Source organism: Ochotona curzoniae, unplaced genomic scaffold (genome assembly GCF_017591425.1).
Source record: "Ochotona curzoniae isolate NIBS_2020 unplaced genomic scaffold, NIBS_Ocur_1.0 contig_1302, whole genome shotgun sequence".
Lineage (NCBI taxonomy): Eukaryota > Metazoa > Chordata > Mammalia > Lagomorpha > Ochotonidae > Ochotona > Ochotona curzoniae.
This window is the reverse complement of record NW_024465035.1, coordinates 164,484-378,108: the sequence shown is the minus strand read 5'-3', so window position 1 is coordinate 378,108 and position 213,625 is coordinate 164,484. Positions and strand designations below refer to the sequence as shown.

The following is a 213,625-nucleotide window of genomic DNA, read 5'->3' as shown; positions in this document are numbered from 1 at the left end:
TTCCTACCTCTTCTACTCTGCAAAATTTGCTTTTCCAGTAAAAGTAAACATTTATTCTTTAAAAAGTGGCAAATCCATGCAAACAATGGGTTTATCACAAAAGATGTGATTAATTATTGAAAAGTTAATCAGTGCTTGCCTGCTGCTGAACCCACCACTTTGGATGGCTGCTTCCCATAGCAGAGTATATGAGTTCAAGTCCCAGCCCCTCCTGCAAGCCCAGCTTTCTGCTAATGAAGACTCTGGGAGGCAACAGGTCACAGCTCAAGCAGTTGGATCCCTGTCATTCATGCTCCAGACAGGGATTGAATTCCCAGCTCCTGGCTCCCACCTGGCCTAACCCAGACTCTTGGGGCACTTGGGGAACAAACCAGTAAGCAGAAAATCTCTCTCATATGCTCTCAAGACAATGAACCAACCAAAAATTAATCAGCGTTGAAAAAAAAAAAAACAGATTCAAATCACAAAACCAAGCGGAGTGCCAGTCCTGTTCAGTGAGGCCAGATCCCCTACTCAAGGCAGAGCAATTAAATCAGATGAGTTCACCAAGCGGCACAGTAGTGTTCTCCATCAACTTTTTTATTATTGGGAAACCTGGATCTGAGTGCATTGTCATTAATAGGTTGTGCTCTGTATTCAAATAGGATGAATTAATTTGTTTATTTGAAAAAAATCAATATCATTTACCACTTGAACAGAGCGGGGGTTAACACCATCAGAGGTTATTCCAGTAGATGCTGGAATCCAGTGGACTGTGCTGCTTGAACCTGAATAAAGAGATGAGCAATGGGTGAAGGAGATACGAGGAAATCCCCCACGAGCCTGGGAGCAAGGTGCAGCCAGTGGAGCACCCAGAGAACCCAGAGAGGGGAGCGGCAAGAAACTGGGAGCCTAAAGAGGAAGACGCAGGGGCCAACACGGGAGGAGACAGGAGCTGCACCACGGAGGACTCGGAAAAGCCAGCATCTCCTGCCCTCCTTGGGGTTCACTCTGCTCAGTCACCCTTCCTGGCAAGAGGGGAGGAACTGAAGGGGAAGTAGAATCATGTTGCATGGATGGGCTGAGTTTCAATTTTAAGCTAACAAGTCTGGAATCAGTCCCAAATTTCATCCTTTTTCTATAGGACGCCATGCGCCACCTGCTGCAGAGAATTCAGCATACAGATTTGCATACCCGACTTAGGATTGCAGTCTTTCAGACCGAGCACCTGTTAGCAGATCTCATTTCTGCTTCTTTCCTGTGCAATGTGTGGAGCTTTGCAGGCATCTCGCGTCTCAAGACGCCCTCCCATCTGTGGCATGTCTTGCAGCCCTGTCTGATTTTCAGAACATTCCCCATTCTATTTCGGACACCTTCTAGAATGTTCACAGAAAGCTAATCCTTCTTCCCCTCTGCAGGAAGGAGAATGTGCCAAGAGCTTGGTGGCAATGGGAATAAATGGCGGGCGCTTCACAGTTTGTTGCAAGTGTATTGGTGTGGGATGGCTGAATACAGACCGTGCCCGTGGTGGACACAGGGACACTCCTGAAGACAGACTATGCCCATGGCGTATATAGGAACCCTCCTAAGACAGACTGTGCCCATGGCATACACAGGGACCCTCCTAAAGACAGACTGTGCTCATGGCATACACAGGGACCCTCCTAAAGACAGACTGTGCTCATGGCGTACACAGGGACCCTCCTAAAGACAGACTGTGCTCATGGCGTATGAAGGAGCACTCCTGAATACAGACTGTGCCCATGGTGTACTCAGAGGTAGAGGCACCCAGAAGCCTGAAGACAAGTGCAGAGGGCTGCTTGAGCCCAGTTTTACAACTAGATGGAAAGACAAGCCTAGCTGTCCTCTGCTGCTTTCCCAGGCCACAGGCAGGGAGCTGGATGGGAAGTGGAGCCACTGGGACACGAACCAGAGCCCACAAGGGATACCAGTGCTAGCGTGCAGAGAACTTACCAGTTGAGCCACTGTGCCAACCCTGTTGTTTAGAATTTAAGTACCACTCTGGGGCCTCTGCTCATGTGTAGACTTCTCTTGCGTCTGATTTCAAAGCTGAGTTCACTCCAACCCCAGGTCCTGAGGCAGTTTCATTTGCTCCACAACACCCCAGAACAAAATACACTGCCTTCCTTCTCCCCCGATCAGTTCAAGCTTAACCTCACCAGAGCAGAGAGATGCCCAACATCACTCATTACTGGGGACACCCTTTCTTCCCTATAGTCACCCTATATGTGCACAAGTGGCTTGCACAGTCCAGGAAACTTGGGGAACCAGCTCTGATCTTTAGCCACATGGAGAGTCTCATCACACACATTGTCCATCGACAGTGGGCCATCACCTCCTCCTATCTAGTTGAGGCACAGCGTTGCTTCTCTGTGGACCCCAGGCCACACCCCTTGCGGTCCAGTCAGCAACCTCTGTGTGCCCTCGCCGAGAGACCCTGGCTTGGGGGTAGTGCCCTTCTCACCACCTTCTTCCCACCCACTGCCAAGGGTCACTCGAGACACCCACCTCCACTCCCTGTGCTAGGGAGACCGGAGCTCATTCCCCTGGCTTAGTCTCTTCTGCTGCTGCTGCTGTGGACACATGGTTGCTCCCAGATCTGGAGGCTCCAAGCTCAAGAGCAAAGCTCTGGCTACTGTGAGCACCCTGGTATCACCTTATTGCACTGGGAAGGACAGAGGACAAGAGAGCAAGAGGGAGTGCCGTTCCCTTTCATGACAGCCCCTCTTGCGACAAAGGCCACGAGAACTCTTCGGGGCTGTCTTACCAGACCCATCTCCCAGCACTGTGGCACTGGGGAGGAAGAATTCTGGGAGACTCATTCAAACATTGGCACCCTCTGGTGGGCAGAGGCTGCCTTCTGTGGGCCTCGTGAGGCCACCATTGAGTTGGGCACCCCATCGGCAGAGCTTTCCTGTCTTGAGAGGCCTAGCCCTGAGTCCTTGAGTGTCCTCAGATCATGGTGCAAAATAGAAAAGTCTAGAAGGCAGGCAGTGCCTTGGAAACACCCTCAGCCTGTATTCAAGTCCACAGGAGTCCTTAACCACTGAGGTCAGGGACCCAAAGCTGGCTTCGCTTTCCTGGGACCTCCTCTCCTGTCATTTGTACAGGGAGCATTGCAGGGTGTGCAGTCATGGCTGAGACGAGAGTGAAGGTGGCGTCTGCTTATATTCTGACACGGCCTGTCTGGGGCACTGCTTCCCCAGGCATTCCTCTTCTGAGGCCAAGAGCTTGCAAACACTGCAATGTGAACTTTACATTAAAATTTTATATTCTAATATATATTTTACTGAACTTTTTAATAACCCAGGGAGAAATGGCTTTAAATAATTCAATATGGTGTTGGCCACAAGCTGAACTATGCTACAAGTAACCATGTATAAATATGACACTAATATTGCATACCTTAATATAATAAGTATTTATCTTGATAATCAGCCATTGACTTTAGTGAGTGTGAGTTATGCTTGCCCTGGCCTGGGCTTGTTAAGGTTTTCAATGAGACATCAGCAGCAACAGCAACATAAATGCATATGTTCTTCTACTTGCTCTTTATAAACGAGCCAACTGGACAGTGAATGGCTTATTCATCAATAAAAGTTTTAACTTCCATTTATGAAACAGTTGAATGACTGGAGGAAGTGTGTCACCAATAACGCACGTTTTCTCTCACTGCTGGCTCTGGGCTTTTACAGAAAGTCCAGCAGGAAGAGGGAGGTCACCCTCCCCTCCCGACAAGGAGGTCATTGTCTGATGTGTACTAGGTGCTCCCTCCACGAGCTCCTGTTGGGTGGCCTTGTACCTGACTGCATTCAGAAGAAGTGGGGAATCCGAGCAGCTCCCAAGCCTGGCTGTATATCAAAATCACCCAGACACCTTGTTCAGAAGAAATATCTTGAAAAAAAAAAAAAGAAAGAAAGCTAAAAATAAACAACTTGGAGGGAAACAGATAAAATTATACAGATTTTCAAGCTCCAGGGGGAGAGAGAACACGGGAAAGGGGCATGGTGGAGGAGAGAGAGAATCTTCTATCTCCTGGTTCGTTCTCTAGATAATAGTCGGATCTGGGTCAGATCAAAGCCAGGATCCAGAAACTTCCTCTGGGTTTCCCACATGGACAGCAGGGACCCAAGCACTTGAGTCATCTTCCACTGCTTTCCCAGGAGCATTAGCCAGGAGCTGGACTGGAAGCGAAGTGAATAGGACTCTTCTTGATATCAGCATCATATTAAGTAGCTTAACCTACTACACAGAATTTTCAAGCAGAGAATTGGAAGAAGTCCTGGAGATTACTCAAGCCAAACCCAAAGATCGTATAGCAAGCTTGGGAAGAAGCTACGACCAAATCACCATCTTCAAAGCCCCCAGACCCTGCATGCTGAGTCTCTTACCTGGGTACATGTCCACTGACTGACCAGTTCAGTTACACATGAGAGCACCCTAGTGCTTCTAGTCTAGCCAAGCAACTGCATGGCTTCAGGTAGAGTAGGATGCAGGGCTGAAGCAACCTTGGAATGCGCCACCCTGTGTCTCTGCTACTGATGTGCCACCCTTGTGTCTCTGCTACTGTGCCACCCTGTCTCTACTGATGTGCCACCCTGTCTCTACTGATGTGCCACCCTTGTGTCTCTGCTGATGTGCCACCCTGTGCCTCTCTGCTGTGTTTTTCGGGCTGGTTCCCTCACTGCAAGCTTCTGGATTGCATTCCAGCAGGTCAGCAATCTAAGCTAAAGTAGACCTCTTTTAAAAATGGATTTTTTTTTTTTTACCTTGGAAAGGCAGATTTACAGAGGAGGGAGAGAAATATCTTCCAACCATTGGTTCACACCCCAAGTGGCCACAACAGCCAGAGCTGAGCTGATCCAAAGCCAGGAGCCAGGAGTATCTTCCAGGTCTCCTACACATGCACAGGGTCTCAAGGCTTTGGGCCATCCTCGGCTGCTTTCCCAGGCCACAAGCAGGGAGCTGGATGGGAAGTAGAGCAGCCAGGACATGAACCTTCAGAACTCCACCTAGGTGCTGCTGTTTCTGCAGAAGCTGTTCTAACCACGCAGACCTGGTCACACCCTGTGCCCCAGCCTGCAGTCTCCTGCTGCCCCTGTGGTCACAGGCCCCAGTGTACTACTGCTTGGAGCTGGAGCAACTAGAGGCAAAGCATTACCTCACCGACCTCACAGCCTCTTGCCTAGCATGAAGGGACAGTCCCAAGGAAGAGTGGTTGGTTGTAAGCCACTTGCCAGGAATTTGCAAGGATGTTCCCACTAAATCACCAAGTGGCCAGGAATGGTAGAAGCTGCCATGGTCACTGCTGATGCACAGTTGAGCCAGAGGGACTTGCCCAAAGCCACTCCTGGGCAAATGGTTCTTGAGCCCACATTCCCTCTCTGGACCTCAGCTCTTCCCAGCTCCCCAGCAGTGTCTCCTGCTTAACTACTTCCGTACGACTCCTTTAAATGTGATGGGTTAAGCTGCCACTTGCCATTCCAACATCCCATATCAGAATACAGGTTCAAATCCTGACTGTTCTACTTCTGATCCAGCTCCCCGTTAGTACACCTGGGAAAGCAACAGAAAGTGGTTCAAATTTCTCTTTCTCTCTCTCTCGCTTTATGCCTTATAAAGAAATAAAAGTAATTCCCTTTTAAAAAACAAATGCAAGCCCTGTCGGTGGACAGCATCACCACTGACTGTTTGGGGCCCCAAGCATTTTCTGGAGTAGGGAGGGAGGCTGGCCTTCAGTCCCAGCTTCTCTACCCACTGTGTGACCTCAGGGGGATGCCTGACCTTGCCAGGCTTTAGCCACTCCCTCTGTCGAGCGGGTTCGACAGAGCATCACCCATGTAAAGCCGTGTGTCTTGTCTTATTGTTGAATAAGACAAGACACACGTAGTCACAGCACACAGCCAGGCTCAGAGGAAGACAAGTCGGAATGTCAGCTGACAGCATTAGCCACAATAGGTTATTTCATCAGCTCATGTGTTTAGAATCCCTCCTCCTGAAACAGTGTGCCTGTGCAAAATCCAGGGTTTCCTTAACACATGGCTGTTGCTAGGGCAGGTCTGGCATGAGGCCTGACACTCAGGGCACTCGGCATTTGTGTGTGGATTCAAATGCAGCCCTCTGAGGAGCAGCTCCTTGAGAGTCACGGAAGGACACTGGGAGAGGGTTGGAAGGGTCGGGGGTGGACCACAAGGGTATCACTAATAACAGGGGCAGGAGCAGGCTTGCAGACCCCTAGCTCTCCAGACTGAGGCAGAGGTGGAAGAAGAGGCTGGCCTCCTGCATAGGCACATGTCTCACTGCCACCTGCTTCCTCCATAGGTGCTCCAAGGGGAATGGCCCTGGGACTGGGGCAAGCCAGCCCAGCAGGCTGCGGCTCTGGGCAGAGAGACCCATCTCCCAGTTGTCCATCCCAACCAGCGGAGTCCAGGATGTATGGGAGGGCGTAGATGAATGATCTGTGGTCTGGTCCACGCCCTTCCCCTGAACCACCCAGAGAAGGAGCCGCTGTCCCGGTCTGGCCCTTACCTGCTACCTGCAGCCCTGCGGCCCACCCAGTCACCTGATCACCTCTCTCCATGAGGCCGGACAAGAAGAGGTCAAGGCTTTGAGGGGCAGTGTGACTTGGATCTAGGAACTGTCTGCAAACGCATCCATGGACTTCATCTACTTCACAAATCAGCTAAGCCCAGCATCGTGCACGAGGTCAAGAGGCAGGGCCAGCACTGGGATGCAGTGCATAAAGCTGCTGGTTGTAATGCTGGCATCCCAAATCGGTGCACTTCCCCACTATGCACTTGGCATAACCTTCCAGCACAGTTCCCTACTGACATAGTTGGTAAAAACAATGGAGGATGGCCCAAGTGTTTGGGCCCCTGCCACCCACAGGGTATCCCAGCAGAAGCTCCTGGCTTTGTCCTGGCACAGCCGTGGCTGTTGCAGCCATCCTGCGAGGAAGTGAATCAGTGAACAAAAGATCTCGAGTCGAGGAACACGGAAGAACTTAGACTCCAAGTGGGGCTGCTTGCCCAGTTGCTTCTTCAAGAGGCTCACTCTCAAGACAGTGTAATTTTAACACACTTCCTCGACATTAGTTTCAGCTCCAGCTTAACCTGATTTTGGATAATCATATGCACTCTTTTCAGTTCCTCTCTGGATGCTTTTGTAAGTGTAAATGCCACATTTATGCTTCCCCTCCCAGGCCCATATCCCTCCCATGTCTCCTGACTCTCCCTTGGCGAGAGGAGGATATAAATTGCTCTTGCTACTCCCACCTCCGGGCACTCATCTGCTCTACTTTGTATTTCCAAGACTGAGCTTCTGTTCCACAATTACAAGAAAGGTTTCTGTTCTTTGTTTACAGGCTAAGTCTAAACACTGAAAGCCAGGAGGCAATGTTTGCATGATTGTGACTAGACAATGTGGTGGTGGCCCAGCCAGCTCCTATCACGTTACACGAACACGATGCCTTTCAAGTTTTTCATTCGTCTTAGAGTTTCTATTAGCCTTTCTTTTCATTTTCCTATATCAAAACCTTGCATCTTATCAGATATTCTAAATAAAAAGTACTTAACTGCCAGTGCACCCAATACAATGCAATATGTGAGGGCATTTTACAGATGGAACAATCAGAAAGGACAGAGTGCTGGTGTCTAAAGCGCTGCTGTGAGCATGGAAGGCTCCCTGCTGTGCCAGCCATGACTCCTTGGGGGCTGCTTGCTGAAGTCCAGGGCCCAGGATTGCTTAAGAGCTGGGCAGTAGTAGAGGGCAGCTTCCTGAACCCTGCTCCCCAGCTGGCTCCGCTGCCCTCTGTGCTGCCAAGGGTCCCTGACATCCTGAGCCCTACGGCTTCTTCACTGGGTTGCCCTCCTTGTTCAGCTAATTAGGTCTGTTTTGCCATTTGGTGGTGGTGGTGGGTGGGGTAATATTTAATGTATTTAAATACCAAGTAATTCAAAGTGCTTACTCAGGCATCTAGTTACAGAGTTCCACAGAGACTGTAATATTTGAAAAATCTCCCCTTCTTAAGATAAATATCAGTGACATGTTACAGGTCAGAGAGTTCCCTTTTGCAATGCCCAGAGCCAGGCAGCAAGGGAGGGGGCTGAGGGAAGCCCCCTGTGCTGTGGAAGCCCCAGGCTTCTTGCAGGAAATGAGGCAGCACTGCACAACATGTCAGCTGCACAGCCATCCAGCTACGTGGGTTCTCCTCGTTGAATTTGAAGATCAAATACAAATGCATCCCAGTGGGTCTTGTTCCACAAACCCTGAGTCCCCATTCTGGGCGTCTTTACTTCATTCCACAGACATGAACTAGGCAGGTGCATGTCTTAGGCAAGGGAGGAACAAAGTGATGATGGATGGCTAATTGACTGGGAAGGCAGATGAAATAAGCAGGTAGCTAGGTGGGTGGGTGGATGGATGGATGGAAGGAAGTAAGGAAGGACTGATAGGTACACAGGTGGATGAGTGGGAATTGGTAGAAGAGTGAGGGGATGGATGGATGAATTGGTGTGTGCGTAAGCGGATGATATAGTCGAGCAGGTAAATGAATGCACACATGGGTGGGTGGGTGGACGGATGGGTGACATGGTGGGTGTATCAATGGATTGATGGACGGATGGGTGACATGGTAGGTGTATCAATGGATTGATGGACGGATGGGTGACATGGTAGGTGTATCAATGGATTGATGGATGGATGGGTGACATCACAGAAAGCAGGCTTTTTTTAAAAAAGGATTTACAAATTATTTAAAAGTTATATATAGAGAAGAAGAAACAGAGATCTTCTATCTGCTGGTTCACTCCCCAAGTGGTCCCAATGGCCAGAGCAGCACTAGTCCACAACCAGGAGCCAGGAACTTTTTCTGGGTCTCCCGCATGAGTACAGCAGCCCAAGGACTGGGGCCATCCTCTGTGCTTTCCCAGGGCATTAGCAGGGAGCTAGATCAGAAGTAGAATGACCAGGACTCGAACCAGTGCCCATATGGGATCTTGGCAAGGCAGACAGAGACTGACTGTTACACCACATCACTGGGAGGGCACAGTCTGGGGACAGTCATCTTTTCTCTCACCTGAGAATGCCTGAAGCGTGTGAACAGTGTCTATGTTCTCCGTGTGACCCCACACCTGGAACTAGAGACCTGAAACAGTGGGTATTCAGCAAATGAATATCAAGACATGAGCCTGCGGTAATTAACAGACGCCAAGCAGTTAAGCGAACTCATCCAAGTCTTGTGGACCTCCTGGCCGCAGTGTGCCTCGGCTGTAAAGATGCCTGCCTCTAGGCCACATCGTGTGTCTGGTGCTGCAATAGGAAGCTGTGCTGGGAACCACGCTTACGGCCAGCACCATTCATTCCACCCTCCATGGCACTCTGGCCCCTGGATGAGGTGTGCAGAGCACTGCCTTCAATAATGTCTGATTCAAGTGGTGTCAGGACTATGCCCGTGTGACCCATGGGACTACTGGGGCTCAGAAAGTTGGGGTCCGAATCCTGGCTCTGCTGTGTAAACCTGAACAAATTACTCCAGCTCTCTAAACCTCTCTGGGATGGAAAGAGGCAGCATTTGAGGTAGCCAGTAGCGGTGGCTCTTTGTTACTCAAGTTGGGAAGTTGTTGAGACTGGTGCTTTTAAAGTTAATTAACGCACTTAAACAATTCTGCTTGGAAAGTTTCAAGAGCACGTCCGGAGCCTGTAATATTACAGCGAGGGAAGCACTGGGCGAGCTGCGTGGCCTTGCCCAGCCCTAGCCCCCGCCTGCCGCCTGGTGGACGACGTGGGGAGCGCAGGGCCGCGTCCACGACGTGCGGCTCAGGGCTGCCTGCTGGCGCCATCTAGCGACGGTTCCTAGCAACTGCCGGCCGTCACTCCCAGCGACGCTTCCCTGACCCTTGGTGTCCTGCCAGGGACAATGGGCACCGCTTACACCAGCGCCAACGGGGACACCTGGTGCGACTGGAAGAACAAACTCAGAGCCCCACTGTTGAAGATCGTGGGCCGACGCCATTTGGGCCACTTAAGGCCCTCGTTCTCACACTGCCGGTGCAAGTCCTGTCCAATCCACTTCTGACCACCTAGGCTGAGCGCCAGGGAGGTGGGGATGACTCTCTCCATAGCTCAGCTCACAGTTCTGCGCCTTGCTTTGCCAAAGTCAGCCAGGGACAGAGGCCACCAGCAAAAGGGCAGTGCCATGTGAGGTCATGTGAGCACAGGCAAAGCTCACACAGCGTAGACCTTCGTCCCTCTCCCAACCCACCTGATGTTTGGTGGCACAGAAATGCTCCACTCAAGAGAAGGGTGCCTCCTCTGACCCAGGCCCCTCTGGAAGCTGCCCCCGGCGTACATAATGCGTCTAAGAGGGGAAATCAAAAGACGCCGTGCAGCTGGCTGCATCTTGTTACTATGATTCAACTCTGAAAGGGCTGCTGCTGCAGAGTCACCATGTCTGGGATGCTATTGAAAAAGGGTCACCATGACAACATGAGGACCACCCCCTATCCAGCCCTCAGGAGCCAAATCGATTGCAGAGTTGTCTCTACAAAGAGCACCAGGAGGTTGCGGGCTCGCTGGGACTGCTGCGTGGTCTGCTTTGGCAGGAGGCCTGGCTCCTCTTCCCAGGCAAGCGGGAGTCCCAGGCCATCAATACTCACCGACGGGGCCATCGCTGTTCATTAGCCCGGACCCTATCAGCACACAGCGAGTGAGGCAGAGAGAGAGCCATCGGTCGATCGCCAGGCGCATGCAAGGCGCCCTGGGGCATTGAGATTCACCACCACCTGCAGCCTGGCAGAGGCCCAGAGCAGCGCGAGGCAGCTGGAGCCCTGTCGTTGCAGCAGACCCGCCCAGGGATAGAGAGCAGGAGGAGCCTGGTCTGGAATCCTGAGGCCCTGTTCTGGCCTGGGAAGGGCGGTGGTCTGTGTGGACAGATGGGAACCCCAAACGGGGTGGGTGGGGGAAGACGCCAAGTCTTCTTCATGCAAACTCATTAAACTGAAGGATCCCTGTGGGCATGCCACCTAACCTCTCTGATCTTCAGTCTTAACCCAGATAGGAAACGGGATGGTTTTGCCAGCCGCAAAAACCGGGCAAGTCCCCTGGGGCACACAGACAGGAGGGGGCAGTAGAGAGTCCTGGCTGAGCAGGCCCCCAGGAGTGATTCTCAGCCTGCCAGGAAAGGCCTACAGGAACGGCGCACCTGCTGTGTACAGCGGACCAGGAGCCCCACACCCTGGCCTGACTCGGCACATGGGACCCTCACCCTCCATCCACCCCCCGGAGCAAGTGGACCTTGCTGTGAGATCACAGGTTGGTCTCTAGCCCCTCCCTCATCTTCATCCCAGCCCTCCCCCTCCCTTTCCTCCCATCTCTGCCCCTCCCTCAGCTCAGTTTTGTCTTCCCCACCTGAGCCCTTGCTAAGGAGGAAGGCAGTCCCTTTTGCCTGTGCCTGGGGCTGAGAGCTCAGTGGGTGACCGGCAATGCTTGCTCCTCAGAGCCACCCTGGATACCCTGAGCAGGACCAGGCCTCTGCTGTAACACCTGAGGAGGTGCCTATACCCTTGTGGGCTTGCAGGTGTGAGCACAGCCTCTGCCCCATCTCGCCTCAAGAGAGCCTCAGCCCAGCTCCTGACAGCAAAGCTCTCTTGGAATGGACATTTCTATCCAGGTTCCTAGGAGCAGGCACCAGTGTGACCACAGTGCACTGGCCAGGGTTGGGAGTCCTCCTAGGATTTCTGAACCAGTGGGTGATGGCAGGTGGCCTTCCTTACATGATCATTATTGGAGTCCAGGTTCCCAGGAAGCCTTTCTTGGGAATGGACGCATCCACTGCTTCTGTCATGACCTGAGCACAGGGCACTGGAGGGGCCTGGTGCCTTGCTGTGGTCAAGGCCCTGAGCAGCTGGCCATGATGATGGCACTCTCCCTTTGTGTCTCTGCCTCCTCTAAGCCACCCAGCCCAGGTGGTAGGGCTGCCCAGCCTGAGTCTGCCTGGCTGATGGCTGGAGTTAAGGGTCATATGTGGGAGCCCTGTAAGGCGAGGTTTCTCCTCATGTCCACCACCTGCACCTGGTGGTCAGTGAGCATCCAATGTCCCCATAAGTGACTCCACCCCTTGCCAGGCCCTGGAGAGCATCCCAGGAGACACAGGGCACCACAGGACCTGGTTTGCCCTCTTAAAAGGAAATAGCAAGGTTTTTTCTTAAAATTTCTCTTTTCTTTCTTTCTTTCTTTCTTTTTTTTTTTTTCACAAATTGAGTACTTTTTTAACCACACCCATGGAGCCTCGAAGGGGAGCCCAGTGTCCACCACCCTGCCAATGGACTTGTAAACTTGAATCTTTCAAGACAAAGTCCAAAAATAGTTTTCAAAATACAAACATATCCAGAGCCCACGAAGGTACAATTCATAAAGCCTGACATTCAATCAAAACTTATCAGGCGTGCAAAGAAGCAAGGAGGGCCATGCTGTGACATGCTGAGCCACCACCTGCCATGCCAGGGTCCCATGCGGACACCAATTCAAGTCCTAGATGCTCCACTTCTGACCCAGCTCCCTGCTAAGGCACCTGGGAAAGCAACAGAGGGCAGCCAAGTGCCTGGGCTCCTGCACCCATGTGAGATACAGAAGAAGCTTCTGGCTTTTGGTCCGGCTCCAGCACTGTGGCCATTTGGGGAGTCAACCAGCAGACAGAAGATGTTCTCTCTTCTCAGTCTCTCTCCTCCCCAGCCTCCTGTGTAACTCTGCCTTTCAAGTTAACTTTTTTTAAAAAATTATTTGGAAAAATAGAATTTAAAAAACAATAGATGCTTTGGTCTTATCTCTATCAAATAAGTCAAATTCATAGTTTAAATCCATCTTATAAATAAAACTCTTTATATATTATTATTTCAGTGATTCAACACAGATCGAAGGAAGATCTAACAGCATACGCTGCACACTGCTGCAGAAATTAAACCAGGAATGTAAACCTGCCATCCCGTGGAGCCAGCAGTGCCCTTACAGCAGGACCAGAGACATTAACTGCTAACAGATTAGATCAACATCATACGTGGGCAGAGAAGTAAGCCGTCTTCTCTTTCTCACGTATTTATTGGAAAGGCAATTATACGGTGCAAAGGAGACAGAGAGAGGAACCTTCCATCTCCTGGTTCACTCCCCAGATTGCGGCAGCCAAGGCTGAGCCAGGAGCGAGGAAATCCATCCAGGTCTGGAGTGGTTAAAACCACAAATATTCTGATCATCTTCTATTGTTTTCCTAGTCCAAAGTTCTTGACAAAATTTCAGCAAATCAACCCCAATAAAGTATTAAAAATGAATGCATGCAGACAGAGTGAAGTTGATCTCAGCTATAATGAGAGTGATTTACCATATTAGCATATACAAGAGAAACCTGTATGATTATCTCAGTTATGTGTGTGTGATCTCAGCTAACAGTTGACAGACTCAAACACTCAACACTGATAAGGACTGCCACCAAACTGGAGACAGAGGCAACTTCCCCAAACTGACAAAGTCATCTACGAGAAGCCTCAGCTGGTACCACACAAGACCCTGTGTGATGACAAAGCACACACCACACTACTCCTGTGTGAAGACCCTGTATGATGACAAAGCACACCCCACACTCACTACTTCTGTGTGAAGACCCTGTATGATGACAAAGCACACCCCACACTACTCCTGTGTGAAGACCCTGTATGATGACAAAGCACACACCACACTACTCCTGTGTGAAGACCCTGTGTGATGACAAAGCACACCCCACACTCACTACTTCTGTGTGAAGACCCTGTATGATGACAAAGCACACACCACACACTCACTACTCCTGTGTGAAGACCCTGTGTGATGACAAAGCACACCCCCACACTACTCCTGTGTGAAGACCCTGTGTGATGACAAAGCACACACCACACTCACTACTCCTGTGTGAAGACCCTGTGTGATGACAAAGCACACACCACACTCACTACTCCTGTGTGAAGACCCTGTGTGATGACAAAGCACACACCACACTCACTACTCCTGTGTGAAGACCCTGTGTGATGACAAAGCACACACCACACTACTCCTGTGTGAAGACCCTGTATGATGACAAAGCACACCCCACACTCACTACTTCTGTGTGAAGACCCTGTATGATGACAAAGCACACACCACACACTCACTACTCCTGTGTGAAGACCCTGTGTGATGACAAAGCACACCCCCACACTACTCCTGTGTGAAGACCCTGTGTGATGACAAAGCACACACCACACTCACTACTCCTGTGTGAAGACCCTGTGTGATGACAAAGCACACACCACACTCACTACTCCTGTGTGAAGACCCTGTGTGATGACAAAGCACACACCACACTACTCCTGTGTGAAGACCTTGTATGATGACAAAGCACACACCACACTCACTACTCCTGTGTGAAGACCCTGTGTGATGACACAGCACACACCACACTACTCCTGTGTGAAGACCCTGTATGATGACAAAGCACACACACACCCACACTCCCTACTCCTGTGTGAAGACCCTGTGTGATGACAAAGCACACACCATACTCACTACTCCTGTGTGAAGACCCTGTGTGATGACACAGCACACACCACACTCACTACTCCTGTGTGAAGACCCTGTATGATGACAAAGCACACACCACACTCACTACTCCTGTGTGGTGTTTTAGCAGGTCTTGGCCAATGCACTGAGAGCAAGAAAAAGGAATGAGAGTTGCCGGCTTGGAAAGGAGCGACTAAAACTGTCTTTATACAGCAATGACATAATCACTTCTGCGGAAAATCTTAACAGACCTACCAAAAGCTACTGGAACAAACGAATGGGTTTAGCAAGACTTCAGGACACAAGTTCATTAAATAGAAATAAGCTGTATTTGTTATCTATTGCAATGAACAACTAAAAATAGAAATTTAGAAACATTACCATCTATAACCATGTCAAATATAGGGAGTTCTTGGAGGTAAATTCAACAAAAAGAAAATGTGTAAGACTGTACAATGAAAGTTGCACACCAGTTGTTGAAAGAAATTGATGAAACAAAAAGTATGAAAATACGCCATGTGTATAGCAGAAGATTCGCAGTGATAAGATGTGTCTAACTTGGGCCCGGCACAATGGCTTGATTGGCTAATCCTCCACCTGCAAGTGCCTGCAAGCCATGCTAATGCCAGTTCATGTCCCAGCTCCACTTCCCATCCAGCTCCCTGCTTGTGGCCTGGGAAGCAGTCAAGGATGGTCCAAAGCCTTGGAACCCTGTACCCGTGTGGGAGACTTAGAGGTGGCTCCTGGCTCCTGGCTTTCAGATTGGCTCAGCTCTAGCCGTCACGGCTACTTGGGGAGTGAGCAGCAGATGGAAAAGCTTTTTCTCTCTCTCCTTCTCTCTGTAGATCTGTCTTCCTAATAAAAATAACTAAATCTTTTTAAAAAAGTGTTATATTTTTAAGGATGTATCTAACTTCACAAAGGAATCTACAGATTCTATGCAATCCTGACAGATTCTTTGCAAGGTTTTTGTAAAAGTTCAAATGCTGATTTTAAAATTTGTGTGGAAATGCAAGGACCAAGGATAATTCAAACAATTCTAAGACAAAATACATACATATGTATGAATTGACCAAGTTGTGCTCCCTGGTATGTAGACTCTTCCCAAGGCAGTGCAGGATTGCCATTAAAAAGGACCAGGACAGTCAGTTTAGAATCAGACCCCCAGATTTCTTCCAACTAATTTTCTACAGATGTGTCCAGACAGATCATTGGGGGAAGGTCACACAGTGGTGACAGAACAATTGGAAATTATGTGCAAAACCCAAACCTCTACCCAAATTAAAAATTAACTCCATGTTGATCATTAAGCTAAATAAAACAGCTGAAGCTATAAAAACCATCGTCAGGAAAAAAAATAGTGGCACTGAGCTTTGGCAAAGATTTCTTGGCAATTATAAAAATGTACAACTATAAAAATACAGTACATTGAACTACATCAACATTTAAATACTTCTACAAAGAAAATATCTTTTCCATGTTTCTCTGAAAGAGACTATGTCTAGAGGGAGCTTTAAAAACACAACTCAATAATAAGGAAACCACCCAATGAAGCAGTTGAAAGGAAGGGGCCGAGATGTTTGGGAGGCCCAGATTTAAATAGCAGCCCAGTACCTCCCTTTGAGGTCCACGTCAGGTGGCTGAGTGCTCCTGGCCCCTGGGAGGCTCTAGGCACGGAATTTGACATCGGCAGTGCCTTTCAGTCCCTAAACACCCCTAACTTCCATCTTTTCTGCTCCAAGTCCTAACTCAAAGTCCCAGTCTCTCCTCGACTCTAAGCTCTGGTGACCTCCTAAGAGGCTGCCGTCAGCTCTGCCAGGCCCTCAGTGGCCTTTGTCCCTGTTCTCATCAATTCCTCAGCAGAGAATGAACGACAGGGCTGGATTTTGGTCCTCATACCCATTCCGGCAACTTTCATAAGACACCACCAAGTGCCAGGAGCCATTTCCAATGCAAACATGGCCATGTTCTGCTTTTGTGAGCTCTAAATGTGATCTGTGCGCATTCACCTAGGGCTGGCGGTTCCCCTCCCCACAAGAAGCTCCTTCAGCTGGGCTCAGGGCTTAGAGCACAACAATAATATTTAGACCTATGATTCAGCAAATTGCTGCAGTTCTTGATTTTTTTTTTTTTTTTGGCTCAAAGTCAAGTTCAGAGCCATTTCTTATTTTTATTTAACATGGTTATTTTGTGTCCTGTTCCTCTAGATTTGCCTTTCTAATTCAATTTCACCTAGATAGACAGGGGAAAATGAGTTTGCTCTCTCTGGTTGCTCTGGGGAGGGGCATGGGGCTTGTATAATGAGCCCGTTGGGGGTAGGGAGAAGGGCCCACAGCTGGCAGTGAGGAAAATGAATCATGCATACATAAATAATGGAGCAGACCACCCTGGAGTGGGGAGGCCTGGACTGCATTTGCTGAAAACACACGTGTGTTAGGGAGAATGTCGCATCTCTGCAAGAATCTGAGGAGTGATCGGCAGCCTTTGAGAGGCGATCGGCGGCCCCTTGCAAACTGTTTATCTTCCCTGCCCTAGGGTTGCCAGGAGTGGGGGAAACACAGATGGAACAGCATTCCCCCATTCTGTCTTGGCTCAATGCTCTCCCCCATGTTCATCAACAGGGATCAGTTACGGGTATTTGGCAGTTTAATATTTGCTTTTGAGGAACATTGTGTTTTGCCCAGCTTCTGCAGCAAATGGGTACTCTTACCCTCAGAGGAACAAGATTGGTGGTAAATGGAATGTAAAGAGAATATTGATCATCTGGGTCTTACGATGGGCACAGCAGAAAGGTTGGGTAAGGCTGTAAAAATTGTGTTGAAAAGCACGATGCCAGGCAGCAAGGCCCTCAGAACTTAGAATCAATCAGCTGCAAATAAGGCACACCCAGCCCCGAGCTGCCCAGGTCTGTCCTCTGTTTCGCCTGTCTATGTTCCAGGCTATTTGCCCTCCGCCATGGCGAAGTTCCACAGATGCAGAGGCAGTAACCCATTGTCTAAGTTTATAGCACCGGGTAAATATTTGCAGCCTTTTTGCTTAATGGCTTGCAACTGAAGTGCAGACAGGCACCTGCTTCTCGCGGCTTACAGACCGGACAGGGATGGCTGGTGAGAAAAAGCAGACTCTTCATAACTTGGGCGAGCCTGAGACTATTTTTATGAAATGAGGGGTGGTTTAGCTTTCAGTGAATGCCGAAGGGTTTCCCTGGGGCCAAGACATGGATGCATGGAAAGTCAAAGGGGCTAGCTGGGACTGGGGGTCGGGAGCCAATGGCACTGCACTCTTGACTTCTGCTTGGGCCTGCAGCCTTTGCTGGGCACAGCCTGCTCCTCCGGGAAGCAAGCAATGGTGGTGCCAGCGAATATTTTGCAGCAACTGAGGTACCAGGCACGTGTCCTTGTCAAGACTCTGGGTCTCCAGGGACAGGAAAATCCAATTCGCATTTGCTTGGGGTGTTATGAGAATAGGTACTTAAACCTTCTAGTGATTTATCAGTTTCAGGCATGGCGAAAGGCCGTCTCCCTCCACTCTGCTCTTGTCTCTCAACTACAACCGCTAGAATGGTCTCCCCAGGTGCTGCCCAGATGGCTGCCAGCTGCTGCAGGCCCACAGCCTACCTCTTCAACAGCCACAGAGGATTCCTGTGTGAATCCCGGCTTTTTCCTTCCCTGTCTCCTCCCAGGTGTGTGGGCCCCTCAGTCACACACATGTTCTCTGCAGAGGCGACAGAACGACAGAGGAAAGAATCAGACCACAGCCAGGGCCATGCGGCAGGCAGAGACCCAGTCCTGCCAAGCAGAGCCAGGCCCTGGCTTTTGGAGCCAGGAGCTGTCGGCTGGGATCTGGGGGCAGTCCCCTGGGGACCCAGAAGGGGAGAAAGCAAAGCTAGAGGTAGAAGATCCCCAGGCACCTGTGCCAAATACAGGCCCCGAGCAGAAGCCCAGTCCGTTTGTTGGACAAGAGTGTGACCTAGACTGTCCTTCACAGTACACTGGGACTAAGGAAAGGAGAAGTGCAAGAGCTGGTGTGGGTGGTACAGGGGTGGACACCCTAGAGAGCCCCACGGGAGTCTGGGCGGCGGTACTGAAAGGCCACAGGACAAAGACTCCTGAACTGAGAAAAGCCAGAGCAGTGAAGAGGGCAGACAGAAGGCAGGTGGAAGCCTTCCGCTAGGGGAGTAGGTTAGCCGCCCACTAGAAGCAGGTGCTAGCGGGTCAGCAAGGCAATCTTGAGGATAAGGCATTCCAGGTGGCTGGGAGAAGGGCGAGGACAGCCTGGCCAAGAAGCGGGGAGCTGATAAGAGGCAGGGTTTAGTGCAGATCCTGGCGACCCGAGGCTGAATATTCCAAGCAGGTGTAAACAGAATATCCAGGTAAAGTGTGTGAATTTGGGAGTGAAGAGGGAAGTCAAGAGCACTTCAGAGATGAAGGACAGTCGTGGCTTATAGGTGCCTGTCTCTATGGCTGACCACACTAGGACGGCAAGGGGTCACAGTCAGCACCAGTGGGACCCACACAGCACAGGCCTTGGTTGGACAATCGCGCGCCTATCCGCCTGTTGGGGCCTCGGGACCCAGTGCTGGGACTCTCCGGGGGGAACCGAGGGCCCTGAGATCTCCCTGGGGCGCCGGGAGACCGAGCAGCGGGAGCTTTGGGAATGACCCAGGGCCGGATGTGGGCTGCGCCGGAAGGGCAATCTGGGACAGGCGGGGACAGGAGGAGGGGTGATGGTGGGGACGCGGCGGCGAGACTCGCGACACTTCGGGGCCACCGCACAGGGATGGGCGTCTCCGCGCCAAGCACACGGTCCCCAAGCACCCCCACACCGGGCTCCGGGCCGGGCCTGCTCTGTGGACCCGCGCCTGGGCGCGCGTGCGCGCAAGTCCCCGGTGCCAGGCGGCCGCGCTCCTGGCGAGCCCCGGGCTGTGGCGCGGGGAGCCTTCCCTCGGCCTCCTCCCGCGCCCACGCACCCCGGGGCCCTGCCCGGCTGCCCCGCCACGCCGCCACGGGGGAGGAGCTGGCGGGCGGCGGGGTCGGCAGAGGGCGCTCGGGACCCCGCGCCGCCCTCGCCTCCCCGCGCACCGGGAGGAGCTGGCGGAGCGCGGCGAGCCGGGACCGTGCGTGGTGAGTGCGAGCGCGGCCGGGCGGTTGGGGCTGCATGGCGGGTGGGGACGCTGAGGGGGTCCCCGCGAAGAGGCAGTGGGCGTGGGGGCTGCGGCGGACTCCCCAAGCCCCCGGCGCGCTGCCCACTCGGAACCCCCGACTCCCGGGCCCTCCCCGAGAGCCGTTCCCCGGCGTGTCCCTCTCCCCGCCGGGCGCGCCTGCAGAATCCAGCCCGCGCAGACCCCGGCTCCTGGCGCCCCCGGCTCCTGGCGCCCCCGGCTCCCCAAGTCCCCGGCTCCCCAAGCCCCCGGCTCCTGGCGCCCCCGGCCCCGCGCCTCTCCTGGGAGCCTTCCCGCCGGTGCCCGCACCGCCCCCCGCGCTCCTGCCTCCCGATTCCGGCCGCAGTCCCAGCAGCCGGGATCCCTTTGGCGGGGCAATCCTGAGCCCGCCCCGTGTCCAGATGAGAAGGTGGCAGCAACTTCGGTCGCGGCCTTTCCCTGGGCGGGCGTGGAGCCGCCGCCCGGCGCCTACCCTGGGGCCACGCTGCCTGCAGGTCGGCAGTCCTGGGGGCTGGGTGCGGGCGCCCACGGTGCAGACAGTCCTGGCGTTGGTTTTGCTAGAGAACTTGCATACATTGGGCAGAATGGAAAAGACTCTGGCTTTGTCTCATGCACACACAGGTTTGCTTGGAGCAGGTGGCTTTCTTGGCGAGCTCTGCTGCCCGCCAGGTTGTGCCTGTCGTGGTAAAGGATTGGTGATTCAGGGAAGACGTGGCACTCCCATTTCCCTTCTTGAATGTAGGGTTGCCGGGAGTCTTCTCAACTGGCGAGCCCTGTCTTCGTGGGCAGGCAAAGGGGCGTTCAACAAGTGCAGGCCGAAGAGACCTGGGTGAATGAGGAAGTGAGGCACGCGGGTGGCCGAGTGGGGCCCTGTCCGGCTTGAGAACTTCTGCTATTTGCAGGCAGTGCCCAGTATGAGGTCCCTGGCCTGAGGTAGGGCGACAGTTCCTGTCCAGAGGTGTTGGTGCCCAAAGGGTTTGGAGCAGATGGCTTGGGCAGCCTCGAGGTCCCTGGGGAGCTGTGCAGATGACAGCCTGCGAGTCCGCATGTGACTCTGCCCTGTCCCTTCCCTGTCATTAAGTCCTGCGTTTAATTAATTGCCTATTTCAGAGAAAGGACGGGGGTGTGGCGTGGATAGGAGGGCTTCTCTGTTGTTAGGAGTTGGCGCCTGACCAGCCCACCCTCCCCAGGAGGCCTCAGGCCTGTGTGTGGGCTCCAGGCTGGGGTGGGTCCCTAGACCATCGGAGCTCCAGCTCCGAGCTTTTGTGGAACTGCAGGATCCAGCGTCCTTTTTGCTGCTGCCAGACTTCAGTAGAGAGCAGTCTCCCTACGACTCCCTCGAAAGAAGAGCTCAAGCAGCAGCCAAATCACAGGGCTCAGCAGAGGTCCCTCCCAGCATCCCCACTAGCCCTCACCACACTGCTGCCCACCAGGTGCACCTTCCGGAAGGGGCTGGAAGAGAACCATGGCTGTGGCCCCAGCATCCAGCAGGAGGCCCCACCTTCTGCACAGCACCCCTCTAAAGTGGCAGGTGGCTCCTCCTGGATCAGTCTGAGCCCGCAGCCCATGCTGCTCCAAAGTGGTTTTGAATTTTAGAATTTGTTATATAGATATGTAGTCTCACTGGGGACACACTCATGCATGTGGGGTTAGTGCACACGTGCATGCCGGGGTGTGTGGGATGGAGAGCCCAGGCTCTGACAAACTGTGAGTTGAGTGGGGACTCCATCAGCTGTCCCCGTCTCAGAGTCACAGTGAGGGGCCACAGGCATCCCAGGAAGCTACTCGGGTGTCTGCCGAGGGGGAGCCAGATGCCACTCCACCTTAGGTTAACTAAGCTGGGGCCATGCCCCTTCAGGTGCACCCCTCCGTGCTGGGTGGTGGAGGAAGCTGTTAGGGAGCCAGTGCCGTTTACACGATTCCACTGACTGCTCTGTGTGGATTCTTCCTCACTTGGTTGGCTGCGGCCCACCCCAGGGCTGCTTCCCCCGCACAGAGGGCTGGGAGCCTCCTGTCCTGCATATTTCTGGCCATGTGATTTGCAGCCCTGCTGAGAGGGAGAGGAGGTTGTGCTGCCTCAGGCACCCAGCCAGCTTGCACTCAGAGGCTGAGCTGGCGCCAGAGTCCAGTGCCCACTTTTGTCCGGGCTAGGATTCAGAATGCCACCTGGAGGTGGAGTCCTGGAGGTGACAACTGCCAGGCGGTCACAGGCTTATCTTTCTTTCTCAGCCTCTCTGCAGCTCTGGCCCTCACCCAGAGTTCCTGCAGCTGGCGAAAGTCTGTTTTCTAGTAAGATGAATGCCTGTCTGGAAGGGGAGGAGAGAAAGGAGGAAAGGCAGGGGACCACTGGTCCTAAGGACTCTGGCGTGAGGTGGCGTGGGAGGAGGCAGCCAGGAGCTGGTGTAGGGGCTCCTAGTTAGGGCCGTCACTGGGAGAGAGAACTCTATAACCTGGAGTCAGGCTTGCCAGCCCACTGCCCTGGTTCCCAGGAAGGGGCCAGGCCAACCAGAGTGAGGGCATCATGCTGTTGGAAGATCCTCTGGTTTTGTTCTTATGTACTGCAAGGCAGAACAGAGGCCCTTCGTCAACTGATTCTCTCCTCCCATGCCTGCAGGCTGAAGTTGGGAGCCAAGTCCATGTCTCCCTGTGGCTGGCAGGGACCTAAGACCCCGTGCTGTCATGTGCTACCACCCAGGTGTGCATTCCCTGGAAGCCGGGCCAGGAGCAAAGCCTGAATTTGAACCCAGGCACTCTGAGATGGAATGTGGGCACCGCAGCTCAGCGCTGTGCCAAATGCCCCCATTGCTTGAAGTTCTTGAATATGGAGTGTATTCCTCTAGAAAGGGTGAGTCTGACTCTGGGGGCACCGTCTCTGTTCTAAGATGCCGAGAGTGAGAGGGAATGGCAGCTCAGGGAGGGGCCAGGCCCACAGTTGTGGACGGTGGCCTTGGGGTCAGGAACAGCCTCCCAGGACCCCTCTGGAACACCTCTGAACCTGTGGGACAGCCTCTCAGGTGGAATGGGGCGCACGGGAGCCCCTCTGCCTGGAGGGCATGTCTCCTGCAAGCTCACCACCAGGAGACATGTAAGAACCCAGAATAAACTGCATGGACTATTCTGACTTCAAAAGACAGGGGGTCCATGTTCCATCCACTGAGCTGCAAAGCAGCTTGCTCCCCACCCCCACCCTCACTCAGCTCCAAACCATCCTGACCCTTCCCTGTTCCTGAGTGCAGAAGCCACTGGCTTTTGGTAAAAGGTCATGTAGTGAGGACCAACCCCAGGAGCCTGGAAATTAATGATTGCAGATCATTTAGGACTCAGTACGATGGATCAGTGGCCAAATCCTCGCCTTGAAGTCACCAGGATCCCATATGAGCACCAGTTCATGTCCCAGCTGCACCACTTCCCATACAACTCCCTTCTGTGGCCTGGGAAAGCAGTATAAGATGGCCCAAAGCCTTGGGACTCTGCACCTGCATGGGAGATCTGGAAGAGGCTCCTGGCTTTGGGTCGGTTTAGCTGTGGCTGTTATGGCCTCTTGGGGAGTGGCCATAGATGGAAGATTTTTCTGTCTCTCCTCTCTAGTTCTGCCTTTGCAATACAAATAAATAAGATTTTGAAAAAAAAAAATCATGAAAAAAAAATCTTCCAAGGAGCCCTCTGGAGTGGATCCTGCAGCCAGGAGGCAGCCTTGGCTGCTTGCTTACTGCTTACGTGCACCTGTCAGGGCCAAGCACTTGGGCTGGAGGAGGGCGGAGGACTTGAGCGCTTTCATAGTAGCGACCCTGGAAATGCCCAGGTTCTCCATGTCTGCAGAGCCACTCCCCCAGTTGACACACTTGTGTTCATGTCATCTACTTGCCCTTAGGAAGAGGCAAAGGAAGTGGAGCTTTCAGAGACAGAGACAGATGAAGACTGTAGCACCTGGCCTTGACACACACTCCCCACCCCGGCCCCTCCCTTCCTTCCGAGGAGCCAGGGTTTGTAGCAGATTTACAGATAGCTGGGGGGCTGTTGGCCCCACCTCAGTTATCTGTAGACAGTCTTCCCAGCCAGCAAAACCACAGCTTGCCTTCCTAGGCCCTCCTCACTCTTGGGTTCCCCACCAACCTTCAGGCCTTCAGAGACCCGACACTCTTTGGACAGTCTCACCATCAAGTGAAACGAAGCTTGTATTGACTTGCCAATGTGTGTGAGCCAGGAGAGTCTGAAGCTAAAATACAACCTTTACTATCTGGTTAGTTCTGTATAAAGCTCCCCAGCAGAGTTAGAGCACAACTGTTGGGAAGCTCGGAATTGGTAGTGGAGAGACACAGTCTCACACAGGTAACGATTATAGCTTGAAGTGTCATTACCGAAACTACAGAGAGATATGAGCTTCCAGAAAAGTATAGATGGGCACAGCGATTTTGATAAGCCTAGATTAGTAATAGATGTTTCCACTCGAGTTCTTCTTGGAATATCTTGTTATATGTTATCTTTAAGCAGTGCCTCAGCCTGCAAATGGGCAAGTAGGTTCATGATTTCATTCAATCCCTCTTGGCAAGTCTGGGATCTAACTAGAGATCAGAAGAACTTGAGTGTTAGCAGGCATCCCCCAGGACTCAACGCAATGGTTCAATGGCTAAATCCTCACCTTGTACATGCATCTGCTGGAATCTCATGCAGGTACCAGTTCCTGTCCGAGCTGATCTACTTCCATTCCATCTCCCTGCTTTGGCCTGGGAAAGCAGTCAAGGACAGCCCAAAGCCTTGGGACCCTGCTCCCGCGTTGGGAGACCTGGAAGAAGCTACTGGCTTCTGATTGACTCAGTCTGGTCATTGTGGCCCAGGAATGAGCCAGCAGATGGACTATCTTTCTGTCTCTCCTGCTCTTTGGAAATCTACCTTTCTAATAAAAATAAATAAGTCCTTAAAAAAAGAAGACTCCTGCCAGAGGGCAGACTTGTAGAGCAGGGACACCCCGTGTGAGCCTGGGCACTCTTGGACCCTCTCACCTGAGTGGCTTGGTGACCAGCTGTGGTTACTGAGTGATGGGAGGGTTATGGGTGGATTCTAGCTCAGGGTGAGAACAGCTGTTGTTATCTTCTGAAGATCCATAAGTCCAGTAGACGGTGTGTGTGTGTTGTGCCACCAGCACCCCAAAAGAATTTCTTAGGGCTTGGGGGCGCTGGTGGTCGCACTGGGGACTTGTTCACATGGCTGTGCATTGAGCTCCCTGCCACCACCAAGCTCTCGACACCATCAAGCACCCAGTTCTGTGAGCCAAGAGTGATGTGGCCACTCCTATGGGCAGATCAGGTGCTAGCCAGAGGCGAGAAGCCAGACCACCAGGCTTCCTGTGTCTGCCAAAGCTGGAACCTCCATGACCTGCGCTGCTGATGCCAAGCTGGGCTTAACTAACTGGCTCTGGCTTTATCTGGCTTGCTCCACTGTAGTCCACAGAGGCACCAGCGTGACAGCCTGTCTGACCGGCACCTGCCACTGTGGAGCTGGCACCAGAGAAGCCTGCTGGGGAGGGCTTGAGCCCACCTCTGTCTCCCCAAAGCATGGCCAGCACCCCTATATCATCAAGACTTCTTCATACCTCCAAGTCAATGCGTTCTCTTTGTGGGTGGCCTGCTTACTTGTATTCACTTTGAAGCTATGAGAATTGGAAGTGAATGAGGTTTTGTCTTCTCGTTTCCTTTTAAGTTACTTCATATTCTTTTGTCTCTGTTAACACAGTTTCCCTATGAAAGCACAAACTTGGAAAACCCAAGCTTGGGTATTTGCAGTTGAAGACCATGGCTTGGGGAGGGGAGGGTGATTTTCTTTTTTTTGGTTCTGATCTGACCTGAAGGTGAAAAATTTCTGTGTCTTGTCTGAAAGAAACAGGTATGTTTTAGAAGACAGCGCATGTCAGCACACGGGGAGACCTCAGCATGTGTGCCTCATCTCCAGCAGAAGTAATTGCCAGCCTGTGTTGGCAGGGTATGGGTTTTTGATTTTCCCCTCTACATCATCTTGCTGTGACTGCTGATTATCTTGAAGCAGCCGTGTTCGTTGGGGTGTTTGCCGACGCTGGCTTTCCTGAGGATGGCATGTGCTTCGTACTTCCTTTGCTTTCTTCCTTCCATGGGCCCAGTGTCCGGGAAACAGGAGTGGAGAACTCTGCATCTCTGTGCAGCTTCCTGCCTGTCCTCACACCTCGCCCTGTGAGGGACACTGCCATGCTGGCATCCTCATTGTCTGCACACAGACACCTGCACAGAACACCAGCTGCACTGGGAAGACAGGATGACACCTGTGTCGCGAGCACAAGGCCTGATATGACGTAGGCTGCTGTAAAGACAGCGTGCTTGTTCACACGTGACGGAGCACCGGGCTTCAGTGGCCTAGGCACACAGAGGTTGGGTTTTATTTTCTCTTGTGGGACAAGGTGTCTGAAGATAGAAAGCGTGTTACTGGTACTGGTCTCTTTGGCTCAGCCCTACCTGGCTGGCCGGAAACAGCTTGATGAGGAGAGGTGGGGGTCCCGGCCACAGTGAAAACCAGACATTCCCTGACGTAGGGCAGCCAGCGATCGATGCTCACCAGGAACAACAGGGTCAAGCAAGTAAATAGAGAAAGGCTCACCAGCACTGTGACTCAGATGCAAAGTCCCAAATGACTGAGCCTGGTAAGTTGGGGGCTGACTTCAGATCCAGCCTGACCTCAGATGACCTGGCCTGCTTGCTCAGACAGCTAAGGAGGGAGGATTTTTCTGGGCCAGGCTTGGAGGCAATGAATGGCCCACCCCTGACATTCCACTGGTCAGGGCTGTTTCGTGGCCACACCTCCTGCCAGTGAAGCTGAAAGATGTGGTCCAGCCCTGTGTCCCAGCAGGAAGTGAAAATGAGTTTTCTGACTGCAGGGTGGTCTCTACAGCCCTAACCCTTGCTATTGTTCCCCCCGAAATTTAGGATTCTCTTAGGAAGAGGAAGGACTGAGCATGCAGACACCTTAGGGGATGGTGTGTTAGGTGTCTGCATTCCCTGAAGACAGCCTGTGCTAGCTAAATCTTTGCCTCTAGGAGCTGACTACATGACAGGTGCACCATTGGACACTCTCATGGCCTATGTTCCCTCACTCGGAGTGTGTGTTGTGTTTATTCTTAAATTATTTTTTTTAAAGATTTAGTTATTTTTATTAGAAAGGTAGATTTCCAAAGAGCAGGAGAGACAAAGATCTTTCATCTGCTGGCTCATTCCCAGGCTACAACAACCAGAACTGAGTCAATCAGAAGCCAGGAGCTTCTTCCAGATCTCCCACGCGGGTGTAGGGTCCCAAGGCTTTGGGCTGTCCTTGACTGCTTTCCCAGGCCAAAGCAGGGAGATGGAATGGAAGTAGATCAGCTCGGAGAGGAACTGGCACCTGTATGAGATTCCAGTGCTTGCAGGCAGAAGATTAGCACGTTGAAGCACAGCACCAGCCCTTGGGTCATGTTCCTAACAGCCTTGTGGGATGGGTCCTGCCAGATTCACCTCACAGATGAATGCTGTCCCAAACCAGCCAACGAGGCTCTCAGCCAATGAGCCTCCCCAAAGTCTGCCTTCCTTTGCAGCTCCACCCGACCTTCTGTTTGGAGATGTGATCCTGACTCCAACTCTTATTCATTGACAAGTATCTTTACTGCTGCCGGCTCATGTTTCTCAGCAAGTGTGGAGCTGTCCATTGATGTGTTGGGTTTCAGTTGCTTTAGTCTTTCATTTTGATGTAGGAGTCCGTGTTCTTAGCACCCTGCCTTCCCATGCATACCTGTTGAACACCTGCTGTGGACTGCTCTGTGTCCCCCTGCCTTGGAGGGGAGGAGGACAGGTAGCAGGCAAGGAAACTGCCATGAGCCTGTGGTGGTCTTGATGTATTTTGGTATGGGTGGGGCTCTGAGTTACTGTGGTTGCCCGGTGTTAGAGGACATCATCCAGCTGTCGGGTCAGAGAAGGTTCCAGGGAAGGTGGTTACTTGACCAGAGTTTAAACATGAGCAGGAATTAACTAGGCCAAGAAAGCATCTAAGGTCAAGAATGAAACACAGACCCTGAATGATGAGATAGGTCCTTGAGACCAGCACGAGGGCCACTGTGTCTGAGCTGGGAGGGTCAGGCTTGGGGTGATCTCAGTGAGCAGGGAAGTTGCAGTCCCAGCTCCCCGGGGCTCAGGCCTGAGCCGTGCGAGGGGGGAGGGTGCAGCCACAGAGGAGGCTGGGCAAGAGTCTGGGGAGGGCGTGGCTGCTGGCCCAGCCCCTGCTCTGAAGTGTGTGCTGTGTGAGGTTGAGCAGAATGTGGGTGCATCAACTGTACCATCACCTCTCGTGCCCCGGCTCCTCTGTCTCACCTTTGGTCCTCTGCCCAGGCATTATTCAGGCTGCAAAAATAGAGACTGACAGCTGAGCACCCACACGTAGTTGATAAGGAAAGCTGCTCAGTGCATACCGAGACGCTCAGCAGCGAGGCCTGTGATGGAAGGCATTCTTGGCGCCCTGAGGATGATGCTTGTGGTACTTCTTCCCCGCTGGCCTGGGAGCTAGCACTTTTGGCCAGTTGCACAGAACATGTGTTGGTGGTGCCTGTTCCCCACCTCCGCCTCAGGCATCCTCACACTCTCTGGAGCACATGAACACTTAACCCTAAGATCTGCCAAATGCAAGTGCAGTGCACCTGCTGCCACAGGCTGGCCTGATGGGTGTGTCTGGGTCCTTTCCATGGGGCCACAGGCCATAGGAATCCATGTCCCTTATATTCAGGTAACCCTGGCGAGGACCAAGAGAACAGTACCAAGGAGGGAAGCCTGTGGCCAACCGCAGCCGCAGCAGGCGTAGCTTTGAGCTTCCTGTCCCCAAGGAAATGAGGGCTGAGTCAGGACTCTGCAAAGCTGTTAGCCTGCCTCATTGTGATGAAATCCTGGAGGGCTGTTTCCTTGGCCCTCCCTCCCAAGCCTGGTTCTGAAGAGGACTGGATGGGGGAGAGAGGTTCATGCTGAGTGGAAAACACTTTGCTTCGTCTGAATCTACAGCCAGAGATAGACAAGTCCAGGTGGTTATGTGGGCACCTTCTCGATCCAAGTGCCTCAGGGAGCTGGAGGCACTTCCTGCAGAAGGAGGAGGGCCCGTGCCAGTGTACCTGTTTTCCAGGAAGGGTCTCATCACATCCCCTCCGCCTGTGGAGACCACTCCAGTGGAACAGAGCAGGACGTGCAGCCTGACCGGCTCACTGCCCCCTCCAGGCTCTGTGACTTCTTGGATTGGGGCGGGCATGGGATGGGGGGTAGAAGAGTGAGGGGGTTTCAGGCAGAGATGTTCAGCAGTGTTTGCTGAGTAAGTAAATGCCTTGAACCATTTATAGTGAAGGAAACTGCTGCTGAGGGAAAGAGCCGGGGGTGGAGGGGGTCGGCAGTGAGGGCTAGAAAGAGGCTTGGATCTCAGTGTCTGGGACCCTCACCCCACCTCTCCTCCAGCACTGGCACCTGGGTTACCTCTTGGCTGGGGAAGGAGCAGGTGGTAGCCTGCCTGGCTCGCTGACCTGCTGCATGCATTACAGGCTTCCTGGCAGAGCTGCTGGCTGGACAAGGAGGTGCTGTGCATGTGCACACCCACACTTGCACAGCCAGGCCCAGAAGGCTGTGGTCACCCGGGGACAGAATGACTATGTGGGGGTGTGTCTGGCAGCAGCTTTGGGGGGACGTTTCTAGAATGCCACCTTCTTCCTTTCTGGGACTTCCCCCTTCCCCAGGAGCCCAGCCTGACCCCTATGACTCCCACCTTGCCCCCTGGCACTCTCCCTGCACCCCTTCCTTCAGGCTGCAGTGCAGCCTGCTCTCGTGGGAATACCTGCAGCCATCAGGCACTACACTTCACTTCCCCAGTTTCGGTTTCCTGAAATCTCTGATGAGTCTGGCACCAAGAGTCCCATCCCACCCGCTGGGCCCTGCAGCCTTGGTCCAGCTGCCCATGTGTTGCCCCCTGGTGTTCCTGAGATACGGGGCTGTGCTGGTGGCTGGGGGTCCTGCTGTGTTGGGTTAACCCAGTAGTGGTGCTGTTATCTGAATTGCACATCAGGCCAGTCGTGTGGAGTGCTGAAAGGAGACACTGTTTCAAAATGTCTGGTCCCTTTATAATTTATTACGTGCCTGCTCTGTGAGTGTCTAATGAATGTATTGTTAAAGAATTTAAATGCATTGCACAGCATTTCTTTTTCCTTATTTTAAAAGTGACACATGTTTGTTTCAGAATATTGGGGAATGAAGACAAATTTGAGAAATAAGTCTTTCAGTCAGAGGATCCCACCCCCGTATTTAAAGAGTGATAAACCAATCTTTTATGCTGCAGTTTTATTTCTTTCTTTCTTTTAGAGAACATTGGGATGACTTGTAATCTCAACCCGAGCCACTCTTAACAATTAAGGTCTATTTTCTTTTTCTACTGGTTTTATCTTTGACAATTATTTAAAATATATATTTTTTGAAAGGTAGACATCCCCTGCTTTACTTCTCAAATAGCCACAACAGTGAGGCCCAAGCCAGGAACCAGAACTCCACTGGTTCTCCGGTACTCAAGCCTCATTACCTGCTACCTGTGGGTGTGTGCTGGCAGGAAGCTGGGCTGGAGGCAGAGCAGCCGGGACTGGGAACAGGTGCCCTGGTGTAGACACGCTGCATGCGTCACAAGTAGCAACCTGAGCTGCTGCACCAAACGCTCGCTTCCGAATACTCTTCTTAAAACAACACTAGATCCAGAATCCTGAAGAATATATGAGGAAAAGCCCTGCACCTGTGCTTAGCTCAGATCATTCAGTCTGGTGTTTAGACTGTATCTTCATTTTCCTAGCATCTGAAGAGACCAAACTCTCCTGCTGTGTTGTAGCCTTTGGTTTTTCCTCTGTTTTATTGTCTTCTGAAAATTTGCATGGCAAGATATATGTTGTCCCTACATAGAATTACAATGCTGCCACTTTTGCTCTCATGTTCATACCTTTATTTTTTCTCTTGCTTATTGCAATATTTGTTTACGTCTACGCCTAGCCCACCTTCTTTATGCATTTTTAAAAAGATTTTTATCTACCTATTTTAGAAGCGGTTCAGAGAGAGACAGAGATTTTCCACCCATTGGTTTACTTCCCAGATGGCTGCAACAGCCAGCATTGGGCTAGACTGAAACCAGAAGTTTCCATGTGAGTGGCAAGACAATCCTCTGTTGCTTTTCCCAGGTCCTTAGCAGAGAGTTGAATTGGAAATGGAGCAGCCGGGACTCGAACTAGCACCCATCTGGGATGCTGGTCTTACAGGTGGCAGCTTTACTCTAAATACCATGATGCCAATGACCCCTCCCACTTTGTCTTCTAAGGGTGAATCACATTCCATTGTGTGGAAATGTGTAATTTTCCAGCAGTTCCCTATGAATGAACATTTCAGTGTGTGTGTGGTGTTTTAAAGCATACAGAGAAAGAATGTTTGTGTTCCATCTGCTAATTTACTCCCCAAACACCACCAGGCTGAAGCCCAGAGCCAGAAACTAGTTGGATGGCAGAGACCCAACCCCTTGAGCCATCAGGGTCTGTGTTGTAGAAAGCTGCAGTGGAGCCAGCACTCTATGCTATGGACTACGGACAGATTAGGCAGTATTTCTGCTCCTGTCTTCACATTTTGCTGAGTCCTGCTGTGTGTACATATTAGCCCGCATTTCTGGAAGACTTGTACACAGAGTGCAAAGGCTTGTGCCAAAGGGCAGTGTGCATGTGTGTGTATTTACGCAGACTGTGTGTATGTGAGCTTGTTGTATGTCTAGGGGTGCGTGGGGCAGGGGTGTTTAGTGGAGACCACCGTTATCTTCCATGATTGCTATCTGGTTAACTTTCTCAGCGACTGTGGGTGAATGAACTCCTCCCCTAGGGACTAATGCTTTTTCTTTGTTTTTGTGCCAATGTGAAGGCTGAGAGATGCCAGCTCATTTTTCCCTGTGTATTTATCTTCATCCCAGTTTTCCAAACACAGGCATACACATGAGGAGAAAATCAGAATCGTGCAGTAGATGTTTCTGTCCTGTTCCTCCCTCACAGCTCAGGGGTGTTTGTTCTGGTCATCACGTTACCCGGTATTGTTGTCACACAGAGTGTCCTCTTAGTTTATTCATGTCCTTAGACCTCCTTCCAAAGATCCCAGAAATGACAAGTGCAGTTGCCTCTTGGTGTGGGGAGAGGGGCGCAGGAACACACCCACACGCACCTGCGAGAATACCAGATGCATGCTCAAGTCCATTGTATAAAATGGCATCATTTTTGCATGTGTGCTGTGCCTATCCATTTTATGAGTAATCTCCCAAGATTACTCATAACACTTAATGCAGTGTAAACAGTTGTTAAACTGTATTGTTGAAGGAATAATGACGAGGGAACAAAGAAAGTTTGCACATGTTCAGTACAGGTGCAATTCTGGTTTTTAGATATTTCCAGTGAGAGGCAGATTGAGATACTGAGGGCTGACTGTGAAAGAAAGGAAGAAAACAGAGGGAAGTCTCTTGCAGGGAACTGAGGCAGGGCCTGATTGAAATTTGAAATCAGAGCTAGAGGTGGCTCTGGGGTTCCTCCCCAAGGCCTGTGAAGGACAGCCCCAACCTCTTCTTGTTTGTGGCTGTGCATCCTCTGTGTAAGGTGCTCTGAAGCACCATGTCTATATTCCGCTCATTTGCTCTTGTTTGGTTGGAGAGGGGCATGAGGATTATGATGCCTTCAGGCCATTTCACATCAGTGTAGGCATTGGGAAGCAGGTGTGCAGTGGAATGGCCTGGGACTGGCAAGTCAGAAGACCTGGCTTCAGATTCTAGCCCCTTCCTTGACCAGCTCTGTAAACTTGGAGCAGACACCAAACCTTCTAGGTCCCATGGGGTCCATGGCTGAAGTTGAGCAGGGGTGGGTGGGTTTGGGAAGCATGATGGAAAGGAGACTGATGGTTAGAAGTCAGTTCCTACTTGCCCACTCACTCTGAAGTAACACCTCGTAAGGATGAGGTTGGCTGGACGTCAGCTTACAGAAAGGCTCTGACGTGTGGCAGGCCAGCTCAGGGCCAGGCTTTGTCCGGCACTAGGGACACACAGACGCACACTGCCCCTGCCATGACGTGGGGCTCAGCTCAGGGGCAGGAGAGAGCTAGCCAGCCAGGCCCTTTGGTTATGTAACAGCAGTCCTGAGAAATGTCATAAGGGGCAAATCCAGGGTGACTTGAGTGTCAGACAGGATGCTGATGTAACCAGGGACATTGGAGAGTGGCTTCCCTGAGAAAGTTACGTTGGTGCTGGACCCCAGGAATAGTCAGGGGCACATTGGCTGCGGGGAGGCAGAGATGGCCTGGAGCACCTGTGGTGGCTGCTGTAAGCCCCTGCTCTGTTCATCCATCTCTCCTTCATTCACTTAACAGTGTTGATAGAACTTGGCTCAGGCACTGTTCTTGATGCTGCGGATACAGGGATTCACAGCATTTGTTTCCCCATCATAGAGCTTACTGTTGCCCCATAAACAAATCACCCTCTCAAACTTGAGGAGCCTGAAAGTGACCGTCGTTTGCTACTTAACGGTCTGGATTGGGCCCATCTGCATCGCAGACTCATTCATCACTCCCATCTCAGATGGCAAGGACTTCACGGGCAGCCTTGGCCTCTTGCCGGTATAGTGGCTTCCGGGCTCTGCAGAGCAGCTTGTCCAAGAGAGCAAGTGAGCAATCAGGTGGCGTCTGCCATGGAGGTCCAGCAACATTGTCACCAAGCCCATCCCAAAGGCCTGCCTGGGACACCCAGACCCTTCTCTTACTGGGAGTTGCCACAGGAAACTCGTGGACGCACTGCGGAGCCACCACACTCTCCTTCACTGCTCCCTGGTCGTGGTAGGTTGGCCTCAACAGCACCCACCTGCCTTGTCTCCTTCGTGTTCACCAGTCTGCCCACACAGAAGTCTCTACTGGCTCCAGCACTACCCTGGCGGTCTCACTGCCAACTCTTCCCACCACAGCCCCAGAGAATCTCCACTTTCTCTGTCCCTGGTTGTTTTATTGGCGGGGGGAGCGAGAGTGGTGGGAGGTGAGGTTGATGCTGCACCCTCACCTCCCCGCAGCTGGCCCACTGCATTCACTGGATGTGCCTGGATGTAGATCCCAAGTCCCCAAGGAGGTTGGGCTGGCAGGTGCAGCCTTGTGGAGCACCATGGGAAACCTCAAAAGAGCCAAGAGATCCAGTGAATACTCACCCGGAAAATTGAGACCTTGGAGTCCGCTACTTCACTATCAGGAAGCCGAGGCTAGATGGCCGTTGAGAGCCCTGTGACTGCGTGTATAATGTTGGCTTAATTTGCCCTTCCTGTCACTTCACAAATGCACAGGAACTAAAATCAAAACAGAACAAACAGAAAATCACTGTGAGAGCTTCTTTCAGCTCTGAGCCAGGCAGTCCCTGCATCTTGGCACCTGGTAGGCTCCCAAGGGTTCTGCTTGCCAGCCCTCTGAGCCTCCCTAGCCAGTGGCTGCCTGCCCTTGGTCACCCCCACGAGCAGGAGGGCTTACCCTGCACTGTTTCTGAGCCACCCCTGGGGAAGGCCACAGTGCTCTAAAATGTGTGCTCAGGCTCTGAGCACCCACAGGCAATGGCAGTAACAAGTTTTTGAGTAAACCCGCCATGGGCACAGGGTTCCACTGGACTCTGTAGGGGTGTGTATGTGTGTGTGTTCCCTGCTGCAAGAGGCCACAGCAAGTGGGCCTATCACAGTGACACGTGTGAACACTCCCACACATGGATCCAGGCCATGTTTTCAAACAGCATGCGTAGACTTGGCAAGCTGGATTTCAGGTGTACCTGACTCCTGTGATTGGGTTGCGGTGTGCAGCACTTGGTAGGATGTGTGTGTGTGTGTGTGTGTGTTTCCCTGTCTTTGGAAATGTGGCTTCTAGCACTCAAACACCCTTGCGTTTCACAGCCTGCCCATTCAGTCCCCTGGTACTTTCCTCAACAGTTTGAATCAGTACATTTTGCTTGCAAAGTATGGCATTCAGACAGCTGTATTTTTGGAGTAGCTTTGTGCTAAGTGGATCATGCCAGCTGTGCATTCTTCTGTCCTATTGTGGAGTTACTTACGGTTACTTTCGGCATTCTTGATATCAAAATGCCAATTGCAGATATAGCTACCTCTGAACATTAGGACGTGGAGCCGCAAAGTCGGATGGAACAGACTTCTGTCAAAATGTCAGAAAAAGCAGCAACAGCGAGAGTACATACGAGTGCAAGTCTTGTCTTGATGACTTTGCTGTGTGCATCCTGCCCAGAGAAGCCTTCAGCTGTTGCCAAGTTCATCCTCCATGGGGATGGGGGAAAGAAGCTGGGAGGGAGAGGCTTGCGGTGTGCTTCAGAGAGAGATGCTCAGTGTCCCCTCAGGAAGGAATGGCAGGTGGACCATTCATGCTGCCTGTACAAGGCTCTCGTTAGTGGGTCATGCAGGTCACCCCCACTTGCACTGGAACAACCAGCACCTGTGTTTTCTTGATGTGCAGTTGTGAGCGCCAGGGCTTTGGCCACTCCGTCTGAAAAGTGCTGGTGCTGTCGCCAGACGACTTGAGGCTGAGAAGATCGTTCTAGAATGCTTGTGTGTGCTGTCACACACAACCCGATTACGGGTTAACCATGACTCTCTGCCTCGCTCCGTGATTCTCCAACAGAATGAATCTTTACCAAGTTTATCTAGTCCTTGAGGTCCATCCCCAGGGACAGTGCCTAGTTAAGACCTGGTCGTGTAAAGTGAGTGCCAGTGATGGGGAGGAGCAGTCTGTCAGAGGTTTTTGGGAAAGGCTTCCCTCCTGTGTCTTGTACATTGCCAGGAATGGTCAGGGCACCTGCCAGGGTGGCAGCCCAGGAGCAGGACAAGCATAGAGAATGGCAGAGAGCAAAGATTCTGGCTTCTTGGGCATGCCTTAGAGCTGTTGAATTAACCAATCCTGGAGCTGTCACCCTAACTCGTAGGGTAGAATGCCTGCAATTTTGGTTTCCTGTAGCCAAGTCATCTTGAAATAAACACATGACCAACTTAAGATTAAACAAAATATAGAATTAAAAAAAAAAGAACAAAGATTACTATATCTGTGTTTCGTTTCTTCCCTAAGGGTGACGTTGAGCTGGTGAGAGAGGAGGCATCCTGCTTGCAGGTCTTCCCCCATCCCACCCCTGCTCAGGAGTACCCCTGGAGGAGGGCTAGTACTGCTTAGCACTGATGGCAAGCTCCAGGTTGGGCTGCCTTCACTGGAAGTGAAATGGCAGTGGCTTCAAAAGACAGTGAGATTGATGTCTCTCTTCCAACACAATGTGAGCTGACAGGTGGCCCAGGGGTTCTTCTCTGTGATCCTCGAGGCAGGGGTCTCCTTGTGGTGGATGGAAACTGGCTCACCGTCACCCCAGTGCTTCAGAGCACAGGGAGGAGACGCAAGGGCAAGAGGAACAAGGGCAGATCCAGAACTGCCAGTGTCACTCACAGCTAGTAACTCTAGATAAAGATGGGCTCCACATATTTCATTGGGTTTTCACATATCTCGCTAGAGCCCAGAAGACTGCACTCACAAGAGGCCCTTGGCACAGCTAGAAGCATCTGCAGCAGACTGCCGGGCTGCTAACCTGTAACAGTGAAGCTGAGACTTGAACTGTGCAAGCCAAGCTCTGGATATGCAGCCTGAGGCTTTGCGTGCATTCTCTTCTGTCCCAACCTCTCTTAGGTGCAACCAGGAGACTCACACCAGGGATTGATTAAAACCTCTTTAAGTTCTGGCATGCTCTGACCTGCTCAAGTGGGCATCCTGTTTCTGGAGGAGGGATGGGGGACACACAGACAGTGGGGAAGCAGGGCCTGTGACATGCCTGTGGTTGGGAGCAAGGATGAGCCTTAGGAAAAACCTAACACTCACAGTGCTAACACTCACAGCCAGGTTAGTAGGAGCTCGGTCCCATGTCCTGTGTGCCTTATACATCCCATGGAATGGTTCTCATTTCCTAGATGGGGAAACTGGCTCATCAAGATGTAGAGAAGGACTCTAGACTCAGCCAACTGACCCCTGATCCCAACTACTTAATCACCTGTTGTGGAAAGCATGGCAAATGAGAGGAGAGGTGTGGGTGGAGTCAGGTTATAGGAGGTGTTGAATCAGGGAAAGGCATTGGCTGGCCCTGGCTTTGGATTGCTCAGCTCCAGCCATTAGGACCACTTGGAAAGTGAACCAGCAGACAGAGATCTTTGTCTCTCCTTTCTGTAAATCTGACTTTCTAATAAAAAACAAAAACAAATAAAAAAAGAAACAAACCCAAGAGACAGCCTGATCCTATAAAATGAGACAGCCTGATCCTATAAAATGAGGGACAGTACCTGATGCAGGCTGGGGCTTCCAGCTGGCAGTACTGGGTGGCACAGGTTCCCCCTGCTCCCACCTGCAGCAAAGTTGGCCATGTGCCCTAGGAGATGCCAGGAGGGTATGCAAGTCAGCAGGGATGCTGTCCGGTTCCACTGCTGATTCACTCCTTGGGGCCAGTGGGTAAGCCAGCCCCAGCAGAAACAGTGGTAGCTTTATAGTCTGCCCACCTGTGGGCACTGGGACACAGGCAGACCCTCCTTTAGACGAGAAGTCCCTGAGGAGGTCACAGCTCCGGACCTGTCCTGGCTTTTTCTAGGGGATTTGTCTGCTCTGTGACTAAGGGGTGTCAACATCTCTTCCACCACCAGGAAGTGTTAGTACAACCTAGCTGCCCACTGTCCCTTCAGTTCCTTTTTTGTTCTTCAAGCACAGTCACAAATGCACCAACTCCAGTCTGCTACCTGACACTGGGTTCCAGCATCACCTCTATTAAAAATTGTACCTGCCATATCCCAGTCTAGGTGTGGTTTCCGCACTCCCCTCTCCTCCACTTCCTCCTGACCCATTTTCTCATTGCTCTGCTGACCAGACTGTAAGCTTCCTTCATAGAAATCTTTATCACTTTTTTTTTGTGAAAACGTTTAACTTCTAAAGTGCCTAGAAGCAGCGAGTGTTATTCTAGCCAGCCCTCCTGGAGCTCCCGCAGTTGTTACTGTGTTGCCAGTCTTGTCCATCTGCCTCCTTCAATGTTTCCCTGTTTCCATTGCTGGTCCACCCTGAAATATTCCAAAGCAAATCCCAGGTCTTATATGATTTGTCTCATAAATATTATAATATACTTCAACCCTGCATTTTAAGGTGATTTAAAAAAACTGCCCAGCCCTTACCTCTTTGAATGGTGCCTGACATCCATTGGCTTCAGAAAGTGTGTTATTTTGAGTCAGCCAAATGGATGAATGAATAAATTGGCTTCACTTTTAGAAGCAAGACTGCAAATCAGCTGGAAGACCTCAGGCCCTGACTGACTGCTGTGAAACCAACCCTGTGCCACCGGCTGGGACTTTTCCTGAAGGCTCTGGAATCTGTCCATCAGACTTCAAGGTCGATTTATTCTTAGCCACACATCTTGGATTCTTCAATGAAACCTCTTGTATTAAAGTGACCTTGGAGAAGGATTATTAAGATGTAGCTTTTGCTTGGTTCAGGCTTGGGGCTTGGTTTCCACTGTCATGCTGCATTTACTTAGGCCAAAATGGTTATGATCCCCCAGCACATGCCCTGAAAATCCACGGCTGGTATGTATCTAAAGGCTGTTATTTAATGCCGTCATTTCTATTCCTAGCCATGGTCTTTTAAGTGCACAAGTGAAAGATAATTAACTGCACATTTTCTTTCCTGCAGTCATGGTCATGTCTAAATCCTAAATTCCGTACGCTTTGAAGGGGCCCCTGAGACCAGAGCCTGTGTCTTGTGGTGTTTCCACCTCTTCCAAGGAAAGCAGGCTAAGGGACTTGGGTTCTAGGATCTCTGGTGGTGGAACAGGAGCTTGTAAAAATTGTCTATTTTCCTCTTCATTCAAAACAGACATTTATCAGAATGGAATAGAAACTGTTTATTAACTAGTTCTATTTTTGGAGTGATTTTCTATCATCTCTGCTGTTACACTGCTCAGATTTGTTCTAACGTTTGTTTCCCTTTTGCCATCTCATCAGGAATTCTGAATAGTAACTCTGCTTCTGGATTTAAGGAATTTCGCCATGTTAAGTTAGCCCAGTAGACATCTGATGGGACTGGCCACTGTGTTACATGCAGCCTGGACATGCAAGAGCTGTTTCCCCTAGAAGGGTGTGTGGGCATTGGCTGGGTCACAGTACCACATGGAGCTGGGAGCGTTTTTCCATGGGAGGAAAGCAGGCCTGAGGAATCAGCTGTGGGAGCTGTGTGCCCCTCCCTGCCAGTATGGCGGTTAAGTCTCCTCTGGCCTGGGCAGGAGCAGGCCGTGGGGTGTCTACCCAGGACCTGGAGCCCTGGCTGTTACGTGGCATGACTTGCTCGTCTGATGGGTGTGTAGAGGCACTGCAATGGATCCTTTGGAGGGAAATGTGGGACAAGGACAATGAAGGGAAGTCCAGGGATTAGGTAACTTCTTGCAGGGCTGCATGAGGCCCCTGGCTGGGAATGGAAGGGAAAGGGGAGCCGAAGCTGCGGAGGGCACGCTGAAGTCATCAGGAGCTGGTTGCCTAGTAATGATCACCTTCCAGGGCAGACAGGCCAGCTGGAAAACTAGGGTGAGGCCAGACACTGCAGCTGAGCCCCTGGGTGGGACTGCTGCTGTTGAAGGAGTCCTGAGTGTGGCTGCACATGTGCCACCTGCCCTGACAGATGGGGATGGATCCAGTGAGAGGGAAGTGGCCATGACCACTTGGAAAGGAGCCCGAACCTGGAACCAAGGCAGCAAGCAGCACAAGGGAAGGGTGCCTCTTGGCGTTCAGATAACGGTGTGTAAGAGGTCTGTTTGCTAGCAACAGCGCCTGTGTGCACCTGCTCCATGTGCTGCCTCTTGGGATATTGACCCCTCACTGCCACTTGCTCTTCCATGCTTTTATCTCCAGTCTTACTTGAAAGGCAGGCTCCTGCAGCTAGAAGTAGTGTAGTCAGCCCATTGCCAGGAGGCTATCAAGTAGAGCCAGGATTTGAGCGCAGATCTACCCATCCCTGGAGCCTGGTCCTCTCCACTTCCCCAGGGTTCCTTCCAGTCCCTCCCACTGAAAACCAAAGACCAACCCATGGCTGTGGAGCCAGGCCCTCTGGGTCCTTTATTGGACATGAGCACACACACACATGTGGAACACCTGCATCCCCCATCCCCTGGGGTCCTGGCACTGACTGAAGTTACAAACTTCAAATCTATGTGAATATTGGGTTGAATCATCCTGATGCAGCCACTAAAAAATTAAGAACACGCATGACCTTCAGTCTCCAAATCTCTTCTAGCTTCACAAGACAGCATGTATTTATCCTGGAGCTTGGAGCACCTCTGGCCAGACTGTGTACACCCTGGGGTTGTGCTGTGCTCACAGCAGCCCACTCCCTTGCTCAGGACTCTGCCAGAGCTGGGGTCCATCAGAGGGAGTCGGGGTTTGGGAATGAGGTAGGAGAGGGCACAGAAACTCCAAGAGCATCATGGAGAAGTGGTGGATATTCGTATGTTTCTCTAATAAAAAGTCACAGGTAGGCAGAGCCAAGCCTAGAAGCAGTAAGGCAGTGACAGAGTCCCAGCCATCTGCTTAGCCCAGTGTATTTTCTGTCTTACATGCAGAGCTAAATATAGTCCCTTTTCCAAACAGCACCAGGCATATTAAAGAATGTAGACGAGGTGGGGACTGGCATGTTCTGCCTGCAGATGAACATAAGGAACTTGTGAATGTTGGCTTAGAATGGCCTGGTAAAGATGCAATGCACTTCCTCTTTCTTGTATTAGCTAGCTTTTGCTTTTATTGAGCACCCTCTGTTTATTGACTTAAAACAGCACTACAGGGGCCAGCACTGGGTGCAGCAAATTAACACCCCCCACACATCCCAAATGAACATAGGCTTGAGTCTTGGCTGTTTTGCTTCTACTCCAGCTCCATGCTTTTTCTCCTGGGAAGGCAGCAAAAGATAGTCCAGGTGTGTGGACCCTTACCACCCATGTGAGAAACCCAGATGGAGTTCCGGGCTCCTACCTTTAGCCTGGCCCAGCCCAAGCCATTGTAGCTGTTTGGTGTGGAGTGAACCAGTGGATGCTGGAAGGCAGTCTCTGTTCTCCTTGTTGCTCTTTCAAATACATAAATCTTTAAAAACCACGCAGTCTTTGCCTGTGGATTAGCCATGCCGTCTACTACTGCGAATTGCCTATAGGTAGCATGGCTACAGCTAGATGTTCTGGGATGGCTGCACAGGCCAAGGTGCGTTATGGGTTGGCTGCTGTTAGAAGAGAGTCTCAGCAGGGACTGCTCGCTTCAGCTCAGCTCCAGGTGGACCCTCGTTCTCCAGCTACTGAACCTATACCTCTGCCCAAGATGGCCCCAGTGCTGCAGAAGTCGCAAGGAAGGACAAGCTCTAGAATCTCTGCTTGCAGTGCATTTGCCAAACCACCTGTGTAATATGAGAGTCAGTGTAGGAGGCTGCACAAGGCCTGCTCCAGAAATGCCTAAATAAATTGGGGGAAGGTGTTTCTTTGATAAATCTGCCCTTCCAGAAGCCGGAATTCTATCCAGGCAAGTAGCAGTCATGTCCACTTAAACACCCCCTGGAGACAGCACTGAATGTGCTGCAGTTTAATCCCCCAGGAAAAGGTGATATTGGGCCCATGCAATGGCTCAGCTAGCTAATCCTCCACCTGTAAGTGCCAGCATCCCATATGGATGCCAGTTCATGACCCAGCTTATCCACATCCCATCCAGTACCCTGTTTGTGACCTGGGAAAGCAGTGGAAGATGGCCCAAAACCTTGGGACCTCTGCATTCATGCAGGAGACCCAGAAGAAGCTTCTGGCTCTTGGCTTCAGACTGGCTCAGCTCCAGCCATTATGGCCATTTGGGGAGTGAACCAAGGAATGGAGATCTTTCTTTTCTGTCTCTTCTTTTCTCTGTAAATCTGCCTTTCCAATAAAAATAAATAAATCTAAAAATAAAGAAAAAGAAAAGGTGGTGTCGACGTGCTCTGGCAACCCTGGGAAAGCTACCTCAAGCCCTGGTGGCTTCCACTGCCTGTCAGTGAGGCAGAAATCCTCCCAGCCTGGCAGGAGGCAGCACAGGTGCAGGGCCTGGTCTGGCAGTCGGACAAAGAGCTTCACTTCCCCAGTGCAAACACAAAGCAGGTCTGACCTGGGAGATGATGAAGGCAGAAACTCCACAGGCATTCAGAAATCAGGGATAGGAGACTTCCCAGGGCCGACCCTGGGTTGTGAAGCAGAGCTGCAGAGGGAGGGGGTGGAGAAGAACCTGTCAATGTTAGAAGAACAAAAAATGGCTTTGAAAACCCCATCCCACAGCCCATCTCCCAGGAGGAATAGGAGGTGGCCACATGCACTACAAAGAGACAAGTGATAGAGCAGGTAGCAGCCATGGTCTGTGGTGTGCCTGCTGTGTGTGTGACTGCTCTTGGCCTTTGCTTCCACCCTCCCAGCACCCCTGAGCAAGCCAGCCTCATGAAACCAAGTTGGTCCAGTGTCTGATCCCAGGGCATCATGCCCTAGCTCTGTGCCTTGCTGCTGATGTGGTCTCACAAAGCAGCCTCTCTGGGCAGCAAGGACAGAAGAGCCTCCAGAGAGCAGAGTACGGAAGGACACCCCTCACACCCAGGCCATCTTCCCAGGTAGGAAAGAATAAGATGCTTGCATAAGGGTGAGGAGAGGCCCCGGAGTGTGGATACTGCAGAGGTTCCAGTTTTCTTGAGCCTGTTCTCCCTGCTGCATGACCTGCTCTCCACCCACCCACCCCCACCAAGCTGAAATGATCACCTTGGGGCGGCACGTGGTACAGCAGGTGAGATGCCGTGTGAGCTGCCCACATTCCGGATCAGTGCTTGCTCTGAATGCCAGCTTCCTCCTGATGTGTACCCTGAGAGGCTCAAGTCCTTGGATCTCTACCACCCATTTAGGAAAGTCAGAGTCCGTGCCTCTGGCTTCAGCCCCACCTAGCCATGGCTGCCGTGGGCATCTGGAGAGTGAGTCAGGAGAGTGAGTCAGACCCAGGGACTCACTGAAGCCTGAGGATGTGCACAAGCAGGAAGCTGCAGTCAGAAGCCGGGGTGGGACTGAAACCCAGACACTGATTGACGGGGTGCCAGCATCCTCAGTAGTAGCTTAATTGCTGTGCCAAAGGAGGGCTCACTTTGTTTCCTGGCAACTCTACCTGGTAACCTTGACGTTGGGCTTTTCTGCCTTGGTGCATGGGAAACACAGAGGCCTGCTCTGCACTATGTGAGCAAGATGATGTCAGGAGCCCCAGAGAGCTGACCTGCACTGTGCATGAATTTGAGAAGCTAAGGAGGTGGATGGGTTTGAGCAGCATTAAGTCCAGAGGAGCAGAGTGAAGACGAGAGCCCCCCTGGCATTGGGCTGCCAGGATGAGTTCCCATCCAGAATGGGATGGCAGCAGAGAGAACGCTGTTGCCCCACCAGTATGGAAACACAATGGCTAGCGTTTGGAGGTGAACATCGTTGCTTCCAAGTTCGTCCACCAGGAAGCTCAGCCAGTCAGTAAAGCCTGCACACGGAGGAGGGCAGGGTGGCTGGATCTGCCTTGGGAGTTGTTCCTTTGGTTTACCATTGAGTCCAGAGGCAAGGGACGCTGTAGGCCAGGTGGGGACACAGAGCCCCCTGGGCCTGGTGCTTTGCATCTTGAATTGGGATCCTACAGCATGAAGGAGTCACCCTGTCTGTGGCCAGAGGAGAGTGCGCCTGGCCACCATGGCCAAGCCTTCTTTCTGGATCTGCATAGTGACCTTGGCCTTCTCTTACTCAGAGTTCAGGACAGAAGTCCTGGCCTTGGCCCTTCACCAAGCCCAGGTTGTGCCGAGTCGTGTGTGTGCATGTGTGTGTGTGTTGGGTGCTGGTTAAGGGGAGCTTACATTTGAGAAACAGAAAACATTTTGGGGGGAGGGCTTGTAAAATGCACAGTGAGCTGGGAATGGCAGGGAACCTAACCCCCCAACCCAGCCCCAGTAAGAGAGGGTGGGTCCCCAGGAGGGAATGGCAAATCATCTTGTCACAGGGAGACAATGGCCAGGGGTTAGATGCAGTGACTCAGAGGGACAGAAGCAGTCATCACTTGGAAGCATAAAATTGTGTTTCATTGCACAGGTTGGGTGCTGGACCTCCAGGCACCAGCTCTGTTGTAAAGGGCAGGTGTCAGTCTTTTAGCTAGTGTTTTCTTTTGGGTAGAAAGTCAGGTTCTTAAAGGAGTGGTTCTCACACTCTCCTGAAGGGCTCCTGGGCAATCAGGCTAGCAGATGTGCAGGCTTCTCAACAGAGCAGCTGTTGAGCCGTAATTCTCCTTTCGGCTTACCCAGGCGTACAATCTCGTGCCCCCCCTCACCACAGCAGCACATGAGCCTTTGCCTGATTCTTGTCCATCAGGGCTCCTAAGAAGGTTGGTTGTACAAGGGATGCTCAAAAGTTCATGGGGGTGAGCTGGTACGAATGGAGACCTCACCATCTGGTACCCATAGGTGCTGGACAGACTCCCATACAGTTTCCTTTGGGATGGTCACCGTCTCTGAAATATCCTATTAATGTCAGATAAATGACCCATTCGTGAGCTGCTTTCCTGGGAACTTGTAGGTAGCATGCTTGCTGGGGGCTGGTTTGGGGGTCGGGTCACAGACTAACCACACAGTTCGCCACTATTCTCCAGTAGGAGCGGGGCAGGGCAGTCACGTTTCCCTGGATGATCTTCTGTTGACAAACTTGGTCCTCTACCGCTGATCACTTGTTTGTTCTGTGCTCTGTCCACAGGACACATGCCTAATTTAAGGTGAAGCCATGAAGACAAAGCAGAACGGATCATAATGCTTTTCCGTAACCGTTTCTTCCTGCTGCTGGCCTTGGCTGCCCTGCTGGCCTTCCTGAGCCTCAGCTTGCAGCTCTGTGAGTTGGGGTTGGCTGGTCCCTGTGGGTGGGCATGGGAGGAGGGGGCCGTGGGACAAGCTGGTGGGAATGAGAGCTACCCCTGTGGGTGGGGCGTGGGGAGAGAGGTTCAAGCTGGTGGGAATGAGGGCTGCCCTTGTGGGTGGGCATGGGAGGAGGGGGCTGTGGGGCAAGCTGGTGGGAATGAGGGCAGCCACTATGGGTGGGCATGAGAGGAGGGGGCCATGGGGCAAGCTGGTGGGAATGAGGGCAGCCCCTGTGGGTGGGCATGGGAGGAGGGAGCTGAGGGCTGAGCTGGTGGGAATGAGGACAGCCCCTGTGGGTGGGGCATGGGGAGAGAGGTCCGAGCTGGTGAAAAGTGAGGGCTGCCACTGGGGTGGAAGGAGAGGGCTGAGGGGCAAGCTGGTGGGAATGAGGGCTGCCACACAGCCTGTGAACAGTGAAGTTTGAAGACAACAGTCTGCTTACTGTCGGTGCTTGTGGTGGAGATTTACAAGCAGGAGTTCTGGCACATGCGAGGGTGGCTGGGTGGTGTTTTAATGTATGTCTTTGAGAGAGAGACATCTCCCATCCACGGTTTCACTGCCTGGGCCAGAGAATAGGCAGGAACCAGAAACTCAATCCAGGTCTCTCACATGGGAACCCAGTTCCTGGAGCCGTCACTGCTGCCTCCCAGGCTCTGCATTCATGGAGGCTGGAGCTGGGAGCACAGCCAGGACTCAAACCCAAGCACTCTGATGTAGGTGTGTTAAATGGCAGAGCTCTCACTGCACCAGATGCCTGCGCCTCATGACAGGGTTTGGCTTTTGCACAACTTCTTCAATGGGCTGGTGATTCACATATCTTTTGTTGGGATTCCCAAGGAGGAGCCCAGCTAGATGCCACCCGCCAGGCCATGCCTCAGGAGAAGCAGAAGCCTCAGGCTGGAACTCCTTGATCAGGCATTGAGGTCACCCGTGGGCAGCAGCCTGTGCACGGGTAATCTCTGGCATGATGAGGCACCAACTCCCAAGGAAGCCAGCCTCAGGTCTCAGCACCCAGCCTCCCCATGCTCAGGTTCTGTCCACACCTGTGCCCACTATGGCTTCCTCAGGAGCCCAAGAGTGGCCATCCTCCAGCACACACCTGGCCTGCTTGTCCCTGATGCCTGTGCCCGACCATACCCTCCGCTGCCTGGGGGAGGGCTCTGCCTCTATCTTTCCCTTCTATCTGTCCCTTCTCAGTGCCCGCCTCTTCACCCCAGGAGCCCTCATCCGTGGCTGCCTTGCTGTGACCAGGACGCCCTACAGCCATTAGTCTCCCTTCACTCACCATGGAGCATCATCATGTTCAGTTCTGTGTATGGGACTGTCCTTTGAGAGTGGGCAATATGTCCTGTCCACCCCCATCCACCCTCCCCCACCCCCACCCCACCGCCATAGCCCAGAAACCAGCCCTGCCCAGCCCAACACACACACATACCCCAACACACACACACACATACACTCACACACACATTGCCATAGCCCAGGAACCAGCCTTGCCCAGCCCAACACACACACACACACCCCCACCATAGCCCAGGAACTAGCCCTGCCCAGCCCAGCCAACATACACCGCCATAGCCCAGGAACTAGCCCTGCCCAGTCCAGCCCAACACACACACACACACACCCCAACACACACACACACACACACACACACACACACACACACACACACACACCCCGCCATAGCCCAGGAACCAGCCTTGTCCACCCCAACACACACACCACCATAGCCCAGAAACCAGCCCTGCCCAGCACTTAGTTGATATTTTGTAAATGTTTGTTTAGCACATGAATCTGCCTGCTATGAAAACCTCTGCTGCTGTGTTCTGGAGGCTGGGCAAATATCTTTGCCGTGCTGGAAGCGGTGTCTTCCCTCTGATTGCTTTTCCACCTGCCCCTGAGGAGTAGGAGTCCAGTGGCTGGCCGGCCCCAGGGCCACCCAAGGCATGGCGGTGATCTCAGCCAGAGGAGCAAGTGGACGAGCTGGGGGGACCTGGGGCTGGCTCAGCCCTGGGAAGCCACAGCTTGAAGAACAGAAGTTGTGAGCTGGTCTCCCAAGTTCACCTCCAATAGTGCCCCATTCCTCATGTGCATGCCTGGCGCACCTGACGGGCCGTTCCTGAGGGTAGGAGGTCTGTGCTAACCTTATGGCATTGGAAAAGGGGTGAAAGCAAATGGGCAAAGAAAGTTTGAAAATCCAGATGGTTAATGAGCTGTAAAGTCAGAGAATGTGATGGGGCTTTCAGCAGCAGACCATTGAAACTTCTCACGAGAAACTTTCCACACATGGGCTGGAGCAGGGGGTGGTCCTGCCGCCCTGGCGTCAGCCGTACTGCTGTTGCGTGAGCTGGTCTCCGCGTCACTGAATCAGCCTGTGTGTTTTGCTTATGTAACTCTTCTGAAAGTACCTTCTGTTTAAAGAGAGCCAATTTTTAGCCATGGCCTTTTTTTTTTTTTTTTTTTTTTTTTAAGAAAAAGTTTTACAGGATAAATTAGCCTGGCTGGGTGTGAGCTCCTTATTCTTGGATCGGCTGGAGTTGGGAAGGAAGCAGGCATGAATGTTCTCGCTGCTCTTCTACTTGGTAAATTTTTCCTGGGTTTTCCCCCTCGCTATGGAAGGGAAGTGTAATTGCCTCGATTTAATTACTTTTCTGGTTGCTTCTTATGGTGTAAGAAACTTGAGTCCTTCACGATACAAGGTTACGCTGCAGGAACTGTAAAGTTTTCGTTTGTACCATGAGATATTTGGACTTCCCCCCCCATTTCTCTTAACTAATTTTTTGGGTGCCAGGTTAGGTTGTATAATGTTTGTCATTGATGTACTCAAGGCTACCAAATACTAACTGGAAGTTTATGTTTGTGCTTCAAGAAAACGGTGTAGTTTTGTTTTCTGAAATGGTCTTGCATTTTATTTGGTCTCATTGGCGTTTTTCCAATGTGTACAATACAAAAATGTGACAGCCTCAGATTCTTATGATTTGAATAAGCATTTCTTCCTGTGGGTAGAGAGTGCCTGGTGAATACACACGTATGTATGACGGGCTTTGGGGTGTTGGCTGCAGTGGGGGAGGCAGTAGAGAAAGGCTACGGAAAGCTCATGTTGGTCTCAAATGAACAACTTGGTGGATGTGAAAAAGACTTGGTTTTGTATGTTCTCATCATTAAGGTTTTCAGATTTAGAAATTGGGGCACTCTGCAGTCCTGGAAGTTTGAACTGGAGTAGGGGGTAAGTAAGGCTTGAATGTTCTCAGTTCGTATAGTTAAAGCACTCATATTAAGGGTTCTGGCAGAGACGTGGGGAAAGAGCGTGGGGCCGTGAACACACAGAAGCCATTCGTTCTCTGCTGGCCTGTGGTCACCCACATTCCTTCTGTGACCCAGCACTTGGCTCTCGTTTTGCCATGTTGTTCCCATTCATCCTTGCCTGGATGGTGGCGTGTCAGGAGCACACAGGCTCAGCAAAGGTAGTGGTGGCGACGGGGCAGTGTGAATGTTAGCTTCCTCACTGAGCAGGAAAAGAGAGATGGCAACTGGTGCTTTGCAAAGTTCGTGGGAGAAGGGAGACTTTTAGAAAAACTATTGGATCATGAAAGCCTGTGTGCTAATTGTTGCCTGCTGGGTTGGGGCCAGAGCAGGGACTTTGTGGGGAATCCTACCTTACCCACAGACCAACATAGGGTCTCATGAGGCACCGTCGTCAGAATCCAGGGCCCTGGCAATTCCAAAAGGCTGCCCGGCCTTATGTTGCTTTCACCATTTGGCAAGGGGGCTGCACAGCTTTTGAAATATAGCACACATTGATGGTCACACAGCACATTTAAGAGCAGAGATGTATTCCGAGAAGGGCACGGGACGGCTCTGTCATAGTGTGAGCATTGTAGCATGTGCTAGATGGTGGATCCAGCTGATACTAGCTGAGAGTGAGCTTGGCAGCTGAGCCAGTCCCCCAGCCAGGGGACTGTGTCACCCTCAGTTCCTGCACTGAGTGCGTTTGAAGCAGGAGAGCACGATCCACAGGGTGTCATGCGTGCTGGGCTTCGTGCAGACCTTCGCTGTTTTCCTGCCGCAGGTTTGGGGGACAGACCAAGGTCTAGTGGACTGTATATGGGTTGAGTCTCTCTCACCTGAAATGCTGGTAGCCAGCCGCTTTCAGACACGGTAGCTTTCTAACTATGGAATATTTGCATACATGTGGTGAGATATCTTGGGGATGGAACTTAAATGTTAGCACAAAGTTCACTTGTGTTTCGTAGACCCCCATCTGCACAAGGCCTGAAGATAACTCCATATAGTGTCCGCACAGTCCTGTGTGTAAAGCAGTCCCATGATGTAGCTTTCCCACTGGTGCTGTCCTATCAGCTCTCGAAGTTTCAGATTGTGAGGTCTGTGGAATCTCAGATTTTCACACAAAGGATGCTTGATTTTAAAGCCACACTGAGGTTCTTCCTGGGCGTTTATTTTCATGAGCCAGACACAAAAATAAGAAGGCAACTCAGAAGCAAACACTTCCAGTGTTAGCCCGAATTCAGTCAGCTCTACTTCACCCTTGTCACTGAAATTTTCAAGTTAACATTTTGTATAAATCTTAGTATTTTCTGCGGGGGGATGGGGTGCTTTCCATTTGATGGCTGGATGTTTTAATTTTGGTTTCCATCTCAATGCTGTGTATCCCACTGACCAATTAGAGTGAAAGAGTGACAAGCTCGCCCTGGCAGATGAGCTTCCATCACTCACATGGTAATTGTCCTGGAAGGGGAGGAGCTTGGGAAGCAGGTCCTTCTGCAAGCTCTAAGTGGTACATTTGCATTCGTGATCATGGGTCATTCCAGCTTTTCTTCCAGGGTGAGGGTAATAACGCTGTTTCGTTCTCATCCTCTCTTTTGTTACTCTGTCTACTTCCCTCCATCCTCCAATATTTCCTTCTATCTTCTTTTCCAGCATTTAAGAGAATTTCTCATTGGGGTATTGACCAAGGTGATGAGATGTGTGTTTGAAGGTGCCGGTTGCAGTATGAGTTAAACAGGAAGCAAAGGAGGGGGCAGGATTCCCATGGCCCTTGCGCCCTCTTGGTCACTGGTCCTGTAGACCTGCCCGTGTTCTTCAGAAGAAGCCCCTCCTAAACTCTGTAAAAGTACACCTGCTTCCTTTGTATAGGAATGTACACACAGGTGTTTCTGAAAGTTCATGGGAAAATGCAAGTGTTTTCTAAAACTGGAAATCCATTCATAAGAGGAGGTCTTCCAAAAAGCCCTAATAATATGAAAACAACTATACGTGGAATTTTTGCACCCAAACACACTCCCATTTTCTATGAGCTTTTAAGTCTCATGTTCACAGTATGTGTGTGTATCTTCTGAGTCAGCAAGGGGGACTTCTCTCCTCTGACGTGAGGAGTGGATGGGGCAGGCACAGTGGTTAGCTTACTGCTACACCAGAGTGCCCAGTTCCAAATCCTAGCTGCTGCACGTCCCATCCAGCTTCCTGCTGATGGGCACCCTGTGGGGTCATGATGATGACCATTTGTTCCTCTCAGCATTTTGATTCAGATTGTCATTTGCTAATATCTACTGGGCACTGCTATCACCAGAATCAGTGGAAATTGGAATGAGTGAGCCACCATTGGCATCTCTCTCCATGCCAGGCGGTGGCGTCAGCCGCAGAGCTGAGGCTCATGGACTAGGTCACACTTTCGCCTGGCTCTGGTACTAACCTTCCACATCACCTTCATGGTCAATGCTTCCTGCACCTGCAGCCCCAAACCAATGACCAGGGAGTGTAGGAGGCACTGTGACTGAGAAGGTTGCCCCCTTGTGGGCTGTGTGCCTCCTGCTCCTCTCTCTAATAATGGCTTCCAGGTGGCTGAGTGCACAGGTGTGCAGACACCAGACATGCAGTCAGCAGGGGTACTGCAGGCCCAAGTCCCACATGAGGATTCAGTAAGATACTTTATCCAAGGAGCACAGGGCCTGGCTCAGCAGGTGCTTGTAGAACACCGTGCCAGTCAGCAGGATTGCACATGTAAATGAAGCATAGTCTCCAGGTGTCTGGATGCTTTGGGTGGTTGGGTGACACCCCACAGGGGTACCCAGTCACAAATACCGTGCTGACAGTCATGACAGCAGGATCTGGGTGGACTAGTAAGAGAGGTGTGGGAGTTTCCTGGTGGCCTTCCTGGAAGAGGTGACTCCTGAGATCAATTAAAGGGTGCAAGCATGGGGTAAGAGAGGAGTGGGGTGGGGATCCAGGAGGAATTGGGGAGACTGTGTGACTAACTTCTGAGTGCGGGAACTCCTCTGGAGGGCGCCCGTGTAGATGGACACCGTGTCCTGCTGCCTGAGGGAGGCACTGATGGCAGAGCAGTCAATGTGATGACCCCTGATGGACCCAGGAACCAAGGGCAGCAGCTGGTGAGATCTCCCTGGGGGGAAGGACCTGTCCTGACCTGGCCATTACTGTGGTTTGCAAGTGACCTGCTACTGCCTGGATGTCCAAGGGGTCGTTGGACACTGTTGCTAGCATTCCCAAGAAGCCAATCAGAGGCCTGCCACTGGGTGCCTACAGCCAGCTGTCACTCATCACACACACCGCTGTGTGAAGGGCCTGCCTACAAGGAGTGACCCAGAGGCTGAGATCCTGTGGATTTTCTCAAGAGCAGAGTGAAGGACTGTGGCTGCCACCAGCCGGGGAGGGCCAGGCCACTGAGATACCACCTTGGGTCAGGGCCAAGTCTTTACTCCCTTAGTCTTGCAGTAAGCCCTTAGGGTGATTACCTAGCCTCGGGTTCACCCTTTTAAGCCCTCCACCTGCGGACATGAAAGTGAACCTAGGAGTGGTCAGAGGGCCAGCTGGGATCGGCCCTGCAGTTGTATGGTGGTGGTTTTAGTAATGCGAACCATGAATGGGGTGGACTAACTGCAAAGAGTGTGTGTCTATCTGCATATTGTAGAATGACACACATGTTCCCTTACCTAGAGAAAGCACATGACATGCACTTCCTGTCAACATATATGTGCATATGCCTATGTATGGATGTATAAAACAGTATCAATATTTATAAAAATAAAAGAAACAACAAAAATACTTTTTGGGCCCCATCGCATCCCTTTGCCCAAGGAAGCTGTTGTTGCCGGGTGAGGGACACTCTGCCAGTTATCCTGTGTGTTTCCATGGCAAGCACACACCAGACAGCCATGTGATCACATTTGTGTTTTTTTTTAAGATTCATTCATTTGTTCATTTAAAAAGCAGAATGGCAGAAAGAAGTAGGGACACACACATGGTTCTTAGATCTATGGATTCATTCCCCAAGTGGCCACAACAGCCAGGGCTTGGCAGAAGGAGGCCAGGAGCTCCCTCCTGGTCTCCCACATGGTGGAGGGGCCCAAGCCCTGAGCCGTTATATCCTCCACTTTCCCTTCCATAACCACTCTCGGCACTGCATTGGGTCTCTGAGGCCATGGGGTTTTGTGTGTGGGAATTGTCATCTGTGCAAAGCTGATTCCAGCATGGAACAGTGGGTCCAGGGATAAGGCACGGAGCACACCGTGGTGGTGACTGGCAGACAGCACACCTTCCAAAGGCAGTTCCATTTCCACTCTCATCTGTAGAACGTGAAAGTCTTGGGTTATTTACACTCCTGCTGATATTTTAGAATTATCGTGAAAATGTGACTTTCCAATCTGAGGCAAGGGAAGTCATGTCCTACACCTGTTCTATTTTGCATTTCTTTAATTGCGGACAGGCATGAGTGTGATCCCCCGTGTCTGTGAGCCGTCGGTATCTGTCTGTCTGTAATTGGCCTCTTGGTATCCTTCAGTGATTCTTTTCTGTTGAAGGGATGCTTGTGCACTTTGGCGCTCCATCATCTGTCTGTTAACTACAATGCAGACATTTTTCTCTGCACATCACTTGTCTTTCAACGTGGTTTATGGCAGCTCTTTGCCAGAAGGAAGTTTTAAATATTTATGTAGAAGAAATTAGGGCATTTAGATTGATTGAGACAGATGGCTGGTCCCTGCTCTACCTATTATTCAGGTATGTGTGTTTATGCGTGCATGTGTAATGGTGATTAATAAACCTTTTAGACATTAACTAGATTTGTGGGCACGATGGCTGCTGAGAGCACAGGCTGTAAAAGCAGTTCTAGGAAGCCTGTGCTGCTACCCCCTGCCACACACACACACACACACACAGGACAGCCGACAGCAGTGTGGGAACTTCTGCTTGACGTCAGAAGAGCAAATGTCACACAGGGCTGCTTCTTATGGGTGTGTCTGCATCGGCCCTTGGCTGTGCCACACATTTCTGTGTTGTGGGGACTGCCAAGCTGAGCCACCAAGTGGACAGATGGTGTTGACTGAATTTATGAGACTCCACATCTAGCCCCTAGCAGGTGCACCACAGAGGGCTGGGAGGATGCAGTCGTTAGGCTGTAAGGAATAATGTACTGTGCAGTGGTCATCCCTTCCTTGTCAAGTAGCACTCTTAACGGGGATGGCCCAGTGTGCGGCTTTGGAGAGAAGGAGGGCAGTCAGCTCAGGGTGAGAAAGGGACCTGACCTTCTTTCCACCCCCTCCCCCTACCCCCTGTGACCTCACCTGGTTTGCCTCACAGTGCACCTGATACCTGTCTCGGTCACCAAGAATGGCGCAAGCAGCAAGAGTCGGAAGAGAATCCTGCCCGACCCTGTGACAGAACCACCTGTGACAGACCCCGTGTATGAGGCTCTCTTGTACTGCAACCTGCCAAGCGTGGCTGAGCGCAGCATGGAAGGTAGGCCTGGCCAGCGCCACGAGCCCCGGGGGACTTAGTCCCCAGATGGACACCCTTTTAGGGAACTCATTCTGCAAGCTGTAAGGCATGGTGGTGAAGAAAGGGTGAGCTGGACTCAGGGCCTGGGCTTGCCACCGGATTGGGCCCTTGAATGACTTCCCAAGCCATAAAAGACGGGTGACTGGCACAGGCCACACAGGGCTCCTTGGGGGAGATGGGATGCCACCCAACTCCTAGGGCGACCTATAGGTAGTCTGGATCCCTGATGAGGCCTTGGCTGGAAGGAACAGCACCTTGCTGTAAAGATGTTGGAAAGCAGGACTTCTACATGGATCTGCTTTCCTGAGACTGGGCCAAAGGGCAAGGGGGCTCTGCATTTACCTGCTTACCTACACTTGCTATTTACCCGTCTATACCTGCATGGCTTCATGAACAATTGAAAGCAGAAGCCGTACTGGCAGCATTTCTGGGGGGCTGGCCTTAAGTCTGTGCCGTGAGGGAGGGCACGTCGGTAATCACGCCCGCATCTCATCAGCATCCTGGTCCCTGTCCCTCCCCAGGGCTCTGCCTCCCTATCATCTCCAGGACCTTCCAACCCCTTTGTGCTCCTGGGTGACCCCCACGTGAGCCAGAGCCCCTTGGCAGTGGCTGTGCACTTTCCTGGTGAGCGCCACCTCCCAGTACAGGCGTGCTCAGGTCACAACCCCCTGCCCACTCCCCTTCCCACCACCATCCCAAAGCCTTCTGAAAAGACGGACCTCTGCAGAGTGACTTCTGTCTCGCAGGCCACGCCCCGCATCATTTTAAGCTGGTCTCAGTGCATGTGCTCATTCGTCATGGAGACAGGTACCCACTGTATGCCATTCCCAAAACAAAGCGACCAGAGATTGACTGCACCCTGGTGGCCAACAGGTAAAGTGCACTTTTCCTACCAGTCATCTTTATTTTTTATCTTTTTAAAGAATTTGCTGTTTTCGTACAATGGAAAATTACAGGCCAGGGTGGAGACCTACATTCTTTTAGCACACACCGATAGCAGAAGCAAGGTGGACTTGTATGGGAAAAGACCAAGACCTACAGAGGCGGGGACACCTGCTCTAGGCAGCATGGCCAATATGCGGTGGATTGAGCCCAGGCCCACACTGCCTTTGGAGAAACCTCTGGGACATGGAGCAGCAAGTACCAGGTTAGGAATCCACATGCTGGCCAGTTCTTCAATTGAGGTCATAAGTCTGTCCAAATCCTGACCTCCTGTCTGAAATGGGTAGCTGCCGTTCCCCAGGCAGGGCTGGGTAAGGAACCAGCGAGAGACTACACGTGACCCCTGCGAGCTAGCAGCTGCAATGCTGGGCAGACGTGAGGTCCTGCTTCAGTCTCTTCATGCTTGCCCCAGGAGTAGTGACAGCCTGTTCTTGGTTGAAAGCCCTGGGGATGAAAAAAAATAATTGGACAGACTAGAGTTTATATGAATGGAAATGACATGGTGCTAAAATTAGAGGCAGTTAGCAAAGAATGATGGGCTGGACCTCGGCAGCCACGTCTGGGGACGCATGAGTGGAGCTCATTGAAGGTGAGGGAGCCGACGGGGCTGCTCAGTGGGATGACGTTATTAAGATGGAATGCTCCTGGGGTGCCAGCCTGCTCCAGGCAGCACCAGCCTGGTGAACCCTACTTGGCCTCCCTGCACCAGGATGTCAAAGGACGCTGCATCCTGACATGGGAGTTACACTCTGGTGCTTCTCAGACCTCCACCCTGCCAGACACCATGGGGGCTGGGGAGATGCAGCAAACCATTGCCCTTCAAACCATGTGAGGCTTATCTATGCCTTCGCCACTGCCCAGTGCTCACCCGATTGCAAACAAAGCCTGGACACGTCCCCGGTGGAGTCCAGCTCCAGGGAGGCCCCAGACCTACACCACTTGCCACCTCCAGGCTGTCTCCACTCCTGCGCCTTTTGTTCCTGTCTACACGGAGGCCTTCTGAGCCTACGGTTACCCTTTTCTTGCCTCTGTGCCTGCTGTGGCTGCCTCGTCCTCTGGCCCGCTGGGCTCACTCTCTGGGAACGTCCCTGCATGTGAGGATGGTACCTGTGTTTGGATCCGACTTTAGTAGTGCCTCACACATTGAAAAGAAGTATATAAGGGGAAGGCTGCAAACAAATAGTAGTAGAGTCGAAATGTTTGTTAACCAGGGACCGGTGCTGTGGTATACTGGGGTAAGCCACCACCCACACAAGCATCCCAAATGGGGTGCCTGTCTAGCTGCTCCACTCTCAGTCAACTTCCTGCGAAGGCCCCTGGAAAGTAATTGAGGTCATCTGGGGGGAGTAAGCCAGTAGAAGGAAGCTCTCTTTTCTGTTCCACTTTCTCTGTAACACTAAAGAAGGAATGAATAAGAACACCAATAAAACATGGCATGAATTCATTCCCATTCCCAGCTAGGAGAGCTGTCTAGAATACTGTCATATGATAGCCACGCTGCTAGTCTCCAAGCTCTGCTCGCTTCAGCTCTGTGTGGAACCCAGGGAGAGCCCTAGTACAGAACCCAGAGAGAGCCCTAGTACAGAATCCAGGGAAAACCCTGATACAGACCCAGGCAGAGCCCCGGTGCAGGACCCAGGGACAGCCGTGTGTGTGTGTGTGTGTGTGTGTGTGTGTGTGTGTGTGTGTGTGTGTGTGCGCGCGCGTCCACAGGTCATTTCATTATTCAGAGAAATGGCACCTGCACTGGCTCTGCATGCAGAAATACAGGCCACCTCTTTGCAGATGTGTGCTGCCTGCCCACTCTGGCCGATGGAGCATACAGGCAGCACACATAGTGCACTGTCAAAGAGCTCTGGACATCATGGATGCCATGCTCTGCTAACAGTTTTCCAAAGGCTGGGCAACTTGAGGCAAAGCTTGTGGCTAATTTTCCTCCTGTGACCAGAACTCTTGGAGAGGGTCAGGGAATAATCTACTTGGCAGGAGGCGGAGCCAGCACACACTGACAAGGCCACACCCCCTGAAGTCCACATGGGAGTGAGGAGCCCACTGCCGCCGAGACAGGGGTTACCTGAGACCTGAGGCCAAGTGACAGTGAGGGTAAAGGAGAAAAAGATGGAGAAGCCCCAAAAGGCGGACTCGGCCAAGTTGAGGGGCAGGGGACCCAGGCAGGGCTTGACGGGGGGAATGAAAGCAGCTCCCAGGCTAGCATGGATGGCTGGGATGCCTGGCATCAGCGTCCTGGCAGGGGAGCCCCAGAGGTGATGCAGAAAGGTGGAGGAAGAGCAGAACCAAATCCTCCAGCGTGAGTTCAGCAGAGGCAACGATGGTTCTATCCCAAGGAATCGCAGATTTGGGAGATACTTGTGCAGGTTCCTGTTGCTGAAGATGCTCAGGGCTGTGGCACATGTACATGGGCTGCTGCTTCTGCTAGAGCTAGAAACAGCTGGGGGCTATTCCGGGACCCTCGGATCACTCATCCCACATGCCGTCTTTCCAGGAAGCCGTACCACCCAAAGCTGGAAGCTTTCGTGAGCCACATGTCAAAAGGATCCGGAGCCTCTTTCGAAAGCCCCCTCAACTCCCTGCCTCTCTACCCCAACCACCCACTGTGTGAGATGGGGGAGCTCACGCAGACAGGTACGTATGCCTCCTCCCACCCGCACTTCTGTTGCGCGGTGCGAGAGAGATCATGCCAGACAAATTTAGGATGTATTAAGGAGTCTATTAACCAAGCTTGGTGATAGCAGTGCCCAGTAGATATTAGCAAATGACAATCTGAATCAAAATGCTGAGAGGAACAAATGGTCATCATCGTGAAGTCCATCTGTTAAGATCTATGTGCCAGCGTCTCCAGTAGTATCAGTTATCCTAAGAGACATACTGCGAACAACCTGGGCACACTTACACGGCTGCAAACATTCACCTTTCCCTGGCCTCTCCGTCACATTCCACGACTGCTAGCCCTTACCTCTCCTAGAAATCTTGAAAGTACACACATTAGAAACACAAAGCACCTTATCATTTGCATCTTCTCTGACTTGCCCAAGCAGTGAACACAGGGTGAGGAATAGAGACCTACAGGGGCCATGTTCAGGGCCTACCTGTCCTTGGAGTCTGTCTGCGGGAAGCCAGAGAGCAAGCAGGTCCTGGAGAGGCCAAGAGTCAGAGTGCAAGAGCAATGGAAGCACACGACCCTATCGTGGGCCTCTGTGCAGGCTTAGGAGGCAATACTGCCCCCTCTCAGGTTCCAGGTGATGCTAGGTGAGTGTCACAGGTGGGCAGAGAGGACCGCACAGGTGGGGCAGGAGTGGATTCCAAGCCTATGACCCTCAACACTTCCCCTGGCATGCACACACTCAGAGTACATCCTCTGGGCACTGGCACCTCAGGGACCTCAGAGTCAATGTAGCATTTATTTAGACATAAGAAGCAGCCTTTCTGTTTCCACACCCCCAAAGACAGGGCTTGTTCATGGAGACAGACTGAGCAAGGCGACCAGAAGGAAGCAGAGCTTGAACCATCTGTAATCCCTGCAGCATCTCACTAAACTGGTCCTGCTGCTTCGGGTGTCTGTGTTATAGCCAGCACGGCTGAGTCCCGGGTTTGGAAGGTAGTGTTTATGAGGTTAATGATGCACATGAGAAAGGGGCTGACTAAAGGCTATGGAGGTCCAGCTGGAGCTGAACCGATCCGAAGCCAGGAGCGTCTGGGTCTCCCACGCGGGTGCAGGGTCCCAAGGTTTGGGCCATCCTCCACTGCTTTCCCAGGCCACAAGCAGGGAGCTGGATAGGAAGCGGAGCTGCTGGGATGTAAACTGGCGCCCATGTGGGATCTCAACACGTGCAAGGCGAGCACTTTGGTCACTAGGCTACCGTGCCAGGCCCCCATCTTATATTTTAAATGTTAAAAACCTGTCATCATAAGCATTTGTAACCAGCACACTTGGGGTCCCTGCAGTTACTGTGTGAGATCACTTGCTCGTGCTCACCCCTTTTAAGAGGCCTTGAGAGCAGCTAGCATAGGAGGGTGGCAGAGAGGAGGACCTTTTCCTGCCTGTGCCCAAGGATCCTGCAGCTGTAGTGGGGCAGCACACAAGCAGGAATGAATGCTAAAGCTGGAAACTGTGGGCTCTTAGGGAATCGACACAGCAGGCCCTGGGTCCAACAGACCTGTAAGCTGAGGCCAAGAAGCAGAGCGGAAACATGAGAGGAGCCCAGCACCTGTGCCAGTGTGTGAGGGGGCCTCTGGCGGTGCAGCCAGTGCAGCCTGGAACACTGCGGGAGCAGTGATAAGTGTGACCGAAGAAGGGGGTGGAGCCAGATGTGGGGTGAGGATTTCTGCAGTTGCTGAGCTGGGAACACCCCAACCAAGGAAAATGCAGGCTGTGCTGGGAGGCTATGTTGGAAAGAGCAGCTATGGGGGCAGAATGGCTTAGGGCCATTCTTCACCTATCAGATAAGGATGACAACACAGGGATTGTATCAGGGCTTGTGGGAAACAGTTACAGGCATTTGGCAGTTGGGACTGCGCCTGGGATGGCTGCAGCTGACACCAGAGTGCCTGCTTGGGAGACTACACTCCCTGGGAGGCAGCAGGTGGCAGCCCCCACATGGTCACCACAGCTCCTGGCTTTGGCCTCACTCGGCCCTGACTGTGAGGTGTGGTGAAGGCCTTGCCTTTGCCTTCTTGACTAGCTCTGTGGGAGATGACCCACAGTAGCAGTGCAGTCTTCCTCCGCATGGTCTAAGACACAGCCAGACACACAGTCTTTATGTTGTGGTCTGCTGCTCAGGTCCATCTTGGTGGAGATGCAGAGACCGTGGCTGGGCTCCCGGAGTGGCCCCCGCCTGCTCTCAGTGTCCCATGGCTGAGACCCATCTCTTCCCCCTTCCTAGACCCATGCACTTCCGCCTGGCCCACTCTCTGTAGCCAAACTGTGCATGCTCTGTGAAAGGCATGGCTGGCCCAGAGCCGACGTGAGGGATACACCTGTGTCCCCTCGCGCCCTGCAGGCCACAGGCTGCGGATAAGCCTTCACCTGACAGAAGGTGAGACTTCATTTCTTCCAGAGAACTTGCTGTCGTGCAGTAGTCACGTGCACCCCCATTCCCATGTTCTGCCCACCTCGTCACTGTGTCCTCTGCCCCCCAGAGAACTGTCAACCCTAGTCTTCATGCAGCCCCCCCAAAACTCCAGGAAGCAAAACACAGGCATCTCCCCAGACCCATTATTCCCTGTTCCTTCTTTCTTAATTTAGAAGGCATAGTGTACGTCTGCGTGTGTACCACAGTCAAGGTGACCTTTTTCAAACAGGAGGCTTGTTCAGAAAGTTCACAGAATGGCAGTGAAAAAGGGAATTAATGTCAGTGCCTGAGAAAACCCCATTTGGAAATCCACATGTCTGGGTATTCTGTGGCCACAGGGAGGTGGTTTCATGTGGCCAGCATGGCGTGTCCCTGTTGATGGCGATCCACTAACCCCAGCAGGATGCAACAGATCAGCCCTCCGCATGCTGCCTGGGGACTTTGGGTTGGGCAGATGCAGGAAGATGGGGAGCTAGCCTCTCAGTGGCTGATGTTACCCAGCAGCCCATGCCATCTGCTTGCTGGGTTTGCATCACTTGTGTGATTTCTGCCCTCTGAAGCCCCCCATGGCCGCATTTCCTTAGGGAAGGGACAAAGGAGCAAGGTGGTTGGTCTTTGTGCTCCCCGCCAGGGGCCATGCACAGAGGACAGGGCCCCCTACCCCCAGGCTCGTAGATCACCCTCCTTGCATCGGTCTGGGAAGCTCCCAAGCTGGCGGCTGCCTCGGCCTGCCTGCGCTCAGCTGGGAGTAAGCAGCACATTGCATCCCTGTGTTTCAGGCGTGGTGCAGCATCTGCAGAACGGCCAGCTGCTGAGAGACATCTATCTCAAGAAACACAGACTACTGCCCAGCGACTGGGTGCCAAGCCAGCTGTACCTGGAGACCACTGGCAAAAGCCGCACCCTCCAGAGCGGGCTGGCCCTGCTCTATGGGTTTCTGCCTGATTTCGACTGGAAAAAGATTTATTTCAGGCACCAGCCAAGCGCCTTGTTCTGTTCTGGAAGCTGCTACTGCCCAGCGAGGAACCAGTATCTGGAGAAGGAGCAGCGTCGGCAGTACCTCCTGCGCTTGAAAAACAGCCAGCTGGAGAGGACCTACGGGGAGATGGCCAGGATCGTGGACGTCCCAACCAAGCAGCTGCGAGCCGCCAATCCCATTGACTCCATGCTCTGCCACTTCTGCCACAACATCAGCTTCCCCTGCACCCGCCACGGCTGCATTGGCATGGAGCACTTCAGGGTGATCAAGATGCATCAGATAGAAGACGAGAGAGAGCGGCGGGAGAAGAAGCTGTACCTGGGCTACTCACTGCTGGGCGCCCACCCCATCCTGAACCAGACCGTGGCCCGCATGCAGCGCACCGCCGAGGGCGGAAAGGACGAACTCTTTGCCCTCTACTCGGCCCACGATGTCACCCTGTCCCCTGTGCTCAGCGCCTTGGGGCTCGAAGAAGCCAGGTTCCCAAGGTTTGCGGCCAGACTCATCTTCGAGCTGTGGCAGGACCGAGGAAAGCCCACACAGCATGCCATCCGAGTCCTCTACAACGGCGGCGACGTCACATCCCTCACCTCCTTCTGCCGGGACCACCACAAGCGTTCGGCCAAGCCCATGTGCCCTCTGGAGAACCTCGTGCGCTTCGTCAGGAGGGACATGTTCGCCGCCCTGGAGAGCGGTAGCACTAATTACTATGACGCTTGTCACACGGAAGGGGTCTGAGGTGGGAGGCACCACTTTCCCCTCTGCCCCTGGGTGTGTTTGGTTTTAAAGGTTACAGATTGTGCTGGGGAGCCAGGTACATGGTTCGGGTTAAACAGGGAGTGTGTATGTTGCTGCCATGTTGGTACAAAATGGCCAGTTGGTAGAAAAATGCTGGTACTTTCTCACAGCAGACCTGAGGCACACTGCAGTACCCAAGGCCACCAGTCTGGCCTGCACACAGGACCAAGCATAGAAGTGGAGACCCTCTGCCAAAGCAGTCTCCATCTTGGAAAGTTTGACCTCAGTCTTTGGTCATGATTGCCCCAAGTGATTTTTCCAGAAACAGGGTTGGCAGACTTGACTGCGGAGGGCCATTCAGTAAACGTTTTTGTGTACGTGGACGCAGGGGCTACTGCATACAGCCTCTGCTGTAGTTCCTCTACTCTGGCATGTGTCTGCCAGCCACACATGAAGTCGTACGAGATGGGCAAAGGGGAGGGGGCGCATTTAGTTCCCAGGCTGTCATCTGCCAACCCGTGGTCCGCTATGGTTGCACACACAGCATTGCAGAGCCAATTGAATGCCAAGAGCAACTCAATGGTTCCTCCAGCATCTTTGATTAAAAAAAACACACAGTGTTTGGTCTATCTGCTCCCCCCCCGCCTTCCCCCCACACACTTTTCACACACCTAGAGGGGGCTTAGGCACCAAATCAGGGTGAATCGTAGAAAGGCGATTAGGGTAATACTTGATGTTAACGATGATTGTGGTACAAGTACTGTTGGGTACGTTTTCCATATCTGTCTGCTGTAGTCTCTTTGCCATAAAGGCTGAACTTTTTGTATTCTGCTTAGTATTTTTATAGTCTAGGAAAATATTTTCTAAGACTAGTTTTAGATGTGTCCCTATTCGTAGTGTTCTATTTTCTCTACCCGCCTAGTGGAGAGAAAGAGGCTGATTTCAAACCCTTTCTTATAGGTCCATTCTTTGGGAAGTCGTAGAAATGGATCACTTTTAAAGTGTTTTCATCAAGAAAATGGCAAATTCTAGTTGACTTTTTAAATACATTTTTAGAACAACAAAAAACTTTGTTACTAGATAGTTTAATTAATCTTTGTATGGTATTTTATACATTGGAAACAATTAAAATTAACCCTGTGATTTCTGAACTAATGTGCTAGTTCTCTTGGAAGAAGTGTAAAGTTCAGTGAGGTTCTCCCGGTCCCTGGCATTCCACCCTTGTCACTTTCATTTTTGCCCAGTGTCCCATTTGAAGATGTCTGTCTACAAATAAATTTGTGAAGAGTATTTTGCACTGCACGACTGATGTTCTGGGTGTACAAATCACTCCAGTTGAAGTGAGAAGCAGTGTTGGTTAGTTGGTTTGCTTCTTGGACTCTAATGTACCTGCCCTGAGAGCGGACCTGTCTCTTGAGGCCTCTGCTTTCGGGGAGCCACTTCCCATTGGCATCCTAAGACAGCCATAGAGGGAGTAGTTTCCCCTAGTACCTGGTGACAACTTCAACTTCCAAGATTTTAACTTTTCCCTGAGAGGCAGATCGCTCAGCTTTTATCAGGTGACCAAGTGAGGCAGGTTGCTCACAAATGAATCAAAGTATCACAGTGCATGTGAACGCGAAATGAGCAAAAGGCACAGATGATGAGATAGGCCAATAGAGGCAAAGGAAAATGACCTGCAGACAGGGTCCAGGATCTATCTCAGGGAAAATACAGCCTGGCAGGTGGCTCCTCCTAACAGGGTGTTATGCCCCCAAGCCATCAGCATGAAATGAGGGCCTGCCAAGTCTCCCACAGCCTCCAAGAGCTCTGTGTCCTCTCAGAGTGGAGTCATAACACAGGTGTCTCATGTGAAAGTACCAAGAGATGTACTAGCTGAGCTTGCGGATCTTCACCTTGCAGGCAGTGCCAGGCCTGAGGATCCCACTGCCTGCTGCATGGCTGACCTTGCGGCTTCTCAGCAGCAGCAGCTTGCTGTCGGCCTGCTATGTAGCTCAGCTGCAGCGGGTGCTACAAGAGAAAGGCTGAAAACCGCAGGAGCAGCGCTGTTAAATCACGATCTCATCCATCATCGTTGAAATGCCAGCCTTAGATTCACAACAGTCATAACCCCAGGGGATAACACCTTCCCTGCCACCTGCCATAGCTGGTGTGCCCGGGAGAGCCAGCCCTTCTCCCTGGTGAGCAGCTGCTGGCCTGCTCCCAGGTCCCAGTTGAGCAGGCCTAGGTTGAGAGCTCCCCAGGAGCTCCCCAGCGTCCCGGGGGGCTCCCTGCAAATTGAAGTGCAGCCCACCGCCCTTAACAAAGCGTGATGTAAAGAGGCGCCACAGCTCCTTCTGGTGGCAACTCCTCCTGGCCCTTGCTCTGAGTCTCGCTTGCTCCCTCTGGTGGTTCAGGGGGCGTTTAAGATCTCTCCTACCTGGGTCATCTTCAGCTGTAGTGAGCAGAGGGTAACCCGGGAGCCAGACAGTCTTGTCCAGCTGCCCTTTGTGCCATCTATGAACCAGCTGCTCAGCATTTTTAACAGCCTGATTAACAGGCAGGCCATGAAACTGACCTTCTGCTGGGACTCCTGAGGGACCATGCGATTTGAAAACATGGATCCTGAGCAACTGGTTAAGTCTCAAAACCACAAATCACTCACTTAACCTACTGGATTTCGAACTCACCTACTAACCCCGAATAGCAGAACATCTGACAAGCCTGCACTGGCTCTAACTGGCTGGCTGGATGGCTGTCCAGTGTGGCCCTAGAGTGACTGAAGCCTGGCTCTAAGTGAGAGAGGCGTGAGCTGCGGGAGAGGCCACCCTGTCCTCCCCCCATAATCTCTTTTCTCCCCATCCTGAGCCACCTGAAGTTCCTACGTTGGATGCATTAAGAGGCAGGATGGGCGGGGTTAAGATGACACCTGCCTCCTACATTCGAGCGCCTGGCTTGGAGTTCCAGCTCTGCTCCTGCTTTCAGCTTCCTGCTAACTCCAAGCCCCAGGAGGCAGCAGGTGATAGCTCAAGCTGCTGGGTCGTTGCCACCCATGTGGAACACCAGGTGGAGTTCCTGGCATCTCTTTGGCCGGGGGCCTGACTGTTGCCAGCATTTAAGGAGTGAATCAGGAGATAGAAGATTTCTCGATGTCTGGCTCTCAGCCTTCAAAATAAATGGAAAAAAATCTAAAAATAAAAATAATTTTTTAAAAAGTAGAAGATCTGGGACCTTTGGGAAAGACTGTGCCCTCCTGCGTGGTGTCAGTGTCTGCACCAGAAAGGGCAAGGAGGCTCCCTGCCCTCTCCCCGCCCCCCATGAGGATACAGCAAGACACAGCACCATACCCTACTAGCTATCAAACCTGCTGGCATGCTGGTCCCGGATGTCCCAGCCCCGGGGTAACTGAAAGCATAGGCTTAGGCAAAAGGAGCCTGGGGCTCAGGCAGTAACTCTGCCTCTCCTTGAGCTTCCTCCCCAGAGGATGTTCCAGGTCGATCTAGCTTGACTTATCCTCCGAGGGGCCAGACCCCACATGGACAAAGAGATGCCAAACAGGTACGAGTCAGATTTATTATTTCTAAAATTCATTTGAAAAGTGGAATAAGAGGGAGAGACGGCAAGAGAGAGAATCCTCCATGAAATGGGTGACTCCCCAAATGGCCCTAACAACCAGAACAGGGTTAGGAGCCAGGAACTCCATGTGAGCCTCCTGCAGGGGTTTTAGGCATTCACTGCTCTTCCAGCTGCATTAACAGGGGGCTGGATTGGACACAGAGCAGCTGGGCTTGAATCAGCGTTCCAGGATGGGGCTGGCTACTGACATGGCAGAGAGCAGCTTAACTCATGCTGCACCCTAATACTGAGGCCCGAGTCAACATTTTGAAGGGGATGTGAACACACGTATTGCTTGAGCAGGAAGGGTCCCCTACAACCCACAACTTCTTTTCTCTATCCTGGACCCTCCTTAGCCCCTTCCATAAGAGCCCTGGTCAGCTGCTTCTTAGGGAGCAAGGATGGGAGGTAATACTACTTCCTACTGCCTCCTCTCCTTGTGTCCTAATGACACCTCTGAGCAGCTCCTGCTGGAGGCTTGCAACACCCTGAGGGCACAGGCCCTTTGGGTCTCCTCCATTGGCAGCCCAGACCAACTCAGTGGGCAACCAGACCCTGGCTTGGATGATCTGCGGCTAGTAAACCTCTGAGTCGGGGGCGGGGGAGGGGGTCCATGATTGGGTTTTACTTTCTCCTTCAAAAGAGTGCACCCGCGTGAGAGACCCAGAAGAGACCCCTGGCTCCTGGTTCCTGGCTTAACATCGTCTCAATTTCAGCCATTGCAACCACTCACGGAGTGAACCAGTGGATGGAGGTTCTTTCTCTCTGTCTCTCTCTCTGTAAATACAACTTTCCAATAAAAATAAATATTTTTTTAAAGTACAGCTATAAAGATGAGTGTTTCCCCAGGAAGCAGGTACAAGCTCTCATCACCTCTCATGACAGTGACACATGCAAAGCATGTTCCAGGAAGACGCTCAGCAAGCACACCCAGACACTCCCCATCTGCCCTGCATTCAAGCCCCTCCTGCCAGGCCAGGGGGCTGGGCAGGTAAGCAGGACGGTCAGAGCACCAGATGGACAGTGGATGCAGTGAGGAGGAGAGCTGAAGGCTGAGCTTTGGGTAACACTTCCAGAAACAGAGGCCCAGGGAGGACGTGCAGAGGCCTTGGCTGTGCCAGTGGCCGAGGCTCTTTATGCCAAGAGTTTGGAGCAGGGAGTGTGTGCACACACATGCTCAGAGATGGGGCCGTGTGGGTTGGCATGCTGGTGCGTCACAGGGGGTGTGTGCATGAGTTAGTGGCCCTTGGGTAAGTGTGGGCATCGGGATGGTTTTGCACATGGAGTTCCACGTGTGCTCATGCATGGCATCTCACATCTTTTATCTGGTTGACACAGCATGGGATTAAGAAGTTCACTCTGGCAGAATGGCGTACACGTGCAACACTGGACTCAGAGGGGGTTGGGCCTCCAGGAATGGGGAGCAGCCAAAAGCACAAACAGCCGAGCAAGCAAGTAAGAGTCTTTGTGGCCTAAGCTGAACTTTGCTCATTCTAGAACTAAGTTCTTTGCCTCAGAGAGGAGCTCACTGCCATTTCCCAATGTTTAAGACGCACGTCGCTTACATGTAGGGGCAAGAAGGGACCTCCCCTCCTCTTTTTGTGCTGCTTGAAACACCCTGGCAAACTGCTTCTCAAGAACGTTATACCTTCTCACTGTCAACTTATCGCATAGAATAAATGCTTTTCTTGAGCAACTCCCGCTTGAGGTTCCTGAACCAGAGATACTCCAGACAAACGTAACCCACGTGCCGGGTACACCCACCCAAACCAGAAGCCTCAGAGGCCATAGGGGTCAGAAGCCTCTTGGGGAGAACCCACGTGCAACAAGAAAAGGACTACGACTCCCAGCATCCTCTCAATCCGGACTCCATTTCCCACAAGGCTCGGCGGTCCGCCCAGCCCGGAATCTACTCGGCATTGGACAGCAGATAGTGGAAGCAAGCTGCGTGGGCGGGGAGGCCTGGCCGAGGCTCACGGGGGATAAGCTCTTACAGGGCTGCCTGCCTCCAGGGGTCGGTCGTGAGCGGGAGAGGCCTGGCCTTGCTGTAGTGTGCGTGCTCGCGCGGCCTCAGCTGCCCCAGCCTGGCGCTCTTTCTGGAAGCTTCTGCTCAGCTCGGGGGTCCCGAGCGAGTCAGGCCGGCGGTCCTGGGCTGACCTGCCTTCAGTGAAGATGGGCGGCATCGCGCCTCCTAGGACTCCTGCACGGTTTACCACAGGACCGCATGTGCGCTCCCCGGCTTCCCGGCTGCTGGCCGAGGGTGACGACCTGGTGGCAACTCTGTGGCTCTTCGCTTTCCGGCTTTCCCACCAGATTTTGCACCAGGCCAGCAGCCCTGAAGTCCTGAGGCACCCCTGGCTGCTGATCGCCTGAGGCCGGGACTCTCAGGGCTGGCCCCAGGAGCCTGTGTTCACCTGTCTCCTCAGAAGCTAGTCAAAGCGGCTTGCAAGAAAAGGGGATGCCCTGTGACTTTGGACTTGAGATAGGGAGTCTGGTGTGTTTGGAGGACAAGGGTAAACTGTAGGGGTGAACGGACAGCGAGATAAGGCGGGAGAGTTGAGGTGTGCGGCTGGGAAGCAATGAGGCCACTCATTTCACAAAGGTGAAACCTACGGATCATTAAGGCAAGTGAAGGGTGTGTGTGTGTGTGTCTATTAACGCCCTCTGTAGTCACTGAATTTTGTTCTAAACATTTTAAGAGAGCTACACACTTCCTCAACTGCTCCCAGTATTCAGAACACTGCAGAGACTGGTTGGAGGAATTGTGTGGAATCCTGAGAATCAGGTGTGCTGGTCCTACTGGGGTGATGAGAGGAGGCAGGACTGCATTTGCCCAGAGCAACAAGCCAGGCAGCTGTCCTCTATTCCTAGAGAGTCCCAGGGACGAAGTCAGCGAAATTTACAGATTCAAGTGGGAGCGAGAACAGTGCATGACCAGCTTGTGTGGCCTTCTGTTGGCTCCCAGTGCTGGTGGGCTGTCGGTCAGTGACAGGTGCCAGCGTGTTGGTGGTGGCAGACACGGCCTCAAATCTGGACAGGCTCTACAGTAAAGCTGGTCTTTGATCAAGGCCTGTGAGTACTGCTAGGCTTCCAGACTAGGTCCTGGCCCTGACTGTTCACAGGTGTAAGTGCTTTGTGGGCTTCAAGTCTGGCCTTCCCATTGCACCACTCCCTTGATTTAATGAGTTAATCTTTAGCAAGGAGTTGCCTTTGACTATCGCAGAGGCACTGCGCGCTGAAGGGGAGGTGCTGGGACCTGGGAAGTCTACAGCTTTAGGAGCAGGGGCTGGGCTTAAAGTTCCCAACACTGGCCATCTGATGTGTTTTAGAAGACAGCCGTGTGAGTGCAGCCTTCCTAGGGTTTCCTGGCCTTTCTCCTGTGTTCTGTGTTCCCACATTCCAACCTTCATGTACCCCTGGAGGTCCCTGAGCCTGTTAGGGAATCTGCAATCTCAAAACTGTCTTCACGGTAATCCCAAGAGCCATTTGCATCGTCACTGTATTGACATTGACACAATAGTGTGTAACACTGCTGGCACCGTGACATGAATCAAGGCAAGTGTAAGACTCTACTTGCAGTTATGATACACTTCACCTGTGTATCCAGAGTGAGACAAAGGAAACCAGTGTCACTTAAGAATGTCCTTTGAATGGGGTGGGGGAGCTAAATCCTCACAAGTGTCAGGATCTCATAGAGGTGCCAGTTCGTCACCCGGCTGCTCCACTTTCCAACTTGTGGAAAGTGGAGCCACAACTGCTTGTGGCTTGGGAAAGCAGTCGAGGACGGCCCAAAGCCTTGGGACTCTACACCCGCATGGGAGACTCAGAAGAAGTTCCTGGCTTCGGGTCAGCTCAGCTCCAGCTGTTGTAGCCATTTGAGGGAGTGAACCAGTGGTTGGAAGATACCTCTTTCTGTCTCTCCTTCTCTCCGTAAACCTGCCTTTAAGTAAAAATAAATGCATTTTGAATGAAAGGAAGGAAAGGAGAGAAAGAAAGAAACAGACAACAGTTTTTGGAAGAAGAGGTGAGAACCACTCCTGGATTGAGCAAAACCCATTCGTTGCTGCATGCCCCCACACTAATGCCTACATCCCACCGACACCGTGCCCCAGAGAAAGGGTGAAATGCATACTAAAGGAGAAAAGGCACAGGCAAAGGACAAACCTCAGAGCAGACCCGCTAGTTATGCCAGGCTGCTCCTCCAAAGCCAAAGCCAGGCCTAAAAGACTCCTGCCAAAGAGGAAGAGAAGGACCCGGAAGGGCCAAGAGGGAGAGCTGATGGTGGCAAGGCTGAACTAACCCCGCAGGGAAGCAATATGTCTAAAACAAGCAGGCACAGACAGCTGAAAGGGTTGGAGATACCAAATACAGTGTGCATCTTTGGGCCCAGTGCGGTGGCCTGGTGGCTAAAGTGCTTGTCTTGCATGTGTGCCAGGATCCTGTGTAGGCACCGGGTCATGGCCTGGCTGCTCCACTTCCCATCCAGCTCCTTGCTTGTGGCCTGGAAAGGCCGTCAAGGATGGCCCAGGGCCTTGGGACCCTGCACCCATGTGGGAGACCTGAGCTCCTGGCTCCTGGTTTCAGGTCAGCTCAGTTCTGGTTGTTGCAGCCACTTGGGGAGTAGATCAGTGGATGGAGGATCTTTCTGTCTGTGGATCTGACTTCTCAATGAAAGTAGATAAGTCTTAAAGACAGAAAAAGAAAATAAAGACAGAGTGTACATCTTTGATAACTGTGCTTATGGTGACCATACAGCTTGAAATATTTTTTTATCAACTTCTATAAAAATGCAGATTTTTAAAACTTTATCTTTCAAACTATATTGCTAGCCCACAGAGCACTTTGTTTTGGGGTAAGGGGACACAGGTCACTAATAGAAGAAGACTGAAGCTTGGTTGGGGGAAAATACCTTCCCCTGCCGTTTTGAGAGTCCCTCCTGGCTCCCAGGAGGGAATCCTTGCCTTCGACCCGCAGCCAGCAGAGCACACAGCCTTGTGTCGTAGAGAAACTACATTCCACTGTAGGTCCTTTTCCTTTCTCTGCCTTCAGCACAGACCTGCTGCCCTTACACCCAGAGGCCTGTTGGAACTTGATCCCCAAAAGTTTGTTACCAGTGTGACAGGCAATATGGATTTGACAGTGACACCACTGAGACAATGTGCCTCAAAAGAGGACAGATTGCAAATTGGATTGATCGTTCTGCCATTTTTATTGCACTTCCTGAAAGTCAGGGTCGGCTTGTGATAAGCTGCTAAACAGTATGCTAAATGTGAAATGCCAGCCCTTGCTCTAAACTTTCCCTGTTCAGAACATCAAATGAAGATTTCATTGGATTTTATGGTGGCTTTCTGATGGGAATTGGACGTTGTCTAAGTTCATGGTTGCCTGCCCTTGTTCTGACAGTTAATGGAAAGAATCTTTAATAAGGCTTCATACAGTTTGACTTGAAAAAGGAAAAAAAGATTGTCCTTAATGAAGGTGTGAAGAGTGTTTAGTTCAGGGGGCTGGCTCTGTGACATAGTAGACTAAGCCTCTGCCAGCAGTACTGGCATCACATATCAATGCTGGTTTGTGTCCAGGCTGCTTCATTTCCAATCCAGGTCCTTGCTTATGCCCTTGGAAAGCAGTGGAGGATGCCCCAGGCCCTTGGGCCCCTGTGCCCACAAGGAGACCCAGAAAAAGCTCCTGGCTCCTGTTTTCAGATTGGCTCAGCTCCGGCTGTTGCTGCCATTTGGGGAGTGAACCAGTGGATGGAAGACCTGTCTATCCTTCTGTCTATAACTGCTTTTCAAATAAAAATTTTAAATTATTTTAAAGTTTATTTCACTCAATTTTGAATTTCCATATTCTGTGTGACAAAATGGAAGTATGAAGAGGATACGAAACATTTGTGGACAAATGAACAGATAGTTGATGCAAGAAAAATGTGAAGTTGCACTATTTTTCCATTGTGAATTTTCCATGATCTTTTTCAAGACTCTTCATGTCTGATGCCGACCAAGGTACCATTTCAGGAAAAAGCAGTTTTGTGCTTGTTTAAGTTGCTAGCTGAAACTCCTAGAAAATACCTCTTTTAAAACATTTATTTGAACGCAGAGTTAAAGAGAAAGGGGGAACGGTAGAGAGGTATTCTATGCTCTGATTCGCTCCTCAAATGACAGCAATGGCCACAGTGAGGCCAGATTGAAGCCAGGAGCTTCTTCCAGCTCTTCCACATGGGGGCAGGGCCCCAAGTACTTGGGCTGTCTTTCACTGCTTTCCCAAGTGCCTTAGCAGGGAACTGGTTTGGAAGTGGAACAGCTGGGATTTGAGCTGGTGCCCAAAGGGGATGCTAGTATTGCAGGCGACAGGTTAACCCATTATGTCACAACCCCAGTCCCCAAAACACCTCTTTTACTGAACAATTGACAGTTTCTAGAAAACGAACAAAGTGAGTTAATCACGTCAAGAGAAACAATCGATGCTATTTGATGTCAGCAGGAAAAACTGAGCTTTCAAAGATACTAGAAGTCTAAAAAACACACCTGAGCCCAGCACGGTGGTTCTAGGGGCTAAAGGCCTTGCTTTACATGTACAAGGATCCCACAGGGGTGCAAGTTTCCAATTACTCTACTTCCCATCCTGCTCACTGCTTGTGGCTTGGGAAGGCAGTAGAGGACGGCACAAAGCCTTAGGACCCAGCACCCACATGGGAGACCCAGAGGAAGCTCCTGGCTCCTAGCTTTAGATCAGCTCAGCTCCAGGCATTGAGGCCACTTGAGGAAGTGAGCCAGGTGTTGGAAGATATTTCTCTCTGTCTCTCCTTCTTTCTCTAAATCTGACTTTCCAATAAAAATAGATCTTTAGGGCCCTGTGCAGTAGCCAAGTGACTAAAGTCCTCGCCTTGCACACGCTGGGATCCCATATGGGCACCAATTCTAATCCCAATGGCCTTGCTTCCCATGCAGCTCCCTGCTTGTGACCTGAGAAAGAAGTTGAAGACAGCCCAAAGCCTTGGGACCCTGCACCCGCGTGGGAGACCCAGAAGCGGCTTCTGGTTTTCGATTGGTCCACTTCTGACCACTGTGGCTGCTTGGGGAGTGAATCAGTGGATGGAAGATCTTTCTCTCTGCCTCTCCTCCTCTTTGTATATCTAACTTTCCAATAAAAAATGAAACTTAAAAAAATTTTTTTAATCTTAAAAAATCTTCCTAATCTAAACGCTGGACTCAGAACCCTAACGAAGAAAAGAGAGAAGACAGAACAGGTCAACCAACCATCTCAGATATGATGGACTATGTCAATCAGTGGATTTTTCAAAGACCTCATAGTGCTTGGAGTGGCAAGATTGACAGCGATTCATAACTGTTGCAATATCAAAACCACTGGAGCAAGAACCTCAGAGCATGCCCTACACCCGGGACTTGGGGAGGGTGGGAAATTGGGTGAGCCTTCTCCCTCAATACCCCCCTTTTAAACACGAAGGTAACAATATGGAAAACATACTAATATTATCCACTTTCCTGTAGCCCTTGAACCTTCTTACTCTAAGTATGTAAAGAATATCAAAATAAATTTTATTAATAATTAAAAAAAATACCTACTACTAACTGGCAATTTCTAAATAAGACAAGTTTTTCTGATGAGTTTTAGGATTTGCTTATTTTTATTGGAAAGGCCAATCAGATCCCAGGAGCTGGAAAGGAAGTGGGTGGCCAGGACATGAACTGGAGCTCATATGGGATCCCAGTACTTGCAAGGTGAGGATTTTTTTTTTAAGATTTTATTTATTTATTGGAAAGTCAGATATACAGAGAGGAGGAGAGACAGAGAGGAGATCTTCCGTCCGATGATTCACTCCCCAAGTGACCACAACAGCCGATGCTATGCCGATCTGGAGCCAGGAGCCAGGAACTTCCTCCGGGTATCCCACATGAGTGCAGAGTCCCAAAGCTTTGGGCCGTCCCCAACTGCTTTCCCGGGCCACAAGCAGGGAGCTGAATGTGAAGTGGAGCTTCTGGGATTAGAACCGGCGCCCATATGGGATCCCGGAGCATTCAAGGCGAGGACTTTAGCTGCTAGGCCATGCCGCAGGGCCCAAGGTGAGGATTTGACCATTGAACTATTATGTCGGGTCCATGATTAGTTTTGCGAAGTTATTAGCGAATGTGGCTTTTTTATACTGAATAATGAGAGGCATTAATGTTTAGAAGGCTGTGTAATAAAATATTAGATATCTTGTTGCAGAGTGGATTACTCCAAAATACAGTGACTCCAACATTAACTTGGCAGTTGGACGAGTTCTGCAATCTGAGGGTAGCTGAGCTTGGTTGTGGCCACTGTAGTCATCTGAGGAGTGGAATGGAGTGGAGAATTTGCTTCCACGTGGCTTATTTACAGGGTCTGTGATTCTTTGTGGTTATTTGCAAGAGGCCCTGACTTCCTGTCTCATGAATCTCTTTCCAGGACTTCACAGCCTGAAGCTAGCTCCCCCAAAGCAGGTATTCCAAAAGAAAGAAAGCAAGGTGGCACCTTCCAGAACTCATGCCATGTAATATCCACCAATTTGTACACATTGGAGGTAAGTCACTATACAGAGCCCACAGTCAGAGAGAAGCATTTGGCCCCACATCTCACAGGGAGGATGATCAAAGAGACCGAGTGTGATATTAAAATTACAGTTACACATATGTTAAGAATGTATTCTAATTGCAAGATAGTCAAGTAGGGTTTTTATGTAACAAAGTACCAGAATTCCATTGATGTAACTCCAGATTCCATATCTTACCTATAAGAAGCTATCAGTTCTACATGAAGGAAACAATATGAAAATGGTGGTCTTGCCCACTTTCCTAAAGCCCTTGAAACTTTTTGCCCAAATTAACTATGTAAAGATTGTCAAAATAAAAAAAAATTAAGAATTAATAAATTATTAAACACATAAAAAATGAACTTAAGAAGCTACCAGTTCTTGAATTTGGGTATAGAACTGAGGAATTCCTGGTTACCTGAAAAAGCTATTAAAATATTCCTCTCATTTGCAACTGCATATCTCTGTGCAGTTTTCTTCATATGCTTTAAAATAACATCAGAATAGGTGGGATGCAGAAGCTGAGACCCCAGCTAGCCTCTGTTTAACCATACAGTTAGAAATTTGTGAAATACAAGTGATGTATCGAACCTGAATGAGCGTTGTTTGACTCTGAAGAGGTTTGCGTGTACTCTGTCACGCTGTTTCTGACCCTTGACTTGTAACTTGAGCTTCTCCAGACCTCCAGTCACATTCACAACGCTGCCAGTTAACACTTAGTCAGAAACAGAGCCTCTCTGCTTCCGGCTTAGTACTTGCGTCATCTAGGCTGAGGCTAGATCTTAATGTCTGTCGTGCAGCACGCCGCTGCCAGCTTCTCTCACCTAAAGCTAAGACAAGACGTATGCTGTGGTTGCCGGTTCACCCATTCCGCACACTGCCACCCTTAGTCTCTTTGGACCTTTTCAGCAATCCGCACAAGTGCTTTCTGCAGGGAACCTCACAAGGTGCACACGTACAGCCTCACTGCTTCATGGCGGAGGGAGCCGGCTGTCTGCCGGTGTGGTCCCAGCATCCCTCTCTCTTTAAAGTGCTGGTGACAATAAAAGTTAGATTGCCAGGTCTCTCCTTCCCCTCCCTTCATGTGACTCTCTCAGAGTCATCAGTCATGTAGGAAAAGAGAAGAAATAACCAAATAAGCTAAGTAGATACCTGAATATAGTCTGCTTTTGCCAGCCTGGAAGAAGAGGTGGGGGATGACCATCAGGCAGGCATGCAGTTGCACACACACACACACACACACACACACACACGATTGCTACAGCTGTCTGTGAGGGTGCTCCACAGTGTAGTGGAAAAATTAGGAATTAAATCTGTTTTGGTGCAAAAAATTTTATTTCTATGCATTTAAAAATAATATGTGTTTTCCACAAACTTTTTTGATATTAGTGTGTGTGTGTATATATGTATATATATATAATGGTAAATTGTATTATCTGTATGATTAAAGAATAAAATAAAGATAATTGGAGGGGAAATGGGCATACATAGCTAAGAAATGTGATTATACATTGAAGTATTTGAGTCAGATACTGCTAAAGAGGCAGACCCAATTGCTTAGAGTCAATTCACTCATGGGGCAAACCACCCTATTTGCTTTACCTCCCTATATTTAAGCTTTTAGCAACTCAGACTTGATGGAATGCTCCTAACATTTCTTCAGCATTTTAGTTATCCAATATATCTTATGTCTGTATTATAGCATTTTAAGGAATGGTCAATGGAAAACAATGGACATCTAGGACAAAAACATTCACAGACAGACGGAAGACTGAGTCTAAATATATAAATCAATAAGAAAGGGACAAAAGTGTTAGAAGGCAATTCACAAAATTAGAAATGCAATTAACCAAATAATGTAAACAGGATTTTTCAACATTATTAATGATGAAGAAAATTAATAAAAATAGGGCAGCAGTATAATTACTCTTTCAAAGCATAATATCAGTTAAATACAGTGATAGTGACAGGGTTGGTGAATCGGGTGTTTCTGAGCTCAGACTTTTTCAAGTGAGTTCCGCTGTTGGTGTGCATGTAACCTGGTGTAGCATTTGTGGTAGACAATGTGCCTGTATCTATCAGCATTAAGATGCATGTATCCTGCCTTGAGGTGGTTAGGGAGCTCAGGGAAGGCATGCAATGGGAGTTATTAAAGCCAAGCCTGTGTAGGCCAGGCTGTGTGGAGCCACAAGGCATTGGGAAGGCCCAGAATTGATTAGGGGTGGTGGAGAGGACCCAGGAGGCGCTTGTTGGGAAGGCAGAAAGTGCAGTAAATGAGAGGGATAGGAAGGGACTACAAATGCACAATGGAAACAACTGGCTTTCCATCAACTGACCTAGTGCCCCTGGCACACAGGACCTGTGAACACTGAGTAAGGGCCCTGGGGAAGCGTGAAGCTTATTAGCAAACAGGAAACTCTGAGTTTCAAAGCACCACTAACTGCCTTCAAGAGTTCTGTGACTGCCTCTCATCTTGGTTCTGGTTCTGCATAGTAACATTGCTTCTGAAAGGCAGCTGGAGATCTCTGAGGACTCCTTAGTCTGAAATCTCTGGCAGCTGGGGGTTTCTTCTTTCCCATGTGATCACAAGATACAAATAGATGTTTTACCTGCCTTTGCTAGAACCTTCCTTTGTCTCTTTAAAACACAAAAACAAAAGCAAAACCTCCAGTAGCTGTTGCCCCTGGGAGGCCTGACAGGAGGTTCCCGGTTGCAGAGTGCATTTGCATCTACAGCTGCTGGTCCCAGGCTCAGCTTGCTGTCCTCCTGGTTTGAGGGGGCCTTCTTTGAGGAAGTACAAGGCCCTGTGGCCCCTGGTTTGCTTTGTGGTTTGTGCCATTTCCCACACATTGGCTCATGTGGCAATGAGACAGCAAGAAGCTGCAGAGCAGGGCTGTAACAGGCTGAACTGTATCTTCTAAAAATTTGTATGTTGGAGTAATAACACCCAGAATCTCAGAATTTGACTGTTGGGAGGCACTCCCATTAAAGAAGTACTAAAATGAGACCATGAGGGTATTTCCTTATCTAAAAGAACAGGTCTCCTTAGAAGAGGGAATTTGGACACATAAAAAGCACAGTTAGGATATGGATGCACTGAGAAAGGTCATGTGAAGAGTTACAGAGATGCAATGTGTATGGACAAGAGAATGTGTATGGAGAGAATGTGTATCCAATGTGTATGGAGAAAACCGACTATGGCAGTACTTTAATCTTGGACTTCCAGAATCAAGAACTGGTGAACTTATTTTTTGTTGTTTAAGCTACCCAGTTCATGCTACCATATAATAATGGCCCCATCAATTAATACAGGAGCCCTCATGTCTGGAAGCCTATGGTCCTGGGACTGAGGCAACCCAGCTAAGACCTTCCTGGTTAATTGTTCCTGTTAAGTGTCTCCTTTAAGTGTAGGAGAGTTTTGCTCTCCTACACGTAGCTTTTCTTTGGACTCAGGAAAGGTGGTTCTTGCTCTTACATTGCCCAAACAGTCAGTTCCTAAGTTGAGTCACTAATTTTAATGTGGTCAAGGAAAACAGGGCTGTCAGATCAGGCTGCGTCTTTAGGTCATCTTAGTCCTTAGCTGTGTAGATTCAGAAAGCATTCCAGATCCGGCCAAGTAAGTGACTTCCAAAACCAATCACAAGTAATTAACTGGAATTTTCTGGTTAACAATAAGAGGTTTATTTGCTAAGAAGGCCAAAATATTCATGGTAGACTAGCCTAAAACAAATTTTTTTCTTATCAAACATAGCCAAGTACAGACAAAAAATATTTTAACCTTGGAAGGACCTGCTTTAGAACTGCTTTAAGAGGTCATTCCTTGAGATTGTATTCCCTTGCTGTCCTGGGAAGCAGTGTAGTGACCTGCTCTGAGGGGTCCTTTCTTGGGATTGTTCCCTTGCTGTCCTGGGAAGCAGTGTAGTGACCTGCTCTGGTGGCCCAGGAAGCCTGATGTCACAAAGCAAGCTACAGTTTCTTCATTTAACCAACTAGAGTTCTTCAATTGCTTGTTAGCCCATGTTTTCATTAGACTGTGAGCTGCAAAAGGCAAGGGATTGTGTGTTATCTGTCAGTTTATTTTCAATAGTCTACAAATTACAGTATGTGTTCAAAAAAGAGAAAAGGAATGAATTGAGTTATGCTATCATATGTCCCTTCTGTGGGTTAGGCATTCCAAGTGGCTCAGAAAGAGAGCCAGTCATCTCCTAGTATGCACAGTATTGGATATTGAGTGATAAATCCTTTATTCTCAGCTATCCCAGGCTCTTGGGAATTTTTCTCCTTCCTTCCTTCCTTCTTTCCTTCTTTCCTTCTTTCCTTCTTTCCTTCCTTCCTTCCTTCCTTCCTTCTTTCCTTCCTTCTTTCCTTCCTTCCCTCCCTCCCTCCCTCCCTCCCTCCCTCCCTCCCTCCATCCCTCCATCCCTCCATCCCTCCATCCATTTTATTCAAAAGGCAGATCAGATTTACAGAGACAAGAGGAGACAGAAAGATCTTTCATCTGCTGCTTCACTCCATAAGTGGCCAAAATAGCTGGAACTGAGCCAATCTGAAGCCAGGAGCCTCCTCCAGGTCTCCTATGTGGCCGCAGGTTCCAAGGTTTGTGGCCACTTCCTTCCCAGGGCACAAGCAGGAAGGTGAGTGGAAAGTGGAGCATACAGGGCTCAAACCAGCACCCATATGGGATCCCAGTGCTTGAAGGGGGTGAAATAGGCAATTGAGTCACTGTACTTGGCCAGGGGAATTTCACAAGAAAGATGAAGGAGATTTTGGTTTTTGTCTCACATGAAATAAGAATCTTTATGTAGACAATTGCAGTGGACAAGATTTATTAAGTATATTAAACATGGGCCAGTGCAGTGGCATAGCCAGCAAATCCTCCACCTGCAAGCACCAGGATTCCTTATGAATGCTGCTTCCAGTCCCAGCTGCTACACCTCAGATTAGATCCCTGCTAATGGCCTGGAAAAGCAGTGGAGGACAGCCCAAACCTTTGGGCCCCTGCACCCATGTGGGAGGCCAGAAAGAAGCTCCTGGCTCCTAATTTGGATCAGCTCAGCTCTGGCCCTTTTGGCCATTTGAGGGAGTGAACCAACAGATGGAAGACTTCTACCTCTATCTCTCCTTCTCTCTGTAAAAATTTGCCTTTGAATAAAAATTAAGAAGCCTTTTTTAAAAAAAAAGTATTAAAGATGGGACCCCCCCCCCCCATATAACATCAGCGGGGGGGGGGGGGGACAGGGTTCAAGATAGGAGGACCCAAGAAAATGGTGAAACTGGTGTCTTTTAAGCACAATCTTGAGAGAAAAGAAAAATATGTTAGCAGCTGCTAATGTCACAGGCTGGAGTTCTGAGCCTGGCTAGCTTGTTCGCACGTGAAAGGCCATCGGGAGGGTGTGATTGGAGTCTCTGTCCGTTCTCACAGCAGAAATCTCAGGGACCATCTTCTGCTTCCTCATGATGAAAATTCAAAGAGCTGGAGCTTGACACTGGGATTTTTATCTAAGAACTTTTGGGGAGGTCCTTTGAGATTCCCCCCAAAGAGATTTCCTGACTCAGCTAGAATTCAGGGAGGTGGCATTCACATTTCAATAGGGGCTCCACCTAACACTCAGTTGCTATTCTTACAGTAAAACAAGGAGCCAGGACTGACTTGCCTTTCCCAAGGGGTAAAATGAAGAAGTGAGAGCTTATATTTTCAAAGGAAAATTTCATCAGGAAGCAGAAACTTTAACTAGCCTCACCCAAGTACAACTGCTCTTCCTTGAGCAGCTGTCCATCTGTTCTGTCTAAATTGACAAGTGTTGTCTTCCCTGGTTTTAGTTACAAAATAGCTCCTTATTTTTAAAACTAAACTAACTCTAACCCAAATTATGCCATGAATTATTTCTCGGAGAGACTTCTAGAAACATGTTCTTTATTGTCTATGAGGTTTGTAGACCACGCTTCCCCTGATTGCCAGTGTTTAAACTATCCCACATTTGGGTTCACTCACATCTGTCCACTTATGGTACTATCTAGGCATGCTAAATGACACCCCAAAGTCCAATTCTTCAGGACTAGGGTATGGAGTTGAAAAGGATCTTATAAATGGAGGGATATCCGTTAAACAGGAGAAATTGAGTAAATATTGAGTCTGGGAAATCCAGGAATTTGAAATTAGTTTTTAAATTTAAAAAATTATTTTCATTTTTTTATTTGAAAGTGAAAGTGAGAACTAGAAAGAGAGATCTTCTATCTTCTTGTTTGCTTCCCCCAGATTCTCTTAACAGGCGCAGGGCTGGGCCATCCTGTAGATGAGAGCCCGGAACTCCATCCAGATCTTCCATGTGGGCGGCCAGAATGCAAATACATGAGCCATTGCCTGCTCTCTCCCAGAGTATGGATTAGTGAGGGCCTGTATCAAAAGTGGAAAACCGGGGCCTAAACCCAGCACTCCACCATGTGATGCGTGTATTCCAAGCAAAGTCCTACTTGCTGCACCAAACACCTGAGCCAAAACAGTGATGGAATGAGATATTCTAGAAGCTGATTCTCAGTGGAGGATCTTCTGCTCCATTGTTGGTGCAGATCTGGAAGCCTCCATATAGACAGACTAGGGAAGGGACGGACCTCTCAGCGCTCAGTGGTCACATGGCACTGGGCCCACTTTCAGATCTGGAAGCCTTCATATAGACAGAGTAGGGAAGGGACGGCCTGGGCCCTGATGTTCCAAGAAACTCATCACAAACTCAGTAGACTGAGGTTTCAGTGGGGTTCTGTTTTGGTTTTCAATAATCCCTGTCCATATTCCAGCTGGTTATTCAGCATGCTTTCTCCATGAGCCTCCTGAGCACATGCTTGCTGCTGTATCCCCAATACCGTCACCCAGGACAGTAGTACTCCACGGTCTGAATGAATATGTTATCAGATACCTGTTGGGGCAGGTGGATAGAAAAACAAATCTGTGTTGGTGCATGTTCCTAATTCCCACAGTAATTTATCATTCTCTGTGACAGGCCCGTTGGTCCAGCCACCTACCCCTTGGTGGCTCTCAGGGCTTAGTCACTTGGGTCAAATGCCTTCACTTTGGACACTAGCTGCTTATTAACTAAGCCGTTGCAGCACTAGCTCTTGTAACCTTAGATTAATTTGGGTTAATTCTTAACCGTTTCCTTTCTGTACATGTGCTGTTCAATGGTTTGCCTTTATCTGGTTTTCCCCAATTTCCTGTGCCTTTGTGGTTTTCAACAGGAGCACTGTAGCCAGGGCCGGAGGCAGCCACACCAGACAAATGTGGGTACCCAAGTCCTCGAGGAGGCCTCTCCTACTGCTGTGTGTCTCACCCAACTGATGTCCATCCAGACACTCCCACCCAGCATGATTTATGATAGAGGGAGAAGCAAGCCTCCTGCAGAGGTGGCATGGATGATGCAGACAGAATCCCCAAAGACGATCATTCTGCAACAATAAAGGTTGGTGACAACTTTTCTCTCCAGCTTGGATGAAAAGACTTTCTCATTCTCATGAATCTCATTTGTGTGTTTTCTCCACATGACCTGTGGAACAAACAGGCAATAGCTGTTTTAAATCAATAGTATAAGCTTTGTGGAGGCTAAGAATTTCTCTGTGATTGATTGGTCAGCATCTAGCACAGTGCCTGACTTGTTGATGCTGAAGAAGTGTTTGATAGAAGAAGGAAAAGGAGGAGGGGAGAAGGGAGAGACAAAAAGATGGAAAAGCTATTCAGAAATACTATAGCAGTGTTGTCTTTAAGTAGATGTACCATCATTGATATCCACACTCAGTAAGGCTATTTAAATCACTTGGCAAAATGAAGACAGCACTTGGGAAAATAAAATAGGGCAGCCGAATAGCAGCAAGAAAATGCACTCATAGGACTGAAGGGTAAACAGCAGGGATCATATGGTAAGAGAGATTCAAAACTCTAATGTTAACAGCCGTTTGTTCTGTCTGTGCCAGTTCTCAGAGGCAAATGGAATAACCAGGAACTTTGTTTTTGGACTACAACAGATGTTTTATGGGTAACTGGCAAACTGAAAATTGGAGGTGATAAATTGACTGCAAAATGGTCCATTTGGTATTTAGAAAAGGCCAACTGATCAGAAATAGTGCTGAGGAAATTTGCAATTATCTAAGCTTCCTGCTGTGGAGGGAGATTAACCACGTGGAAAATGCTCAAAGATATTTAGTTATCTGTCAAGGAAAAACATCTCCATTTAGACAAGAAAGATGAAGGGAAATGACACATTTTTAGTGTCAATCATTTTTATGTTTGAGATTATGCATCTACATAATAATTCAGGTCCAGCAGGCCAGCTTTGACTGACAGATACCTTGAACACCACCACCGTGAGGGCAGAGAGGAGTGATGACAGCGTCGATGGCTGTAAAGTCAAATGCTGCTCAGGAAGGGGACTGCTTCTTCAGCAATCCCAATAACAGCATGTATTAAAGCTCTCAGTGTTGGTAAAATTAAGGGTAATTTTATATTACTCAAACCTGGGGAAAACAAAATGTGATTTTGGGGTAACATGTAAAAATATCTCCAAAGGAAACTCAAGAAAATGTCTTGTGTGACACCGACTTTGCAAGGATTGTGTTAATGAAGATTGTGGTTAGGTACATTGAAGTCCCAGGGCAATTTAGACTATCATAATCACCAAGCCACTGTATTAAAAACAAATAGCAAGGAGCTAGATAGACACTGGCTGCAGACTAGCAAAAATAAATACATGTACCATCTTGACTATTGTGGGTTATTTCTAGAATTATAGTAAGATGACCAAGACATTGGATGTGTAATTTAATGTAGAACCAGAAGCATTCAGTGGGTCCCCAACTTCAGCCAATGATGTTTTTTGCCATTGCTTTTGCCCTTTTTGCTATTATTTATTCAACACGATTTTTTTTAAATCAGATTTTTTTTTAAACTTAAACATATTTCAATGAAAACAATGGGTGTTACTATCTCAAATCTTTAACAGACATTCTTTGGAAAACACTTCAGTAACAAAATAATCACTGGTTAAGTCTGTTTCAAAGGGATTTCTGTGTAATAGAGACATGCTAGAAGAGAAGAAATTAGAACCCTTGCAACTCATGGGAAATGTTGGGGTAAATCAGATGCTCAGATTACAGTTTTCTCTTTGTGGCTTTATTTAAGAAGCAAGTTAATATTTACACAACATTGAACTTCAAAGTCCAGGCAATAAGGAGAAATAGAGTGAGAGAGAAAAATAAACTGGCGGGCTCCTCCCTATTCCTCCCTACCCTTCGGGGTATGAGAGGTGGCAGCAAGACAGCCAGTGGAGAGGAGGAGTTAGGGCACAGCTACTGTTTGTGAAATTATAAAGGTATATTATGCTACAGTACAAACGCCAAGTTTCATAACTTTCCTGGTTTTCGTTCCTGTGGACTGTCTCTTGCGTTCTGCCTCTCTGTGACCATGTTGTGTGTTTACAAGTGTGCCCTTGGTTTTGAGGCATGAGGGCTGCTTGGGGAACAAAGTAGCACAGCAAAAAGGTGCCCTAGTCATTATTCTTTTCTTTTTTTTTTTAAGATTTCTTTTATCTTTTTTTTTTTTAAGGTTTATTCTATGTTGGACCTTGAGCTAAAACCAAAAAAGATTTATTTTATTTTTATTGGAAAGTCAGATATACAGAGAGAAGGAGAGACAGAGAGGAAGATCTTCTGTCCGATGATTCACTCTCCAAGTGGTCTCAATGGCTGGAACTGTGCTGATCAGAAGCCACGAACCAGAAACTTCTTCTGGGTCTCCCATGCGGGTGCAGAGTGCCAAGGCTTTGGGCCATACTCAGTTGCTTTCCCAGGCCACAAGCAGGGAGCTAGACAGGAAGTGGGGCTGAAGGGTTAGAACCGGCATCCATATGGGACCCCAGCATGTGCAAGGCAAGGATTTTAGCCACTAGGCTACCACACTGGGCCCCGTTATTCTTTACAAATGCTCCCTCTGTGGAGAGGCTGGGCCTGCGGGCATCATTTGTTCCTGACTTGGCAATTGGGTTAGCCTCACATTTGGCACAAGCAGAGTGGACAGGAGGTGAAGCTTGGCCAGGTGGACCCTTGGACAAAACATGCTAGGCTTGCGTTGATGGGACCCTCCATGCCCGAAGGAAACATTTTGCCAGCATTAAGACCTTATGATGATGTGCGACATTGAGGTATCCATACACACATCCATTTAGAAATGTTAAGGCCAGGCTAAGCCTGAAGGTGGGAAAGGAAGTCCAGACAGACATGCCTTTCAAAGAAAAAGATGAAGTGAACTTTGAAAAGCCAAGTGCCATCTCCCTGTGGAAGTGGAGCCTAACTCCCCTTCTTCTGTAGGCTGTATTCTCTGGTGACTTCCTTCCCCTAAGACCTGTGTGGAAAGAGAAAGAGACCAACTCGACAGCAGAGAGATCTCAAAAACACTACCTCTCACAGGTGAGGGAAGTTGACAAGCACAGTGATTCAGGGCCCTTCCTGACAGAGCGGCCCTTCACCTCTGTGGTCCTTCTATCAAAAATCTGTCACCCCAGTCCCACCGTGAGAGTAAGAGCTAACCCACAGTGATAGAAACCCCATCACTGATTGCCTAGAACTGTCCAGGCCACCAGTGACAGGAACACGGGAAAGATGTCAAGGCCAGAGGCTTAGGCAGGCCCAGCAACTAAACGCAATGCCATGACCTCGATGCTTCCCTGGGACACGGGAAGGCTGTTAGCTCAAAGCTGAAGAAACCAAGTGGAGCTTGGCCTGTCATTTAGATTGCAGCATGTCAGTTACATCACTTAGCCTCATCAAATGTGCCCCACAAAGGAAAGTTGGCCATTTTAAGAGTAGCTATAAGAATCCCTCATTTTGCAGATGTTGGGGTCCCCTCATCCGCTTGGTCAGGGGGCCACCCTGGACTCCTCATCCATCCAATGAAGCTCTTCAGCTCCCCAGCTGTGCAGGTCCAACTCTCCAGGTCTGCTGGGTCTGGGCCCATCTCTGCAAGTTCAGTAAGCTTTGTCAGCTTTTTGTCATTCTCTTCACGAGGCTGCCTTCACAGGGGTGTCTCCAAAGCACAGGCCTCCTGGGCCATGCCTGGTTCATCCAGCCTTGGAAACTGACACTCCCCACCCACCTCATCTCCCTCAGATTGCCCATACTCCCTTTCTGCTTCTGCCAGATGGCTGACAATTCTCTTCAATGTCTTCTCATGTCCACTTCTACTGGGTCTTCACTATTCAGGACTGTCTTTGAAAGATGGTCCTTGGGAACTTTCTGTCCCGAGACAGACACTTCAGGCCTCGTCTTTGGTGTTCTGTTAGGTACCGCGCCCCAACCCATCACCCTACTCACCAACTCTCCTGCATGACCCTGGCGTCACACTGATTCACTATTCATTTGGGAATCAGCTAGTATAGTGAGCAAAACAGGAAAAAAGAAAACCCCTGCTTCCTTGGCACTTTCCTTCTTCGCCCATTATTTTTCCTTGTCCTCTCCATGTGAAGGCTAGAGACGAGACTCTAACCTAGCCAGATTCTGGAGTGTGTCTAGCAGCGGTGCCCAGCACACCGACCATGCACAGAATAAGACAGCAGGGTGCAGGCATGAGAGTCCCCAACTGTGCTCCTCTCACCGTGAGAGGTAGAAAAACGCCTTCATTGTGCTTAGCCTAACTGTAGGGCATTGTTCTGTTCCCAGGAGCTGCACACGGTTGGTGACATGAGAGTGGGTGTCCCTCTGTGAGAGTCTCCTTTCAGTTCTGTAACCAATACTTTGGTTGTCCACTTTTAATTCTAAGAATTCAGTTACAGATGAAGCACAATTGTGTTTCTGGAAGAGAAGGTGAAATTTGTGAACCGTGGCACCATGTCACAGGGCTAAGTGGATCCAAGGTTAGGAGGACACAGAGTGGACTCCCTTCCTTACCTTGTAAAGGGATAGTCACACAGATGCATCCACACTAGAGCTTTCTGGTTCAGCTTCTATTGCTTTACCCAACAGCCTTTAGTACTGTTTGATTCTTTTTTCTCTAATTAGAAAATGTTAGAAAATGAGTTGAAACAGAACAATGATGAAGCAAGAGGAAAAGGGGCAGCCCCAAAGGTCGTTTGCAGAGTTCTTTGCTCTCAGTGACAGGCGCAGGGAGGTGGGAGATCCGCTACTGTCTACAGCCAGTGGCCTCAGGAAGGATGTCTGGCCTGGCCTTGGGCAGTCAGCCTTCCCATCAGGGCTGAGTCACTAGCTGAGTCTGCGGCTGCCTTGCTCTCTGGGCAGCCCTCTGCTCCAGCTCCAGAGCCTCAGGAACAGATGTGCAGAATGCTGAACAAGCTTCTGGGAAGCACAGCACAGAAGCACCTCCTCCACTCTTGGGACACATCGACTGTCCAAGCCCCTCTTTGTCCCCTGTCTTATGATATCAACGGAAAGAACATAGCCTCTGCACTGGAGGCCCAGGAACAAGGAGCACTGCCTTGTCCGGGATCTTGGGCCTGATGCTCAGACTCTGTATGCCTCAGTTTACCCTCCCCTTGTCTCCAGCTCCTTACAAGGATCAGCGCCCTGTGCAGTACTCTGTCAGCTCAGTCGTCACTTCCAAGTAGACATGTCTGGACTTGTACTTCAACCACCTCCGACCAGGATTTCATCTCCTGATTCCCAACATTGCATCCGATTGTCAGGCTTACTGTTAGATTGGTGCATGTGTCCGTGCAAAGGTGGAGTATGAGTGTGCGACTACCAGATGGCTTACCCCTCGGCCAGCAGCTGAGATTCTTGGGGTGGTAGACATAGGTATTGGTTTGGTTCCCACGAAAACCATCTGCTGCAGGAAACCCCTGAGCAAATGCAGCTATTGGTGATCTAAAAGTGAAAAACAGAAACATTGGCTAGCCCAAGTGTGTTGCCATCACATTATGTCTGATACATCCTATACTGTCTTCCCCATGGAATTTGCAGCAGGGACATACCTTCCAGGGTAGGTCCAAGAGCAGCTCTTACCTTTCCAGGCCCCAGCTGGGCATTTGCTTCCAGAACAACAGGTTTACATGTGCGCTCATGTAGGTGTGTCCCTTTGGAGGGATCAGGAGGAACCTTAGCATCAGGCCATTTTCTTCTCTAGGTCCCAACAGCTGCAGAGGCCTTCTGGCCAGCCAAGCCTGGGAGGTGTGAGTGGAGGGAGGGCAGTGTGCTCCTCATAGGTTTGGTGGAGGAGCAAAGGTAGAAGCAGCACTCAGCTGAAGGGGGCTGCCGTCACCAGCCACTGAGTGAGTTCCAGGGGGCCATGCTGCTGCTCAGGACGCTTCTGGAAGGCCACAAGTCAGGCTCTTCAGTTGAGTGGCTTCACAGAAACCACTTGACAAGTAAACAGATCACACAGCTGGCCCTCAGCAGTCCAGAAGGCTTGTGACCCTGTTGGAGAGAGTCCATGTTGGGGAAATATGTCACCAGTGTGCCCTAGGCTGAGCCCTGACCTTCCTACAGATCCATGGCGAACACCGTGCTTGAGCAGACTGTCGTCTCACTGTTGCTCCTGTTTTCTTCCTCCCTCCTCAGCCCCGGCAAGTCAAATCCCTTAGGAATTCTGATGTTGTCTGGAATCAGCTGAATTTTCTCAGTTTGTCATTCCAATTCTGGTTTCCATCCAGGATGCACTGCCATATTCCAGTCCAGTTCACATTCCCTGAAGTGTGCCACAGATATTTTCTTTTATTTTTAGTCTAAACTTGTTTTATTTTTAAATGTTTGGTGCATAGGTGAGGGGATTGCAGACCCAAATAAGTCTTTGAGTGGGATGGGAAAGGAAGGGGAGTGGCAGCTAGGGAAAAGACTCCACCTCCTTCCTGAAACCACAGGGCAGGGCAGAGGGCGATGCTGCACAGCTCACATCAGCGCCAGAGAACAGGCATGGTGCCCTGGTTTCGTCCCAATGACTACCATGTGGAAAAGGATGTCCTGGGGGTGTTCCTTGAGTAGTATCAATTGTTCTACAAAGGTGTTGACCTCACTGAGCCAGGTGTGCGATACCACTGTCCATATTTGCCACTGTCCATGTCTGTTTCGGTATATCCATAGCCTGAGAGGCTTGGTGGAGAATTTGGCAACATTCTCCAAGTTGTTTGTGTTTTCTAGATGCAACCCTGCCTTGCCTCTCCAGTTACTATTTTTATCTAAAACTACTGAAATGCTTCTCTCAAGTACCACTACTCCAAGCCCCCAGCAGCCTCTGCCTTCACTAGGCCACTGAGCTGTTCTCAAGGCCCCTGCAGACTTGGCGCAGGCCCTGTTGAATAGTTGGTTGTTGGTGTCTTACCTGGCCTGCCTGTCCTTTGTGTTAGAGATAGCTTACTGCTCTGCAGTGTCAGGGCTTGGGGTAGACGCAATACCACTTCACAGGTGCTCCTGAATGTTTGCTCAAGATAAGGATAAAAGGCTGTGCCGCCTCAGCAGTGCTCTCCTCTTTCCTGCAGGTGGAGTGGGGGAGGGATGTTAAGGGAGGAAACCCAGTGGTCAGCTTGGCTTCTGTCTTTACTGTATTACAGTTTTGAGTAATCATACATTTCTTTAAGAAAAGATTGGGTGCTGAAAATTTGAAACCCACTGAACACCACTGTGATTATTCTTATGCTTAATGGATAAGCTGGGCAACTGCTACTCACCTTTGCTAAGTGCACCTGCAACACAGAGAAGCCATTAGGAAAGGAAGAGTTCACTTCGCTGGTGCATCTTCCATAGCACCAAAGAAAAATGCCTGCCCCATGGAAAGGGATTTCTTATATGATGTACTTGGCCACTTCAATTCAAGAAGTTTATCTTCTAGAATTACCACGACAATATGAGAGGTAATTGGCAAACTAGTAGACACAGCATGTTATAGACGGCTCAGCAGATACTCCACTGGGCAGAGATCAGAGGAAGCAAGGTGGGCCCTGTTGAGGATGATGATGACTGTGGCCGCTGGCATCCTTACATCTGTGTCTTTTGATGTGATCTGATCCGGGGATCTGTAGTTATGATGCCTTTTCCCTAGAACACGAGTGTGTCTTCATTTGAAGTGAAGCTCCTTATCTATTGAGATTATTTTAGCTTGCCAGGAAAATTTTAAATGCCCAAGTATCCCAAAGGTTTGTGATGATGACTGCTTGACTCGCCATCTTGAGCACTAGGCAGTGCCTGATTTTACGCAGTGTGTTCATACGATAAATAGTGATGGCAACGCTGAGTCATAAGCCAAGGAAGGGTCGTCATCACGCAGCACTAGCGCTGTATTGTGCAGGAATAGCACACCGAGCTAATATACATATCGTCTTCCGGCTACAGTGCCAGGGAGGAATGAGCTGGTGGTGTTACAGTCAGAGAAATGCTTGTAATACCTTTGGGCCTTGAAAGTAATTCCATCTCCCTCTTGAAGTGATTTATTTTTGTCATTACTTGGAATGGCTTTCCTGAACTGTGCCCAATATGTCTTTCCTCTTGCTGACTGCTCGTCTCATTGCAAGAGTGGAAGGTGGTCATGGGCTGTCTCCACAGAGGCCTTCACTGAAGTCAGTCAATTTAGCTCCTACCTTCCTGCCTTCCTTTCCTCATCCTCATCTTCCTTCATCCAGGCTGTGAGAACCCTACACGTGAAAGAGCCAGGATTTCCAACATGGAAACTGGCATTGTATCTATGAGGAGAGGGAAGTGGAGTGTGTTAGGGAGATATTAAGCATAGTTTTATCCTGCCCAAGATTTCACTGAAGAGATAGTAAAGGCATTTCTAAAATATTAAACTTGTGGGAATTGTGTACAGCACACTGAGCTCCCACATCACAGCAGCAGTTCAAGTCCCAGTTCCTCTACTACTGATCCAGCCTCCTGCTAGTGTGCCTGTGAGGCAGCAGGTGATGGCCCAAGTGCTTGGGTTACTGCCAGCCACTTGGAGATCTAAGTGGATCTCTTGGATCAGATCACATCAAAACCTTTATCCAACCCAATGTTCCTTAGGAGGTAGGAAAAAGGAAGTTGTGCAAACTTGTTGGAGATGACTACTCAAAATGTGAAAAATTGACATTGGAACTCACGGACTGACTGAGAACCAGTCACCTACCAGCTCAACAGATATTTTCATTTCCAAGGGGAGGGGAAGCTGGGAAGGGGAGAGAGAGCATGCACAATCTCTCTGAATGGTCCTTCCTGTATCCATGTCTGTCTCCTCCATTAGACGGTGTGGGACGTATTTGAAGTCAGCGTCTTCCATGGTACCTCAACAGATGTAAACATTTCAGTGAATGAAAAGCTGAATGTGGCAAAGGAGGCACTGAATGCAAGCTGGTGGCTTCTGCATGTGCCTCAGCAGTCCTGGATCACTGTTACGCTCCAGGGTCTGGGATTGTTTCTTGGAAGCTGTCCTGGACTCCAGTATCTGTCTTCAGAGACATTCCACTTGTACTGCCTGCAAATGTTACAGAACCAGCCAGCTTCCAGAGCCACTCATGACAACATCATCAAGTCACAACTTCTGTATTCAGTCTTGTCTGAAATTTTTCAACTCACATCCTCCTGGTAGGACTTGTTGTTGTCATACAACAATAATCACTTTCGTCTTTCTCACTAATAGTGTGGATTAAGTCATATCAAGGTATAAACTTCTTTAGGAGTTCTGCACACAATGTACAAAATTTGTGTCCTGAAGTTGACTTTCAAAGAATACCCAAGGATCATTACAAAGAAATCATTACTAGCCCACAGAATCCCTAAGCATTGGCATCTTCCCATGGCAGCTGCCAGCTAATCCTCCTTAAACCACACTCTTGGCATGTAATTCCTGCAAAGGCCTGGCATCTGAAGTCTGCACCTCAGAGTTGAAAGCCACCCACCAGCTGGTCCCTGTCCTCCTTCTGTAATCCTGTGTATTTCACATCATGTGCTATCATACAAGCAATATCCACTATCATCTCTGCTTCTTTGTCCAAGTAGCTTCCCCTTCCCTGGAACTTCTCCTTGTCCTCCACTTTGCTGCATCAGCTGACTGGAATCAGCTGCTTGGGCATCCCGGTACCCACTCCTCCAGGGAACTAGATCAAAGTCTAGGTCTAGATCCAATTCCAGACCTCATTCTCAGGATTTGTTCTGAAGACCTGGTTTCTATCTGATTAGAATAAGAAGGGGAACACTTGACAGGAGCCTCAGAACTCATGTTTCCACTGAGGTCATACATAAATGTTATAAACTGCATAGATAAGAAAATTCCCCAGCGGTGCAAATCACAGTGAGAGGAAGGCGGCCTGAGGAAATTCAGTCAAAATTCAGCAGCTCCTCCCTTTCCAAGGCATAATGGACAGGGAGGTGGGTAACAGGCAAAAGAACTGCTTCACAATGCCAAAGTGCATGCAATGTCATATTTCTACATTGCTGTAAAATCAGAATGCATGTCAGAGAATGTGTTCAAGCTATTCACACCCCCCACATCAGGGGCTAATTTAGTATTGTCATCCCCTCCGCAAGAAGGTGCAGAGGCCACAGGCTTTCATGGCCCCAGGAGAATGGCTGCTGTCGTTGACACCATTCCTACCACCTCCATATGTGTGCCTTTTCTGCCAGCCATGCCCTCAAGAGGACCATAGAAGGGTTTCCTGTGGGGTTTGGCCCTTGCTTCCTTTGGCTGCAGGCTGTTAATGGAGATGCTTGCCCAGGCTCTCAAAGCTGGAGCATGTAGCAGCCAGCCTTGAAGGGCTTTCTTTTAGCCTCCCACCTGAGTGCATGCAGAGGTGGGCAGACCTAGGCCCTGTAGCCCTGCCCCCTCCGTGTGCACTGGCACACACAGCCACACTTCCTTGCTCTAATTGCAGGAAAGCGTCTCCATTCTCCTAAATAATTCTTTTTATTAAGTCTAGATTTCAAACAAACATCTGCATGGAAAGATTTATCCTGGGGGCACCAAACCTACTCTTTTTAAGATTTCAGTCAAAAAGCATGTTTCTATCCTTCTGGGAGAAAGGGGAACCAATCAAAAACATAAAACTCAAGGCAAAGAAGAAAATGCACGGTTCTGGTGCACACCAGAGAACTCCCATCTGCTGCCTTGTTCCTCTATTGCCTGCAGTGACCCAACTTGGCCAAAGCTGGGAAACTCCGGGCATGCCTTCCACATGAGTGGGAGGGACCAAGTGCTTGAGCCATGAACTATGTTAATTGGCAGCTGGGATGTGGAGCCAGCACCAGGACACAAGTGTCCTGACCAGTAGCTCAATTGCTAGATCAAACATCCATTCCCCATCATTCTATTGTGCTGATAAGCTCAAGGAGGCAAGACAACAATTAACTTCTTTAGTAGTCTGCTTTGTAGGTGAGCATCTAGCCTGGTGTGTGTGTTGGAGGTGGTAGCAGACCTGTCCTGGGTGTATAGGTGTGTGTCTCTGTGTGTGTGTTGGAGGTGGTAGCAGAGCAGCCAAAAGCATTCACAAAGGATGTTAGGATCCATGGTGGAACTTCTAGGGTTAGGAAAAAGCATTGCAGAGGAGCCTGAGTCATGTGCCCATAGTGTGAACAAGCAGGTGCCAGTGTGCCTGTGAACATCAGAAACGAGGAAATGGTAATTTGAAGGATTTCCTGTGTGGTGGTTAGATAGAAATACAGCACCGTAGAGACTCACAAGGGCACTTCCAGAAGTTTACAGAAGATGGAATTAAAAGACAAGTTCTAGTGCCAAAAAAAAAAAAAGGTTTTTTGAAAGCATGTATACAAGAGGTCTCTAAGAAGTGCACAGGCAATTTGTATTGTGAAAAAAACTTCCTGCAAATTTTGGCTCCAAATTAACTTCCCTTTTCGTTTGACTTCATGAGCTTTTGGAAGTGTGCTTCCCATACTGTGGCCCAAGGAGCCAGATGGCCTAGCGATAACTGCACACACTAGGATGGGTTGCCCCCGACGGGTACCGTCTTCCAATTTTTCCAAAGTGTTAGAATGAAGGAGTTGGATCTGAGGGAAAGTTGGGAAAGAAAGGATTTTAAATTTCCCTCATTAATTGAGAATTACTTTTTTCTTTCTTTTTTTTTTTTAGAAAGAAAAATGTGTTTTTATTTGAAAGGCAGATTTACAGAGAAAAGGAGAAAAAGATTTTCCATCCAGTGGTTCACTTGCCAAACAGCTACAGTGGCCAGAGATGAGCCAATTGAAAGCCAAAAACCAAGGAGCTTCTTCCAGGTCTCCCACATGGGTGCAAGGGCCCAAAGACTTATGCTGTTCTCCACTGCTTTCCCAGGCTATAAGCAGGGAGCCAGATCAAAATGGGGCAGCCGAGACACAAAGCAATACCCATATGGGATGCCAGTGCCACAGGGAGAGGCTTAGCCCGGAGAATTTTTTTCCCGTTTCAAAGATGAGTTAGAAACGTTCATTGTAGGAAGCAACCAGCTCCCACCAGATTAGCCTTTTCTAAAATGTATGTTGTAATATATACAGCCAGTTTGTGCTTCTGTTGCTAGTGTTGATATTCTTGTGTTGCACATTAGGTCAGTACAGGCATTGTATTGTATCTCTGTGCTTATGGATCTGATAGACAAATGACTATTTACCTGGTACCGGTGATGTGGAACATTCTTTTGGGTTTTTTAAAAGATTTATTTATTTTTATTACGAAGTCAGATATACAGAGAGGAGGAGAGACAGGAAGATCTTGCGTCCGATGATTCACTCCCCAAGTGACCGCAACGGCCAGTGCTGCGCCGATCCGAAGCCACGAACCAGGAACCTCTTCCGGGTCCCCTGCATGGGTGCAGGGTCCCAAGGCTTTGGGCCGGCCTCGATTGCTTTCCCAGGGGCACAAGGAGGGAGCTGGATGGGAAGTGGAGCTGCCAGGATTAGAACCGGCACCCATATGGGATCCCGGGCGTTCAAGATGAGGACTTTAGCTGCTAGGCCACGGCACCGGGCCCAATGTGGAACATTCTTTACCTGCTCTTTGTCACTGGTACTCTGTTCTCTGACTTGCTTGTTCATGCCCTCGTCCTAATGTGTTGCTTGTACAGTCAGCACGGGTTTGAATCCTTTAATTATCATTCTCATTAAAAGTGTTCTCCAAATATGTCCTTTGTCCCTTGTTTATGGCAGTATTTATTTAGGTTTTATGTAGAGAAATTCATCAGTGGTTTTCTTTGAGATTTTATTATTTATTTGGGAATATTTTTTTAGACCCTAAGATTATAAAAATATCCTGCTTTATTTTTTATCTGGTATTTTTATAGTCTTTTCAAAAAGTTTGTGTCATCAACTTAGTTTTTATTTATTTGCTGTATAATGCAGCGTTAATGACATTTATTAAAACCACTTCACCACATTTTCAATGTGTTCTAGAGAAAGCAGGAAGCTAAGATTTTTGACTCATCTTAGGAACAGCAATGAGGATTCTTTCTTTACAAAGTTTTATTTGAGGGGCCGGCACAGTGGCACAGTTGGCTAATCCACAGCCTGCAAGTGCCACCATCTCATGGGGTTCATGCCCCAGCTGCTTTACTTCCCCTTCAGCTCCATACTTATAGCCTGGGAAAGCAGCGGAGGATGGTCCAAAGCCTTGGGACCCTGTTCCCATGTAGGAGTTCTGGAAGAAACTCTGGCTCCTAGCTGGCTTCAGATCGGCTCAGCTCTGGCCATTGCAGCCACTTGGGGAATAAACCAGCAGATGGAAGATCTTTATCTCTCCTTCTTTCTGTAAACCTGCCTTTCCAATGAAAATAAATAAATTCTTTATGAATACAGTTTTATTTGAAAGGCAGAGCAAGAGAAAGAAAGATTTTGCATCTACTCTTTTGCTCCCCCAAGTGATCGCAATAGCTAGGGTTGGGATAGGCACAAGCCAGGAGCCCAGAACTCCATCTGGGTCTCCCACTGTGTGGAAGGTACCCAGGCACTTGGGCCATCTCCCAGTGCCTTCCTGGGCTCATTAGCAGGGAGTCAGATCCGAAGCAGAGGAACCTGGACTCAAACAGATACTCCAAAATGGAATGCTGTAAGCTCAGGCAATGGCATAGCCCACTATACCTCAATGCCAGCTCTGTGATACAGTCTATGAGAGACCGTGCCCTCCAGAGGGGAGAGACTGCTATGGCAACTACAGAATCCAAATTTGAAATAATTCCAGTGTGTAAATAGCCTTTTGAATACATGGTTACCACACAAACGGTGGAACTGATTTAGCTAATAAGCCTGTACAAGAGGCCAAGGTAAGCACCTCATGGTGCATCTTGAATTCTGTGAATTCACAGGATCATGGATATTTCTTCATGGGAAGCCTGGTGTGGATGACAGGACCTTGAGGGTCAAAAGCAACCAAGAAGGCAGAAGGGGTCATTTCTGGCCAAGTTGGAATGTTTTTGGAAGGTGTGTTTTGGAAGCTACTCCTGAGCTGTGCAGTTGTCTTCCAAGCAGGGAAGTCACAGAGGATTGACTTAGATGCTAGTAGTCCTGAAGGAGTGTCTCACGTCCTGGGCAATGAATCATTCCAAAAGGCTTTCTTCACAACAGCTTCACTGAGATGTAATCCACAGCCCCCATCTGAAGTGTATCAGTTAGTGGTGGTTAGTTCAGCTTGCCCTCCATGTCTGTGGGTTCCACATCCAACAAGTTCCACATCCAACTAACTGATACGAGGACTTAGAAAGAAAAGTGCATCTGTATGGTGTCCAAACTCTGATTTTGTCTATTTCATGGGTAACACTGCATAGCAACCATTTGCACAGTACTCACATTGCATTAGACATTGTAAGTAACCCAGAGGTGGGCTGAATTATCCAGGAGGGTGTGAGAAGGTAATATGCAAATACTAGGCTATTTTATGCAAAGGACTTGAGCATCATGATTTTGGGTATTCATGGGGCTAACGAGTCCCCTCATCAGCACTAACAGGAAACAGTGTTCCCAGATATGTGCAGTCTTCACCACAATCCATTTTAGAACCTGTTATCACCTCAGAAATGAACTTCATCCATACCCTTTAGCTTACTAACCCTCCTTTCTAACTAACTCTTACTAATCCTCTTTTCCCATTCAAACCCTAAACAACCACCAATCATTTTCTTTCTTCTTTATAAATGTCCCTACCTTGGAAATTTTCTATAAATGTAGTAGTCTTTTGTGATTGACTTATTTCACTTGTCCTGTTACTATGACAGTTTTAAGCTACAGAATTCTGCAATCACTGGTTCTCTAGAGAGAATTATCTAGCAGCAGGGTGATGGAAGGTGTCATTTACTTCAGCTTTTTAAAAGCTGTTTGGAAATACCTATGAAAACTTACAACACACAAGGCAGGCATTGGCATAGTGGTTTGGATGCCACTTGGCATACCCACATCCTGCACTGGAGTGCCTGCTCTTCAGTGCAGCTTCCTGCTTGTGCACATGAGGGAGGCAGCAGGCACTGGCTCGGGTCCCTGAGTTCCAGCCTCCAATCCTGGCAGACATGGATGGAATTCCTGGCTGCTGGCTTTGGTCTGGCTCAGGCCCCGCACCCAGCAGATGGAAGATCTCTCTCTCTCTGCCTTCCACAGGCAGTGAAAAAAATATATATAAATAATATATATTATATTATATATATATAAGACCCTGTATGTGCATGGAAGCCAACCTAGTGGCCTGCAGCATAAGGATGCACACTGTATTTAATCACAGGATCTGCCATTTCTGAAAGTCAAAGTAGTTTGCAAGTGGTCTTTGTAAAAAAAAAAGTTAAAAACACCTAAATTAATCACCAAGGTATTTACATTGATTAGGGGGAATGGTGATGGGTTGAAAAGCTTTTCTTTTTTTTTTCTCCAATATTGCATTTATTTAATAGAAAGTGCATGCGTATTACTTTTGGACTTTTAGCAATCCTAATAAACCGCTTTTTAAAAATTAAGAAGGAAGAAGGTGTTTGGCCTGGGCTGTTGTAGGCTGTAAGTGGCAGGCAGTCCTGAGGCAGGGCTCCATGCTTTGTGCCAACAGAAACTCACTCCAGAAGAACAATCAGGCATGTCTGCAAACATGCCTGGCGTGCAAGGCTGTCCTGGGTTGAGAACGGGATTCCTACCTGCCGTTCCTTCTGGGCTAGGCAAGCTACCTTGCAGCAAAGATTTTCTGGGGTGCCTGGGTACTGAGTCAGCTGGCCTGGGATTTCCAGGAGCGATTCCCTGCAGAGCCACTAGAGGGACCACTCTGCTACACAAAGGACAGACCCAGAGCATGCTGGGAACCCTGTTTTTTCTGTCCTCCTCTGCTTGTTCTTTCCCACAGCCCTGGTCCTAAACAAACCTTCTCGATGTGAACTGTGATAAGCCTGGGCCACGAGCTGGGAGAGCCGCATGCCTTTTGCTTTGTGCCATGAAAGCACCATTTTCCAATACGGTGAGCAAGAGCAAAGTGTTCTTTGCCCTTTAAACATTCTTTCTAAGGCAGTTGGATGATTCACCCTCTAAAAACAGATCCTCATTTCCATGAGGGAATCTGTAGGACAGCCAGTCTGAGAGGAGAAAAATCTAGTTCTCTTCCTGGTCCTGCTGCCTCTGGGCTATGTGGTATTGGCCAAGGCTCTTAACTTCTCTGGCGATACATGGACTAAAACCAGGGAGACTGAGGCGAATTGAGTAGATGGCTCAACGGTCACACAGAGATCAAGTGGATGGCAAGGACTTGTGTCTGAGCATCAGCCATCGTGGGGTAGTTCTGAGAATCAAGCAAGAACCAAGATGTGAAAGAGTCTTAAAAAAAAAAAAACCTCCACGTAATTCAGAGTGGCTGTGCAGATCTTTGGGAGAGAAGAGGGGGTGAGGTAGAAGGCAGCAAAGGGCACAGATTGCAAGAGGAGGCCTCAGGGACTCCAGATCCTCCATCCATAGGATTTTAGGTTTCCATCCTAGCCAGCCCAGTCAAAATATACAGGCCATTTGGAGGGAGTCCCATTATACTTGGGTTTTTTTTGGGGGGGAGGGGGTTGGCTTGTTTTCAGATTGTGTTTCTCTTTATTGTGCTCACTGAAGGAGTAGGGGAGGAGCTGAAACCCTGCTTACAAAATAAAGAGATGGGTCAGGCATCGGAAGGTCAAGGCCAGTCCTGGGGAAGATGGTCTCTGAGGCCCCGGTATCTCTGCCATTCCCAGTGCACCAAGGCCGGTCCAGGTCCGTCCAGTTCCAGAGACTCTCACTTGGGGCTCTCAGTGTCCAGGGGCTCCTACCTGGGGCCCCAGGAGAAAGCTGGAGGTCAGGGTGCCATGTTGATCACCGCTTGGGATTCTGGGGGCAAGGATTTTGTGGTGTTGGTGAATTTCTTGGGGTTTGCATATTTCTCCCAACTGGGGAACACGTCTCCACGGTGATCATGGCACTGCGGTACACATCGGAGTTCTAGGTGATGTCCACATCTTGCCATGCCCCCTCTCTGTCCTGCCAGCCCACATGCTGTTGAGGAGTTTCTGTCTGCATCTGTTGGACAGGCCTAGGTCCAGCCATCTGGACATCCTGGGCCTGTGGGTCTCCCACACCCAGGGTGCCCTCAGGGGACAGCAGCTGCCAATGCTGGGCCCATTTCATTTCATAGGTTTGCGGAGTTATTTAAACACCTTAAGGAAGTGGAGGATATGCTCCAACACTCTTCTCAACTTTAAAATATAAAATTAAAAACAAAAAACCATCTGAACCACAATAGGAAAAAAGTCTCCCAGGGGTTGCAGCCTACACATGAAACAAACTATTTACCTTGAATGTCTCTTGTTTTCTTCTGCACTGGGACTAGAAACCAATGCTGAGCCGCCAAGTAATGGGCCTGACCTGCAGTTCTGAAAGCTCTTGCCTAAGATACCTTCGAGTACCTAGGCTTGGTCCTCGGCTCCATCTCCTGACCCCAGGTTCTGTTCATGCAGACCATGGCAGGAAACAGAGGTTGCTCCAGGTACCTAGGTCCTGTGGAGGAAACCTGGAGGAAGTTCTGGCACTTGGCTCCAGGCCCAGCCGTTAGGGAAATCTCTTCTGCTTCTCAAAAAAAGAAAGATTGTGTGCTTCAAGGAGCAGAAGCATCATACTAGAAGGTTCTGTGAGAAGCAGCAGCAGCACAGCACCTGGTGCTGATTTGGGGTAGGGAATGGAGGGTTTGGCACCCACCTTCTTCGGGGAACTTTTGAGACACTGAGCCATGATTCAAGAGGGTGAAGGGAAAGCAAGAGTTCCAAATCCAGGTTCCCCAAAGGGACCTGAGCGTGTAAGGATGAGTCATTAGGGATTTCCAGAGGTCCCAATTTTAAATTCCACATCATTATCATAAGGCACAGTTGGGTACAATGTAACCACCACATGAAACAAACCTAAAAACGTAAATAATGTTTGAGAAGTTATTCTATATGAGATTCGCATGAAGCCATTTCCTTAAAGGATGGGACATGAATCGAGTTTGAATGTTCCCTAGCTCTCACTCTGCACTCTGGGAAGAATTCTGGCTTTGCTGGCCCAATTTCTTTCCCTACCTCATCCACAGAAAAGCTGGACAGAGGCAAGAGTACCAGCTGAACATTGCTTAGGGCAGAATGAAAGGTAATATAGAGAGCTTGGTAGAAAGGGGGAGGCAGAAGCCATGACATGTAAGGGGCTCAGGTATGAGAGGAGGTTGTTAAGACATGCTGCAGAGGGACAGGTGTCTGGTGCGGTGCTTAAGCTGTTTCTCAGGATACCTGCATCTCAAGTTCAACTCCTGCCTCAGCTTCTGATCTGCTCTTCTGGGAGGTAGCACTAATGGTCAAGTGCTTGGAGTCCTGCCACCCAAGTGGAAGACCTGAACAGTTCCCAGCTCCTGACTGGGCTCAGCCCTTACTGTTGCTGGCATTTGGGAAGTAAAACAACAGATTAAAGATTCATTCTCTCTCTCTCTACCTCTCTCTCTCCCTCCCTTCTTCCCTCCCACTGACTATGTGTATATATGTATGCATTTTTGCATACTTTCAAATAAAAATAAAGGAATAGTTAATTTTTAAAAAATTAGAAATATTATAGAGGCCTTTGAAAAACTGGGTGTTGGATCTGAGTAATTTGGAATTACTCTTTGACGACTGGACTCAGTTTCTCAAGCCATGACATACTGAGACTCGGCTGTGTAGGTCTTTGTCTCAAAAGGGTGACATACACATTACTTTATTTTAACAAGCCTGTGAGGTGGTATTGTCATTTTCTTATTGTCAGATGAAGAAAAGGAGATTGGTGTAAATCAGCCTAAAGTCACACAGTTCATAGATAGAGGACCCAGAACTAAAACTTAGTTAACTCTTTCATTCACCAAACCACAACCTCTTCGCAGGTCCATTAGCAAATTCCAATATAAATGATATGATTAGGAATAAAACATGTGGGAATCACTTTAACAAAAGCAGTGTAAAACTGTACACTGAAAATGACAAACATTGTCGAGAGGAGTTAAAGATAAATGGAAAGTTTTCCTAGTTCAGGGGTGAAAAGATCTAACATTGTTAAGAAAGAAATATCAACTCCAGTGTGGAAGCCTAGTGGTTAAAGTCCTTGCCTTGCACCTGCTGGGATCCCATATGGGCACTGGTTTGTATCCCAGCTGCTCCCGTTCCCTTCTAGCTCCCTGCTTGTGGCCTGGGAGAGCAGTTGAAAACGGCCCAAAGCCTCAGCATCTTGCACCAGCGTGGGGAGACCTGGAGGAGGCTCCTGGCTTCTGGCTTTTGTCATTGCAGCCACTTGGGAAGTGAACCAGCAGATAGGGGTTCTTTCTGTCTCTCCTTCTATCTGTAAATCTTACTTTCCAATAAAAATAAACAAATCTTAAAAAGAAGGAAATACTCCCCAAGTTTTGATCTATAGATACAACACAGCATCTATCAAAAGATCCCAACTCAAGTTTTTGTAGAAATTGGGAAGCTGCTGCTAAAAATCAGAAGGAAATACAACAGAGCAAGACAAATCAATCTTGGAAAGGTTAAGGTTGTGGATTCACAGCTCCTACTTTCTTAACATGTTATGAGGTGACGGTAATTAAACAATGTAGCACTGGCATAAGAATAAACATCTAGATCAATGGAACAGAATCAGGAGTCCAGAAAGAAATGCTAACATTTCAATCAGTTGATATTAAACAAATGATCCTAGCCAATTCAACAAGACGATAGAGTACTTCAAAAAAATATCCATGAGAGGGACAGAGCTAGATGAAAGAAGAACAGAGCCCCCATCTGTCGATTCACTTCCTAATCGTGTGCGGTGGTTTGGACTGAGCCGGGATGCCAGTTCAGGGGCTGGAAACTCAATGTCACCCATGTGGGTGCTAGGAGCCCAAGTACTGAAACCATCATTGCCTGCCTTCCAGGGTGGGCCTCAGCAGGAAGCTGTCAGAACAGGAGCAGAGCTAGGACCCTAACACAGGGTCCCCAGTGTGCGATCAGATGTCCCAACTGGTGCTTTAGCCACGAGACCAAACTGCCATCCCTAAGCTATTTTTTATTTTTAAGTTTTTATTTAAATCTTTTCATTTTATTTGAAGGGCACAGAGACACATGGACAGAAAGAGATCTTCCACCTATTGGTTCAGTCCCCAAATGCCTTAAAGGCCTGAGCTGGGTTGAAGTCAGGAGCACAGAACTCAGTCCAATAGAGTGCCCAAGACTTCCAACATGGGATGTGGGCATCCCACACAGTGTGCTAGTTTAAATAGCCCCTAGACTATTCTTAAATAAACTTTTTAATTTTAAAAGTTTTGAGTGTGTAGAATTACTGCACTGTGAGAGAAAAGTCTCCAACAAATGGTGTTTGGACAACTGGCTATCCATATGAAGAGTGTATTTGGATAACCACACACCAAAAACAGAAGTAACAAGCAGATAATGTACCTGCAAGACTCTTTTTAAAAAATTGTTTATATTGTTTATTTTTATTGGAAAGGTGGATATACAGAGAGGAGGAGAAACAGAGAGGAAGATCTTCCATTCAATGGTTCACTCCCCCAAGCAGCCACAACGGCTGGAGCTAAGCCATTCCGAAGCCAGGAGCTAGGAGCTCTTTGGGTCTCCCACACAGGTGCAGGGTCCCAAGACTTTGAGCCGTACTCTACTGCTTTCCCAGGCCACAAGCAGGGAGCTGGATGAGAAGCAGGGCTGCCGGGATTAGAACCAGCGTCCATATGGGATCCCAGTGCGTGCAAGGTGAGGACTTTAACCACTACGCTATCGCGCTGGGCCTGTAACTGTAAGGCTCTTAAAAGAAAAATCAGATATAAATCAGATATAAATCAGATATAAATCTTCATGACCTTGGGCCAGAGAGTTGTTTCTCAAATATGACACCAAAAGGAGTAAGTGATTTAAAAAATAAGATATATAAATAGTACTCCATAAAAATTAAAAAGCCTTAATTCTTCTAAGAACATTAAGAAAGTAAAATAACAACCCACAAGTTGGGGGGTAATGGCTATAAAATATACATTTTATGATGGACCTATATCTGAATATAAAAAGAAGCTCTACAACACAAAAATAAAAACACAAATAACCAAATTTTACAGTTGACAAAAGAGGAAGGAGAGAGGTAGGATTCCAAATATATATTTAAATAGGAAGAAATCAGAACCCTGAGGTGATGTCAGTCTTTGGAAAACATCAGGGCAGTGACCACGTCACCCAGCAATCCTACTCTTTGGTGTCTTCCCGAAAGACATGAAAACAAAGTCCACAGAAAATCTTAAAGGACCCATATTGTGGCACAGTGGATTAAGCTGTCACTTGAGACAGCAGCATCTCAGATCAGTCCCTGCTGTCCTGCCTTCTGTCCAGCTCTCTGTCAGTGTGGCCTGGGAAGGAGCTAGAGATGGCCCAAGTGCTGGGTACCTGCCCCCACGTGGGAGAGAACAGCGTGGAGGTCCTGGCTGCTGGCTTCCAGGGGCCTAGACCTGGCCAGTGGTGACCATTTGGAAAGTGAACTAGAGGCTGAACGACATTCCTCAGTCCCTCCCCTTTTCTCTTTTTTCTCCCCTCTTCCTTTCAAATAAATAATCCAAAATTTGCGCATGGATCTTCATGGCATCATTAGCCATAATGACCAAAAACTGAAAACAACTCAGAAATCCATCAACTGAAGTATGGAAAAACACAGCAGAATATCGTTTGGGTATAATAAAGAAAAGCACAAAAGTATTGTGCCACAAGAATGATCTTGAAACCATTATACTAAGTGAAAGAAGGCAGACATAGGAGACTTTGTTGGCTCATTCCATTGTTGGAAAAGTCCAGGAGAGGCAAATGGATGGTGACAGAATGTCACTGAGTGGTTGCTTAGGGCTAGGGTGTGTGTACAATGAGAAGTGATGGCTCAGAGGGACAAAATGCAAAAATAAATTATGTGTCAGACAATTGTATGCTAAAAATTTATTCTGCATTTTCACTGAACTTTATGGTCTATAGATTAAAGCTTAAGAATTCAAATAGAATGAATGAAATCAGAGAAGTTGGAGGCAGCAAATAGAGACAAAACTTCCAAGTAATCCCTTGAACTCATAAAAGTTTTGGTGTTATTTTAGTAACCAGGACATAGCTGCAGTTATTGTAGCAAAGACAGGTATGTGTGGGATGAGGTGGCGATGCAGCGGTGTCATTGTACTGGGTTTCCAGAGCTGCAAGCACCTGGTTTGCCCAGGTCCCAGCTTTTACCCTCACTGGCCCTGTCGACATGCAGCAGGTAATGCAAGGATCTGCCTCTCCCTTCAGCTTCCTGACGCTCATTTCTGCTTCTTTCCTTGCTTTGTCTCCACACATTATCAGTGAAGAACAAGCAGCCTCTCTGCAGCTTGTTAGAGCTGTGAATTCCTGTGTCCATAAAGCAAGCAAGGCCACCACCCAAGCTTGGGGAAACAGAGCAGGGAGGTGCCCAAAGGCATTTTCTGTGGAGAGGGCAGAAAAGAATAAACAAGCCTTCTGCCAAAAATGCCTGGAACTTAGAGCGTTTTCCTCAGCCAAGGTCAGGGCTCTCGGGAGATGTCAACAGTGAACCTGATCATTTGTTAGTGCTGCCAGGATTAAAAACCCTTCTGACGTTCACCCCCTTACTTACACCTGCCTGGGCATTGGGAACCCTCCCACCCCAGAACAAGTAGAATTCCTGAGCAGCAGCTGGCATAGTTACTAGGAACACAGGAAACCATGCAGTGTCCCTAGCCATCAAAGGCAGATTCCTGCTCTCTGGTGAGAGGTACCCATGCCACAGAAGGAAGGAAAATGATGGGCAGCATACTGAGAAGGCCACCAGTATTCCCAAACCTTCCACAGGAAAGAGACATTAACCCTAAGTGAATCACGAGAAACTGCAAAGGTCAGCCTTACCCCAGGCCCAGACACCCAGCCCATGGATGTTCTCTTCTTCCCCCCCCCCCCCCTTGGCCTTTGCTTCAGCCATGGCCAGAACCCTCTCCTGATAGGAAACTGCTGCAGAGCAGTACATGACTGCACAGTCAGGTCCAGCCGAGCAGCCCCTCCTGGTACTCTGAAAGCACCACGCAGCTCCAACTCCTCCCGGTCTTGTCCTGCACACTGGGTCACATCTCTTCCCTTTGGCCCTCGTATTGGTCCCAGCACCACCTCTCTCACGTCACTGACCTTCACATGCACACCTGTCAGGCAGGAGACAGCAAGGACAAGCCTGGACTTGGCCCTCTCTGGGGTGTCTCTACATTGTGGTTCCACTATACTGCAGATCTGCCTCCAGCAGCCTCCCTTGGCCCCTCATCTCCACTTGATGTAATAGCAGACCCGCCTCCGGCTGTGTATAGATGCATCAGATAATCCACACATAACATCCCTGATGTCCAGGATTTTCTTGTAGCATTTGTTTCAAGTCTGTCTTTATCCTGGGCAGGATACCCTTGGTCAAGATTCCTGCATTCATTCCAGCCTCTTAGTACATGAGTAAGAGCATAGGCTCTGAGAGCAGTGATTCAGGCTCTGCCACTAACTAGCTGAGAAGCTTTGGGGAAGTGTCTGAACCTCTCTGAACATCCGTTTCTTCATCTCTGGGAATAATAGTACCTTCCCTCATGACAACACCAATAAACGAATTAATCTTCGTAAAGTACTAAGACAAAGACTTGAGCATTCTTTGTAAGTATTTAGTATTTGTGCTCTGCTATTTCATATCATTTTAAAAGGTTTATCAATTTATTTGAAAGGCAAATTTATAGAAAGAGGACAGAATCTTCCATCTCTGCTGGCTCACTCCCCAAATGGCCACAATAGGCAGGACCAGGCCAGGCTAAAGCCAGAAGCCTGGGGACTTCACGGGGTTTCCCACATGGATGCAGAGCCCAGGCATGTGGAGCATCTTCTGCTTTCCCAGGCATATTAGTGGGAGCTGGACTAAAAGTGGAGCAGCCAGAACTTTATGCAGGCACCCATATCAGCACTACAGGCAAGCAGTCTGACCCCATACACCACAACTCCGGCCTCTCTATTTCATTTTAAAATATTCATCATGTGTTTTCTGAGCCACACTCCCAGCACTGGGATATAAATAGCCTTCTTAAAGTATGGTGCCCTCTGAAATCCAGGAAGAGCCAGCCCATCACTGCAGCCTGGAAGCGGAGTAGACACGCAGTAGGCACGCAGACAGAGGAGCACAGACACAAAATGCTGCCTTCGGTTGGCAATGGCACAGCCTTCCTCTGTCGCTGGTGCACCTGCCACTCCCTCGTATGGTGGGCTCCTCAGGAAGGAGGGAGACGGTGAGGGGAGTGAGAGGTCCCAGGGAGGCACTGACCTGCAGAAGAAGATGCGCTCCCCGCCTCCCCCTGCCACTGCCGTCCCCTCTTGTTTCTCTTTCCGGACTGTGGCCATGCCCCGCAGTTCAGGAGACTGCTGTCCTTTTAGCAGGCTTTGTGAATCTGTAGGAATAGTTCCTGCCGTGGGACAACGGTTGGGGATGGGAACAAGGCAGCAATGTGCTTGGGCCTGCTGTTCACACTGACCACTGGGTGAGAGGTGGTCAGTGTGAGCAGTCTGGTCATCAAAGGTTCCTTTTGTCCCCTTCGGAGTGCAGGGCAGCCAGGCCTCTGGTGATGACTCAGGCCTGGCCCTGACGTCACCACGCCCAGCCACTGGCCTCTGTCTACAGCCAGGAAGCTGGCTGGGGCGTGGCCCTTGCAGCTGCAGCAAATCTCAAAATCAGAAGGCACCGGCCTTTCACCCCTCTCGGCCTCCCCAACAACTGCACACCTTGGCTTCTTTCTCTCCCAGCCTCACGGAAGGGTGAACTTGTAGATAAACTTTTAAATATGCAAGTCAGGATGGGTGACATCATCAGAAAAACATGTGGAGCAGATGTGGACAAGCACTGAAGCCCACGGTCGAGCCGGTGGCAGCTGTCCAGCCCAGCCAGCTGGGTGCCCTCGGAGAGCCGCACCTGTGCGTAAGTGAAGGGCTCTCCGAGCCCCCACACACGTTGCCATCTTGACCCCTGACACCTGGGCTTGGCTGTGGGTACTGCATCTAGGAGACCCTCAAAATGCAGTCCCAAAGGGATCTGATGTCTCACTCACCTTATGAGGTCACGCAAACACACAATTACTGAGACGGAAACCCCAAGGAGAAGGGCCTGTCTGCTGAAAACTCTGGGCTCTCTGGCTGAAAACTCTGTTTCGAACCGCTGGAGTGTTCAGCGTTCAGATTGCTTGCTTCCTGAATCTTAACACCAAACAAGCACATCAATACAACTGTTTGCGACAAACATGTGTTGTCTCCTGTCTCCCCAGTCCAGTGATACTTTCATGGTTGAACCTGGTGGAAGAAGCAGGGTGCATGCGGACTGACTGCCATGGCAAAGCAGGGTTCTAGATGTTCCCGCTGTGCCTTATCTCCTCTTTATTTCTGTTCCTGCTTGTACTGGCACATCTGGGATGGCATTAAACACAAAGGCACATTATCATGTATCTGTTTCCACTTTATTTTAAATCTCTCAGTGCTTTACATAGCCTGTAATTGTACAAGTTCTGGAAATTCCTACCCAAGGAAATTGTTTGTTAAATAAATAGATAAGTGTTATGGTGTGCATTAGAAGTGAACAGCACATGATCATAGAAATTACACACTGACTTTCCTGCCTCCAGAGTCAATTCGAGTCAGCATGAAAGTGCCCTTCTGGCTTACACAGCCAAATAGATCTATTCTTCATAAATTTTACTTAAAATGATTGGGGTACATGTATAATTTAAATTATTTTTCAGGGTCATTGGGAAGCTTTTTCATTACTGGAAAACAGAGCTGAATTCTTGTGTGAGCTGACAGTACCCTTTGGAAATGAACCATCACTGTCAATATATGTGTCTTGGCAGTTCTCATGCTTTACTCTTGTTTTATTCTAGTCAAACAGGCTGACTTGGAGGGAGACTCTGCTGAGCTGCTCTTCTGGATGCTGTGACCACTGATTGGTGAGTTTGCTTGTCCATAATGACTGCATAAATTTAAACCTGTTGTTTTTTTTTTTTTCTGTTTAGTGTCTGGATTTAAAGGAGAAAGGATACAGAGACTTCTGCACATGATAACAATGAACCAACGAGAATACACATTAAGATAGGCTAATTTCTGTGCTAGAACACAAAACAAAATTTGTAGTGATTCAAACACAATAGAAGTTTATTTCTTGCTCATGTGGGTCATTGGGACAACTCTCATGTTAAATAAGAGTTCATGTTCATTCATATTCCCATGTTTAAAAAGGCTTTTGCAACATGTATTTTCCAAGGTACTCTGGAAGTATCTCCATTACACTATAGAAGAAGTAAGCAAAAATGTACACAGGGAGATTTATATGGGCTGGGCCTTTCAGTGGTATGGATCACTTTTACTCACATTCCATTAGCTAAAACACAGTCATGTGCCCAGAACAAACCATAAAGAGTCCTGGGAAATGTAGTATTTAGCGGAACAGCCACTTCCTAGGGACTATCCAGAGAAGAGAGAGAATTCTGTCATAGTATATGGAGGAACTTGCAGATATTCAAAGATAAAGTTGAAGAATGAAGCAACAAGAGAAGTACACTTAGAATTCTCTGACACCCAGAGATAACTCTGGCTTTGTTGGTTAAGAGTGGTGATTGACACTATCCTGCCGTCACAGGCAGGAACGACACCTTTCCCCTGATTTCCCCCCAGGTTCTCTTAGTACAGGCTTGTTTCAACTTGGTGTCTTGCTCGAGGATCTATGGTTCTAGCTGAAATTGTGCAAAATAATTCAACAACTATATTCCCGGTGATCTGTCAGAAAACTTATGGTTTTCTTATCTCTTACCTCGTTTCTAGAAGGTTTGGGAGGCTATGCAGCCTGATTTGCCCCAGGTCTTGGGACACTTTAATTGGGGAAAAAATGCTTGACTCAGGAAAAATGTTTCAATCAAGTTATTAGACATTGGGAATAGACAAGAAATATGCAAGGTGGGGATGGTAACAATACACCCAAAAGATTTGATATATCATTATAATTTCCATTTAGGAGAAATCTTAAAACATAATGAAATGATGAATAGTGAAGTTATAAACCCTGTTTGAGAGACCCTATTCTAGTTTTATATTTTATGTAATCTTTCAACCCTGATTGGTTTGGTTGTAGTATTCTGCTTTCTGGTAAACAAACATCAGAAACCATATGGTGAATGTTTTGTGATGCCCCTCATTTAAATACCTTAAATTAAAAAAAGAAAGTGTGCCCAAACCAGTTGACATCTGTGCCTCCAGCTTTGTCATCACTATCTGGCTAAACATTTTGGCTTCTAACTAACTTTGACCCCTGCACTGGCCACTTGTGGCACCCACATCCACAGCCTCTAGGCCGTGTAGTGTCCGTTGTATGAGAAGGCCTGTTATCAGACAATGTGCCACAGCAACTCAGATTCCTGGTCACAATACCTGATGCCAGGCTTGCTGTGCTGCTACTGCTGCCTAGCAGGCGTCCAGTCCCCTGACTTCAAGAGAGGGCTGGAGAGGAGTGCAATAGAATAGAAACCTAATCCATTTCAAAAACACTTTGACCTCGAAAGTCTGTCTTCTTGAGTTTTTCAAAACTGTGAATGTCTGCTGAGCTAGAAACTGGCTGCACCAGTGAAGCTAGAGGCAGGTGCAAACAGCATCTGCAGAAAGGGTGCAGCCCGAGGAGTGACTGAGGACCAATTCCAGATCTCAGAAACTGGGGTCGGTCCAGCATACACCATTTGTTGCTGGAAGTCCAAATTTAGCTGAGTCTGAAGTGAGGGGAAGACCAGAAGCTACCAGTAGAGAAGGTATCAGAATCAATTCACAGGAGGCTGTTAATTTCAACTGCCATCAGATAATGACTTCTCAGGGAACTAGGTGTGAGAGAGCTGATGAGTGGTGTTGGGTTGTGGGAAGGGACCAACCTCTTGTTTCCAATTTCTAGCTGCATAGTATGATGGGAGAGATATGTGACCAGCAGATCACATATGCAGAGTTCCACTAGGGTCAGTACTTGGTATTTGAAAGAAAGCTGTGGCTGACCATGATCACTTGATTACTTTAACATAGTCTTACAGGTGATGCAAGCAAAGCAGGGCAAAAAGACATTTTGTAGCTCTTTGTATGTTCAACAAGAAAGCATCCAAGTAGATATGATGGGAAATGTTAGACTTAACTAATCTTTCTTAACCTTAATTTTATAATTTCATTTTCAATTTTAATAACACGTCAGAGGTATGCTACAAATTAGAGACACTGCAGTCTTTTCAGATCTCAGGTCATCTAAATATCCAGAACCTGGTATTGTTTGTCCACAACAAGGAAGTGTGGTTGATACACAGCCATGCCACATGGGCTGCACCTAGACCAGTTGGTTGTTTGGCCCCAGAAGTCTTATAACAGACTTAGCTCGCAAATGCCACTCCCTTGTACCCCAGGTCAGCATGTGAACATTGTCTTACTCCTTTTGGGGTATTTTGCAATGATCTATGTCACATTCGCCAAAGTTAAACATTCATACTAAGAAGGTTTTGTAATTTCTCATGCTAAAATCCCCTAATTCCTTGTCAAGAACCAACTTGGAAAATACCACATTGAAAACACAGGGTTTTGCTTTTAACTCAAGAAGTCTCTGGTTTTCATCCGAACTTTAATACTTCCTTCCACCTTCCCAATGGCATTTTAAAGAAATGTAATGATGAGACTGTCAGAATAAGTACAGTGACATGAACAAAATGACTTAAGCACATTAGAAAAGTGCATGTCAAGGCAAAGTGTTGATGAAAATAATTCCCATAATTATAGTCAATATAGGTGTTTTGGATTTTTGATACCTCTTTTGTCCTGATTCTTTTAGAAAAAATTTTGTCTGTGACACCATTTCTAACCGGCCAAAGTGTATAGTGTAAAGATTTATGAAGCCAGGGGCTGGTGTTGTGGCATGTAAGGCTTGTGATGCTGGTTTTGATGCAGCTCCCTGCTACAGGCCTGGGAAAAGCACTGCAATATGGCCCAAGTGTTTGGGCTTCTGCTTCCCATGTGGGAAACCTGGAAGAAGCTCCTGACTGCTGGCTTTGGCCTCATCTAGCCCAGGCTGGTACAGCCACCTGGGGAATGAAAGAATGAGTGGAGGCTCCCTCTCTCTCTCTCTCCCCTCTCTCTCTCTGTAATTCTGACTTTTCAAATAAATAAATAATCTTTTTAAAAGAATTGAGGCCTTTTAGAAGGAATGATGAATTATTCTAGGCCAGAGACCTAACTTCTAATCTTACTCAGAGATGCTTGAGCAGAATTCCCTGAAACCTTTGAGGGAGGTTGGATAGGTCACTTCTCTATGAAAAGGTGGTTCCTGGCTTTCTTTTGGGCTCCTGGTGCCTGGGAACTCAGCAAATGCCCTGGGCGTGGCTATTGTCTAGCTGCCATCTATTTAGTGTTATAGGAGGAGTGAGACTGAGGGTAATTTTGAGGCAGGAAAGAGCAGTTAGCCCAAGAAAATAAAGATGCCACGTTAACTGGAAACTGCCCTCCATGTTCCAGGCCCTACAGGTTGTCATTCTCAAAATGTAGCAGGAAAATAGTGTTTAATAAAATGGACTTTTCTATTGACATACATTCTTTGGCATCACCTATACCAAGGTATTTCACCAAAGAAGTAATTTCAGTCTGAACTCAAGGGGTGAATGTTTGGCACAGCAGCTTAGATCCCTGCTTAAGACTGGAGTGTCTGGTTCCAGTCTCAGGTCCCGAGCTTCTGACCCAGCTGCATCTACTGTGTGCCCTGAGAGGCAGCGTGTGGCAGACCCACGGAGAATGTCTGATGCCCGCCTTGGCCCACCCTTAGTTGTTAGATGGGATATCTCTGATTTTGTGTGTTGTGTTTGTCTCTTTTGATTAAAAATAAAAGTAAAAATAAAATGAATGAATTCCTCAAGGAAGCCTTAGCATTAGCCTGTTTTAAAAAAAAAGGAGAGAAGCTACTGTTGCCCCAGGACTGTGGCTCTTGTCTTGAGGCGTCCAGCAGAAGCCAGGCGGTGGCTGACCCTCTGGTTCACATGATGGGTGATAAATTCCTTTTCAAATATTTATCTTTTTTTTTTTCAAATAAAACAATCAAAACAAGTCACTGAATAAAATCTGGAAAACATACAAATACTAAGTAAGAAATAAACATCACTGCTAAGTCAACAACCAAGTCACAGTAAAAGAGGAACATATTTTTAAAAAGAGTTACAAAGAGAGAGGCAGAGGCAGAGACAGACATCTTCCATGTGCTGGCTCACTCCCAGAAATGGCCACAACACCCGAGGGTGAGCCAGACCAAAGCCAAGAGCCATGCGCCTCCCATATGATTCTCCTGGTTCTCCCATGTGAGTGCCAAGGCCCCATAATTGGGCCATCTTCTACCACTTTCCCAAGGGCATTAGCAAGGAGCTGGATCAGAAGTGGAGCAGTTGGGAATTGAACCAGTGCCCTTCTGGGTTGCTGGCACCACAGACGGTGGCATAACGTACTGTACCATTATGCTGGCCCCAATATTCACAATTTGATATAGTATTTCCAGTTTTTCCTGTGTATGCTGTCTTCTTTCAGTAACAATGATTTGGTATTTTTTATGTTTTTTTTCCTTTGCCCTACTTAACATTAGGTTGTAAACATTTTTTCGGTTGACTGAAAGTCTCTGAAAACATGAGTTTTGTTTTAAAGATTTATTTATTTTGTGTGAAAGAGAGGCATCTTCCATCTGATGGTTCACTTCCCAAGTATTTGCAATAGCCAGATATGAGGCAGAAACCAGGAGTTCTATCTTAGTATCCCATATGGGTGGCAGGGGACAAGGATCAGCCATCATCTCCTGCCTTCCCTAGGCATTATCAGGGAGCTGGTTCAAAAGCATATAGTAGCTGGCTGAATGTAGGCGTTCTGATACAGGATGCACAGAACCAGGGCTTGAACCCAATATTCTGATGTAGGATGTGGGTATCTCAGATAGTACCTTAATAACTATACCAGGGGGAGGGCTTTTTGGAGTGGTTGGGGGAATCCTACAGCCTATGAAACTGTGTCATAAAATTACAAAAAAAAAAAAGATACCAAATATCCATCCCCCAATGAACTGTTTCTAAAGTGCTTAATGCTTGCCACTGAACTATCTTCTAGGAGGCTATCAACGTCTGTTTGAAAACCTTGATCTTCAGTTTCATGTATGAACAATGCTTGCTCCCAGGCCTTGTGGCATCAGAGGTTCTGAAGAGGGTCCTAGGAATAAGCATTTTAAATCACCTTATCAATTTTTTAAAGTTGGTGATTTTAATTTTAATTTTTATTCATTTGTCAACCAGAGGAGGGAGGGCAGGAGGAAAGGAGCAGGGAGAGATTTCACACCCACTGGCTCATTCCATGGGTGACTAAAGCAATTAGAAATGGGCCTGACCAAAGTCCAAGCTGGGAACTCAGTGTGAGCCTCCCATAAGGGCCTCAGGGAGCCAACCACTTAGGCTGTACTCTGCTGCCTCCCAGGGTGGACATTAGCAGGAAGCTGGAATCAGGAGTGGGGCTGGATCTCCAAAACAGGACACAGGCACCCTAACATTTGTGGCCACTGTGCCAATGGCTGTGCCATTAATACCTGGGAACTGTTGGCATGATGCACTCAATCCATAGATAAGCATTTGGCAAACGTCAGTTAGGCAGAAGAAGAGAACCCTTTAACTAGTAACAGCTAAAGCAGAATAAAGCTTACAGCTTCCGTTCAGCTTCTGAATGTTATGTTTTCCCTTAACGATGGTGGTATAGGAAAAAGCACCTACTGCGGAGTCAGGAAGCTTTACTGTAAGTATGAAACCACACAAGCCCAGAAGGGTTCATTTGCTTCTTGGTGGTCACTCAGAGATCGAGTGACTGCGGTTGAGCTCGACAAAAGCCTAAGACACCCACACTCTAGGTAACAAAGAAAAGGCACCAGTGAGAGGACTGACTGCTAAAGCAAACTGCTGTCCCAGCTGGGGAACTGTCTTCTGATAGTCATTTCTCAAGAGAGGAGGCCCAGGTGCCCATCTTGGTCATCTAGCGAAGTCGGATCTCATGCACCTGGACTCTGAGGCAACAACACTGAAGCAAAAATGCGAGGGAACGTAAGGCAGCCACACAGGGGCACCAGGAGACCTAGACCCAAGAGCAGAGGAGTGGTCTGGAGCCAGAACCCAAGGCGGCAAAAAAGGGTCAGAATTCTAAGTCAAGGGCAGGAATGGGTTGTAAAGAAGAGAAGGTCCCAGAGGGGAAGTTCTGTGTATCCCACCTCCAGGACCAGTGTTCTTGTTTAGCTTCACAGTCAGGAAGGCAGTTCCCCAAGCAGTGCCTGCCCTTCAGAGTCAGCAGGTGAGGAGGAGCGGTTGGCCAGAGAGGAAGGGCCTAGAAATGGAAATGTAGAAAACAACATTAAAAACAATCCTCACAGAGAACACAGGGAACAAACAACAACCAGATTGTTTTCATTCTCACACCTGAGAGGAAGTGTGACTGTCCATCCAGCTCGAAGACCCTGCTGAAAGTCATCAGACCACACCCACCCATCACCTGATAGAATCTGACTGCCCTGCTTCCTCCTGTTTTACCACCTCAGCTGTTGAAGAGCCACCAACTGCCTCATTTGACTCTCAAGTTCTGCCTCCACCAGCTGCTTCGCTCCCAACAGTCCCCTTTCCATGGTCAAATTCTGTAAATTACTTCTTTTCCTTTATTCCTAAATCTCTGTCACTCCCCGTGACAGCACCTGCTGTGAAACAAGAGACAAACACTACAGGAGCACCCTGCGAGCATAGACATCAGAGGACTTGTCTGCCCGCCCATTTTCACTGCTGCTGTCATTTCCTGGTTTCCTCCCTTCTGCATCCACAATCTCCTGCTCCAAATGTGTGGCCCTGCATGGTGAGGATGGTTTTTGGTGGTGTCTACGACCCCATCTCTCAAAAAGCAGAGGTGCAACAGATGGAGGGAGCTGCTGGGGCAGTTCCGGTCCTCACTGGAATGTCCGTCCTGGGCAAGGCTCGTCTCCTTGATGCCCTGAGGCACCTAGATTCAGTTTCTAGTTGCTTCCACAACCTGAGTCCCTAGGCCAACAAGATCTGTGGGATGGTAAGACCTGTGGGCCTCCAGACCCTGGGAGGTAGAAATCAGAGCTCCATGACGTCTGGATAAGGGAGCACATGCTGCTGGAGAGTCGTGAGTGGTCACAAAATAGGAAGGTTGGCAGAAAGTGCTCAGGGGTCCCTGAGATTTGACAAATGTCATTGGTGTCTCCACTCACCGGTGTCAACGCCATCCCTAACTTCCTTTCATACTGTGCTAGTAGCTAACCTTAAGAATAGAATGCATCACATGGTCTCTAATCAAAGCTGTCACCTCTCGTACTCCATGCCTGGGTGTGCTGCTGGGACCTGGTTGGCCTGCTGGTCCAAGCAGCACTGCCTCATAGAGGCCTTGCATGCCCAGATGGAAATGTCCCACCACTCAGTAACAATCTTGTGTCTAGAAAGAGCAACCCATTTTCCATTATCTATAGGCCTTGTAGCCCAGACTTTTCTGTGGATAATTAATTATAAGGAAAGTCAGACAGTGAAAGATATCCAAGCTCAGAAAACCACAGACTTTATTGCTGTCATCTGTGGACCATCAAAAGGAGTCCATATTCACCTATCAGACTGGCTGAACTATAGTGGACTGATAAACCAAACATTGGCCAACATGGAAAAGTTGAATCTCATATACATGGTTGATGGGCCTGGAAATACTGCTATCACTGTCATAAACAGCTTGGTGGTGTCGTATAAAGTTCAGGATATAAACATGGCGTGACCCAGCAATCCCACTCTTAAGTGTTTACACCTGGGTATAAATGTAACCTGTACATAAATGTTCACCGAAGCCTTATGGGTAATACTAAAAACTGAAAGTTAGCCAGATGTCTTTCAGCTGGCTGATGGATAGGAAACTATATAGCAAGTCCTCACCCAGGAATACTATTGAGCAATAAAAAAGTACACACTATTCACATACCATTTGAACAGAACACAAGGGTATTGTGCTGGGTGAAAGAGTCAGTCTCAAGGGGTTATCTACTATTGTTTTCCATTTATAGGCCATTCTCAAAATGACAGAGAACAAGTGATTGCCTGGTTTTAGAGTAGGGAGCAGGGTGAGTCAGAACACAGAGTAGGGGTGATGAACAAGTTCTATGTCCTGTTTGTGATGGTGCTTATTCAGTCTCTATATGGGATAACATTTACAGAACTGTGAGGACACACACATGGAAAGTTTGCACTAAGATAATGTTTTTGTACTTTCTCACAAATCTTACCCTGCCTGAAAGAAAAATTACGAAAACCAACTTTTTAAAATAAGTTTCAAAGAAGGGCAGGGGTGTTCCGCATCCCTGGGAAGGGGTTGTCACCCACTTCTCTTCGATGATTACCTTCTGATTGGTGGTTAGGCCTTCAACAGCATGCTTGTGGCCTTGGCCTCGCCCTGTGCTTTTCCCAGTCAGTCCAGCTCTGATGGAAGCTGAGCTCCAGCGCTGCAGCTGTGAGCAGGCCCCTATTGCCCACACATCTCTTTTCAGTCTCATTCATCTGAGGGCTTGCTTTGAACAGTGCCACTCTAGATCTACCCCCAAGACTCCCCTGGAAGCCTGGGGTCACAATGAAGCTACAGTGTGTGATGGCTGCCTGCCTTGGGGAGCACGGACCCCTCTGGCAAACACCTTTCCTGCCAGTCTTGGCCTGGAAACACAGTTTTGCAATGAAATTTATCAGCAGCTGCCGATTTGCTGAATGGTACTGCTCAAGGTCAAAGGCGTTTAGGTCAAAGGAAACTCATTTTGCTATCTACCGTCTGAGCACCATCTTGATGACCATTGAGCTTACTGACTGCACTGCTCTGCAGAGGGGTCCACGGCATCATCAGAAGTGAAGGCTGAGCATCTGAGCTGAAGCCTGTGTGGTATCCTGTCCGGATGTGACAGTACACGCACACACCAGCCACCCCCTAGGACTGGCTGCAGCCCCCAGCTTCCTGCTGTTCCTTCATGGATAGGATGTTTTGAGGGTCCACGGTGAGGGTACCTCAGGTCTGGTTGTGAGTTGGCAATCAGCACAGTGTGCTACAAAGACAAAAATTTGAATTGTTTACTTTCTGTAGGCGTTGGTGAATCTCCTGGTTTTGCACCTTCTGGTTTCAAAACCATACTGAACAATGGAAAATGAAACCTGCAGCTTTATTTTTAGCTGTTCTGCTAACTCATGAGATTTTTCTTTGCAAACCAAATAGGATAAAGACTACTTCAGCTGGCTAAACTTAGTCTGATTGACTTAATATAGCAATCAACCCTGGTTCTCTGAGACTTTTCAAATGACACTGGTCCCAGGTGATATTTCAGCCAAATTTTTGCTTAAAAATATGTTTAGGTGAGCTTTAAAAAATTGTGACATGCATACATAACATTTTCTTCTGCAATTAACTGGGCAGCAGCATCATAAACACCCTATACTGGTATCAACTCACTAATTCACTTCATGTATAACCATTATTAAATATATATTTGTCTTCTTAATTTTTTTAAAAAAGATTTCTGTATTTGAAAGAGTGAGAGAGAGATTGGTTCCATCTGCTGGTTTGCTCCCCTAAATGACTCCAATGGCCAGAGCTGGGCCATGCCAAAGGCAGCATCCAGGAACTGCATTCTGGTCTCTTTCATGGAAGACAGGGCCATGTCCAAGTACCCAGTCCATCTTCTGGCAGCTCACACTGCTATAGGAGAAGCAGAGCAGCTGGAACTCGAATCAGTGCTCTGATATGGGATGCTGGTATTTCCAGTTGTGTCCTAACTGGTTGTGGCCCAATGATGCCTCCTGCAGTTTTGTTTTTTGATTCTTTTTTTTTTGGCCAGTGTGTTGAATTATGCAGGACAAAATACTAGAGATGTAGGACTGTGGCTTTTCTCCTGGTTGTTGGATAGTCAGATGTGACACTCTGACTCCCCGCCCTCCCAACAAGGGGTTTAGATGACTTTTTCTAAAGCACTATCCTATGAATCTGTGTGACGCACCTGGCCCTACAAGGGTCTGAGAAAATGTCCAAGTTCCTGTCGGAGGCAGTGATGTTCCTGGGCCACTCTTAATTCTGCCTCTGCCTTTCCTTTCCTTGTCCTGGGAAGTACATGTCTACTACCAAGTTTGTGGCTTATCTTGGTGAGTGAGTCAACTACTTGAGTAATGCCAAGCGTGTTTCAAACCCCTGGATCGGCACCTTTACTCCTAGAGCAAGTTCTTTAGGACACAGCTTCATGATTCGAAGCTGAAGATGCTCTTGGTGTGGAACGAGTGGGGAAAGAGCTCCAGCTCAGTTGATGAGTCAGGGAAGAGTATGTGTTTAACAAGACTCACAGCATTGTGGGAAATACACAGACAAGGCCCACAGCATTGTGGGAAACACACAGACAAGGCCCACAGCATTGTGGGAAATACACAGACAAGGCCCACAGCATTGTGGGAAATACACAGACAAGGCCCACAGCATTGTGGGAAATACACAGATTTGGCAGGAAGCAAGCTAGAGACTTGAGTAAAGGTAGATAGTTCAGTGTAACAAAAACCTATTGTGGTTTTTACTTTCAGTCCAATAGGAGTAAAGACTCACTGAGGTTTGGTAAGCGACTCTAGCTGAGAAGAGATGGATAAATGTGACTCCTCTGAAGTGCAAAGTCATTTATCTGAGAGAAGAGAATGGTTAGAACTGGGAATATTTGTTGCCCAGGGTGAAGAAAGATATAAGGAGAGTATGCTCTCCCAAGAGGTGGATCTTATGGATCTGAAGGAGTTTTTCCTTCTCCATCTTTATATTCCCACCCATCCTTTTCAACCCTATTACCAGTCTCTCCAGAAAGAAGTCCAGCTGTCTTGTGTTGAAGATCTGCTTTGCAGTGCAAAAGGTAGAAGACAGTTGATTTATTCTCTCTTCCTTTAGTAGGTGTAGCAGAGGAGCCTATATAGGAGGTTGGAAGGATGCCCTCATTTTCCATCGTCACATAAAGTCATGTTTCAAATGGATGATAAACAGAGGCAGGAACTAATCTTTAATTAAGGATGAGGTGGCCAACACCTTTAGGGTCACCACACTGTTAAACTCCCACAGGAAGAACTCATGTGAATGGGTTAGGGTGTCAAGATGATCTTCTCTACAGCCTTTCCTGCAATCCTTTGTCATTTACCTTGTTTTTCTCTTGTTGAAAACCACACAGTTCCAGGCCAGCACTCTGGTACAGGGGGTTAAGCTGCCACCTGCCATCTTGGCATTCCATATGAATGTCAGTTCTAGACCCAACTGCTCCATCTCTACTGGGACCATTTGAGGCATGAATAAACCAATGCGTGGAATCTGTCTCCCCCTCTCTCTAACTGATTGTGAAATAAACAGGGACCAAGGCTGTGGCACAGTGGATAAAGCCACCACCTTCAAGCACTGGATCTCATGTGGGCACCAATATTTCATATGGGCACTGGCTTGAGTCCTGACTACCGCACTTCTAATTTAACTCCCTGCTGATATGTCTGGAAGAGCAGTGAAAGATGGTCCAGGTGCTTGGGCCCCTGCATCCATGGAGACATGGAAGAAGCTCCTGGTTCCTGGCTTCAGACCAGCCCAGCTCTGGCTTTTTCAGCCATTTGGGGAGTGAACCAGCAAATGAAAGATCTTTCTCTGTCTTTCCATATTTATCTCTGTAATTCTGCCTTTCAAAGAAATAAATCTGGTTGGTTTTTTTTTTTTAAATAATCAAATCTAGAAAGAAAAAGAGAGGAAGGAAGAAAGTTCAGAAGAGGAAGTCACACGATTCACATTCTGCCTGCTCCTTCCCATTCTTCCCAGAAGGGGTGCCCACGTTTGGGCCCCCAGCCTCCTGACCGATCCTCGCCATCAGGAACCTACTCCTTTCTGACAGTGTTTACAGATTGGTGGGTAGGAACGAGAGATCATGTACAGGAGCTGGAGCTCAGACTCCTCAGGCATGTCCATGTCCCCAAGCCTTTATTCTGCTGCCTCATGACCAGGATCCCCTCTACCAAGCCTTTGTACACAAGAGGTCACTAACTTCAGGGGTGGAGTGTGGATGTGGGAAGATGTTGTGTCCTTTGGGGGTTATTGAAAAGGCCCAGCCATTGCAATCAAGTGAACTTAGGTTTGAATCTTAAGTGCTATTTACTCGTGCGACTAGTAATCCCCATTCATTCCTTACTTAAAATGGAGGATAATGCCCACCTAGTAAGATGCTTGGATTAGACCTAAGTAATGTAAAGAAGAAGGAGGAGGAAAAGATTCTCCCAAGTGTTAGCAATTATGGACTATTAATGCTGATCAGTACAGAAAGCAGAAGTTCCTGCTCAGAACTCTAAGCGAGAGGTAGATAGTCAAAGTAGCATTGAATTTTCCCAAATATTTTAGCCAAAACCTGATTCACGGGCATCTTTAGTTGTGGACAGATTAAGTCAGTGGTGTTGTTTTCCAGAGCACAATGCAGACAGAAGTAATAACCAACCACAGAAAATGTTCAAGCTTTTTAAATTCCCAGAATTTAAACCACACTGCTCTATTTGGTAAACATTTCAGCTTTTAGCATTTCAGTTAGAATAAGCTAACCTGACAACACATTTACCCATAAATGTTGACTATTTTGGGTGTCAAAGAAAACCAGCTGTAATTTTTAATCCAGTGAATGGCATAAAGAAATGTGCTAACTGATCCAAGTGTTTATCAACCAAGGCTTCTTCTGGCATTTTTTAAAATTGAGAATCAAGCTTTGTTCATACTTGAATTCTCTGTTTTGCATAAGCTATATAATTTAACTTTAACCCTCAGTCCTGAAAATAAAATTAGCTCAGCCTGCAGAGCAAGGAGATGGTGAGCCATGAGAACCTTCATCAGAGCAAAGCACGGGCCTCTCGCTGCCGGCTCTTCCCTACTCCGTCCTCCCACCAGATTATTTTTGTTCTTTGTGCTTGACTTGTCGAACTGGCAGAAAACATCTGAAATGTTCATGGCAGAATGGCATCTGTCTTTCGAACATAGGTTGGTGCATGTGGGCCCGAGGAGGTCAATGAAGAGCATGTCATTTTAAAAAATATATTTATTTATTTTTATTGCAAAGTCAGATATACAAAGAAGAGGAGATACAGCAAGGAAGATCTTCTGTCCAATGATTCATTCCCCAACTGACTACAAAGGCCAGTGCTGGGCTGATCAGAAGCCAGGAGTCTCTTCCAGGTCTCCTATGCAGGTGCAGGGTCCCAAGACTTTGGGCCATCTCAACTGCCTTCCCAGGCCACAAGCAGGAACTGGATGGGAAGTGGAGTTGCCGGGATTAGAACCAGTGCCCATATGGGATCCTGGCATGTTCAAGGCTAGGATTTTAGCCACTAGGCTACCACGCCAGGCCCAAGCATGTCATCTTTAACACTCATCGATGAATGTATACCCTGGCCAGTTGTTTTTTTGTTTTGTTTTGTTTTGTTTCCACATTTTCTCTCTCTCTCTTTTTTTTCCTTCCTGTATTCATGGGAAAGGGAGATTTAAAGGGAGAAGCCCTACCCCTCTGAGGGCACTGCCGAAGTGGTTTTGATAGTTCAACAGTTCTGAATTGCTGCCAATCTCATACCCTGGCCACTTGTAATGGTGGCAGAGTGTAAGCAGTTCAGGTGTGAGCACGGTTTTTAAAAAGTACAAAACAGGATTTACTAGTTGAGATGTCTGTCTAAACAAGCTCAGGCCTCTGAGTATGTTCAACTGTGGTTCTTATTGTTTAGCCCAAGCAAGTTTGGTAACCATTCCACATTTGCTTACTGGGTGTTTTAGAGGATTAAAAATAAAGAAAAGAAAAAAGTAGAAGAAGAAGAAGCCAACATGGCCTTTACTCTGTTTTGTCAGGAAGTGGACAGAGAAGCCTGTAAGGAGGCTTGGAACCAGGAGGGCACCCGCTGGCATTCACCTCCCTTCCCTGCGAAGGGGCTGTGACGCTCCTCACTCACTGCCTAGGAGCCTGCTGTGCGTTCCTGTCCTTGCCGCTGTTCTTTATTATATCAGGCACAGGAAGCAGTAGCTTAGTTCTATGTGGCCAGAACCAATTCCATGCCATGTATACTTAATCTATGTTATAATAATCTGAGTATTTTAACCCAAATGTCTAGCTCTCAAGGATCATGAACGAGGACCATCTCAACAAACAAGGAGACGTAGAACATCCAGTGTCTGGATGTGCACTGTAACCCACTGACCCCAGCCTGAGGACCCTGCTTTGTAGATGACTGATGTTAAATTGGAGCCTTGTACCTCAAGGGCATCTCTCTACTTCTCAACCATCATGACAAAGGAAGAATTGGCCTAAGGACACTCCATTCTAATTTCCCGCTGCTGTCAGTGCTAACCATAGCTCATAGAGCAGGGATGTGGGGGTGGGGACAAGGATTCCAGCACTGGGGTTACACCAGGAGCTGGTGTCTGCTTTAAGGCTTCATTTGTTTCAGGAGTAGTTGTGTGTGAAAGATGTGCTCCCAAGAGAATAGGACGCATGGGAGTTCAGGTACAGCCCTTCATTCAGATAACCCAATTGGCAGACCCTTTCAAGTGTGCAGGGTAGAGGCGGGTTGGCTCTGTGCACATATTAAGCTAAAAACCACTTTTGTTTTGGGAAAGGAGATAGAATGAAAGCCAGAAGCAAAACATGCAATTGTGAAGCCCACTGCCTAAGTTAAGGTACTCAAATATCTTTTCTCCTTTAAGAGATTCCTGGGAAACTTGAGTGTTTTTCTAACCTGATTATTTTTAACCAATCCTTGTAGAAGACAGAGGCACTGGAGAACCAGCAACCTCAGAAAATGTCTATTCATTTTTGCACATGCTAAAATTAATTAACATTAACATCTTCAGTGATGCAATAGACAATCAAGGGTTTTTGAGAGATCAGAAAAATAAATACTGTATATTCAAAATCAGGCTCATAGTATTTTACAAAAATGTTAGCCAATGTCCAGAATCTAAAGAAGTGTGGGGTTTTTTTTGTAGTTCAAGAGATACAGTGAAAAATAATCTAATCTAATTGCTTCAAAATAAAAGATGTCGAATTTTATACGGCATAGCAAATGAAATGCTGTTCTGCTTTTCACCTGCCAGCAGGATCTGGAGAATGCTTTTCTAGCAAGCTGTGCGGTTTTCCTCTTTGGGGACATGGTGACACTGGTTTTGTAGCAAAACAGTATTTGCTTATTAGGCATTTCTTAAAAATCCTGAATAAGCAGCTCTTTCAACAGTTTTTTGTTCCACATGTTAAACATTTCATTGCCATTTCAGCTGTGTGTGTGTGTGCGTGCACATGCACACTTGCACAAGGGTTAGTAGAAAGGAATACAAAGAGCGCATAAGAATTCTTGAAGGATTTTTATTTTTAAAAATAACCCTCACAATTGTGTATGGGCATCCCTACGAAGGTGATTCCAGTTCGTTACATCTGATGACACCAAGAACCATCAATTGGGAGCAGCGGGGGAAGGGAGGCAGGGTGGCGGAAGACATGACATTGGATGCTTGAGAAGGTGAGATTTAATTCTCAGACAACATTTCACTCATGAAATGGATGGAAGCCAGTGCCAGCCCTGAGCTCCTGATGTCAGTGTCGTGGTGCCAGCATAGCTAACATAAGCTTCCAAGTAAAACAAAGAAACCCTGCGTCTCAGCACGACAGGACTGCTCTTGCAGCATGAACATCTATAATATTTGGTGTTCCTAATAATGGTTTCTTGCTTTACAATTTAGCTTTTGGGGTGTAGAGGGGAAGAAGAAAAATCACTTTGCATTTTCTGTGTGCTGAACACACACTGTATGCTGTTGCAAGTCTTAGTATTATTTAGTACAGTATCCTAAAGATAGCTTTTATCGTTTTTGACAGCTCTACAATCCAGAGGAACTCAGCATCCATTTAGTTTTCTGTACTGATTCTACTTTGCCCCTAACGGGAGGAAAATTCATCCACATTTTTCATGTGATTCTGCATGAGGCAGGCTCTGCCGTTCGGTCCTGCAGATACATTATGCAGCTTGTGGTTAAAGGTTACCGCGCCGGTACAGGCAGTGACCATGCGTTCTTCTACAAGCCTGCCGTCACCATTTAGGGTACTGAAACATGAGCTGCAAATGCTATAGGCTTCATCTGAATGATTCTTCACTTTGCAGTAGCTTAACAGTTTTGTTTGGGTTTTTGTTGTAAGAAATTCTATGAGATAGGCAGCCTGTCATGCACCCCAGAGCAGATACATACTGTATTGCAAGCTTCCTTGGAGAAGAAGACGCGGCAGTGTTCCTGGCGGCTCGTTTTCTTCCTTAGCAAGAGGATCATCTGATTCGCAGAAGCAGAAGGACACACTCATTGTGCAACGGCCCCGCTTAAGTCTATGAAATGCCTTCCACTGCCTGGGTGCAGAATTTGGAGTTTGCTAAGCAGTGTTTAGTGATTGGGCTCGGCTTGCATCACCAGTTGATGATTTTTCTTTGTTCCCTCCTACCCAGTTGAAGCACGACTCTGAGGCTGATATGCAATGTCACTTACAACATTAATCAGATACTGCATTTAAGGTGAGCTGTCCCTTGCCTCCTGCTTTTCCCTAATGCTCGTGTACTGCATGCAGTGCGTAGCTTGCTCCTGAGAGCTAAGATGGCAGGCAGGATTAGCTGTGCTGGAGCTGTGTGCGTGCTGTGTAGAGAATTCATTATACGTTGCCCAGTATTTCAGATGTGAGTATGTAAACGCTCTGTGTGCCGTATCATCTGGTGGTGCAGGCTTGTTTTTGCCTCATTACAGCCATAGATATTTCAGCATCACTTTTCATTTCTAATTCATTTGCTTCTGGATGTTTGCTTTTCATCACATTCAAAATACAATTTTACGTTTTTTTTCTAACAAAGCAAAAAAAAAAAAAAAAACCAAAAAAAACACACCCTCACCAAACCCTGAAAACAAAACTCTGTTACCAGATGGCATTTCCCCTTTCTTCTTGCATTTGCTGTCTTTTAAATAATGTATGTTGTATTGTTAATTAATGTGAATATCAAATTAAACACTTGAAACTTACATGTTTATTATGCAGGTAGGAGACAAGGTGGGATCTATTTTTAATCCTTGTGCCCTGCATCGTGGGCAAGAAACTTGGGCTCTCGAGTTTGTATTTTCAGTGCTGGTGCAAGTGGTTTGATTATTGGCAACTGTGACAGTGGCATTTGCAGTGGTCAGCTCCAAGCTTTGAACTCTCAGAGGAGGAAGGAAAAAGCATCCAACACGCCACCTCCTTGGTTGCAGCCTCAGAGAAACCTTGGATGAGAAACTTCTTTCTTCAACCCTGTTTTCCTGTTGATAAATTTGGTTCTCGTGACCGCAGTCCATTCAAGCTGTTCAGCGTATGATTTTTCCGTGAGTGTGACAATTGCATCTAAAACTTGTGAACAAGAAGACGGAGAAGTCAGTGGGTCTCCATCGCTTTACGTAGAAATGGCTGAGTGTCTGTCATGCTAACACTGCATCGAGTACCACACTCAGGTAGGTTGGCGTCTGCATGCTTTACAGAACATTGATTTAATATATGTTTATAATAAAAAGTAAACAACAGAGCTGTAATCTTTCAGGGGGAGGATATTAAATTGGGGAGCCTCTCCTATTCAGATACTATATAAATATATACAGTATTTATCAATTTAGGAAATGATTCTGCTATAAAAGTGGATGCTGTCTTTAAAAAAAAAACCCATACATATGATAGGTGTGGCGCCATTAAACAACAAAAGAATTTTTGAAAAGTGTGATGATTCAGCTCCATTTGAGCTAGAAACTAAAAATAAATGGGTTTCTGGAGATAATTTGAAAGAGCACAAACAAGCCTAATAAGAAACATTAAAAATATTTAAAATTTAAAAAGCGGTCTTTAAACGTGTTATATTAAAGATAAAAATGTATATGTTTTCAAAACCAATCTTGAGTAGTATACAAGAATAAATACACAAATTGTACATCATATAATGGGTAGGGTGAGGAGATATAATTTTAAAAGGGAGAAATATTAAATATAGATGGCCCTGGAAAAGCAAATAGAGCTTCACTAAATGAACCTGAAGCCCTGAAATGGTTCATTGCAGACCATACAACTGGAAGAACCAAATTCTGGTAGTTTTCAAAATAGTTTCATAAATCCTTGCCTCTGAGCTTCTACAATATATTTTAGTTTCAAACTAACACTGGACCAGAACCTGTTTCCTTGGTAACCAAATAGTATTTAAAAATGAAATAACAGATAAACAAAAGGATGTCTTTTCAAAGAAAACCAGTTTAGTGATTTTTTTTTTACCTCTAACATAGGATTTGAACTGGCTTTAAGTGTGTTTTGTCAGCCTTAAAAACCAAGCCCTTGTGTAACTCCATAGAAAAAGCTTGCATGATGACAGTTTCTCCCCTTCTCTCTCCTTTGTGCTCCATACTTTCCAAATCAAGGTTTCCTTTGTAATGGGTTCCAGAATGCAGGTCAAGGTTTGTGTACAGAGGTGTCGTTTCATTATCACGAGTTCACCAGCTGAAATACAAAAATTTCAGCAATTCTGAGAATCAGACAACGCTGATGCTCTGGTTTGCCCTGAGCTCTGTTGGTAACCTTGGGGCTCTCCAAGCCTATTTCTCCAGAGAGAAGGAGCCTTGCTGGAACAGAATGGTAGCTGTGCTAGGAGGCTCCCCAAGGTTTGCTCCCACATAAAGAACATGGACAGTCAGAACCACTGTGACGGGAGCTGCTTTCTTCTAGAGCTTTGGCTAAGACTCCCAAGCCCTATCTGTAAAATTAGATCTCTTAAGGGCTAAAGAGGTGCTGTTGTTGTTTTGTACTGTTATTGTGGTGGTTGTTATTCTGAGGCCAGCTAATATATTCTGCTTGAAGTCTTGCTCCCTAGCGCAGTGATATCAGAACACAGTTCATCTCACAGTGACTCCGTGCTCTGGGCTTGCCATGAAATGTCCTTCCTACAACACCTCTGTTGCGGGGGAAGGGTGATGTTCGGCAGCCATTTTCCTTCTTGCCTGTGACTTAAAATGACGGAGTACATTCTGAATCTAGTATCAGTCAGCAGACTGTAAGCTGAAGGGAAACATGAGAACCCTGGCTCAATGATACCTGTTTATTTAGTGTCGGCAGCATTAACAGTATCAGTAGTCAAGCTGATTGTCAGTTATGCTTGAGAAAATAGTGAACTAGCATCTGTAATTAAACACCACTGCTGATCACAAAGATAGCAACTATAGTATCTTCTTTTTGATAGGCTAAAACAAATCAATCATTTTGAATGCATCAGAATCCTAGTTACCAGATTAAATGGATCCAATGCAGTTGTTTATCACAAAAGTGAATGCCTGATAAATGCAATAGTGTATTTCTTCTTCATAAATCGTCGATCATGTTGTTTCTAACTCAAACACAGTTGCGTCATCTTGTATGTTTTCAAGCCTAATGATTTTTTTATGGCATTATTCATTTATGTTACTCTTGATCTTGCCTAAAAGAATTTTAAACACAATTCATGGAGCTAGGAAGCCAGATAAGACTGTTGGCAATTATATTGTACCATTGCCATTCTAATAAATAGACTAGTGAATGGAAGAATGATTATTATTTATCACTTTGTTGTGTTTCACCTTAATAATTTTTTTCTTTTTTTAAAATTTATTTATTTTATAAATTGCATTGCATTATGTGACACAGTGTTATGGGCACTGGGATTCCCCCCACTCCTCCCCGAACCCTCTCCCCATGGTGGATTTCTCCACCTTGCTGTGTTACGTTTCACCTTAATATTTTGCCTTCATATTTCACAGCATGTTTACAAGGCACAAAGCTTTTCTAAACTTACCCACTTACAATTATTACTGGGTTCCCTGGATTAGTGAAAAGTCTTTCCTGCCAATTCCAGAGGATGGCACTTACCCTTGTCTTTGTTGAAAACACTATGCTTAACCCATTTATACTTTTTGGCTGAGGTGTTTACACGGGACAGGCCAGAACAGGTGTGAAAGGAAGAATGTGCAAACAACTGCTTTGTTCTCACCAAAACGAAACGGGCAAATGCGTGGTTTTCTGCCTGAATGATTTACAGTATAAAATTCTTAGCTCTTCTTTCTTTATAGAATGGGAAATATTTTTCTAAACCTTAACTCAAGTGGGAATACTAAGACTACATTTCTTGCTACCTTAGCTCTGTATGTGGATTGCTGTGGGTGGGCTGGTAGCCAGCTGGAGACTTAGAGCTTGTCAATGAGAAGGAGCTGGGAAAAGATCTAGCATCTTTCTCTTTAGTACTCAGTCTTATTAAGCCTTTGAATTCTTGGTTTTATTGTACTTCATTCTAACAGCTCCCTCCCAAGGGAAATGCTCTTATCTTTTAAAGATTTGTTTATTTATTTGAAAGGTAAAGTGGCAGAGAGAGAGGGGAAAATACAGAGAGAAGGAGAGAGAGAGAGAATCTTCCATCCACTGGTTCATTCCCCAGATATTTGCAAAAGCCAGGAGCTTCATCTGGATCTGTCACAGGCGTTAAAACACTTGGATCATTTTTCATTGCTTTCCAAGGCCCATTAGAAGGGGAGCTGGATCACAAATGGAATAGCCGGGGCTTGAATTGGCAGCTTTGCAGATGGTGGCCTAACTCACTACACCACAGCACCAGCCCCGGATAAGTGCTTCTTATAAGCTGTCTTGACATACACGTTAATGAAGTACTTACTACACTTACAGACACTAAAAGTAGAGTGATGAATAACACAGAGCAGAGCTGCCTCTCTTCGACAGGGTGTGAGGCAGGGCAAGTAGGCAGAAATAAACATGTCAGCAAATCACTAAAGATGCCAGTGCCAAGGAACAAAATAAAATGAAATAAAAATCAGCCAAGCCGGGGTGATGCATCTTGGAGAAGAAAGCCACTTGAGAATAGTCAGGGGAAACGTGGTAAGAAGGGTCCAGCCAGGTGAGGATCTAACGGGGCAGGATCACTGGCCAGAGGAGTACATGTGCTCCAACTGCAAACTCACCTTTCTTTGTGTGACAGTCACTTTCTCAGAGCCATCACTCCTGCTGACTTCACAGTCCAGCCTTGTCTAGGTGAGCCCCCCCGCTGCAGTGAGAGGGCAGTTCAGGCATGGAGTTCCGTGTGCTGCAGCTGTCTTTGCCTTTGGCTCAGTCACTACCCTGAAGCTGTCTGGGAAGGTACAGTGACCCTTGGGCCATCACGGTGCCAGGTCCTGTGAAATTCTGACAGACTCAGGACCACCTTGAGAAAGACCTCTCTGCTTGGGGCAAAGAAATTTCTGGAAAGCCTCTTACTTTGTCTTGTACTGTAACTCAGAAATTTACACTCATGGTAGATAGCCATGCAATTGTTTTCAAGGGCAAAACAGAAGAGAGGCTTAATGATAGAGGGCCTGTGTCCCAAGGTGCTGCCCAGCACTGTCAGAGCCTTTTAGGTTTTAACAGAACCCTTCCACTCTACAGACCTCTGCTGCCGTTCGTATTTCTCTAAAGACCTTATTGATGACAGTGATTGCATTCTTCTGTTTAAGCAGAAAGTACTAAGAAAATTCACCATACAAGCCGAAATTACTGTGTGCTTTTTCAGGTTAGTCTTACTGATGAAGCCAGAGAACAAAGGGTTGGGCTGACTATACAAGGTAAAAAGCATAAGACTCACACCTTCTAAACATTCCACAAGTCCCTGAACTTGAGTCCTAACCTGGCAACTTCTGCTTAGCACAGAAGTGGCCTGGCCCATGGCTGTCTCCTTCACCTCTCGCAGGCTTTGAGGAACCCTGAAGCCTTTTCCTGCATGGACAGAGACTCCATCTTGTTCTTTGTAAGGTGGTATTACATCTGTAGTGAAGGAAGCTTTAATGCTTCAGCATTTGCTAGGGACCAGGCCCTGTGGGAGCCAGGCAGAGTACAGCGCAGTGTGGTTCCTGTCCGATTCTGTGCAGGTTCCCACCCAGGACTAGAGCAAGGCACAACTGAGGCAGAAAGAAACAACTGGCAGGCTTCTCTCTTGGTGGCCTCTGATCCACTTGCCCAGGGCCAGCCTTCAGTCTTGGGACATCTCAGCCATGGAAAGCACAGTTTTCATTTGGACTCTGTATCTTGGTTTCGCCACCCTCCCAAGATGTCTTGGCTCCTAATGAGCCGCTGTATGTCTGCCTGCCTTGCCAGGTGACCTTGCAAACAGCTGATGCTCTTGGATTCATGAGCACATGTTAAGTTGAAAAGCCCTTGAATGCAAACATTTGAATTTGTGGTGCAGGCAAGACACTGCTTCTACATTGTCACCTTCCCCAGCTGATGGGGGGTGGGTCGGGAGTCGAGGGTCTCTAAGGTGGATGGCTGCAGTGTCTGGGCAGCAGGTAAATCAGAGCCCAGTTGCCAAATCAATCAGTTTTGCTAGGTGATCCCAACATGCCACCATCAGGGCATAAACATCTCATTGACCTGAAAATCGCTCTTTTGATCTTGTAGCTGATTTTACATCTTTTCATTTCCATGCTTTGTTTTGTGTCCCTCTCTGAACTAGAGACTAGCTCGGGAGTCTTCTATACTCACCACAATTGGCCCGCAGAAGGAGTCTGTCTTCTGGTACCATTTGGTTTTTAAGATGCCGGAGTCAAAGTTTTTTTTTTTTTCCTTTGTTCATAAGAGATGGTGGGGACCTTCATTATTTGCTTTATATAATTTAAAAGAAAAACCTTCTTCCTTACCCCATGGTATTTTGAAATATCTTTTTCATTTGCCTGCTAAAAATCTCCCACCCTGACTAAGGCCTTGCTCTAATTAAGGCCTCACAGTCCTGCCCATCTTCCCCAGTGCCCCGAGGGCCTTACAAGCCACCAGAAAACAAAAGCCACCAGCTGAGAATGTGGTTAAAGCCCATGAGGGCAGTGCCCTGGTAATTCCCCGCCTTTCCTCTTGTTTCCTGACCTGAACATTGAAAGAGTGTCTAAAATACTCAGGGTATTGGAGAACCGATGTGGAAGAGAAGAGGGCAGTGCTATGGGCCTCACAGGGGCGGAAGGGTGCCCAAAAGACTGGACACAGCGGGAAGCAGCAGGGTGAACAAAAGAACAGGCAGCCCGAGCTGCACCCTGAACCTGGGAGTGCTGTGTCCAAGGGAGAAAGTGGGGAGTGGGACAGCCACAAAAGAAGGCCTCCAGGGAGTGCTTGCCTGCCAGCTGCAGCCAGTACAATGCTGCGGTGTCTACTGGATGCTGTGACGTTTGGCCAGTCGCGCTCCAGTCACGAGGTAGGCCCTGTTGTTTTGCTGTTGCAAAGTTGCACATTCCTGTCTTAAGGAGCATGCAGATGGGTGTCCTGAATGGTGACTCAGCCTGCGTCTTAGGAAGTTTCCATTCCCCTGCCAGGGCTCCTCTTCTACCTGCTAAGAATGTCCTCAGATCCTGCAGCCCCCTCTCTAGCAGTCTAGCAGGTCTGGAAGCCCCTGCATGGAAGCCAACAGAGCAGAACCTGGATGCGCTATGAGCAGACGTGCTGGGTCTCATAGAGCAGTCTGCAGAAATGCCTTCTCCCAAAACTGTGTTGCTGCAGCAGCCTGCTGCCCTGGTTTTGAGCCCCCAGACCCACCTCTCCTCCTCTCTGCCCATCCTGCCCTCAGTCTGAACGCCTGTTGAGCTATCCCTAAAGTACATGCTGATGGTCTGAAACTCTCCAAGCCCAGGAAAACCACACGCGGGCAGCACACGGGCATCCAGCACTGCTGTCCTCCCTGTCCTTGCTGAGCTGTGATGGGAATTTAAAGCACAGACCTCAGCTGTCATGGGGATGTGAGACCCTTGTTATTCGCTCATCAAGGGAACTGAAGCTGAGACTTCTCCAGGTCATTCAGAGAGTTAAGTAGCAGGACTAGAGTGACTGAGTCCAGAGCCCCTTCTGCTAATCCAGCTGCTGTGACTCCCCTGGGGAAACCCACATCTAAACCTTCACTGTCATGAAGGGTCAGATGGTAAATACCTCAGGCTTCGTGGTGTCCAAAGATGAAATTAACAAATTGAGTTTAAAGATTGAATTGTTTTTTTGGTTTGTGATTTCGTGAATTAGGCAGCACCTTATCTATAAAAACAGAAAAGCACACTGCTGGGCCTGGCCAGCAGGGTCGGTTTTCCTAAGTCAGCTTGAGCAGGAACCAGGAAGCGCACAATACAAAAAGTAGATTGGTTAACATCAGGTTATTTCCAGTTACATTCCTTATAAGGGTTGAGAAAAATGGGACTTCCTTATCATGTTGGCTGTAACTGGCCAGTCTGAGGATTTAAGCTGTTATCTTTCTCTTGCTTTCTCAGAAGGTCAGATAAACATCCAAGTTTCAGTTTGGTGACATGGAACTTTCAGCATGAGTGACTCTATTTTAGCAAGCCAGAACTAAGGGTATTATATGGGCATTTATATTTCAAGGGAGAAGGAAAATTTATGCAAATTTTGTATTGATGAGGTTCAAACAGTAAGAGCCTTTACTATTAATAATGGACATATGGCCTTAGATACAGAAATTATTGTGGCAATGTCTTAATAAAACTTCACTTTTGTCACTAGTTTGTCACTAGAGTTGAATATATATATATATATACATATTCTTCTTTGACTACACACTGCCATGTACCCATCATTAAAAATGTAAAAACCAAGGCAGACATTCAGTGCAGCAGTAAGATACATCCTGCCAGGTCGGTACAGTGGCTTAACTGGCTAATTCTCCTCTGCAAGTGCCGGGATCCCATATAGGCACCAGTTCATGTCCAGGCTGCTGCACTTCCCATCTAGATCCCTGCTTGTGGCCTAGGAGAGCAATGGAGGACAGCCAAAGTCTTTGGTACCCTGTACCCACAGGGAGATCTGGAGAAGGCTTCTGGCTCCTGGCTTTGGATTGGTTCAGCTCTGGTTGTTGCAGCCATTTGGGGAGTGAACCAGTGGATGGGACACCCTTGTGTTTGTTTCCTTCTCTCTATAAATCTGCCTTTCCAATAAAAATAAACACACCTTAAAAAAGATACATCCTGCCACTTGGGATACTTATGTTCCATATTAGAGCATCTCACTTCAAGGGCTGGCTCTGCTTCCGTTTCCTGCTTCCTGCTACTATGCACCCTGGTATTGGGGGATGGTTCAGGTAATTGGGCTCCTGTTATCCACAGGGTACAACAGGGTACAGTCCTAAGCTCTTTGCTTTGGTCAGTCCAGCCCTGCCTGCTGAATGTAATTGGTAAGTGAATCAGCAGATGGAAGAGTTCTGTCTCTGCCTTTCAAATAAAAATATCAACTCATTTTTTTTTAAATATAAAAACTACTTAGCTGGTGGACTATACCAAAACAGGAGACAGGCTGGATTTGGCACAGTATTTTGTAGACCCATTTTCCAGATCAAAACCTGCAAACTGGACACTCATTGGCCAGATCCAGCCCATGTGTACAAGCATACCTCAAACAGTTGGTGGAAAAACAGAATAAAATATATTTTTGTTTCAGCAATTTTATGCATCGTTTTCTCATAAGGCACATTTCCCACAGACTTTCTGAAGACCAAAGTTTTCTGTCCATTGGTTCACTCGCCAAATGGCTGCAACAGCTGAAACTGAGCTGATCTGAAGCCAGGAGCCATGAGCTTCCTCTAGGTCTCTCACGTGGGTGCAGGGTCCCAAGGCTTTGGGCCATCCTCTACTGCTTTCCCTGTCACAGGGAGCTGGATGGGAAATGGAGCAACAGTCAGGACACCAATCAGTGCCCATATGGGATCCTGGCACCACAGGGTAGAGGATTAGCCTATTGAGCCACGATGCTGGTCCTAGTCACCGTTGTCTTTGCTATCACCTTCCTCTTCTCCTTCTAAGATTTATTTACATAATTGGAAAAGTTACACAGAGAGAAAAAGACATATATAGAGAAAGAGGACTTCCACCTGCTGGTTCACTTCCCAAATGTCCACAACAGCCAGAGCTGGGCTGGGCTGAAGCTGGGAGCCAAGAGCTTCTTCTGGGTCTCCCATTTGGGTGCAGGCATCCAAGGCCTTAGGCTACCCTCTGCTGTTTTCCCAGGCCATGGTGGAAGATTAGCTTTCTATGCCACCTTGGTGACCCCGTCTTTTCTAAGGTTTTGGTTGTATTACTTTTTTTCTTTTTCCCTGATTATAGAAGTAGTATATACCAATGGAAATAATCCAGAATGTTAACATTTTGGCATTTTTGTCTTTATGTATTAATAGTGAACTTTAAAAAAATTCTTTCTGGGGCCCGGCACGGTGGCGCAGTGGTTAAGGTCCTTGCCTTGCATGCCCGGGATCCCATATGGGCACCGGTTCTATCCTGGCAGCCCCACTTCCCTTCCAGCTCCCCGCCTGTGGCCTGGGAAAGCAGTCCAGGACGGCCCAAAGCCAGGACAGCTCCACCCGCGTGGGAGACCTGGAAGAGGCTCCTGGCTTCGGATCGGCATAGTATCGGTCATTGCGCTCACTTAGGGAGTGAATCATCGGACAGAAGATCTTCCTCTCTGTCTCCTCTCTGTATATCCGCCTTTCCAATAAAAAAAATAATAAAAATAAATCTTAAAAAAAAAATTCTTTCTGTATCTTAGAAGCAAAGGGACAGATTTCTTATTGGGGACTGCTGGTTCAGTCCCCAAATGCCAGCAATGGCCAGGCAGCTGGAAGCTCAAGCAAGATGGCCCATGTGTCAGGGACTCAATTTTTGTTTTTTTAGAATTTTTTTTTTTTTAGCTACTTGTAAGGCACTTACAGAAAGAGAAAAAGATCTTCTATTGACTGATTGACTTCCCAAGTAGCTGCAATAGCTGAGACCGGGCCAAGCAGAAGCCAGAAGCTAGAACCTCCATCTCGGTCTCCCATAGGTGGCAGGGGCCCAAGTACTGGACCATGTTTTGCTGTTTTCGCAGGTACATTAGCAGGTAGCTGGATTGGAACTGGAACATCCAGGACTCAAACCCAAATTGGTACTCATATGGGATGCTGGTGATGCAAGTGACATTTAATCCACTGTGCCTCAATACCACAACCCTACAACTTTTTGAGACTGCTGCCTCACAGGGTACACATTAGCAGTTAGAACTTGGGGCAGAACTTGGACTGAAGCCTAAGTACTCTCAAATGAAGCACAGGAGTCCTAACCAGCTGGGCCTAAGTGGCCGGTTGTTGTACTAGTTGGATAATATTTTATAGACAAACTGAATGTTTTTTCTTAGCTACTTTAGATTATAGCCTCAACATTTTGCTAATTTCATAGGCAAAGAGAGAGAGAGATCTAGCACCCACTGGTTCATGCCCCGAATGGTTGCAATGGCCAGGTCTGGGCCCAGGTCTGATCTCCCACTCAGGTGACAGGGGCCCAAGCTCTCAAGGATCTTCCACTGCTTTGAAGCATTATCTGGGAACTTAATCAAAGATGGAGTAGGTGGGACTCAAACAGGTTTCCCATATGCAACCACAATGCTGGCTCCAGTTTGAAATAGTCCTAAATAAAGTTTTAAAAATATGAATTCTTAAAAATAAAAATAAATGCAATATTGTACCATCTCAACAAATAACGATATTTCTTTAAAAAGCATCAAGTATCCTAGTCAGCATGGGAAACTGCCTAATTATGTCATTTCAAAAATTTTATTCAAAGCATTATTCCCTACCCCCATCCCCCCAAAAAAGGTCCACTTGGTGCCAGGAATTCTTCTCTTGTAGTTCCTTTCCTCTCTAGCTTTCTCTCCCTCTTCATTTGTGATATTGCTGCATAAACTGTGTTGAAGAAACAGTTGGTTTGAATGGAGAGTTCCCCAGTCTGAATCCAATGATTACGACCCTGAGTGTTGTTTCACATTCCTATCTGAGAGAAATCCTGTAAATTGGTAGTTAAGCCAGCGGCTTGTTCAGACCAAGCTTCCTTCTTTTCCTTTCAGAGTGGTCAGTGTTTCAACGATTTTACCAATAATAATAATAATAATAATAATAATAATAATAATAAATCCAGATTTGGGCTTCATTGTAGATTTCTGCAGGTCTGGTAATCCCAGCTGGCAACCATTGGATGTGGGGCTAGGGAGGGCCCACTCCTTTCCCACCTCCCACCTCGTTTAGGTGCCAGCAACATGGACTTACACACACACACACACACACACACACACACACACACACACACGCCGTACCCCCTTGCTCTGAGGAGCAGAATCCTTCGCCCCTCATCTGCCAGGCTCCCAAGCCCACCCTGAGGTGATGCAGATGAGTGCAAGGCTTAAAGGGCTTCAAAGAAAAGAGATAAGCAGCAGGCGAGAGTTGGAGCCTGGAGAGTTCTCAGCAAGAGGACTTGAAGGAAAAGTCATAAATTAACCAAGTAGAATGAGATTCGGCAGCCGGGGGAGTGAGGAGTTGGAGATTCCTAACCTGGGCTGGGAAGCCCGTGGGTTTAGAGACACTACCCGATGGTTTTTGTGTGGTGTAATGAGCCCAGGAAAGGGGGCAGTAAATGCTAGCAGGGTCAGGAGCCCCAGTCTGAAAGCCTTAGGCAAGGTGTAGAAACCTCTAGTAGTAAACCAAATGGGTTGAGACACACAGAAAGCCAGAACGGGCTCCTGGACCAGATGAGGGACCCTTTCGGAGAGGAGAGGGACCAGCGGTAACTTAAGGGAGAGTCTCCAAAGTCTCAGGATTTTTAGCTGGGCACACAGGTTGAAATGCAGTGTTAGGAAGAAAGAGAAAACATATCACCTTTAGTTGTAGGGAAAAGAAGAAACCTTTATAGAAAAGAACTGTGACAAGGCTGGATGTTCCTGGAAATTTCCAGATGGTTCCCCATACGCAGAATAATGATTAAGAGAACAAATCTGCAAGGGGGTATGAGGAAGAATGGAAAATTTTGAAGGACTGGCTGATTATGTAAGGGTTAGGCTGTAGTGTTTCAAACTGTTGGTGTGATCTTTTAGTTATTAATAACAATTTGGGGAAATCTGCTTGCTTCTGGAGAAACATAATAAGAAAGAAATGCCACTGTTTGTGAATTCCCAAGTGGATGTAAGGAGCCATTCACTCACTAAGCCTCTTAGCGAAGCCAGAGCCGCTTTCCATGGCCCGGAACAAGCTGTTGACAGTGTGTGAGCAAGGTACCTGGAACATGTTAGCAGTACAGGATGGTGGAACAGGAGGAAGACCTGTGCTTAAATTTCTAACATGTGAAGGTTATGGTACACCCAGGAACTGTGATTCTCACTGTTTGGATGGTAGGGATTTAGAATTCTGAATACTGAAATTCCAGAAGTTGCAGCCACCACAGCCTGCAGTTCCAGAGCATGGACTAGGTACAGGGGCCTCCCGCGGGGCAGCTAATTGTCCAGTAGTTTCTAGGAGGCAGGCACTGACATGGAAACACGTCCCATTTCATAGGGGAGGAAGCCGAGGCCTGGGCAGGGAATGAAGGCAGGCCTGAAACTGAAGGCCACTTCTGATCTGCCCAGTCACAGGGAAATCTGGAGAACAAAACCACACGCTGGCACTTCCCAACCCTCATTCCAAATCCATATGGCTTGGTTTCCTCAGAGGCCTCTGAAGAATCCAACAGAAGCGTGTGAGCACCTAGCGGAACCACGAGCACCTGTGGGTTGGAACCCATGATTACCAACAGGTTGGCTCAGGTTTTGTGGAAGCACTGGTTGGAAGGGGGGTTGTTGTCATTGTTTTCTGGTGGTTTGATGAATTGCTGCTTACTAAAGGCAGCTTAGTGGAGGCCTTGCTGACCACGTGGCCTGTGGAGAGGAGATTGCCCAGCCTGCCAGCTTTCAAAACCCGGACTCCATTTTGCAATTGCGTGATTCGTTCAATTGACTAGGAGTCAGTATTTATTTCCTTTGCTACGTAAACGTTTACATAGTACATACATTCATATGTAACACTGAAATCGACTCCATTCATCAAAAATCACATTCTCATAACCCGGCTGAGGAACCAGGGTATGAAATTGCAAGCCCTGTGTTCCATGCTAAAAACTAGCTGCTAAGTCAGGAAAGGCACAGACTTTTCAGTCCTTTGATGTTGTAACCTGACAGTGACTTGCTCCTAAAAGAAATTTTAAAAGACAGTCGTATCAAACACAGCAAAAAACACAGGGACTTTAAAAAAGGCAAAGACACACCTGAACATTACTGCACTGGACTGTCAGATCCATAGGGAGAGTTGGTGGCCGCATTTTTTCAGTGAATAGTCCCCGGCTGGAACGTGGGAGAAAGATCCTAGCGGGTACTAAGTGCCTGCATTTAAGGAAAGGGACCAAGTCCTTGGCATTAAAAACGTTTTAGCAAGTTGGTCTCCTGTGGGGAACAGCTGTGAGAAAACGGGCGACACCCTGTTCCTGCACAGGACTGCGTGTGCCGGGCTCTCCGGTGTGGGGGTGGGTGGCCATAGGGCCCTGGCTGGGCAGTCCGGGCAGGTTCGGGACCTCGCGGGAGGAGGCTAAGCTGTAGCCTGGAGGGAGGTGGGGGTGGGAGACTGTTAGGGTCCCAGCGTCGGAGGGTGGGGGCGCCCTCTGCGCTCGGCCTCGGGCCTGGGGCTCCAGGGGCCTCCGTGGGTCGCCCTCCCGGGCCGCGTCCGAGACGGCGCCGGCTCCCCCTGCCCCGCAGCCCGCGGGCCTGGGGGCTCGAGCCCACCTCTTCCCGGACGGGACGCGTCCCCTGCCCCGCGCCGGGGGCGGGCCGGCCCCGGCAGAGCCGAGCCGCCGGCGTCCATTTTCTGGGCGGTGCTGCGCGGCGCCGCGGCCGGACTCACGGGCCCGGAAGCGCCATGGCCCCCCGGGGGGAACGCGCTGGCGCCGGACGAGCCGAGCCCAGTAAGTGCCCTTCGCAAGGTCTCGTGCGGGGCCGGGTGGGCGACGCGCGGCCTGCGGGGCCTGAGCGCGGCCAGCCGGGAAGGCTGCGGCGCCCGGCGCAGAGCCTGGACGCGGGGCTGGGGCCGCGCTCCGGCGGCGGGGTGGGGGCTGTCAGCTCCGCGGGCGGCCCGGGCAGCGTCGCAGGTGCCTGCGGGTGGCGCCCCGCGGGCCCCGGGCTGCTCGCGCCCAGCCCCTGGCTCTCCCCGCGCCCCTCCCGCCCCCTGCGTGGCTGTGCTGGAGGGCGGGGGCCGCGGGCGAGGAATGCGCGTCCGGGCCGGGACGCGGTGGGCGCCTGGCCAAGCTGACAGCCGCACGGCCCCTCCCCCCGGATGCAGAGTCCGACCCCGACCCGGACCCCACTGGAGCCTGGCGATTTCCTTGGTGCGGCACCTAGGAACTGGGATTGAACGGGACGTGCACAGGCAGGGGCCCTGCCCCCCGAACCGCCCTCGGGGCTTTGCAACCTCAGCCTCCTGCTCTTCTGCACGGTTTGGGTAGGCGGCTTTGGTGCAGCCCAGCCGTCCGCTGGGAGCCACTTCTTTGCAGTCTGTCTCACCTGAGGTTTTAGTCTCTCCGCGGTTCCACTTTGGAACTCGTCTGTAGGTAAGTGCGTGACTCCATTCTGGACTTTGTCCCTAAGTGACTATCCCTGCTCAGGATCCATTATAGAGGACACGCGTTCTGCCCTGTAACGTAATTTAGAGGTTAAAGACTGTTCTTCCAATGGAGAAACTCCACTGCTTGGTTAGTTTTTCCCGATCGTGGTGGCTGAGAAACTTGGAGTGCGGTTATCCCAAAATGCAGGGCTTTTGCAGTTGAGGACCCATGAAAAGACTGGCTTCATGGGATGCAGCTGGGGAAAATTTTGTTTGTTTGAAACGCAAACGGAGTAGATGAGGGGTGGGTGGAGGAGGAATCTTCCATCCGCTGGTTCACTCTCCAAATGGCCGTACCAGTCAGAGCTGGGCCTTGCTGGAACCTGGAGCCTAGAGCTTCATCCAGGTCTCCCACATGGGTTTAGAGGCCCATGTGCCTGGGCCGACCCGTGCAGCCTCCCGCGCACATTAGCCCAGCGCTGGATCAGACGCAGTCAGGATTCGAACAGGCACTCCCAAGTTGTGGCTTAATTACCTGCTGTGTCACAACCTGGGGAAAATATTGTTTTTAAAGATACACAGCAGGACTGGCCTTGCAGCACAGCCGGTTAGGTGCTGCCCGCAGCACCAGATCCCAGCTCCTTGCTCACACGACTGGGACGGCATCAGAAAATGGCCCCCAACTCCTTAGGCCTCTGCCACCCACGTAGGCAGTCTGGATGCAGTTCCAGGCTCAAGGCCCCAGGCAGGCGCCTTTTAGCTGTGTGGGTAGCGAACAGGGAATGGAAGATAACCGTGCCTGACTCCCTGACTTCGCAAAGGTGCGTGTGTGTGTGTGTGTGCGTGCGTGTGTGTGTGCGTGTGTGTATGTAAGAGAGCGGGAGAGAGAACACAGCATTTATAGCACAGAGTAAGGTTAGCATTGTTGTATGAGGTTTGGCTCTTGTTTTATACAATGTAGAGTTTTAAAATGGTGGGTCACTCAAACGCGTGTTTTTGTTTTGGTTTGTTTTTTTGTTTCTGGGGTTTTTTTGTTTGTTTGTTTGTTTGTTTTAAGAACATTGACACTAACTTGCCCAGGCTTTAGAATCCATTGGGCCGAGTTGTCTCCCAGACTGCTTAGGGGTAAGGAGATATCTCAGTTGCAGGCCACGTGTCTGAGGCTGTGAGGGTGCAACCTCCCAAGCCCACGGCCGCCCTCGCCTTGGTGTGCTGCTGGACTTAGAGCAGGTGTCCAGGGTGTGCTATCGCAATGTGGCGTCGCAGTGACCACTGCTGCTGACACATTGAATCCGGACAGCCAGTCATGGACACTGCACTTGGCTTTGTCTGCTTCCAGGTCTGCAGGTGGAGGAGATGGGGGACACAGAAGCAAGGCTTTCAGCGTGATTTCTTCCCAAAGCCCAGGAAACACTCTGTTCAGGCTGAACCACGCTAACTGAGGTAATAAAGTCACAGCTCTCCTTCGTTCTATGAAATAGCAAATGAGTTGGTTTATTGTTTGCCAGTTTTCATGGGTTGGGGTGGAAGGGACCAGTTTTGCGCGGAGGGATTCCTGACAGTGACAGGCCAGTTTTGGGGATTACCATGTGACCATGGCCCTGCCATGACCCACTGAAGGAGGCCCCTGAAACTACATTCTCGTTCTCCTTGCTACCAGCAATCCCTCGCTGGTTCCTCTAGTTGGAGAGCCTGGAGGCAACGTCCTGCCCACCTGTGGGAGGCCCAAGAAGGTGACCTGCGTGTGCGTGCGGGCACCGGGCTGGGCAAGGAGCCCCTGCTGCCAAGAGGGGCAAGTGCTGACAGCCCCAAAGCCCAGACCTGCCAAGCCCCACCTTGGAGGCACCAGATAGTGACAGCAACAACCGCCTTTTTGCCAGCACTTGGCTGTATGTGCGGGCCAGGGAGTGCACCCAGGCCGATGGGCAGTGTTTTCTTTATTCCCTGACAGTTGCCGTGTGAGTGGAGAGAGGGGCCTCTGTGTAGAGGGCTCTGCCTCACCAGCTCTGTGTGTGCGGTGCCTGGTGTTTCCTCTTTAGAAACAATAGGGAGATAATTCATCCGTTTTTCACTCCCCAGATGAATCCTGAGCTGCCAGCAAGGCCTTCAGGTGTTCAAGGCCAAAGTGTGTGTTCCTTGTTTATCATTGCAATGGAATTGTGTCTGGTTGCTCTGCGCTAGAATAGCGGCTGAAGGATGTTGGAGATATGCAGGGCACTCAAAGTGGAGGTGTGCAAAAGCCATTTTTACAGGTCCTGAAATATTTCACAAGGAATTTCTCAGTTTTAATTTTGCCATTACTGCTGCCTGCTAACAGGGGCCTTTTAAATCAGTGCACTTGAAGACAGACTTTTGTTTAATTTAGAGGACAGCAATAGCTCTGAGAATTGCATGAAAGCCACAGGAATCAGATGGCAAGGCTAGCTGCCAGAGGAAACACGAATGCTTGAGGAGGAACGCTGCTGTCATATACAACTAATATACATCAAATGTCTCCTGCCAGGCTGACACTGTGTGGGTGAGTCAAGAACTCCCCGAGATAAGTGATCTCTCTGAGAACCTGTGGAGGGTTGGCAGAAGTCAGGGAGATGGGGTAACTGTGTGGAAGACGCAGAATCTCACCATTTGTGGAGGAAGAAGAAGGTTCTTTTTTGCCTCTGGAGGGGGCGGAGTGTCCAGATTCTTGCGGAAAAGCATTTAAGCCAGTCCTTGAAGACAGGGAGTCTGAGTCAAAGCAATGGAGCGGGAACATCGGGAGATAGGAGGGACAGTGAGAGGTGGAAAAAGCACGGAGGGTATTGAGGGACAAGTGTTACGTGCAAGTGCGTTAGAACTGGTCTGTGTAGGTGTCTCTGGGAATGGAGCTGGAGGACATCCGGTGTGGAATCCTACTGGTCTTGAATGATAGCCAGGAAATGCAAAGGCGTTCCCCGGCCAGTGGCGTTAGCGGTTTGGGCGATCAGGGCTCTGGGCCCTGTGAACAGCTCTGGGGCGATGGGGAGGAGAGACAGACAGGAAGGATAGGTAGGAGGGCCTGAAGGAGCTGATGGTCCATTCCGGAGAAGGAATGCTGAAGTGGCAAGGGACCGGATGCAGAAGGGAGAGCTGGCGAAATCAGAGGTCTTTTTGAGGAGGTACAGTAGAGCTAAGCACTGGTGCCTGGGTGGCGAGGGACTGTCCTTGGACGCCTTAAGGCACTGCCATGCCAAAGTGCCAGTGTGAGGAATTGAAGCCTCAACATACCCACACGGTTGGGAGTTTTGTGCTCGGCCCAAAAGGTCGAGTTTGGGAGTCACTAGAATGAATATGAAACAAAGGAAAAGGGACTGTGCAGAGGGCGAAAGATTGAGGACAGATTGTTTGGAGAAAACCGGGAAGGACCTAAGGAGACACAGTTGTGGCTGGAGAGTAAGGAAGGCCAGAGGAGAGGTTCGGACCCCCAGGGAGGAGGGGCTCCCCGCCGGCAGGCCTGGCCACTCAGGCTCCTGCACTGGAGGGTGACTCAGGAAAGGCCCGTGCAATTGCCAGGAGCACCACCTTCGTAAGAGAGTAGGGCTTGTCAAAGAAATGTCTGGTGGCTCCATTTGAGCTTACACAAATCAAGTCACTGTTAAATAGGACCCAAGCAAGTCCCCAAACACTTCCAGTTACTCAGGTTCAGGCTGTGCAGTGTGGTTTTCCTAGTAGCCTCGCAGTCTTCTTTGTCAGCAGGGGAACCAAAGAGAGCCTCTCTGTAGAATTAGTCCCTTAAAAACTACATTTCTGGCAATAAAAGAGTTTCTAGAAGACATTTGAATCTGTTGCCTTTTACCATGTGACTGTGTGCCGTGTGTTGTGTGTGTTCATGTGCAGATGAGCTTACTGCAGTGGAATGAGGAGACTGAGATCAGAAAAAAGGCTAATTTCACAAGCTAGCTGGGCTGTTTTCTGGCCTTGTGACTCTAGGAAAGCTACTATGAGACTTAATTCTTTCCATCTGTAATTCACACAGAATTATTTTAAAGGTTAAGTAATATATTGTGGAGTCTGGATCTGTGCCACGTGTTGACTGTGTCCCTCTTACAACCTTGTATAGACAAGTGAATCCACACACAAAACCTTGGCTTCCTGACTCATTCTAAGGCTCATTGCATCACAGAAGGCGCATCCTTCCACTAGAGTAGATCTCTCCTGGAATAGCCAAGTGACTAGCAATTTATTATGGATAAGAATCCACTGAAGTCTTGGCAAAATGCGGATGCCCAGGCCCAGAGATTCCAACTGGGTGGAGTTGTGGTAGGGCTAGAGTCTACATTTGAGTCAGGCTGATGATGGAGAAAAACACGTGTCGATTCTGGGAAGCAGGGAGGGAATAACCCAGAGACTTGGTGCTGATTTCAGATCCTGTCCCTACTCAGACGTGATTGCTTGTATCAGTGTTCATGGATTGGCTTGTGGTTGCCATTGGGTGACAAGTAAATTCCAGATGAAGAACAGTGCCTGCTGGCATCTCACCAACTGCTGGTGGATGCGATACTGAGTGACACACAGCATCCAGACCAGGTTCTTTCCATGTGGCTTTGGCGTTCACACCCTGTCCCTGTGGTCAGAGTGTGCAAAGCTGGCCATCATCTATTCAACAGTGGCAATACTGTGCAGTCATGCCCCTTAAACACTATTTTTCAAACATATTTATTTGCTTATTTGAAAGACAGATTTACAGAGAGAATGAGAAGTGAGGGATAGAGAGAGAGACAGATCTTCCATCTTCTGGTTCACATCCCAGTTCACTGTAATAGCTGGGGCTGAACCAAGCCAGGAACCAGGAACTCCATCCAGGTCTCTCATGCAAGTTCAGGGCCCCAAGGTCTTAGGCTATTCTCTGCTGTTCTCCTAGGCTCACTAGCAGGGAGCTGGATGGGAAGTGGAACAGCAGTCAGGACTGAAAATAGTGCCTTTATAAAACAGGATTTATTCATTTTTATTGGAAGATAGCTCTATAGAGAAAAGGAGAGACAAAGTCAAAATGTGCTAATATGAATTCCTGCGTCTCAGGCAGTGACTTCACCCAGTGTGTAACAATGTTAGCTCTTCCTTTAAACTATTCTGATACATTTATCTATCTGACTCCTTGTGTTGTGGTGGCAAAACATCTCTATTGTTATGCTAATTACCCCATTCTCTGCAACTTAACAATCATACAGAATTTTTCAAGGTAAAATTCATGCTTGCTGTTCATGTATCCCAATCTGCATTTTAAAAAATATTTATTTACTTTTATTGCAAAGTCAGATATATACAGAGAGGAGGAGAGACAGAAATATCTTCCGTCCGATGATTCACTCCCCAAGTGACCACAATGGCCAATGCTGCACCGATCCAAAGCCAGGAGCCCAGATCCTGTTCCAGGTCTCCCATGCAGATGTAGGGTCCCAAGGCTTTGGGCCATCCTCCACTGCTTTCCCAGGCCACAAGCAGGGAGCTGGATGGGAAGCGGGGCAGCCGGGATTAGAACCAGTGCTCATATGGGATCCTGGCGCATTCAAGGCAAGGACGTTAGCTGCTAGGCCACAGCACCATATACCCAATCCACATTTTAAAGGAAAACTCATTTATCCCTTTATTTTCTTCCAAGCCTGAACTCTTTATTTATTCACAACAAAGGATTGAGACACACACAGAAGCACACACATGCATGCACACGCGTATATCTAAGCTATGTATGGAGAATGTAAGGTATTTGATTTGTGTGCATTGCACTGTGTTTTATGCTCCTTGTTCATCAGCATCCTGTCAGTGGGCTGCCCCTTTGGGAAAAGGTTCCCAGTGGTCTGCAGCCTTTCCTAGAAACCTTTTTCCCCTCTGTATCCACAGTCTCTGGGGGAGGACAGAAGTTGACTCAGCCATCTTAGAGCCTGGGCCACGTGAGGCCTTGGAGCTGCAGCCCAGGACACAGAACCGAGAGCCTCCTGCCCTGGCTCTGACTCCAAAGGCCACCCACTTCTCTGCACACCCTGGAGCACCTCCCGAGCCACACAGTGAGTGTGAAACACTGTTGGCTCCTGACTTGAGCTCAGGAACTTAAAGACTCACAGCCCATCTTAGCAAAACTTCAGACTTCTTTTTGTTGTTGTTTGTTTGGACAAGGTGCAAGTTGGTGCAGATTTAGTGGGAGAACGTTGAACTTGTTCAACAAATATTGACTAAGTCTTACTTCTATGTAAGTACCAGAGCAGGACTCCACCCTCATGGGGACTCCCTGTCTCCCTAAGACTTACTTTATCTGTTTCCAGTGTGTTCCTGAGAGCTTTTCTGTTAAATTAAAGACACCCATGGATTTTTGCACTGATACGATGAGTCAATTTGTGCCTTACAGTTGCGTGTCCCTGTGCTGGGCTGTATCACCAGCTCTTTGAAGGGGGATTGCACAGTCTTTGCCCCTTGATCACTCTCTGGGACCTTCCCAGGAGTTAAGGAAAGAGCCTAGAGCCACTGCAGATGTGGATGGAGGAGATCAAAGGCCTGGGACTTGTTCCCAGACCCACTGTGTGACCTTGGGTTAGGTTTCCTCAGCAATAAGCAGAGGTCTGACTCAGTGATGTCTGCGTTTCCTTCCTGCTCTGAAGGGCTGGTGGTTTTGTTTCTCTGTAAGCAAAAAGGCAGAAGTCCTGGGACAAGCAGGTGGGCTGGGTGGGCAGAGTTGGGGTCCCAGTTCCTTAGTCCTCTGAAGTGTCCCATGGTGCACTCATTTCAGCCATACTTTGTATTCTGCCTCTCCTGTATACACCAGCTAGGAAAGTACATTAATTTCCTTAAAATTTTTTTACTATTTAGTTTCATTTTAATTTTACTTGAAAGGCAGGCAGAAAGAACAGAAATCTTCTATCTGTTGGAATCCCCACATGCCCAGAACCAAGCTAAAGCCAAGAACCTGGAACTCCCTCTGAGTCTCCCGTATGAGAAGCAGGGACCCAAGCACTTGGAGCATTGTCTGCTGCCTGCAGGATGCACTAGCAGGAAACTGGATTGGAAGTAGAAGGGGTATTTGAACCAGGGGCTCTAATGGGGAATGAAAATATCCCAAGTGTCGATTTAACTGATGTGCCAAACTCCTACTTCCAAGTACATGAACTTCAAGAATGAGAGAGTGTCCATTTGGAAAAAATTAACCGTTTGCTTATTTAAAAGGCAGCCTACCAAAGAGAAATAGGGATACAAAGAAAGAGAAGTCTTCCATCCATTAGTTGACTCTCCTAAATGGCCACAGCAGCTAGGGCTGGCCCAGATGAAAGCCAGGAGCCAGGAGCTTCATCCAGGTTGCCTGCGTGAGTGGCAAGAGCCCAAGGACTTGGATGATGTTAGGTGCTTTCTCAGACACAATAGGGAGCTACATCAAAAGTGGGGCAGCCAGGACTGAGCCAGATGCTGCTGCCAAAAGCAGTGGCTTAGCCTTCTGTGCTACAACACTGGCCTGGAAATGAAAATTCTTTCCGGAAGTTTGGGACTGCCTGGGAATAAATGAAAAGATGATAAGATGAGGCAGGGAGTAGGGAATAACGGTTGCCAAACATTAGAAACACACTAGCTTGTCTATGGCCGTACCATCCTGAACACACCCGATCTCGTCTGATCTTGGAAGCTAAGCAGGGTCGGGCCTGGTTAGTACCTGGATGGGAGAAACACACTAGCTCAGCCTCTCAAATACTCAAATAAGAAAACAGATCCAAAAAACTTTGGAGGCCTGGCTTGGGATCACATGGTTAGTGGAAGTCAGGGAGCAGACCCTGCTGTGCTGTGTACAGGCTGTGGATAGAGAGTAAATGTGAAAAGGGCCCTGCCCATAGACCTGCAGGAGGCCACCAGAGCAGGAAATCTCCAGACCCTTAGCAGTACTTGTATTCTTGCCAGTTAGAGTAGCAAAGAAATTCTCTTTTTAAACTGGGAAAACCAGGAGTTCATCTGCCATATTCTAAAGTATTTTCGTCCTTTTTGGTAAATGGAAATGATTCTACTATAATTTAATTTTGAGAGGAAATGAGACGTTTTCTCCAGGAGTATAAACAGGAGGACCCAGCTAGCAGCTTGCTCCTATCCTTCGCCCAACCCCCAGTTTTGCAGGCTGCTGCCATGTACATTCAGCACGGTGTAGGCTCATCTGGCTAAGCTGGTGGCTGGGGAGATCCCAGAAGTATATCCTGGGCTGATGTGGTAATGGAATAAATATAGATTTTGTGCAAGGTGAGGCTGATTCAAGTCGACTGTGTTGGATATTGGTTCCAGACTTAGTTTCATTTGGGTTATATTTTGTGTCCATGTGTTAGAACAGCCTATGGCTGCTTGTAGGGTTGATGACAATGAGATACCAAGACTACCAGCTCAGTTAGAAACAATGCAGAGTGTAATCCTCTGAGCCCGGGGTCCTGCTTCCCAAATCGGGCTCCCCAGTCTCCCATGAATGTTTGTGAAGCCTTTGACTTTCTCATCAGCTCTGGTTAGAACAGCAGATCAGCTCCCACAGCCTGAATGGGGAGTCCCTGGCCTGTCCTTGGCGCAGAGCTCCTTGCTCCATTCCTATGGTCTCTGCCAGGAGCTCCAAGAGCAGTTTCCCAGGGTCCCTGTGCTGCTGCAGGATACTTTGGGTGAAAGGGGGTTTGCCAGAGTCCTGGCCGGCTTCACCATGCCTCCCATGGGGGTGTTCAGTCCTTCCCTTCTGTTACTGTGACAGGAGAAGGTGGAAGGATCAGTGTGAGCAAGTGGAAGTGCTGGATAGACCCAGGAAGGCGCTGTTTGCTGCTGATACAAAGCCTTAGGTAGCTTTGACCCGCCCAACCCTCAATGCTGTGCTAACTAGAAACAAGTGTCGGGGGGTGGAACCCCAGCTTTGACCTTGACGACATTTTCTGTCAAGGTCTAGTGATTCTGGAGTGTCTTCAGCCACGCATGCTGTGCATGACTGCGCTGTCAATTACCTGGGTGACAGGTTTTTTCCTAAGTGGAAATACGTGTCTAAGCACATTTCTCCTAATTTTATTGCATGTTTGATATTCTAACATTGTGTGTGTGTGTGTGTGTGTGTTTCCTTTTTTGACGTGTTCAGGAAACTGATCAAGAGCTTTTTGTCACGATTATCTGTTTTAAGACTTCTTTTTAATCATGTATTTCTGATAAGGTAATTTGTGCGTGTCTGCAGCACATATGTTGGTTTGTTTCTCTTTTGTGAAGTTAAACAGGGGTCTTCCCTCCTCCCATCCTGGCCACTGTCTCACACAAGCATGTGACTTCTTTCTTGCCTGCCCGTGTCATCCACTGCTGGGGAGAATCATGAAAGAGCTGCTGATTAGTCATCATGGGAGCCAGCAGACACAGATTTAGGAGGCTGTGAGCCATGTTACTGGCCCAGAAGAAAAAAAGGTTGTCTGTGTCCCTGGCCAAGTCCCGTTGGTGGCAGGTAGGGGCCCTGGGCGCCCAGCCAGGCCCTGGGGTGCCCTGTTCATTGTGTGATGATTGCTACAGCCCGGAGGCCATTTTCTGTGATGCTGAGTCCTTGGTGCCACCCCTCCCACCATGGAATCCGCGAGCATTTGTTTTCTAAAATGAAAGCGCAAGCAGAAACCCGAGCTGCTGCACAGAACAGCCTGTTCTTCAGATTTTTTTTTTTAAGATCAGTATATTTAAAGCATCGTTTTTTTTTTTTCTAAATAGCAAATTGTGGGATTTTTCATCTGCGATGAGTCTAAGGTTGGTTTGGGGAGTTTTAATTTTTAAAAATACCAGCAGCTTACAGATTGAGGTCATGGTCCCACTCACCCACCCCCAGGTAGTGCCACTGTAAAACAGATAGGCCAGGCTTCAGACACCTGACTTGCTCCTCTGCGGCCTCCATCCTGTTTCTGCCAAATGTTTTTTTGGGGTGAAAGTAGTAGCAGCCAACCGGCAGTTAGTTTCCGTTATCCCTCCCCCATTCCACAGCGATTTCCCCTGACAGTAGCCTTTGTCTCCGCCATGAGCGGCCACATCCATGGAGAAACAGCTTCTGCCTGTGCTTTTACCTTAGAGTGTGCTCTTTCTCCCTGTTCCTCCACCCACCACTGCAACTGCAGCTCCCCCGCTCTGGGAAGAGGTGACTTGCAAGGTCCCTCCCAAGCTGTTGCTGGTGTCCGTGCTGTACACCTGACCTCGCTCTGCATGTTGTCAGCAGAGGCTTTGAAATGTGGAATGGAGAAGGAAGCTCATGTGCAGGCAGAATATTACATGACTCAAGTCAGTAGATGAGGGCCCAGGGCCGTCTACCTGATCTCCGTGCGTCGATGTGTTTATGGCTGATACCACGAGACTGGGTGCTGGGAGTGAGGCTGCCAGTTGAGGGCAGGGAAAAGGCCACGCACAGAACAAGAGCTGTGGCAGCCTCCCTCCCAAAGAACCACGCAGACTGTCCTCCAGACCAAAGGGATCCACTGTGCGTGTCCCTGCCACCCACCCCAACGTCTAGAACAGGAATCTACTTCCCAGGGTTGGCCCCACCTGTTTCCCAGAGCAGGAGCTGATTGTGATCCAGGCAGATGCTGAAGGCAGGCTCTGTGTCCAGGATCGGTATCTCTTCGGGTGTTATGTGCACATGACTCAGTCATGGGCCGTGATATCTGCCCGGAACACTGTGACCCAGCAGGGAGCTCCCAAGAGGGCCAGCACATTGCTCAGCAGTTGCTTCTTCCCTTGATACAACACCTGTCAGTGATGACTTGAAAGGGAGTGTCTGGACAGTGTGTATGTGGTGGTGCGGAGCGGTACCCATGGCAAATTCAGTTTCACCACATGCAGAGACCCTATCTTTGAAATGTAGTTAGAGCCTAGAGGTAGGCTTGCTCTCTGATCTCTGCCTCCTGGGATGCAGGCTTTGTTTTCAACCTTTTGGTTGCCCTGGGGGAACATGCCCAAGTAAGTTCAGTGTAATTCCACCCCACCTGTCCTTCATTAAATGGGAGCACTTGGGTCCTTCTTATAAACCAGATCTTGACATCTCATCATTTAAGTCTCTGGAGGACAATGAATTCGTGAATTTGAGGCAGAATAAACCCTGTGCATTACACTTAAGATACTAGATTCAGCTACAGAAGTAGGAGGCAAGATGGACATTCAGTGTGGGCTGGATGTAAGACAAGAGGAAATGGAAGGCACAGAACTTTGTAAAACCCTAGGAGCCCATAGGAACCACACTGCAGAGCAGAGTATGTCTGCCCTATGATGGCTACCTGCACTTTCTGACTCAGGCACCATGAGTCAGAAGCGCCTTGCCAGCAACCTGACCAGTCTCCTTGAGACTGCTGGACTGGAAGCTCTGCAAGCCTAGCTCAAGGGAAGGTATGGCTGCTGACCCTTCTCCACAGCATAGCCGTTCCGCCAGGCACCTGAGACACAAGCCCTGTCTGCACGTACAGACCAGGTCAACAGTGCAACACAGCATGTATACTGAGGACTTCTGGAAGGGACCAGGCTTGACAGCCCTGATGCAGCTGCCCAGGCATGGTAGACCCACCCCAGGCTGAAGCCAGCAGGAGCCAGCAAGAGCCGGCAGAGAAAAGCCCTCGCCTGAGCCTGCCTCTCTGACCATAGCCAGCTGGAGCTAGGTCTGCAAGTAGGTACCCTGGATGGCAGCAGGCAGCAGAGGGCAACAGAGGATGCTCAGCCAACTCTTCATGGCCCCGGCCTGGGATTAACCTGCTCAATCCAAGGATACTTTTTGAAACACCCAGCTGCCGGCAGCTTCCTGACAGCGTGCGAACTGTCCCCCTCCACATTTCCTTGACTTCCTCACCCCAGAATTTACAATGACTTCCCCTTTTTCTAAACAACTGTTACCCGCTCCCATTCCTCTCCTGAGCTGAGTCATAATTTCTCAGAAATATTTTGGTAAGGGTCTGGCGTGTAGGAAGTACCCAGGAAAGGTTAGTGTTGGTCATCATCGACATCATTGTCATCCCCATTATGACTGTGATCATCCAAGGGGCAGTGACATGTGCTCCTGTGCCTATCAGCAGGAGTAGCTCAGCTGTATCCACCCCAACCCACATGAAGATAGACAATAAATGCATATCCTTTTCTCAGAGCTGCCCTCTTCTCCACCTTTTATTTCTAATTGTGAAAGTTAGGCTTTTTCCGAAACTGGAAATCCTTAGAAATTTCTGCCATTATAAGTAAGGTTATAGGGTTTATGTCATGTGGGGTAAGCTGTGGTAGTGGCAGCAAGGGAAGTGGATTGGAATCTTTCTAGAGATTTGTTCCATGATGACTTAACCAAGGAGAAGCCCTCCAACACTGCTATTAGTGGAACCAGGGACCTGGCAGCCTGTTGGAAGTACAGGGCCTTGAGCCCTAACGTGCCAGGATGTACCTTAAGTAATACCTCCAGATGACTCATGCACATTTGGATAGCGCTGTTCTGGCCACAGTAGTGAAGCCCAGACAGACGTATCCAGGAAGTGGCCTATACCCAGCCATGCTCCCGCTAGCTGGTGGGTGACTGAGCATGGGCATAGAGGTTGCAGGTTGCAGGTTGTGACTTTAGAGTGATGCAGTAGACGTGGTAATGAGGTGATGATCATAATAGAGCTGTGCTTCTGAAGGCTGTGATTTCCCGCCGGCTATGACTTTGACCTTAACATGGCTACTTGCTCCCTTCTACTTCCTCCACCCATTCAGTGATCTCCTGGTCTCAGAAACCGTGTTATCAGGAAGGTGGATTCCTCTGCTAAGGAACAGAAAGCTTGTGCATGTCAGGGAGCTGACAGAGATCATCATCACATAGGACTCTAATGGCAGAATAAACATCCATTATAAAAGACAAGGGGTGACCCAACTCCTGGGAAAGGCAATGCGAAAGGCCATGTCGCCTCCTGGCCCTCTCTAGTGACCAAGAGCACAGCCTGCACTTTAGGAAGCATCCCTGCTGCCATGGTGAATGCCTGCTTGGCATGGGAAGCACTGAGGACCTCAGGGTCTCAGGAAGTTCTAACTTTCCTGTAAAATTAGGACAGGAAATGAACTCAACCAAAAGCCTTTTTGGCCGTTCAAATGCTTGTCTACATTTTGAAGGTAATGTCATCTACTTTTTCACTAATGACAATAGAAACAAGAGTGTTCTCCCACTTCTTTGTGGCTCTTTCATATGGTCTTAGACCCTGGCCACCTAACGAGTTGGTGTCCCTTGGGTGGCACAAGACTTGGGGGTGTAGCTGTATGATCTTTAAATCAATCATTTTCCTCTCCACCTTCCCCCCCTTTCCCCTTCTCCCTCTCATCTGTACTCCCTCTCCCCCTCTCTGCTTCCCCTGTATTTCCTCCTCTTCCTACCACTGTCAGGAATCTTGGCATGGAATTCCAAATTCCAGCGCCCTTTCCCATATGTGCACATGAATTTAAGGCATGGTGCCTGTATTAGGTTGGATGACACTTCCCCTCTCTCACAAGGTACAGTCCCATCTTGGAACCTGCTATGGTAGTCCAATTTATGCATATAAAGAGTCTTGAGATAAGATCATTGTAGAGTGTCAGGTGGTCCGATGCCAAGTGTTCGTATTAGAGGCACACAGAAGACATACATAGAGAGGAAAGGTTGTGTGAAGAGGAGGGCAGGGATGGGGGTTATGCAGCCGGACACCAAGGAGAGACTGAAATGGCAGAAACTGGAGAAGGAAAGGAAGACTTTTACCACACAGTGATGTGATCCAGCCACTGTCGGAAACCAGCCTCAATCCGGAGGATCCCGGGAGCCTATTACAAAACCAGCTTCTGGGGCCTGACTCCAGCTATTCTGATTGAATGTCCTCAGACACTTGTGAAGAAAACAAAACTGTAACCTGGTTTTAATAAATACATTGGAAATTTATTACAGCATTCATTGAATCCCTGGTAGCTGAGAAGCCCATTTGCCTATCACAGGAATCCTCTCTGGTATTGTTAGCAAAATGCCATGTAACCAGGGAATGCAAGAGGCAGAAACACAGAGAGCACAGGCAGGCACTGTTCAGCATCATGCTGATGGTCATGGCTGCTCAGGAAAAACTGGTTTTGTTGGTTTAAAAAAAAACACTTGTGAGGAGTGGATTTTTAGCTTAGTGGTTAGATTGCCAGTTACGGCAGTTCCTTGTCAGAAACCTGGGTTGAGTTCCAGGCTCCAGCCCCTGATGGTTTCAGCTGCTTGATATTGCATGCTTTGGAGGACAATGAAGACAGCTCATGTCATTGGGTCCCCGCCACCTGTGTCAAAGATGTGCACTGAATTTCTGTCTTCTGGTTGCAGCCCCAGGTGCTGTTGGGAACATTTGGAAAATGAGCCAGCAAACTTTAGGACTCCATCTTTCCTGTCTGCCCTTCAAATGTATATATATTTTTAAATAGCTAATGCTAGCCAGTTTCTGAAATACGTTAGGAGAGGGCCAGAACGATGCTGGGATCTGCTGCTCTCTGAAGGTGAGTGTAGAACACAACCGTGCCTCTGTGTCCCAGACACACCATCCAGGCCTCCCTGAACCCTCGTGCAACAGAGCTTTACCTCTGATGCTTATAGGATTGGAATTTTTTTTTTTTAAGTTAAACTTGATGCTCTCAAGTACTTGAGTGGTGAGAGGATGGTCCAAATAGACACAGTGACATGAGCTGGAACCCATAATCTGATTTTTTTGAGTCTGCAGTTAAAATTGTCAGCCCTGGAGACAAGAGGAGGGTAAGAAAACAAAGGAAGAAAGAACTCTGCACCAAAGAAAAAGAAGGCTGTGAGCCCTACCGGAAGCCAAGTATCAGGTGCATGTTGTCCAGGGTGTACTTGCCAAGTGCTTGTGCGTGCTTCATTGAATCCTCTTGACACTCTGTGACCTGTGTAGTATCCACCCCATTTCTCAGAGGGCCAGGCTGAGACTTAGCAAGGTCAAGCACTTTCCAGGTCACACTTGGTGAAGTCCCAGAACTCCCCATTTGAGGAGCGCTATGTGCTGAGATGTGTAGAGGCAGAAGCCCAGAGTCTTGTTTGGGTCAAACCATGACATTTTTGGCCTCCCTGTCAAATGATTGTTTCCAGGGAGCCACTGAAGGAATCAGGGATGCAGAGCCCTAGGAAGGGACATGCAGGGCGAACCTTAGGGTGCTGTCACGTGGCTGAAGTGGCCTCTGGAGTGAGGACTTAATGGGGGAGAGACCTCATGCCTGATGGGGCTGTCCTGACCCATGAATCAAGGACTCTCAGCTGAGAGTGGAGTTAGTGATCAGGCTGCTTTAGTTACCTAAGACACCCCCAGCTTTATCTGCATGATCAGAGGCTGGGTTCTGAACTCCTTGAGAGAGGAGCATTTCTCCATGCAGATGCAGAACCATCCTGTGGACATGACCCTGGGGACTGGGCAAGGGGTTTGAGGCCCCCATATGAAAGGGAAGAAGCTGCCTCAGGGGCTTTGCTTTTAGGCCTTGAGTCCTGTTCCTATGTCTATCGGGCAGTTCTGCAAGAGCAGAGCAGGTGGACTTGGCTGGGCAGAATTGCAGGCCATGTGAGGAGTGTGACTCATCACCCAGGCTCCTGTTTGCTGGGAGCCCCCGCTGCAGGCCTGGTTCCTACCTCCTGGCCTCCTTGCTGGAAGCCGATGACCGCCCAGACCATGACTCAAGCTTCTGTGTACTTGTAAGGCCCTGGCCATTGAGGTGCAGCTGGGATGGGATGCAGTGCAAAGGAAACAGAACACTCCTGTGGTCAAACAGTTTGGTTTCAACAGCCTGATAGGGCTGGCTGGCTTTGTGTTTCCATGGATGTAGAAACTGGGGGACAATCTAACTCTTACTAGATTACTTATGGTCCCTTAGATTTCTCTGTATTTAGTTGTTTTGTGGGTGTGCATGTGTCTGTGTTTTAATTTTTGTTTGAGACAGCTCTTCTATCCATTGGTTCACTCCTGAATGCCTGAAACAGCTAGAGCTGGGGGAGGGACCCAAAGCCAGGGACTTGGAACTCATGTGGGTGGCAAGAAGCCAAGTCCTTGAACCATCACCTGTTGCCTCCCAGGATAGACTCTAGCAGGAATCTGGAATTGGAAGTGGAGCCAGCACTGTAACCTAGGCACGTCTGAAGTGGGATGTGGATAATACCCCCCGTAGGTATCTTGGGCTGCTTTGTCAAGCACCCACTTCTGTGATTTGATTTTGCAGTTACCTTGCATGAGAGCTTTTTAGTTCACCTCCCTTCTTTTGGGTCAGCCTGCCCTGCATGCCCTGCAGCTCCTGACCAAAGCCATAATTGCTGGACTTGCTAGAGAGTATCCAAGCCTGACCACTCTTCACCAACAGCCTCAGGGAAATCCTTACCCGCAAACTGACCCCTGCTTCAAAGATCCCTTCACCTGCCAAATGTCACGTAGTTTTTTTATATCATGAGACGGACTGAAGAGAAGGATTGGAAGCATGATTTGTGTGAGTTTCTGGAATTTTCATGGAGACTGAGAAGAAAAAAATGAGCAACAGAGGGAGATACTACATTTTGTAGTATTATTTAATTTTCACAAAAGCCAATTGCTGCTATTATGTTCACTTATCGATAAGGAAAATAATTGAGAGGGGCTGGCATGCCACAGCAGGTGCAACCACCACCTATGACACCAACATCCCAAATGGTGCCGATCCCAAGTCCTGATCTGGCTCTAGTTAACGTGCTGGGAGGGCAGTACAGGATGGCTCATGTGCCTAATCCCTGCTACCTACGTAGAGGACCAGGATGGAGTTGTAGGTCCTTGGCCATTTGGGAACTGAACCAATGGATGGGAGATACCTGTCTGAGTCCCTGTGGGTGTGTGTGCCTGCAACTCTACATTTCAAATAAAGTAGATCTTTAAAAGTAAATAAATCATAGTCAAACTGACATGCTCCAGGGTTTGGAGTGTGAAGAAAGAAATAGGCAACCTCAAGACTTTGTCCTCCAGAAACATCCTTCACGTCAAGAGGAAGGAAATGTGTTCTGTGAAATGGCAGGTGGAGAAGATCTAAAACCCACCCTTCCCAGCCCATAGCCCGTGCCCCTGCTTTCTTTGTGATCATTAGCTTTAGCCAGGCATGAGCCTCCCTGTGACTTAGAGGACAGGACACCTAATGGAGATCTATTGACTGCCTAAGCATTCATCTTCCTTCTGAACCTTTACTAAAATGGCGCATTAATAGTCCACTTGCAATATTGTTGTTTTAAATTGAAGCCAATGTCATTTTGCACATGCTTCGAAGGAATGCACCTGAAGAAAGAAGAGCAGCTCACGTGTGTGACCCTCATCACTGACTGTGTGTGGGTGTGTGTATGTGTATGAGTGAGAGAGAGAGCACTAGGAGGGACTGCCCTCACAGATGTGTGTGTGTGTGTGTGTGAGAGAGAGAGAGAGAGAGAGCGCTAAGAGGGACTGCCCTCACAGATGTGTGTGTGTGTGTGTGTGTGTGTGAGAGAGAGAGAGAGAGAGAGAGAGAGAGAGAGCGCTAAGAGGGACTGCCCTCACAGATGTGTGTGTGTGTGTGTGTGTGTGAGAGAGAGAGAGAGAGAGAGAGAGAGAGAGAGAGCGCTAAGAGGGACTGCCCTCACAGATGTGTGTGTGTGTGTGTGTGTGTGTGTGTGTGTGTGTGTGTGTGTGTGAGAGAGAGAGAGAGAGAGAGAGAGAGAGCGCTAAGAGGGACTGCCCTCACAGATGTGTGTGTGTGTGTGTGTGTGTGTGTGTGTGAGAGAGAGAGAGAGAGAGAGAGAGCGCTAAGAGGGACTGCCCTCACAGATGTGTGTGTGTGTGTGTGTGTGTGTGTGTGTGTGTGTGAGAGAGAGAGAGAGAGAGAGAGAGAGAGAGAGAGAGAGCGCTAAGAGGGACTGCCCTCACAGATGTGTGTGAGAGAGAGAAACTAGTATTTATGAAGCCTGACATGTGGTAGGCCTTTCATAGGTATCATCATGTAATGTTCCTGTTAATCAGAGCAGATTCTACAATTCACTCCATTTTGTGGATGATAAAAGGGTTTCCAAGAATGTAACCCCAATGCTCTGGCCCCGAGCCTCCATTCCAGGCTGGACCTGGGCTGCCTTGGGCTGGGTCCTGTTACAGCAGTGTGTAAGGGCCATGCTTCAGGGCCCCCTTCAGGACTTCCAAGCTTGCTGTGTGTTCCCTCTAGCCCCTTCTTGTAACTCAGGTTCACTCAGTGGCAGGTGGGGGCAGGCATTCTTAAAGCATAAGTGGATAAAAATCAGAATGAGTAATATTTGTAAAGCCATGCAACAGAATCTTCAGAAAGTTCATGAAAGTATATATATTATTTCATATTAAAATATATATATATATAAACAAAAAAATCTGCACCAAAATACTCTTAATTCCATTTTCTGTGAACTTTGAAGTTTACTGGTATTAACGTTGAAGTTTATTTTTTTTAAGAAAATGAATCAAAAGCTGACTTTTATGGCAAGAACTGATTCCCTCTAGTGTTTACCCCAGGGCCACCAGGTGGTGCATGTTGCCCCCGCCAGCAGCAGGTGTAACCCTGTTCTGAGGTGGGTTCCTGGGCAGCTGACCCCAGAGCACAAGCCATCCTATATGCGGTGGCCCCACTGAGGTTCAGGCTCACACGGGAATACTTGAACTTTAGTGCACGCACATTTCACCCATTGCAACTGAGAAACAACATGGACAAGCTGAGTTCTTTATGTCCTGGTGCTGCTGCATCAGACACAGTGAGTAGTTTGGGAATAGCACTGTGTGGGTTCCAGCTCTGCCACCTGGTTAAGCTCCAGGGCCTGTGCCTTCTCAGCTGGGAGGAAGACTGCTGTGAGGTTTCAGTGGGATCGATGTGCACATAAGCACATCCCCAAGCCAGGGACACAGGCATGCTTTGCTAGGCAGTGGGCACAGCACTGAACTCCCTCCTGCCAGATGAATGGATGGATTTGTGGGCGATATGGGTGTCACTCTAATGTAGCCTCTGGAGGGGCCTACCCAGAGGGGCTCCCACAGAGGCAGGAAGTGCTGTCTGTTTCTTGAAGTATAAGGAGAAGTTCCGTGGGCAGGCCCGTGTGCATGCCCCCATCCCTTTGTTCTTTGGCCAGACACTACCTCCCAGAAGCCTGATTCGATCTTAGCTGTGTCACCTCGGCCAGATCCTTCTCGTGGTCGCCCAGGTGAGTCTGAGAGCTCCCCTACTGACAAGCACATGTCCCTGCAGCTCCTCTAACAGGGAAGGAGAGCTGAAGCGTGCTGACAGAGCCACACAGGCAGCCGGAGGCCCATGAGCCTGAAGGGCAGAGGTTCAGTGCCATCTGCAGACTGGCTGCTCCCAAGCCCAGTGAGGGAGAGGCCATGGAAGGGAACTGGCAGCCATTCCAGGGAGTGGGAAGAGCAGGGAGGGTGGCTGTTGCATGGAAGCCAGGTCCTTTGCAGACTCGCAGCATGGAGGCCTCGCACCACACTGCACCACACTTCGCCACTTCACACTTTCAGTTTTTTTTTTTTTTTTAAGTGTAATTTAAAATAGTATTCCATTTCCAAGTCACTGGGCTTGGAAGGAAACCTGAGGACTGGGCTTGATGGATTGCTGTTTTTCTTCCTTTGTGCCCAAGCAGCAATCCAGAGGGACTTGTCAGCCAGGCACCTTGGGACGGTGCCGCCATCTTGCCTGGCAGTAGATGGCTCAGGTGTGGACCAGCAATGTCTGTCCCTCCCCACTTGAAAACAGCCTTTTTCTGGTTCTTTCCTGCCCCACAGATGGCACCACCCCATCAGCACAGGTGGACAGTTCACACCGAACTCATCCTGAGCCAGGTGCGGTGGGCCCCAGCATCTTGCATGCATTTCATACAGGTTGGTCAGCACCCATTGTGCAGCTCAGCAGTGCCCTGTGCTGAAGTCTCAGCCCTCACAGAACAGCTCCTCTGAGGCAAAGTCACATCCCATGGGGTTCCTTGTTTCTTTATTGCTATCAGAGTGTGATGGAAGATTAATAGGCTGAATCTGTAGAATAAGTGTGCCTGATTGGGGCTGGGAAGCTTGGAGGATGGAGAGCTGGGTGGGCTGCAGGAGGGGTGCAGTTCAGGCTATAGAAGCAGCCTGTGCAAAGACCCTGAGGTGGAAAGAAGCCCAGATATGGTCAAGGAGCAGAAAGGAGGCTCACCAGTATTAGAGTGACAGGAAATGAGAGCAAGTCACAGATGACCGCAGCAGCCTTGGTGAGCCTACTGTGCTTGGATGTCAGGGCACGGTTCAGCTCCGTGTTAGCCACAAGGCACTCCCCGACCAAGGTGTCCTGAACGCTGCTCCCCAGCTGCACCTTGAGCAGCCAGGCCCCAGCATAGCCTCATAAACCTGAGAGCACATCAGTTGTTACTGAGACAGAAAGGGAAGCTACCTCTCGAAGTGGGAGTACTCACCTTCCCACTGCATTTGTTTCCAGAAGAGCAAACCCTGGGGCCCACTTAGTGGGACAGAGGATTAAGCTGCCACCTTCCATGCTGGCATCCCACATCGGAGTGCCATTTGGGAGTCCCTCCTGCTACACTTCCAGTCAAGCTTCCTACTAACGTACCACAAAATGAACCAAGTGCTTGGGTCCCTTCTGCCTCTATGGGAGACCAGGATACGGAGTTCCTGGCTCCTGGCTTCAGCTTCACTCATCCTTGGCTGTTGCAACCATTTAGAGAGTGAACCAACAGGTGAGGAATGCCTGTCTCCTTCTCTGTCTTTCAAGTAAACAAATATTAAGGAAAAAATGTGAAATTCTACCTATGCAAATGTTTTCTGGCCCATGGGGTAGATTCTGATGATGTGTCAGGCAACACCTGCAAAGTGCCCATATCCAGCTGTTGTACACCTGGCCTGTCACACAAGATCTCAGGTCCAGCTGTGCTCTTATTGTCCCAGCAACTGCTGCCCATGCTTAGGGGTCGGCTTTCCTTAATGTCCATCCTCGGCTTCCCCCACCCCACAGCCCTGCCTCTAGGATGCTGGCCTTAGTCTCTCCTGGCCGGTGGCTTCTTCAGGGGTAATTGGTCAGTGAGTGGATGATGAGTCATACATCAGTCTACTGCAGTGTATTGGGATGTTCTGCGTGCTGTGGGGAAGCCATAAACAAAGCGACAGCCTGCCATTTCAGTCTGAGCATTCCTTGTGTTATACGGATAGTGCTTTCACTTATTCACTGGATAATCATTTTCTGAGATCCTGAAACACGGTGCAGCCTAGAGATGCAGCCGTAACTGGTGGGCAGGAGGGGTGAGGCCCCTTCCTTCTGGACCTAGCTTTTGGATATGCAGAGTGGGCAGGAAGCAGGTCAGTCTGAGCTGTACGTAGGGATGGGATGGGCAGAGGGAAAGTGGCCTCCCAAGGAGATATTATGTATTAAGATGTACAGAGGAGACAGCTGTGGCCAGCACTGGAACCAGTGTGTCTCCACACTCTGGGGCTGGAAGAGACTTGCCAGAAGGAGGAGGCAGTAGGCACCTGGGAGCAGAACAGAGGGTGAGGCGGGAGGGAGCAGATGAGGCTGGAGAGGGGACGGGCAGTGAACACAGTGGAGAGTGGAGATTTTATCCTGAGCCAGGGAAAGACCCAAGCGGGGCTTTAGCGCAGCTTACCTGATCTCATTTTGTGTTTTGAGGAGCCCACCATGTACCCTACAATAGGGGTAGTAGTTCTCACCCCAGCCACCAGTGGGGCAGGCCTCCCACAAAGTTATTAGCTGGTCCAATCTGGTAAACACTTGCAAAGCTTCATCCCCAAGCCCAGGCTGGAGTTGCTGCAGGAGGAAGCAGTAGACATGCCATGATGGACTGTCTTGCAGGCTCCCCAGCCAGCCAGGGGGTACTAGGGCTGTGGCTGGCGTACAGGGAGGTGAGGAGGCCAATTTCTGTTGTTGAGTCCCGGAACAGCAGCAGCTGGTACTCCATCCATTTTAGGAGAGCTTGCCTACAGTTAGCTGGAGGTTCATTCTTGTTTCCAAGCCAGGGACACTGCAACCTTCCTTCTGCTTGCCCTCCTCCAAGCCCACTCCAGGTAGCAGTCAGCCAAGGAGAGGAGGCTACCCCTCATGAATCAGTCTGTCCACTGGCTATTCAAGAAAGTGGTATCTAGCCTTTGAAACCAAGTGGGTTTTTAAAGATATTTTTCATTTTTCTGAAGTATATTTATTTTCATCTACTTAAAAGGTAGAACGACAGAGAGACAAAGAGATTAGGACCTCTCCTCTGGAGCTCACTTTTCCAGATGCTCATGAAACCAGGACTGGGCCAGAATAAAGCCAGGAGCCAGGACCTCCATCTGGGCCTTCCAGGTGATAGGGGCTCAAGCACTTGAGCCATGGGCTGCTGACTCCAAGAATGATTGCCTTAACAGGGAGCTGGGTCCCCAAGTGGAGGTGCCTGGACCCAAAACTGGCACTTTAATATGGAGTGTTGGCATCACAACTTGAGGTTTAACCCACTGTGCTACAGTAAGCACCCATCACAACCTGAGGCATAATCTACCATACTATAATGCACGCCCATGAAACCTACTCTTGATTGTAGTTGACCCCTAAAATGAAAAGTTTTAGGGGATAAGAATTCTGCTCTGGGAAACTTGCCCTCAGTCCGCATAGCATTCAGATGAAAATGCCTTCTGCAGCAGGTTAAGCTGCCACTTGAGGTGCCAGCATCCTGTGTGGGAATGCCTACTGAAATCCTGGCTTCCCTGCTACTGATCCAACTTTCTGCCAATTTGTCCTGGGACACAGCAGATGACAGTTCAATTACTTGGCCCCTGCCACCTGCATGAGAGACTTGGCTGGGATATCTGGCTCCTGGCTTCGGGCTGGCCCGCTGCTGACTGGGGAGTAAATCAGCAGATAGGAGAGTCCCACTGGGTCTATTCTTTTCAAATAAATAGTCAGTGTTTTTAAAATACCTCCTACAGTTGAGACTTAGAATGTCAAAGGGATTTAGTTGAAACAAGAAACTGGCCAGGGCAGTGCAGCAGGTCAAGGCCTGTCTGCTGATAGTGTGCCTGCGGAAAGCAGTGAAGGATGAACCATGTGCTTGCATCCCTGCTCCCATGTGGGATACAGAAGCTCCTGGCTTTTGCTTAGTCCGGTCCTGGCCATTGCAACCCTTTGAGAAGTGAACCAGTGGATGAAAGATCTCTCTGTATTTCTCTTTCTCTCTCTCTCTCTTTTGTAACTCTGCCTTTCAAATAAATAAAATCTGTTTTAAGGGGGTGGGGCATAGTTGTGGAAACTTACAATGATAGAGTCTTGAAGTCTGTCTGCCAAATTTCTGCAAAGAGAAGCAGGTGCCCAGCCAAATCTGATTCTGAGAGGAACACAAGCTCACCTGACACACTGCTGTGCATCCAAAAATAAATAATAAATAAAAGAAGTCCCCTTCCCCCTTTCATCATTGCAAATTAGCTACCTAAAGCATGTAGCCAGACCCATGGCATCACTTGCCACCTGATGCTGCTCACAGTCATCATCCGTTGGGAAAGTCTGGAGTCGGAAAGCTTGGCTTCTCCAGGGCATAGGGGAGACTGCCCCAGCCTCTCCATCTGGTGGGTGCTCTAAGAAACTCCCCTTGTCATTCTGTGCCCTCTTAAATCTGATAGCTTAAATACATTAAAGAATGATCAAGGCAGCCCCTTTGCTGGGCTTCACTTGGAGGGCAAAATCCAGGGCATTTAAATTTTATTTTCCTAGTCGCAGCTCAGTTCCATAAAGGGGTTCTGTTTTGTAATCTTCCAGATCTGATGAGTGAGTGTGTTGCTAACATTGGTCACATGTGGTCTGACGCAGTCATCCAACATGACTGTGAGAAAACCAATTGCAAAGATATGTGTGGGCCGCTGGAGCCAGCTTGTTGAAGCAGTGTGCTGGCCAAAAAGCTGTGCACAGGGACCTGCGCACCCTGTGTATGGCACCTCCTGTGACCCAACATGGACTGCACGCCTGACTTTTGTAGGGCTCCAGATCAGTATCCTAATACAGTGCGTTCTTTTTTTAGTTAGGTTTGATTTCTACGTTTCTTTTTATAGAAGACAAGTTGCAGTAGCGAGAGGAGAAAGTTGTCCCGTGGATCTGCAGATTCGGTTTTGCTGTGATGTAGGGGAGGAGTCCAGCGGCCGAGACGCAGCCAGGAGAAGGGCTGTCAGCCTTTCCCTTGGACCAGGAGATTCAGAAAAACAGGATTCGTCCTCGCCCTGACGAGTGGCCTTCAGTAAGTGGCTTCCAGTTCTCCTTGTGGCTGGGCAACAGGAGTTCTCCATTTTCCTCTGCGTTATGTCTTGAAGATTTACTAACAACAATAGACACCAGGTTTTATTTGCAAGACTATAAAGAGCTGTGTACTAGATCTGTCAGTTAACCCTGTCAAGAGGTTTGCCTTCCTTTGTTGTGAGACTTTGTATGGAAACTGTTACATCATGTTGTCACTGTCCTCAAGTCTATGTGTTTAGAAGCCTGAGCTAACTGGGCAGAAGGGAGATTTGATGAACCTGGAAATTCTGGGAGCTAGGCCTGGGTTAGTGAACTGGGAGCAACCACCTCCCTTCTTTCCAGTGCAACCTGTGAGTGGACCAAGGCCCAAAAGCGGCTTCCCAAGGACCCAGGGATGGGCTTGGGTTTCACTCAGACAGCAGAGAGCTTCCTACAGGCAAATAGCTCCTGTGAGCCAGCCTCACAGGCCATGCAGGCTGAAAGCAGGCAGAGGCAACGCCCAACAGAGAACACTCACCTGCGCTCACCCTGCCTGGCAAATGGCTGTCAGTTCCCAGCCTTCTCAGCCAAGCTCAGGTTTGTTTAGAGAATGAAGGTCAGCTGCAGCGTGTGGATGGCAAGCCTTCCAAAACAACAGAAAAAAAAATATTTGTGGAAAGTTAAACTTGTTTTGTTGCAAAAATTGTTTCGAAATTCATGCATGCAAGAGGTCTTCAAAAAGCTCACAAAAAAAAAATGTGTTGTGAAAAAAAAATGCCTGGGTTTCAATATTTTTCTCATTGTAACAGATCTATCTTTGAGCTCTGTTCTCCAATGCCGGCCTGAAGCAGCCCTGCGGCTGCGTGCCTATGGAACTGTGTTTCTGTCCTTCAGCCTCTCCAGCCGTCCCAGGGCCTTTTATGGTTTACCATACTTCCTTTCTCTTCAGCTGTTGTAGGCATACATGTCACTTACTTTGAGTGACAGAAATGTGAAATAATTTATTTACAAGCAATTTAGGTAACCAGCATTGTGGTATAGCACATAAACCTTCTACCTGCAATGCTGGCATTCCTTATGGATGCCAGTTTGAGACCTAGATGCTCCAGTTTCCATCCAGCTCCCTGCTAATGCACCTGAGAAAGCAAAGGAAGATGACCCAAGGATTTGGGTCCCTGCACCCACTGGGACCCCTGGGTGGACCTCCTGCCTCCTGGCTTCAACCTGGCTCAGCCCTGACACCTGTGGCCATCAGGGCAGAGAACCAGCAGATGACTCTCTCTCGCGCTCTTTCTCTCTCTCTCTCTCTCTCTCTCCTGCCTTCCTTCTTTGTTAATTCTTTCAAATAAATAAAATAAATCTTTAGAAAAAAAACAATTTAGAAGGGGTTGGCATGGTGGTGCAACAGAGTAAATGTGCCTTTGTAATGTCCCTTAGTGCATTTTCAAGAAAATACTTGACTAATACAGATATGAATAATAATAACTTGTCTATTGACCATTCTCTCAAGGAAAAAAAAAATGGTGTTAATGAAGAAAGAGATGGCTAGTTCAGCTTGCAACTCAGCCCATTTCTTTCCCTCCAGGCTGTCATCTCTCTGTGCAAGTGTTTTACTTGTCTTTCCCCTTTTGTCACACAGAACATTGAAAAGATGAATATTCACACACAATAATTTCTTCTTCAGTTATGTGTTAGTGTCTTGATGCTTGCTAAGTTCGAATTACCCATCATTACTTTTGCACTATTACTGTGCAAGTCAGCATAGTGACAAAAGTGAAGAGCAGTGTAATATTTCTGTGGAAAGAATTTTCACCTAATCGATCTGCTGAGAGGAGTCTGAGCAACCTGCTCCCCTCCACAGAGGTTTCTTAAACATGACTTAAAGAACTACCCTGCCTTTGGCTCTGTCAGCATCACCAGTACATGGTGCTGAGGGGTGCAGAGCCAAAGGCAGGTCTGATCTTCCTGCACTAGGGAGCTCCCAGGACCAGTGGCTGTGAATATGAGCAGGTATATCATATAGATGTGTGCAAGCACAGCAGAACCAGGGGCCTGGCTGCCCTGGGTACACCATACCCATGCATGAGTATGGACGAGGGTGAGAGGCACTGGAGTCGTGGGCTGCGAGACAAGGCTCAGAGCCGGTGGGGAACTCGGGCCTTCCTCCTGAAGTCTCACTTGTAATGTACAAGTCCTCAGGGTCAGGAGGCAAGCAACATGTGTGCAGTGTGCACCACAAGCCTGTGGGTGCTAGGAGCAGGCCCTTCCACACTGTTCCCCGTGCACCTCTGTCGTCCATGGAGCATAGGCCAGGAGCACGGCGTTTCCTTCCTTGCTTCTTCCCCAGTGAGGCCATTCTGCCATCGTAACCAACAGAAGCATCTTCAGTGCCTTTAGTGTGTGTTTACTGTGGAAGGTGGAGGGAGGGGGTAAAGCAGCCACTGTTTCCCAATGTGAGGACTCCCTGGGAGACATTCATGCAAGAGAAATTCTATAAAGCCCAGTTTTCATGCATTGACAAAATTCTCAAGAATATTTTATCCTTTTATAAATACCCTTTTCCATCTAAAAACATACATACTTAAACTCAGAAGGCAGCCATTAACATCTTGGAATATAGAGGTTTTGATTTTGCCCCTGTTTTTCAGCATAAATGGCCATTCCTTCTGACTAGCTGGGGTGCCGACACCATGGGGCTCCTTCTGCCTAGCAGAACTGTGAGTGGAACCTCTGCTCTCAGACATCCCACTTTGGGTGTTCAATTGTGTGCTCATCCTATTTGTATGCATTTATGCTTTTGAAAACAGTTCAAAGATTTATTTGTTCACATATGTATTTTTATTCACATTGGTCCCACATAAATGTATGTATTCAAGTATTGTAGGTAAGTAGCTTAAGTTACCTTGGGCAAAATACAGGGGAAGAGTAATAGGAGTCAAATGAGCCCGTTTAGTTATCTGAAAACAACTTTCTTTTCCTAAAATCTTGGCTTACTGGAACTTTTGCATCCCAGAACATCTTTTTCATGTTTTTCTGTTCCATCTTGGGGAAACAACACTTAGAATAGCAAACTTATGGCATGAAATATGCTTTGTAGAAAACACTTGAGGAGGCTGTGGTGCTTGGCCTCTCGGCGAGACTGAGCAGAGAAAGTCTTGCATGCTTCTTCCCAAGTGCCTCTCTTCTGGAAACCTGTGGCGGGCTTTCCCTTGCCAGGCGCTCCCCAGGCCTGTGTCACAAGGTACTGGCCCTGGAAAAACGCTGCAGAGGAGCTCCATTTTGGCCGAATCGGTGTCCCCCTGTGGCTGAGAGCTCTGTTGCACATACTGGAAGTATGACTGCTCAGGTCTCCTGGCCCAGTGCCTTCTGCTTCCCAGTGGGGGACAGGCAGGCCACAGTACCAGGAGGAAAGGCTGCTTGCTCACAGCCCCTGAACAGGGACCTAGCCATTCGACCTCTGTCCTTGCCAAGCAGATGACAACCCCAATGGTCTACTTTTCAGAAAAGGACATATTGATATTTGTGTTAAATCTTAAGTGTTTTTCACCATTTTTAGCCAAGTTTAAAAAAAGAAAAAAACAACAGGATTTTAAAATCACAAGGCCTTTGGGAACCAGAACTGCTCTGTGACCAGCTGTGGGTTCCCGCTGGTCCCCAGATGTGAAGCCCAATTCTGTTTGACAACTGGGACACTCAGAGAATGGCTCTTGGCCATTGCACCTTCAGAGATCACCCAGCAGGTGGATCACAATGTCCTGAAGGCTTTGGTGACAAAAGTGCACCATTTAGGGAGGGTACACAGCCAAGATTGGATACTTTAAAGCACTTCCTCAACAAGTTTCTCCCTTTTTCCAGTTTGTACGTTTGGAATTCTCATTTTAAGCTGTTGCATTGACTGAGATTATACATTTCCTGAGGGCCTAAAATGTTGATTTGGCCTCTTTTTTTCCATTTATTTTAAAGTATTTATTTATTTACTTATATGAAAGGTAGAGTGATGGAGAGGGAGACACAGAAATAGACAAAGATCTTCTGGTTCACTCCCCTCAGCAGCACAACAGCTAGGTCTGGGTCAGGCCAAAATCAGGAATTCCATTTGAGTCTTCTGTATGGATTGCAGGGGGTCCATCACCCAATGGTTTTCCATTAGCAGAAAGCCGGATTAGATGTGGAACTGGGGGCCCAGCACGGTAGAGTAGTGGCTAAAATCTTTGTCTTACACATGCTAGGATCCCATATGAGCACCGGTTCATATCCCAGCTGCTCCACTTCCCATCCAGCTCCTTGCTTATGGCCTAGGAAAGCAGTTGAGGATGGCCCAAAATCTTGGGATCCTGCCCCCACATGGGAGACCCCGAGGAGGCTCCTGGCTTCAGATTTGCTCAGTTCCAGCCATTGCAGCCACTTGGGGAGTGAACCAGCTCCCAGAAGAGCTTTTTGTCTGTATTTCCTTCTCTCTGTAAATCTGACTTTCCAATAAAAATAAATAAATCTTTTTAAAAATTGCATTTAGAAGTAGAGCCGGGGGCAACATTGTGGCGTAGCCACCAAGATTCCATGTAGGCTCCAGTTTGAGTCCCAGCTGGTCCATTTCCAGTCCAGCTCCCTGCTAATGCACCTGGGAAAGCAGTGGAGGATGATCCAAAACTTTGGGCCTCTGCACTCACATGGGAGACATAGATGGGACCCCTGGCTCCTGGCTTTAACCTGGTCTATCCCCGCCATTGCAGCCATTTGCAGAGCTGAACCAGAGAATGGAAGTGTGCTCTCTCTCTTTCTCTCTCTCTTTTTAATAAATAATATAAATCTTAAACAAACAAACAAACAAAAAGCAGAGCAGGATTGGATCTTCCCTAAGTTGGGATGCTGGTATGTGAAGCGGCAGCCTTCAGAAGGTGCCTTTGTCTGTATCTACAGAGCTGAAGCCCATCCCTTGCTTCTCTTTGCAGGGGGCTGCTGAGACCCTCCCCTCTGGCTGCTGAAGCATCCCTTTCTGCATCTTGGCAAGCCTTGATAGACAGAACCCCAACCCTCTTAAGGCACTGGGTTGCAGTTTAACCCTTTAGGCCTGGGTCTGGCTGGTTGATTGAAAACCACCTGAGGCAAGATAGATAGAGTACTTCCCAAGGTGAACTCTCGGTGCCTTTTCACTTTGGTGTCACATGAATGTACTGCTTCTTCAGTGCTGAGAAAGTGTAAAAGTACAAACAGATCTCAGAACCTGATGGCAGCTTAGCTCCAATTCCCCAGGTGATGTTGATGCATGGCTGGGTTTAGAAATGGTGTTAGAAAGCACGTGATGGGGTTGCAGTACACATGTGCTCAGAAGCCTGGACCCCAGGTGATACCTGGGACCTAGCAGTAAATGGCGTTCAGTAGATATTTATCCGAGGAATTAAACTCTATTTCTGAGTTCATATATTTCTTCCACCAACCTCCCTTCTCCACCTCCCATCTTCATCTCAGTCTCTAAGCTGCAGAGCAGGACACCTGCTCTTCTCCAGGCCCTCACTAGCTGGGCCAATGGGCTGCCTCTTGCCTCTACCACTAAAATCATGGCTGATCTCCCACCCCAAGTCCTTAGCACACTGCCTGCTCCCTGCACATTTTCAAACTCTGCTTTCATTGTGCTCCCTGTGGTCATCTACTTTGCATGTTCCCACACCACATGGCAGCACACCCTTGAAAGGGATGTAGGTCACTTTCTGGGACTGCTTTGCATTCTCAAGAGCATCTTGTGGAAGCCTGACCCTGGCCCTGCTGATTGCTTGGTTTCTTTCTTTCTCCCTCCCCCACTTTCTGTTTGGAGATATAATTCCTCCTGCCCCAACCCCTACCTGATTTGCTCCCTCCATCTCCCCTGGGACCTTGCAGAGTGTGTCCCAGGAAGTTGAGACTTCAAGCATCTAAAACTATGAGCTGAATAAACCTCTTTTCCTTCTTTAATAGCCTGCTCCAGGCATTCCATACAGAAATAAAAACTGACAAATACTGCTTTGGACAGTGTTTACTGCAGGGGAGGCCCCTCATGGACTGGCCCCACCCTTCCTTTCTGGGCTTTGTCATCATTAGATGCATGCTGAGGCCATCATGTGCCTGGCACTCCTGGAACGGCCTCCACCTTCTCCAGCCACCACCCAGCCTTGTCATTGGTCCCTGCACACATGCACTCGTATCATTTTCTATTTGATTTTGTCCCCAATGTTTCTTCTGCTTGAAATGGCCTTCCCACTACCATTGTGTTGCTCCACTGATGCCAGTGATTCAGGGCCCTTGTCAATAATAAACTGTCAGTCTTCTAGCCTCAAACCCTCACCTGCAGTGGGAAGCTCACCACCTGCCACCCTGGCATTCTCAGTTCCCCTCTCAGACTCTGAGCTCCTGGGAGTAAGGCTTGCCTTACTTGAGTTGTGTCTCCCACTCAGATTCCTATCTGACCATGTTCAGTATTAACATACTTGCTGAATAAAATTGACATAAGACAGTCATTTTGTATGTATGTGGGTCAGAAAGTCTGGTGGGAGTGCCACATAGTAACTATGGTCGTAAAAGGATTTCTGTTCCTGAAAATTGCCATACATGAAGTTTCCAAACCTCTAAGAATGTTGTAATAGCATAGATAATGATGCTTGTTACTGAGTCTGTTATTCTAGTTTTAAATACGACTAGTGTACTAACTGTTAACTCTGACCTTTTGCTATCAGTCCTAATTGAACTCAAGAGAAGGAAAGAAAAACTACCTAAATGGGTAGAGCTTTTTAGAGGAGCAAGCTTCAGAAATATTGTGGGAGAATGGACTTAAAAGTTTACATGAATGTTGCACAAAGTTTTGAAAACATTTGTTTAAAAGAAATTCATTGGTTTGAAAAGCAAAGAAAGAGAGAAATCAATCTTCTGTTTCTTTGTTCACTCCCCAAATGAACTCAATAAGCTGAGGCTGGTTCCAGGCCAAAACCAAGAGCCAGGCACTCTGTCTCCTGTGTGGGTGGCAGGGACCCAAGTTCTTGAGCTATCACCTGCTACCTGCACTGTGTGCATGAGCAGGAAACTAGATCAAAAGCAGGGACAGAACACCAGCAGGTACTCCAGCATGCAGTGTGGGTGTCCCGAGTAGCAACTTAATCCATTGTGCCACTATACTGGCCCCCAATGAGCTTCTTGAACCTCTCGTGTTATAAATAGGAACCAGAATACTTTGGACTCTTTATTAGCCTGATGTGCAACTCCATACAATTGGTTCTCACATCTGAGGATTCAATGAACTGTGGACTGAAAATATTCAAAGTTGGGTGGAGGGGGCTGGAACAATGGCTCAATTGGCTAATCCTCCTCCTTGCAATCACGGGGATCCCATATGGGCACCAGTTCATGTCCTGGTTGCTCCACTTCGTATCCAGCTCCCTGCCTGTGGTCTGAGAAAGCAGTGGAGGATGACCCAAACCCTTGGAACCCTGCACAAGCATGAAGGGAGACCCGGAAGAAGCTCCTGGATCCTGGCTTTGGATTGGCTCAGCTCTGACCATTATAGCCACTTGGGGAGTGAATCAGAGGATGGAAGATAATTCTGTCTCTTCCTCTTCGTGTTAAATCTGCCTTTCAAATTTTAAAAAAATCTAAAAAAAATTCAAGCGGGGGGGGGGTAGGAGGAGGAATCTGTGCAGGTCTTTATTCTCTAAATAGTACAATGTAACAGCTAATTGCATTAGATATAAAAAGTAACCTAGAGCTATTTAAAAGTCCATGGTAAGACTGTGTAGATGTGGGAATACTACACCTTTTTATAGAAGGTACTTGATCATATGCACATTTGGGTCTCCATGGTTGGAGGGGTCCTAGAAACAATCCTCTACAGGTCTCCAGGGACCAGTAGACTTCCCAAATGGAAGTAGAACCTTTGGGTGCTTCACAGTGCTGTTAAGAGGAGGCATTTTGGAAGAATCAGTGGTTTTGAATTAGAAGGAAAAAGGATGACATCAGGATGGACCTAAGCCAAGATAGAAGCCACCTTGTTGAGTCACAGAGCATGTGTTTGTCAGATCATATGTTGTCTGATTAGGCTCGATAAGGAATGGAAGCCCAGCCTGGGCTTCAGAGAAGCCAGACAGAATAAGAATATATGGATCTGTGGGCAAAGCAGATCCTGCAAAGGGGCAGCGAGACCTCAAGGAAAGGAAAAGACACATCCACGGTGTGTGTTACTGGGCTGTGAGCAGGGCAGGACATGTTAGGCACAGAGGAAGCCATCAATATTGCATCTCCAGAACTGTGCTGTGCATGGTGGGTAGAGCCAGCATTCAATCTGAGAGCTGACTTGAGTCCCAACTGCTCTACTTCCAAATCTAGCTCCCTGTTACTGGCTTGGGCAAAGCAGCACTAGATGGCCCATTTGTCTCAGAGACCCAGAAGAAGATCCTGACCCTAGCCTGGGCCAGCCCCGGTCATTGCAGCCATATGAGGAGTGAACCAGTGGATGGAAGATCTCTCCTCTCTTTGTCTTTTCCATTCCTTTCTGTAACTCTGACTTTAATAAACAAATTTTTCAAATTAAAAAAATATGGACATATATAAACATATTTCATTTCCTCTCATTCTGTGCTACTTAATAATACCCCACATTCTGTAAATAATAGTACTCCACACTTCTAGAAAAGTTCCATAGATGATAACAGTTGAAGGCAGGGTACTTCTTTTTCTTCCTATGGCCAATTGTAATTAAAATAATTTCTCAAATGGATCCTTATGTAAAAGCTTAGATTAGCAGCTTTATAGAAAGGTAAAAGAGAGGTTCTTTGTGTGGCCATCTGGTCTCCCCATCCAAACAAATACCAGAGCCAAATGCCATGCTCCAGCATCCTAGACACTGGTGCAGTGGCACTGAGAGGTCACAAGGTGGACAAGGCTGCCTGCCTTTCCAGAGAGTCACTTGAGGTGGCAGAAGCACAGAAGACTGGAGGGACAGCTGATGAGTGTGTCCCATGGAACAGTGGGGTGACCTACTGAGTTGCTGTTGACATTTTTAAAGGAAATGCATCATCCTGGCAGAGTGACGCCATCTGCATGCCATGTGTTTCTTGCCACTGTGGAGAGCCATGCTCACTAGCATGTCAGTGCACTCTGGCCCTCCCAAGCTCCCAGGGTGACTCGAGCAGATAGCACAGCCGAGAAGAGAATGTGAGGGGAAGACCAGAGAACCAAAAAGTGCCTTTTAAGCAACACTTGTTTGCTGTATTTGTGTTCTGTCTCCTTTTCAAAACTCAGAACCTTGCTGAGTCGTTTCTGAAAACTGCAGTTTACTTTGGCTGCAGTTGGGGGGCCATCAGAAAGGAGTGGGAAGGCTCCATACCTGGGCCAGAGCATGGAGAGGTGGGGTACCTCTGACAGTGGTCTCCAGACCATACACTCCACAAAGAGACTCCTCAGAGCACAGATCAGACAAGCAGCCCCCTCAGTTCCTGCTTCTGTGAGCCACAGGTGCCACTAACTTAAGGAGAGCTGGTTTTGATTTGCACAGTTCATGAGTTGGGTTTGGCTCAGATCATCCAAGATGTTTTTGAAAAAGGGAGCATGAGACAGTACCATGGCATTGCTGAGCTCCCTAGGGGCCAAAGTGATGATGAGAACCCCACGCTTCTCCCCTCCCCTGGCCGCTCACCTCTGGACAACTACAGCTCACAGGATAGCGGGGCACAGATTCTGGGACAATCCCCAGCCGTAAAGAAACAGGCGTGAGAAACAGGCCAGCGTGAGGAAAACTTTTGGCTTCTCCTGAAGATGCTAAGGCCAGCATGAGATCAGTGCCTGAGTTTTCATGCCCCACCCCATATCACCCACCCAACCCCATTCCCCCAAAACAAAACAAACAAAAACACCCACAGTGCTGCTCACAGAAGTTGACAATTGTGTCATGATAAAGAAGCCACCCGTGGAAAGGGGCCTCTGACTGTTTGTCTCCTTTGTTTCAGATGACAGTCATGTCCCTTTCCAGGGACCTCAAGGATGACCTGCACAGTGACACAGTGCTATCTATCCTGAATGAGCAACGCATCAGGGGCATCCTGTGCGATGTCACCATCATTGTGGAAGACACCAAGTTCAAAGCGCACAGCAACGTTCTGGCCGCCTCAAGCCTTTACTTCAAGAACATCTTCTGGAGCCATGCCATTTGCATCTCCAGCCACGTGCTGGAGCTGGACGACCTCAAGGCCGAGGTGTTCACAGAGATCCTGAACTACATCTACAGCTCTACGGTGGTGGTCAAGAGGCAGGAAACCGTCACAGACCTGGCAGCTGCCGGGAAGAAGCTGGGCATCTCCTTCCTGGAGGACCTCAGCGATCGCAACTTCGCCAGTTCCCCCGGCCCTTACGTCTTCTGCATCACCGAAAAGGGCGTGCTCAAAGAAGAAAAGAGTGAGAGGAGGCATGAGGAGCCGGCCGTCGCCAACGGGCCGAGGATCACCAACGCATTTTCTATCATTGAGACGGAAAACAGTGCCAACATGTTTTCCCCCCTAGACTTGAGGGCGAGCTTCAAGAAGGTCTCAGACTCCATGAGGACAGCTAGCCTCTGCCTGGAGAGAGCCAACACATGCCACGAGGTGGAGCCAGTGCGCACGCTGGCTGAGCATTCCTATGCTGTCTCCTCCATAACCGAGGTCTACCGGAGCCAACCTGCCCATGAGCCTGAGGGCAGCTCTCCCGGCGAGACGGCCAGGGAGAATGGTGAGGCACTGGTAGCAAAGCCAAAGACATTCCGGAAGCCCAAGACATTCTCCACACCTCAGGATTCCGAGTCCCCGGCAGAGAACATAGCACCCCCCGCGGCAGCCAGCTTTGAGGTGACCCAGGAGCACAGCCCACAGCCAGATGCTGTCCTTTCTCACTCACAGTCTCCCAGCAATGAAGAAACCGTGGTCCATTTTCCCAGGGAAGAGGAAAACCAGCCAGCTGAGGTCCCCGGCCCGCCAGCTGCAGAGGCACCGGCTCTCGTCTACAGCTGTAGCTGTTGTTCCAAGTCCTTTGAGAGCAGCACCCTGCTCGGCGCCCACATGCAGCTGCACAAGCCCACGCAGGAGCCATTGGTTTGCAAATACTGCAATAAACAGTTCACCACCCTCAACAGATTGGATCGGCACGAGCAGATCTGCATGAGGTCAAGCCACATGCCTGTGGCTGGAGGGAACCAACGCTTCCTGGAGAACTACCCCACCATTGGGCAGAATGGGGGGCCATTCCCTGGCCCGGAGCCTTTATTATCTGAAAATACGGTCGCTGAGTTTTCCAGCACCAGAAGCACCTTGCCAGATGAGGACCACATGGTGAAATTTGTTAACGGGCAGATGCTTTACAGCTGTGTGGTGTGCAAGCGTAGTTATGTGACATTGTCCAGCCTCCGACGACATGCCAATGTCCACTCATGGAGAAGAACGTATCCCTGCCATTACTGCAACAAGGTGTTCGCATTGGCCGAGTACCGAACAAGGCACGAGATTTGGCACACAGGAGAAAGGCGCTACCAGTGCATATTCTGTCTGGAGACATTCATGACCTACTATATCCTGAAGAACCACCAAAAGTCCTTCCATGCCATAGATCACAGGCTCTCCGTCAGCAAGAAGACAGCCAACGGAGGCTTGAAGCCCAGTGTCTACCCCTACAAACTCTATCGGCTGTTGCCAATGAAATGCAGGAGAGCACCTTACAAGAGCTACCGAAATTCTTCCTTTGAAAACGCCCAAGGAAGCAGTCAAGTGAGCGAGCCTACACCCAGCACCTATGTGGTTCAGAACCCACCACCCAGCTCTGAATTACCCACCCTGAACTTCCAGGACAGCGTCAGCACCCTGGCCGGCGGTCCAGCTGTCCTGTCGGAAACATCTGCCCATCAGGACATATCAACTTCTGCCAATGTGCAGAATTCAGAGGACAGCAAGTGGGGAGAGGAGGCTCGGAAAATCGACCTTGACCATAACATCTACTCAACTGAAGGGCCAGTCTCTTCTGCAGCAGCTGCTGTCAGTTCTAACTCCCAGGCAGGTGACATGCCTGTCTTGTCCCTGAGTAATAGCAGCGAGAATGCCACATCTGTGATCAGCTACAGGGGCCCTGCACCCTCAGTCATTGTACACAGCAGCCAGTTCTCATCGGTAATAACGCACAGCAACGCCATCAGTGCTACAGCCAGCAGCAATCAGAGAGCTGCTTCCAGCCCAGCCGCCGAGCAGCACTTGAGGGATGATGGCAAATCTGAACCAGACAGAGGGAGTCGGTTGGCAAGCAGGCCCAAGAGTGTTAAGGAGAAAAAGAAAATGGTAGCTTGCGGCAAAGGAGATAGTCCGGAGGAGTCCAAACACAGCACTGATCCCAGCGGGTCTCTGAGCAAAGTCAGTGGTCCCACCACCACTGCCACCACTGAGGAGACAAGCAAGATTGAAACCTACATTGCAAAACCTGCCCTGCCCGGCACCTCCACCAACAGCAATGTGGCGCCCCTTTGCCAAATCACGGTGAAAATCGGGAATGAAGCCATTGTGAAGAGGCACATCCTGGGCTCCAAGCTATTTTATAAAAGAGGGAGAAGGTCCAAGTGTCAGGTACAAGAGGAGTCGCTGCCCCAGGAGAGCGACCCGGAGACCCAGGCAGACAATCCCCTGGGCCTCTGCCAATCCGAGTGCCTGGAGATGAGCGAGGTGTTTGACGATGTGAGCGACCAGGATTCCAGTGACAAGCCGTGGCGCCCTTACTACAACTACAAACCCAAGAAGAAATCGAGACAGTTGAGAAAAATGAGGAGAGTGACCTGGAGGAGAGAACACGGGAGCAGGAGTCCCAGTACCAGAGCCCAGTTCCCCGCACAGCTGGACCGGGCCGTAGGGACAGCTCCCATGGACAAGGCATCGGAGGACAAGGACCATAAAGACATGCCCAAGCCACAGTGTGAACTCTGTGACGGAGACAAGGCGACAGCGGATGCGGGCCAATGCCGGCCCCATAGGCACCTGGCTTCCAGACCTCACGTCTGCGAGCTATGCACCAAGCAGTTCCAGAGCCCTTCCACGCTCAAGATGCACATGAGGTGTCACACCGGCGAGAAGCCATACCCATGTAAGACATGTGGGCGGTGCTTCTCGGTGCAAGGGAACCTGCAGAAACACGAGCGCATCCACCTGGGCTTAAAGGAGTTCATCTGCCAGTACTGCCACAAGGCCTTCACGCTGAATGAAACCCTCAAGATCCACGAGAGAATCCACACGGGCGAAAAGCGCTACCACTGCCAGTTCTGCTTTCAGAGCTTTCTGTACCTCTCCACCAAGAGGAACCACGAGCAAAGGCACGTCCGGGAGCACGATGGGAAGGGCTTCGCCTGCCTGCAGTGTCCCAAGATATGCAAGACAGCCGCTGCCCTGGGCATGCACCAGAAGAAGCACTTATTCAAGGTCTCACGGCAGCAGGAGAAAGCAGCTGACCCGGGCCATGACAACACCGACTCCCTGGAGAACCTGCCTCTCCCCGAGTCAGAAGAAAGTGACCAAAAGGATCAGGGGCAAACGGTTGTGGGGAGTGTTATCCTTGGAGTGGCGCAATAGTTAGAAAGTTCTTCTGAGATAAAAGTTGGTGGGCTTTTTTTCTTTCTTCTTTTTTTTTTAAAGTTTAGTTTTGTTTGCCTAACATTCGTCAAGGAGTGAAATCTAACATTAACCAACAAGTAAAACTCACTTGTGAAAAATTCCAGGAAAAGGATCCTAAATATCTACTTTGGGTTTTTGAGCATTAACCTTCTGCAAAGTACACGTAAACAAAACAGCCAACCCCCTCCAGCATCCCTGGGATCTTGTGAGATCTAGCCAAGTTCTCAACCATGGTATTTCTACTGGTGGGAGAGAGGGGAGGGGCTTAATTGTAGGCTAATTTTAAAACTCTCTGGTAAATGCTAATGGGAATTGGCTGCTGAACTGTTTTGGGTCACCGGAGAAAACTAAGGGTCAGATGTCACAGAGATGGCCTCTTCCAAGCATGGTAAATGGTAAAAGAGCTATAACAGGCTTCATTCCCATCTGCTTTCTGCACCATTTAAAATGTGTTCAGATAATTGGATACTGTGAGAATTGGTTACAATGTTATTGAACATATCTGAACACTGAGCAAGGAAAGCAGAGCACTCAAACTTTCTCTAGAAACTGCTTTTCTGCATCACAATCCTTGTAAAAATACATGTGTAAGTCACTACAACTTCAGCCTGTCCATAGCACTGGCAGGAAAATTCCCTGAGCAATCAATCGAAGATATTGAGGACTGATGTGAACATCTGTAGGAAGCATGTTGAAGATGACCTAAGAGCATGTGTATGCTTTCAGAGGAAGGCTGCTCGCTGGAAGCTGACTGATCCACTGACGTCATAGAAAGCCTAGGCAAGAGCCTTTCCAGAGTACGCCTGTGATTACCTGTGCCATCTGCTGCTTTCAGCAGCCTCAGCACAGAGAACAAAGGTATAAATTCTTCTGGAACCTTCTGCAGTCTTCCAGCCATCACAAAGTCATGCACAGTGGCGGGTCTGTCCCAGCCAAACATGACATCCCCCAATCCACTAAAGGAGTATCCAGGAGATTGGGCACAAGGCGCATACACAGGTGGTAGTTAATTCCCACAATTCCCAGGCACTTGCAAGTGGCAAAGCCTAACCCTTACAATTGCTAGCCTCCTTGATGATGCAGTCCCAAGTACCTTCTGGTAGAAAGCCAAAGGGCAGAAGTGCCAGAAACATCCCCCGCCACAAACACACATACACACAGGCACAGACACACATAGACACACACACACACACACACACACACACACACACACACACACACACTACCCATCACAGGCTTGAGTAAGCGAGAGAAAACCACGACCTTCTTTGCCTCATGCAGTAGCTTTGTCTTGCACAGTGGAGAGGTAGGACAAAGCTCTGTCCCTTGTTTGTCTCACTCAGAAATGCATCCACAGTGGCTTTGCCTTCATACCTGCAGACATGTAATCTCCTTGCTAAAAACCCTCTGAAGGTTTGAACAGTTCTTTTACACTGATCCACACCATCAACAACTGTCCTCAGTCCAGTTGCCCTGCAGGAGATTTCCATTCCGTACACTAGGTTCCTGGACAGCTGGAACTCAGAATTCTTATTAAAAAACAAAACAAACCCTTCCAAAGGAAGAAGAGGGGAAACGTTTCGACTGTTGGATACTGGGATGAGCAGAATTCAGAATCCAGTTTAAGAGGGGCGTGCAGCCATTGCTATTCATTGGGTTTGGTAGCTGGGCAGCCTGAGATCATCCAAGACTGGAAGGTTGTCATGATGAAGAAGTAGCACAAGAGACTCCAGTTTCTCTCTACAAGCATTGTGATGTCTCCATGAAGAAAGAAGACTTCGTGTGGATTTAGGTGGGCAAGGAAGCATTGAAACACCCAGGAAAGGACATGATTAGACTTGACCTTTTTATAACTGTAGTACTTTGCTGTTAAGTAACCCCGACTGTTGTATCTACATTTTTATCTTTGTTCTTCTAGTTTCACTTACATACAGTATTATATAATAGAGGAAACTGGGAAAATACAAGTGACTCCAACTTCATCTTATCTGTTGTATATATGTATACACGCACACATGCGCTATGTACTTGGATTTTGTTAGAGACAGTCTCGAAGGGCTTAGGAAGGTTGAGTAAGCAATCCTGTGACCCACTAATTTGCTTAATCTCAGTTAGGATTACAAATCAAGGAACATTGCTGTATGTTAGTCTTTTTGATTTAACTCCAAATATGAAATTATGACACGTAATGATGTCTCTTAACCCTTACATGTGGGTATTTTTTAAGTGGACTTGTATGCTAATACTTCTAGACCAAAGTAAATATGGCAGAATATTTATACATGAAAAAATAATTTTGCAAATATTTTCTATAACTGTACTATTCATTTAAAATGTTGATGGCTTGTGTTAGTTTCAGGGAGGGGTGTATATTTTGATAAAAAAAAACTTGACTTTATAATTCTGTATATTATATACAATTTATATCAGAGTCGTTTTAAGACAGCCATGTCCCATTTTTGTTGTTGTTGTTAATTGTGGAAATTTTATTCTGAGTGATGGTTAAGTATTCATTGAGTACATAATGACTGACTAGAAGTCAAGTACAGACAGTGGAATACCGTATGCTATACACGATATATTGTAATTGCCGTTTTAGCATCTGCATTTTGGTTAGAAGATATTATTAAATGCAGATGTTAAGGGTTGGAGAAGTCTAATTTTATTTTTAGAAATAATGAATATGAAATTTGTTTTTGCCTGATTAAAATAGCTTATTCCTACACCAAGTCTCTTCTCAGATGCTTTGCTGTTAATTCTGTGCAGCCACCTCATCTGCATGAGTCAAGGCTTGGTCTCCCATGTGGTTCAGTTTCTTTGACTCATTTACATGCCCTGGGACCTTCTCAGATGCTTAGGACCCGAATGAATTATGCCATTAGAAAAAAGTGGCGGGGGCAAACTTAACTAGGGATAGCAGACTTGGGATAATCAAGTGTATGGACAGCCCTGCACATCAGATGCTGCTTCAACATGAAATACTCTCTGGGGACCCTCCTGCTGCTGGCCTCAGGATGCAGATGGCTTTTCTTCTGTGCCAGGCGTTGGGTAACACCTTCCCATAAAGCTAGTTCATTAATAGGCTCCACCCCAGAAGTAGTACTTCACTGTCCAACCCCTGGATCCAGTCCACATCGGCCTGACTCCAGAGCCCCTGTGTGTCTCTTCCTTCTCCGTGCCAGAAGAGGACAATGACCATGGCAGGGCAATGCCCACGTATGTTGCAGTTGCCACAGTGGCTGCTGCTTATGGCCATGTTGGGTCAGCTCACCTGAGTCAGGCATTTCAGAATCATGCCCTAGAAAAGCACTTTAAAGAGTCATACACTTTGTTTATGCAGAATATAGAGTGATTTCTTACAAAAACTTCTTACTAAGACACTCAGTGGTAAGGTGCTTCCTTGGGTCCACATGTCTTCCCCTGAGCTGCTTGACTCGGTGCTGAGCTGTTGCCTTTAAGGATCTTGTCATCAGCTTCAAGCTTGAGACTCTTGGATCAAACTTGGGGCCAATTCCTTTGACTCAGCCACCCCTCACCCCATCATGGTAGTGTGACTCAGTGTGGTCAGATTGCTGGGGGTCGGGGAGGAGCAAGGGAGGAAATTCTGGCTTGAAAGGTGTCCCTAGAAACCATCACCCATCAGGATCCCTCTTAGGATGGTCAGCAAGGCCCTCTCAAAACATCCCAGGTCATGCCCTAGGCCCTTAGATGGTGGACCCTGGGGGCGTGTGCTAATCAGTGTGGTGGTCACAGGGGTTGTGAGTGGAAGCAAGTGAGCAACAGGGTGAAGAAGGTATCACATGGTTGAGCAGGGTCACAATGTCCCAGTGCTGTGAACAAGCTTAGGTGTGATCTCCAAGAAGGGTCAGCCCCTGAAGGAGCCTCCACCAGGAGGAACCTAGCTCACACTGAAGCAGGATTCCTGAACTTATGGGACAGACTTAGGCAGGGCTGCAGCCTCCCATTCTTCAACAGCAGGCTGTTGCCTTGTAGCAAGGCATTTGGGGCTCTCGGTGGCACTCAGCCCCTTTGCCAGTGGCAACAGCACCAAGGGTCACCCTGTTCCCCTGGCTCACAAAGGACTACAAGGCCCACCATGGTTTCACCTCGTGGACCAGATGCAATTGCTTTTGTTGTTTTAGTTCAGATCATGTCATCTCCACTGGCTGAATTGGCTCCACACCTTTGGTCCCCACCAGTCTCCTCTTTCAGAGGTCATGGCTCTTCTGCTCCAGTTTCCTCCCTCTCTGAGAATGCTTCATCTCTTCCTCCTCTGAATTGTAGGCAGGTATTAATCTCCCTTCTGGAGTGGAAAGCCCACTTCTGAGTTTGCTTGAAAAAGTTCAGGGAGGACTCAGCATCTGATGCCGTGATTAAGATAGCCCTTTGGATGTCCGCATCCCATATCACAGTGTTTGGGCCCAGGTCTGCTTGTGACTCCAGCCTCCTGCTGAAACGCACTCTGGCAGGCAAAAGGTGAAGACTCAGGTACTCGAGTCCCTGCCTGGATTGAGTTCCCAGCCTCTTGCTTTGGCCTGACTCTGCCCTAGCTATACAGCAGGGATCTGCAAAATGAACCAGTAGATAAAAGATTCTTTCTCTCCTCTCCCCATCTCTCTCTTTCAAATAAGGTTTTACTCTTGATGATTGCCTACTATTTTATATGAATGCTAACCTATCTCTTAGTTGATAGGCATTTATTATTTCCAATAGTATGTTGTTAGTATATACGTTTTAGACTTTTACAAGGATGTAAACTAATAGAAAAGAAGGTTTTCTGGTTAACTCTTGTTTATCCAGAATATCCATTTAACAGACTCTTCACTCTATTCTAATGTTTCCTAGTGGTTCGGTGGGTATAATTCAAGTACTGAACTCCGAGAGAAATTTTCAGAATTCTACTCTGTGTCAGATGGAAACTAGACAGAAGTTGGTATCTTGGTGATCTTGTGTTGTATAAACAAAATGGAACACTGAAAGGAAAAGACGAACATAGGACAGAACCAAAGAGAAATGAGAAAACGCGGGCGTCGGAAACCCTGAACGCTTTCTCCACCACCAGCTGGTCTGCTTCTTCAGCTCTCAGTGGGCTGATCAGCCCCCTCTGTCAGCAGGGCTCGAGCTGGGGGTGGCTGACGGCCAGCTCCAAGGGACCTAACAGGGAAAGGAATCCGCTGCCATCTGCCTCATTCCCAGCTCAAGGATTGGTTATCTTGGGAGTTCACGCCTGCTCCCTTGTTAAGCCAAGTAGGCCTGCGGAGGCTCTTGGGTGCCACCATGTGGTTCCACTGGACAGAACCGCATGGCTTTTCACGACAGCTCCAGCAGGCCGTCCAGCTAGCTGTCTAGCCTGCAGTCTGCCATAACGGATGTGCCCTGCCTGCCAGTAGGAAGGATCGCTTCACTGAGGGATGCCCACAGCCTTGTCCAGCAACAGCCTCCACGTTCCCTTGTGGATTAAATGTGGCCCAGCGACAGGAAGTGTGTGACCACCTCACCTGCCCTGAGCCCTACTGCGAAACACTGGACTTGCTTTCACAGTGCTTTAACTTTACTTTGTCAAATTGTAAACATGTTGTTCTTTTTTATGTATATTTTTATTGGAAAGACAGATTTTACAGAGAGAAAAGGAAAAATATTCCACCCACTGACTAACTCCCCAGGTGACCACAATGGATGGAGCTGAGCCAATTCAAAGCCAGGAGCTTGTTTAGGGTCTCCCACACAATTGCAGGGTTCTGAGGCTTTAGGCCATCCCCTGCTGCATTCCCAGACCACAAGCAAGGAGCTGGATAGGAAGTGGAGCAGCTGGGACACGAACTGGCACCCACATGGGATCCTGGCCCTTGGAAGTAATTAGTCAATTAAGCCATCACACCAGGTCCCATGCTACTCTTTAAAAACTTTTATTATTATTTATTTTGAGAGTCAGAAATAGCGAAAGGTATATAAAGAATTCTCATCTGTTGGTTTACTCCCCAAGTGTCCACAAGGGCCCCAGGATTGCACCAAGCAAATGCTGGAAGCCGGGAACTCAGTCCAGGTCTCCCATGTGGGTAACAGGAACCCAAGTACTTGAGTCATCACTGCTATTCCCCTAGGGTCTGCTTAGCAGGAAGCAGGAGTCAGGAACCAAAGCCATGCGTAGCTCTGATGTTGGACAGGTGTCTTTTTCTTAAACAAGATCTTGTTTATTTGAAAGGCAAAATTACAGTGAGGGTGAGAGAGAGAGCTTCTACTGATTCATTCTCCAAGTGGCAGCAACTGGTTGGGTAACCCCATTCCCCTCTCCTGAAAGCCAGGCCAGCCTACCCTTGCTGTGACCCTGTCTGGAGGGAACCACAGCCTGGGAAGGAACGCCACCTCTCTGTGCAGAGCATAGAGGGACATCTGGCCAGCAGAGGTCGCTGACACATCAGCTGACAGGCAGCTGTCACCCTGGCAGGACAGCTCCGTTACAATCAGGCTGTACCTACCTTTCTCTATCCCCTCCAGTAACTTGCTCTCTGCCTAGCTTGTTTTTATGTTTTAAATTTACTTGAAAGGCAGATTTACATAGAGAGCACAAAAGCCAGAGCCCTCCCATCTTCTGATTACTTCTCCAATGACCACAACAGCTGAGCTGAGCCGAGCCAAAACCAGGAGCGAGAAACTCCATCCAGATTCCCACATGGGTGTAGAGACGCAAGTCCATGGGCTGTCTTCCTCTGCTTCTTAGGGTGCATTAGCAGGGAGCTGGATTGGAAGTAGGAGTGAACAGGAGTCAAACTGGTATTTGTATAGGATTTTAACCCACTTCACCTCCATAAAACCAGTTCCCTGCTTAGTTTATTGAAGGACATTAATGTAATTGTTATATCAGTCATGTGCGTATGCTGTCAGCTCTTTTTCTCTGTAGTATCTAACCCTGGATATTTTAAACCTAAGGTTGTTTAGTTTAGCATTAATACTAACCACAATAAGCTATATTATACACAGTTCATGAAAATGTAAATTAGTGTGGCTACTGTGGAAAACAATAAGGAGGTTTCTTTGGGGAAAAAAACAAACAAACACTAGAATTAGACCTGCCCTGGAATGCAGCAGTCCTGCTGGATCCTGGGAGGTACTGGCTCCAACTTTAGTGTAGGTATCCACCAACAGGTGGATGGATAAACAGAATGTGGCACACATATCCAATAGAATACCATTTGACAAAGAAAATAAATAAATAAAATGAGATCCTGTCATTTGCAGCAAAATGAACTGAACTGAGGATGTTATGTTGAGTGAAAGAAGCCATAGAAACACGAACATGGCATGCGCTCCCTCATATGCGAAAGCTAAACAGCAGAGCGCAGTCTGAACACAATGGTGACAATGAGGGGCTGCCAAGAGGACAGAAAGGGTGTGGATAAGGGGCACCAAGTGATCCAGACCAGAAGAGGAAGTGCTGCTAAGTGTTGCCCCTAGTGGGGAGACTAGTTTACCACACCCGGTAATACCATCTCAACCAATAAAGCAAAACAGTTCTGAGACTCCAACTGTAAAGTAATGGCAAGGAAGGGAGAATGGTGATTAATTACACTGATTTGACCAGTTCCCATTGCAGGCCATATGGAAGCATCACATTGTAGTCCATACATAGATGCGATACTTGTCAACAAGGTGTTTTTGAAAAGGTGATGTGTCCCGATTTGATCATTACACATTTTATATTGTGTACATATATTGAATGAACGCACCACACCCCATAAATATGTGCAAGTACTATATGTCAGTTATACATAAAATGTAAGACAATGATTGGAAACACAGAACATCAGGCTCTGCATCGACCCTAGGTTGAACTTCAAGTTAAGCCCATTCCATAACTACTTACATCTGCTTCTTACCTGGGTAACTGAAGGAAAACTACCACCACCTCCATCCCAACCTGTGCAGTGGCCTGGGGCAATAGTGCCAAGGTGTGACAGCCGGGGTACAGCCCAGTGACAGTGGGGAGAAGGTGTCTGGGGACCATCTGCATAGACTGCGAAGTAGCTCTGAGCCACCTGTGGCCAGACCTAGCCAGGAACAATGGCTGCTTCCGAGGCACTGTCGTGCCAGTGCTCTCAAGGGACCAATGCCTGAGCAAAGTGATACTCCCAGAACTTGTGGGCCCATTAAAAGTGTGGGGGAAGACACCATGCATTTGTAGAATGCCAGGGAGCAGAAGAGCTCCTAAACACGGTTGAATTGCCACATGAAAGTCCCATGTAGTGGCCAGGTCTAGAATGTCACCAGCCTCAGAGGAGAGGTGAAGATGCCAAAGGCAAAAGCTTTTAAGATGTGTACCATCACTCAAGCAGCCAGGTAACCCTACCTCACTGGACAACAGAGGAGCTGTGGTGCCATGATGGAATGGAATCACAGTGACCTCAGATAACCCTGTGGGAAGGAAAGGAAGTTTGTCTGGGAGGAGCTGTGAGCAAGGATCTCAGCCAATCAAAGACGTGGCCTTTCAGAGGTCACAGTGATTGAGTCAGCTGTGGAGGGGGGAGGTGGAGGGTGAGCACGTGTGCACATGTGACCTACCCGGAGTACATGAGCCTTCATGACAACTGGGAATTCTATAAAAAAGAAGGCATACTTTCCTGTTGAAGTTAGCAAATGTAGTCTGGAGACATTGCTTTCCTCTTACCAACACGGAGGATGGTGGGAGATTCAGAGTTGAATGGGGGCAGTGGCCCTTGAATACCTAAGATACAACAATTGCTGTGGAAGAGCCCCAAGGTAGAGGGACACTGAGTCCTGAATCCAACTACACATTGAAGCTTTTTCTGCTCCTCAGGTTTGAATAGGTCAGTGAGCTGATGAGAACCTGCTCATGCCACCTGGGGTGAAAGAATTAAGGTGGAGGTTGGGGCTGGGTAATGGCTCAATTGGTTAATCCTGTGCTTGCAAGCACCAGCGTCCCATATGGGCAGCCATTTGTGTTCCTGCTGCTTCACTTCCTATCAGCTCCCTGCTTGTGGCCTGGGAAAGCAGTGAAAGCAGCCCAAAACTTTGGGACCCTGCACCAGCATGGGAGACCTGGAAGAAGCTCCTGGCTCCTGGCTTCAGATTGGCTCAGTTCCAGCCAATGCAGACATTTGGGGAGTGAACCAGTGGATGGACAATCACTCTTTCTCCTTTCCTTGGTAAGTCTGCCTTTAAAATAAAAATAAAATAAATATTTTAAAGTTAAAGAGAATCAAGGTAGGTGCTTCCCTTAGGAGTCCTGAGCTTAAGCTGGATCTAAAGAAACCCAGTTGCTGAGACAAGCAGCTTGGGCTTAAGGAGTCACCAAGAGCTCGCTCCACTCCAATCCTCTGAGGACATTCCTGACCTGGACTGGGAGCTGACCTCATGGCTTAAATCAGGAACTCTAAGATTAACACCAAGATAGCAGCATTCCTGCTACATATCGGTGGCAGAGAACAACACACAGCAAATCTTGTTGACACTAGGGGTGCAATTCAGCTGGAGACTGCAAAGAGCTCCCAGCGGCAGGTTGTAAATACAGATTAATTGGACAGGGCGCTTGTGAGAAAACAGCAAGTTAAGCTGCTGTTTTGACATGCTGGTTTCCCAAATCAGTGCTGGTTCCAGTCCCAACTGATGCACTTTTGACCTACCATTCGTACAATGCACCTGGGACAGCAGAAGATGTGGCCCAAGTGCTTGGGTCCCTGTCACCCATCTGGGATGTCAGTATGGAATCCTGGGCTCCTGGCTTTGACCTGAGGTGAGTGGCACATGGGGAGTGAACCAGTGGATAGATGATCATTCTCTCTCTGTTACTCAAGCTTTCAAAGTAAACATGTAAACATGTAAACATGTAAAATGGAATGCTTCGCAAATTTGTGTGTCATCCTTGTGCAGAGGCCATGCTAATCTTCTCTGTATCATTTCAATTTTAGTATATGTGCTGCCGAAGAGAGGAGGCAAAAACATTTTTTAAAATGTATTTACTTTGGGGTCTGGCACAGTAGTCTAGCGGTCAAAGTCTTTACTTTGCACATGCCAGAATCCCATATGGGTGCCCATTTGTGTCCCGGCAGCCCTGCTTCTCATCCAGCTCCCTGTTTGTGGCCTGGAAAAACAGTAGAAGACGGCCCAAAGCCTTGAAACCCTGCACCTGCGAGGCAGGCCCAGAAGAAGTTGCTGACTTTAAATTGGCTCAGCTCTAGCTGTTGCAGCCACTTGGGGAGTGTATCAGTGGACAGTGTGGGTCATTGTTTCTCCTCCTCTCTGTAGATCTGACTAGAAGGATTTTATTTATTTTTACTGGAAAGCCAAATCTAAAGAGACAAAGAGAATGAACTTCTGTCCACTGATTCACTCCCCAAGTGGCCACAATGGCCAGACCTAAGCCAATCTGAAACCAGGAGCCAAGAGTTTCTTCCAGGTCTTTCACATGGATGCAGGGTTCCAAAGTTTTGGGCTGTCTTCGACGTTTTCCCAGGCTATAAGCAGGGAGCTAGATGGGAAGTGGAGTAGCCAGGAATAGAACCGGTGTCCATATGGAATCCCGGTAGTTGCAAAGTGCGGATTTAGCCACTAGATTATCATGCCATGCCCCAAATGTAAATCTTTAAAACAGGTTAATTGGACCATTTTCATTATTATTGATTTAAAATGTGTCCAGTTTGTGTCCTGGTCGCTCTGCTTCCAATCCAGTTCTCTGTAAGCAATGGAAGATGTTTGGGCCCCTCTTACCCATGTGGAAGACCTGGGTGGTATTTCTGGTTCCTGTCTTGAAGCTGGCATAACTCACTGTTGCAACCATCTGGAGGGGCAGAAATGGCAGATGGAGGATGTGTGTGTGCACGTGTGCGTGTGTCTATTTTCTCTCTGTCAGATAGATGCATCTTTAATGGATAAAATAAAATGTGTGAGAATCATTGATACTCCCTTGATTCAAAGTACTGCCTATGTTCACTTCTTTAAATGATAGTTTTAAAAGCCATGTCTTTCTTGTGTTTCTCCTGTTTTTTATTTTGGTTTGCTTTGGTTAGTTTTGAAAGGCAAATTTACAGAGAGAAGAAGAGACAGAGACAGAGAGATCTTCCATCTACTGGTTTCCCCAAATGGCTGCAATGGCTGGAGTTGAGCCAAACTGAAACCAAAAAACAAAAGCTTCTTCCGCATCTCCCAAGTGAGTGCAGGGTCCCATGGGCTTGGGCCATCCTCAGCTGCACAAGCAGGGAGCTGGATAGGAAGTGGAGCAGCCAGGACTAGAATCAGGACCCATATGGGATGCCAGCACCACAGGTGAAGGATTAGCCTCCTAAGCCACTGTTCTGCCCTCCCCGCAAATATATATATATGTATATATGTATATGTATATATATATGTATATATATATATATATATGCATTTAGTCAAAAGGTGAAGTGACAAAGAAAGAAGGAAAGAATGTCTCTTTTCTCCCCAAATAATTACAGTAGCCACAGCTGGTCCAAACCCAAGTCAGGATCCTGAAACTCCATGCAGATCTCCCTCATAGATGGAAGGGTATGCAAGGACTCGGCCTGTCACCTGCTGCTTTCCCAAGCATACTCTCTGAGAGCTGGGTGGGAGACAGGTCAGCAGACCCTTGAACTGAGGTTCCCATCCAAGATGCTGGTGTCACAGTAGGGTCCTAACTCTCAATGCCACACCGGCCCCTCAGAACTGTTCTCCCAGGCTGTAGCCATGGCACAATTGGCATTGACTCATCTGGACCAGGTCTCTCACTCTGCTTCTGGAAGAGTCCAGCTCTGGAGGAGGAAGCTGCAAACCAACAACCCACAGCCACCACTGTCATTGTGACCGCAACACTCAGCCTGAGGGATCCAGGGACCCCATCCAGGAGGAGCCTATGTCGAGATCTGCAGGAGACTGGATGGATCTTATTTCCAAACCTCTACGGGAAAGAAAAGAAATGAAACCAAGGAAAGAAGCTGGTTTCCCCGGAAGCAGGCTGTTGTCCAGGGAAGTCCCAGCTGTCTGTTGCTCTGTGTTAGATCAGCTTTCGGTTCCTCCTCATGCAGTGTGCCACCACGATGCAGCCTCTTGGAATCCCATATCCAATGCCTTGCTTGAAGCCATAAACAAGAGCAGGTTGCTAAGCAGTTACCTACTAAAACGTCTATCCTCTGCCCAATACTGTCAGGTTGACTGGAACAGAGCTGACCAAACTTCACAGAAAACTTAACTTGATATGGAGATACCATAATAGAGGGTCCCGAAGTGATGCTGTATCAGCGAGAGTCCCTGAGTCACATGTGGGTTTGTGCTCACTGTCTAATCTCAGAGTCAGGATGGGCAAAGCCAGTGCCAGCAGCAGCCCCCCTCCCCGCCCATCCACCAGACTGGAAACAAGAAGGGCAGCAGGCTGGCGCCTTCTGCTTTCCTCAGAGGTGGTTAGCAGTCCACAGAAGACCAACCGCAGGCCAAGAGGAGTGAGCTGGATGACCAGGGCTGGGCTTCCAGCTACTGAATGAACATATAAGACAGGGTTTTATGTGCCTGGATGAAGAATGACCCACATGTTCCCCATCAAGTGGTCACCTTGGCGGTCCTTGACCATCACCCCCACCAATCCAAATTCAAACAGATAAATTATTTTTGTAACTTTAAGAATTTCATTTCTGGTGCCTGCCTTGTGAAGTAGCAGGCTGAGCTTCCACCTATAGCACCATTGCCCCATTTGGGTGCCGATTCAAGAACCAGCTGTTCCACTTCCCATCCAGCTTTCTGCTAATGCTCCTGGGAAAACAGCAGATGATGGCCCAAGACCTTGGATCCATGCAGCCATGTAGGAGACCTGAGGAAGCTCCAGGATCCCAGGTTTAGACCAGCTCAGCTCTGGCCATTGCCACCCTTTGAGGAGTGAACCGAAAAATGGAAGATCTGTGTTCATGTGTGTGTATGTGTGTGTCTTTCCTTCACTCTCTGTAAATGTCTTTCAAAAGAATAAATAAAAGAAATTCATTTCCATAATGAAATTGGATCTCAGCTTCTTAACCAGGCACCCAAATGGCCTATTTGGACAATCACGACAGTTTCTGAGGGACTTGGTGACACTACAGGCCTTCTAGCTCCATTCACCACAGACTCTCTCCAGCAGAGGTTGGAGACTTGCAAAGTGTGCTGATTCCTTCTGGTGAAAGGTTGGGGCTTAGCATCAGTTCACTGTGTGACCTCACCCCCTCCTGGGCAGTCATTTTGAACCCCTTTGCCTCAAGGGCTCACCCCTCCTCCACCCCAGCCCTCTTTGGAGCCTGGATAAATTGCCTCTGGGCAGAGGAACATGGAGTGGAGCAGTGACCCTAGAAGGTTAAAGCATGATTTCCCAGGAAGTACTGAAAGTGTCGTATAAACAATTAGCCTTTTATTTCTACCCTTTCTCTGTAGCTAGGGGCAAGACCAATACAGGATAGGAAGTAGGAAAGGAGTCAGAGAGCATGGGAGCGTGTGGGAGAGGAGTAGGCAGTCAGAGGTCAGAGTCATCCAGATGTGATTATCCACCTGCCTGCATCACTCTGGGTTTACAGTTGCCTCTCTTCCATTCCTTGCCTTGGTTGGGAGAAGCCTATGGTACCCTAACCCTACAAACAAGGAGGAGCTGGATCATCATTACTGTCAAGCACAGGTCAGCCTCTTTCCCAACCCCTTCCTCACGTTCCTCCCTTCCACTTCTTTAGTCTCTCTCACGGCTCCAGCACATCTGATCCGAAGGCCATGGTGTGTGTGCCACTGGAGACACTCAAGTACTTTCAGTGGCACTTGAGCATTTGATAGCTAAAGAAATGTGCAGCTATATTTTGAAAAGACTTATTATTTTTTTATTGGAAAGTCAGATATACAGAGAGAAGGAGACACAGAGGAAGATCCTCTGTCCATTGATTCACTTCCCAAACGGCCACAATGGCCAAAACTGAGCCAATCCGAAGCCAGGAGCCAGGAGCTTCTTCTGGGTCTCCCACTTGGGTACAGGGTCCCAAGGCTTTGATCTGTCCTTGACTGCTTTCCCAGGCCACAAGCAAGGAGCTACATGGGAAGCAGGGCCACTGGGACATGAACCAGTGCCCATATGGGATCCTAGCGCATCAAGGTGAGAACTTAAGCCACTAGGCTACTGTGCCAGGCCCAGCTATTTTTTTTTTCAAAGGTTTATTTCTTTTTATTGGAAAGAGATTTGCAGAGAGAAAGAGAGACAGAAAGATCTTCCATCCACTGGTTCACTCCCCAAATGGCCACAATGGCTAGAGCTAAGCCAATCTGAAGCCAGGAGCCAGAAGCTTCCTTCAGGTCTTCCATGTGGGTGCAGGGTCCCAAAGTTTTGAGCTATCTTCCACTGCTTTCCCAGGCCACAAGCTGGGAGCTGGATGGGAAGCGGAGCAGCTGGAACACAAACTGCTGCCCATATGGGGTTCTGGTGCTTGCAGGCAGAGGATTAGCCAATAGAGCCATCATGCCAGCTCTGACATGCTGCTGTTTTGCTTTCAGAAAGGTTGCCAGTCAAGTAGCAGCTGAGGGAAGCCCTTTGGTTCTTCAGGCAGGAAGAAAGTCAGACCCAGAGTGAGGTGACTTGAAATGGCATCAGAGAGCATAAAAGTGCTGATTTCTGGGTTTAAAAAATCACATTTTGAGCTCCTACTCCACTGATTTTCTCACTATACTACATTTCTGTTAAATATATTTGCTTCACCAAATGCATTTTCTACTTTTCATCGCCGTTCTTGGAAATGGCCACTTTCAGGAGGACAGTAGAGGGGCCAGTAATTTCTGGAATCTGCCTCAACTTGTAATGCTACTTCCATCTGCAGCTTTTAGCGAGTCTCTCTGTCTTTTATTCATTCCCTTGTCCCTTGTCCAGGAAATTAGAGAACACTACTGACATTTCAATTAGCCCTTGGTTAGGAACTTTAAAGGCAATAAACATCTATAACAGGGTTTCAGAGGAAGTTTCAATGAAATTAAACTCTCATGTCTCAAATGAAAAACTGCATCGTATACAAGATCTCATAGCTCATTTCTGTGGCAATCTTTTGGAAATCACTGCCTTTCTCGTTGCACAGTCTGTGTAATTGAGACATCTAGTGTCTAGCCCTAAAAAACCAAATTTCTGCGGAGTTTAGGTTTAAAGAATTCACCAATTTTATGGCGGCTCTGTGTAAAATCAGATTTCTGCCCACGTCAATCCTGGGGATCCTCTTCATGATGCTTCCTGCCCTCAAACTTGCCAGTAAAGTTGCTTTTCACATCACAGGAACTCGTGCAATCTTCCCCACATCTTGTGTTCTTGTTACAGCCATGCTGTGGGTCACATGGGTGAAGCAAGCCCTAACCCTAACCCCACCCTCCCCCAACAACTCAAAGCCATTCTTTCAAACAGAAAATATCTCTTTCAAGTGAGGTTGAAGTCCTGGAACACATCTGTCTTGTGGATTTCTAGTCCAACAAAATACATATAAGCTCAAGGTAGTTTTATTTTTATTTGGAGGATGTGGGTGAAGGCACTGTGTGCAAGGCCAGCACCCTTCTTGAACACCAGTTCGAATCCCTGCTGCTCTGTTTCGAGCCAGCCCTCAGCTAATATGCCAAAGAGGACTGCAAAAGATGGTCTAAGTACTTGGCGCCCTGCCACTCCTGTGGAAACACAAATCAAATTCTGGCTCCTGGCTTTTACACAAGCCCAGGCCAGACTGTTACAGTCATCTGGGAAATTAACTGGAAGGTAGAAGAGCTCTATCACTTTGCCTTTCAAAATAAATAAATAAATAAGTAGAGCATTATTTTAAAGAAAATCCATATACATACAGGTAACATTTCGATCATAACAAATAATATTTTCATATCAGGTTACTTTTAACAGTAAATTAGTTCTTATGCCTGATATCAAAATGACAAGCAACCAAAGACACATTAGATAAATTGGACATCATCAAAACTTAAACCTTTTGTGCCTTAAAGAACACCAGGAAGAAAATGAAAAGATAACCAGTAAAATGGCAGAAAATATTTGAAAATTACATATCTGATAAAAGATATCTGGAATATATAAAGTACTGTTACAACTACATAAAAAAAGACAACCAGTTAAAAGTGCAAAAAGGCTTTAAACAGATCATTTTTTTTTTCCAGATAGACAAGTGACTAACAGACACATGATGTTCAAGAGCATTAACCATCAGGGAAGTGTAAACCAAACCACAGTGAGCTAGCACCTCGGGTCCATGAAGATGCTGTTCTAAGAAAGATAGTAACAATTTTAAAGAGTATGCAGAGAAACTGGAGCCCCTGCGCATTGCTGATGGGAATGTAAAATATTGCAGCTGCAGTGGCTACAGTCTGACTTCCTGCAAAGATTAAACAGAGTGAGCCCGTGACCCAGCATTTCCACTGCTAATACATACCCAAAGCAAATGAAAACATGTGTCTACACACAAATGCGAAGATGAATTTTCACAGCAGCATGACTCAGGATAGTCAAAAAATGCTATCTATCAATGCAAGCTCAGAAACTATACACAGGGCCCCACACAGTAGCTTAGGAGCTAAATCCACATTGCATGCCTAGGATCCCATATGGGCATCAGTTCCAGTTCTAGCTGCTCTACTTCTCTTGCAGTCCCCTGCTTGTGGCCTGGAAAGAAGTAGAAGATGGCCCAAAGTCTTGGCATCCTATAGCTGCGTGGGAGACCTAGAAGAAGCTCCTGGTTTCTGGCTTTGGATTAGCTCAGCTCCGGCCCTGAAGGTCGACTGGGGAGTAACCCAGCAAGCAGAAGATATTTTTCTCTCTCCTTCTTTATGTAGATCTGCCTTTCCAATAAAAATAAATAAATCTTAAATAAAGGAATAAACAATTTTAAAAAGACACTGTATACAAGTTATGGTGTGGGCCTCTGGCACCATATGGCTGAAGGCATCCACATCCCCTAGCAGAGTGCCCCATTCAAGTTGCAGCTATCTGCTTCCAATCGAGCTTTCTAAGCACCTGCACTTTCACGAAGCGCTGATGACATCTCTATTGCTTTGTTCTCTGTCACTCATGTGGGGGACTCAGATGGAGTACCGGGCTGTTGGCTTCAGCCTGGCCCAACTCTGGCTGTGGTGGTAGCAGACATGTGGGAGTGAACTGGTAGATGAAAGATGTGTGTGCACAAGCATGCCTGCTGTGTGTGTGTCTGCCTGTCAAATCACATGAAAATAAATTTAAGAGTAAAACCTTAAATCTAGGGCCATTTTGTAAGTAAAGGAGTTTGTCTGAGATCTCAGGAATTGCACTTCAGGAGACACCAATTCAGACAGACTTGAAAGAATGTTCCGATGGAGTCTGGAACAGTGGAGGTGCTGGTTTAGTACAAAGGACTAAATACTCCTTTGTAGGAAAGGTCTACTGAATGGTAAGGAGTAACAGACTTTGTGCAACCAACTGAAGATAAAAAAAAGAGTGCACATGTACAGCAAAAACGCCTGGATTACAAAGCTCTGAGAACCTTCAATATTCGACTGCCTGCAGTTGGCAGGCAAGGGTGACCGAAAGGTCACATTCCAGGCAGCAGGTGGAGACATGCATAAGCCCTATGCCCTTTAGGCCCTCAATTTTGATAAGTTATCCAAGCATTTGTAAAGACAAACACACATTATTATCATCTAATTGAAAGGAAGAATGGGCCGTGTTGTGGTGCAGAGGGCTAAGCCTCTGTGTGAGATGTCAGCACCCCCATGAATTGGTCTGAGTCCCAGCTCCTCCACTTCCAATGCAGCTCCCTGCTAATGTGTCTAGGGAAGCTCAGGTTCTTGGGCTCCTGCCACCCAGGTGGAAGTCCAAGCCATTGCAACTATATGGAGAGTGAATCAAGGAATGGAAGAGTCTCTCATTCTACCTTTCAAGCAAATTAATTAATTGATTTAAAAGGGAGCAATAGATAAACAGAGATTCTTTTCAGTCACCGATTCACTCCTCAAATGCCTACCCAACAGCCAGGCTTGGGACAGGACAAACCCATGCACCTGAACGTCCATCCTGGCCTTGCCACATGAGTGGCAGGGGCCCAAGCCCTGAGCCATCATCTGCTGCCTTCCAGGATGTGTAAGAGGAAGCAGGACCAGAAGAGAGTGGTGGGAATTCAGACTGACACTCTGCTGTGCAATGCAAACGTCCCGAGCATCAGCTTAACCCACTAACCACAAAGCCACTACTCAACATCAAGTCATGATTTTTCTTTTTATGGTCAAGATGTAAATAATCCAAATGTCCATCCAACTAATGAAAATATACATAGAACATTATATGTCCACAAATGGAATAGCACAGTTAATAAATCTAATAGGACAGAAAACAGTGCATTATTGGAGAGAGGGAGGAAATAGCAAAATCTTCCATGTGCTGTTTCAACCACCTAAAAATGATCAAAATGGCAAAGGCTGTGCCAGGAAGCCAGGAGCCAGGAGCTTCTTCAGAATCTCCCACATAGGTGCAGAGGCCCATCTTCTGCTCCTTCCCAGGTATGTTAGGATGGAACTGGATCAGAAACGGAGTCACTGGGTTCCAAATGGATGCTGTATGGGATGCCATCAGAGGCAACAGCTTTATTATGTGGCAACTGCCACATCACAGTCCCAGCCCCAGGATCACTGTTTTCTTTTTGTTTTCAAGATATATTTATTTTTATCCGAAAGGCAGATTTACAGAGAGAATGAGAGACAGAGAGAAAAAATCTCCCATCCTCTGGTTCACTCACTAAGTGGCCACAATGGCTGGAGCTGAGCCAATCTGAAGCCAGGAGCCAGGAGCTTCATCCAGGTCTCCCATGCGGGTATAAGGCTCCAAGATTTGGGGCCTTCCTCCATTGCTTTCCTAGGCCACAAGCTGAGAGCTGGATGAGAAGGGGAGTAGCTGGGATATGAATCACTCCCCATATGGGATACTGGCACTTTGCAGGGGAGGACTAGCCAGTTGAGCCACTGTGCCAGGCCCCAAGTGAGTTCTTAAACACCGTCTGTGTTATCGTGGAGCATGGGAAGAAACACATTGATATTCAATTCATTTAAGTTCAAATTTTAACCTTTTGAGGTTAGCTTACAAATGTGGTTATTGGATTTATAAGAGCACATTTCAAAAGGATGTTTACCGAGAGCTTGCAAAGGATGTATGGATTGGCGAGAAGATAAGGACAGACATGGACCGCTATGGAATGATATTCACAATGAATAACTCAGAAAAGTTATTTATACACAAATCATCTTCTTTATACACAAATCATCACAAGCTTTTGCACATCTAATTGTTTCATTTTTACTTCATTATAAAAGAATGATTACAAAATCAAATCTAAAAAACATTATTATTATTTTACTTCAGAGAAAGTATTTTCAGCAAGCTATTACTCATTCAAACCTGCACTGACCTGGCCGAAGCCAGGAACTCCACAGTTGGCAGCACATGTGGTTACATAGTGACAAGTAGTTTACTTATATCCAAAATCAATTTTCACTAAACCTAAACTAATATTACTTAAAATATCAAAAATACAGAATTAAAAAGAAAGCTCATAAATGAAAGGAACTTATAAAGGCATATATCATAGATTCTTTATTAAATCTTATAATCAATCACACATTAATCACCATGACCTTCACCTAGTGCTGATTTAATTGTTTTTTGTTCATTTGTTAAAGAGCAGTGAGAGGGATCAAGGCAACTCAGCCTTTCCACAGAGGTCCTTTGCAAGAAACTTCTTTTTATCTTTATAAACTATTTTCTTTCCCTAAATATGAGTGCCAGTATAAGGCAGGAGTTTTTATAAACTATTTTCTTTCCCTAAATATAAGTGCCAATATAAGGTAGAAGTTTTAACCCATTTTTCTTTGGGGGGTTCACATTTGTCTACCCTTAGAAGATGCCCCATATACTTTCTGCTTTCCTTGGTGAGAAACCAAAATGCGTCATTTAATGTTCGAGGCACATAGTAAACAAACTCTTAGTACCAGTATGATTGCCATTTGTTCCAAGATATTTTCAAGCCATTTCTTGAGGAAAACATTACTTATATTAGGGCAAACTCCAAGACAAAGGTGGGCACATGACAGGATGTTTGGACACATTGTGAGCTCAATTGTATTATTGTATGCTTTTAGCTGTGTGTCATTGCCTTAAGTTGCTAAAGATGCTTTTACCATAACATGATTGATCAGTTTGAGGTGTTATACCAGTTACAGGAATCATTTCGCAAAGAGAAAAGATGAAGTATGGAAGCATGAAATTGACAATTTCTACATAATTAAAACATCATAAATATGCTGCACAAGGACTACCAGAGAATAGCCCGTTATGAATACATGCAAATAGTTCATATCTGTTATATGTAAATACTTCATTTAAATCTATAAAATATTGTCTCATACTCTCCCAAAGAAAAGGGATCAAAAGGAGATTCCACTGCTTACATGAAACCATTAGCCAGGAAAGAGAAGAAAAAAATAAAATGTTAAATGCCAAAACACAAGACTTAAAAAAACAAAATAGTGCAGCCTAGTAGCTGAAGTCCTTGCCTTGCATGAACCGGATCACATATGGATGCCAGCTGGTGTTTCCCATCCAGCTTCCTGCTTGTGGCCTAGGAAAGCAGTACAGAATGGCCAAAGCCTTGGGACCCTGCTCTCATAGGAGAGACCTGGAAGAACGGCTCCTGGCATCTAGCTTAGAACCGGCTCAGTTCCAGCCGTTACAGCCACTTAAGAAGTGAGCCAGCAGATGGAAGATCTTCCTATCTCTCCTCTCTGTATATCTAACTTTCCAATAAAAATAAACAAAATCCTAAAAAAAAAAAAAAAGATAGTATGTGTCCAGATGTGGAGTCAGGCCAACTCCACCTTAACAGTGACATGATGAAGCTCCTAGTAGGACCTAGCGGGAACTCAACCTCACTTGGGGGCCACACGCGTTCCTACTGAGACGGGCAGGCCAAGGTGTGCCTGTGTGTTTCATGTATGTTTAAAGCTCCGTTGTACCTTGTGAAGCATAATCAGGAGCATCTTTAGTCACAATCCCATTACCCATTGTTTTCCCACCTTTGCAGTGAAATAGCACGATCAAGAAGATGACTGTTCCTGAAGTTTCTTCTCAATAATCTTTTAACCATGAGAATGCTGCCATGCTACCACTATAGAGTTTAATTCTCCACCAAGAAAGAGTGGCTGTGTCTTTCAGTGATCCATGCATGACAAATAAAGTAAGTCTGTGAATGTTTCCACTCCCTGACCTTTTGTGTAACTTGAATTTTACAATTTAGCACATAGGATTGGTCACCTGAAATGTGCACAATGAGTGAAACAAGGTCACTATATAATACAGAAAGACTAAGAAAACAGTAAGTTTGGGACAAGCATTGGGGTGCAGTGGTTAAGCTGCTGCTTGAAACAGCTGCATCCCGTATCAGAGCACGCTGGTTCAAGTCGTGGTTCCTGTGCCTCTGATCAAAATGCATCCTGGGAAGCAGCAGGTGAAGGCTCAAAGTGGGAGACCTGGATGGAGTTCCAGGTTTTTGGCTTCCGTGCCAGCAGGCTCTGTCTGTATCAGGTATCTGGAGAGTAAACCAGCAAATAGAAGATCTCTCTCTATATTTCTATTTTTCTCTGTCACTCCATATTTTACCTGTATTTAACTTTAAAAAAAACATTAAGTTTACTTAGGTAAATTAAGCCAAATTAAAAAAAAAAAACCGGAAGAAATCCTAGATCAGCAAAATTTATATTGTAAAGGGAAAATTTGATAGCCCAAAAGCTGTAGTTTCTATTTTATCCAACAGGTGGCGCTATGCTAGCAGCATGCCTGGTGAACACCAAAATAGGAAAGAAGGCTGCCAGGAACCACAAGGACCACTTCCTGCAGAAGCAACCGTGAGTGCTGGTACCCTTCTGTGCTTGATTATGGTGTTTAAGGAGCTCACCCCGCTGAAAAAAAACAACACAGGACACGCGCATAAAAGCATAGTTCAGTGTGCCTAATGAAAACGATGCCACTTTCCCTGGAGACACCTTCTTTACATTTACTCATTGACTCAGTCAGCATTTAGTATTTTTAAGATTTGTTTACTGGGGATGGGTAAAGCTGCCACCTGCAATGCTGGCATCTCATATGCGCCAGTTCAAGTCTCATCTGCTCCACTCCCTGTCCAGCTCTCTGCTAATGAAAGCAGTGGAAGATGGTCTGTGTAAGTGGGCCCCTGTCATCCATGCAGGAGACAGAGATGCGTTGCAGGCTCCTGGCTTTGGCCTGGCCCAGCCCAGCTCATTGCAGCCATTTGGGGAGTAAACACGCTCTCCATCTTTACAACCCTGCTTTTCCAATAAACAAATCTTTCAAAAAGATTCTTTGAAGATTCATGTATTTATTGAAAGGTAGAGTTAATCACTTATAACTTACAAAGTTCCCAAACACAGTTTTCTTCCATCTGTGAAACAGGCAGGAAAGCTGTGAGTTTCTTGAAGCTAACATTGAGGATCTCTTGCTGTCACTCTAGGCTTGCCAGGGCATCCTCCCACATGGAGGCCGGGAAGCCACCTGAGCACTCCATCCCAGCTGGTGACCAGCTCCCGTCCCAGCCGCGCTGCTGTCCTCGCCCCAGGCTATCCCAAGCACTCTGAGTAGCTTTCTCTCCCATCAGGAGTCAATATTTACCCAAATTAAAATTGCCAAAACTGCTCGGAAAAAAAAAGAAGTAATATCATTGATACAAATAATAGTTTGCTTTAAACATACTTGCTAAACAAAAAGTTATCTGTTAGGCTTCCCATGAAAAACATTTTCTTGGAAGCTGACCTAACTCCACCTGCAAGGCCAGGCCTGGTCCTACAGCTCCTTGAAGGTGGCACAGGGCTCTCCTCTCTCCTGTCCATTCAGGTTTTCATCCAGCCATTGACAGGACCTGAGAACCATGCTCTGTCTTCAGGCCTCTAGATCTTGATTTATAGGAGCCATTATTGTGGTTCTGCATTTCAAGCTGCTGCCTACAACTTTGGCATCCCAAAGGAATGCTGGTTTGAGTCCTGGCTGCTCCACTTCCAACTTGGCTTCCTGCTAAGCAGCCTGGGAAAGCGGCAGGGTCCCTTGCCATCCATGTGGGAGGCCAAACTGAAGCTCCAGGCTTCCACCTGGCCCAGCCTTGCCTTGGCTGTTGCAACCATTTGTGGAGTGAATCACTGGACGATCTCCCTCTTTCTCTGTAACTCTGCCTTTTCCAATCAATCTTTAAGAGAGAGAACATGGTACAAATGGAGAAATTATTAATGCTTAATATGTAGTCGCTTAAATATGTAGTCGCCTTTATTTCTTTTTTTTTTTTATTTTTAGTGGAAAGGCAGATTTACAGAGAGAAGGAGAGACAGAAAAACCTTCCATATATTGGTTTACTCTCCGAATAGCTGCAATGGCCAGAACCGAGCCAATCCAAAACCAGGAGCCAGGAGCTTCTGGGTCTCCCACATGGGTGCAGGGTCACAAGGCTTTGGACCATCCTTCACTGCCTTTCCAAAGTCATAAACAGGGAGTTGGATGGGAAGTGGAGAAGACAGGGAACCTGGCATCCGTATGGAATCCCAGCACTTGCAAAGGGAGAATTAATCAATTAAACTATCATGCCAGGCCCTATTTCCATTTTTTTCTTTTCCTTTCTTTTCTTTTCTTTTCTTCTTTTCTTTTCTTCCTTTCTTTCCTTTCCTTTTCTCTTTCTTTCTTTCTCTCTTTCTTTCTTTCTTTCTCTCTTTCCTTCTTTCTTTCTTTCTTTCGGATTTGAAAGGCAGAATTACAGGAAGAAAGAGAGAAGAGGAGAGTAGTCTTCTATCTGCTGCTTCATCCCCAAAATGTCCACAATGGCAGAGACTGGCCCAACCATCCTGGTCTCCCCTGTGAATGCAGGGACCCAAGAACCAAGAACTTGAAGGCTGTTGTCTATTTTTGCTTATCTTGACCTTTCCCCCATACTCTAGAGTTTATCAGTGACCCCAGGGAGCTATAAGATTATTAAAGAAAGAATGCAAAGAGAAAGGGGGGGGGGAGTTAACTATCAGCTTCAAAATGGGATGTTAGGACATTTCAGCCAGATAACAGTTCAAAGGCTCCAGATAAGAGTCTTGGAAAGTAGCTGAGTTGGGGCCAGCACTGTGGTGCAAGGAGGTAAGTCTCTGATTATGACACTGACATTCCATAGTGGAGCACCAGTTCAAGTCCTAGCTGCTCTATTATGAACCAGCACCTTACTGATGCACTTGGAAAGGCAATAGGTAGTGGCTCAAGCACTTGGGCCCCTGCTACTCATGCGGAAAACCTGATTAGAGTTCCTGGCTCCTGGCCTTGGCCTGGTCCAGCCCTGGCTGATGTGACTATTTGAGCCAGCAGATGGAAGAGCACACTCTCTCTTATTGCTCTGTCACTTTGCTTTTCAAGTAAATAACAAATCAGCCTTCCCTACCCCTTTTTAAGGCACTAATTGTCAACAAACCTCCACGCATTGGCCATCACGAGGGAAAGTGGAATCAGCTGCAATGCTGGGGAAGCCATTCTAGACAGGAGCTAGCTGAAGAGTGTGAGGTCTGGAGCAGCAGCCCAAAATAAGACATCAGGAACAGAAACAAGATCCTCTAAACCAGGAGGGAATAGGCCACAAGGACTGCAGACACAATCTCCCGAGCAGGACGCCACCTGGCAGGGACAGGATGCCTTCAAGGCTGCAGCCCAGGGGACCACCTACCCATCTATCAATGGCAAACATCAGCAGGCATGGAGAAGACACTGCCAGTGGCTCCTCTATGGCCCTAAGGGGTCTAGCCACAACTTTATCCCAAACCCAGGCACCAGCTCAAAAAGATGGAAAGGTATCTGCATATATAAAAGACTAGGCTTTTTTTTTTCTTACTAAAGAGTTGAACCATTTGCCTACTTGATCTGTTTACATAGTTGTGTCAGAGGACTTCCCTCTCATCGATGGTTGGAGGCTTAGCAGGAGGACAGGAGCAATTATGGAGAAATGAAGATACGGCCTCTTCTATGCACATCTGTCGGAAGGGTGAAAAATCTGCCGCCCTTCACACAGGAGTGTCAACGGCGCTGGCTGTCCTCCGCCCCTACTGCTAAATCGGGTGCTGCTCAGCTGCTCGGTACCTCCTGCCCACCCACATGCACAAGTGCAGAGAAGAGCTCCAAGGGGCTGCACCAAAGCTCCCGGCCTTCTGATACAAACAGCAGGAGAATGGGAGAGGTGCAGAAAGGCCCCACGGCTTGGGAGTAGAGTCTAAGGAGAAGAGCATAAAAGCCAAGCTTGTCAGATGCCACGGAGGGCTGGTTGGGTTTGGGAGGGGCTGAGTGTGTTCACAGATGGGGAGGCACAGCAGGAGAAAGGCAGAGCCGAAGAGGGAGATGGTGGGTGGGTAGGCATTCTGTGCCAGGGGAAAAGAAGGAGGGGTGCTGGGGAGACAAGAGGAGAAGTATTTTGATAGGAGCTGCTCTCAGTGACATTCTTGCAGTTCCTTTTTTATCTTGAGACTGAGGCGTACAATTCCCATCAGGACTTGTGTCAAGAATCCATCCGTGAAGAACACAGATTGCATGCAGCTCTGACAGGTCTGCAGACACAATGACCCTGTCATAGCACAGGGGAGAGACTAACACAGAGCAGGGAGTCGCCCTGGGATGGGGGATGACTGTGCCTCCCAGCGGCATGGGGAAATGTCTACAGGCATTTTTGGTCACTACAGCAAGTGCTATTGGCATCTCATAGGCAAAGGTTCAGGATGCTGCTAAACACTCTACATTGCACAAGTTGCCCCCCACCCCAGCCAAATGCCATGTGGAGGAAGGAGCAGTGTTTTTTAGTATTTGCAAGGCAAAATAAAGGCCAAATTTTTATTTCGTTTTTTTGCTGAATGTGTTTTATGATGTTAGTTGAGTTTAGTTTTTTATAGATAGTATCGTTTTTTGAAAATCAGTGTGGGAAAGAGCAAAGGTTAGGAGAAAGTGGGTGAATCCATTGTTTCCAAATTTTGTTTTTCTTCCTTGTATATCTGAGGGAGAGGGAGAGACCAAGGCAGAAGCAGCACCCAGCCTCCCAACCCAGCAGGGGAGCCCGCACTGCCTCCCTACCAGGCTCGCACCCCTTCCCGGGTCTCAGGTGTACTGGTAGGTTCTGTGACCCACATTCAAATAAAAAAAGAAAGAAAAGAAAAAGAAAACTAAACATTTTATATTTTGGCAGCTGTTTTTATTCAATTGTTTTTGAATTGCCTACCATTTTATCAAAATACCCTATTTGTTTTGTGACTGTGTTTTTTTCTGAAATTCATTTTTATATGTGAATAAAATTCCAATGTCTTTAGAACTAGATAAAATAAAAATCTGCCTCCCCATGCCATCCTTACTCATGCTATAAGGCCAGGATGAAGAATGTGCCAAGTCTAATCCTGCTATGGCAACCATGAAGTGGGACTCGAAATTCAATACATATAGGCTTGGTGTGGTGGCTCAGTGACTAAATCCTTGCCTGGAACACACCTAGATCCCCTATGGGTGCCAATTCATGTTCCAGCTGCTCCACTTCCTATCCAGCTCCCTGCTTATGGCCTGGGAAAGCAACAAAGGATGGCCCAAGGCCTTGGGACCCTGTACCCGCATGGAATACCTGGAAGAGGCTCCTGACTTCAGATTGGCTCAGCTCCTGCCATTGCGACCTCTTAGGGAGTAAACCAGCAGACAGAAAAGGTTTTACTCTCTGTAAAAGTCTGCTTCCTAATTAAAAAAAATTAAATTTGGAAAAATTCAATAAGTCTGTAGCAGACTCATTTTGAAGTTGGTAATTTTGTGTGGCCCACAAATTATTTTATAAATATCCCAGTGACTTTTGGGAAACAAGAGGTCCCCACCTGAATTTAAGGGATGAGTAGGTTCATTACCACAGCACCTTTCTAGCTTGGTTTCTTTTAGATGAACTGAAGCAGGCAGCCGTCCAAAAGGCTACCAACAGCCCTGATCTGGGGAGGTCAAGGCCAAGCCTTTTTGCTTTCCATTGGCCCTCGGCAGTAAAGGCCGGTACACTAGGCTTGGCTGCTCCTAACTCTCCCCTTGTGTTTGTAGGGGCATCTCAAGCATGCAGAGGGAAACAAGTAGCACTAGTTCGTGTGCTGTGAACACTATAGTGAACACATGAGGGTACTGTAAAAAGTCTACGAGGAGTGAGCATTAGCCCTGCAGTTCAGCTGCCCACATCCTGAATCAAAGTTCATTCTTGGCTCTGGCTTTGGATTCCAGCTTCCTGCTAATACAGGCCCTGAGAAACAGCAGTGATGGCTCATGATCAGGCTCATGCCACCCGCAGGGATTGAGTGAGACTAGCATTGAGTTCCTGATTCCTGGATTTGACACCAGCCAACCCTCCTAACTGATCCCAGAGGAGCTGTATGATGGGAGAGAGGTAGGGAGCAGGTGGACCTGCAGTAGCAGTGTCCTAGAGGCACCTGGCACATTGAGGGAGTGGCAAACAGCCCTGCATGCCAGCATGTGGAGCACAGGAGTGTATGAGTCAGCCTGCTGCACTGAAACAACAGAACCTACCCTCAATAGTTTAAGCAAGAAACAAAGGCTCTTAAGGCCCTGGGTGGCTGAGAAGCTCTCAGAAAGACACAGGGTCAAGCTGGAAAGATTTTTAGGCAAGAGCAATAGCCAGGTTCGGCCTGGTTAACGTGCATAGATGCTGGGTTCACACAGGATGTATATGGCTGGGGCCTTTGCTGCCACTGGCTGCAGCCCCTCTCCATGGTCACCAGCGGTACTTTCCTTCTGCCTCACACAGGTTTGCACATTGATATCTCTCTCAGATGTAGGGTTCTGGGGGAAACAGAGTCATGTTCACGTATCTAGGCCATGGTAATGTCTGCCACTAATGTGAGAAAGGGAGATCTGGGAGTGTTAGAGACTGATCATGTCCCCTCAAAACGCTTGTGTTGGAACTGAGCTCTCGTTGGCTGACTGTGGAGTCGGAGCACTAATGGAGGTGACTGATGTGCTGTAGGGGTGGGATCTATGTGCTTTTGGGAAGAGACCCCAGAGGACTTGTTGTGCTCTCTCTTCCTCAAGGAAAGATCATTGGAGGACACAGCACGAAGATGGTCATCAGGGAGCCAAGAGGAGAGTCCTCACCAGAGACCAAACTGGCATCTTGACTTTGGACTTCAGTTTCCAGCACTGTGAGAAATAATTGTTGTGTGTATTTGTTACTGACTAGTGCAAGATGAACCGTAGCCCATGGATCACGCACTTGCCATCACTGCCTGCACATCTCCACCTTATGGTGTCTTCCTGACAGATTATTTAAGTTGGAAAATCATGTCATCAGATTTGCACTTTTTTAAAGGTTTATCTTATTTTTATTGGAAAGTCAGATATAAAGACAAGAGGAGAGACAGAGAGGAAGATCTTCTGTCCAATGATTCACTTCCCAAGCAGCTGCAACAGCCGGAGCTGTGCCAATTCGAAGCCAGAAGCCTGGGGCCCCTTTCAGGTTACAGGGTGCAGGGTCCCAAGGCTTTGGACTGTCCTTGACTGCTTTCCTAGGCCACAGGCAGGGAGCTGGATGGAAAGCGGGGCCACCAGGACTAGAACCGCATCCTATGGGATCCCAGAGTATGCAAGGAGAGGACTTTAGCCGCTAGGCTATCATACAAGGCCCAAAATTTGCGTTTTTTAAAAGACAGTTCTGGTAGCAATTTGGGTAGAGATGGGGAAAGAAAGAGACGGAAAGTAGAACACTTGCATAGCTGGAATCTCAGCAACTCAGGGCACAGATGACAAGAAGCTGAGTGAAGCAGTAAAAGTGGGATTGATTAAGGGAGAAAACAGACTTAAATTTTTTTTGTAGATTTTTATTTTTATCGGGAAGGCGGATATACAGAGAAGAAGAGAGACAGAGAGGAAGATCTTCTGTCCAATGATTCACTCCCCAAGTGGCCACAACAGCTGGAGCTGAGCCAGTCCGAAGCCAGGAGCCAGGAGCTCTTCCCAAGTGGGTACAGGGTCCCAAGGCTTTGGGTCGTCCTCAACTGCTTTCCCAGGCCACAGGCAGGGAGCTGGATGGGAAGCGGGGCCGCCGGGATTAGAACCAGTGCCCATAGGGGATCCCTGGTGTGCAAGGATAGAACTTTAACCACTATGTTATCGTGCCAGGCCCAGAAAACAGACTTTTAAAACATTGAAGAGGGGCCCGCATGGTAGCAAAGCAGATCAGTCTCTCATCTGCCATTCCAGCATCCATGTGGGTGCCAGTTTTAGTCCTAGATGCTCCACTTCTGATTGGAGGATGAATGTGGGAGTCCTTGGGCCCCTATACAAATGTGGGAGATCAGGTAGAACCTCCTGGCTCCTGGTTCCTGGCTTTGACCTGATCCAGCTCTGGTCATTGTGGCCATTTGAGGAGTAAACCAGCAGAAGGAAGATCTTTCTGTACCTTTGCAGTTATTTTTCTGTAGCTTTCCCTTTCAAATAAATAAAATAAATCTAAAGAAAAAAATAACAAAAACTTTAAGAGACATGGATATGCAGGATTTGGTTGCTGAATACAAAAAGCAAGTAAGAGGAAAGAGCAAGTTCTCCTTACCTAACATCTCACTTGAGTGACTGACGAGTGAAGGTGTGATTCATCCAAGTAGAAATTGAGAGACATGATCAGGGAGAAAATAAACTCACTTCCACAAAATTTCAAAGTACTGACACACAAGATGATTTTTTTAAATACATATATATATATTTTTTTAATTTGAAAAGCAGAGTTGCAGAGAGAGAGAGACAGAAAGAAAGAAAAGTTCTATCCACTGGTTTACTCTCCAAATGGCGGGACCCAACAGGGCAGGACCCAACAGGGACCCAAGTGCTCGGGCCATCTTCTGCTGCTCTCCCATTAGCAGAGAGCTGGATCAGATGTGGAACAGCCAGGATTTGAACCAGCACCCATATGAGATGCTTGCACTGCAGCAGCAATTTAATCCACTGTGACCTCAGTCCCACTCCCCCTTTTAAAGCTTTATTTATTTATTTATTTAAAATTCAGAGTTACAGAGAGGGGGTAAATCTTAGTTATTGAAAAGCTAGCAAGTTTAGAGGGCAAATCTGATAAACACTGCCTTAGCCAAGAACTCTTAGTAGTACCAGCAATGAGATGTTTACCATGTGCTTGCTGAGAATATGCACTGAGTTTTCAACATTACTTGTATTATTATTATTAGTTTCCTGTTTTTGATAAGTGCATTAATAATAATAATATAACATGTTAATCTATAGACTTTATTCAAATTTCATCAGTGGCCCTAATAATGATCATTATAGAACTCTTGCTTTTAGGAAATGTATGAAAAATCTTCAAAATATTTATGAGAAATATATATTGTTTAAAAGACCATGTATGGATTTAAAAATTCCTTGTACCAAAATAAAGTGATCTCCTTTTTTTCCCCACTTTTTTATTGTTATTATCATTTTCCATGATATAGTTTTGTAGGTTTAGGGATTACTCCTTTTCAAATTGTCAAGGCATATTTTTTTCAAAGATTTATTTATTTTTATTGCAAAGTCAGATATATAGAGAGGAGGAGAGACAGAGAGGAAGATCCCCTGTCCAATGATTCATTCCTCAAGTGACCACAATGGCCAGTACTATGCCGATCTGAAGCTAGGAGCAAGAACTGCCTCCAGGTCTCCCATGCCGGTGCAGGGTCCCAATCCTTGCGTCATCCTCAATCGCTTTCCCAGGCCACAAGCAGGGAACTGGATGGGAAGCAGGGGCTGTTGGGATTAGAACCAGCGACCATATGGGATCTTGGTGTGCCCAGGGTGAGAACTCCAGCCACTAGGCCACTGTGCTGGGCCCATCAAGGTATATTTAACAGCTTCATTGGGAATTTTTCCTTTATTTGAAAGTAGAGGTACATACTGCAATGTAAAATAAAGTGATCTTCAAAAAAAAAAAAAAAAGCTCAGGGCTGGTGTTGTGGTACAGTGCATTAAACTGCTGCCTGCAATGTTGACATACTATATGGGGACTAGTTTGTGTACTAACTGCTGCTCCATTTTTGACCCAGCTCCCTGCTGATGCACCTGGAAAATCAGTGGAAGATGGCCCAAGTACTTTGAATATCTACACCCACATGGAAGGACTGGATGGAGTTCCAGACTCCTGGTTTGTGCCTAGCTTAGTCTCAGCCATTCCAGTTGTTTGGGGAGTGAACCAGCAGGTGGAACATTCCTCTGTTTTTGTCCCTTCCACTCTCTCCAAGCAAGTCAATCAATCAATAAATAAAATATTTTACTTTAAAAATATACTTTATTGAGAGGAAACTCCCATGCACTAGTTCATTTCTAAATACTTACTGCAGCCAGGGCTGGGCGAGGAACTCAGATCAACTCCTTTGTGTAAGTCACAGATTCACTCACTTGAGCCACAACATGGTGCCTCACAGAGCCGGCACTAGGAGGAAGTCAGAGTCAGGTGACATAGCCAAGGGTTGAACCAAGGTCCTCCAGGGAGGGATGCAGGTATTTAACTAGCATCTTAACTGCTGGGCTAAAGGCTTGAGCCCAAACTTGTCTGTTTTCCCACTGGTCCTGTGAAGTCCCTTTGTGTACAAAGTATTTTGGGGTAGAGAGTCATCTACTTTTCAAATGGTTCTGAGAGAGGAAGAAATAGGGAAGTAAGGAGACGGAGGGTTGACTGGGAAAGAGAGGAAGGCAAAGCAAACAAGCAAACACTATCAAATGCTAGTATTGATTGGAGGAGTGGGTAAATGTGTCCCACACAAAACCAAATCTTTAAGAGAATGCATTTTTTTTAACCTGACAAGGTGGATGCAGGTACTTGTGGTTATTAGAGTTTGGTGATGCATGTGCTGAGCAGCATCAGCATTTCATCTCCATTCCTGGAAGGAGAGCCTTTGAAGAATCTGCCTCCTGGGTTCAGGCCACTTGAGCTCTGCTGCATCTCACCAGGCCTCCCTGGATCCCCTGGTAGGCATCTGCTAGACTGGCCTGTCGCACCTGCTTTTTCCAGGAGCAGCCAGACTCTCGGTCTGCATAGGATAAGCATCTTCCCATGGCCATCTGTAGTCTGATGTGCTTCCTGGGTCAACCTCAGGTTCCCAGTTTGATCAGTGCCATCCCTCTGTGGACCACTCCTCACTCAGAAAGTCAGGCAGCTTCTCTGAACCACTCACTCTCTTCCAAGAGCTGGGAAACCTGCTCCCAGATCCACTGCAGTGATGAATCAAGGACATAGCTCCCTGACACCTATGTGGGAGACTCACTCTGAGTTCTGGCCTAACCTGGCTGCTGCAGGCACTTAGGGAGCAGACCAGTGGATGGGAGAGTCTTCTCTTCCTCTGCCTTTCAGATAAATAAAACAGAAGGCCTATTGCTTTTCTCTACTGTTGGAGGTGATGAATGACAAGTTTAGTTTGCCCTTTCTGACTCCCTCAGTGTGACAGACAGTACTCTGGGTGCCTCGTCGTGTCCTAATTCAAGAGCCTGGGTCCCCCTGTAGGATTAGCAAGTCTGAGACGCCTTGTGAGAGACAATGTTCTCAGTCACCACTCAAGCCTGTAACAGAGAGAGGATGGAAGGGCCTTCTGGAAAGGGCTACTACTGTGCTACGGCATCTCTCCATGCCTGTCTCACTGGCAAAGGTGGAAAATGGATCTCTCAAATGCTTAGAGGTGTCCCTGGCGTGTGATGAAAACAAACAACACTAAAGGCATGGGGCCGAGGCTACAGCTCCAAGGCATCAGAAAGGGAGGGCAAGAGTACACACAGATGCCTGGGACACATAGGCTTGGTGATGTCATTGGAAGAGTCGCATTTTAAGTGGAAGCTGTTGCATGCATGCCCCAAAAGGAGAGTGGACTGAGCAAGTGTAAAGGCTGCATAATTGGAGTTACCAGCTGCTGGAGGAGGTTCAGGGCAGTCTCCAGGCACCTTCCATAGGCAGCATGTGAAAGCAGGAGGCCACTGCAAACACCAGCAGATTCCCAGACCATGTGTGAGGCAGCATGAAGAGTCTAGCACAGGCTAAGTACTCAACAACAGCACTGTTGTTCCTGTGTCTTGCTAGGGAACAGAGAGGCCCTTCAGAGAAGTCGCCCTTGGATCTCCGCACTTGATTTTCAATTCTAAGTGATACTTCCTCTCATCCTGTGCTTTGTGGCAGGATAGGGCTCTGGGCCAGCTCTGTGGTCAGCTGCATTCTATTTCCATCCAAGCCTCCTGAGAGTTCAAAGATGCCTGAGCGCCTGGTTCAAGTCCCAACTACGCTGTTTCCTATCCAGCTCTTTGCTAACATGTGGCCTGAGTGGCAGCAGGTGACAGTTCAAGTATCTGGGTCCCTGCCACTAACATGAGAGACTCCAGATTAAATTCTTGTCTCCTGGCTTTGGCCTGCCCATCCATGGCTGTCACAGGCATTTGAGGAGCAAACTGGTGGATGAGAGATCTCTGACTTTTCCCTGTCTTTTAAATGAAATAACTAAAAACTTTAAAAAGCAGATTTTCTAAATACTCCAGATATTTCCTCACCTTTTACTACTCCAACTTTATCCAAAAGAAAAATTGGATTTTGAGGTTATTTGTATACTATAAGTGGATGCAGAATGCTTACTGTTTGTTAGTGAGATAAATGGAACAATCAAGCTGCCAGCGATCTGCAGTTCAGTGGAAGTTATTCTGCCCCATGAATGGATACACCTATGAAAATGATCTATATGTAGATATCAAAGAGCAAGCACATTGCTCTTCCCTTGACTCACCAGAAAGAGGGTAATAAATAACTCAAGGCCAGAGATAGCGCTTATAATGCCACATTCCAGAGGTGGATGCTGACTCAGAAATACACTGTGTCTGCTAAGTTCTGAACTTAGTGCCCAGCACCATCTAGCACAAAGGAAGCTACTTCACAGACCAAGATGATTTAATGGGTTAAAACCTGGTGAAGAAACAGGAAAAGACTTAGTAGTGAATGGTTGCTCACCAGAATGAAGGTGGGGTGTGGGGGCAGTTAAAGAAGGCAGTAATAGCCTTTAAACACATTCATTAATAATATGAGGAAGGAAATACAGTGCAAGTTTGTGTATGATGCAATATTGTTCCAGTTACTAAACATCATGAAGAAATGAGAGGAACTCTAGATGAGTTTAAAACACAATACAAGAGCAATAAAAGGAATGAGGTACCAGCAGCCCTTTTGTAATTATGCTATGAGCCCATCTTGTTTACAAAACTTTATTTTCCAAAGATTTTGCATGAAGGAAACATTGATTCTATTACAAATCTCTTCACAGGAGTCCGGTATCAGTAATAATAAATAATAATTTCTTTCACTTTACTCAGAAACTATCAGAAGTAATTGCAGATGAAAAAGAAATTGAATTTTCTGTTTTAGCTTAGGGCCATCTTCCTCTGTTTTCCCAGGCCACAAAACAGGGAACCAGATGGGAAGTGGAGCAGCTGGGATGAGAACTGGCATCCCGAACATGATATTCTATATGGGATGCCATGTCTACAGGTGGAGGATTAGGCTATTGAGCTACTGTGCTGGCCCAGAAGCCAGCTTTTAAAAACTGTTTATTACTTTCAAATTGCTGACTTTTATTGTAGTTTTTCCATTCTTATTTTTAACTATTTAGGCAGATAGAAAAATGAACCATAAATACAAATCAGCCTTTTCAGAAAAGAAACACTTCTACAAAGTAGAATGTCTACAAAATAGAGGAAGGAAGGAGGCTAATATTATTTCACCCATTCATTCACCAGATATTTGCTGAGGGGGTTAAAAAAGTGAACCTGGGTCCGGCGCGGTGGCGCAAGTGGTTAAGGTCCTCTCCTTGCACGCCCGGGAACCCATATGGGCGCCAGTTCTAATCCCGGCAGCCCCACTTCCCATCCAGCTCTCTGCCTGTGGCCTGGGAAAGCAGTCAAGGACGGCCCAAAGCTTTGGGACCCTGCACCCGCGTGGGAGACCCGGAAGAGGCTCCTGGCTTTGGATCGGCATAGCATCGGCCGTTGCGCTCACTTGGGGAGTGAATCATCGGATGGAAGATCATCCTCTCTATTTCTCTCTGTATATCCGCCTTTCCAATAAAACATAATAAAAATAAATCTTTAAAAAAAAAAAGTGAACCTAGGAGAAGAGGTAAAGTAAGCACCAGGTTACACACAGCAAGCAGAGTGTGATCAGTGGCACAGGATGGTGCAAGTAACACCCTCCACCCAGGTAAGAAGGAGATGGATGCAGGAGGGCCACCACTGCTACTCTTAGCAGAATCTGGCTGGGAGGCAGTGGGATGGGACGCGTGGTTCCATGTAACTAGATGAGAGGAATCAGGTGGGCTGGGTCCAGTTCCAACCCTGAACATTTGGCACTGAGGTATTTTTAAATTTTATTTTTAATGATGTTTACATAGTTGATCAGGGTTGGAAGGATCGAGGGTTAGGGAAAAGAGGGTGTGATCATTATTTCCAAATTTTCTATTTCTTCTTCCTATTTCCGGGGGAAGGGAGGTGATAAAGGGATAAGCCATATCCAGCATCCAACTGCACCAGTACCCCAGGAATGGGAAATGCTTACCCAATATCAACCCAGGGTTCCTATGTGGCACATGCTCCGAGGGTTTCTGTCCAGGTGGTTTTGATAGTTCTGAAATGCTCTTGATCTTGGCGATCCAAAGATGAGGAGACTCCTCCAACGTTCCTTGGTTGACATAGTCGACCTTACAGCCTCCATTCCACCAGATTTTTGCTGGGGGTTGTTTTCCTTCCTCTGCAGGCCCCAGTGGCCATGTCCTCCATTGTGTATCAGTGTCTGCCATCACTGATCTGTCTTTTCCACCGAGGAGGACCAGTTCGTACAGGTGAAACCAAGGACCTTGGCTAGGTGACCCGAGCCTCCAGGCCCCCACCCCCAGAGCTCACAGACTTGGCACCCACTGCACTCAGACTGGCATGGCTTGCCTCACTTTGGCATCCACCAGCAGGTGTTGCAGCCTGGCTGGGTCCAGCCTGCTGCCAGTTCCAGCTCCTACTGGTGGATGACACAATCTAGCCTGGTCCAGCCAGTGCTCAGTCCCAGCCCTAGCATGGACTGGTTGAAGTTGCAGTCCAAACCAACCCATCCTGCACCCTGTCCTGGTTCTCAGATCTGCCAGTGGATGTTATGAACTCTCCTAGCCTGGTCCAGCCCCAGGCCTGACTCATGTATACCGGAGGGTTGGCTGAGGAATTTGAACTTCATTCTTTTCATCATTTCTAGCACTGTTCATGACCTATAGTGTGCATTTACTTGCTGGCAGAAGAGAAGAATGAAGCCATTGATGTGTGTGCATGTATGTGTGGCTCTTCTTTTGAGCAGACAAGTGAGAAACTTGAGTTTTGCTTTAGAAAGATTCATTTAAGTGGTGTGTAGGTGGCATGAGAGGGAGGGGACACTTACTACAAGAGTTCTAGTCAAGAACATGAGATGGCATTTATGAATTCATCCCATGGTTAGCATTCCTCGAGAGGCTTCACACAGGAGCTCTGGGTAATGAGTTAACTCTTCAAAGAACGAAGAGATAATACAACATTTCCATTTGTACTGTTAATAAAGAAGGCTCAGGAAAACCGAAGACTTGCCCACATGACACAGATGCAAAAGGAGTAAAATTAAGCTCTCAAAAGGCAAGCCTTTCAAAAACCAAATCAAAAACTGTACACGTGGATAATATTTTTTCAATAGGATGACATTAACAAGGGCAATGGCAGGGCATGGAAAGGAAAGGAACTGGAAAAGATCTCAGCAGTGGGTAGGATTTGGAGAGGAGGGCTAAGGTGGAGTTCCAGCTTACAACCCTGAATCACATCCTATGGGTATGAAGTCAGGCTGGGAAAGGAGACCAGGGGATTGAGTTTTAGACCTGTTGTTTGAAACAACTGCAAAACATTCAGTAAGAGGAGGCATATTGACTTCCTTCAACGAATCACAGAGTTGCCCAGCAGTACAGGCAGAAAGGGGAGCCTTAATACTCGGGGTCACACGCAGACTGGATGCCAGCGGTTCTCTCTCACTGGCCTGCCTTTGCCCAAGCCACCTCTACCCTTCTGGCACACCTTGGCCTCTCACTGGCCTGGCCTCTCAGAAAGTTATCCCTGACTCCTTTCTGTCCATGATCCTACTGCACCTCCCAGGGCCTCTGCCCTTGTCTGTATTTTCTATCTTAAGGGCTGGTCCTTTGTGT

General features: G+C 48.2%; 2 protein-coding genes and 1 non-coding gene across 9 annotated transcripts; 2 read left to right on the top strand and 1 right to left on the bottom strand.

The window, feature by feature from the left end:
* Positions 1-44,602: 44,602 nt before the first annotated feature.
* PXYLP1 (2-phosphoxylose phosphatase 1) lies at positions 44,603-62,613 on the top strand. The gene is made up of 5 exons (XM_041004131.1): positions 44,603-44,734; positions 53,377-53,535; positions 54,321-54,447; positions 57,020-57,159; positions 60,386-62,613. The coding sequence occupies exons 1-5, from the start codon at positions 44,656-44,658 to the stop codon at positions 61,321-61,323; spliced, it is 1,443 nt and encodes a 480-aa protein (XP_040860065.1). The 5' UTR covers positions 44,603-44,655; the 3' UTR covers positions 61,324-62,613.
* A 10,753-nt stretch (positions 62,614-73,366) lies between these two features.
* Positions 73,367-198,465, top strand: ZBTB38 (zinc finger and BTB domain containing 38). Of its 7 annotated transcripts, none has more exons than XR_005886212.1 (7): positions 73,367-73,477; positions 80,717-80,937; positions 106,827-106,892; positions 123,528-124,551; positions 139,873-139,976; positions 162,554-162,735; positions 198,145-198,465. XR_005886212.1 is itself a non-coding variant. In XM_041004088.1 (7 exons), exon 7 carries the CDS (start codon positions 172,676-172,678, stop codon positions 176,294-176,296), a length of 3,621 nt encoding a protein of 1,206 aa, XP_040860022.1. In that variant the 5' UTR covers positions 73,367-73,477; positions 80,717-80,937; positions 106,827-106,892; positions 123,528-124,551; positions 139,873-139,976; positions 162,554-162,735; the 3' UTR covers positions 176,297-179,061. The 7 variants fall into 7 exon arrangements, 5 of the variants coding, with proteins under 5 accessions (XP_040860022.1, XP_040860042.1, XP_040860030.1 ...); XM_041004088.1 differs by lacking the exon at positions 198,145-198,465 and adding an exon at positions 172,676-179,061; XR_005886213.1 differs by lacking the exons at positions 162,554-162,735; positions 198,145-198,465 and adding an exon at positions 144,387-144,699.
* Positions 186,179-186,289, bottom strand: LOC121146280. The gene has a single exon (XR_005882169.1). It is a non-coding gene; the product is annotated as a U6 spliceosomal RNA (small nuclear RNA).
* Positions 198,466-213,625: the final 15,160 nt, after the last annotated feature.

Coding starts and splice junctions, on each gene's coding strand:
- PXYLP1 (XM_041004131.1), top strand. CDS start 44,656: ATGCTTTTCCGTAACCGTTTCTTCCTGCTGCTGGCCTTGGCTGCCCTG. Junction 44,735..53,376: donor GAGCCTCAGCTTGCAGCTCT/GTGAGTTGGGGT, acceptor TTTGCCTCACAG/TGCACCTGATACCTGTCTCG. Junction 53,536..54,320: donor GGCTGAGCGCAGCATGGAAG/GTAGGCCTGGCC, acceptor TCTGTCTCGCAG/GCCACGCCCCGCATCATTTT.
- ZBTB38 (XM_041004108.1), top strand. CDS start 172,676: ATGACAGTCATGTCCCTTTCCAGGGACCTCAAGGATGACCTGCACAGT.